We start from the raw sequence: 285,787 nt of genomic DNA on the forward strand, positions 1-285,787 counted from the left end.
TGCTGTCTTGCGAAACCTAAGACTCCAAGAACTTTAATATTTCATAGGTTTTCAGCTTTTATTAAATATCTTCCTACAAAATTTAAAGTGTTTAATTTCTTATTAAAATTCATGTTCATCTGAACTTGTTCTTTCAGTCTCTTAAGGAAACTGACAACATTCCACTTTTTTAAATAAACAAATTTGCTTAGTTCCTTCTTTAGTGGAAAATATACAAATCATTTGTTATTATAGCATTCTTTTAGAAATGAATTCTACATAAAATTTAATTGTATAAGGATAATTAAAATACTTGGTTAATGCCTATTACACTTTAGATAATACACATTGTAATAAACTAATATTACACAATATATGACATCATATTTTTAATCAATTCCTTTAAAACTGAATTCCATGAAATATATAAATTTTATCTTATAATGAAAGTAAAATATTATTAATTTTAAGTCTCTTTAGTATCAAATTAATGTGATGCCATAACACAAGATAACGAAAATAAATAGCAACAATTCATATTTATCAATTATCATTTAAAATTTCTGTATATAATAAAACATGTAAAAAGCATTTACTGGCAAATCAAACTGAACCTGTCTGTATGAGTTAGCAAAACTATGGTAGTTTTCTTACCTATAATTATTTAGAACTTAAAATATAAAAAATTACTTTAAAATAAATACCTGTTAAAATATAGATTGGCTTACATTTTTATAATATTTTAACATCATATTTATAATTGAATAAACTGTAAAACTTTTAAAATTTAATGACTTTATATAGTTAATAAATCAATTGTCTTTAAATCAGCCAAGCAATGAAATGCAGAAATTTTCATATGTCTTTTCCTCCATACACAAATATAATCTAAAGGGAAAAGTGATATTTAGGTAAATTTTATTTTTATGATGTGACAGAAACAGTTATCATTGGTAAAGTAATTCTTTTCACTGCAATAAAGTCAGTTATTGGCTCTTAGTTGAAAATATAATCCATTCAATACAGCATGTATCTTGATTCCAAAATTCATTTATTTGACTGTAAATTTATCGCTATTATTAAATTGCTAGAATACCTCATAGATATGTACTATCTTTCTCAAACAAAAGTCTAAAAATACTCTGATTATCTGCACTCCCATAAAATGTCACCAATTCACTGGTGACTTTGTGAATTAATAAAAAAAAAAAAGTTTGTGTGGCTATCTTTACATCTTTATTATAAACATTAAATAAAAAGCATTTTTAAGAAAAAACAAATTTGATGTGGCCAGTATTTACATTTTTATAATTAGTGAATGCTGTGCATCAAAATAATGCTTAAATAAAGTATAAAAATCCATGTGCACTCGAACACATATGTGAGCTGGCTTTTGTTGCATGTTTATTCGAAAATATGTAACAAACATGCCACTTTTGCAATTGTTGAAACTGGAGGTGGAGATATTTAGAAAATACCGAATTCTTTTCATGAATTTTTAAACAGGAATTATTCTTTTCGAATATACCGTAACCTTAAAGTAACTAATTTTTTTAACATTTTCTGTGATTTTTGAGAAAGGTACTTAAAGCAAAGTAGATTGCCCTAATATTTCGAATCTTATTTATTTTGATACAACATTCCATAATAAACATCATTTTATATTTATTTAACTTTGCCATGATGCCTGCATTGTATGTTTAAGGAATTTTAGCTTCATCAGAACAGAAGCATAAAAAAGCAATATATAGTTGACTATTATGCTATTTATATTATTAGTCTAGAGATTATTTTATAGCAGTCTGTATTATAATTTGTTTCCATATCCAATATCTGCAAACTTTCCACTTTTATAATATTAGTGTCAGCCAGTGATAATTTGGCCCAATTTCCCTATATTACAGAAAACACCACTTAATAATAAAAAGAAATTATGATGCGGTACATCAAATGAAGATCAGAAAATTATCTATCAAATTTCATGTTTATAGAGAAATTTATTTTATGAAGTTTATGAATATTGTATTCCAGATTTTTAAAAATGTTTTAGTATAAAAATGTTATCTATTTTAGATGAAATTAATTATGTAACCATGTAATTATAAATTATAAATCTGCAAAAACATTTATCACAGAATATATGAATCATCTTAAACCATAACCCCTTCCCCAAAAAATTTATTAAATAAGCATGATTTAAAACCATTCTGAAAATTCATTTCCTTTCTATAAGAATTACTTGAATAATATAAATTAATTATAGCATAATCATTTGAATTTTTCAAGTTAATTCATATCTTTATATATGCCATGATAATTTTTTCTTTTGGAGATGTTCAAAGTTAACACTTAAAATATTAACTTTCTAGCATCTTTAGATTTTACTTCCTTTTCAAAATTTTGCATTTTTAAATATGCATGTCTCTAGTTGAAGTTTAATTAATTTAAGTTTTTAATCTCTTTATTTTCAGTATTAATGTTTTTTTAATAGTAAAATAATGTTTTATCACTTGGCTAATACTCATTAGAATAATATGCCATGAATATATATGCTATGAAAGATATTGTGCATTTAAAATGTTAACGTTTTAGCATTTTTAGATTTTACATCCTTTTTAAAATTTTACATTTTTTTACTATGCACATCTGTAGTTGAAGTTTAATTAATTTAAGTTTTTAATCCCTTTATTTTCAGTATTAATGTATTTTTTAGTATTAAAATAGTGTTTTTATCACTTGGCTAATATCTCATTAGAATGATATTAAAGTATTAATTCTTATGGAAATTTTCAAATTACATCAAACAAATAGCTTTTTGACTCTATTAATTAAAATTTAAGTATTCCAGTTTTTTGTGTCTTCAGAAAATTTTGATAAGTATATGAAACACTTTTAAAGATTAAACTATTTTAAATATAATAAACTAGATGTGTGTGTTTATTTAATGCTTATCACATATTAAAGACACTATAACTTTTGCTCAATTCTTTAATAACAACAAATAACTTCAGATTTTACAATCAAGAAGATCAGGTTTTACATGCATATCATTTTACTAGTTTGCCTTGTGTATTCAATGTATCAGACATATACTTATAGCACAGTCTGTATTTCTATTATATTTAATGAATGTACATATTACATGAATTATGTACAGAATAAACAGATCATAGGAACAAATGCTATCCAGTACTTTCATATTTATATTTGCTATTCAGTTGAAATACATAGTTTAACACAAATAAGAGAAAAATACAAAAAAGCACAACTCCCAAATACATAAAAATAATATTAAATGCAATCTGTTTTATAATACTGTATGTAAAAATAAAGTTTCAAAATACATTTCAGAAAGTGAAATACATGTAAAAAATATCACAAAAATATAGTTTGTAAATTAATACTTTTACAAGATAATTATATAACTTGCTTAATAAAAGAACAGCAAATAATGTATATCTGCTTGTAATACTGAATAAATGTAAATCTATAAAGAAATTCTCTTTGAAAATTAATAATAAATAATCTGCTGTATTTCAGTTCCTTTTAAAATTATATACTTTCAGAGAGTAAATCAAATAGGTGCATAATTACAGGAGGAATAATATGGTAAAAAATAGGGCCTTTTTAGTGAATCCACATTTAATCTTTACATCGTATTATGATAAAGATTTCTTTGGTTTTTAGATTGTAGTAGTAGTAAATACAATTTCTTTTAATAACAAAATACATTACAAATTTTGAAGCTTATACAACATTTTTTAGACATGCTTCTTTATCAATAAAAGTTTTCTGGATTTTTTTAAAAAGCTCTTGCATGATATTCACAACTTTAATTATTAAATATTGAAAGCCTTAGAAAAATAAGGCAGTTGTTAATAACTTTCTGCAGCAAGTTCTGAGATTAAAATACTATTTTAAAAATTTTTATGGATAGGTGAATAAACTTTTGTAATAAGTCCTCTGCCAATTTAGGATAAATAAGCTATTTTTATCAGATTTTTTAAATTAAAAATATGATACCTATAATTGAAGTTTATTGAATGTCTAAACTATAAAGAAAATAATTAAGCTAATAAAATATAAGCATGTTACATGAACTGGGAATTTCTCAGGCAACTTCTGTGTTAAATGTAATAAATTTTTAGATTGTTATATGGAGGGTATGTAATTTTTTTCTCCTCAAATGTTAAAAAAAGTAAGCATTCAAATACAGTTATATACAAATATATTTTACAAACATAGCTGCATTAGCAATTTGATAGCTCTTCACTAAATAAATTGTATATTTTTTTACAACAGCATGCCTCTTGACTGGTTCTGTTAAATTTACTGTGTAAAATCTAGACTGCTAGAAATATCACAAGCAGCAGACATGAATTTTTTAAACTATTTAACTGTGCCAAAAAATGGTACAGAAAATACACATCTGCCATGTGATTTCTTTTGCCCTTCTTAATGGAATGGTAGTCTCGACGTGACTTTTTTAAAGTTTAAAAGGTGAACAGAATCTGTAAAAGAAAATATATAAGCTTTTTTTTTTTCTTTACTATTGATATAAAATGTTCAATGATATAATTATTAGCAAAAAATTAAATTCAAAATTGCAATTAACAAAATTCAAATATATATTTTGTAACATTAATTCATAAAATTGCCATAAACTAAAAAAAGACTGTATATTTCATGGAGTTAAATTTTTTCAAATAGACAGGAAAGTTTAAAAAATATGCTGAATTCCCGGATCCTCTTAAATATGAAATTCAGGTTTCTTACATGTGAAAACTTGTCTAAAGTCTAATTCAGTCTTATTCTGTAGATTAGTTTTAAAGATCTTTATAGAACATTACACTCAGTTTCATTTTGTCATATTTTTATGGAATCATATATCTATATATCTTTAAATTAAATATATTAATATATTAAATTAAATATATAATTCAAATAAATCCATCTAAACCTGAAGTGTAAGATCTAATGGAAAATCATCTCTGCCAACTCTGTAAGAGCAAAATGCTTAGAAGACTTTTGAAAATAAAATTCAGGGGAAAAAATTTTGAATATTCTGAAACAATTATGTGAGGGAAAAACTCATGAAAAAATATGAAAGTCGATGAATTAATTTAAAAATAATTACATTAGCTTTTTGTTACAAGTGTTAATTACATGTGTTTTGGAAGGTGTGCTTTTGAGCATTTATTATCTTGCTTATGTTTCAGAAGTAAAATATTCCTAAGTCACCAGGTCACTTTCAAATATGAGAGGGAAATTAAAATGTTTTATTTTAATATTATTTCTTAAATATAATTTTGATATATCATTATTTTAATACATTAATGTTATGTTCGTAAAACAAAATTTTCAAAATATTTGCATATCTGCAAATAAAAATTTTGCATTCAGATTGATCTTAAAATCACCAAATTTACTGCCACATAACAATGTATTTATTTCATCAAAAAGAAAAAGTTGTTTTTTGTCACTAAAAGCTTCTGAATTCATTCACAAAAAAAAAAAAAAAAAAAAAAAAAAAAAAAAGTTAATATTTCAATGGGTATGGCCTTGGACCCAGAAATTCAAGTTCACCAACATGTTAGAAATAGGAACAAATCCAGAAGATAACCCATCAGATACATATATGTCAATGAATCACCAAAAAATTTTTAACTCTCATTCATAATGACAATTGTAAGAATAAGACAAAAATATCAGATAATTAAAACTAAGAACTTTTAAAAGACCATAGGGAACTCTGCTTTTATGAATCAGTGGGCTTAATTTGACTTTTCTGTTACTGCAGCCTGTTGCTTTAAAATAGAAACTTCAAGGTTATTTTCTGTTGTCCAGTTTGTCTAATAACCATGGGAATGACAGCTGTTGCAGACGATTCATCATTGATTCAGAAATCAATTAAAAATTTCAGTATACACCTTGTCCACAAAAGATCCTTACCTGACCTTTTATTTTTGAAACTGTTGGTTGTAGACATGCATTTCTAGTTAAAATGTTTTAAAGGGTGCAAATATTCCTGCCTTGGTATTTTAAAACTTAAAAACATCAGTTTTATAAAAAATTACAAATTTTTTTTTCCATTTATTTATTTATTTATTTACTTAGAAAAATGTTATACTCATCATGAAACATAAAATATAAAAAGTTTGATTTCGATATGACATAAATTGAGCAAGATAATGTATTTTAAAGCCTGCAATTTTTAAGGATTCTGCAGCAATAGAAAATTCTAATTTATTATCGTCTTTGAGGAGTTAGTTAAAAGATAAATAAGAATTAATTAAGGTTGTTTTTATTTCCATTGAAAGTTATTAAATGATATTCTTTTAATTTGTAATTTGTAGAAGTATTTGGTGTAGGTATGGAATGAAATGTATATTGGGCCATTTATATTTTATGTTACTTTAAATCGGGTAATGTACAGAAAAATTAAATTTAAAATATTAAATGAACTATTGTTTGACTAATTATTGTCTCACTGAAAGATTTGCCAGCTGTGCACTTTCAGCATAATGGTACTCCAGCACATAAATCTGCAGACCACACACATTTTTCAGTAATTTTGGAACTACTGGAAATGGGGGTCCAGCAGAAATAGAATGGTCCTCTGATATAGAGCCATTAGATCCCCCCCCGAAGCTGAAGGCAGCCACTTCACATGAAAACCGTTCAAACTATTGCTTTGCCTTAGAATTTCTCATTTTATGATTTTCTTTTGAATTATATGAATATCTGTCGTAATATTTGCATAAACTATGTTATTCAATTTCATAAATTATTTATTTTTGTAATTTTATTTATTTATTTATATTATTATCATTATTATTATATATTATTATTATTATTATTATTAAATAGTGTGCTACCAAATTTATAGTATTGTAAATTCATTTTGGGGGAGGGGCAAGAGAGGCAATTTTTTTAATGGCTGATCTTAGAGGGTTCCCCCCGCCATCAAACATCTGAGTACAATGTTTTTATTATTAAAGAAGTATCATTTAATTTTTCATTTTCCTTCTTATTTAAAAGAAAATATAAACTAATTCTTTCAATTTAGTGAAATGTTTTGTGGTGAACTTTTGCTATTTGCAGTCTTTGCTAAAAGTTAAGATCTGTTAAAAAATCTTGTATTAATCAAAACTTTTTATCACAGTCTTTATACCAAGGCTTGTAGACTTTTTCCTAAACTTATAATCTTAATTACAACAAATTTAAATATTGCTGTCTGCAATTATATACAACCTCTTGAGTTTTCAAGAAAAGTTATTTGAAACTTTAAATTCAAATATCTCTCACTCTGTACATGTGTCACACTTTTTTTTATCACCAAGTATAGCATTTTCTTAAATATACATAAAGAGATTGTGAAAGGATATAAAAAGTTAGATTTTGCAATTTTTATTATTTTTTATTTTTAAATTTAAAAGTGCTAATAGATGAATATTTGCATCATTTAAAATATTTTCTAACTTTTTTAAGAATACATCTACAAGCAATGGTTGTGAAAATAAAGATTAGTTAAGGACTTTTTGGTAGACATGGTGTATGCAAATCAATTTTATAACTTATTTATAAATTTGATGCATACTGGACATGGCATTAGGTACAGAAATAATTTTTCAATTAAGTCAAAACTTAATAACATGATAATAAAGTTGACTGAGGATTTGCATAGCATCTATTATTTCTCATTTTAAAAAAATCAAATAATTTTTTGAATAACTCATGAACAATAAGATGAACTAGAATTATAATAATTTATTTTATAAGACAATAATAGAAATGAGTTGATATATTTGTCCTATTCATGTTGTTTAATCAGAGATAAAATTGTATTCATTATATGACTAGCATGTATGTATATTTTGTATATTATTGATACTTTTAGAGAACAGCAAAATGTCATGTGCTTTATTTTGTATGGTTAGTCTATGAGATATAATATGTTTTAAGTTCAGTGGAGGAAAATAATAACTGCACCAACTGAAAAGTTAATTTAGAGTTATAGAAATACGTAGAATACTGATGATGTATAATGTGGAAATGGGGTTTGCAAAATTTATCTTGGTCTGAATTTGGGATTCTCAGCCTTTTTTTTGCCCCATGCACCCCTTTCACCACTGCAAGATCATCATTACCCCCTTTCCAAAATTTGAAAAATGCATACACATTTATTTAAATTTAGCTTACTTTCTAAAGTGTTTTATAAATTGACCAAGAAAAATATAGAAAATGTTGATAAATACCAAAACTTGTATAAAAGTAGCCTTTTATGTGCATAAAACTAAATCCTTAACAGGTAAATAAAGGCTGACCACTTTCTCCCCTGAAGCTATGAAATCCCCCCCCCCGATTGAGAACCCCTAGGCTTAATTTTTGAAGCAGTAAATTTCAAAAAAGCAGTTCTATGCACTATACTTTAGAATATATTGCAGTTAGGAATAATGCATTTAAATGCAAGAAGTATCCATATTAAATAAATGTAAAAAAAAATTAGAATATATAAATTCAAAACTTTTTCTTCTGAAAAATTTCAGCTGTTATCAATTTTGGCTTATAAAATAACTGGTTATAATTTTTCTTGTTCTTCCTCCTATCTTTGGTGTATGATTTTCCAATACAGAAACCCGACTCCCAGAAAAACCCAATCGAACTGCAAAAGCAGATGTGAAGATTAATTTCAGTTGTTTGAATGAACTCTTTTATTGAAAAATAAACTGTTAGCATAAAAGGTTTTTTCCAGTATTTTAAATATTTGACTGTTGTATATTAAAAAAAAAACTGGATTAATGAAAATTAAAGAAAACTTAAGGCGAAGATGCTTATGTTCTACATAGTTTCTCTCCACTTGAGTGTACACAGAATATTCATACAACTACGTGAAACTATCAGAAATCTTTGGATGTTATTCAACATGCGTGTGACTGTGGTTTGAATGTTGTTTATGTTGTGATAGTGTTGAACCTTCATGTAAAGTTTGATTTTTGAGAATTTAAAAAAAGGTCATTTAGTGCCGGTGAATATGGAAGGTGGTTAAGAATTGGCATGTGTTTTTTTGCTAGAAACTGCACCACAGCTCCAACTGTGTGAACTGGTGCATTATGATGCACAAAAAGAAATTCCTCTCCTTCCATCGTTCTGGACGCATCCTCCGGTACAATTAATCAGTGACACCTGGGAATTGCATTGTCATGTTTATCCCAGTTATGATTATATGCTTGAAAGAAAGTTTGTCTCGGAACTTTTCAGACAGACAGTGTATAATATTTCTTGAAATGCAGTAGATGTGATCTTATTTGCAACAGTTGAAGATTATAGCTTATGAAGCACAGAAAAATTGTTAATTAAAATTATAATAAAAAGCTATAAAGGGGGAAAATATGCCATTTTTATGAAAATGAAAAACAATTTAATAATTACAAGAAGAAAATAAGTACAGTCGATTCCGGTTAATCAAACCACATCGGGAAGCCATCGTTTTGGTCCTAATAATCGGCTGGTCCGATTACATGAACATGTCCTATGTTGTAAAACGGAACGTGCTACATGTAGCAAACAGTAAATGTATATGTAAATCATGTACTAAAACGTACTTATGACCTTTATTGTGCAGTACAAATGTATGGTAAACATACGAGGGTTGGAACTTTAATAGTGGCAACACAGCTGAAAAAACGCTACGCAACAAAACCAAAGAATATCGCGTATACCACACTTAAACTACATACCTACCTTACCTCTCAGCAAAAAGACTCGTCCTGCCTACGTCATGCGCATGCGGAGTGACACGTAGAACGAATCCTTGTATTAGCTCGCGGTCTAAAGTAAGTCTTGTCAGGATGTTTTCAAAACAAGAACAATGATGTTGGATAAAAATTGAATGTGCCAGAGGTCATACAGCACGACAGTGTCATCAAGGGCTTCAAGAGGCTTGCGGGGAATCTGCATTGCCTTACAGAACCATAGCGAGATGAGTGAAAGCATTCAATGAAGGACGCCAAAATGTGGCAGACATGCTGCGGCCAGGTCGTCCGAGTGTCAGTGATGCAGACGTGCAAACTAATGGAAAGTGATCGCCGCCAAACGATTCATCAGCTGGCGGACAAACAGGATTAGCACATACAACTGTGCTGCACATTCTGAAAGAACGCCTGTCCATGAGAAAATTGCTTCACGATGGGTTCCACATCAGTTGACGGAAATGCAGAAATGGCTACGATAGGATGCTGCCCAAACCCACCTGGAGCGCTATGAGCGCGAAAGAGATGCTTTTTTACGCCGTATCATTACGCTGGATGAGACTTGGGTCCGATTGTACCAGCCAGAACTGAAACGCCAATCAAATGAATGGCGTCACCACGACGTTCGAAATTTCGTCAGAATCCCAGCAATGTGAAAGTTATGGTGACTTAATTCCTAAGATGAAGGAACCATTTCGTGGCACTCGCTTAAAAACTGTTCCTGAGATTCTTGCGGCAGTAGACCGGTCCATTCAAACTATCAACAAAACAGGCTCTGCTACAGGTATTCTGCGACTTCCTCATCGTTGGAAACGGGTTGTACACAATGCTGGTTACTATATTGAAGGACTGTAAAATATGGTGACGTGAATCACAAGTTCCAGTCAACATTTGAAAAACTTATCTAATGTGATCTGACATGTTCTCTTGACGGATTGCACATGAACGAAATCGGCACAAACTGCTAACGCAGCAATGGGACTGCCTTCATTTCCCTCCTGCATGAAAATACCGATACAAAGTTTCAATGGATTCCTCGCATCCTGTGTTGTCACTTGCACCAACTTATTAGCGGCATCATCATCATCACTTTCTTTGTCTTCTGACGCTGTTTTGCTGCAACTCAAGCAACGATTGCAGCTTCGTAACCTTTATTTTCATCATAGCATTAAAGCTTGTTGTCAATGGATAAAAATTCTTCGCAATTTTGTACCTGTTGAAGTTCCACATCATTTTCAATTTTAATGAGCATGTCCACATCCATCTCCAAAACCAAGTGAGAAAAACAGTTCTGAATTGTCTCACTGCTCACTTTTCCCAGCTGTCGGCCACAAATGTAACTGCTTGTAAGATATTGACCTGGGACACTGACTTCACTGGCTTTTGACAATGAGGTCAGTAAACTATCTTCAATTGCTTCAAGGATGTTCAATAATTAACCAACCTCGCACGATAAAGGGTCTTTACATTTTATATGATGCCCATGTCCATTGGCTGGGCCAAAGCTGTGGTCCTGGGAGGTAGAAATTCCAGTTGGACGTTCATCAAGCAATCTAAATGAGGATGTGCTGCACAATTGTGAAGAAGAAGCAGCACTTTTCTCGACTGGTGTTGTAGCTCTCTATCCCAATTCTTCAGCCATTCTTTAAAAAGTTCAGAGGTCATCCACGCATTTCTGTTCACACAATACACAACTGGTAAGCTCTCCATCCTAAGTCCATTAAAGCAGCGAGGCTTAGTGCTTTTTCCTAAAACTATCAGCTTCCTGACATGTTTGAGCAGCACAAAACAGTTACTTGGATCCATGCTTTTTCGAAGCCAGAGAGTGCAGCATGTTTGTAACTTAACTAGCCGTCTGGTGTAGCACGATAATACAGCCCTGTCTCATCAGCATTGTAGATGTCATCCGCTGAAAAATTTTTGAGAAGCTCGGGCAGTTTTGCTGATTTCCATTCTTCAGCATTTGCACTATCAGCACTTTCTTTCTCGCCATGTGCTTTCTTGAATTGTATGTCATGTCTAGATTTCCATCGACCAACCGTCCGTAGCTTTAAAGTCATCATGGCCTAGCTTTTTAGAGAGTTCTTCTGCTTTGCATTTTAACATTGGGCCTCTTATTCGCACAGATTGTCCAGTAACAATGGCAAACCATTCATTAAGGGCCTATCGACATCTGGATCCTTGCCTTCACACTTCCATTTTTTGCAAGTTTCTCCTTGTCCTTCACATTGTGCCCATTCTTCTCGCAGCTCATTCTCTTGTTTTATCAAGTGCGAAATTGTAGACTTTGACAATCCGGTTATTTCCACCAACCGATGCTGACTGGTGTTTCATGGTTGTTGCTTGATTTTATCTAGGAAACCAATTTTTTCAGCTATCATCAAGTCCCGTCGTGGCATTTTTGCAGGGGAGACAAGACACGTGCACAGTTCACTGACTAAAGTGGTCTGAAGAAACCTTGGTGTTTTGGGTTCAAGATGATGAGGTCAAGAGAGAGATAAAATGCTTGCCATTCAAAGCTTTTGCACTAAAATCATCCCAAAAAAGTGATGAAGTGATAGCTTTCTTGTGTAAACTTTAATCATGATTGACAGGCGGGAATTTCTTTCTGGTGGAGCTGGACACTCTGTTGTTCATTTCCTCGAAACTTGGAGGCGCAGGTCAAAGAAAATGGTGCACGTATTCACCTCCCAGTGATATTGCTTTTGTCATGCATTTTAAGGAATTCCTTGACCTTTGATAAAGCATTTTCCTGGGGAGCCGCAACTACAGATCCTCTCATATGTCGCAGACCTGTACATCCGCTGTACGCGGCCGACTTGTGGCTTCTGTTTCTTATTCGCTCTCATGTTTTTTGGTCCGATTAAAAGGAATTTGGGTCCAAATAAGCGAATCATATTAGGCTTATGTACATAGGATTTGGTCCGAAAAAGCGACTCGTCCGATTATCAGGTGGTCCAATTAACCGGATTTGACTGTATTTTATTCAATTATTTTCTTTATTTAAACTGTTAAAAGTTTTGTTGAAGAAATATTATACTTTAATTTGAATACTTGTACTGAATATGAATTCAGAAATTCATATTGCAAGTGAAGAATGAAATTGATTGTTATTGAGAATTATAAGCTTATGATAATTATAGTTACACTTCTCAGCATGCACTTGATACAAAATTATTCCTTGATTATTTTATTGTAAATATTCACAAATTCAATTTGTCTTTGAAGATGATGTTTGTTATGTGTATATCATTTTTGAAATATATATTAAAAAAAAAACTGCTGTAGAATGTTTCATTTAGAGAATATAATTAAATAGTAAGACAATTAATACATCAGACAGATACTGAATGTTTTAACAGATATAGGAGTGTTGCTTTTCTGTCTGCATGAGATGCATCTATTGGGCACATGAGTACATAAATTATTGAAAACAATGAAGCTGAAAGAAATTCGCCATATTCCTTATTATTTATTTTTAGCTTATTGTGACATAATAAACAGCATCCTTATATTTTTTCTTTAATTATAACAGTTTCATATTTTTTATGACATAATGATAAATTTTACTTCATATCTCTTCAGACACGTATTTTGACTTTTTCAGAAATTGGATTAATAGAGAGTTTTTTTTATGATTATAATAAAATTTAAATGAATGGATTGTAAGTATTTGTTGTAGTTTTTTAAATATGTTATGCTGATATATTTAAAAACTATCCTCATTATCATCTGAATGTCTCAAATATAGCTTGGGATTTTCTTTTTAATGTATGAAAACTAATTGTGTGACCTGTTTATGTTTTATTTCCATTTATTATAATACACAAATTATGCCATGGGTATCTGCTTAAGAAAAAGGATGCCTTTGTAAAGTGCTTTCTATAGGAAACTTGTTCATGTTCACAATATGAATCATGAAAACACCCATGCAGCCAGCCCATTAATAGGGATTCAAACTCATGTCAAACTACCAGTGTTCAGCTGGTTCATTTATTCAGTCATTAGTCTGTTTTATAAACACAGTTATGTAGAGAAATTACATCATGAAAACTAAAAGTTTAAAATGGCTATTAAAAATAATACTAACTTCTTCCGTAAAGATTTGTTTATAGCGATTCTTTTTTCTTTAAAGAATTATTATCTAGAGATAAGGAACAAAGAATTTGTGTAGTTTGTTAGTTGTTGTCTAGAAAAGGAAAATAGAATGGTTTTGTTAGTAGATTCTGTATCATTGTTATTATATAAGCAATAGATATATGAAATTATTTGAGACTAAAACTCGGGGATCAATTTTGGTGCAACTATTTCATTATTATTGCATTTGCTGCAACTATTCATTTATTATGAATTCACACAGTAAAATGTGAGTTTGCAGATTTATTTCTTCAAAATATCAATGCCCTTATTTAATGTGATTGAATTTTTGTGAGAATGTAACACTTGTATATTTCCTTCATTTCCATATTATTCTTATACACTGCATATTTTAATGATATATGAAACAATGATAATGTGCAGCAAATAGTTAGTTTGTTAAGGAATAAAATACTTGAAAAAGATTCAGTGCAGAATATAGTCTTATTAAAATTTTGATACCAGTGCCTTGTGCATTTAAAAAATACACTGATTGTACAAATGTATGTAATTTTTTCCTTATCAATCTGAAATATTTTCTTTGATATTTTTTAACTTAGCTGTTTTAAATTTGCTTATACTGTATTTTAAAGAATGGAGAGAAATGTTTGTTTCAAATAATTACACATGGTCCAAAATAAAACTTAAAATATATATAAAAAAAGGTTCCCAAAAAGAAAAAAGAAACATGCAAAAGAAGAAATAAATGTTAAGTCAAACAAAAACCAGAAAGAAGGAAAAGAGAAGATGAGAGAAGAGAACATACTTAATTATTCACTCACAGCCTCCTGTGTTTCATCGCTTTAGCGACTGCCATCCTTTCGGCATCTGTGAACCCCAGAATACTCTGGATGGCCTTTAGATGCTCTTTATCCTTCTTGGTAAGGAAATAAAAGACAGCATCTTTGAGGAAACGCAGAGTATACTCTGCTTGTCGGTCTCCCATTCCTCTAGCAGCCTCCCTATACAACTGTTTTGTCTGATCCAGCTCCAGTTCAAGCTGTTGAAGCTGCCTTAAGAGATCAGGAACAGAAACACGTTTAGGCATGCGCTGTGAAAAATCCAAAGCTTCATCAGCTTGTTCAAACCTAGCAGCTTCTTGGCCCTTCCTATGAGGAAACATATACTGTCACTGGATAAAATCATGCATAACTAAAAATGTGCAAAATTATAATTTAAAAAAACTTAATTATTTCATGCAATGAATGAGAACTAAGAAAATAAAATGTTTTTAACTCAAATGATATATTCCAGTTCTTAAACTTAACAAGCTAGTGTAAAACCAAATAATTTTTTGTGTTACATTTAAACAGAAACGAAAACTGAAAATTATATACAAAAAGGCATGCATAAAACATTAATAAGCCTTTTCTGGCAGGGTGTTAGAAAAAACTTCTCCATGGTTTCCTATTGAATTTGAAAATCAGTTGCCAAATACTACTTTACACTGCTTCTAGATAAAATAATAAGAAAAATAAAAATCTGAATACAGTATCTGAAACAACTCAGTTTGAAAATAATTATCAAGCAATATTTTAATGTTGTAAGAATTCAAAAATTTAGATCAAAGTTCTTCTTGATGACTGATATCATTAATAATAGCATTTTTAATTTCTGTTGTCTCTAAAACCATTTTATAGTCGAAGATTTGCACTTTCTAAAATGTATATAATGTAGAATGTACTTTTAGTTAGGTCAACAATCAATTTCTTTCTCCTTTTCCTTATAATTTGTGTAAATTCTCATAATTGAATAATCCAATTGAAGGTGAAATAACATTCAGCTGATGAAAAAAAAATAATGCTAATTTTTAATCAAAACCTTTTGCAATCTGCTATATGATTTTACTCACTATTTCCGAAGAACATAAAAAGGATATTTTCTTATCAAAACGACTGCAACAATGCATCCCCACAATTAGCAAATTTAATCACCAAATTTAAAATGTGCATCTTGATTTTTAGATTTAGTTGCCAAACCTATATGGTGGCTATTTTAGTAAGGAAATAACCATTTACTTTAATGTTTCATAGAATACTTTATTTAACAGAAAAGAATTATGCATTTTGCAATGTTAGTAACTGATTAAGACACAATCATACGCAACATAGAATCACAGTTTATTTAAAAATCACATCAGAAACAATCATTTTTCGACAAATAAGAAATGAAAAACCACTTATTAGCAAGAAAATTCAAATGAATAAGAAGTATTGCAAACAATAAATTACCAGAAGTATGCTATTAATCATTAAAAATAAATCTGGTCACAAATGAAGGCTGAAATGTTTTAAGAATCTATCAAATTTTCCAGTATATTTAAAAATTATTCGTTTTATAATTTTTTCAAAAGTAAATTCAACAACTTTTTTAAACTTTTTAACATAAAAATGCTGTTTCAATATAAATGAATGATTTTACATCTATATTTTGAAATAATCTAATATCACACAAAAAAATTTGCCATTATAATTTTAAAAACTTATATTCAGAATAAAAGAAATGTCTGCTTTCTGAAATTTATAACTCATTCTTTTCATTTTTCTGTCTTTTGAAATATATACTTTTCCTTGTCTAAGTATATCTAAACAAAAGCAACATTCTAATGTCGATTAAGTATTTAATAAAAATAATGAGCTCATTCAAAATATTATACAATAATATTCCCATAGTTAAAAGATGTTGAGATAAATATGTAAGTACACAAAATGAAATGAATCTCATTGTATAAAAAAATATAAAAATAAATGACTAGAATTAAATCCTTGATAAAGAAAAGTAGGAACAACCTTTAACAAGCTCATGACATAAGATGATACTGAAAATCTATCACATTCACAATAACCATGTAAGCAATCACAATATATCACATCTGTTGAAAACTCTAATAGTTTCCAAATGTGGCCTTTGATATACATCTTATGGGAATATTTATCAAAATTAATACTTGCAGTTATTTTTACATTATATACGAACATGCATAAAAATTATATTTAATCTATTCATATTTATAATAATATATTTATTTAAATACATTTCTTAGAATATGTATGTGGAAGAGAAGCATGAGGAAATCTGAAATTTAAAATAAAAAATTTACCTATAGACCGACAATAATTTCATAGCGTTTAGTAGAAAAAATTTACAGAATATTTATTTTACTTGAAATAGAGATATATGTCCCAGTCTCGCTTGAAATACAAAGTTTTCCCTAAAATCAACATCAGTCTAAAGTTGAATTATGAGTAGTTTCTTAGACTGTTGAATTAGACTACATGTCATCAAGCATAAAAATGTTGTTGTAATGTATAGAAAAGTTTTATTATTTCATTTATTTTATGTAATAATTTGGTGTTATGCGTAGCAATGCTTCTCAATAATTTTTAGTCAGAAAAGGAATTTAAAAAAATATGTCATTTGAAAATTCAAAACTTTAATATTTAACTGTTTAATTTAAATTGTGTTAACACTGATAATATCAAGTTTGTATAAACATACGTATGGAAGAACTACATCAGGTTTGTCAGTAACTATAGAAAAGTCCTGTAGTAGTAAAATTTGTAACAGATTTTGAGTAATAAATTTATAATTTAAGAGATAATGGTAAAATGCTACTTCCTTACCCTTTCAAGATAAATCATATTACATCAAATAAAATTGAGATTTTTTTAATATATGGAGATTGATACTTTTGATCGTCCCGTGCTAATTAATATTAACTAAATTTATAAAATAATTCTTCAATAAATTAACGCACTGAAACAAATTAGTGACTCTCCTCTGTTAAAATAAATGTGCAGCAGTTTATTCTGCACAAGCAAAAAATTTTTCTAAGGAATAAGTACTCCTGATAAAAATTACGATTCATTTTCAAAAATAAATAAAATTTATACCAAATTTTAAATTAGAAAAACAAATTAATTTTTAATTGGAAAAAAGAAAATAATTTGTATTTCTTATATTCTGCTTTAACATTTTATTCTCTCGTTGCTGATAAATTTGTCATTAAACTTTAAAACTAACTATGGAAATATATAAAAGACTTCTATATATTTTCGTGTTTAATAATTTTTTTATAAATTCAATTTTAATATGGGACTTTTAACTATCTAAAATTAATATACTGAAGCATATTTAAACAGATTTAATTTCATTGAATTCCGGAATTATAATAATTAATACCATTTCTAAAAAAAATCATTAAATCATTTCATTTAAATCCATCATCCAAAGATTTCTGTTATACATTGGCAGGGATGAAAAAGACAAATTATTAATTTAGGTTTAAGTTAATAATGCTATAAATACTTATTCGTAAATGATTAAAAAATTCTGTCACTTCGAAGAAAAGTCTGTCATAACAATTTTTTTAATATTAAATCATAATTAGCTCCGTGTTTTAGTTCTATAACCAATCGATTTTTCTAAATCTTGAATTTCAGATTTGTCGAAGTAGTTAAAAAAATTGGAATGCTGACAACTATCTATGACACTTGCTAAATATTCGTCTAAATATAGTATTACCCTAATTCAAGCCACCTGGCCGAAACTGTTAATAAAGGGCTTTTGATGTGATGAATTGTTCTTGGAATATTCTACATCCTTTTAGAATCACGCGAGTATCAATGATAGGTAATGTGTATTACTCTGAGTAAAAGAAGACAATATGAATTCTAAGACTACAGAAATTGATCCCGTTTCCGTTTAAACAGATAAAAAAAACATTAAAAAAGATAATTTATTTGGGAATTGTTGAACACGCAAAACTCCTAAATCTTCTTGATCAGATACTCACGCTTGATAATATTTAAGAAATTCATGGAACCAGAGCGTTCTAAATTCAAGAATCTGATTATAAAACTATGAAGGTTACAGAATTAAATGAAAGTTCAAATCTTATCTATTCTGGAATGAATATCCCTGAAGATATTAACTCGGACAAGCATGAAATAGTATAAATCAGAATAAGGATAAAATGTATTCTCGCCGACAAGAAGCATCTAAATGAGAAGCGAGGCAAGATCATGTTATGATGTTAACCTAAATTATACGAATTTTTGTGAATGCTGCTATTAATACTTAAATCATGCATAATAGTAAAGAATTTCCATTCTATTCACATTCAAATTTTCATTAAATACAAATAGTCAGGTTCTTCATTTTTGTCCGAAGTTCAAATAGAAAATTCAATACGACGTTTTTAATCCTTTAGCTGTAGGAAAATTGCTTTAATTTCCGTTGCCTATCAAAGGATGACTTACTAGGACATACGTTTGGAATACTAATGTATTCAAATGTTTAAATAAACGTTAAGGTGTAAGAAGAAATTGATTTCTTTGATTGTATTTCCGGTAACAAAATCTAATAAATGTGTTTGAGCATCTGTAGAAGCTTTCAGTGCCAGAAATTTTAGCGAAAAAAGTTAAATTTACTATACGCATAAAAATTTTAATTTTTACACTATTTGGCTTATTTTGTACTAATGGAATATTTTTATTTTCTTAAGGTTATTGATATAAGTCACTAATAAACCGCTTAAACAATAGCAATTCGCGTGATTACAAATGAATTAATTAACCCTGACATTATTATTCAGATATATTTTTTATAATTTCCTTAAATTATTTTCGCGCAGTAAAACTAACTCAAATGTTGATGATTAAACTATAATGCTATACTTTATAAACAAAAGCATGCAGCTCTGGCAGCAAGTCCATTCTAAAAAAAAGTTACTTGCAAGTAGTGTAATTTACAAGTTTTATCTTAAATGAGATCGTATCTATGTACTCCGCTAATACATTCTGGGAAAAAGCTAATAAAATATATTTTAAATCTAAATCAAGAATTAAATAAAAATATGTTTTAAATTAACTCCATGTCTAATAATTCTTTACAATGGTATATAAACTTGAAAAACCCTTTGTTTTTCCTAAATTTTGCGCTGCCTTTGTCATGAAAAAGTTTACTTTATTAAATAATTTTAATTAAAGCTACTCTAATTTAATTTTGAATTCGAAATTCTACCCAGTTAGCTAGATATTTTAAGTTATTATAAGCATATGAAGGAGAAAGATAATACTGAATAACAGAAATATCTGGCACATTTATATACGGTTTCAAGTGCCGATACGCCAGGCCTAATACTGAAACACAGAGGCAAGCTTTGAAAACATTTTTCCACCTGTACATCTTGAGGTACATCTGGTTATGATAATCTTCCTGGTTTTCAATATCTTTTTGTACTTCACTCAGTTGGCTTTCGATGTTCAGGATCTTATCTTGGGCTCTGTCAAACAATGGTCTCAATTCCAAATACCTATAAAAAATACAAAAACATCTGTAAGCAAAATATAAAATTTTGTATCTTAAAATTGGGTAAATGTATTTAAAAAAAATGAAACGTCATTTTTCTAGACTATGTTACATATATTAATATTATAGAGACTTTTATACATTATTTTAATATTAGCTATCATTTATAATTTTTAAAATATCCAAGTCTGTTGAAAAAGTGATTAATTGAAATTTTATTGTAATTTAGATTATCCACAACGCACTTTATTGGCGAACAAAAGTGGTTTCAATTGCTATCTCCATAGTAATTCATTATACTTGCTTCTTAGTTTTAAATATTAATTATAAAAGAATAAAAATATTTTAGGTAAGTAAATAATAACAGTTGCCCAAAAGGGCTCTTTTAAAATTTAGTATGATGTATCATATCAATAGAAATGGTGGACTATCGAAACATTTTACAGAATACTAGATGAATATACATTTAAACTAACACAGGAACATTCAATATCTTCTGTATATGTGAAAGTTAAAAAAATAACGTATTTCTGTAAAATAATTAATATATAACGTAATTCTATAAAAATATTTAATGTTTTTAATTAGATATATCAAATTTTAAAGTTAAAAAAAATACTCTTAAGAATTATATTGTTTTCAATCCATTGCTTAGTTTGTTAATCAATAAAAGATATTAAATTTTAAAGGTCTTACACTTTGCCAAATGGTAACAGACTCGAATGAAAAGTGAAACAACGTATTAAATTGAATCAACGCCAGATTGTGTTTCGAGACTAGAATACAGCGTCAAGATAGAAAGAAACTCTCACTTAGCCAATGGTTTCGGCTAAAGCAACATGTAGTAGTATTGAATACAGTAATTACTGCTAGTAAAGTTGTTAGTGTTTTTTATTATACAGTCCGCTTATTTAGTTTCGAATTATAGAAACAGTAGTTTTATATTATTATAGTACAGATCCTTTGCGTGGAAATCGCAAAGAAAACATCTTAAAAGTGCAAGCATGAGCGTCAATGAGGAATGATAGCATTTAAGCACACCAATCGGTAATTTTGGTGGGTTCAACCGAATTTATTAGTTAATCTATTATCATCAGATCAAATACAGTAGCTATATTTACTACAGTACAGAACAAAATAATTTGCCATGGCTGTAATGAATCATGGTTTAAAGAAGGGTTTAACAATAAAATCCCCTCTTCTTTGTCAAAAATGATAATAACTTCTTAATTTTCCCCCACCTTGAACTCAAAAACGCTTTTTGTTGTTTCTCTTATAGTTTTGGAAATATAGTACGGCGTATTCTCTACTGTATTACTAGACTATCATATCTAATAACATTCTAAATCCATTAAAATGGATTTATTTCCAAAACCTTTTTTCATCATCCCTTCATGAATTTTATATCTCTAAGGAAACGCTCTTCCTTACATCACTAATTGCACCTAGTGTAGTAAAAAATAGATACGGGACATATAAATGTAATTTTAGAAACACGCCACAAATTTAATTTCTCATATGCTATAGGTAGATTTGGTACTTACGTATTAACGCAACCACCTTAGTAGAAGCCGAAAAATTTTCAGAATGTGTCGAACACTGGCAATCATGCGCACAACAGTTCTTCAGTCAAAGAAATCGTCAGATTGCGCCAAGGTGGTTGCGTTAATACGTAAGTACCGAAGATTTTCAACATCATCTTTGTACATGAGGAAACTGTGAAATGTTGAGGAAGAAATTTGTGATTATCCAGGTTCACAACAACAAAAAAGAACGAAAAGGAAAAAAAGTCTTTTGAAACTGTCCATGCTTCTGGCGACAGAGCATTTAAAGTGCCTGAAAAGTTTATGCGAAAAATATCCAGATATGACCTGCGACGCATAATCGAAAAGTTAATTAGACTATGGGCGCATATGGTGTTGAATTTTAAAAATGAGAATTAGTTGGATGATTTTTAGTGAATATAAGTGCTTAGCTAAATAAACTGAATATACTACTATTTAAGCGAGGGGATTAATTAATGATGTTCTAAAAAGCGATAGCATTCTTAATTAATTAGAAACTGCGTTAAGAAATCTCACGTTGTGAAATACAATTTATTCTGGAACTCTTTCTAAATAAATCATATAAACAGCTAAAAATATGCGGCATTCGTTGTCATCTTATCAAAAACTCCGATAATAGATTTTAATATTTCAGAAAATCTGCCATTACATTCTCAATTAATATCGAATATATCTGTGAAATTGCAAGAGGAATGTATAGAATCATAGTCATATACGAGTAGAAAAGATAATTAATTTAAGCGGACTTTAATTCGTACAAAATTTTTTAAAAAATTGAACTTTTCAAACAAATCCTGTTCATGAACGTGTAATTTCGAAAGCGCATGTATTTGGAAGCAGAACTTTTTCTTGTATGAAGCTTAAAAGAATTAAGGAAAAAAAAAAAAAAAAATCATATAAAACCATCTTAGATATACTTCTTTTGGAATAAATATATTTATAATTTGAATGTATATACAATAGGAATCACAATGTCTAAACTAGATATCGATGTGCTATGCCATCGAATAACAGGTTCGTATTAAAAATGTTATGTTTATAATCCTAATGCATATCCTTTGCATTAAGAAATAAATAAAATTTTATGAGACGCAAATTAATATAATAGGTTATAAACAGCACCATATCTAATACAAATATTAAATTGTGCATACAGCCCTCCGGCATATTTTATCCTGCTGTGCAGCTCAATTAACACAATTTGTTGCCCACAAGAACAAACAATGGTTAATTTCCGTGAAGCTTTTCATCCACTCAAATTATGCATAAGAGAAACAACATCTTATTCAAACCCACTAATGAAACATTTCGGATATCGTTTTATCCCGATTCATATTTTTCTCTAATTTCAAGCAATTCTTCAAATAATGCTACCAATTACCTGCTGTTCCATAAGCACGTGACATAACAGAGCGTTACGAACATTTTTAGATTCAAACCATTCATGACGTTCAAACCCCCAGAAAGTAACCAATGATATTTATTATGCTTTGTAGAAGCTAGGAACACCTAGAAGCTAGGTCGATGATATTTTTGGCGTCATTTAGGTGAACGGACTGTGGATTTTGTATAAAATTTTAGTACTGTAAGCCAGAATTACTATCAAAAACTTCGGTCGAATCCACGTAAATTTGTCATTTGTTTGGATTGTGAAAAACGAGGAGAGGTCCAGCGACATTGCTCGTAATAACAACTTTATTAAATGATCATCATGTAATTACGTATTATAAATAAATATGAATTTAGCATAAAAATACATATATTAGCCAGTGCAACTTTGAAGTTTACGAAAAGTAACGAAAATAGTTCGTATTTTCATATACAGAAATATGTTTCACATCAAAAATATGATATAATGGTGGTCTGTTTGAAATCATAAGCAAGCCAATAATCTACATAATTAATATACATTTTATATTATTTTATCTGTTGTTTTTTAGTTGTTCACCTTAATCTGATTAAGGTGGATTAGGTTTATTTGATAAAGAAAAGCATGCACAATACACTGGTGTGCAAAAATTAAGGACGAGAAGGTTTCTGCAACATAACTTTGTACAAAAGCTTTCCAAATCAACACATTTAATACAGTAAGATCCCCAATACGTAAGGACATGAGTAATGTAAGCAACACTTACTAAAAGAGAAATCAGAGGGATAAAAAGAAGCTTTGTTGAAAAAGTAGCATGGAGCGCAATGCAACTGAAGGCCGAAACATCCCTGTGATAGGTGTCCAGCAAGAAACATCCGGCCTTTAATAGGGGATATGATCTCCCCTGACTGCTAGGCAGGTTTCACAGCGTCTGCCCATGCTGAAAATGAGAGTGTCAATGAGTTGTTGAGGCATTGCTGCCCATTCGTCTTGCAGCGCCAATCGAAGCTCCGGAATCGTTACTGATGGTAAGGTACGAGCTGCCAAGCGTCTGCCTAGAAAATTCCATACATGCTCGATGGGATTGAGATCCGGAGATCGTGCCGGCCAATCCATACGTTCAATATCCTCACTCTCTAAGAACTGTTCGGCAGCTACTGTGCGATGACATGGTGCATTGTCGTCCATGAAAAGGAACTGCGGACCCATAGCGCCTCTAAAAAGACGCACATATGGAAGAAGAATCTCGTTACAATAATTGACTGAACTTGCGTTGAAGATGTGAAGGTCTCTACGACTACCAAGCATGATGCCTCCCCAAACGAGAACACTGCCACCTCCATACCTGTCCCTTTCAATGATGTTCGAGGGATGATTGCGGCTTCCCCGCTCTCTCCAGATGAGTATGCGATGAGAATCGCTACTCAGACTGAATCTGCTCTCATCTCTAAAGAGTACTCGTCCCCATTCATTGTCTCACCAATTCCGGTGTTCCCGGCACCACAGAGAACACCTTCTCCGATGAGCAGGCGTTAGAGGTACATACCGTATAGGGCGTCGTGCAAACAGACCACCACCGTGCAGTCTTCTAGCCACGGTAAAACGCGATATCGGTCGTCCAGTCGCCTGTGTCGTGTGTCTAGAGATTTCTCCCGCTGTCTGCCGCCTGTTTCTTCTGGCCTGTTAAGGCAATATACCGGTCATCTGCGGGTGTGGTTGCTCGTGGACGACCACTACTAAACCCCCGGATGTTCCTGTAGTTTGAAATTGTCTCCAAAGTCGTGAAACGATGCTGTGAGCAATTCCGAACTCTGCAGCCACACTTGTCACACTGCGGCCTTCCTCCAACTTCCCAATGATTCGACCTCGGGTAAAAGCATCAAGATGTCGTCTAACAGACTGATTATTCGCCATTTCTCGCTGAGGCAGCAACTCGGTGTGATTTTAACTGCTATACGGCGTGCAATCTCTTTGCCAGAAATACTGATCTTACACCGACAACATGCTTTATACTATTCAGACACTCCCCCATTACGTCTACCAGCATATCTGTGCATGTGCTACCGTACATCACCTTACTTAATCTCCTGGTTGGTCTTTCTGTCCGCTCTGCCTCTTCGTTCAGCTGATATGCTAATTTTTCGACTTCGTCCTTAATTTTTGCACACCAGTGTATATTTGCTTAAGGAAGGAATGCGTTTGCGGAGGGCCATACTACATTATAAATTAAGAATACTACAAAAACAACCATGTAACTAGCCTTTTCACTGGGTTTCGAGCCTGGCTCGAATTACCAGATTTACCCATTTGGCCACCGATGGGCATCATTATAATCAAAATTGAAAATAACGAGGCAAGTGTTTTCATTGAGTGAGCAATTCTTAATTAATCGCCCAGCTGGTGTAGTGGTTAGCGACCCTGACTACGTAGCGATGGGCCCGGGCTCAAATCTCTGAGAAGGCATGGTTGAAACTGTCCGTCTTTTCATAGGAGGCAACGGTAGCCACCTATTAGGTGCTTCCGTAGTGAAATGGCCACCACTTCCAGCCCTTGTAGTGACGAAAGGCTAATGGCTATTAAAAAGCATCCGTCCATTAAAAAAAAAGCAGTTCTTAATTAAGATGGAAAGGAAAATCGGGATGATGGGGGAAAAAGAAAAAAAAAAAAAAAAAAGATGTAAAGGGAAAAAATAATTCAAATATGCAGATGACAGATGTTTATTTGCTACGATATATATGCACTCTAGGCGTAGCGTACTTTCGGTAATCTTCAATACTAGCTCCTTTTACTTTTAACAGGAACAAATACTATGATTGCAGAGAAATCTAGGATAATTTTGAGACTTTGTAGCCCAAGCGGTAATCAAGCTGTGTTTTCATTCCGTGCTACATTATTAATTCATTCTTTCTTTAGATAATCCTCATCTTGGTTTGACTGAAAATTTCCAGTTTCCTCAAAATGCACATTCAGTTGCCTAAAATGTATTATCATCTCAGAAACTTCATAAACCTTTCTCAACAGCCTAACATGCGTATCAGCATTATTATTTAGCTAACAGACAGGCTCAGCAAGGTAATGCATGATCAGGTAAAAGGAGCACAATAACATTTCATCTTACGTAGATTAGTGAAAAGTCATTTAATATATCTTTTACATAGCCGGAACACAAATTAATGCGAAAATGCCAAATTTCTCTCTAGCAGACGACTTTTATTTTCATTCAGTATTTGTTAGAAAATCCGAACCATGCAAATTAAGGAAACTATGGAAATTTCTCTCAGATTTCTCTAGTCGTACTTTCTACAATCCATTCTCAGAAAAATTATGTATACTATATTTAGTTCATATAATTCCAATCCAACTCTATAAAACCTCTGTCTCCATATATTGAATTATGATGAACTAGTAATTTACAAGAGATGGAGTTTCATAGCAAATGCAAACTTATTTTGCAATATTTGGAAGAGATTGGTACAATTAATGAGTAACAAAAATTCAGACAAATTAATTTCTGCTACTGGTCTCTTTATTATTGAAATAACAGACGATAAATGCTAAATCTTGCTACTTATCTAACTTCATAATTTTTCAGTGTTAGACAAGAATGCGAATTTAAATTGAAAATCCATTTGAATCTCTTGACTATAATTCAGTGCTCCAGTATTATTAAACTAATCATCCATGCTGCATTTTATGCAAGTCATCAGAATAATTTTGTGCAGATTCATTAAAATTTTTCTGCAGTAGAAAATATAAATTGTGCTCCAGCCGGAATTCATATCAAAAACCCTTCCCATTAACTAATCGGAAATGCTAACTACTTAACCACAGGAGAATATGTGGGAAATGCGATAATGTTTTACCAATTAGCAAACAGAAAAGCAGGAATTTCTGAGACGAAGGGTAATAAAGTTTCTTTACTGGGTTAAAAATCAACTTCTACAAGGTGTAGCTATTAATTTTCAGGATTGCTCTAATAACACTAAAACAGATGATGTGAAAAACTTAACCTTTTAATATGTTTCAAAGTAATCCCCATCGGTCGTAACACACTTTTGTGCTCGGGCGTATACGTTGTGGAAACAACTTTTAAAGTCCTCTTTCGGAAGGCTCTTTCAATGTCGACGTCACGTTCTTCTTGATGTCTTCAACATCCACAAAGCGTGTTCCTTTGATCACAGTTTTGAGTTAGGGAAATAAAAAGAAGTCTGCGGGGACCAAGTCAGGAGAGTACGATCGAACATTCCCAAACTCAAAACTGATCAAAGGATGTCTTTGTGGATGTTGAAGACATCAAGAAGAATGTGACGTCGACATTGAAGAGCCTTCCGAAGGAGGACTTTAAAAGTTGTTTCCACAACTTATATAGCCGAGAGCAGAAGTGTATTACGGCAGATGGGGATTACTTCGAAACATATGAAAAGATTACTTTTTCACATCATCTGTTCTGATGTTATTAGAGTAGTCCTGGAAATTAATAACCACATTTTGTATTAATCTCCATAAACTGACTTACGAATGAACGAATGATCATTCTTAAAAATTCCTGATTAACGAACTTTTAATATAAAATGTTTATTTTACGTCTTTATCTTATAGCACAAACTTTTCGATCATTCAGCGCGAAGTAGCATTTTTTAGCAAACGGCGTTTGAGAAAAGAATCTAGGATTTGTTAGAATAGAAACTGATCTTTGTTATGCCAATTTATCTTATTTGCCATCCTCATTTTTTCTTATAAATATAATTCCACAGGATAAGGAGTCAATAGCTTGAGATGGTTATTCCCACTTCAGGCTTTCCCAGATAAGGCTTTTTTGAAAACTGCTTATTTGAGCCTATCACGATGGGACTGGCAAAGGGAATAACATTTGAGCCTTTCCATTCAGGTTTAATATTAAGCCCGAAAATGTGATCGGATTCACGTGACTTTGAAATGATCTCACAATGATGATTGACCCATTTGATGTTCAGATAAGGTTTAGATATAATATGCTCACTGCTAATGATATCTAGTATAGCAAACATGATTTTTTTTTTTTATATGATCAATTTAGTGGTCTTGTCACTCAGTGTCAGATACAAGGTCACATCAATTTCTAAAGAAGTATTTTGAGAATTAAATCAAAACGAAAGAATAAGAACCTTTGAGGACATTAATTTTAAAATATAATGCTCGAGATTCATGAAAATCATTTGATTTGATCACACTTTTTAATAAAATAGATTCATTATTTTACAGATTTTTTTTAATGCACGTTTCATTGTGGAGGATAATGTTAAGTAACTTGTATATAAATGAATTTTTTACGCTTATCTGCCAAATTCATCATATGGTATTCAAATAGAGGATATACTATCATTTTCCGACTAAAAATAACTGTTGTCCATTCACTTTAACAGTCCTCGTTTTTCAGTTTTTCTTGTTTCACGCGCAATTTATTTCGGGCTTTAAAAATATCTGAATTTGTTTTTGAATTTCTGCTTCTAAAGAAAGCAGTGAGAGTATTTTTAAGCATTCATTGGTCAAGAAGCAGAACAGATTTACTGCGGAAGCAGTGAAATCAGTATGGCCTATACAAAACAAAATTTTAAGCTGTTTGAAGAGCTTTTTCTTTCTTCCATTTTCCCCCGTCTTTTCTTTCCTTAAATATTTGTTACAAAAAGAAAGAATTTTTCCATGTTGTGAAAGAAAGGCAGAAGTGGCACGATTTTTGATGTTTCCAGGGTAAACATCCAAAGAAAGAAAATAAAAGTTTGAAATAGCATGATTTGCCAGTTCTAGAAAGCCTGAAGTGGAAAAAGTTGAACTTGGGGCATCACGATTTCGGATAATTCGAGCTACTCAAAACGACGCGACGGCCAGTCAGTCGGAAATACCATAACAAGCACTTTAGCAATGTTTTTCCAGGAGTATCGTAATTGTTCCGACAGATGATGAAAGTGACAAGATAATAATTGTTTATAATTTCAACAGAACTGTCCTACAAGCATTTTCTGCAAAGTTTTTGAAAACAGGAATAGATCATCTTGCTGAAAGAGGCCTTAAGTTTACCCTGCTCCAAACAACTGCCTGGTGGTGTCTAAAGTGAAAAGTGTTTAATACGTAACATATGCAGCAATGAAAGCTCTGATCAAACACGTATATGTGACCGGATGCAGTAAGCCTGTAATTACACGAACCAGGCTGAACAATGAATGGAAACTGTATTCGTGACCAGATGAAAGTTAGCCTGGATAGTCTAATTACTGGCACCATCTAAGGCCCGAAACAAAGCATTGAGATGAAAGCTTCAGTTTCAACAGAAATTTAGTGAAAGAATAGGATATTTTTGTCTACAGATTCGATAATTATAAATCAGAAACTGAATGTCTGAAAATATCAAGAAATTTTATAGGAAGTCAGTACAGCTTATGGCTTGAAATGTGTAATCAATACAGCTCTGTCATAGATCTAAATACTATAAATCTACGGGCCCATCTAAGGCACATTTTCGGTGCCCTAGGCAATCAACACAATTAGCGCATCGTGTAAATTTCATGTATTAATAATTCAAACCCAAATAGCTTTCATTTTAGTTTCGATTGTGAAAGCAACTTCCCTGGTGCTCTCCAACATTCGGTATCCTAAGCGGCTGACTATGCTTACAGCCGTCCTTGTCTTTTTAAATTATTGGTACTAATAGGAACCCTTGCAAGTTTACAAAATTTCATTCCGCGATCATCAAGAGCGCTATCAGTTCTCGCGAATCCATTTAATAACTAAGCACTTAACGGAAATTTGAGTACGAGTACTTAATCAGTACGACAGCTCCTCCGAACGTTTCACTAAGAAAAACTTTCGTAACAAAAGATTATACAGAGTAGAGTATTTGATCGCTTTCAGATGAATGGAACATTTTTAGGCGGTTGAACTCAAATAAATACTCTTAGACAACAACAACAACAACAACAAAAAAACAAAAAAAAAAAAAAAAGAGAGAGAGAGAGAGAGAGAGAGAGAAAGAAAAAAAGAAAAAAAACCTAGAAGATATAAAGCAAATTGGACATAAATTGATATGCAAAATTTTACATTTTGGCTGCCAATGAATGAACGGTTGTCGCTACAGCGCATCTGATCTGCGCCAACTGGCAGGATATTTAAGAGGAGAAATAACGATTCCAGGTCATAAATTCTTCACGAATTTCATTTCGTGTACTCTGATAGACAGTAACTATGCCTCGCATACAGGAGCGCGACCGATATGCGCAGATGTCAGAATTTGAGAGAGGTCTTGCAGAAGGTCAAAGAAGCCGGTTGGTCTTATCGGGGAATAGCTCGACATTTGAGCAGGAGCGATGCCACTATTAGACGATGTTGGCAGGAATGGGTGAACCATGCCGACACACAGCGTCAAAAAGAAAGTGAGCCTAGAGAAGAACGTGAAGACCGAGCAATCGTCAGAGTGGCACTCACTACCCCAGATACATCATTATCATAGATTGTACGTGCAACTAGTGCTTCAGTGACCGCAAGGCCCATTCATAGACGGCTCACAGAAAGGGGCTGAGGTCACGGCGCCCCTTGCGCCGACTACCATTGACCTCTGTACAACGTCAAGCCCGACATTCGCACTGGAATGTTACTGACTGGAGTAGAATAGTCTTCAGTGACGAGTCCCGCTTTAAGCTGAGCGCCGATGAGCAGCGAAGGAAGGTCTGGAGACGCCCTGGACAGCGGTGTGATACCAACCTGACTGGCTTCCGGCAGACAAGCCGACAAGCATGAGTGATGGTCTGGGGTGCCATTTCATTTCATGATAGGACCCCTTTGGTTGTTATCCGTCGCAGCCTTACAGCACAGCGCTACGTCGACGAAGTTCTAAGGCCCATTGTGTTGCCCATCATGTCACGCCACCCTATGCTTACATTTCAGCAAGATAATGCCCGCCCACACACTGCACGTGTTTCTACTGCTTGCCTTAGTGCTTGCCAAACATTACCTTGGCCAGCAAGGTCGCCGGATCTCTCTCCTATTGAGCACGTTTGGAGCATTATGGGCAGGGCCCTCCAACCAGCTCGGGTTGTTGACGATCTAACGCGCCAGTTGGGCAGAATTTGGCACGATATCCCTCAGGAGGACAGCCGCAACCTCCATCAATCGATGCCAAGCCGAATAACTGCTTGCATAAGGGCCAGAGGTGGACAAACGCGTTACTGACTTTTTCACTTTGTGAAGCTCTATCACTTCAATAAATCATCCAATTTTCCTCAAACTGTAATCATTTGTTTTTCTGTACATGTACATCATTCCTACCGATTTTCGTCGTAAGGATATTCGGATAACTCCTTCTTGGTGCGTCGATTTTTTTTCTAAGAGTGTATGATAAATTATATATTCTCTAAACGAAAGTGAAACAGAAATTATATCCAGAAATCTGTCTTTGAAGATTATTTCGGAAAATTACAGAAGAATTTTAATTTCTTTCGTGGATTCTCCTTGATCGAATATAATTTGTACGGCATTCATATAATTTTTTTTATCTTTTAATTCATATAATTTTTCAGCACCGCACACGTATCCATTCGATGGCGAAGACTTCACGTTTAGTCGGAGGTTGTCAGATGGCTTGATATTATCACTATCCAACCTCCGTCGCCTGCTCTGTAAATTGCGCAGTGTTTGATAAGCATTTGTCAGATAATCCTCAAATTTATTCTTGTTCAAGCATAATAGCTGAACGAAATATGTCTACTCAACTTTCCCCTCAAGGCATTTTGTCTGAGAAATTGTGATGAAAATTGAATCCTTCTGTGTATCTGATATGAGAAATGAGCAGTAGAATTCTAGTCCCCTAATTGGTTAACGAAATGACCGTTTCAGACGCAAACTTTACCTTCTATGTGGCAAAAATTTTAAGATTTTATCTATCGGAAAGTAATTCCAGATAAGCAAAGTATTAATATTAACGCCAAGTTCTGCAATTAAACTCAGTCGGAACAACTGCTTTTTGCCTTAATTCCGAAGTACCACATCCCAGTCAACTGCAAACGGTAATCTTCTAATAGAACAATATTCCTTTAATGAAAGTCTGAAGAAGCCGTGAATAAACAACAATGGCTTTTGAATCATGTCATACATTCTAGACATGTATATGTTACCAGCATGTATATGTTTCTGTGTATCTGAAACATGTATATGTTTCTGTGTCTATCTATAGACCGATAGAATACTTGTGCACTAATTACTGCTACAAAATAATGTGAAAAAACAAGAAAATTGCGAGATGAATTACCTTTCATGCTTGACAGCTCTAGAAAGCAAAGAACAAATTGAACGGGGGAAAAACCGTTAAAAATTGGAATTGAAATAAAGCAAAATGGAAGTCTCAAGTAAAATTGTAGCTCTTCATCAGACAGCAGACCACAATTTGCTGAATTTATTCCTATAAAATCTCTTTAAATTTTGAATAAATATTTTAGAATGTTTTAAGGCTGAGCATTAAAGATAACAATAAAAACTAAAAACCATTCAAAAAACAAAATCTGCTACAAAGCGGATCAAAGCATAACAATACAACCAAGGATGGGGAGGGGGGAAACAGTGAAAATGGCCAAAAATTGTCAACTAGATATTTTTTTTTATTTTATTTATTTATTTATTTTTAATTTTTTAATTTTATTTATTTATTTACTTAGTTATTTCCGGCTATCAAAAATACTTTTTTTTATTAATAATTTGTTTCTAAGATGTCCATATAAAATTTCCAAGCGTTATGTAGTTTTACTAAAATACGTATATCATGTGATAAAAATGCCACTGTTTAAAGACCTGCCTTATATAATTCATTTCTTAAAGCAAGACTACAGCTTACTGCTAGATTCGATAGACGTTTGCAAATTTTCTGATAATCATCAGTACGGTATTTTACGGAATAATTATCATCCAAAACAAAGCATCTGTTTGCTCTAACAAAATATTAGGTGTTGTACCTCTCATCATACAGCGAGGATAAGTCTGGCAACAGCTGCAGGAAGAAAAACTTGGCAGTGCTGGAATGGCAACAGCGGATGATATTCTACAGATTTTAATATTTTGATTTTGAGTCGATGTTTCCTTTGCGATACTATTGCGTTAAAACATTTGAGTTTTGGGTGAATGAAATGAATCCGCTGTCCCGCTGCGGATATTAGTAAAAATTCGCTCAAGAAAATTAGCTGCGTTGGAAAGGATGAAACTTTGTGTTTGAGTTTGCGGTATTTTCCCCCCTAAGGTTGCACAAGGTAAGTTCAGAATATTATGCCAGGCTTATTCACGCTGCTGCAGATAAGTTTAAATTTTGTTTATTGTGTTTATAGTGTATAACTCGCAAATATATGAATAGAATTCTATTAAATAAACATTTAAAATTCTGGAATGGTGTTTTAAAATTTTAGATGTAGAGTATTCACATTGCTATGTCGGAGCCAGTGGCAGTCAGGTGTAAAGTAAAAGTGTTTTTGCTCCACGACATAACATTAGGGAACAATTAAACAATTATCGTGTAGTTCTTAACAATGAAATATCTCATAACTCAACTACAGCGGCTTAACTAGGGGAGGCGGTCCGCCACGGGCGACACATTATTTTGGGGGCGGCACTTTTTGCGTGGATCATAGAGGTAAATTATTCAAATAAATCACCGCGAGTTTTCAACAGTTGACTACAAAGTTATATTTTTTTCTATTCCGTCGAAGCGTTTTAATGAATATTAAGAAAATCAGTTAAATTATGATCATGGTGGCGTTAATAATGAATTCCTTGTTAAGAGAGAATTACTTCAAGAGCTTTATTTCCTTTGCTGCTAGGGGAAAAGCAACAGAAACGTGGAAAAGACGTTTTTTTGAATTTTTGCAGTTTAAAATATAATCTTCAGAATAAAGTTGCAGCGCTGCTGGTTGTGAGAACAGATTTCCAAATAAAAGTCTTTTATAAAGTATTTAAGAACTAAATGTTTATTTTACATTAAAGAAGTACTTAAGAACTATCAATATTTACTTTCTATACTATATATATATAATCTTTCTATACTGTCTACATTACAGCAAACATTGAAGATGTAAAAATAAAGTAGACATTGAAGATGTCATTGATAGTTTTGAGAACAAAAAGCAAGCAAAATAATAATTTAGTTTTAAAATACTGGAAATTGAAATGTTTCTTGGAAAATAAACATACAATTTAAATTTATTTCTCTATAAGTCATTTTGAAATATTTTAGTTATTTATTTGTATATTAAGAAGGTTGGAAAATCGAGGGACCGCCCTGGGCGGCAAAAGCTCTCGCTAAGCCACTGCCTAACTATGGAATACCAGATATTATGACATCTCATTACTTGATGCTCACAACTTTCTCTTTTGCTCAGTACTCAGTCTTATATACTGTAAATATAATGCTTCTAATAATTAGTTATACGTCTACGTACTGCAATTTATATATTAATATAAGTCATTCAAATCTTATTAATGTGTGTTACGCAATAAAAATAATTTCTGTTTATCTTATATGGGATTGTTCAGAAGCTCTTGACACTTTAGTAGAGTAAAGTTGTAAACAAGTGCATAGAGAATCAAAATTCACAAAGATTGGTAACAGTAATTAAAAAAATATAAATCCCTCTCCCCACTAAATCTTTCTCTTTCATCGTACCTAGTTTCATAGAAATGTACTTCCCTGTCATATCACTCATGCTAACACTTTTGATGTCCTCAGATTCCTTATTTATATTAAAATATCATGTGCCAACAAAATAGGGCATCACCTCTTTGGCGTAACGCTGTCGAGACGCTCTTTGGCTTAACGCTGTCGAGACGATCTACCCCTGAGAGATGGATTTAGTAGGAAAATCTTACCTCATTACCATTCTGTTATCTAGAAACACCATTTAATTTCTTCTTAGTGGTACGCCAAAGATAAAATGTAGATATCTCGGAGTTTAAATATTGCATGCATGAAAGCGTGAACTCAAGCAACTGGGAATGTTTCGGGATCAGTTTGAAGCGTTACATGGATTGAATTTGAATTAGATGTTAGCGATCAAAGGCCTATACATCGAAGTTGGTAAGGATACAATAAAGCAAATTTAAATCACTATAACAATATCTAAAGTATTAAATCAATATCTTTCCGCCGAAAGCTAAATTTTTTAATCCGTCAGGAACTTCTGAACTATCCCATATTTTCAAAAGAAATAGTAAAAAAATTACCTTGAATTAGCTTCCGTTAACTTTTGAAGTAGATCATCTACCCTTTCATTAAATCTCTCTTTCAAATCCTGGTAATGTTCTCTGTGCTGTGCTTTCAATTGTTCTAGCTCTTGTTTGTAAGTAGTCAGGAACCTTTCAAATTCCTGCGATAATCTAGGTGAAGCTGCAACGGCAAGCTTTTCAAGTTGCGAGCCATTATCCTTACAGTTTTCCGCAACAGAACTCTCACTGAAATTACGTTGAGAGTGGTTTACAGTTGTTATGTGATTTATTTCAGTCTTGTTTACAGGAGCAGAAAAGTCAAAAAGGGACAGATCTGTGCACACAGCTTTATCAGCTGTTGTAACTTTACTGTGATGGCGATCGAGATCATCGAATTCGGAACTATTTCTTGGACTCATTGATAAAACATTCGATACTCCACTGTCATCATTGTTCATAGTTACAGTATTTTGCATATCGCTTCTATCAGTATCATTACTTTCAAAACTAATTTCAGAGGCTGAATTTTTTGTATTCATACTGTCTAAGTGGTCACTTTCTTGAGAGGAATTCATCAGATTGTGTTTTCCATCTCGTAACTAAAAAAAGAGAAGGAAGCAAATAATTAGAATACGGAAAGGAAATCAAAATATCACATAATTTCTGAATTTCAGTACATTACTAATGATCTGTACTAGGTAGCATAATTCAGTGTTAAACCTAATTTATTTGGCATTCTTAAAAATAAATGGTACTAAAGACATTTTCTATTGAACATGATCAGAAAGTTAGAGTGCAGTTTTCATTGCAGATTAAGAAAATGATTAAATAAATAGTATTTTTTACAAACAAATCTTAAATGAAAAGAAATGAGGCTATCTGATGCAAGTGATATAGCTATATCAAAATTTTATTATTAAAACTTTAAAAAAACATTGTATAAAAATGCTATACGGAATTTTCTTCATAAAAATGAATTATTTACAAAATTCGTTGAAACAAAATCATCATCTATTTTCAATAATAAATTTAGGTTACTTAATCCTCGACAAAAGCCGTTAAGAAATTAGATCGGATAGCTAGACATAACATCTTTGCTTCCCCCCCCCCTTTCTTCTTTCTGTGGAGCTAAGAAAAAGAGAAGAATGCATATGAAAAAGGCCGAGAATTTTTTGGACTCGTATAAAATTGAAAAGTAGTAGAGTGATAATCCGAAAACTGCTAAAAACCTAGCGACCAACATAGCATATGTAATTCAGAAAATTCCACATGCAGTATTGTGATGGGTGTCTTTAGCATGAGCTGAGGCATATTTTTAGCATGCAAAAGCACACATGACACTTCCAGCCTTAGCGTAATATCATGACTTTAAAAGAGACTTCTAGTAATCATCGTGATGGTAAGTAAGCTTTCCTGTTACTTAATATAACTGGAGTACAAGTTCAGATTAACCATTAGAAACTGAACCTCACTGGAGCCAATTGATTTTCAGAAAAGAGATTTTGCCCGATTATTCATGGTTACATTAGAATACATCTAGCCTAATAGTTAAACGTCTCATCTTGCTTTTGAAATATCCTTCATATCAATAAATACGGGTTAAAGAAAAAAAAAATAAATAAAAGTCCGAAGAAAATTAAGCAATATGATTGTGCATCTTTGCAGCATTGAAGTAATTTAGCACAAAACATGATCTTTTGACATTTTTTATTGTGATTTTGTATCTTCAGCACCCAGAGTTCATAGCACGTTCCTGCCAAAGTTCATATGAGTGGATCCGTTTCACAGGCACCAAGATCCTTATCTGCACGTTTATGTTTTTAAATTATTTTCTATTGTTTTATTGTTTAAATATAGATATAACAGATTAGATTTAGCAATAAATAAAATTAACACGGGTATTCTCGATATCGGCATATTAAATAATATTTTTGCTCCCGGTGCTAAGTACGAGATGCTGGGAAATCGATGTTGAGTAAATTCTCAAACAATTAATTTTTAACGCCATAAGGCGGCATTTTTCTTCTGTATAACGAGAATGCTGTTTAATTTACGATGTGAATTTGAATAGGAAAGTACTATCGATCTATTGTGAGTCCTTTGAAGTAAATGGTAAATATTTGTAATTATGTAGTTTTGTCTTCTCACAATATTGGTATACTCGATAAAGAATACTCACCCCTTTCGTGCACTTACGCGAAAGTGTTGAAGTGAATGCCCTTGGGCCTCTGTCACAGATTATGATTTAAATAAATTACAGATTGTGCAAAATAAGTGCCTCAAGACCATCACCAATGCACACTATTTTGTCAAGAACAAGGTTTTGCACACTGACTTAAAAATCCCCACGATTAGAAACTACCTGCGAAAGGCAAATGCAAAATTTTTTAGTGATGCCGGACTGTGATTTTTTTAATTTTTTCAACACTTTGCACTACGAAGTACTGACGGATGCTCGGTATTTAAAAACTTTTTCAAATTTTTCCATCTTCAGCAATCATGATTTTTCCACTTAGTGTGTGTGACAGCCCAGAGACTGGACTCGCGAGGGTGGCCTCTCACCTGCGGACTATCCACAACTTATCTCTGCATTCCTGTATTACCATGCTTTGGAATCACACTTACTAGATGACTTACCACCCATAGATTAAGGAAAAATCATGTATTTGTACCTGAATATTGTATATATTTTTGTTCAGGTTTTTGTTATGTTTTTGCAGCATTTCTACTGTTATCTCCTTGGCATCAGATGACTTGAACATACCACGTGACTATGTTTCACGCTCTCCTTCACTTTTCATCCTATCTGCGAGACTTACCACGACATTTCTCTTTCTGCATCGCTCTTTGCAGTATTAAAGGATGATAGCCGGCAAATATGCAGGTTAGGACCGGCAAATTTGCAGCTGGATCAGACATCTAAACATTGCATGCATTTGCTACGGCAGTATTCGATGATTTAGGTAAGGCGAGGAGTAACGAGTTATCTCATAGATGCAGTGCAGGATTTACGTATAAGCTACACACGATATAACTTAGGGCCCCCCAAAAAACCTCTAGTTATCCCAAAATCATATTAGTCACTGGCATATAATATCTGGATTTATAAAGGGCCCCCATATCTCAATCAGCTAACGTGTTAAGCGGATAGCTGTCATGCACCTTGCCTTAATCAATTAATTTAAGCATCTTGGCATACATTTCCAGGCTGGCGCGTTTCATATGCATTGTGAAAATATTCCGGACTTATTTTTTCATTTTAATTTAATTTAGCGAATCCCGTGTTAGCAAGCGCTTGCTTATCTACAGGATACTTTTACTGCTCACTGTAAAGCATGCAGATACACTGGTGAAATAAATTAAGAGAATTTGCATATTTGATCTATGATCTCCTGAACTACTGGACAGATTTTAATAAAATTTGGTGTGAACTTAGGTTAATATAATAGAAACAAAATAAACATTCAATAGTTATAATAGACACACATGTTCGTGTTATACACTCATGGGAGTCTGAAGGTTTGAAACAGCGGTTGTTGAAGGCACAAAAGAAGTGGGTTAATAGGGAGTATGGTCCCCTCATACAGACATCGCAGCGTGACGTCATACTGGAAATAAGGCAGTTTAGCAGAGCCTATGGCAATTGGTCCACTCATTCAGCAACGCTATTTTCAATTCCTGGATGGTTCTCGGAGGGGATTCCTCTCCAGAGCGTACCAGACATGCTCTATAGGTTTTGAGACCTGGCTGGCCAATTCATCTGGCGAATATCCTCACTCTAGAGCAATGCTCCGCAACCGGTGTGCCATGAGTAGGATATAGGTGTGCCGCAATCAAATACATGTATCTGACATTTTGCAATTTTTTATCATGTATTTAATACACAATGACAATTTTTTTCCTTAATATTGTCTATTTTAAATGTTTTTATATATTTTACTGTTGTGTGGTTGTGTGTGTGATTGTAAGTGTGTCAGCATTTGAATTTTTTCGGCACTTCCTTGATAACTCGGAACTCTTTGGTGTGCCACGAAATTCCAGAAAGATTTTTTGTGCGTCGCAGGTGAGAAAAGGTTGCGCAGCACTGCTCTAGAGAAATTCGTCGACCAGAAGAGCCCTATGTGGCCTCGTGTTATCGTCCTATAAGATGAACTCGGTACCACTGCAGCCAGGAGAAGGCGAACATCCCTAGACCTCACACTAGTCACAGAGCCTCTGTCAAAGACGTGGAGAGGTGTGAGGCCATCCAACATGATGCCTGCCCAGACCATTACATCGCCACCGCCATAACTATTGACATTGGAGGATGGCTCTTTCCATATGAAAGTACGGCGAGAATCGGTGCTTAGGCTAAAACGAGATTCGTCGGTGAACAGAACGGTTGCCCATTGCTCCGTACTCTAATTACTATGCTGCCTGCACCATGCTAATCGGACTCTCTTGTCCGTAGACGTGAACGGGATGAAAACAACCGGTCTTCTGGCAAACAACCCTCTCTAATTCAGTCTTTTGGAAACAGTCACCCTTGTTACATGGGTTCCTGTGGTTGTCTACAGGTCCCGAGAGAGCTGAGGAGCTATAGCCCCTCTGTTAAGCCTCGCTAAAATGGACAAAAAGGCAATCTTCTCCGGCCGTTGTGGCTCTTGAACGACCTTGCCCAGCCTCTCTCTCCATGTATGAAGTATCCTGTTTCCATAGGTTACACACGACGCTAGGCGTTAAAATAAACTCTCTGCATATCTGGACTTGTGATAAGCCTGCCTCTAGCCTCCCCACAACTCGCCAACTCATTCCATCATCTAAATGTTTGCGGTTACTCATTTTTACTGTTCCGATGTGAAATTAACCTAATGCTGCAAGGTAACATCAAGAAATTCGCCGAGGTGTGCTAACGAATGCAATTCGTCTTACCCTGCACGCGCTTATAGTCTGTTTTTCTGCTGGCTCCACCTACACACACGTGTACGCTTACATATTTGCCGTACAAGATTCGCATTTTTATTTGATAAATATGCAAATTCTCTTAATTTATTTCATCAGTGTATTTAAAATTCTGAAATTAGTCTTCAGTTTGATCTCAGAGAAAGCTAATCCCAATTCAAGAAAATTTTGCTTTGTTCCTTCACTAGATACTCATAAAATTCAATTCTTTCTCCATAGAAGCACCGTAAACATTTAACAAGGTTAGCTAGTTCTGCATGTTTTTCTTTATTCATTATTTTCCTTAAGCATCTCTTTCTTTGAACCACTCTCAGCAAATAAATTGAGAAATTTTTCTGTTTGTCTGTATGCCATAAAATATAGGTAAGCAGACACTATATAAATCACACAAGCTCCACAAAGAAAAACTGAAATTTGAACAGTTTCGAATATGAGATTTTCCCGAAATTTTACTTTATTTGAAACAAATATCGTATGGTGTTTGTGTTTCATACTAGACAAAGCTTTACGTTCACTGACGTCATAACTGAAGATAAGATGACGATGTTATAAAATGCACAGAAGATAAGCAAGCCTTACGCACTAGCGCAAGAACCTTGACTTAGTTTTGCAATTTTTTACAGAAGAAAGATAATAATGACTGCAAAATCATTATTTATTACATGCTTACTTATTATTACATACATAATTTTAGTTTTGAACTGGATATTTATTCCGATAATCAATCAATAAACTTACTTACATGTGGGTTTTTGTTTCTTTCGTTCTGCTGGAAATTTCGTGGCGATCACTTTAGAACATATTCAAAGCATTTGTTCCATTTAGCGATATTGCGCCATAATATGTATTCCAGCAAAACTTTTACTCAGCTTTTTCTGTTACAGACAAATCTCTCAAGCGAATATTTTAAAATTAATATAAAAAAGTGTCTAGATTTTTCAATAAAAACCACTGGAACTTAAAAAACAGAAAAAATCAAAATCGCACACGAAAATGGTGAGAAGAATTGTTATGTAGATGGTTGGCACAGTTTGGGGCATTCTGGAGATTTGGTAACTTCTACTAAGGTGGTTGTGCTAATACTAAGTTTCGAAATGCCTTACCAGCAACTACAAACACTCAAAAACAGTTAATCCAGCAGCTATCCCACCTAACAATTATGATAGATTCTTGCAACGACCTTAAGAATCTAAAATTACTCTGGCAGAAATTAGGGCTAGATTATTGATACCTGGATTATTATTTCTAAAGAGTAGGCAAATATAAAAAGGTAATTTTTAAAACTAATTTTACTGAATTTACGAACAACCTTTACAATCAAAGTTATCTAATTTTGGTTCCACAAAGAATAGTCAGCATAATTTTAGATGCGGTTTACAATAAAATGTGTTTAAAATGAAGGCTGTGCAATTTTTAAGTTGCATTATTTAAGTGTGTAATATTTAGAACACGTCAATTATAAAATATAATCTTGTTTTCTATCAAATATTGAATAAATTCTTATTTTCTGAGAAAACTTAAATCTCCTGTGATTATAACGTGCTTTATACTTCATTTATAGTTTATAAAAATGTATATACTTAATGTTTCAGGTCATTAGAATAGTTTTAAGAGTATAATTAAATAAAAGTAAGTTTCAAACCCGGAGTTTCATCTCGCTAACTACAAATTCATGTAACATTCGCAAAACATGCTCTGAAATAGGTCTATATAAGATAACAATCATTAATAAAAAAAACTGCTATATTATATAACAGGACAGACGATTCAACAAAAGAATTAAGAGAGAAAAAGACAAGTGTTTCGCACTTAGTTTCATCTGAATGCTAATAAAGATCCTATTCAGTGTTTGGATAAGAAATAACATTGAATACCCTTCAACATCACTGATTTCTGGAACTAAATGGAAATTATCTACAGTTATTTCACAAACAGGAGAAGAACGGCTGTGAAAGAAGGATATATCAAATAGAATGTTAATTATTGATATTCTCCTTCGAGTAATATTGCATCAATTCAAGCATACATAACTTTTAATCGGTCTTTACAGACGAAGTTTTGAATATAACAATTGAATCAGAAACTCGATTTTCATATAAATAAATAAATCACTATTTAAATACCGGCAAATCTTTGCAAACTTCCTTTTTGTTGGAACAAAATCTAATATTTTGAATGAGAATCATCTACATCATAAATAAATAAATCACTATTTAAATACCGGCAAATCTTTGCAAACTTCCTTTTTGTTGGAACAAAATCTAATATTTTGAATGAGAATCATCTGCTTAAATTGAATCGCAAAGTATTTCACAGTTCTCTTCCCAAGCAATCTCATTAGACTTCTTCTGATACAAATGAAGGAGGTGAAAAGTATTTGATCCTTTTTAAAAATTCTAGTGACCTCTGAAATAATAATTTCAAATAAGAAAGAGGGGAAAATACACGGATATTTACTTCAGCGATAGTATCTTGAAGTCTCTGCATTTCGGCTTTTAGAGTCTCAATCTCCATTTCTTTCTCTTCACATCGTTTCGTCTGTTTCATGAGCGCTGACTTTAATTGACGTATTTCTTTGTCTTTCCTCTGCGTCGGTGTCAAATATTCTTCCTGTTTTGCTAGGTGTCGATCACAATGCAGGATATACTTCTTCCCATAATGCGACCGGCTGATGGGCCGCGACAAAGACGCCTCTGTGCCTTGGCTCTGACTAGCAAATGAAGTGTAGCTTACAAAGCTCCCAAAGCTCTTCACGGAACTATCGTCGTCAATGGAAAAGGGCATAGATGCCACGGACCCCATATCTCCATAGCGGCCTTCTAACTGCCATGGATAATCCCTAGGAGAGGACAGAGTCATGGACTTGGGACGATTCTCGCATTTTATGGAGTCTAAGAGGTCCCCTTTCAGTCTAGCAGAAGTGGAACGGTTCAACCGAGGGATTCGACACCTTCTCGCACTGCGCGGTAGTGTCGATGAATTGGGAGTTCCATTTGTTGTTTCTGGCTCTGCCATCACCAATTCTGAAATAAGAAAAATCGATGTTATTCGGGAAACATGTAAAAATAAAACAAATTGCACATCCTTAAAAAAATTAAAGAAACAACACATCATGGATTTTCAAATCCTTCGTGACTCTCACGACAAACCTGATCTTTTAGGGAAACATATAGTTACTATATTATTTTGTAATGCACAAGAACGATCTAGTCCTATGATTACATATAATAGTACACAACGTGCAATAGTAAAAGTATAAAGCAATGCATAGAAAACACAACATAGCGCATATGATTCTGAGCGTGTTTCCCTACTAAGGCAACATGAAACCTTTACATAATTAAAGCTGCATCCTAAATCCGAATGTGACTATGTTAGTTATAGTTCTTATCTTAGATGAGGAGGGAAATTAAATACTGCTTTTAGCTAGTACGTTTGACAATTACTCAACGTGCTTAAGCCATATTTTAAAATTAAGTATGTCAATTTGTTTGCTGTTGTGCCAGTGGAATAATGATATGGCAACTACTAGATTAATTTGCGAACTATTAATTCAGAAAGAATATCATGCACGACACTAATTTTTAACATTCAAAACTTTCAAAAATGATCCAAATTTTGTACAAAAGCACCCATAACATGGCTATTAAATGCGTATCTTTCAACTGGTTCTCTAAGGATGTGCTTTTATTTTTTAACAAATAATCGACATGTGATAAAAATCATCATAAAAACACTGGCTCGTGGAATCCTTGATTTTTTTTAACTTTTCACTTTTTAAAATTTTTTATTTTTTATTTTTATTTTTAAACACATTATCTTTACTGGAGGAGAGACCCAGGAAAAACATTTTTGCATAGGACTCCAAGAGTTCTAGTTACGCCACTGATCTAAACGTATTGTGCATATTTTTACAAGCAACGCCATTAGTGCAAGATGATTTTTAGATCTATAAGTGTGCCTATATTTCCATTAAACAAGACAATTACAACCAACCCATCCGTATATTAGATGTTTTAATCATGTAGAGTATCATATAACAAGGCGACACATTCGAAATAAAAAATTAAATAAGCAAACACAAAACTGTTTTAATTCATCAAAAAATTGTATAAAAATGTCAAATAGCTACAAAATCATACAACAAGGAAACGCACTCGAAAAAAAAAAAACATACAACATACAACTATTTAAAATTCTTAAAAATTATATATGTTACAGGCAAAGTATGAAATCCAGCATTCTACAGAATACCTAGGCATTTTATAGAATGCCGAATAGTGGGAGGCAATGTGTGATTAAACATTTCGCACATTGCCTACGCATTACACAGAATGCCAAATGATAAACAGGCAAAGTATGAAATACACTTCTGATTCGTTTCGAATATCGAAACTACTTACCAGAAAGTTGTTGTAAAACCAATGATTTTTTCTGAATTTAATTCGCGTTGTCAGATAGATCTTATTGATTTCCACTATCAGCCAGATAGAAAATAGAAATTTGTTATGGTACACCAAGATCGTCTCACTAACTTTTTGAAGTATTTTGAATAAAAGTTTTTTGATGGCAGTCTTTCATTATTTTTTCAAAATAACATTTGTATTTTTGAGAAACGAACGTCATTTAAATAATAGCCTTATCATGACCTTTTTCTCATATTTTGCCTAAAGGGCATTTGTCATGCTACAGAGTACTAGGTGTTGTAAACAATACCCAGGTAAAGTGGATAATAACTCTCATAGTTCATATTTTGCCTAAACACACCAGGCATTCTATAAAATGCCAACGTTCCATACAATGCCGGTAAAACATAAAAAGTATCAAATTTTCAAATTGCTTCTGAATGCAAAATGCATGAATCAATATTTTTATGTAGTAATATAAAGTAACATTAATCTTTTACTAAGATAACTATTTATTAAAATGCTTTGAAAAAAAAAACTTAAGGAGAAAAATAACATACACTTGTGTCTTTAAATGCGCAATTAAAGTATTAAACGGATCCGGAAGTAAAATGTTAAGAACAGAACTGCCACATGTTAAGAAATAAAAACGTAATTGCATTACCGCGACGAATTCTTCTAAATCCAGTTAGTAAATCAAAGTATTAACCTCGTCAAACATCCTCTCAATTTTTTTATCTTATTAGGTTTAATCCTATAAGCGAAGAGTAGCTTTTAAGAAGGAATTCAGATACACTTATATTAAAAGAGAAGATGAAGATTAGAAACTCGTTAGTTCGTAAATCTGTTACAATAAAAAAATTCCAGTACGAATCTCTTCTTTAATCTATTCGTAGTAAGAGAAGATACAGTCTTTCTACTCATCATCTCGATAATTTTATTTTCCCTTAATGGCCCCTCAGCCGTAAGGCCAGAAGTGGTGGTCACTTTACTATGGAGGCACCAATAGGTGGGCCTCCTATAATGAAGAGACGGACATTCACAACCGTACGTTTTCTGGGATTCGACCCCGGGCCTTTCGGTATCGTAGTCGGCTCCCTTAACTACTATACTGTCTGGGCGGCTCATCTCGATAACTGAGATTCACAGTAGGTAATATCTTAGACATCAAAAACGTTAGTAATACAACATTTTCAGATGAACAGAACGCATAAAAACAAACTATTTGATGCCAAATGCGAAACATACGAAAAATTCTGGGGAAAAAAAAAAAAAAAAAAAAAAAAACGCTATTCTAAAACGCATATGCCTTTTTATAGACGTTGGCATAAGGAAAAAATATATCATAGAATCGAAGTTAAATGACAGTTTATTTACTTAAAGCTGAAGTGCATTATTTCGCGCAGTAACGGATTAATAATCGGGTAGTTAGAAAACGATTACGCTGCCCATTTTACAATCAAGATTTTTATGTTTACAGAAACCATTTAAATATTATTCCTAATCTTTCTTATTTATATGAGAAATTTCTTATAATAATATATAATGCATTTAATGCGTCCGGTTACTTTAATTCCACAGGTTCAGCTAATAATTAAAATAAGGACAAAGAACTGAATTTATGGCTACTAAATTGCTTCATTTGTTTTCAGACAGATTAAATTTTTTTAAAAAATTTCTTACGTCTTTCTGAATGGCAACAGACTGACGAATGGAAGATAAAATTACTCTTTTCTTGGGCTATGGCAAAACTAATTTTAAAAATCTCCTTTGAATCGCTGAATTTGTTGATTAAATTTTGAAAAAAAAAAAAAAAAAAAAAAAATCTAATCTTTTGTTTTGCCAAATGGCAATGCCTTTTTTTTAAAAAAAATTACTGAGTCTTCGAATTAAATTTGAAAAAACTATTTCACGCATTCGAGAGTTATAACACATTGCTTTTCAGTCGTGGAGTTTATTCATCAAAAATTCATTAAATTCACGAAAAATATGAAATAAATAAAAAGCAAATTCGATGGGGCTGCGAATTCAGGATTTTGGACTTCGAAGTGCACACGTTCAAATGCAGGACTGTTTGTGTTCCAAACTCAGTGACTCTACATGCTACCTTTTTTCATTGTGCAAGAAAGATACGCCCATATTCTTTATTAATATTTTATAGAAAGGATTGATTATAAACTACTCAGATTTTCAATTCGTGAGATTGTTTTGGAACTGGGAAAGAACTTCTCCTGAAAATTTCCTTCAATCAATGTGAAATACTTTTAAAACTTTGAAAAGAGGTAAAAAATATAGAGGGCTTACATTTTAACAATTAAATCTAAATGGTACAACAATTTTTATCCAAAAATTAGCAAACGTCCTGATAGTGCACATTAGGAAAAAAGAAAAGGAAGCAGTGACCTAAATCCTACTCTTCCATACAATTAAAATTTTCCATCCTAGAACAATTTCTTTTTCCTTCTTTGATATGGAAGTAATACAGATGACAGGAAATGACGAAAGCTATTTACCGTCATTCTTTACTATTTAACTCATGCTAATTGACAATCAAATCAAAAAACTTTTGGAATAATTATTTCCTGTACTAACTACCTGACCGCTGCTGGCCGAAGATGAATCATCGTGAGTTCACGTCGTTGCCCCATTTTTAGAAAATTCATCACGCATCATCGCTTGTAAAGGCTTAAAAGTTCCTAAAAGGCTTACAAGGACCAGCAGGCGTCAGTCCCGCGGGCTTTCTCTTGAGCAAGAGGAAACAGCGTAATATTTCTACTAGCCAGAAAAATCCGCCAGCCCTGCAATCTCTTTTGTCAAATTCTTAACCTTAATCGTAGCTAATAATATGCATCGAACAACGTAAGACCTTAGTGAAATATAAGCTGCATATTTATTTTTTGACAATCTTCAGTCATGCAAATCTCTCCATATTACGTTCACTCTCTCCTCTGAAGAGGGGGAAGTTGACTGAATAACTCAGTTAAAAAACATTTCACTCAAAAATGATTCAAATAATAAAAGAGCATTTGACTACTTCGATGAATCGTCCTGTGCCAAAGAAAGGACGCGTAATTTATATTTCTATCCTATCAATCAATTATACTGCATAACTGCCAAACGGTATTCGAATTTTAGAAAAAAAAAAAAAAAAAATCCAGAAACGTTTAGTACGTTAAATACGACAGCTCAAAACTGTTTATTAGTTCAAGTTGATTGTATTTAAATGCTGTTGAACACTGAATGAGAACAGTTTGACATGGTCACAAAGAATAATTCCATAGAAATTTCTTATATACAAAAGTATACATTACTTTTTTTTCTTATTTATTACCTAATTTTACGAGAAAAAGTTTTTGCAGCGTATCAAAATATTACTCACATGCAATATATTTAATTAATCTGAGTTAATCTGTTGAAACACATTTAGTTACACAATGACAAAATTTGGCAAAAATCTTAAGTTTTCAAAATTAAAGATTAGGGCTCAGTTTTGCATTAATTTAAGAACTGCAACTAATATTTTAATTTCATTGTCCTTTGCAGTTAAGCACCAAAAATTCTATTAAAAAAAAAAAAAAGATTCGATTCGGTTGTTTTTTTGGAGAAAGGAAAAAAGACAAGACATTCTGGGTCAAACACAATATTCAAACATGCATAATATAAACACACGGGAAACAATAAAATATTCTACAGCTAAATGAGAATTCTGAGAAATCGTGTAATCATTGATGAAGATAGAGATACAAGTAAGACGATTTAAGATTAGCATATATGATCAGGATACAGTTTATCGATACACCGTATTAGCGTAATGATTCTAATACGGCATCAAAAAATAGCACATAATTGTATCAAAGAATCACTTTTTAATCATGTAATAAATATCTATGAACTTCGATTTTCGAGATTATATGATCTTCGGCGAATATTAAAGTTAAAACCACAAAAAAACAAAACGTACAAATCTCACTGCTAAGCAGCTCGCAAACGATTATCCTTTACAATTTGCACCGAAATCATTTTAAGGTTGGGTAGCTGAACTTCGCCTCACTCTGTAAAAATTTTTTTCTTTGTTCCAGAAAAGACCCCAACAGAGCTACACTCCCTCCCCCTGGAACATCCGGGTCAGATTCGACACCCATGTGTACCTCAGTGCGATAAATCTCACTTTCAGCGATGGTAGGGCGTTGGTGATTCAACAAAATACGGCTTAAAACGGAGGGGGGGGGATCAATACAAGTGAACCAGTATTAGAGATTATATGTTACACCTGCCGGAAGAAGTAGCAGTATTCCGCTCTGGCAATCCAGCTACAAATATTGGACGATAGATACTAAGTAAAGAAAGACAGTAAGAGTTGTTTCAGGTAACAAACGAAAGTTCCTATTTGGCAAAACGTAATCATTAAAAAGACGGAAGTGTTTCTTCAACCATTTCAAAATAAAGAATAACAAACACAAATTGTTGATAATCTAGGGAAAAAAACTTCGATGTTTTTTTTTTTAATGTTTATTAAACAATGTGATAATCAGCATTACTCTGAATTACTGCTAATAAATGAATGAGTACTAAATGCAAACACCTGATTTTCCTTTTATACGGATTTGTTTTTATATGTTGTAATTAAAGTCGTTTAATAGTTTTACATGCTACTGCTTCAACACGGTATAAGATTGGCAGTGGAGATTCCTTTTGCGCTTTTACATGATTTATTTCAGCTGACACAACAAACAAATAATATCGCTTTAAAAATATTTCTGCTGTTTTTTAATCCATTCGCATACTACCTATTGAAAAATCAACAATTTCAACGCCACGTAATATCTTGCCATTTCTTGGAACTGAAAGATTGAAAATGGAACAGTTAAGTAGCAATTAAAATCAAAAAGATGAATTAAGAGACTAAAATTGAAAACTAGTAAAAATAATTATTTTATAACAAAACATGCTATGATTCAAAATTCAAAGAAATGATTAAATTATAGCAAAACTTGCGGTGCCCGTTGAATCATAAATCAACTGTCATATTTCAAATTTCTAGATCTTATAGTCATTAATTTCAAAACCTAAGTCTAACCCTATTGGCAAAATTATCCATCACCAGTTTAATGAAAGTGTGCAATAAGCCTAGCATATCCGCTTGAGAAAGAAATGTAAACTTATTTTTTTAGCTTTTCTATGATACAATATTCCCTTTGACTTCAGTGCACGCAGCACAGCGATTGGTTAAGCATCCGATTACAACAGAAACAAATGTTTTCTTACAACCTTCAAACTATTCTTGAATGTTATCCATCAAATCACAGTCGTTGTTGTAGCATGACCCAATTAAAATGCTATTTCAGTTTTTGAAATAAAAGGAAGTCACTTGGGGAGTAGATCTGATAAATGGTTAGGGAACAAGCTGGAAGTCTGCATTGCTGAAGAGCAGTCTCAGAAATCTTGAGTCTAGTGCATTGAAGCAATATCGTGCTGACGCGGGGAATCTTTTTTTTACAGATTCAACACCTTTGACCATATCTGCCTCTCATCTGTTTTCCATATCAGCCCTTCTTCGATTTTACGATACATTTCTTCAGTGATCATATCCACAACGCGACCAGGTCTGAGAATATCCTCAAGTGACCCTCTAAAACATTGGTTTAAAAACATTGGCAGCCAATGTTTTGACGATGGATATATGAAGGTACTGCTTCACCACAGACGTCAATCATACGTTAATGAATATTTATCAATCATGCAATTACTTCACAACGTTTCATCATACCACAAGTATTATACCATATTTAGGATTAGAACTTACTAGACATTATTCATATTCCTGTTATGTATGTGGATTATCAGATACTCATCAGAAAGTTTTAAATTCCTAGCTATTGTGGCCTTCGAGTTTTTTTCGGCAGGCCATCATAGTTGATAACTAGAAGAACTTTTAGAAATTGTGTTAAATGCACTCAAGAATATAATTTGCGCACCAAAATAAATGTGTAATTAAAAAAAAAACTGTAAACAAAATTGGGAAACTACGGTAAAAAATTATTTTTCATTAATTAAACGATTATATCTAAAACGAAATATAGAATATGACCTTGATGCTCTTTCGCCAAGAACTACCTGGCCATTGAGGGGGCAAAAGCGCTGAAGCAAGCGAAAATTCAGGCAACGCAAAAGAATGACGACAGATAAAAAAAGCTACACTGCAAGCAGTAATTAAAAACTAAACGACAGAATTGTCTCAAAAGCTCTGTACAGCTGTTACGAAGTCAAATGAATATATTCTTCACAGACATGCAAAGGGTTTTAGCATGATTTCGGGGTCGTTTCATTAATGTTTAAAATGTAAAGAATATTTTTTAAATGTTCAATCTGATAGCCTTTTTAATGCATCGTGATTTCCATTGGTTCCATTACATTTCCATGATAGATGGGCTTTTCGTAAAATTTCCAGTGCTGTTGGTTTCCAATTCCTCTTCAACTACTTTCCAGGGTCCGTTAGTAGTGGTGGATTTGCACTTATAAGAGGCTCTTTGCAAAAAACCAAAGACAGAAGAACCCATAGGTGAAACGTCAGGGGATATTACAGAAATACACGAAAAGGTACATACGCATTACCTGTATCAGTCTTCATTTCTTCGAGGAATGCAGTGATACTTTTTGAGGTATGACATGTTGCTTCGTCTTGGAAGTGAATGGGACAAAGGCATGGAATTTCTTCTGTAAACATCGGACGCAAAAACTTTCTCTCGATAGAACATTGAGTTTATTTTAATATTTTCCCAGTCCTTTTATATTTAACTTCCCAATGTAACAGAATCCTCCGACAATCATAAGCCCGTTACTGAAACTCTCTTTGCATTGATAAAACCCGGTTTGCACATTTTTTCGCTTTTCGTTCTCCATAGTAAACAGATATTTTTTTTCTTGTTGTTGCAGTCATTTAGGCAAATTTATGCTTCAATAATGGTCATAAAAATTTTGATTTATCTCCTGTGAAATAGTTTACATACAAGATTCTACAAATTGTTCTGTGTTGAGCCACATACCTCGGCAAAAGCGGGATGCCTTTGTAAATTGTGAGTTTTGGTTTATTGTTTTATTTATTACTGCTACAGATATATTTAAAGACGTACCAATGGATTTCTGAGTCAGCCGAATTTTTTTTTTCTTGTTAAAAAAGGTATAACTTTAGAAACACTCACTAAAAGCAGTGCGTACTTTTTTCGAGTGATCGTTCAGAGCCTTCTTTCTATGTAAAAGTAATGATTGATGGTTTTTCCCTTTCCTATTAATAATGTTGCCTATTTTGCACTTCGAAATTTAAGAATTACAGAACAGAAATATTTCCTTTCGGAAATTACAAAAACATATCCTTCAGTCCACAGCTTGTTTACATGTGATATATTTTGAAACAAGAATACATTTAAAAGACAATACTTATCATTTCAAATAATAAGCTGTTGCCAGAAAGTTTTACTCCAAAACTTTTTAAAAATAATTCCTTATCAAAACCGATTTAAAATGTGTAAACACCTTTATTTCTTTTTTATTTCTTTCAACGCAGATGTAATCAGAGAGCTTCAACTTACATAGTTTATGAGTAATATATGGATATAGCTTTTGGGACCATAAACTCAGAGGTAATTCCAGATGAAAGGGAGAAAAATGTATGGCTGAGAGAAATATATACCTCGAAAACAGACAGCTTGAAAGACCTCATCCATTGAAAACAGGGGACCGCCATGGCCCATTATGTTTTCGTTTCGAATTTTAATAAAATAGATAAATAAAAGGATAATAATAGTCTGAGTCAAGGAAAATGCCTCAACTAGACTGCATAGTTGTTTCAGAAAGGCAGCCTTAAACATGTAATATTATGACAAATTGCATAACTCAAAGAAGAGTGCCCTCCTTTGATGCTTAAGAATCACACAAAACAACTATATTTCCAGTTAACATTTTATGAACTCCTCGTACACAATAGTTGTTTCCATTTCAAAATTTTACAGAAAGGCGAGGCTGACGGGGGATATGGGAGTGAAGGAAATCGATTTCAGTGCTAGAACCGAGAGAAGAAGAATAACTATAATAATGAAACGTCTGCCCTTGAAAATGCCAGTTTGCGCACATAGGTGAAAGCTTAACATTTTGACATTAAAAGAAAGAGATGACGTTATACAGGATCGATGAAATATGGATGCAGTGAATACGTATTTAAGCGTTTTTAAAAAAATTAGTCACAAGCTTTATTCCTTTGGATACTGATCCTGAACATATATACATATAATTACAAGGTTTCTCAAAACTAGATGGAGACAATTTTGTAATATAGTATCAACAGTGGAATTCTCTAATTTTAAAAATCTACTTTTTACACAATCCTTGTAGAGCAAAATCTTCAGTTAATAAAATTAATCAGTACGCTTTAATAAATTAAATATGACAAAGAAAGTACCGTACTTTCATGTGTTAAATTCGCTGAGGTATTCGAGAATCATTTTATTGCTTAAACAATTTTTCACGGTTTACAACTTAGCGAGTTCAACCAGATTTTGGGGAAAAGATTGCAAAATAAAGTTACTCAGTTTGGCTATTCAATAAAACAGGGCTAGTTATTAATTTAGGAACTGGCTTGAAGCAAAATGTTAATTACTGATATCTCCGTAATTTTACAAGTGAAATATGAAATTCCTCGTATTTATTTCATTTAAATATATTTAATATTTTATTAATCGAATTTTTCATTCCATGGGGTCCATATAAAATGCTAGATTTTTGTATTTACGGAATCTTTCTATGTCTAGTGTTGGAATATTCATGGAATTTCCTATTTCATTTTGACAAACTTTGTATTTTAAAACTCATGTGTAGGATCACCAATATAAAATAAAATTTGTGGCTACCTTTTCAAAAAATTCTATATAATAAATTAACTAAAAAGAGTCTTTTTAGTCACAAGATCAGCTGAGAATTCTTTTATATTTCTCTGTTATACTCTTGAACGTCAGAGAATTATTTGCCCAGCTGTCGTTCCTTTAACTAAGAATAAAAACTGACCTATAAATTTTCGCAACAAATCAATAAATTTTCGTAGCGTATTAGCTTGAGAACTGTATCTAATCCATCCATATCATTTTCCAGAGTTAAATGAGTGACCTTTGTTTTCAAGTTAGAAATATCTTTCCATTTTAAAGAGTCTCGTCATGTTATGGTGCACTTAACTACCAGGTCATTCATCATCCATGTGAACTAGGAAGAGCTGCTATTCAGCCAAAACATACTATTATTTATTTATTATCCAAGAAGCCTGATAAATTGCTAGTTTCAAATAGATTGCCAATTAAAAGTCTTTAATTTCGGTGATGTTAAAAAAATCTGAAAGCTTTCAGACTTTATATTACGCCCAGACGAGCGTGTTTTTCATTTACAGACACATGCACGTTTCCAGAACATTTGGGCTAACGCCACATTGTGCTAAAAATATTAACTGCGTATCTTTAGAATTTCCGATAGACAATCTCGCACGCTGGAGATAAACATGTTTTATTCTGTACAGTGTTGCTATACTGCTCGCTTCGAAATTGTTGGGTTTTTTAATCAAAACTTCGTTAAAGTTTTACAAAGTATGGAATAGATAATAAAAAAAAATTTCCAAATTCGAGCTTCCAGGTGCCCTTGTTCAGGTGGAGGACTATTCAGAATTTAATGATTTTAGGTACCACTTTTTGCGAGAAACATACATAAATTCATGTAGATTCTTCATTATTTAATTTCTTTAAATATAATACACGACGATAATATTTGGTGGCAACAATTTGAAAAGTGATTTGACGCGAAATGCCGTTTTGATATTAATAGCCGTCTGGGCTAAAAGCTCATTTCGGCTAAAAATACAAAATAATTCTTCAGTATTACATGCCGATCATAATTTTCTTTTAATCAACAGTTGTTGCTAGAACAAGAAATTTTACATTAAAATTCAATTATTCCGCAACTGTATCAACATAAGTTTTATGCAATTATGTACTTCGCGGCAGAATAATCGTTTATGCATTGCGTGAGAATGTGTTTCTATTAATATTTTAGATTCATTTTTATTTTCAGCAACTATATAACTGAAATTTGAATTTTAGGAAGTTTTCCGTTTTATATTGAAGAACATACATTACATGTTCAGTTCGAATTTATCATAAAAATTAATTTGACATCTTAAGACAACCATTCTTTTTAATCCTATATATAAATCTTTATAACTGTTTTTATCTCTTGATAAGCGAAATTTCGGCTAACGCTACTTCGCGATTGCGAAAAATGGAGGTCACAGAATCTAGTTTCGTTAACCGAAAAAGAAATAAGAAGAGAAGTTTCGCTTTCACGAAGAAGGCTAAATAATGTAAACACAGTCCAACGCTTGTTTTATGAAATAATGGCACAACACAATTGATTTTCAAAAGATAAATAGATTTCATCTCAGCATATCATTTTGCCTATATACCATATACACTCAGTATCGTTTAACGTTTCAGAATTATTTCATTACATTAGGAAGATTTTTTTTTGGAGGAGTGTGTGAATATTTTTTTTAAATACTTAAATCAATAAAATTGCACGTAGCTCTTTACATAATGCCCTTAAAGTTAATGAAATGTTTCACAAGAATGCTGTACTTTGGCAATTTTTTACTGTATCTGTCCCTTCATAGAACTATGCAATTTAGACTCTTTAGGTAGTCAAACATATTTCACATGGCTGAATCAAAATTTACCAGTATTTGGGCTGTATATTTATTCTTATATTACTGTCATTATAAAAGCGAGAAACCGTATGGAAATGCAGGATAAAACAGAATTATTATGGCTTACTTTTATAATCAAAATCTTGTCATATATTACCGCTAGCACGATTTTATTTCTAAAATGACAAAGGCCGATGCCGTCCGGAAAGAAAGATAAAATGAAATAAATAAAATAAAATACACACATACACAAAATTAAATCTGAAAGCTTTCAGATTTTATATTACGCCCGAAGAGAAGATTTTTTTTTCCTTTTTACACACACATACACGTTTCGAAAGCAATTGGGCTAAAAATATTTAAAAACAGCATCTTTGGAATCTCCGATAGACAGCCTTGCGCGCTGGAGATAAAAACGTTTTAGTCCGTGCACAGTTGCCACTACTCAGAAATTGTTGAGATTTTTATAAAAAATTCGTTTAAAAAAAGTTTTATAAAAATTCGAAATAGACAATAAAAAAATCGAAATTCAAAATTCAGGCTTCCAGGTGGCCATATTCGGGTGGAGGACTACGTTATTCAAAGTTTGATAGCTCTAGGTATCATTGTTTTTTCACAGTGCCAGAAACATCCATACATTTATGCAGACCCTACATTATTTAATTTCTTTAAATATAATACAGGGCGATAATATTTAGTGGCAACAATCTGAAAAGTGACTCAACGCTTTGATGCTATGATCGTGTCAACGCTATGATCCGACGCAATGATCAACGCTATGATCCGACGCAAAATGCCGTTTCGGGACTGACAGCCCTTCCAGGCTAACGACCATTTGGGCTAATAAATAATGATTATTAAAATTAAATAAAGTGATAACTAAAAATTCATGAATTAGATTACAGATAATTAAGTAATAAATTAAAATATTGAAGCTAATCTTATTTAGAGCTTCTACTGGAACAGCGATTTTACTCAAAATTCTGAAAAGTATGGGATCGGATCCATTGCAGTCCGCTTAAATTTAAGTCCTGTTTCAACTAGCTTCGGTTATAAATAACTTAATACACTTTTTCTTTAAAAAAAATAATAAATTTAGTTTATATCATGAAGAAAAACAAACCAGTTGTTTGCTTACCGGATGTTTAATCATAAAATTGATAAATTAAAAGTGAAACTTCTTCATATAGAAATAAACACTCAACTCCGTTATCACCAAAACGCTAAATAAAATCTTGCTCACTAAGATTGCTACTGCGAGATGCAATGAAAAACTAATCTTATTGTTCTATTGTTAGGAGGTATGTTTTCTGATTACTTTAGTTTTTCTAATGATAAGACATAATGAAAACTAGATAAAAGCAGTAATGTAAACAGATGATGGTCTTAGATTTTATATTAGCTTCTGTCATTTAAATTCTTCCTTTGAAGGGGTTTTATGCCCTTTCTTCAACAGAGTTATTTCTATGAGACAGTAGATATTTATTTATACTAACATAGAAAATTTCGAATTTGGTTTTCGAACAGGTTCACAGTTTTCGTACAGAACACTACGAAACAGAATTCGGTATGCTATCAACGGGAAATTTAGTATACTAAAATCATTTATTCAAGGTGACATCGAAGTATGCATGATGAAGAAGACTGATTGCGAATATTTTAACAGATGCGTAATGTTCAACTTCTACAACTATATACAGAATATAGACGCCCTGTTCATGCGGACAAGTAACGGATTTCAGAATGCAATCGACTTTTATCAAAAACTAACAAAATCCATCAACAAAAACGTCCTCAATAATTTAAATTTTTAATATAAAATGCCATTTTAACCAAATGCCATTTTATAAGCAAATTTTGCAGTAGAATCTCACAACAATCCAAAATCATTAAGTTTAATAGCTAAGAAATAAGTAGATTCTAGAATCTGATTTAAAAGGATAATTCAAATACATTTTAAAAATAGTTTAAATTAATCTCATGTGATTAGAAACAGAACAATTTTAAAGACTAAGTACATAAAAATCTGATGTGGACACCATATGGCTTCCTTATACGGCCTATTACATTATACACGTTTCATTTAAACGTATTTCCTCGAATTTCATTAGATATATATTTCTCATTCAATTAATTCAGTTCTCACTTCGTGGCAAGGCAAAAATACATACAACCTCAAAATATCTTTATTAACTATTGAAAAATATAGAAAAACATAAAACACCAAATACAGTTAACCCTTTGCGGCACAGTGTATCCGGTCTAAACACACCTAAAACTTTCCTTCTGTACGCACAGAAAAATTGAATTGAAAAGGATTTATAGGTTACTCTGAACCTTCTTTATTTATAGTATATGGCAGCTCAACACAAACCAGTTCATATATTTCAGCCATGTTTAGTTTTTTAAGACCCTCATTTTTCAAAGAAATCCTCCAGATTTTTTTTAGGGTATAAAAGGAATTGTTTGAAAAGAAATTTCTATGTTATTTTTTGGCTGTATGCTAATCTCCTTATTCTATATTAGTTTTACATTTTACCTTGAAATCTTGTTTAAAATCAAATGGCGAACCCTAGGTGTGCCCAGACCGGGCTCACCGATAATCTAGGACAACTGAGAGTCTGTATTCTTTGTTTCTCCGCATCTCATCAGTCAATTCATTGACAGCAATGTTCGTTTCAGCACTCTTTTCGAAGCTCTATTCAATCAGTGTGCGCGCTTTGGGCACATCCATAGAATTAAAAGACAAGTGCTATCTTCACAAAGTTTTACTTGTGTAATCCTCTAGGCCTAGTTAGACTGCCTACTTTTTTTAAATCAAAACTCCGACTTTAAAAGGTAGCGTGCCGGAAAGGGTTAAAACAGCTTAAAAGAAACAAATTTTACAATTAAAATTGGAGTTTCCACACAAAACGAGCAATTCGGACAGCGGCAAAGAAGGCAGATTTTTCGGTGCACAAAGAGACTGAAGATGCAGAAACTGACTTAATTCACTATTCTGCTAAGTCTAAAATGTAAACAAACAAATGGCTACTCCGTTAGATTTAGTCTCACTTTTTAAATTGTTGATAATTCTACAACTATTGCATGCAAATTAAATAGAGACATAAAAACCTCCGGAACATAAGAACAACATAATTCAATTACTTAAAATGCACAATTTATCAACATATAGGAATAAAAAACTGACCTCACCGAGCCGAATAACAGCGTGGATATATATATATATATATATAAGAAAAATTGTAGAAAGCTCGCCATATATATATATACACACACACTTTTGGTGCGGCTGACTGCAATTAAAAAAGGCGGCATACAACTACATGTTACAGCAGTTCCATATACAAAATTTCAACGTTTTCTGAGGCTACTCATTTTTGAGTTGGGCGAAATACATACGTACGTATGTACGTACAGACGTCAAGAAAAAAAAACTATTCTGAATCCATTTTAAATGCATTTCTTAATCCGTTCTGGGAAAAAGAGATCTTTATTCTGACCGTACATGTCACGCAAAAAACATCATTCAGATGGATATTCGAGAGCAGTTTAAATGAATATTTTCTTTGAAATATATGATACCCGAAATTTGTCGAAATTAAAATACTTCCTTTATTTTCGTACAAGGAAGTAAAAAAGATGGAACGTTCCCTGCATAAATAAAACTACAATATTTGGAAATGCACATCTGATAAACACAGATAACACTTGAAAATATTTTACTATTTAAAATCACTATCGATAATATATAAAATATATAAAAAAAGTAACATAAAAAGTGCGAATTTTAAAAGGAAAAGAAATTCATTTCCTTAAAAACGATTCCTCTTTCGTTTTGTCAATACTCGCAGTGGAAATCATTTCAACAATACCATCTATAGAAAATCGCATAAAAATTTCCTTAGTTGACAAATTTCCTTAGTTAAGATACCAGTTCGAAACAAATGGTTTCATTTTGAGATAATTTAGCATTGCATAGAAACACTGTACATTGAACAAAGACGAATGAGGAAAACTACTGCACAGACAGAGGCCACAAAAATCAGTAATTGATAAAAGTGGAAGGTTCCGCCGTTTATAGTCACAAAACAATTTGTTTCCTGCTTGAAAAAATTTGTTTTTTCGCAATAATATTCGATTGCAATTAGATCTCTAGATAAATATCTGGTTCATAAATATCAGATTTCGATAAAGAATTTTAAAAAAGTAGATGTTGAGAAATAAAAATTTCTGACGACAGCTTATTATGTGAAATACGAAACGTCTTCTGCTACTTTTAAATTAATACTTCTTTCAAAACAGCATGTAAACAAGCTGTGGAATTGAAGGATATGTTTTTATGGTTTACGAAGAGAAAATATTCCTATTCTATAATTGCGAAAGCTTACTAGCGGCCGAGCGGTAAAATCGCCGAGCACTGGTAGTTTCGACCTGGGTTTGATTCCAAGAGCACGGGCTAGCTACATGGCCGTTTTCGTGGTTTTTTTCGTGTATAACGTATATACGAGAGAGTTTCCCTTAAAACGTCCTCCATGAAGGCATACCTTCCTTTAGGCAGATAGCCCTAGTGTGCTGCGGCATAATCAGTTAAACCAAATCCATAGTTGAAAAACGTTGTTAACGTTTCCAAGGGCAAAATAAGCTACATTATTGATCGGAAAAAAAAAAAAAAAAAAAAAAAAAAAAACGTCAATACAAGGAAAGATGATTTCACAGGAATACCTCAAAAAAGATGAATACTGTTTCTTAACGTCTCCTAAAAAGGAAATGGTTGGTAACAAGAGAAAAATCTGCCGACGTAGAAATCAATTGCAAAGTCTTTACATACATCTGTAGCAACAATAACTAAAATATTAAACTAAGATTTAAGCTAAAAAGCAATGTTTTCCAGCTTTTGCAGAGGCATGCACCTCAACGCAGAACAGTTCGTAGAATCCTGTACGAAAACTACTTAACTGAAGATTTTGACATGTAATACATTTGACATAATACATGATAGAATACATTTGATATAATGCATATGTATGTATAACGAATGATAAATACATTTGACATTATATCATTCGTTATACATAAAAAAATATTTTTGTTTACTAACTAAATATTTCATACAAATGTTTAATATAATGTCACAAACAGTTGGTCTTTTCAGGAAGAAAAATCACGGAATGTTTATTTAAGGAAAGCACTTGGTGATCATATTATGATTATATTACAGGTTGTATTTCAAAATGATTCTGCCTAACAAATTTCAAATATTACAATTTTGAAAATTCTGTAGGGCGATTTTTAAACCTGCTCTGCCTCCTAAATTAAAGCCACTTCTTAACATTCAGATTTTTAAGGCTCTCAAAACGGAAATGCATCATAATCTTTGATAAATTTACTTTGGCTTACATAAATTACTACAATAAAAACTCCATTTTTTTATCAAAAACGAAGGGGAAAAATGTACAAACCTGGTTCCTTCAAAGCTCAGAAAATTTCAGTAACGGTTTATGACTGTCACAGGATTCTATTACAGTGGGAAATTAAGTGTAAGAAGAGTGGGAGTAATGTTAAAATCAACTCTACGTACTTATCAAGGGAAAGTTTTAAGTCCGATATTTACACAAGAAATTCCATTTCTGTGTCCCAATGGTTTCCAAAGATTGAAACTTCATCAAGACAAAGCAACAAATCATACTTCGAAAATTAACATTGCATTCCTTGAAAAATTGAAGACTGATACACGTACTTCATATATATCTTCTTAACGTATTCCTGCAAAGTTCCTTGCCGTTTTACTTAGGTCTCTTGAAAAGAGCTCTTTCTAAGCGCAGACCTACCATGACTGATGGACACTGGAAAGTAGAAGAGGAATAGAAGTGCACATTTGAAATCATGTACAAAAAGTGCTTACAAATCTCTCAAAAAATTAGATACAGTTGGTTCTTACATGCTTTCTTTCTGAAAGAACATTGCAAGTGATTGAATTAGATTTGATTATTTAGTTTATGCAGATCCCTCGCTATTTGCCTAAGCTCTATCTATCTCTGATTGCCTAAGCTCTATCTATCTATTTGATTGCGATAACTTTAAGAAATGGTATCTAAAAATGGACTAGGAGTAGAGGACTGTACCCTTCTACCTCTCGTCTAACCTCGAAAGATGATTTCCAGTTAAACTAATTTTAAGTGCTCACATGCTGAAAAGACATACAATCAGAAATGTTCATATCTTATCTTACCCGAGATTTGAACCCAGAACCTTAAAGTATGGTAATCCATCAGTCTGCGCTAGCCACCCTACTATCTGGGGCGGCAGAATTATGAGGGATAAATAATTGGAGTGTATGCAGTCTACTTTCAATCAGGCTGGAATTAAATCTAAAGAATTTTTAAATATTTTAAAAGATTCACTTAAAAAATTTTAACATCACAGTTTTATTTAAATTTTAATGGTCCGAAACTGTGTGAAATTAATGAGAAACTTAAGCAAAAGGATGTACGCATTTAGAATATATTTTAAACATCAAAATACTATAACAAATGAAAATGCATAAAAGAACTAAAACAATGAAAGACGTAAGAAGTACACATTGAAACTACCGCAATTTAACGGATTTAAAAAAAGAACTATTTAGAACAAGCTCCTACGAATCAGTCTTAATCTGCTCACTGAAACATTCACTTCCTCCAGGAGGACAAATAAGAAAGTTTCTGAAATCGTAAACTCCATTACAATAGTCTGATTACAATATAATAGCAGTGAAACATACGGCAAATTACATAACGGACATCCGCATGACTTGAGCAAGACAGAAAAGAAAGCTGTTACGATTACATTTCTTTTATTAACTTAAGAGTTAACCAACCAAAATTTAAAAATTAACTTACATTATTGCCTCACACTGATTTGCTTTAGAGATAGATATCCTTTATTCGAACCAGCACACCTTATATTTAGGATATGCGTAGGTTGGAAAGTAACACAGCACGAAGAACAAAACCAGGACTGAAATCCGCATGTACTGTCTGTCTACGAGAAGTTTGTCGCACCTCACGACATAGCGAAAACTTCGTCGCTCAGCAGGTGGAAGAAAATGGTCGTTCGAAAGACTATACACACTACAATAGGTGCCTGATACGTGGGAACTCGGAATCAGAGGCCGTGAAATTCAGCCTGAGAAGGCATGGTTTCCAGCCAGAAGGAAAAAAATAATAAAAAAAGGAAAATTCAAAAACGAAAAGCACTTGCAAGCAGTACAGAGGGAAGGAAAAACTGTTCAAGCTTCATTTGTCAAATGGTCGTATTCCGGTTCAAGTAGCACACCTATAAGTGAAGCGCTTAGAATATAATCCGCCTAAGTCAGGACGCGATCTGAAAACCGTTATCACAATCTCGGTACAACAAGTAGCATGAAGAGAATGACAATGTGGAAGGAAAATAATGCGAACGAAAATATATCATTTACCATTTTTTACTACGTGTTAACAATGGAGGAAAAATCAAGCGGTCAAAATGGATGAAAATGGCAGACGTTTGAAAGGCATATCTTTTTTGACAGGCGAAAGTGGAATAGCCAGTAAATCTGCTTCATTTTTCGCGAAATTTTTCAAGAACCTATTTATTGTAAACTTTAATCTAATAGGAAAATATTTCTAGTGCATTTTCTTCGAAATAAGTAATGTAATTAATTACTTTGATGTTTTAAAAAATTAGATAATGTTTTGTGTGGGAAACTCTTGTCATTTATTTTCTAAAAAACATTTACTGTATTTTTTTAATTACTAATGTCTACTAAATATTAAAGCTTTTAAATGGTGCCCATTGTACATCCGGGAGTTATATAATCCCACATAAGGGACTGAATGGACTAGATTTATCGGATTTTGGCAACACCTACTATATACAACTATTGTCTAAAAGGAGGGACTGATTAGATTTCAGGATAAAAAGGAAGGACTGATTAAATTTCGGTACAAAAGTAGCACCAGCATCTGATCCTTATCAGAGTACCAGAGGTAGACACTGCACGGCTTTAAATGGGTTATCGAAACGCCAAAGAAAGATGTATCAATTATCAGCCATAGTCAGCTAGCCGACTGCATTCAATTCACTTGATGACTAACTTCTCATTTAGTTAATCATGGGCTGCGATTTGAAATTCAAATAAAACATCATATATTTGAGCCTAGAAAACAACTGAATGAAACACAACGTGTTACTCCCGGCTATTACTCAGCCGGACCACGTATCTGAGAAAGGATGGACTCAACTAGATAACAAGATAGGTAGTGCTAATATATCGAGAGATTGTAAGATTAGTAAAAATTTGAATATTTTTCTTTCCATTAAAATGAAAGAAAAATATTACAATATGTGCTACATTAAAATTCTAAAGATCCATAATGACTTAAGTATGTAAGGTAAGCCTTCGTTATCCGCACTCAAGTAAAACTGAAGTAAAGTATGAAATTTAAGCAAGTAAAAACTGAACCAAGTAAAATTGAAATACGTACTCTCATCCCTCATATACTAAAATTTTTCGGAGTTTATTGTTTTATTTTCCTATTTTTATTTCTTACAAATGTGTCTTACAGTATTTAGGGTTCTATTTCCGGCCTGTCTTCTCTTACTTCTGAGTTCTTCCCAGACATATGGCCAGACCAGCACACCTTCTGGTATTGGTGATGAAAGTTGTAAGATGGATTACGGAATTATTTGATTCCGTGGATTCTAATAATAAATAATGAAATCTTCCACAATAAATGCTTGTTGGGGCAAATTATGGCCTTTAATTGGAACTAATGGTAGAACTTCAGATATAACTGTTATGGTAGCTCATACAGTAGTCACAGCATAAAATCTTAGATAGGATTTGAATAGTGAAAGAAATAGATATAGAAGAAAATGCTCTTACGCCACGATCATTAGAAGTTGATACTGAAAGCACGTTATCGCGATTCAGAACAAAGAAAGATATTTTAGAGTAAAAAAAAATTGAAAGGAAGGTGTAAAGTAAGATTTCTTAATAAGATGTTTTCTATGGCAGCACAGTTAACGGATTGCAGTTTCGAATTGAACGCTCTCAAGGAAAGAAAGAAAACTTAAGTTTAAAAGAGGTACTTGGAATTTAGTGAGCCCTACGAAGACTTATGGTTTCAAAAATTTCGCTAAAACTGAAAATAAAAAGAGGCAATAAACTCTACAGTTTTTTAAAGTAGTTATTGGCTTATATATTGACTACCTTTTAATTGAATTATTTTACAGTTTTAAATGGAATTAGGATACTTTAATAAACTTTCTCTATCTATCTGTATTATTATCATCTCGGTGAATATCTAATACTGCAAACTCATCAATTTGCACAGTCTTATTATCCACGCAACGCTACAAGAAGCTAACCCCCTCGGATAATGAGGGATTATTGTATTTTCACGAAACTAACTAGTTATTTTATAAAAAGAATGTATTACAATGAGAAAATACATTGATTACATTATTATTCATATCACAGTACCAGTTGCTAGACGGATAATGCTCGACGGCAGCCATAGTAGCGAACTATATTTATAAAACAACGCTTTTGTTTGGATTCTTAAGCTGCATTCACCAAATATATTTCTCAAACAACTGATACAAAAGTCTTTTCATTTAATTTTCTCTTGTTAAACAGCCTGTTGAAAGTGACTTTTTTAATGACCAGAAAAACGTATCCACTGTTGAGCATATAAATGATTTCTTGGAATAGAGGTCGGTTGGTTAACTTATTCTGTGCGCAGTACTTTGATTCCTGTTTGGATTCCCTCGCATCGAAGACCTCGAGATAATGTTTCTCTTACTTTGAAAACTGTTATTTATTTATTTATTTCTCTAGCATGTGAAGCGAAACTGAATGGGAGGCACTTGAGCAGCGGAGCATTCAAGCGTGCCCCCACAAATGTGTTGTTCTTAGTGGAAATGCTCCATACCAGTCGGGTTTTTTGAGTGATCACCTGGATTTTCTGTTTTTCGAGGTGCTACAATGATAAATTTTTATTTCAACTAGGAATAAAGGTGCCCATTGGCTTATCCGATTGCATTAGAAGACGTTTAAGTATTACGCCACTTCTATTCTGAACACAAAGTAATAAAAATGTACAACATAATGCAATGGAAAATTATACCCAATAATATTCGGAATAAAAAAATCATTCTAGGTAAAACTGCATAAATTTCGTAAAATATGACATACTCTAAATATTTTTATTATAGAATATTTATCGCTAAATTCGTAAAAGATGTGAAAACTAGCAATTTCCTTGCTACCACATGTCACGGAATACCTGGCTCAAAGAGGCCCACCAGCGGCCGAGCTTTAGAGTCGCTGAACACTGGTAGTTCGGTTCGAGGTTCGAATCCCGCGAACGGGCTGCCTGCATGGGCGTTTTCGTGGTTTACCCCACGTGTAACGTATATACGAGACAGTTTGCCTTAGAAAGTCCTCCATGAAGGCATCCCTTCCCTTAGGCAGCTAGCCCTCGAGGCTTTGCAGTAATCACATAAACCTGGCCTAGAAAAGAAAGGAAGTAGAAGAAGAAACCTCTTACTGAGACATCCTAAAACTTCTTGAGCGCTTTTGGAATAAACCTAACAACGCATTTTCGAGTCCATTATCTAGCAAACTATGAAATTATGTGTGTATTCACGACTTCCTCTGAAATTCCAATTTCAGTTTCTCTGACAAAACGGAATAACTTCTCTGATCAAACCATAAAAACTAGTTATCACATTAAATATGAATTAAATAAGTTTATACATTTACTACAATGCCTTAATTAAGAACATAATAAATTTAATTTATTCTATTTATTGCAGTAAAAAATGAAAGAAATATGTTTAGTATAAAAATGCACGTAACTCGTTCAAGAAAGCAAGTTATCTTTTTAAAACCGAATATGGAAAACTATTCATTCTGCAAAAGAAATTTACAACACTACCTCATTTATAATAAATAAAAGGAACAGCAACAACAACAACAACCAAAAAAAAAAAAAAAAAAACTCAGAACTATTATTTTAGACTACTGCCACAATCCTTTCGCAAACATAATAACCGGCCACGAATAACTGTAATACAACAGAATGCCATTCATTTGCACCTGAATACTTATGAAGAATTAGTGACTACTTATTAACTTACCAACAACAGCCGCAATAACTTATTAACAGTCCTTTGTAAAATCTTCAATTTCAGTGCAACTGCGTAACAAAAGTATGATTGAGATTATAGTAAAAATTGTTGATATTTCTTTTTTCCTCCATCTTTGCTTTAAAAGCTATTTCTCATTTTTGATAGTTCTCAGAATGGCAATGTCACAAGCCTTACACTGTAGCGAAGAGCTGCGATGCTGATTTTGGCAATTGTTTGACAATAATTCTTTAATCCATGAGACAGAAAACATGCAGACAGAAAACTTCCTAGATAAGTAGCTGAGATAAGCTGTTATATGAAAACGTAAATCCTGTTCACAATATTTAAAAAAGGTTTATGAGCGTAATTCCTCAGATAAGAAAGTCTAATTCCAGTGCAGCACTTTTAGAAGGAAAGAGGTTTTCTCAAAAAGGAATAAAAAAATGAAACTCAGGCCATTAGTGATGACCATAAGCTCATATACAAATTTCCTTAAATCATTTGAGGTTAAGCAATGAATATGTTCATTTACAAAGAGAAATAAATTTAATCATTTGGGGTGATTATTTTTATTTTTAATAAAGATAGAAAATGTCTCGAAGGTATTTCTTTCGAGCAGTATTATAGAATATAATAAAAGAAAAAAACTATTTACCTATTCAAATTTAGGAAAAAAAAGAACTACGTATGGGGAAAAAAGCATTTTAGTAAATAGCCGATAGGGAAAATTTTGAGGTCAGAAATAAATACTCTGAAGTCGCACAGTCATGTCGCGTTCACGATCACACGCAATGATATTGAGATATTTTGAAATCGTTGCAAATTTTTGAGGTGACAAACAAATTTCCACCTCGCAAAAGCTAGGTCATCTACATATGCTCTGGATTAGAAAGATTGCGTTTCTAGCAACATTTTGAAGATCATGTTGTTTCTCATGGTACAATTTACATCCCAAAAGAAGCAATGAACCGTGTTGTTCTTGCTCCACATTCAAAAAAGATAAAAGAGGGAAAGATTGAGACATGGGAAAGCTGAATGAAATGAAGCTGAGGAATAATAATACTGAGAAATTGATGGAAACAACAAAGGGTATTATCTCTCATGCGGCGGCTCATAATAAGAAAGAACGTACCCAAAACCTCGAAGCCAGACCCATTTAGGCCAAAGATAATTCACATCAAGGTGAATTATGTTATTTTGAGAGCCGATGCAAAACTGAATTGGCTGCCCCATCTTCGCTGAAAATCACTGAAGATCAAATTTGCCAGCATATCAGTCAGGTCATTGCAGTTATAGGTAACTCAGCACAAATTATTCGTAACCATATTTCCGGTACAAATCGCAATTACAACTCATTTCAGCGGACAGAATCATCTTCATTAGTATACATCATAGCTATCTGCGTCTTTGGCTTACACTTTGCCAGAGGTAGCTAGCCCTCACTTCATTTCGACAGTACTTATCCCATAGGGTTAATTTGATACACAATTTGTTTTAACCCTCCAGGCGGCAAGGCCGTATATATGCGTTCGAAAATAATGGCTCTCATAGCGGCAAGGCAGCATATATGCGTCCAAATATTTTGGTCCTCATGGCGGCAAGGCAGCATATATACGTAAACTTAAATTTTGGCACGAAACGGCAAAGCAGCATATATACGGCCTGTCTCAGAGTGCCCTCCCCTCTCTGCTCTTAATGTAAACTGACAGGTGATAATTTTTCTCTGCGGGAGGTAATTGAGGAGAGGATATTAGGATATTATCTATTCTCTAGGGGCAAATGGGTTTTATCGTTAGGTTTTGAATAACAGCTCGGAATAAATAGCTCGTTCAAAACTTCCAGCTGTTCTGTGCTTATACCAGCTATAATAAACTTAAATGTTTATATTCGTAAAGAGAATTTTCATTTTCCTGCCTAATTATTCTCCAAATTTTAGATGCAGTTTGGCAAAATGTAATTGGAATTAAAATTAAAATTGCAAGAAACTGCAACAATATTTTGAAATATGTGATTTCAATTATATTGCAATTGTAATTAGCTTCGCAATTACAATTAGAAAGTAAGTACTTTTTAAATGCAACAATAATGTATGTAATTGCATTTTAATTCTTAAGTCTTACAATTACAATGCAATGATAATTACAAACATTATAATTATATAATCTAATTACAATTACAAATTTTATTGCATCTAATCACAACTACGGTAATATTAGCTAATTACAACGTAATTTTAACTGCAATTGCAGTAGGTAATTATAACTACGTAATTAGGAAAGTAATTGTCTCTGATAATTAGAATTACTTAACATAGTGAAATTATGATCATAATTGTAATTCTAAGTGTAGTATGCAATTACTAAGTAGTTATAGTTAAAAAGTAGCTGTTTTTTTAATTACAATTACAATTTACGTAATTTCATTTAAATTACAATTACTTTATATTTGTGAAATCCAATTTCATATTCAATGCAACTGCAATCATATAATCTAATTACAATTACACTGTCATTGTAACTCCAGTAAGTAATTATAATAATGTAATTAGGATAGCAATTGTTTCTGATAAAAGAAGTTACGGAGCCCAGGAAAATCATGATCTTAATTGCAAATGTAATTGCAGAATGCAATTGAAAACACATAGTAATTGGAATAATATTATGCAATTATCTTGTAATTACAATGTAACAATTTTTAATTACATATACAATTTACTCAAATGCATTTTAATTATAATTGCATTTTAATTGTGAAATCTAATTGAATAAACAGTATAACTGTAATTATATAATCTAATAAAAATTACAATGGAATTGTAATGACCTCTTAATTAAAATTGCGCAGCAGATGATTGTAACTATTTAATCAGAAAAACAACTGCCCCTTATAATTTCAGTGACATAGGCTAAGGAAATCGTAATAATATTTGAAAATTACAGTCAATAATATTATATTCGAAATGTTTCTGCATTTTAGATAATGAGTTTTTAAATAATACAACGGGATAATCACCTATAAGAAAAATATTAATATTTTCTGTCATGTCTTCTGAATCATCTTACATATATTGTAGTTTGTGGTACCAGCATAAATAGGAGTTTATTTAAAGGAAATATTTTATATAAACCGAAATGCACATAACGTTAGTAAGCAAATATGTATGCTTATGATCTTCGATATACATGTGAACTTAAATTACAAGATTAAGGGAAAGCAAGCAAAGAGTTTATGCCAGTGCAAAGGGATGTTTTCGCAAAGGATTTGTTACGGGACGCCTGTCTTGTTTACATTACACAAGAAATAAATCATAAAAATTACATTTATCCTTTTCTTTTCAGAAAGGAGATCATCAAGGACTAAACTAAGTCTCATAATTTTATCCAGCTTATTGCTTTAGCTGGTAAAAAAGGATTCTGATCAGCAATCAGTATGCTTAATTGCTGTGTGTATTAGACATTTTACTAAATCCATTTATTATGAATTACCGCCCAGACAGTGAAGCGGTTCGTGACTCTGGTTGCCGTACCGAAGAGCCTGGGTTCGAATCCCGGATAGGGCATGAATGTAATTTGTTCGTCCTCTTCATAGGTGGCAACGGTGGCCCACGTATTAGTTCCCTCCTTAATAACATGACCGGCCTTAGTAGTGATCAATGTCTATAAACGGCTACTACCTGCCATTGGAAAAAAAAATTACGAACTGGTCTTTTATTCAACATAACACACATTTTCCATAAATAGTTAAAATGCATTATTCAGTTACAAGTGAAAGTACTTGCATGAACTATTTTCCATCATTGTTTCACGTAACAACAAATAAAAGTACAACTTTTTCTTATGCATTTGTGATTGTCATATTATTTGGATTACGGTAAAGACTGCAAAGATGCTTCTGTAGAGGACTTTCTAAGGGAAACTGGCTCATGTTCACATCATCCGTTAATAAAAGCAGGAAAAGATCTTTATTTAATTGAATGCAACGACACGTTTAAGAAGAATGATGTACTCATAGAGAACTTTCTAAAATAAAATGATTTGTATTCATGTTACACATAAGGAAATCCACGGAGCTATCTAAACATTTAGATTGTTTGCCAAAATGGGCATCCGATTTGAACTAGTAGTATTCAAAAGACGATTCATTACTCTGCTGAGCGAAAAATCTGATTGCTTTTGAAGTTATATTGTAATTCGAACAATCATTGTATTACAATTATTATTATTATTATTATTTTATTTTTTCCCCAATGGCAGATTGGGAACAGTTACAGTGCAACACAGTCCATTAGTCTATACAAGGCCAGAAGTTGCAGTCACTTTATTATGGAGGCATCTAATATGTGGACCACTATCGCCTCCTATGAAAGGACGAACAGTTAAAGCCATGCCTTCTACGGGATTCGAACCCAGGCCCTTCGGTATCGCAGTCAGGCTTCCCTAACCACTATACCATCTGGGCGGCACAATTACAATTATAACTGCATTAGTTGTAGTTTTAACTACAAAGTAACTACAATGAATTACCAGCTTTTCTCAGTCAATAACAGATAGCTTAAACTTTAAAGATAAATGGAAGGTCTTATAATTTGTCGAATGGCAATATTCTAAGAATGTGTAGTCTCCAGGATGGTCAAAGTTTAATTACAGTCTTACATTTCGCATACTCGCAGCACTTGCCCAAAGGCTGTTCCAAGATTATTTCTGTTCACCTCATCCATTAATTTTGGAGACAGAATCATGTCTAGAGACATTTTTTTTCTGAGGACAGTATTTTATATAATAGAAAAAAATAATAATAATGCGTCTCCCTCAAGGTGCAGGAAACAACGAGTACTGATAAATTTAATTGAAATTACAATTATAATTCTAGTTAATACAAATACAATGTTACTTTAATGGTTAGAATTAGTTCTAATGGCAAAAATATCAAATGAGTGTTATAGATTAGTATACTTATCACAATATTCAACTTTTAATACCGTTTTATTTTATTTAGCTTATCACAATATTGAGCTTTTTAATACCGTCGGTACTGAAAAAATGTTTTACTACTGTCATGAAATGTATATTCGATAATAGTAGTTTCTCATTGATGTTTTTCTTATATATTTTTCTGCATAATTCATAAATGTTTGCAATGGAAATAATTCTGAGGCTTTTGTAATACTTCTAAAGTTTCATGAAATAAAGTTCCATTAAGGTATACTTGAAGGAGACTCTCAGTGCAAGCACTCGAAAAGAAGTTATGCTACATTTACATATTATGAAATGGTTGAATGTACAGTATTTACTTGTAACAGCGGTGCTCAATATATCGCGTTTTCTGAAAGAATGCATATGTTGCCTAAAATCGAATTTAAATCACTATAATCAGAATAATTGGCTAAAGTATTAAATTGTAATTTTTACAGCATCAATCGAATTAGTGGATTTTATTGAAGATAAAAATGTGTTGACATTGACAAGCTATATTAGTTTTTGTACTATAATGAATGCTAGCTAGTAGCTATATGAATATAATGAATGTACTATAATGAATGCTACCTAGTAGCTACTCTAGCTAATAGCTAGAGTAAAACTCAGGATATGGTAACATTAAATAAATAAAATTAAAAAAAAAAAAAAAAGAAGAAGAAGCAGAAAACAAAAGCGAAAAGGAACTGAATACATTCGGAAAGAGAAGGCTTACTATGGTGAAACATTAGAAACGTGTAGACAAAGTGTTAGTACTTATATGTGAGAAAATACTAAGGACAAATTGAAATACATCATAGCTACGTTTGGTGCTTTCTGTATTATTTGTATCAATATTAATATAAGTACCGAAAAATACTTAAAAAATAGGTATTTTCGAAAATTTAAAGGAAAAAAATTGCAGTCTGAAAATTTATAGCAGCAAAACTTTTGAAGTAATTTGATGCCTTCTGAAGGTCGCCATGAATATAACAATTTATAACTGTCAGCTTTTACAACTTGGAATCAGATAAACTCTATTGTTTGGTAAACCGGACTGTCTAGTAATGTTTTCGGTACTGTCTAGTTTCCGGGAATGGCGATGTATGCAAGCTTTCTCCTCTTTCTGCCCTAAGAATAAACAGCTCATAGGGGAATTCTGAAAAATATATAGCCCTTTCATATACGCACTCATACTCTGATATTCACAATAGCGTTTCTTTATTTAGATAGCTTTGAGCATGCAAATTCAGTAAAAATCAGAAAAGAAGTACCATACTTATAACAAAGCAGGTTATCTCAGTAAATGAAGGGAACTAAGTACCGGCGATGGCAAGATTTTCCCATGGTTTGAAAGACTAAGTAATTTATTCTTTCAGAAAATTTTCTCGGAAAGCAAATCATCACTTACGGATAGAAGAATGTTCTAAGAACTACGGGATAAATTTATAATGGGAATAAAAGAATGAAAGAAATCGAAAACTCTTTTCTAGTAATCATTTTACTCCTCGAAAGTTGGTTTCAGTATAACCTTTTTAAGGAAATGACACATGAAATGGATTTCAGAAATTGAATCTCGAAATCATCAATAACTATCCAATATTCTGCATTTGTAAATATTTATTTAATTCGCATTTCAACCAAATGTTGAAAACAGAGCGGAAAAAAATCTCTTTACAAAAGGCAAAAAAAAAAAAAAAAGATTCCCATTCTTTTTACAGTGATATTCCATTAAATTATATCAGAAAATCATATCACTGTTGAATGCAATAAATACTAATTTCAGACATGTTGCCTGTTTATGTTGTTAACTCTCTTTTGCAACTGAACACTGGTAGTTTTGCCTAAGTTTGAATTCCGGCGAAGGCGTTCGTTGCTTGGTATTTTGGTGAATTTTAGGTTGAATATACCAAACCAGTTTCCCTGAAAAAGTCATCTACAAACGCATCCTTTTCCTCAAGCAGGTGCCCATCGTATGCTGCCTGACGAATATGCAAGAATTTTTCTTCTTTTATACAGCTTTCATAATCACATATTACCCACCAGCGGCCGAGCGGTAAAGACGCTGAACACTGGTAGTTCGGTCCGTGGTTCGAATCCCGCGAACGGGCTGGCTGCATGGTCGTTTTCGTGGTTTCCCCCATGTGTAACGTGTATACGAGCCAGTTTCCTTTAGAAAGTCCTCCACGAAGGCATCCCTCCATTTAGGCAGATAACCTCGTGTGCTTTGCCTTGAATAGTACCATACCGATAATACCATAATCACATATTATATTATTGAACATTTTTAATTTGCAAAACTATAAGCTATGGAAAACTCAATGACATATTTATTTAGATTAATAAAAAGATAAAAATTAAATGCGTCATCGGCATCATTTTGTTAGTAATATCATTATATAATATTTCGTACTTTTTTTTTTTTTTTTTTTTTTTTTTTTTTTTTTTAGTGTACTGGGGAATTAAAGAAAATTTCTCAAAAGTATCATCATGTTTTCGTAAACTGATATATAGTGTTAAATTATTATATTATATTTCAGTTTATTATAGCAGAAATCGTAAATAGCTGCATTATGTATAGCTCTTGCTTTCACTGAGCTTTCGGAAGTTAATCTGCGTCCATCCGCATAATCGAGAAGCAGATCGATTTGTTTCTCAGTGCAATCGCTGTGGTATCTTAATTCTACTGACCGATGTTCTATAAATTTAAAATATTTTGCCCTGCCTAAATTATGTAGCTCTCTACATTCTAAAACTTTTGCCGTTGTCAAGTGCCAAATTCTTAGAATTTCGCCATCCCTAAATTTTCTTGTTCGATGCCTCTTTAAATTCTAAGAATTTTTCAGCCATTAATCTGCCTCCTGGCCAGACGTGCTTTTCGATGCCACATATGTCACTGAAAAAGGTTGAAAAATCGGAATTTTAAAAACAAACTTCCTACTTTTCATCAAATAAATTTTATCGATTAGCAGTGCTAAGGAAGCATTAAAACATTTATGTAATAAATACACAAATACTTCAGAAACATTTTTTTCTCTCTACTGAAGAAAGGCCTGTCTCTGACTACCTGCGAATTTGATTAAGTTTTATCCAAAATCTACGTCAAAGCGTTTCTTTTTGGCCTAATATTAAATTTTACATTGGCATGTTCATGTCCCTGCTTGATGTTGACAAGATTTATTCAAAACTTACTGTTCTTATTTTTTATTTTAAAACAAACAATTTAAATGGAAATCCTCAGCTTGCTTTTATTTATTTAAATAATGACATTTGATAATGTGAATTGAGATCTCTAAGTAATTTGCGTATTTGAACCCAAAAAAATGTTAAACACCAATTTTGAAGCTTTTGTTTTGGTCTGCTTTATTTTTCCTTCAAACCACGCGAGAGCTATCCGCCTAAATGGAGGAATGCCTCCGTGGAGGACATTCTAAGAAAAACTTACTCGCGCCCACATTATGCACAGAGAAAACCACAAAAATTCCACTTTGAAACGTAAAAGTGTCTAATTTTTTAGAGCGAGATTTTCCTAACAATGAATTTTAGCAATTTAATACAAGTGCTATATTTAATTAAGAATTAAAACAATGTTCTTTTGTGATTTACGTAAGGTAACTCTTTCTGTCAATAATCATATGAAAATGCAACGAATTTCAGTACCATGTAATTTAGTTCGGAAACTGAGAGGTATCTGCGACATCTTGTCTATATGTAGAAAATATTTAATAAGGTTATTATGGGTGAAATTTGTTTCAAAATATTCAATATTTCATAATTTCTATGAACCAATAAATGCGATAAAGGTAAACTCCCCTTTTATAAATATGAAACAAGATAAACGAAATAAATTTGTGGTAAAATGAATTACAAACATTATGTCGAAATGACTGACACTGAGCATGTGTTTGTTATTTTAATAGTAATTTAATTATCAATTACATGTAGCTTTCAATAGGAATTAGGTATTTTAAGCCTCTTATAAATTTTTTCTTAGCGTTAAAGCTCGATAACATGAATAAAAAGCAGAAAATTAGTTAAACTACACTGTCTCACTAGTCGTAAGATTATATTACTGAAATATGCATATAAAAACAAATTAACATTCTATAAACGTACATTAAAATACCGAAACGCAATAAAAATCAATAACATTTATACTTAATAAGCTAAAAAGCCGGGGAAAAGGTCAGGCATGTGAATCACTAGAAGAGGCTCCAAATTGGCTATACGAATTTGAAAATTAATTTAATTATTAGGGGAGATAGGCTTCGTCAAACTTAAATCAATAAAACAAACCAAAAAAAATTGCAAGAAAACCTGGACATTAATGCAATATGCATTTCAGTGTTATTTCTTATTAATCAAAAACGAATTTTTTAACGTTTTCATTTGAAAATTATAAATAATTGGCCACATTATTTCTTTGAATTTATAAAACTACGATTAAAAATACTTTAAGAATTATGGTATAATTATGCTATAAGAGTTATGACATTTTGATTTAATGCAATTACTTTTGCTTAATACAAGTGAAGCTATTGTTATATTTATATGGACGCGCATTGACCTTTCTGCCTCAGATGAAAAAATATCTTGGCACGTCTCTGATAAGCAATTAAGATTAGAAATATGCACAAAATTAGTAACAAGGCAATACAAAACTTCCTTTTCTCTTTTGGATTTCCAGAAAAAAATATCTTTTTTCGTCTAACCAAAGCATGGACACAAAACGTGTTCCTTCCTCCGTAAGGGGCAAAAGCAGCCCATTTGCTTAATCGTCTCTAGACCGTAATCAAAGGACAGTAGGAAACCATCACTTAAGTGAAACGACTTGTTGATCGCCTTACAAGGAGGGGGGAAGAAAATCTAACAAAGGCCGTTTTCAGGACAATTTTGGTTCACTCTAAATGAAAAAAAAATTGTAAACATCGTTAATTTTTACTGCAGTTTTCCTGACGTAAATAGATTTGAATGCGAGCCGCCCAGTGGGTTAATGATAATATTGGCCGAATACCCTAATGAATTAGTCTAATCTCCAGACCTAAACACTGTAGAACGTGTCTGGGATGCTTTTGAGATGGCAATTGAAATTTTCCTTCCTCTTCCCAGAAAATTCAAGGGTATGAAGACAACGTCGCTGCAGAAATGTGGCAGAGGGATTCATAAACTGCCATATTTCTAGTATGAAGTATGAGAATTATATGGTTGTTAGATGGGACCTTAATCGCCATTAGCTTTATCGTTCAATCTTGCTACATCTGTTTTAAACTTCAGTCTTGTGCATGATCATGCCTGTATAACATGACTGTTGTACATTATATGTTTTGAGTTATATTCAAACTATATCCATAGCAAGTCTAGATATAATCCACCAAATGGGAGAATTCTTTTAATTTTGAAAACCTGCATATATATACAGGTATACGTAAGAAGAAATGGAATGTTCCTTTCAAGGATGTTTTTGCAACGTGAAAAATTTACGGCAAACTTTGTTCTTACTTTAACAATCTGAATTGGTAGCTAGGCAATTTATAACGGCAAAGCTTTTAAAAGAAATAGAGCCATATCAATGTTACAGCTGACAGAAACCCCAAGAATTTTATTCAAATAGTCTATTCAGTCATTATCAGTCGAACACCTGGAGAAGTACAAGTATTGTCAGCAACTGGTGATTCTAGTATTTTTTAAAAACTCAAAAATATCATTTTCATTAACATCTGACATATACAAAAACAATAATTAATTAACGAATGCAGTTTAAGGATGACATTCTAAACTTAGAAATAAGTCTTAAAATTCACACCAGTTCTTGCACTACTTACGAGATATTGAATTATGGTGTTATCAGGTTACAGCTAAAACACCCAAGAACACCTTAACACCTACAGCACCCTATCAGTTCCACTGTGATATGTAAGATAGTCAGGTTTATTAACGTTTTATTAGAATAGTTTATTAGAATAATTTTTCTTGAATTTTGGCTTCTTAATATATTAACAGAAATGATTTACTATTAGTATGCCATTTATACCATGAAGAAATTTTGAAAATATAATTTCCAGATTTAAATTTTAAAAAAATTATAAAATACTAAACTACTTCGCAATGTTTAACTTTTTAAACAAATTTCAGCCAATATTTTCAGTTTTCTGTTCCAATTACGATATTTTTAGAAAAAAAAATATATAAACAAATAGCATCAGCAAGTTTCGTAGAAATTATTATTTTTATTATTAGAATTCTCGCCGTCTCTTAATTTAAATACAAAATTTCCATAAATTTCTACTTCTCTGCAGTATTTTTTAAATGGTTTTACTGTAACAAGCAGAAGAAGGGTTGAAATATGAAACGATGAATGGCGATAAAAAATAAGAGAAGTTTAACTTTCCAGAAAATTATACATCGAATAAAATTACGAAATGTGGAATTTACATGACGAATCTGATTTCAAGTGATGTATTACAAACAACGGAATCAAATAATAAAAAATAAAGGATACATTTTTTATTCTTTTCCTACAAAGAATATAAACCTTTGAAATTAGGATTCTTTTCACTGAGCATAAATATGCATATGAAATTTGCTATTTCTTAATCAAACGAAAATTAAATCTGGCAAGTAGCATCCTTTTATTTGATATATGTTTTTAATGTAATAAGGAGATTTTTATTTCAGAAGTTTTATGCAGAATAAAAGGACAAACATGAAATACTACGTTTTCGTTCAGCATGAAAACTATAATTTATACAGTTGATTTCCTTTATTAATCCTAGATTTCTTATTACAGTTTCGCTAGATCTTGTGTTGCAATTCTAGATTTTCTATTGCATGTTAATATTGTTTGTTTTGGCCACTATAGAGCAGATTTGGTTCTGAAATGGGTTTTAGTTTATAATTATTTATCTTAAATAAAATTATAAGAAATTTTTAAGAAAATTTAATCTAGAAATAAAATTAGAAAATTAGTTGATCATACAAAATTGCAGTTTGCTTTCTGATTAAGTTGCAGTTTTAAGTGATCTTCCGTGTCTTGTATCTTCCATCATTTAAATAGTGTTTGTTTTGCTTCTTGGTCAGGATAAACAAAAAGGCTAAAAAGATTTTTCTTACAAATCTTTACTCTATTCGTTAATTATGCCAGTATTTAGGGCTCAAATCATGGAAATTTAATTTTTTGTTATTTCCTTTCCATTGTTTCAATTATACATAGATAAACAAACTCTCATAAGTGTCCAAAATATTTACTTGCATAGAAATAATTATTCATTTCATGAAGGAATTCATTAATGAAATTTACTTTTTCCTAAAATGAGGATAAAAAACTAATCTAATTATTACCATCCAATCCAATTTGATCAAGCTATTTCTTTAAATGCAAAATATTCCCCCGTCATTATCCAAAAGTGTGATCCAAGTGCATTGTATAAAGTATATTCCCTCACGAATTTCTCTATTTCAGAGTTTAATTTCAGTGCTTATAGAGTCAAAACAATAGCTTCTATCATTGAATATCATTGTAGAGAACCTTTGAAGTGGAAGTTGTTGACCGTTTAGATGCATGGCAGACAGTTACGGAAAAGCAAGTAAGATGCAATGAAAGTGAATGATTCGCAGCTGGAAAAACTTTAAAAACATGAAATTGCTGCTATCTCGAAACAAGAAGAGAACCATTCTACCAGTAACTGTCTGATGCAACAAATACTTAAGTCCAGATAGTAGATTTTAGAGCTTGTAATCCCAGCACACTTTTATATTGTGACAAACTGCACATAGAAAGCTTAAAAAGAAAGGCCTATTATGGCTGAAAGCCAATGGTATATGTTTCAGTGACCTATTTCACGACAACAGAGACCCTCTGAACTGGCGCAGAAGCCATCAAACATGGAATCTGCAAGCCTATGCAGAATGACATGTAGACATAGTGACAAGTATACATTCAAAACATGTGATTCTAAATTCGCTTATGTCGATCAGAGGCCAAAAATATATTGAAGCTGCGCAGATCTGATGGTTTGACTTCTTACACACGCGTTTAACATCGGTTCCTCGTCTTATCCAGATACATCGGGAGGAAGATTTAGTCTTGTCATGTATGTTAGGACGATCTCTTTAGAGGTCTTTCAAGTCTTTTTAGAGGCGTACGTGGACGTGACTCTGAACGATACTGAGCGTTCATCTAAGAACAAACCTAGCTCGTGCTTGAAAACCAATAAGCAAATAAGCTGGGAAGCTAAATCTACTGAATTAAATTCTATACGAAACTTACAATGCACTCCTGCAACAGCTATTGCACGGCGAATCATCCTTCTACGTATCTCAAGGCATCAAGGACTAAACTGATAAAGAATTTAATTTAAATTTCAAAACTAACTAACCACGTCATAGTAAACATGAAAATGCATTGTGACATACAGGATGATTACAAACGGCTATAACTATTTAATTGAAAAGAATTTATCGATGAGAAGTACATAGAATGTAGAAAAAAGTTCAAAATTTTGTTTACATACTTTATAATGTCTACTTGGTAACACGGACAGCACTTAAGCGGTAGTCCGTTTTACACCGTACATTCTGAAGCATATCTGGAGTAACTAACGCAAGCGCATTAGATTTTGAGTTCCGAAACTGTTTTCGGCAAAGGAAATATTGATGGTTATAATGGGGTTAGGTGAAAATGTTTATGCTTCCTTTGCCGAAAACAATTCCAGACTTCAAAATGTGTATTTCTAATGCGCTTGCATCTGTTCATATTCGGTGTTTCAATCCGTATTTTAATTTTGATGCTGTGCCATTATTCCAAATAAACTCATTCAATTTTATTTAAACAGTTCTGAGAAATCCATGTCAGTGCACATAAAGATAATTTTGGACATAGTATATGCAATAAAAAGTAACAATGAAAAAAATTAATTTTAGGTATTTGACTATAATTAGTGAAATTAATAGTAAATGATGCTAAATAAATACAGGCCACGTTTTTCATTTGAATCTATTACCATTCTATATCTAAGAATCCATGTAACTTAATAACGACTGAGCTTGTTTAAAATTTATTTGATAGTTTAAAAAACCTTTTGAAACTTCTGCAAGCATTTTAGAATCTGACTAAACAGCAAAAGGAAGTCAAAGCTTACGTAATAAGAAACAAATTCTATAGAAATAAAAGAGTATTTCCTTAAAAATTTCAATTATGAAGAACTTTTACCAAGCATAATAGGAAATTTTCATTGTTTTTGCTCAAGCACAAAAAAAAAAAAAAAAAAAAAAAAAAAAAAAAAAAAAACCAGACGATTTAAATACAGCATAGCAGCTTATAAAGAATAAAAGTAAAATTTCTGGTGAAGGATGTCTTTTTATTAATTTAAATTAAATAATAATAATAACAGCTGTTATTACCATTTTATTCTGAAATAACTGCTGAAATTTAAGAAACCGTTGTTTATACATTTGCAGGTATTTATATTTATTTTAACTAATAATTTAAAGTTTTATTTGAAACTTTCTTATAAGCCTTCATTTCCCTAATTGTCAGTGCCAGAATAGTTAAATGTTGTAGCGTGCGTAAACGAATACAAATTTTCTATTTTGAAGGAAGTAGTTAAAAGCCGAGTTTCGGTAGGAGAAAAAAGAGAGAGTTGGGCTTTAGCTGCCGTCTCTGCCGTAGGTACGTATGCTTATTGCTGGTTCAAGTGGCTTAATTGCATTGCTTTGCTGCCACTAGTTTAGAAGGGGGTTGAAGTTACGGGATCTCTCTGAGCCCTGTAGGCTAGTTTTATCACTTGTTAATATTTCAACTTTTAGTTTCAATTTTCTGACTTTCACTTACCGCCCAAGTAGAGGCGAAGTTTGTTAGCGGGGAGTTGACGCATTGTAAATTTTTAAATAGTTAATAAAGGGTACGTGCAGGGTACAAAACCGTGCATGTTGAAAAGACATGCTTGGAAAAATCTGTTCTCTGAAGCTATAGCTTAGTTTTCACGTTTTTTCGGGTGAAAGAGAACAATAGTATTTCCTTTAAAAAAGCTACAGCACTTTGCGAATTATGTAGCAATGTCATTTGCTTTAAAATTATGTAGTCACACCAGTATCACGTGGATACGTTTAACATACAATTTCACAAAAAATATGGACACCAGGTAAAACATTAATTATGAATTTAATTAAAACTATTAATATCTAACATGTGCAGTTTTTGTTTTGTAGCTTCCGGGGATAAATTCATTATTATTTTAAGAAATATTTAGAGTCAACCTAAATTTGTTCTCAAAGTTCGTCACTAAGAATCAATTTTGGCTGTTACCGAATCAGCCTCTGATTTCGCCAGATCGACTGATTATTCACGAAGTACTACTATGTCTCTATTAGCATAATACATATGAAAGAATGATCTAATATCTCTATTCTCGAATATAATCGTAAATTTTGCATGTAAAGGTAGCAAATATTTTGTATTTAAGTATTTTTATTGCTACTGAGCTAATCTGATAAGAATTTAGAGATTTATTCTGGATACACTTCATAAAAATCTAAACCTATTTCAATTGAAAATATTTTACACAATAAGAATTAAAAATATCGTTCATGACTGAAAAATATTCAGGTAAAAATAAAACATTTTTACTGCGTTATCTATGAGTTAAATATTATGTATTTTACAACACTTATTTTCTAAAATAGTAGGATTCTATATAAAGTGGCAAGGAAGACAAGTTTTAAACAATTCAGTGTCAAATGCAAACAGAACATTATAATTATATTTATTCCTTCCTATTTTTTTTTTCATTTGGAATCTATTTTAATAGTATAGTTATAGTTTTCAATAAAAGGGCGGCGACAGTTTTACATCTCCCGGTCTACTGGGCCGATTGACGAAATTCAAATTGTGTCTCTCTTGTCTCGAAAGCGCGATTTATGATATCTATTAGATTTATATATAGCATTGTTCTAATATAGGTATTTTGACACAAAAATCGGACGTTTTCTGAAATGACATGCCAATTTTTTCCATATTTCGATTCTACGATTCAATTTATGCCTAAATATTAAATTTTGTAAAATTTGGTGTAAAATTTAAGGGAAAAATTTATCTTGGCGCATTTTTCCAGTATGAGCCAAGAATAATTTACTTGGCGAACTTCTTAATTTATATCAACCTATTTTCCTTTCTTTTTTTTTTTTTTTTTTTTTTTTTTCATTCCACAGGAGTTGAAAAAAAGTTATCGTTCATACTTTTAAATAATTTTAACAAAAGCGTAAACCACACTTGGCGTTATTATCGCTTATTACAAATATGCAAAATTTCAAAATGCACCAATATATAAATTCACGTACATCCTAGGAAATTTTGAAAAAAAAATTCTAATTTTTGCAGGTATAATTAGAAATACAATTACTTTAAGATGATGGTAAAATTTTATAGGTTATAATTCAAAATATTTTTCGAAAAATTTATAAAAATTATTTAAAAAATCATAAAAAATGAGCAAATTTTGTTTGGAAAGAACCTAAATTTCGAAATGCGAAATGAAGAATTAAATAAATTTAATAAAAAAGATCTATAAATAAAAATATACAAGATTCAGTTAACATTGAGGAGCTAAAATTTTGAGAGTTCATTTTTTAAAAGCTACTCGTGCGATTTTTTACCAAACTCGGCAATTTGGCATAATTTGAGTCATAAAATCAAAATATGGAAAAAAATTGGCATGCAGTTTTAGAAAAAGTCTGATTTTGTGTCAAGATACCTATATTAGAACAAAGTTATACATAAATCTAATACATATTCTAAGTAACGCTTTCAAGACATGAAAAATGAAATTGAATATCGTCAATCGGCCCAGTAGAACGGCAGACATAGAACTTTTTTTTTTTTTTTTTTTCACTGACGTTGTATATTTTACCAAGGAATTTTCATTTTATCAGAGCAGAAAAAATTGCAAGTGAAACGTGTTTGAAATTTATATCATTAAGCCTACAAACATGGCAATAATAAGGAGAAAGTAAGTGAAAGCCTTCTGTTAGTAGTAATTTAAATCATTACGGTCCAATACTGTCAGTAGTGTCTGAAAAATCATACAACACGTTATATTGAGACACAATAACACGCCGAATAAATACTAATTCAGAGTCAAACAACAAAAATCAGCGTTATATTTACGAAATTTTCACAGGACTAGTTTCGATGGTTTTACCAAACCACCATCCTCAGCTGCAAAAGGTGAGCAGCTGAGGATGGTGGTTCGGTAAAACCATCGAAACTAGTCCTGTGAAAATTTCGTAAATATAACGCTGATTTTTGTTGTTTGACTTCTGAATTAAACACGTTATATGTTGCAATAACAGCAAATTTTTCGAACTGAAATAAATAAACTGAGTTTTTTAAAAAGCAAGAAAATTAAAGCTTATTTTGAGCGTAACGATTTGTTTAAAAATACATACACTAATTTGAAAAATAACTTTCGTGAAGTAATTAATTATTGTTTTCATGACCTACACGGCCCGTTCTAAAATTTTTGCAGAATAAATCTCAATCAGTGTAATGGAGGATTTTTCCTTTTCCTGCTAAATGGTAACAGGACAATACTTATTAGTGCAATAAAACTAAGCAATTTAAATAATAGATCAGGGATGGCTTAACTTCATGTCAGTAATACTGGCATGTTGGAATTCAGGAAAGTTGGAGAGCAGCAATTAGAATTTTCAAATGCCACATGTCTATGTTTATATCGCCCACCAGCTGCCGAGCGGTTAAAGTCGCTGAATGCTGGTAGTTCGATCAGGATTCGGATTCTGGCGAACAGGCTGGCTGCATGGGCGTTTTCTTGGTTTTCCCGAAGTAACATGTATACGAGCCAGTTTCCTTTAGAAAGTCCTCCACGAAGGTATCCATCCCTCTTACGCAGATAGCTCTAGAGTGTTTGCTATTATCAAAAACAAACCAAACCATATTTACATCTTATTAATAGTAGTGAACTAGGTTTAAGCAAGAAACGTCTGAAAATTTGTAAAATTAAATAAAATAAATAAATTACTTTCTTTTGGACAGTGAGTTGTTTTAGTTTACCATACTTCATATATAAATATTATCTGTACTTATACACTGACTATATAATAAATTATAAGTATTTGGACACCTATGAAAATGACGATATCTGCGGTCCTAAGGTACGTCACGGACTCCGGTATATATCGTGTAGGAAACAGCATCGGCTTTAGTCGCATGCAAGATGCCTCGCAGTTCGGAGCTCTCTGATTTCGAGAAAGGTATAATTATCGGGTATCACAAATGTGGCCGATTCTTAAGGGACATATCTAGCGATCTGAAGTACCCAAAATCGACAGTGGTCTATGTGATTAAGAAGTGGAAGGTGAGTAGTAATTGTTGGAATGTGCCCCGAGTCGGCAGACCAACGAAACTGGGAGATAGAGACCGACGAGTGCTGTCCAGAGAAATTCGGAAGAACCGCACCCAACCGATGGCCCTCATCCGCGAGGAGTTTCAACAGGCATCCTGGAATATTGTTTCAATGAATACCATCCATAAGGAAGCACATCTGCTTGGTTTTCATGGTCGTGCTGCTGCCCATAAGCCTTTGATCACAAAGTCCAACCGCGCTGCTCGGTTAATGTGGTGCAAAGGACATCGAAATTGGACCGTAAATCAGTGGAAACGGGTTCTTTGGAGTGACGAATCAAGGATGACCCTTTACCGTTCGGATGGCAGGGTCTGGGTCTGGCGTCTACCTGGAGAACGTCTCCTGTCAGAATGCATTGTGCCAACAGTCAAGTTCGGCGGAGGTGGAATTGTGGTCTGGGGGGTGTTTCTCCTGGTATGGGCTGGGACCCTTGGTCCCCACTCATGGTAAGCTCAACTCCGATGTCTACTGCACTATTTTGGATGACAATGTGCTTCCTACGTTGTGCAGTTTTACGGGTTGGACCCCTTTTACTTTCAGGACGACAATGCCAGTTGTCATGTTTCGACGTTAACCAAGGCTTGGTATGGTGCCAATGGAGTTCATCGAATGGACTGGCCTGCCCAGAGTCCAGACCTGAACCCTATCGAGAACTTCTGGGACGAGTTGCATCGCCGAACTCAGGGGTGCACTACCCGTGTAAAATCGGTGAAGGAACTTCTATGTCTTCTCCAAGCCGAGTGGAAGAAAATACCACTAGCTGTCATACAAAGACTTGTGGAAAGTATGTCCCGGAGGGTCCATGCTGTAATTACCTCTCGTGGAGGCTCTACCAACTATTGATTTTGAATAAAGTTAGCTTTTCTTTTCTAGCACAGGTGTCCAAATACTTATTGGTAGTCTGTGTAGTAGATATTTCTTTATTCAACAATGTGTGGTAACTTCCGTTTAAATGGGAAAACGGATGCGGATCAGTTTACGACAATTTAGATTTAACGTTGATTTAGAAATTAGGTCAAAATGAAAGAGATGTAGAGAAAAAATTAAAAATAAGCAAAGCATGAAAATAAAATTAGAAAAGAAAAAAAAAATCTGAAGATTCGAAAAATGAAAACATATATAACTAAATTTTATAAAAATATTTATGTTTTCATATATACCATGAATTTTTATCTAAGTCAATGAGATTAAAAATATTATTCTTAAGGACTGCATCTTTTTCTTTTAAATACCTTAGTTTATTATTCAAATAGCGGAAGTATCCGATGCCAGTTAAGTTAAATTGAGAGTACTGTATCTTAACAACACAGAGAATGACATCACTGTAATCCTTCTATAATAACGATGCCAAAAATACGAATCACAGTCATACATTTTTCCGTTTGATGCGATATGGACACACATAAAAAATTTCGATACAAAAATAAAATAATTCTCTCTCATTATACCAGCAACAATGGCATGCAGGTTTTAATGATTTTCGTCTTTCTAATCAAATGGTCGTAAAAACTCAAGTTCCATCCAATATTTCACCTATATTCAATTTTAGTCGATTATATGTGGCAAACAATTGATGATAACTGATCACAAATCAACAACGTGAACAAACAAACACACAAACAGTTTTTATTTTTAGTCCAAATGTCCCTTTAGACTATATAAAATCTTCCCTTTGAATTTTGCGCCGAATCACTCTGAATGTACCTTTCATTTTTGAAACTGCTGCCACCAAATATTATCTCCCTGTATTATATTTGAAGAAATTAAATAATGAAGAATCTGCACAAAGGTATGTATGTTTCTCGCATTGTGGATAAAACAACGGTACCTAGAGCCATCCAATTTTGAAAGACTTAATCCTCCTGCAAATATGGGCATCTGGAAGCCCAAATTTGAAATTTGTTTTATTATCGATTCCATATTTTGTTAAACTTTAACGAATTTTTTATTAACAAACTCAAGGATTTCAAAGCGAGCAATGGCAACGTTGTACAGAAAGAATTTTTTTATCTCCAGCGCGTGAGACCGTGTATCGGAAATTCTAAAGATATTCCCAATTTAAAGTTATTTTGAGATATTGCTCTTGAACTGAATTTTATGGTTTAAGTGATAAGTGAACATGATATTTAATAAATAAAGGTGACACAAAATGTTAAAAAAAGCCTCTTTGGGCGTAATTTAAAACTTGAAACCATTCAGTTTTACTTTTTTATTTTTGATATATTAGATTTTGTAAAACTTCTGTTGCCATTCGGAAAAATGAGTGCGAAAATTAGTGTTTTCATAGTTTTTAATTATCATTTCGGCTGATTAAAGTCGTACGAAGATGGGAATAGTCAAATTGATTTCCCAAAAAATGTTTGGAATCCGGAATAATGTATTTAACGTTTGGCAATGCTACTTTTATTTCATCGTAAATCTTAGAAATTTTTTATTAACAAACTCTAGGGTTTGAAAGCGAGCAGTGGCAACAACATTCTAAATAACGCAGATTTTCATCTCCACCTTGCGAGACTGTTGCCACTCGGAAAAATAAGGGCGAAAATGATCGTTTTACCGAGTTTTTAATTAAGATCACTTTAAGATTTTATCTACTTTTTTTGGGGAAAAAAGTAGACGTTGACCTATTCCAGGACCCAGACAAGAACTGTAGAACGTTTCGTGACGATAGATAGTAGTGACTGAGTTACTAGAGGACAAACCAAACACACAGACTTTCCTCTTAATATATGCAGATAACACAGATAAAATTTGAAAGCTAAATATAATACATTTTTCTGAATGGCAACAAACTCAAATGCAAAATGAAATGATGACGAACAGTTAATGACACTTAAAATGAATCAACGCAAAATCGAGAATAGCTCTTTTGAGTTAAAAATAAAAACAGGCAGAAAAAAATAAAAGGCTTTTTATTTGAATTCTAGGAAGGCAATCTTGTTATAACTAAAGCAATGGACAGGAACAAGGTGAATCACAGATAGATAATAAAAACTTATGGCTTTTAAAACGTCCTTGCGCTTACTAATGCATCAATAACAGTGTGTAGCAAAACTTAAAATAATTGGAAACGAAATGACTTTGATAGGAGAAGCTTCAGTAAATATTACTTCTTTGTTACCTAATTCTCAAAAAATAAATAAATAAAAATAAGATAAAAATTGGGGGGGGGGCAAGATGACTAGCTCTCCATGTCATGCTAATTTAGATGACCCATACTCCCCACTACTCTGTCTGTGCTTTTTTTCACAATCCTAGTTACCTTAGGATAATTTAAAAGTTCATAATTATGCATGTTACGGATATGGTTACTGCATATATAACAAGTTTTATTTCTCTCTCTCAAACGTCAAACTCGCGTGAATATAATACATTCACAAGTGTATTAAACAGAGAACTTTATGTATTTCCCAAAACAACCTCTCCAACCAGTCCTCAAGAATAGCGGTTTTCTCTTCCAAAGACCGTGACCTTTTCCCATTGTGATGTCTGCAGATACTTCTTGTCCCCCCTTCTTCCTTTATAGAAACTCACGAAGCCGCACGAAGTTCTTTTGTGCAAGCAAAAATGGAGTTACCTCACCTCCAAGGGAGGGTTCTATATTGTTCCGAGATGGAGAAACATTAAGCAATCTTTCGAGATCTCTTCATGCACTTTTTGCGTAAAATCCGAGAGTTCTTATAGAATAACTTTTATTGCTAATTACATGACTTCCAGCTAATAAACGAAAAGGAAATTTAGATAAAAAATGCATCTATTTAACTGATGTAAAATTGTTAAAATTTTGAAGAATTTTACTTTTTCTGCAATATCGTGGACCTGCAGCTTTAAACGCTTTCATTATAATTTATGACAAACCTTTTTTTATAAAATGCATAAAAATCGAAACAAAAGTTACATAATATCTTCAGTGCTTGCAGATGCTTTATGTATTGCTGAAGAAATGGATTTATTTTGTTTATGGTAAAGGACACTAGGACTACATCAAGAAAGAAAAGCCTCAGCAACAGCGCGTGATTTGAAACAGCTGAACACTGGAGCTCGATCTAAGACGGGCTGGCTGCATGATTGGGTTTCGTGGTTTTAAAAATGCATAACGTGAAAACGAACTAGTTTTTCTTAGAAGGTTTTCCACAAAGACATCCTCCCTTAGGCAGATAGCTGTCATGTGACTTCCATATTCATACAACCTAATGTAACCCTGAAGGTGTGTGTGTGTGTGACTATGGCAAAGCCTCGAGGGCTATCTTCCTAAGAGGAGGGGTGCCTTCGTGGAGGACTTTCTAAGGGAAACTGGCTCGTATACACGTTACACATGGGTAAAACCACGAAAACGCCCATGCAGCCAGCCCGTTCGCGGGATTCGAACCTCGGACCGAACTACCAGTGTTCAGCGACTTTACCGCTCGGCCGCTGGTGGGCCTGTAACCCTGAAGGAAATACATTCCTTAAAATCTTTATAAGAGAAACTGGTTCGAATTCCCACACGAAAAAAACACCCATGTTGCCAGCCCCTTCGCTGGGATTTGAACGCGGATGGAACTAACAGTGTTAATCAGTCTCATTAGCTTGACCATTGCTTATCTTCACTAAAGCTCGGGTTCAGGAAATTTCTGATATTAATTTCTGCCGGACAGTTACCTTTATCAAAAGAGTTACAATAGCACTTATATTCGAATACTGTCTAAGAGAAAGCTCTCAAAAGACTCAAAGAGGAATTCAATATCACCACCTTAACCACATAAGTTCCAGTGACGCTTGCATTTAAATATTTTTAGACGAATAAATTTGTATGTTATATTAAGTTTAAAAAACTACTAATAATGAAGAATAAAAGCTTATTATTTTAAGAGCAGGCTTTTGGGAAAAGTTTCGCAAACAACAGATTCTAATTAAGTTTTTTTAAAGGACAAGTAATTTTAGAATTATCTATTTATAAATAAGCACATAAAGGATCTCTGCCTAAAGGCGAAGAAGTTATTCAGAAGACCTTAAAATCGGAAATTATGATATATTTCTATATTTTTTCCAGACGAAAACCTGAAAAGAGTATGCAGGCAACACTTCAGTTACTTGTAAACAGAAACGGAATTATCAGTATTTCGTGATCTTACTGCTTTGTCCTAGGCGAAGATATCACTTTGTATTGCCTGCAGCTTTCATATTGCCAGACTGAAACCTACAGAAGTTACGCACTGAAATAATGTATAAACAAACTTGCAGTATGATGGCTGAAAAAAAAATCAGGTATTTTAGATCTCATCAGGAAAATTAGATGCAGCACTATTTATATATGGTGTATTGCTTTACAGACTTCCATTTATTAAGAAGTACTTGCTGTACATTCTGTTTGTGCACGTTATGGAATCATTTGCAGATAGTCCAGGTATGCTTTGCAGTATTCAAGTAACCAACCATGATATAAGATGTTATATAGATGTTAATTACAATGTTAACATATACAGTGGTAATTCTGATGTGAATAATTTTTTTATAGTGCAGATAGTATCTGTATCGTCACTTAGATGTGTATAGTATTAAATTTTGGCAGCCAGCCCCCGCACTTTCAGCTAAAATTTCTTAACTAGGGAAAAATATTAGAATGCAGCATACTTAGCTAAATACATAATCTTTGCACAGAAAAGAGAAAATTTATGAGCGGAATCTCTGCACATGTTGGCTTTCTCATAAAATTTGATATCCTTCATGTTCTAAATTAAACATTATAGTATGTTTTAAGTAGAAAATTTTTGTTCAATTTTTTTATAAAAATGACTATGTTTATGAGGATTTTTCATAAAAAAGCGATTTTTAAAGCAACAACTACAAAATTATTATTGGTCAACGAAATCTTTCAGAAAATTTATACAGAGTCAAACAAAGTGTTGAAACCATGAAATGCGAAGACAAATGTAATTGAAATCTAAGACGTTTAAACACTCTCCTATAGGCAAACTCACAACAGAGGTCCAAAGATGTTTTTATAGAAACATATATCTTAAACCAAAGTCATTTCGCGAGTTCACCTGCGCAAGATTTATTCTCAGATGAAAACTTATTCTCATGAAGCTTACATTTTTCTAATAAATTATAAAATGTTAGTTTCCGATAAATTTACGATAAAATATATGCATTTTCTGCATCACATTCTAATGCAATCTTTCTCAGCGTTTTTGTCCAGGCAGAAAACGTGAAATAACTTTAAACGTATCTTGAAAATCCTTTGCATAAGTATTATTATTACAGCTAATAATATCCTAGAATGATTAAGAAGCGACAGGTAAAAATAATTCAGTTAATTACTAATGCTCTTTTGGAACTGATTATAATTTTTATTATTTTAATGATTTTTTTTTGCTTGAGATAAATTTATTAGGTTCCTACTATTCTCAGATTAAGCGTATCATTTACAACAGGATGCGCTGAAGAAAGAGTTTTCTTTTATTCGATGGGGAATCGAGGAATTTTTTTATTCACTTCATAGTGGAATGGAAAATTGAACTATCTTATATATATATATGTGAATTATTATTATATTTAATAAATATAGAAATGTTTCTAATGTTTTTCCATGCGCTCACATGAGATTTGTATTTAATATTTTCACGCTGTTTCGGGTAGTCTGAATTCAACAGAGTGGTAGTCCGTTTTTTTTTCCTTTGAGTCTTTTGTTGCATAGTAAACCGGCATTTTTATGACCTTTTAATTTACGTACGTTTTTATGAACCATTAGATTGGTCCTAAAAGATTTGTGCCGTTTTTATTTACTAACTTCTTTTTTATTAAACTAACTCTTTTTTCGCTTCGTATGAATGCGTAAATTCGAGAACCTATTGCGTCAAAAATCTATCAGTCTCAGGGAGCGGTTTTCAACCTTTTGACTAACGCATACCATCTAAACAAAAGTTGAAAACCTTTTAGTTCCACCACTACAAAGTACTACTGCCACCACCAACCACTCTTGAACAAAGCTCAGATCGCATAAATTTACGAATGTTAGAGAAAAAACTCAGGATGTTGCGGTTTTAATTTTTGAATTTAATAGTTAAAAATACTTTGCTTCTTTGCGTACCACCGGTTGAGAAGCACTGATCTAAGGTGAGTTAACCCGCTCTGAAACCATGAAATTTCTGTCTGTAGAATCCAGTTAATGAATCCCTGGTATATTCAGCATCCAAAAAAACCACATAACTGGCGTATGATCGAAATATTGCCAATGCTTTGCACATGTTCATTTTCTTGGCTTGCGGTCACATATATGCCATGGAAAAAATTCTCGTGCTGTGGCCTGTAAATGTTTGTATGCAATCACAGACAACCACCATATGTAACCATACATTCACCATAAAATTAGGAGACGATGGCTAACAGGCAACACCCTGTCAGTAATTACGAGATAGCTATATTAAAAACGAATAACTGATAAACAGCGTATTTTCCATAAAGTAAATTGATCAAGTCTAACGTAATGCACTTTAACCAAATAAAGGTTTGTTTTCAAGATAACCAGTTTATTCTTGTCATTTTCGACAGTCTGAATACTGATGAAAATAGAAAAACACATAATCATGTTAAAAAAATGTTAAGCTACTAAACATATTGACTACAGTTAAACCTATCGGAACAACTGACTTTTAAATATGCTGAAACCATTAAAACCTCAAAGACATCGGACGTTTTCGCATTAGCTCAAGAAGGGTCCAGTATTTACTTCATTTGCAGCAACCAGACTTCAGATTTTGTGTGATCCAGTTCTAAATTCGCTGAATTACACAGTTGCAAAAGTGATGGCTGTTGTGGCTCCTCACCATAAATGCTGAAGGTATGAATCTTTTTTAACATATATGATGTTATTCCTTATTTTTATAAGACAGTCTATGGGGGGGGGGGGGCAAAGTAGTAACACTCTCAGAAACTTTTCCGCGGTACACCCTCAAGAAGTTCAGGAGGCTTCTCATGCTGGTTAGAACTGGTTTCATCTCTCCTTCCAGGTCCAGGTGTCGGAACTTTTTCATTAGCATCTTTATCCCACATCCACCGAAACTTACGACGCTTCGGAACATTTAAATAGTTAAATTTTTTCAACGTTTTAGGCATTTTTGGATTAAAACGTTTTTATAAATAAGGCTGACTTTTTCGATGGTCCTATATAAAATGTTAGCGTGTCTGCTTTGGAAGATTGCAATGACTGCAGTTTTTTTTATTATTAAATCTGGAATTAAATGTTATAAATTCTATGAAATCTTTCAAATGCCAGCGGTACTAGTCACTAAATCTTTTATATAAATATGAAAATTCTTGTAAATAAGAAAAGTGGTGCAAAAGTTCAATATAAAATGTTTATATGGAAAAAATATATAAGATGCAATTAATTCCAATAACCCACCTATTCGTAAAATTGAGAGCGATGAGAGCTAGTTTTAAGGTCTTCTTTTAAATGAGAGGTGGACTGAGAAGTGCAGTAATACCAGACATTTATAAAATCTGTAAAATTTCATTTGTTGTTGTTGTTGTCTTGTCCATGAATTTTACAGAAGAATGGTTGGCAGAACCTCAAGGAGGTGTAAGTCTTCATGATGAGATAATCAGAAATATGCAGTTATAAACCTCATACACTTCAATATGTTGCATGATCAATTAATTAATAAGCATAATAATTATTGATTCATAGTAGCTGGATTTTTGATTGTTTACAAATTTCTCAACTATAGATAAAGAATGATTTTTATTATGAAAAGAAACTAATTCATTTTTATTATTTATTTAATGATGTCTGAATATTGAAGATTTTAGATATATTGGTAAATTTTAACCAAATAAGTTTCTTTTGTATGAAAAATTAAAAAAAAAATTACAGACATTTAACAGTTATGTTATTCAAAATAAGCAATAAATGCAAGTCAAAATCAATTCTTATGAACTTAATTTTGACTGCCATTTCTATATTAAGATTACCTTCCTCTTTTCCTTCATTAAACAAAAGGCATGCATATGCTGCTAGGTCAATAAGAAAACAAAAGCTTTAGAATGAATGATAATCTAAAGATTGAAGCAGAAAGAATTTACCAAAAAATGCACAGGAAAACATAAATATCAGAAACATTTAAAGAATATAACAAAAACGCACAGGAAAACAGTAACACTAAAATATATGCAGCTATACATCTGCTTTAAAAATAACAAAACAAAGTCGGATATATTTCATTTTAAGAAATAAAGACAAATGATGAAACAGAATGACAAATTATAAGTGTTTTAGTTTTCTTAAATGTGCTACAGAAAAGTATATTTTTTTCTTTCCTAACAAGTTCTATAAAAAATAAAATCTGATAATGATTACTAGTATAAAACAGAATTACATGACACACCTTATTAATTTTTATACACTCTCAAAATATTCAAATAAATCGATAATTTTTTTAATTAGCAAAGCAGTGTATAAACATGAAATATACACACTTATCAATCTTAAAAATATTTATAATAGTAATTTTATGAAAAGTTACATGCATTACTTGTATACAACATTCATAATCATTAAAAATGAAATCAGTAAACCCATAAATATATGTTTAAAAATCTTTTAGAAAAATTGAAATAGAAATAAACTTTTGATTTTCATAAAACTTGAACCATGACAAATAACCCTTTTTTTAATTTCTAAATTTTTGTATTGAAAGAGAAGAGTAGAAAAAGATTTCCAAACAAAAATAATTTTTTAATTTCATTCATTTTGTTTAAGAATGATAATCAATTAAAATTAGTGATTCTAAATTATGTTTGAGACATTATAATATTCTAATTATAATGAATTATATTTATAATGGCACTTATTTAAAAACATATGTCAGGATAATAAATTTTAAGTACACTGATACTTAAAGTTGTTTAATTTAAATAAAATACAATAAACTTCAAAACTATAAACAGAAATTGAAAATAAATAAAATAGTATCGTCTGAAAGAAATTTTCACACAAACAGTTGATTAAATATAACAAACTCGTAAGCCGGTAAACTGCCATGACAGTGGTGATAATAAAAAATACGTTAAAGAATGCAATATACTACGGAAGTTAAAACTTTAAGAAATCAAAAGTAACTCACTGTTTTTGCAGTGATTTCACATTCGAAAAATTCTGAAATTCGCAGTAACCTACAATTGACAAGATCCGCGTCCGCACTGCAGTGGAAAACCGATCAACCTTCGCCGCCACTCGCGTTTGTTTTTGCTGTTGCTGCAAACTACAGCTAAGCCGACGTTGCCCTCTCATTCAAATGAAATACTATGATACTCATGATGTGGCTCGACTGATACAAACAAAAGGAAGCTAAAAACTTTCCAAATGAAATGCATAACTTCTCTTATAACATGTTCAAGCAATAAAAATGAGTAGATTAAATTAAAAAGAAACTAATTTGCGAAATTCAGTTACAAAGCATCATAGAGAAAAAATCGAAAGCACTTCTCCGCTCTGTAGATTTCAACGCGCATTATTTTGCAAGCGCCATCTATGAGCGTTTTTGCTAAACATGATTTTAAAAGAGAAGGTTTCGGTTTTCCTTAACCCTAAATAAGGAAAAAGTAATTATATATAACTGTGCCTCTCATAAATTCCCGTTAATTATTCAAAATATGTTTTGAATGATTACAAATGATATTCTCGCCTAAAGTTAAAACAGGTATTCAAGTTCTTTCAAAATCGACAATCTTATTGATGCGAAAATGTTCTCGGAGCAGTTTTTTTTTCTTTAAATGTAATGTAAACATATATTTAGATACTAGTTAAAAGTACTATTAGGTTATTATTCTGATATTAATATTTTGAAAGGAAAACGTTAATGATAATTGACTAACATGAATGAATTAGCATGAAAACTCCTAGTCCTAGTAATAAGTCATATTAATGAAAGTTTAAAGTATTTTTAATTATCAGAAATAACTGTGAACCGAAATGCTAAAACTCAACAAAACATTTCGTAAGATGTATATATACTTAATGTTTCTAATAATCAACAAAGGTTTCGAACGTTAGTTTTACATAATAAATAAGCATTTATCTAATAAAAATCAACATCAATTTTAAATTGTAATTTAATGACAATAGTAGCATATATTTGCATTTAATTATTACAAAAATGTTTTTTCATATTTAGAAAGTTTAAATTATAAATAAATCTAATGGAAATGATGTAATTGTTTGCCCATTTTTTTTAATTCGATCATAAAACAATAACACCTAGTCTTTTCAACCAACAAAGACAAATGTGATTTTAAAAACGAAATCGAAATATTTAAAAAATGTCAAAATTCGACGTTCTTGATACTTATTTCAATACAGAAAGAGGTTTGGATTTCGAATGGAATCATTTGAGAATTATGAATCTAAATTATAATAATTAGTTTTTTTAATTATGAGAAAAAGAGATTACGAGTCCACTGTAAGAACATAAAACATATAAGATTAATGCCGAAAAAGATTGAGAATTTTGTCATCCATTAAAATACATACTGACACACTTCTTCCTGTTATACTTTTCACTGATAATCAAAACAGTGGTTTTTTGTGTTAATAGTACATGAAAGAGATGCACACCAATTTCAGATTCAGAATTAGGTAAATATTTTGCCAATAGCAGAATATTTTTACCTTTTGAAAGAAACAAACCCTGGAGATATCTTTCTTGAAATCTGCAATTTTTTTATAAAATCAATATCAATCTAAGATTGAATTTGATCTAATTTTAAAATTCCGATAGTAGTTTTTTTATCAAATATTTTTTGGTAATGCTTTTTCTATAAGAAGCTTATAAAATTGACATAATACAATTTAAATTTTAGGGTAAAAGCGAATAATTTGTATTAACAACACAAAACAGGGATTGTCAACAAAATATGTCATGTTATGAAAGCAGCGCATCAGACTGTTTTCTCGGCTGCTATAATCGAGAAAATAACTATAACCTATCTAATCACTACAACCTATTTAGGTTAAATAAGAGAATTATCAATATAGAATTCACTATTTGTAAATCAAATTTGATTAATGTTTATCATAACACACGGGAAAAAAAGCGCGTTTAAATTTGAAATTCGACAAAATTATATTTTAGATTGAATCAGTTTTACAGAAGAATTGTTTGCAACTCAAGACAGATTGAGGTATGTTCTTGAGAAAGGGTGAACTTGTGTCTAAATAGAGATGACCTCTGAATATTAACAGTTCGGTGGCGGTTCGAATCTTGGCGAACGGGCTATGTTACACGGGCATCTTCTTGCGTTTTACTATGCACTAATCCGTTTTCCTTAGAAAGTTCTCTACGAAGACATACTTCCACTTAGCCACAAAGCCCTAGTGTGTTTTGCCGTATTCGATTAACACGCAATCAAACTTTGAGGAATATGTACCAAACAGATTTATCGTTACACCAGATCCATTTTAAACCTATAATATAATGATTTTATCCCAGTCGATTCGATTTAAAGGAATAAATTATAATTACGGATATATTGTCTCATGCATATATGCCGTGCAATAAACAAACTTTTAAGGTGTTCTTGTAATCATCGTCTTGAATAGTATATAAACTCTAATGATAAACTTATTAAAATTTACGGCAAAATATATTCCCAATAATATTGCTAAAAGCCCTAATAATAATAATAAAAAATAAATCTCTAATAATGCTGAAGTTGCGCAGCCGCAGGTTCAGCATTATTTAGCATATTGAATGCAAATACGAAATTATCAATGAAAAAAAAAAAAACGATTCATGCGTTACAGGTCTCCAAGAAAAATAAGAAACTACGCACACGCAGTTTGGCAGATTTTTAGTCCAAAGGAGCAATTTGCCCTGAAGTATTATTATTTCCGGTTTGGCATTTTGCGTTGGTTCACTATAAATGTCCGATTCACATTTCAAATTGTTGCCACTAAATATTATCGCCTTGTATTATATTTAAAGAAATTAAATAATGAAGAATCTGTATAAATGTACGTATGTTTCTCGCACTGTGATAAAACAACGGTACATAGAGCCATCAAATTTTGAACAACGTAATTCTCACCGAATATGGGCATCTGGAAGCCCAAATTTAGAATTTGTTTTATTATCTGTTTCATATTTTGTCAAACTTTAACGAATTTTTGATTAACAAACTCAGCGATTTAAAAGCGTACAATGGCAACACTCTACAGAGAAAAACAAAAACCTTTTTATCTCCAGGGCGCGGAACTGTGTATCGGAAATTCTAAAGATATGCTCCTTTTAAAATTATTTTGAGATATTGCTGTTGAACTGAATTTTATGGTTTAAGTGCGAAGAACATGATATTTAATAAATAAAGATACCACACAAAACGTTAAAAAACGCCCCTTTGGACGTAATTTAATCTGAAACTTTTCAGATTTATTATTATTATTATTATTTTAATTTGCAGAAGTAAAGATTATATGCCGTATAAGGCGTGAAAAAACTGTTGTTATTTATAAGTCTGATTCTTCTTCAAAGAATGAAAAGAAAGATATCTTAACATTAAAAACGTGTATTTCATAAAATCTTATATACAATTGAAAATTTTTGTCTTAGTAATTTAAAAATTATGACCCAAAAATAAAGATGAAACTCCTAATGAATCGGAATGAATGTACGCATAATTTGAGCTCTTAACAAGCCGAACGGATTAATTCTCTTTTCTACATTGCAACATTTTTGCGAGGAGAAATAGCATACAACTTTCGGTATCAATTCAATATAAAATATCAATTTAAATATAGCCTAATTTGAATCTAAATTGAATGTATAATAAAAATGTTGCCTTAATCTGAAAAACGTAGCAGTGTGATGAATGATTCCCGAAATTGAACTGGTATGTTTTAATTTTATATTTCAAATTACATAAATAAAGAACATTTTCATCTAAATTTAGAGCACACTTGTTGAAGAATTACAATAAATTATACATATCGAAACTATAACTTATTATATATCGGATATTATACTTTTTAAACACACTTCAGTTTAGGATATGTTACTGAGAACTTTTTAGTTTTATTCATTATTGATAGTTACGTTTTTGTTAGCAATAAAAACTGCAAATATGATGAAATGCTTAAAAGAACTGAAATATAAGGAACTCACCTTCCGGAATTGGAGAAGGAGGACAAGAAATAATCCGATCTTCATCCATACGGATTCAACTTTTGAAATTATACATCTAACAGAATCTTCACATAACTAAGAATAAAAAGATACGATTCTGAATCATATCCAAACAAAAATGAAGCATGAAAAGGTTGATAGACTTCAAATCAAAGACGTAAAATTATTTCTGCAGCTTTTGTGATTAATCGTACCAATCCCAGGGCAACCGGATAAAAAAGTCAGAAAACGAAATTCTACTCAACTTGGATAATTCTTAGAACAAGTTTCGTGTCTCGTACGAAATATTCGGACGCTACTGATTAGATTTCGAATATGATTTCCTGTTTTCCGATTCGTTGGGTACCATGCCTTTTCGTGCTGCATTCTGCCATTCGCTCCTCTCATTGGATATCACAGAAACTGCTCAAGTAGGAAAATTGCGTGAGAGAAATATTCCTCTGGTCACGCATTTCAAATTTTTTATGCGATTATCAAAGTTCCATAATCCAGAACAGATGACTGGAAATTATATTGACATTATTGAAAAAGTTGCTTTTCTATATCATCATCATCTCGTCAACAACTAAAATTGGTTTCAATTTAATCCATGAACAATCGATTCCATCATTGGCATATCAAGTTATATATCATTCATTCTTGTTACCCATGTGAAAAAGCACGGCATATTTAGGACAAATATAGATGCGGATACGTCTCTAATTGGGCATAAATCAGCATCATATGTTTTAAGCTTCTGTTTTAGTTCTTTATTTACCGGTTTTTGAACCGTAACATCCGTTGAAAAGCCGACTGGAATTTAAAGATAAATGCTCTTCTTTTTATAGGATTTTAAGAAACGTTAATGTTCCAAAGATACCAAATCTACAACTAATTTGAAGACTATCACATATTCGAAGTTCATTAGCTTTGGAAAAAAAAAGTATTTCATCCGATTTCGTTGTTGAAAAAAAATCATTTTTAAGAAAACAACTGCGCTTCCAATCATGAAACTTATTAAAATTTCATTACTAAAATTATATTCTGGTAGTATAATTGACTGACGTATTACATGTAATGATACACATTATTAGTCATATACACCGTATCTACAGAAGTCCTTATCCGGTCTTTATTTTGCAACCATTCATCGTAGACATATACTTCAATTACAAAAATATTTTAAATGACACACATATTCATGCTATAAGGTATTTCTCCCGCTTTCTTAGCATGCCTTCATGGTGTAGTGGTCAGCACACTCGACGCGTATTCGAGAGGTCCTTGGTACGAGGTCCATGGCATTGCTCATTTTTCATCTCCCCTGCTTTCAAAAACTACCTAATGTCTCTACAGTGGCGCCCTAACTAAAAAAGGTGGTGGATGATGATTTTTCACCATCGGGATTAGGCGATTTGTTCCCCTAATCCCCAGTCGCCTTTTAAAAGGGGGAGTATATAAGGTATTTCTTCCACCTTTTTAGCATACCTTCGTGGTGTAGTGGTCAGCCCACTCGGCGCGTGTTCGAGAGGTCCATGGATCGAGTCCCGGCGAGAGCATTGCTCATTTAAGTCTCCTGCTTCGAAATAATCTAATGTCTCTACAATGCTCTGGCATTTTTTTAATATAAACGAAAGAATATTATAAAAATTACTAAATATAACTTTATATTTCTAAGGTACCTACAGTTATATTTAGAAAATTTTTTACTCGTCATAAAAAATAAAGCACAAATGTTTGACTCTCGTATGATAAAAATTGACCGAAATATTAAACTTCAAAATTAGCTATTTTTAACTTCGCTTTCAATTTTATTGACGATTCGATTAGTAAATAAATTAGAATAATTTGAGGTTTCTTTTTTTCTCCTTAAATGTTATTCAATGGTATTGCTTTCTGATTTACCAGGGCTTTTAATTTATAAGTTTATTACAACTGGCATGTCCAAAGAATTTTCTGACACGTAATTTATAAGTTTTCAATGCCTAGAAACGCATTATTAGCATTCTCATGTAGTTTTATTATTTCAGAATCGTAATCTGAAGTATGGAATCGAATAAAAATTTCATAAAAGTACAAATAGTTTCCTTTTTAATTTAATGCAAATAATATTTTGAGTTAGCTACCGATAGTGAAGTGTGTTTTCTAGAATACAAATACAACAATGTTTTCTACCAGTGTTTTCTAGAATATGAATTCTATAATATTTTGTGGAAAAAAGAAAAAAAAAAAAAAAACATTGATCAATTACAATTTCTCAACAATCTGCATAGAAACGCTAGCCGCTTAATCTCTTAATATCAAAAGCCTTTTTTTAAAAGATATTTTATGTATAATTACATTTCGCTCTTCAATTTGTGTATTGTCCCTAATTATGATTTTCGACTTTAATTCCAAATATCTCAGTGAATTTTTGTGATAGGGGTGTCAACGTTTTGTAACATTGATCAATACTTTTCTCAACAATCTGCATAGAAACGCTAGCCGCTTAATCTCTTAATATCAAAAGCCTTTTTTTAAAAGATATTTTATGTATAATTACATTTCGCTCTTCAATTTGTGTATTGTCCCTAATTATGATTTTCGACTTTAATTCCAAATATCTCAGTGAATTTTTGTGATAGGGGTGTCAACGTTTTGTAACATTGATCAATACTTTTCTCAACAATCTGCATAGAAACGCTAGCCGCTTAATCTCTTAATATCAAAAGCCTTTTTTTAAAAGATATTTTATGTATAATTAATTACATTTCGCTCTTCAATTTGTGTATTGTCCCTAATTATGATTTTCGACTTTAATTCCAAATATCTCAGTGAATTTTTGTGATAGGGGTGTCAACGTTTTGTATCTTATTTTCTGTAACAAGTATAGAATTTTTCTAAATAAATAAAGATCGGCTTAGCTAAAGTTGCATTTGAATTAAAATTTGATTTTGAACTGTAAAAGAAAAGAAAATTAATATCCTAATGAAATTTCGGGCACGGTACTTACATTGCAAAAGCTACTGATAAAGCGGTTATGGTATGGTTAGATTCAGAAGTTCTGAACTTCTGGATGACAGATGGCTTAATGCCTACTACAAAAAGAAAATGTTTTATTTAGAGGAAGAGAATTGGATTTAGGTTTAAAAATTTATTTCAGTTTAACCGCTAAGAATGAGGAATGAACATACATGTCTAAAGCTAGCCATTCTCGTTTCGAAAATCTTTTGATCCCAATAAAGAGTCAGTTTCAGCTCTTGGCGGGCTTAGGTTTGAGTGCCCTTTGAATGATAAGCTATAGAATTTAATCATTAGACTACAACAGTGGTTTTCAGATTGCGTTCCGAAGAACCACGATGTCCCGCAAGTCAATTACCAGGAGTCTACGAGTCAAAATTGTAAAGTTCGAAAAGAAAATTGTAAAGCACTTACACTAGATGACTAGTGTTTATTAACTAAAAAAATACGAAGATACATTTAGTTATAGATTAGTTACTTAGAAAATTTAACTCGTGATCATCGCAGAAGACGTGTGAGAATGACGTGTAATGCTCTGCAAAGCTAAATAGTTTGCTAATGGAAAAATGAACTGAATTTAGACGACAGTGTTAAAAATTGTACAATGGAGCACCTTTTCAATTGAATAAAACTATAAAAGAATATTTTCCTAAGTAGATAAAAAATTTGATGTAGTATTACGATAAGAGAACACCTTATCGACATATCAACAGATTCGACGTTAAAATCCGAATTTAAGCAAGAGAAGCTCCTAAAGTTTTGGTTGCAGATTCGTAAAGAATACTTAGGAATTTCTTACACAGCTAAACATTTTCGTGCCATTTCGGAATAACATATTTAAGTGAAAAATCTTTCTCAACGTATGTGGCATCAAAAATTAATTGTAGAATATGAAATGCGACGGCAGATAACAGCAATAGAGCTATAGTTTGTGTAAACAATGCAAGCAGAGTTCCGTTGCTTAATGTAATGCAAGGGTAGGTGACACCTGGAGCACGTGTTAATGCTATCTATGAGTAAAATACACTAATTTTATGTTAAAAATATTTTAATAAAAATGCAATGTTTTTCTTTAATTATTTTTACAAAAAGTACCTGTAACATATTGATCTAATTTAAATATTATTTTATGACCTCTTTTTCTAATGGTGGGGTGGGGTTCTACGAAAACGTTTTATATTTCTAAGGGTTCTATGAGTCGGCGAAGTTTGCTGACAACTGCTTGACATGAATGGTCGATATAAGGTAAAAAAGAAAATATTTCATCTTTCCGCACTTTAATAAAATGGAAAGGAATTCGTATTTGACCCTGAGAAAACAATGGTGATTGTTTGCGCTGACAACTCGTAGAGACTCTTCCTATGCATTTTGTTTATGATCATCCAAATATCTCCATCGAAAATTGCAGTCCTTTAATAAATTGGGCCGGAAAAGCCGTTAGAATGAAAGGCGTGTACGGATAAACTAAATAAAAAACTTGTATGAATAATAAAAGCTGTTATTTTTGTGTATCGCTTAATCCTTCACACCTTTTGCATTGAGCCGAAGGTTGTGAGATCTAGTTCTATTATTTACGGAAGATAATGCGTCGTGGTAAAAACAATAAAATGGGAAATATTTTTAGTTATTATATGCCCTCTTAAGACTCCTGCTATAAATCAAAGAGTAGCTTTTGTCTATTTTTAACTGCAGTTGTTAAATGTAAATATGTTAATATAAATTGCCACTAATGCAAAAACACCGAAAACAAATGTATTCTTAAAACAGTATTTTACTTAAACATTCAACTGAAATTTAATTAAAACGGCTAAATTAAAAATATTAAGTTTCGACTTTCTATTATTTAATACAATGTCTGAAATAAAAAGGAAATTTAAAAATCCAATGAAATTATATAAATTGTTTCGTTTTTCTGAAAATTAATGAACCTCAAAACAAGTAGTTCGTTGTACGAAATAAAGGAAGTATTGTAATTGCAAAAAATTTCGGGTTTCATATTTCAAGAAAATATCATTCTGATCGCTCTCGAATCCATTTGAACGATTTATTTGTGTGAAATCTGTACGTACGGACAGAATAAAGTACTCTTTTTTTCCAAAGCGGTTTCTAAAATGGATTTAAAATGGATTCAGAAGAAATTTTTTAGTGACGTCTGTATGTATATATCTTGCATAACGTAAAAACGAATAGCCTCAGAACGTTAAAATTTTGTATTTGGGACTACTGTAACATGTACTTGAGCACCTTCCTTTTTGGTGCAATCGGCCGCATCAGACACATATAACACATGGTGTGCATATATATATATACTATATATGCACACCAACTCTGTTACCCGGGTCGGTGAGCTCAGTATTTATTCATATATTTTAGTAAATTGTGCCTTTTTTGCATTAAAAGTGATTAAATTACGTTGTTCTTGTATTCCGGTTATGAATTTTATGCTAGTTAATCTGCATGCAATAGTTGCAGAATTATCAACAATTTAAAAGTGACGCTAAGCCTAACGAGGCCACCATTTCTTTATATTTGAAACTCTTATTAGAATAGTGAATTAGTTGGTGCACCAAATTCAGTGCCTTTTTGCCGAGTGGGATCAAAAGTTAATTCAGTAAGCAACAATTTTGTAACGTAAAGTAACAGTAATATATTGTAAAGTAACCATTTTGTGCACCGAAAGTGTTGTCTTCCTGCCCACAGGCCAAGTTGCTTGTTTTGCCGTAAAAAGTCTAATTGTAATTATGAAAATTGCTTTTTAAACTGTTTTAAATTGGTTTTGGTGTTTTACAGATTCTTCTGCATTTTACAATGTTTAATGAAGATGTTTTGAGTTTTTGCGTATTTTTGCCTTGCTGCGAATGGAGAACAGAACTGGTTGAATGAGATGAACTGAACTGATTGAATGACCTGAACTGAACTTGAGAACTGAACTGATTTAATGAAATTGAAGAAAGTAAGTTTAAATTAATTGCAGAAAAAAATGTGTAAAACGTAATAGATCGTGCAAGGAAGTCATATCGTGTCCACATGTATTTTTTATGTTAGTTCAATGTTTATTGAAGATGCGCATATTTTATTATCGTAATTAGCAACATAATATCATAATAAACAAGAGACATAATTTGAAACATTTTAAGAAAAGCGTGAGATTAAGAATTTAACTTACAATTTCAAATCTCTATTTAAATGGCTAATATCTGAAAGAAGAATTTATTAATAAAAGTTTTCTTAAATTTAAGAAATATAGAAAATTATAAAATGTTGAATATTATGTAAATATTTCAAAATAAAGGGAATATTTATTGTCTTCGATTTATTAAACCAAATAAATGGGTAAAATTAATATACACTTTAAAAAAACCATGTTTAAATGTTCCTTTTTTTATTTATTTCATTTTTGAATATACAGGACTACAATTTGTACGTTTCTATAAAATTATAAAACTATTTGCATTTATTCTGATTATAGGTGAAATTTCGTAGAAATTGAATTAGACAGTTTGCAACTGATATAGTATTATGAGGTATTAGAGGCACATTTTATTTATTAACCTTATAGTATAAAATAGCATTTATTTGTAAAATTTTATAAAAAAGTATTGATGAAACAACTTTTTAAATAACTCTTTTTCTAATGCTGAAGTAACGCACTTTTACATTATGTAAATTAAGTAAAATAATATATCGGTAGTCGGCAATAAAGTGTACGCAAAAAGGGGCGTTTGTTTAACGCTTTGTGTGTTACCTTTATTTATTGTTTTTGTTTAATGCTTTATATGTTACCTTTTAAATATAATATTCTTCGCACTTAAACCATAAAATTCAATGCAACAGCAATATCACAAAATATTTGAAAAGAGCATACCTTTTCGAATTTCCGATACACCGTCTCGCGCGTTGGAGATAATTTTTTTTTATCGTACAGTGTTGCCATTGCTAGCTTTGAAATGGTTGAGTTTGTTTATCAAAAATTCGTTTAACAAAATATGAAATAGATAAGAAACCAAAATTCTAAATTTGGGCTTCCAGATGCTCATATTCGACATGTCTCTAGGTACCGTTGTTTTTTCACAATGCGAGAAACACACATACATTCATGCAGATTCTTCATTATTTAATTTCTTCAATGCAGTGCTCTAATATCTCGTGGCAACAATTTCAAAATTGAAACACCGTCTTATAGTGAACGACGCAAAATGCCAAAGCGAAATTAATAACCCTTCTGGGCAAATTGTCCCTTTGGGCTGATAAACTTTTTGATGTCATAAGCTTTTTGAGACGTATCAACATATTTTAACTCAGAGAATAGACCCACCAGTGGTCGAGCGGGTAAAGTCGCCGAACACTGGTAGTTCAGTGGGAGGTTCGAATCCCGCAAACGGGCTGGCTGCAAGGGCGTTTTCGTGGTTTTCCCCTTGTGTAACGTGCATACGGGCCAGTTTTCCTTAAAAAGTCCTCCACGAAGGCATCCCTTCCCTTAGGCAGATAGCCCTCGAGGCTGTGCCATAATCACACATACACACATTAACTTAGAGAATAACTAATAATAGATTTTTATAACATTCAGAATTTTGAATTCGTTAGTGCATTTAATTATTTTTTCATGAGCCACATATATAAACAGAAAAATAAAATGCTGCTGTTATATAAAACATTAGATCTACGTATCACCAGAGAGATAAAATCTAAATATATAAACTCAATATACGGAAGAAAAGCATACTAAACATCAAATATAAAATGAGGATGTATTTAAAGTATATATTTTGTATATAAACGTCTACTATTTCTATGTATGATTTTTAAAGCTGAGCTTATATATTAGATGATGTCGAAAATGAGAATGCGTGATGTATAAGGACAATCAAATTTAACTGCATTTGCTGCTAATATTTTACAGCAGGGATCTTCGTTAAATACTTAAAATAAATAACTGCTTAAAATAAACACAACAAGTTAAACTGAAGTGCTTGACATGGAAAACTCGAGGAGGTTTTTCAGATGTATAATTTAATTTTTATTTTCATTAACGGATGAAGCCCTTATATGCATCAAAATTTAAAAACTATGCAGATTTCCTGGGAGGAGGGGATGTTATAGTTTACTTAATTAGGCTCCCAAAATGTATACGATTTGAACAGGAAGAGAAAGTGAGAATTGTTTTTTGAATATAAGAGGTAAGGGTAAATTCATATCCTAGAGAAACAAACAGTTATATAATGCTACCTAAATGTTTGTTATGTTCGTTCGTCACCTATTTAAATAGAAATCGAGAAAATTTCTATTTAAAACATGTCATCATTGCTCTTTTCTTCATTTTAGTTCCTTTGTTAGTTCTTGAAAGAACACTTATCAATATTTTTAGTATGCGTAACGGCCAAGTTAAAAAAATCAAATAAAAATTCTTTCTATTGTTATTATTATTTAAATAATTCTTCTTTTTTTTTTGTTAGAAATTTTTTAACAAGCTAATAAATAAAAATAGTGATTAAAAAAACTGTAAGGTTTCAGATTTTAAATTACGTCCAAACGTTTTTTGCATTTTGTCTGTTACCTTTATGTATTAAATATCACGTTCTCCTCACTTAAACCATAAAATCAGTTTAACAGCAATATCGCAAAATAGTTTTAAATTGAGCATACCTTAAGAATTTCCGATACGGAGTCTTGCGCGCTGGAGATAAAAGTGTTTTTTTCTATACAACGCAGCCATTGCTCGCTTTGAAATCCTTGATTTTGTTAATCAAAAATTCGTTAAAGTTTTACAAAATATGAAATCGATAATAAAACAAATTCCAAATTTCAAATTTGAGCTTCCACATGGCCATATTCGCAGTATTACGTCATTCAAAATTAGATGGCTCTATGTACCGTTGTTTTATCACAATGAGAGAAATATACATACATTTATGCAGATTTTGCATTATTTAATTTCTTGAAAAATAATGCACGGCTCTAACATTTGGTGGCAACAGTTTGAAAAATGAAACGGACATTTATAGTGAACCAACACAACATTCACAAAAGGAAAACAATAGTCCTTCAGGGCCAAATCCCCTTTGGGCTAATAAAAATTATCTCTATTGTTATTTTTATTATTATTTAAATAATTCGTTTTTTTAGAAAAACGTTTTGGTATTTTCCTTAAAAAATGTTCTTTGAATTTAATCAATTAGTAATTTTTCTGGTTTGAAATTGCTTCATATATTTTTGTTTTAAAAACTTCAGGAGGCCAGTTGTGTAATGAATTCACTTTAATACACTAAGAAACTTCCCTTAGTGTATCAAAGTGAATTAATTACACCACTGGCCTCCTGAAAGCTGTGAAGAGAAACTATTTTTGTTCTGCAATATATTTCCAACAATCTTTCATTTATTTTATCTGAAAACTTCAACAGCTTCCTAAACAAAACAACTCGCCGTGGAATCTTAGTTATTAGCTCTATTTGCGGAAAGCGGAAAATACTCGCACGTTTCCTTACATAAGACTTCTGCAAGAGAAGAGGCCTAGCTTGTAGGAAACAATAGAAACTCAAATCTCCCTTTGACCTAGAAGTACCTTTTGCACTTCCCCGGTAGGCCACTGCAAACTGGTATCGAGAATATCACTTTGCATTCACGATTTTATACGCCTTCTAAAGGCGAAAAAAATATAAGTTGAATCAAATTACGCTGGATTCAAAATAACGACAAGGAGAACAATTACGATACAGAGAATAACGTGACTGACACCTGAGATACGGTTAGGGTTATCAACCCTTACGGTTGTATTAAAAAAGAAAATAATGCCCAGCTTTGTAATACTACAGGTCACTTTGTTTCGCACGATTACTCTTTCTTAAGATGTCATATTTTTTACACTACTTTCACATTTTGTTTACTCGAATAAGTTCGGATTTTTATTACTTTTCTTAAACTTCTTGCAAGCGAAAAAAAAAAAAAAAACCATGTCTTTGTAAGAGAAGTTACAGATCACCTTTTCGTACGATAAAGAGTTTATTGTTACGCATTTTACAGTAAGTTGGAAGAAATAAGATTTCTATTTATATATCCCAGCTTAAAAGAAGTGTTCCACTTTGAGGGGCGTTAGCAACTTTTTACGACTTCAAGCACACGGCATTGTTTGTTTTATTAGACAACTTAATTCAAAATGAAGAAAATAGTTCTTTATAGACTTGTGTGCAGATTTATATTTAGTCTAGATATTTTTTTAATTTATTTATTTAAAAAAATTCTACTTTTGCACCACAAAGTCTCACATAAGGCTTACAAAATGCAGTTAATTTAGGTATATAAAGATAGAAAAGCCTTTCTTTTTTAAAACTCTTTCTTTTTTCCTTTGTTAGCGTCCTGCATTATATGTGTATATATATCTAAAGTTATTTCTCTTTTTAGATAAGATTATAGTGTAACACCTCTAAGAGTTTACCGTTCAAGTTCCCAAACGTAAATAAAAAAAAATAATTAAATCAAAAATAAAACTACAATCAAAACTAATAAAATCTGAGTCTTCAAATTTTACATACGCTCAAAGGAGCGTTTTTTAACATTTTGTATGTTACCTTTATTTATTAAATATCATGTTCTTTGCACTTAAACCATAAAATTCAATTAAACAGCAACATCGCAAAATAATTTTAAAATGAGCCTATCTTTAGAATTTCCGATACATAGTCTCGCGCGCTGGAGATAAAAATGTCCCCTCCCATACAGTGTTGCTATTATTCCTCGCTTTGAAACCATTGAATATGTTAATTATTAATATTAAAATTTTTTAATGTCTGACAAAATATGAAATAGATAATAAAACAAATTCTACTTAGAAATTCCAAATTAGGGCTTCCAGATGCCCATATTCGGTGCAGGATTACGTTATTCAAAATTCGATGGCTCTATGATCCGTTGTTTTTTCACAATGCAAGAAACATATTTACATTTATGCAGATTCTTCATTATTTAATTTCTTTGTATGTAATACAGAGCTGTAACATTTGGTGGCAACAGTTTGAAAAGTGAATCAACGCAGAAAGTGAATCGACGCAAAATGCCAAAACGAAATTAATAACCCTTCTAACTAAGGCTAACGGCTAACGCTCTTTGGGCTAAAACTTAAAAGATAAAAATAAACTGCGATTTGATTTCGGTGTATATTTCAATTTAAATCCTAAAAAGCTAAACAGTTACGACAGGCCTAGTAGTTTAAGAGTTAATCTCTAAAACATTAAAAAGAGTGAGAATACAAATGAATGTTCAAAATGGCAAATCTAAATAGTAGCCAAAAGAATTGCAATGGAATTATTTCTAAGTTATATATGGCCTTAGTAAAATAAACTAGAAAGTAACAAGTAAGTTTTTTTATTATCATAATATTCTTGATCCTCCGTGATTAAAAATGAAATCTTACAGAAGCCATTTTCTCTGCTATCACTTATTTGGTTCTTAATATTTTATCTAATACAGATTTCACATAAACGCCGCACGATTTTACTTTTAGTCTCCTAATGGTGATAAGAGGGAAAATATAAATTTATTTTGTTAATATTAAAATGTTATGCTAATGCGAGAGAAAAATGTAAGAATAAATTGCCCTTTGAAACATACTTCTACATGGCAAAAAGCACTTAAAGTATTTTCTCTTCCAGCATGTCTTCGTGGTGTAACGGCAACACTCTCGACGCGTATTCGAGAGGTTCAGGTTTGAGTCCTGGCGAGGGCATTGCTCATATTTCATGTATCATGTTTAAAAAAAACCTAATAGTATCTCTACCAGGGCGCGGGAACTAAAAGGTAGCGGATGATAATTCGAACATCAGATTGAGTCTCTTAATCCCCAGTCACACTTAAAAGAAAAGGGGGCAGTACATAAAGTATTTTCTCCCTCCTTTCCGCATGCCTTCGCTATGTAATTGGAAGCATTATCGACTCGCATTCGAGAGGTCTACGGTTCGAGCCCCGGTAAAGGCTTTGCTATTTTTTACGTTTCCTGCTTTAGTAAAAAAAAAAAAAAAAAAAAAAAAAAAAAAAAAAAAAAAAAAACCACTAATGACTCTATAGCACAATAAAATAATCACTTTTTCTGACTTTAGTACTCATGTAAATCACTGTGACCATTTGATGTATATAAGAACGTCCAGTGAAGAGTAATTTAGAGTTACTCTTTTCACTTTTTTACTATGAAAGCTGAGTTCACATTTCATACTTCCCCTTGTCAAATTTTAGTGCATAAGAAGATTCAATTACCCTTATTTCCACTTTTATACGTATAAGGTACGTTTTGTGTTAGTATTATTAAAGCCATGGTTAAAAATCCTGATCCTATAAGCTGCAAATAATTAGTTGCTATTATGTTTTCTAATTAAACTTTACAGTTCATATTTTACTGGATTCCGAAATTTTTTTTAAAGACATGAATACTATAAACATCGTTTTAGTTAGTTATCTGATAAGAATAAATTACAGTTTCAGTTTCTCTTCGTCTACAGTATCGAGAAGTTTCACTAAATTGAAATTCAGGAAAGCATTTCTAAAATACATCTTTAAAATCCTCCAACATTTATATGCATAAAAACCTGTTTAGATCTCCATATCGAACTGTTGCACAGCTGAAAAAGAATTCCGCATCTCCTTTTACATTGGCTTTTCTTTTCAAAAGGAGAAGTTTCTGTTTATCAGAGAAATCAATCAATTGAATGAATTTCGAATGTATTTAAGTTTAACTTTTCAAAACTATCATAGAATGCAACTTGTAAAGGAAAATCGAAGTCCAAAATATTTTCTCTACTTACAGACTCTTAAATCATTAAATTATAAAATTCTTAATCAAGATAAAAGCAAAAGCTGTCCTCAGTCCTCACAATATGGTGCTTATCAAAGCCATACTGCTGGTCCCAAGTTTGAAAGAAATGTGAAGGCTTGGAGAAGACATAGCGTTTGTTAAGCACACAGGTGTCTTTAAGTCACAGGAATACATAAAAATTTGTTCAGCAGAAAATACTCTGAGAAGTTAATGGTAAGGAAAGAGAGATATAAGAACAACGATACATACATGTGGTTTTTCCCCGAGTGTCAACATTAGAGCAGCAAGTTTACAAGGTATTTTATGTCAATTAATCAATTATCATGATTTAAATCTTCACTACAACTTCTCCTTTCCATAGTTCTCACCAAAAGACAAACTAGTTGTTTGTGTATTTAAGCTGAGGGTTCGAATGTTTAGATTAGAGCTTCTGGAAGCCGCTCTTGACTCAATTCGACTCCACCAAATGAGCTGCTGTACCGTCTGGAAGACCTTCAGCTATTGCAGCTGATTTAGTGGGAAATTATACTAAAAATTTTTCTATGAGTATAAAATTTTGATATGACATGATATAGATATAACATGATATAGATGTTACAGAGTTAAAGAGAATTTTCTGTGAAGTATAAAATTTTGTTACAGGATGTAATATAAATAGGACAGGAACTTAAAATAATGTTCCAGAAATGTTATAAAAGTATTAAATAGAATTTTTCTACGAGTGCAAAATTTTGTTACAGTATATAATACAAATGTTACAGAAAATATTAGCGGCATATCGAGAAAAAATGTGGAATTTTAATTGATTTCGTTTGCGTGATTCATTCAGTTCAACTTACAAAACAATTCGAATTATCGAAGTTATATTGCATGTCGAAAATAGTCTGATCTAAATTCATGAATTAATATATTTATGTAACTTTATGATATACATATTAAACCATGTGGTAATGCGATTGGGCTTGCAGATCTTAAATGGTGTGTCCTTGAGATTCGATTGGACCAAATCATAACTGACAATGATATTTCGCAACTCTTTCAGGTTTTCCTTGAGGGTAAAACAATACGTGTTGTTTATGCATTATTTTTATTCCTGTATATTTATTCGGGATAGAAAATACTCAAATGATTGACGTTAATTAGTTATTATTTTTGAACCCCTAAAATTGACCTTGTAAATTAAAAAGGTTAAATACTCTTTTGCGTTTGACACAGAGTATTACAGTAAAAAACATGCCTTGACCTTCGCTAGCAAACGTGGTCATAAAAGATATTTCGCATTTCAAATAATTTTCTAATGTATAAAAATTTTAAAAAATTCAGTGTAAAAATTTTTATCACATTTTTCTAACGCTTTATAGTTGCAGAAAAAAAAAATCAAAAGCACGGAAAGATGTTACCGCTATACGTTATTTTATTTATGTATTTATGTAAATATATAAAATTATTTTCTAAAATATAATCAATATTCATCTTCATAAAAGTTTCCACGGTGCAAGGCACGTTTCGGACTAAGTCCAGAAATATGGCTCTTCCTACAATTAGTGTTTTTTTTTTTTTTTTTTATATATAACATGCTAAACGTAGACATTTGGGTTGATACTTAATTCCTAAACATACCTCCTCTTAATTTAGTAATGGTTCTCTTTTGGCATTCTTTTCACATACTGTAGAGACATTAGGTATTTTTTTAGAAGCAGAACTATGCCTTCGCCAGGAATCGAACCACGGACCTCTGGAATACGCGCCCAGCGTGCAGACCACCACACTCCGAAGGCATGCTAAGAAGGCGGGAGAAATACCTTATATACTCCTCCTTTTAAAGGGCGACTGGGGGATTTTAGGGGACCCAGTAGCTAAATCCTGAGTGTGGAGAATCATTATCCACCACACTTTTAATTCGGGCGCCACTGTAGAGACATTAGGTATTTTTTTGGAAGCAGGAGAAGGGGAAAATGAGCAATGCCTTCTCCGAGATCGAACCAAGAACCTCTGGAATACGCGCCCAGCGCGCAGACCGCCACACTACGAAGGCATGCTAAGAAAGTCGGGAGAAATACCTTATAATACTTGTGCCTTCTCTTCTATGGAACTTTCCTTGAGTTACCTTGCATGATCATTGGCATCTCTTAGGGAAAGAAGATTTGTTGATTCTTTATTGAGACGCCCAACTCCTTTGACTAATTCATCGGTAGTCTCATTATCTTCAATTCCGACATTGACAGGAATTTAATCGTAATGTACAGGAACAACTAATCAATACACAGGATAAAAAAAAACGAGTAAATTAACACCAATAGTTGTCAGTTTACGTTTATTTTCTTTTCTTTTCTTTTTTTTTTTAATTGAAATTTGTAAATGAAATATAATCAGACAGTGGTTGAATTTTACAGCAATCAAAGTTCAAGCTGGCGGGCATTTTTTTAAGTATGTTAATATTTTATTGCTGTGTAACAGAGATGCATGTATATGCACTCGCTTTAATGTACTTACTAAGTCAAAAACAGCAAAGCATAATACAAAATGCAGAAAGTTTATGATAAATTTAAGTACCCTATTCTAGTTTAAATTGATCGTTTATATGCAGGCATAAACCTTCAACAATCGCAACTTATCTCACTTTCACGTGCATAATTTTCAGCGTAGGACACTGCAACGTATATGAAGCTCGGGGGGTGACTTTTCCCCACTTAAATGCCATTCAATGGTATTCTTTTGGGATATACTAGCGTCTTTATCTACTTTTTTTAATTTGGTACAAAGAATTTTCATCCAAGTAGTTTATAAATTTTAGAAGTCTAAAATGCATGTTATTAATATTTCATGAAATTTTGTTATTTTAAAATCGCTACGTACGCTTTAAAGTTCGTTACATAGCCATACTCAAGTTTGCCACTGTTTTCTAGAACACAAATTCTAGAAGATCCTGTGAATAAAATCTCCATTTTGAATATATATATATATATATATATTGATCAACATTTTTCATAGTAATCTGTATAATGTGCTCGTGGTATTTCTCCTGTCTTCTTAGCATGCCTTCGTAGTGTGGTGATCTGCACGATGGGCGCGTATTCCAGAGGTCCGTGGTTCGATTCCCGACGAAGGCGTTGCTCATTTTTCACATCTCCTGCTTCCAATTAACCTAATGTCTCTACAGTAGTACCCGAACTAAAAGGGTGGTGGATGATGATTCCCCACGCCCAGGACTTAGCGATTGTTCGCAGTCGCCCTTTAAAAGGGGCAGTATGTAAGGTATTTCTTCCGTCTTAGCATGCCTTCGTAATGTGGTGGTCTACACGCTATGCGCGTATTCCAGAGTTCCGTGGTTCGATTCCCGGCGAAGGCGTTGCTCAGTTTTCACATCTCCTACTTCCAATTAACCTAATGTCTCTCCAACTTAATTTCTCAACTTTAGAATTTCCCCCTTTTCTAAACTATATATTGTTTTTAATTACGAGGTTTGGTTTGGTTTGGTTTATTAGATTATGGCAAAGTGCTCGAGGGCTACCTGCCTTAAGGGAGGGATGCCTTCGTGGAGGACTTTCTAAGGGAAACTGGCTCGTAAACACGTTACACATGGGGAAAACCACGAAAACGCCCATGCAGCCAGCCCGTTTGCGGGATTCGAACCTCGGACCGAACTACCAGTGTTCAGCGACGTTACCGCTCGGCCGCTGGTGGGCCTTTTAATTACGAGGAAATGCAAATCTTTCGCTCTTCAATTTGTGTATGGCCTGAATTTGCAATCAAATATCTCAATCAATTTTTGTGGTATGAGAATCTAACTTCTTGTGTTTTATTTTTTGTAACAAGTGTAAAAGTTTTCTAAATATCTGTATAGGGACTGAAGGATTGTGCAAAAAGTTAGATTTCGTTATTTTTATAAAATTGATATCCTTAAATTTAATAATGCTAAAACAATATTTGGTCATTTAAAATATTTCTGTGAATTTCAGGTGTATGTCTGGTGTCTGTCTGATTTCAGGTGTATGTCTACCATTGGGAAAATAAAGGCCAGGTAATGACTTCTGGGGACACACACCGTGTATATATGAATCTCAGGAAATAATAATTAAATCAAAAATTAAATCGAAAAAGGGCTACTAGTCTAACAGAAAGTACACACTTCAAAACAGAAACAGTTCATTCAAAAAATTAAATTTTTCGTCTGCTCCTTAAAAAAGGCCAAAAAACTTTCATCAATTTCATATTAATAATTTTTTAATGTTAATAATTTCAATTTTGTAATGCAGAGAGAGATATATATAAATAGGTAGTTAGTGGATTGATAAGCAGATATATTAAACTATATAAAAGTTTCAGCATGTTTAAAACTTTATGGCTTATTTTAATGTTTATTATGGTGCGCTTAATCAACATTCTGAGAAATAAATTTAATTTTTACTTTTTAATTTTTTTCCTTAAAGGAACTGTACACTTTATTCAGTTTTAATCTTGATATGTAATATAGTGAAAGCATTTTTCAAACTATGTTTGCTTACATTTGTCTCAAAAATTAAAATCTGATATGTATATCACATGGCTTCCCTGTACGGAATTTTAAATTATACACCTTTTTTCCTGCAATGCATTTAAACTTATTTCCTCGAATTTCATTAGGGATATATTTCTCATTAAATTAATTCAGTTCTCACTTTGCGACAAGGTAAAAATACTTAAAATCTCAAATTTTCTATATTAAAAATGGAAAGATATAGAAAAACCTATAAAAATATATTTAGCCCAAATATTTTCGAAACGTGTAGGTGTGTTTAAGTTACAGCAGCACGCCGAACAGCAATTACTTTACAATATCGAACAACAAAAATCAGCGTTATATTTGCAAATTTTCCAGGACTAGTTTCGATGGTTTAACTAACTTTCCAGGACTAACTTCGATGGTTCCGAACCATCGAAACTTGTCCTGGAAAATGTGCAAATATAACGCTGATTTTTGGTGTTTGACTTCTAAAATAAGTGTGTGTATGCAAATAAAAAAAAAACCGCCTCTTTGGGTGTTACACAAAATCTGAAAGCTGTCAGACTTTTTTTTTCCGCAGCTAGTCCCGCAAGTAAAACTCGGAAAAAATATAATTACGTTAACCAATACGAAGTCTGGAATGGCTACACGAAGAAAACAAAGGCTTATTATTTTACAAGTGCAATTTTTATACGGTCCCGGTCCCTTACTATTTAAAAATTCCCTGAACAATTTTTAAATAAAGGGGTTACTTTTGGTTTGTCTCCGATTGCGGAATGACCTGTCTGAGTGCTCACAACCGGATACTGTCAACGCAAGCTGGGGAAACCTGAAAGCTTTCTTATAAACTCTGAAATTGCTAAACAATAATATGAAAAATTTCCTTTCGCAGCCTGTCTGAAATTGGGTCACGGCGGTATTATTACGGCTTAATTTCGCGAGAGTGATTCGCTTTTTAACTCTACAAAGCACTTAAAAACAAGACGAAGCAGAACTAGAACCCGGTGAGTCAGAAACCTGACCAAGAGAGACTGGATTTTATTTACGAGACCTATAGTTAGCTGTTCACTCCGCCTTTGCCCAAAGCATTGTTTCGGGATGATTTCAGAAATTTCTTAAAGGGCAATGACTCATTGAGCATAACATATATTCGGATAAGTTGATCCTTAAGACAACATTCAGCTGATGATTTGTCGGAGGAAGAGAAAAGTATTATTGCATCATTCTCTTCTCCTTGGTTTCCATAATTTCAGTGTTATTGGAGCGATAAATCTGATAAAAACATCCTTTCAGAGCGATTTCCAGGACTGATAATTTACAGCAGCTTCTGTTCACAAAAGCCCTAAAATCTAAATTAATTCCGTGGCTTTGTTAGGGATGTTATTACTAATACGAGTATCTTCCGAAGCCGTAATGAGTATAGTCGAAGCCGCTCAGTGTGATCGCGGTGAGTGTTACCATTCAAGCACTGTTATTGAACTATTGAAGTTCCGTCTGTTTGTATACGAAAACATGGAAAATACAGCGTTTATTGTGCTCAACATTTCGGTTAATGTTACCAAAATATTGTAGAATGAATTTTGCAAACTGAAGTAAATTCTTCAAATAAGTTCAAAATAAATTTTAAATATTTGATGTGGACACCACATGACTTCCTTGTACAGCCCATTAATTTATACACATTTTTTGCTGTACTACCTTTAAAGCATTTCCTTAAATTCCATGAGAAATATATTTTTCATTCAATCAATTCAGTTCTCACTTCGCGATAAAGCAAAAATGGAAAAAAAAAAAAAAAAAAAAAAAAAAAAAAAAAAAAAAAACCCTCTTCATTTAAAATATAGAAAAATCTAAAAGTTCAAAAGCATTCTAAAACAGTTAAAAAAACAATTTTTACAATTAAAATTAGACTTTCTAAGCAAAAACAAGCAATTCGGCCCTCGGGCTCGAAGACGAAATTTTCTGCGCACAAAATTGAAAATTAACTTTTAATCACACTGGGCAAAAGACACTGAAGTTGGTGCACCGACTGGCTTAAATCACTATTCGACTAAGAGTTTCAAATGGAAACAAATGGCGGCCTCGTTAAGCTTAGCGCCATTTTAAAATTGTTGATAATTCTACAACTATAGAATGCAAATTAACTAAAAGCATAAAACCTTAACGAAAAGGCATAACCTAAACCTTAACAAGATAATTCAATCACATTTAAAACAAAAAATGCACAATTTACGAACATATAAGTACAAAAATACTGATCTCACCTTGTTGGGTAACAGAGTGAATATATATATATATATACCTTTGGTACAGAATAAAGTCCTTTATTCTGTACGTACGTACAGATGTCACGCGAAAACATCGTTCAGAGAGATTCGAGAGTGGTCAAAATGGATATTTTCCTTGAAATATGATACCGGAAATTTTTCTTGATTACAATACTTCCTTTACTTTGCACAAGTAAGTAAAAATTGACAAGTAATTGAAAAATATTACCAAGTGGGGAAGTCAACCAACTGCTTGGTTTTTATTTTAGTCAACCATTTAAAATTAAGAAATAATTTGTTTAGTTTGGCGCAGATTTTAAATGACGCTGTTGATTTCGAGAGCGATCAAACACAAGTCTCTCTTCTTCAGAAAGAAGAATGGGATGAAAGATAACTGCCAATAATTTTCGATAACAAATCCAAGCACATCATATTATAAAATTTCTAAAGAACGTAAAGGTGAAATCGGTGAATTCCCCGTACTGATATAAGATACACACTCCAAATAATAAGGTTAGTATACCATCAGGTGCAACTGCTTTTTAACTGTATGATTTTTATATTTTTTTACTTAAAAATGTTTTTAACTCTTCGAAATGTTAACGGTAAACATTTCGAGGTGTTAGGCTGTAATTTACAATTCTCAGATTTCAATTCCTTTTAAATACACTCATGTCCATAAATTAAGGATAATTCGGAGTCAAGCGGAAATCGAACTCTAAAATAAATATATCACCTGTAAAATCACTACACACATCTTCAAGAATCATATGCAAATTTCAGGAAGTAACCAGATGACACCGATGGTACGTCACAATGACGAGAGTGTAAGAGAGTGATATATAAGGAATACAGGCAAAGAAGTAAAATTGTTCGCAGGCGCTTTATAAGCATTTCAGTGCAATAACCGAATAGTTATGACACAAAGGACGCATTGGGATGATTTTTTACGTGGTAGAATTATCGACCGTCTGGAATGTGGGCGTACCCGACTGGAAGTATCAGACGAACTTGGAATTGCCCAGGGGACATAATAATAAGAGCACAAGGAAAAGCCGGAGCAGTGTCGATGCGTGCTTAGATCCGTATTGAAGAAGAATTTTGATTGCGTAGTATGCTAATAATGTTAACTTGGCAATATCTAAAGAACTTGGCAGTCGAAGCAGTTTTAATTCCATTTTTATTTGCAATTGATATTTGTGGCCACAATCACTTGGCACTCTAGTCGTGCCTTTCCACAGAAGATTTACATTTCTAATATTGTTGAGATAGAAAAGCAAGCCAGCAAAATTACATCTTAGCACAGTAGAGAGCAAAGCTGAAGTGCATAGTAATGCAAGATGGAAGCACGCGAAGAGAAAAGTTTTGCTTTGCAATTTGGTGATTGGTCAAGAGGCATCTGCCTTAAGGATTACGTAAGATCGCATGATTAATTTGAATGACGCAGTTTAGACTTAAACGCTATTTTTAGGACAGATAGATGAAGTTCCCAAATGAAATAGAAAATAAAAGAGGTTATAGGGAATTAAATTTAGAAGTTTGCTTTCATATCTTTTGTATACAAGGTGTGTTCGAAAAGTTCGGTAAATTTTACCATAAAAAAAAATTAAAAAAAAAAAAAAAAAAAAAAAAGGAAACAAGAGAAACAAGCAAAATAGCTTTACTGGCCTTCAAAGTATTCGCCATTAGCAACAATACACTTTTGACATCGGGTGTGCAATTATTGGAAACTGTCTGCAAACGCTTCTTTCGGTATGGCTCGAAGCACCGTTGTGACACGTTGTTGGATCTTAGTAATGTCGGAAAAGTGTTGGCCTTTCAGAACTCCTTTGAGGCGGTGAAACAGGAAGAAGTCCGAGGGAGCCAGATCTGGAGAATGTGAAGGGTGATCCAAAACTGGAACCTGGTGCCTGTTGCAATGTTTGTGCTTATGCAAATGTTTGTGCACAATGGTGCTCACATTGTCTAGGCTTATCTGCAATTCGCCAGCTATCATTCTTAAAGATAGTCATCGATCTGCCGCAAGCATCTGTCGAAATCGTTCCACATTGTCTGGAGTTGTGCTTGTTTTAGGGCGCTCCGACCGCGGCTCATCTTCGACATCCTCCTTTTCGTCTGTAAAGCGTTTAAACCACTCGTAAACACACTTTTTACTCACTGCTTCCTGACCGTAAACTTTCACTAACATGTCATGTGTCTCCGTCGCCGTTTTGCCTAACTTGAAGCAAAACTTTATGCGTTGCTCCGTGTCACACTGACTATCTTTCTCACACTGACTGTGTTAAACTGCTCATAGCGTGCGCTTCTTCTTATCTGTCGTAAAATGGCCGTTAGATGTCTCTAGATGACATTTCTCTCACTGCGTCTGCGTGAGTGCAAGATCTTAACCGGCGCGTTTTTTGATTATGAGACCAATCACCGAACTTTTCGAACACACCTTGTATATATATATATAGAAAGAGAGACTTTTGGTGCGACCGATCGCAACCAAAAAGGGAGGTGCACAACTGCATATTATAGCAGTTCTATACACAAAATTTCAACGTTCTAAGACTACTTGTTGTTGAGGTATGCAAGATCCATTTTAAGTCAGTTTTATAACTCGTTTGCAGAAAAAAAAGTGTCCTTTATTCTGCTCTTACGTACAGATGTCAAGCAAAAAACATTGTTAAATTGCATCCGATAGCGGTCAAAATGGATATTTTCTTTGAAATATGATGCCTGAAACTTTTCGGGATTAAAATACTTCCTTTTTACTTCGTATAAGGAAGTAAAAAATGTATTAATAAAGTCATATATCTTTCAGCTGGCTGAGTTTTTCATTTTTGCAACACTGCAACAATCACCGTGCTATGCGTGGAAATAAAATTTAAAGAAAAAATAATAATTTTAAATATATTTTCCAGTACTCTAAAAACACAGTCTTATTAATGTCTTATCGAATAAAATGGGGAGCTATAAAAAAAGATCGTAAATCACAACAGTTAAGAACTTGGCGGCTGTTTATTTTTAAAGCAACATAGATAAAATATATGGAGATCAGCGAAGGTGTTTCGCGTGCTGAAGGGCTTGAATTTGGATTCCCAAATTTAAAAAAAATTATATGAAGTCTTGGGATTCCCAGGAGTCTACGGTGATTCCAGAGGTCCCAGGAGTCTCAGGAGTGCACACATTCAAAGCTTTGTTGGAGCTGCAAACCAAGCTGTTAACATAGTAAAGTCTAATCCAAATAACATATACAGTTCCTATCCATCTAGGATTATATGCTTGTTGACATTTAAAATCTTCATGTAAACAAGAATAACTCTTACAGCTATATGTTGCTATAACCAAAGCCACTCCTGTGTGTTTGCCACCAGAAACAGATTCCTAAAGCGTTAGCTTTTCCTTATTATATAGAAAATTCCAAAAGCCAGTCAGAAAGTTAAGCACGCTTTTAAACAGCAGCAACAACAACAATCAAATAAACAAAAATCTGAAGGGTTTCCGATTTTAAAATACGTTTAAAGGGTCGTTTTTTTTAACTTTACCTTTATTTATTAAATATAATGATCTTAGCACTTAAACCATAAAATTCAGTTCAATAGCAACGTCGCAAAATAATTTTTAAATCAACATATCTTTAGAATTTCCGATACACAGTCTAATAAAATTGTTTTTTCTGTACGACGTTGCCATTGTTCACTTTGAAATATTTGAGTTTGCTAATCAAAAATTCGTTAAAGTTTTATACAAAATATAAAATCGATAATAAAACAAATTCCAAATTTCAAATTTGGGCTTTCAGATGCCCATATTCACACCAGGATTACGTCATTCAAAATTGAATGGCTCTAGGTAGCGTTGTTTTATCACAATGCGAGAAACATACATACATTTATATGCAGATTCTTCATTATTTAATTTCTTCAAATATGTAATACAGGGCGATAGTATTTGGTGGCAACGATTGAAAAGTAATACAGCCTTTTAAAATTTTATACGCAAAATCTCAAAACGAAAACAATAGTCCTTCAGGAACAAAGCCCCTTTAAACTAAAAAGAAAGAAAAAAAGAAAAGAAAAGAACTAATCACTTGTCATGCGACTCCATCATTAAGGCTTTTATTCCGATATAAACATTTAATTATTCATTGATAAGTTGAAACATTTTGCAGCCTAGTTAAGCGTTTAGTTCAATATAGTACATCGAACATAGCATTTATGGATGGAAGCAAGAAACACTAACAACATACCTGTGCACTTAACACCTACCCCCATAGCACAGAACATCCTCCGGATGTCCTATTTAAGTCGCCTATTAAGCCTATAATATTTTGAATTATAAATAAATTAGAGGAAAATTATTCCCATTTTTTCTTACGCCTCTAGCAACAAATTATTTCTTAATTATTCAAATATCATTAGTTTAAGTAAAAAGAGTTCACCTACCTTCTAATCTAAAAATTTGTGATTTTTTTTCGTGAATTAATTGAATCGTTTCCCAGTTAATGTTATCTTTATACAATTAAACATAATCAACACATCTAAGGCATTTTTATATAAAAAAGGTTAATGATGGAAGCAATATAAACTATGTTTATAAGCGTTTACTTACAAGAAAATTATTCGTGTAATGTTGTTGCTCTTCAGATAAACATTTGAGGCCTTTTCGATCGAAAAACGTTATAGAATTTCCACTTTTTTCGGTTCATTGTCTCTCGCGTGCTAAGCGCTTCAGAATTCCAGAAATTGAATGAGGAAAACTGAACAAAGTTTAAAACCTTTTATGCATGCAAGATCGAACAAAACGTAGAAAGGAATTTGCATGATGCGGCGTTGAAAATATTATTGTTTGATACGAGCATTGAAAGTGATTTGAACCTGCATTTGGAATGCGAAAACAATATATATAATTTTATTTTTACTGTATTCTTTTACATATCAGGCATCATTCGCTACGATAAATATCAGACATTATTCGGTGCATTAGGAATAACTAGGCTTTATCGCAGAAACATACCAAGGAAAAATTTCAAACTATCAGTTTTAAACCCACACAAGCATATCTGTATTAATGTCACGCTTTAAACTTTCCACAACAACATGAAGAGATTTCACAAGAATCCTTTCTTTTATTTTTGTATCCACGTGCCAATCATTCAGTTTGCACTCCAAGCCAGTTTATAATGAATGCATCAATGCTTTATATGTCCTTCTCAGAAGGTTAAGAAAATTGGATTTCTGTATTTTGCTTTTAAATGCATTACAATTTCAGTTTTCTATTCCATTTCCAGTTCTTCAAAATGAAATTTAGTTAATTAATTAATATTGCATTTTAAAAATTACAAAGCTGAGAAACATTTTAAAAAGAAAAGTCTGAAAATTCTTTCTTTCTTTTAGATTTTGTATTCTTTCAAGAATCTTTCAGATTTTATATTAGGCAAAAGGGGTGTTTTTTTTACGTTTTATGTGTTACCTTTATTTATTAACATATTCTTTGCACTTATACATAAAATTCAACTCAATAGCAATATCAAGAATTAATTTTAAAAGAGCATATCTTTAGAATTTCCGATACACAGTCTCTCTCAGATGAAAAAAAAAATTGTACAGTGTTGCCATTGCTCGCTTTAAAATCGATGACTTTATAAGGTATTTCTCCCGCCTTCTTAGAATGCCTTCGTACTGTAGTCTTCTGCACGTTGGACGCGTATTCCAGAGGTCCGTGGTTCGATTCCCGGCGAGGGCATTGCTCATTTTTCATCTCTCCTGCTTTCAAAAAATACCTAATGACCAAAAAATATCTAAAAATATCTAATAATACTAATAGATAATAAAAAAATGCTAATTTCGGTTTCCAGATGCCCATATTGAGTGGAGGACTATGTTATTTAAAATTTCATGTCTCTAGGTACCGTTCTTTTTTCGCAGTGCGAGAAACATACATACATTCATTCAGATTCTTCATTATTTAATTTCTTTAAAAAAAAGATCAGTGCTGTAATACTTGATGGCAACAATTTGAAAAGTGAAACTGCATTTATAGTGGTAATTAACGCAAAATGCCAAAACGAAATTAATATCCTTTCTGGGCAAACTGCCCTTTTGGGCTAGTAAAATTTAAAAAAATAAAAAATATATATATATTGAAATTCTATATCTTTCGCAGTCATATATTTCCTTAACTTATTCAAAAACGGTGTTTGTTCAAGGCTATTTCAGGAAATTGTTACTTAAAAATGGGTATTTTTAAGTTTCTTTGTAAAACTGTTTCTTGGTGGATTATAAAAACTGTATCTATTCAAGGTTGCTGTACAAATTGTTTCAATCCGCGCTACTCGAAAATGACGTATATTCAAAACTCTTGTATAAAATTGTTTCCTCCAACTCAAAAAACGGTTATTTTCAAGCTTCTTGAAAAAAAATACTTGTCCCCGAGTTATTAAAAATGGATTTAATAAAGCCTCTTGTATAAAATTGTTTGTCACTGCAATATTCGAAAAATGGTGTGTTTGAAACCTTTCTTTAAAACTGTTTTACCTCTTCCCCCGAGCTATTCAAAAACGATGTGTGTTAAGGATCGCTGAACATTTTTTTAAAGTATTTTGCTTGTGACATTTTAAAATACAGAAGGCCTATTGTACTTATGTAGCACCAAATAAAGTGAAAATTGCACGTAAAAATAATACATCAGTTTTTGCGATGCTTACAGAAACTGGTTACTGTAATGTTTAAAAAATGATAAAATGAATTATACATTATATGCACATTCCTGAAGGGAACATTTATCACAGATGTAACAAAACAGATTGACCCTGAAAATCAACATTTCCCTTTTAGCCACTACCGAAATGTGGACCACATCAACTAGAACAGAGATTTCCAAACTTTTTCTTATATCGAGTCTTTCAAAGTGTTTTCTTCACTGACCCCCTTACACTTTTCTCTGAAATACACAGCATACAACATAACCATAATACAAATAGCAGTGTATAAGTAACTTATTTAAATAAAATTTTGAAAAAAAATGATGTTTTATTATATTTATGTTTTGTTATTCTTTGTATTACTATCATTTTTAGTTTTACAAATATAAACAAGTTTTTAGAAGCAAAACCCAGATTGCAGTTGCACAAGTTCGATTTTGATGACTTTGATGGATGCGCAGGATATATAGATGAAATTCTTTTATTATTTGGTATAAAACTGCTTAACTTAATTCTTAAATCACTTCATTCAATAATATTGAATCTGTTGCTTGTTTACCGCAGGAAGTTACTGGCTTGATCAAAGCCTGCTTTTACTAAGTAAAAAGAGAAAAAGTTAATAATGCTAGTTCGCTAACTACTTTGGAATATTTCTTTCGGAAGACTGTGGTTTTAAAAATATATTGAATAATTTTAGTGTAACTCCCCTTATATTTATTTTATATGATTTCTTCGATATTGCATGACATAGTTTTATATCAATAAACAATTAGTTATCAATCTTATTTAATAATTTTTTATAATCAATACAATCCTGATTAAGCTGATCAGTTGCTCCAGCATCTTCGGCTATTGACCTCTTGATCATCATTGAACCCCTTGAAAATTTCATTGATTCTGTTGGGAACCCCTAACCTAGTTAAAAGCCGTTTGAAGGCTTTTAATAATAACTGAAAAGATGTTTAAGTGATCTTTTTTACGTACTGAAGGCTGGAATTCTAGGTACATCTTTCCTACATTGGTTTAATATTTTCATCTCTCTGGAAGTTTTCTGAGGACATTTGACTTTAATTTTTATTTTCCTTATAAAATTTTTATAAGGATTCCTGTAGGGTTATTTATGCTGCAGGAAAAGAACTGGCATTCAAATACGTTGTGAGCAAAACTCTCAAAATGTTCTTATCGCTAAATATTATTTCTTTACACACCTACCTGCAGTAGGTTCCGTCGTAGAATGTGGAGTCAATTACGAGAAATTAAAATAGAATTCTGGATTTTTTTAACATTCAATACAATTCTATTTACAGTTATATTTACAAATTAGGCACACCAACAATGACATAAAAACTCTAGTTATGTGCTTGTCTAGAATAAGCCTGGGATGACTTTCCTAAACTTGAAAACGTTTGAAACTCTAAATCGCAAACTTAAACACAGGAGACCTTATTTTCTAAATGCAGCAAATTGAAAAACTCCCTAATTTACGGAGCAGATTTCATTTCGTTTGACACCAACCATAACTCCATTTTATAACGCAATGATAAAAATAAAAATTAACTTTAGAACGAGATACTCTCAAGCGTATGGAAGCTTTTTAATGCTTGCGCAAAATTCTGTAACCGTGGTTACCTCTGCCGTTGTTGCTAAGTTCACTCTCGCATATACGTGAGAGACACAATAGGTAGGTTACACCATTATAGTTGGTGAAAACAAATAGAACCTTACGGACTTAAATTCGAATAATATGAAGGAATCCGATGCCAATATGGATGAATGTCGAAAACGTCGTCGAAATATTATGATTATGATGCAATGATTATCTTATGATGCAATGATTTGTAAGTGCTTTATTTTTTACCACGATATTTTCTAGGATGACGTTTTAAAATTTTCGACGACGATGTTTTAGAACTGCAATGTTTTCTCATTGCTTTTTCTCCCAAGATGTTTTGTACGACGACGTTTTCGACTTGCACTGTTTTCTTCTCGGCGTTTTCGTTCACGATATTTTTGTCGCGATGTTTTCGCCTGACTACGCGTTCTTGATCGTCAAGTCACTGATCCATGAGTCTGTTCAGGAACTCCAAATAGGAACTCCAAATTTCCTGATTTACAGTTTCTCTTGGTTCCAAAAGCTCATAACAATATATTCCATTGTAATTCATGGCAGTATCAAGAAAAGTGTGGGTTCTATTTTTTCTGTTTGCACGAAGATGGATAATTTTTCAATGTATTCAAGCTATATTATTATTTTTTCTTTTTCTGGCAGTTGGTGTAAACTGCTCCACTCTTCGCTGATAACTGCTGTGAATTTCGTAGAGCATATTTGTTATTTATAAACAGGTAAATCGACTCTGCAGTAAGCCTTCTTAACATTTGATCAGAAATCATATAGTGTTTGCATACATTTTGTATTTTTCCTAAACCTTTCCAGGATTTCCTTAACAATATCCCGAAGAAGTGGGCTTAATTAATTAAGTATGAACCGATAAATATCATAAATCAAGATGTCGCATATAAAGAAATGTAAAAGAAAAAAAATCTTAAAGTTTCAGATTTTACGACTGAAGAGGCTTTTCTAACGTTTTGTGTGTTACATTTATTTATTAAATATCATTTTCTTCTCACTTAAAACTTAAACTTCTACTCAACAGCAATATCACAAAATGATTTAAAGACAGTATATCTTTAGAATTTAAGATACACAGTCTGGCGTGCTATAGATAATTTTTATGGGGAGCCATTGCCAGTGTTGCCATTAGTTGCTTTGAAATCGTTCAGTTTATTAATCAAAAAGTTTCACAGAATATGAAATAGATAATAAATCAAATTCCAAATTTGGGTTTCCAGATGCCCAAATTTAAGTGCGTTATTCAAGATTTGATGTCTCTGGGTGCCGTTTTTTTCCACAATGCGAGAAACATATACATACATGCATGCAGATTCTTCATTATTTAATTTCTTTAAATATAACACAAGGCTGTAATATTTGGTGGCAACAATTTGAAATGTAAAACGCCGTTTTATAGTGTACGACGCAAAATGCCAAAACGAAATTAATAGCCCTTTTGGGAAAATTGCTCTTTGGGCTTAAAAAAAAAAAAGGGATAACAATCATAGGTTCTATTTCCCATTATATCGATGCGTACCACGTGGTGTAACTTATTCATCTTGTTATGTATAAACGCGTACTGTTAATCCAAGCGGTAAATGATGATTAAATTACAAAATGGGAAAGAACAAGCTTTTTAAAAAAGTTTTACTTCTTAATAATTTATAAATTTCATCAGTACAACCAATTAATTTAATAAACGAGATTTGCCATTTAATGCACCTTTGATACAAAATATTAGTTGTCGTTTAACTATCAATTTGCTGCATTTCCTAAATTTTTCTTACGCATATGAAAACAAAATTATATATTCAATAGTTTTCAATGTTCTGCATAGTTTTTAGAAAGCCGTAGGCAAAATTGTGGAATAAATCTAACTTTTCCCTCCACTTTAATTTATTTATGAAAATTAATTATTACTAACTACCCATTTTAAGCATTTCCAAAATACTCCATCCTACAACCTCAAGCCAATTCAAGTGCATACTAGCCTTAAAACACCCTAAGGAAAAACTCCATCCACTATTGAGCAGCCAAGTCGTGCCGATGATGGGGAAAGTAAGGTTCTTGCTTCAGGTAAAACGCGTGAGGGACGGCAAAATTAAAATAAAATAAATTAAATAATAATGTGCAAATAAAAAAAAGTATTGAATGAGCTCAAGCTTCAGATTTGCCTTAGGTACTTAAAGCTGTCAACGTGTTTCTGAATATAGATTTGCATATTTTGCAATTAATTATTCCTCTTTTCCGATTTTGTACGTTCACAACTAAATTGTATTTATAATTAATATTTTTAAAGCTCATTATCATTAAAATAAATGAAATGACTTCTGAATTTTCTTTTTGGAAAAATAAAGGTTAAAAGATTATTTTCTCATTACTTAACTTCTAAATATTTGTCATTCTTTGCATGTTTACCAGCATATATATAACCCTCTCTTATCAATAGATCGAAACAGCAAGTTTATTCAGGATAATTTTTTTTAAGCAGATTATGTCGATTTAAGTCTAGATGATTGGAATACAATTCAGATGAACTGATAACGAATCCTCTGTAAAGATTTTACTGTAGTTATATTAATGTTATCTGAAATAGTTTTTAAAATTTTGCGTTTTCACCGAAAGTTATTTTTTCGTTTTACTCATTATTTTAAATGTCTTAAAAGTATTTTTAGGGAGATTTTGCTTAGATCGAACTTAAATCTATTTCTAATTCCAAGAAATATTTACAGTCATCGACAACTGAAAGCCTGTATGCTATGCATGTGGTTTCTTTTCATTTTCATTACACATTTTTCTCTTAAAAGTATTAAAAAATCTAATATTTCAATGTTTCTCAGCTCTATTTTTATTTTGTTCTAGAACACCCTTATAAATGCACACCAAAGTTCTAGCTGACCCCAATTCTAGCTGCAATAACTTTTCGTTAGTGTCATTAAAACTGGGGATCCGATGTCCCTCACTTAACAAAGATACACAGTATGTGTCTTTGCATTACAAGGATTTCAAACCAGACCAGTAAACAAGCGGATAATATTGTTAACATAACAGACTAAGAGCTCCGAAATAAAGCCTTTTCTCTTTTATGGGAATCTTTGATAGAAATTGCGTGGAATTAAAATATTCTACACATGTACTCTAGAGGTGAACTATCAGGGCACTGAATCAGTTATCTATAGATTCTGTATTTTACTTAGGGCATGGCCTGTTGTGATATTTCATTTATGTTTTACTAACAGCCGGAGTTGTTTCTTTCCTTTATGTCTGGTTTCGTCACCTATTCGCTCAGTCCAGAGGGTTACGCATAATTTATGGCAATCGTAGGTTAAAATGAGAAGAAGAATCGAAATCAGCAGGATTCGTAATAAAAACTTGGCTGGTTGACTTGGTTGTCGCTGCTACTATTTGATAAGAGAAAAAGAGGCGCTAATCAGAACAGACATGGGCGCTGACATTGGCACGATTAGAAAAAGTTGTAAAGTAGTTGGGCATTGTCTGCCTGGCCCAACTAATGATTCAGCTTCGCCCATATTTGCTTGGAAAGGAACCCAGTTAAATATAGTGTAAAGATTGTAACCAGAAAGTTGCTGTACAAAAAGACTAATTTTGTAGAGTCATTAGGTTTCAGAATGTTGGAGACGTGAAAATCGTACAGCGCCCTCGCTGGGATTCGAACTCCGGACCTCTCGAATACGCTTCAAGCCTCCTTCCAATTACACCCCGAAGTCATGAGGAAAAGTAAGAAGAAAATTCCTTAAAATTTTTATTTACTTATTTTGTGTTGCATTAATGTAAGTTAATCTCACCAACAGTGAGAAAATAAAATTTTGAATTTAACTTTTACATGTTGTGTTGTATCTTGTATTAACTATAACTCGCAGACACACAGCGGTAATTTCTAAGGATGATTAGGTTAGGTTATTTGAATTTGACAATGCACTCGAAGGCTCTCTACCTAAAGGAAGGGTTTTCAACTAAGGGGTAATTTATAGTTTCAGGAAAGAGGTAGGGAACGGGGCATTGTTTTATTTAAATGTTAAGTACTTAGATTTAGTTTTTAAATATAAAAAAAAAAATAATTCAAGTTTTGGTATTTATCAAAATTTTCAATAATTGCGTAATTTTTATGTTTAATTTATAAAACACGTTAAAAATAATCTAAATCTATATAAATGTATTTATATAGAGACAGACTGTGAGAAAGGAGAGGACGATGATTTAGCACGGGTGAAAGGAGTGTATGGTGCAAGAAAGGTTGAGAACCATTGGCCTAGAGGTGGTTCCCCAACCTTTTTGTCCCTGAGAACATTCTAGAATATCTGTTGGACGGCGGGCACCATTTACTTTTTCAAGATGTATTTATAGTTGAATAGAGTTAATAATACATGAACATTAAAAAAAAAAAAAAAAAAAGAAAGAGAGAGAGAGAGAGAGCTCGGTCGCATTTCGCTTTGCGCTAGTATCTATGGTGGACGCAATTTCTATCTCATTAAAAGTAAGAATGTTTTCACATAGAATTTTATTGAAAACTAAAACATTTTTATTGAGATCGCACAGCGGTAGGCACACGTTAAACGATCGACGGGCGTCATGGCACCCGCGGCGACAGGGTTGGAAAACCCTGTTCTAAAGGAAGGGGTGTCTTCGTAGAAGGTTTTCTAAGAAAAACTGGCTCGCATTCACGCTACACAGGAGCAAAATTATGAAACCCAACCATCCAGCCAGCCCATTCGTCTGGGATTGAACTCTCAGTATTTAGAGGTCTTAACCACTTGGTCACTCGTGCGGCCATACTTCTAAGGATGAATACAGAAGACGTAGTTAATTAGATAGCTAAACGTTCTTAACTGTTATACTGTTACTATATGTTTCTTATTTCCAGACTTATCTCATATTACACGTAAGTTATTATACTATAAGGTCTGCATTTCTCGACCAAAGGCAACGAACATGGTGATGTCAACGGCCTTAACTCACACAGGGCCTCTTCCCATCATAAAGTACGGATGCGTTGCGTATGTGATTCTCCAATCAGCAAACGAACTGACTTTAATTCACAACTGTGATGCGGTGACGTCACTGTCTCAAGCGTCGGAAAGAGAAAAGTTTGACCTTCTAAGAACATGACTTTGTATGTCTACTGACTTTAATTGCATGTAGGAAAACTTTTCTAAAAATTCATGTTTAATGTTGTTGACAGTTACTTACAGTTTTCGCTGAACTAGCGCAATGTTTTCCTGCTTCAGTCATTGGAACAAAATATGTTTCACTGACAGAAGCTAACTATACAGGAAAGGTATCGTACAACACTGACAATTTTAGTGAAAAATGCTCCAATCTGTGCGGTTGAGGACACTAACGCCAAGAATCGAAATTGGTGGTTAACAGGGAGTGGGACAAGAATCGAAATTAGTGGTTTCAAGGAAAACTTTGTAATATTTTCATCAATCTCGATCATGAAAAGATCCGAAGATCAGCACTGTTTCATCCTTGCAAGGCCAAAATAGAGTTGATCTTCAGTTGATAGTTCACTATTTTTTAAAATCATTAAAAGAATCATAAACGAATATTTAACCATGACTTCATACTTCCTTGAATAACATAATGCAATTACCAACTGCTGTTTTTCTTTCGAAGTTAACAAACTTTCACATATACTCACCATTCTTTGATGTCAGTTTACATAATTTTCATAAATTTGGACTTCTTTCACAGAGAATCAATTCGGTGAAAGAGTGGTCAAATATACTTACATACACTTGACGATGAGGTAAAAAAAACCTTTTGAAAAATTAGCCATGTTAAAAAAAGGATACTTAATAAATATCTAAGCTTTTGAATCTAGCACTAATTATGTACAGTTCAGTCTGGAGTTTCGAATGTGAGAAACATTCATTCTACATTCCTCTGTATAAAAAATAGCCTAAAACTTTATTATCATAAATAATTGAATGGGTACTCATATAAACATATTTAAAATGAAAATATAACGAGCCAACTGAAAATTAAGTGTAGAAGAAAGGAACTACCATTCATGCTGGTACAGAAGTTTTGTCAGATGCAGAACAAAGGGGAGAGATTTTATTTTGACAAGTGGCCGCTCTATTTGGCAGATGAGATAAGAAGTAACATTCTACATCCGATGACTAATGCACACCATGTAATTATGTTAGTTGATGAAATCTCAAAAATGTTTCTTTAAACAGATGCCCTTCATGCCATTATTGTTCTTGCTTGAGAAGTTGATACAGCTTCCTTTTATGATATAAAGAATTGGAACATGATGTAAAAAAATCTCCTTTTGTAATTCAGCTTTCCTTTATTAATAAAACGTATTTAACTAAAAAATACACGTATTGCTCAAATTTAAAGTTTCATTTTTCTTAATGTCGTATATATTATTTATATCACTATTTTTGAATTTGGACATTTGTTTCGCTTATATAACCTATTATTCAAAATATTTTTCACTTTTTGTCTTAAATCTTTCGGAAGATGAGAAAATGATAGCAAATCAGAAATATTTGAAGCAATGAACAGCTATCAAAAGTACGATAATCAATTTATCTAGCAGAAAATAAGTAAGCACTTAGTTTTATCTAAATTTTAGAAATTTTTGGCAATTAACATGTTTTTTTTATTTTTAAACCACTGAACTATTTTATTAGAAACGATATGATTAAATATGAATTCTTATGAACAAGCAGAAAGAGAAAAATGTAATTGACTTATGATAAATATTATACACTTTTTCCTAGGGAAAAAAAAACAGTTCGAAGGAATTTGAAATGCTTTTTGGTAAATATTTCAAAACTGTACATTACTGTGTTGAAGAGTTTCGATAATGAAATAGCACAGTGTTTTTTTAATAGCATGAACATTTATTTAAATTTTATTAGTTTGAATAAATCATTCTATTTAAAGAAATATTCTGAATGAGGCCACCAGCAACTCAGTGGTAATGCAGCTAAAAACTGACAGGTCGTCCTGGACTCAAATCCCTGCAAATAGATTGGCTGCATGAGAAGTTTTTATAAGTTTTCACATGAGAAGCGTGAATACGAGTCTGTTCCCATGAAAAGTCCTTCCCAAAGGCATTCTCCTCCTTAGACAAATAACCTTTTCATGCTATGCCGTAATCTAAACAATCCAATCCAACCAAAGTTTTCAATGGATGAAATTGGCCTGTTTAATTTTTTATCGACTTCTGTGCCTTTTTTGAATAATAACCAACAAATAATTCATTCACATTATTTATTATTCATCACATTTATATTCATAATACAAGTTATTTATCATTTACACATTTATCAAGTTTAAGAAGGAATTGTCGTATCGAATTACTTGTTTACGGCAAAGCGGACTAGAGTTATCTACCTAGGAAAGACTGTCATACTATCGTTGAGAATTTTCGATAGGAAATTGAGCCATATTTAACTTACCACACAAGGAAAACCTCATACAGGCAAGCCTACTCAACCGCAAGACCAAAAGATTCGGCTGAAGCCATACGCGTTTCATGCCTACTTAAATTTAAATTAAGTAGATATGAATGCTAATAATTCAACTTTATTATAACACTTGCTCATACATTTACGGAGGTTAAATTTTATTTCTTTTATTGTTCTTTTAATCCGTATGTTTTGAAAATTCCAACCGAGATAGAAGTTTTCATACTTTCCGGTATTGCCCTTAACGATTTGTCAGGATACTTGCTGATTTACTCTGTTTATCACAGAAAGACTATTTCATTTAGTAATTATTGTGTCCAGGGATAAGAATTCATAAAAGATATTACACAAAGGCTAAACTTAATAGCAGTTCTACCACAATGACTGCAGTCGCTAATAGGCTTACCTGATTATTGGAGAAGTTAAACTACAGGAATCCCAACTGAGGGGGGGGGGAAGCCGGAATGGCAAAGTGCTGCCTAAGAGAATTTTTTTCACTTAGGCAGCTGAAGAAGATGGTTCTATATTTAAGCCATCTAAACAAGTCCTGCAAAATTTACAAATATTATGCTGATTCTAGTTGTTTAACTTTTCCAATAATCATTATTCGGCGTGTTATTTTAATCTAGGTTTTCCTGATATATATTTATCTGATAGGACCAAAGTGCTGCAGCTGGTGACTTTTATCGTTATACGTTATTTAAAACTTAACTCCAAAGAAGGATTTACAGGGTTCACTACTGCCAAAAATTTTGCGTTCCTTCCTTCCTTTGCGTAAGGATGAGAAGCCCCAGAAGTTCTAGTGATGTTTTCTCCTCGCTTCATAAATGCACGACTGCTTAAATCACTAGCAGGAATAAAAATCATCTGAGGAAACAGTTTTATAAAGGATTGATACAATGGTATGACCCCACACCTTATTCTGTTAAAAGTCTTTTCTGAATTTCTTGAACATTTTGAATTTTTGAAGTTTTGCAGGTCTCTGCCTGACATTCTCTTTAAGTGCAAGTGTGGTATGGAGTTTAATGTTTTTGAATGATTAAAGCATAATGAAAATTTTATTAACTGACAATTTCCTTCTTAGGTATCATATAAAAAATAGGATTATTTATTTACTTATTTTTAAATGAATATTTCCAATCGCAATATAAAAGAAGTTTTTTTTTTGTAAAAATTCTTAATCATCTCATAAGAAAGTCTGAAATCGTAAATATGCATGTAAGATTAACATTCAAGGTGGTCAACTCCGCAACCGCATTTTTCAAGCTTTCTTCTTGTTATTCTTGAATACTGAGCAATTAAAAACAACTAAAACACTAAGAGATTTTTAAAACATGAAACTTTTAATCGAACAAAAGCAGCACGAAGATTCGAAGCATCTTTACTTCTCATTACTGTTCAATAAGAAAGAAAAATAGTTAAGGTCTGAAAACAAGCTTTCCTTCTGTAAACGTACTTCTTTTTCAGAATACCTTTGTACGTATGGTCATTTTTCTAATCTTGATCTTTTGACATGGCCTTCAGTGCTAGTTGATACTTTATTGGAAATGAAACAATCAAATCCTGAATTTTTACATTTCAACCTTCAAATCAGGACTTCCTTTGTTACCGAAGCTTAATGATTTATTCGGCTGTTATTTTTTCTTGTCTTTTATCATTTGATTGAAAATATCAGATAGGAAAGATTTTGGGTTTTGGAAAGCAAAATGTATTTATTCAATTAAAATTTATACCGTACAGTAGAAGGCGATATATTGAACTAAACAGAACAACTCTTTCTCTTACATATAAAATTCGCATAAGTAGGTTTTACTTTCCTGCTGACCAAATGCGGATTTCCTGCGTCCTTGGATTAGTCCTTTCACTTTTCGGACTGAATTTCAAGAAAGATTTTTTAATAAGATATAAAGCATAAATACTTTAGTTTCCTTAAAATCATACAAAATAAATAAATAAATAAAAATAGTAATTTAAAAAAAAAAAGAAAATCTGGAAGGTTTCAGATTTTAAATTACGTTCAAAGGGGCGTTTTTTTAACATTTTGAGCGTTACCTTTATTTATTAAATATCCTGTTCTTCGCACTTAAACCATAAAATTCAGTTCAACAGCAATATCGTAAAATAGTTTTAAATTTAGCATATCTTTAGAATTTCCGATACGCAGTCTCTCGCACTGGAGATAAAAAAAAAATTTTTCTGTACGACGTTGCTATTGCTTGCTTTGAAATCCTTTGAGATTGTTAATAAAAAATTCGTAAAGTTCAACAAAATATGAAATCGATAATAAAACAAATTTCAAATTTGGGCTTTCCAGATGCCCATATTCGCAGTAGGATTACGTCATTCAAAATTCGATCGCTCTAGGTACCGTTGTTTTATCACAATGAGATAAACATACATACATTAATGCAGATTCTTCATTATTTAATTACTTCAAATGTAATACAGGGTGATAATATTTGGTGGCTACAGTTTTAAAAGTGAAACAAACATTCAGAGTGATTCGACGCAAAATTGTAAAACGAAAACAATATTCGCTCCGAGACAAAGCTCCTTTGGACTAAAAAAAATGTTGGGGGGAGGGGGTCTTTAGCGTTCTTTCCTTAGGCAAATAATCCTCTAATAAAAAAAGCTCTTGGTGAAAACGTACTAATTAAAAAAAAGCAATAATAATAAACTCTTAGTGAATAAATTACATCTCAACAGTGGCCGTGGAGTTAAGACCGCTAAATATTGGATATTTGCTGTGGGTTCGTTTCAAGGTGAAGGGACTGGTTGCATGGTCGGTTTTTCCCACGTATAACTTAAATGCCAACCAATTTCCATTAGAAAATCCTCCACAAAATCTCTTTAGGCAGGGATAGAGACAGGAAAAAGTGCACGCAGTACTAAAGCTTCGTCGGTGATTTTATAAGTATGCTCCGTCGCAATGCTATAACTGCTGGACGCACAGTTGGCGCGCTTTAGAAGACAGCTCCAGCAAGGTATTTCTCAGATATTCCTTAAACCAATGTTAAACATTTTCACATTGAATATGCAGTTGGTTACACATTGATTATATAATTATAAGGTATAGAATATTTGCAATGGTCTTAAAATATGAATATACTATTTAGACAAAATTACATTAAAATCTCAGTATAAACCTCAATGTTATGCTTCAACATACACCTAGTTACGGCTAGCCGTTTATCGCTAATTGCTATCATTAACAGTGCTATAATGATGCTTAAAGCATATTGACCAGCATCCTACCATATAATTTTTTTTTTTTTTTTGTAATGCTTGTAAGTACGTATCTGTTTACAATGCATTTTCCTAACTTTTATTAATCCTCTTCTTTTCTTGGTTATGCATATTTTGAAAGATAATAAGATTGACTAATGTCCTAGCATGCTTTTGTCCTTAAGCAGATAGCGTTTATGGAATTCGTTAGATTCAAATAACCTAACTAAATAAATTATAGCCTGGTTTGGTTTATTTGATTATCGCAAAGTGGACGAGGCTATCTGCCTAGGAGAAGAGGTAACTTCGTGGAGGATATTTTAAAGAAAATTCGCTTGTGTACATGTTGAATATGGGGTAAACCGCCATACGCCCATACAACCAATATGCTCGATGGGATTCGAGCTCAGGACCGAACTACCAGTATTTTGTGGCAATACCGCTCGGCCGCAGGTTGACACAAATTACAGGCTGTTAGTTAATACTCTGCCTGAAAATATAAACTAGAATCGCCTTAAGTCTTGCAATAATTTACATATATGGCTGATACTAAGCTAAAATATTCGTTGCACGTTCTGCGCTTTCACGTAGAACTTCAGCCATCTAAACAGAAGCCAACTAACGTTTTTAACTTTAAATAGTGAAATTTGTTCGGCTTTATTTGCATTTCTTTAAAGTTATTTGCATTTCATAACATTTATAGTGAACCGCCGCAAAATGCCAAAACCAAATTAATAGCCCTTCTGGGCTAATTTTCCCTTTGGGCTAATAAATGAAGGAAACTTCAGAACATCCTACTAAACCGAAGAAAGTATTTAAATATGTAGTTACAAAATACTGAATGAGATAAATTTAAAAAAAAAGAATTTAAAATCGAAGCAAGTTATCAGGAGATGTATGATAACTGCATTTTTTTTTCCAGATATGCATATCACTACTTTTCTGTTTCAGATTGTATTCAATCTGATGTAAGATGCAAGTCTATAAATTTTTAAGCAGTTTGAAAATGATAACCCACTGCATTGTGGCTCGGTGGTCTAGGGGCATGATTCTCGCTTCGGGTGCGAGAGGTCCCGGGTTCGAATCCCGGCCGAGCCCTTCGCCGTTTTTTTTTCTTGTAATGTTAATTTCTCTTTGCGAATTGGTCAAAAAAACAAGTTCAACGCAACGACATGCTACACCGTTTAATCTGTCACCGGAATTGAAAGGTAGGAAGAGTCCGCTATCATGCAGTATTTTAATACATTATACACTAGCCAATCGTCGTCATTAAACTGGATTTTATTATTAAAATTATGGCAAAGAACGCAAGAGCTAACAATCCAAGTCATTATTTTGCAACCCTTTTTGTGCTATGCCCAACCTAATTCTCTCTAAAATTCTTATGGTCCCTCTAGCATATGCATAATTTTTAGTATTCAAATATTGAAATGTTCACGAAAGAAACTTGAATGATAGGTTTCAGGTAGAAATCTCTAAGCATTTAAATGTCCATGTCTACAGAGAAAATTCTTTATATATTTAAAATGCACCGTAATTAAAAAGGTTTTTACGTAACTTACATCATTCTTTATTTTGGGGAATAAAAAGACTTTAAAAAAATTTGAAAATTTGAATGTTCTTTGTCCCCTTAAACTCAAGACAAGTTTATTTTCAAATTGCCTTCCTTAACAAGCGAATTGTTCTACCCCCCGGTGGGGCATGAGCCCCGCATTAGAAACACTGATCTAAGTGAAGGGATTCCTTCTAAAGAACACTTTAAGAAAAGCTGGTTCATATTTATGTGACACTTAATGAAAACATGAAAACTCCCAAGCAGCCAGCCTTTTCACTGGGCTCTAAACATGAATGGATCTACCAGCGTTCAGTGGCTTTATCACTCTGTCACAGGTGGGCTCTGTTATGATTAATGGTACTATAAAGAAAATGATGATATGAGTATCCTGCTGTTTATCGCAAAGTACAGGGAATTCTTATGTAAAATACATTATAAACATCATTCCTAAATCGCAAAAAATTTCGTGTATCATATTTCAACGAAAATATCCATTTCAACCGCTCTCGAAACCATGTGAATGATGTTTGTGCATGACATCTGTACGTACGGACAGAATAAAGGACTGGGTTTGCCAAAAAGGATTATAAAATGCATTCAAAAGAGATTTTTTCTTGACGTCTGTGCATATGTATGAATGTATGTAGCTCGCATATTTCGAGAATGAGAAGCCGTAGAACTTTGAAAATTGTGCATATGGGACTACTATAACATGTAGTTGTGCACCTGCCGTTTTCGTTGCAATCAGCAGCACCAATCATATATAAATATATGTATATGTAGAATTTAAATTTGTTTAAATTTAAATATGTATATGTAGATATATATATCCCCACACTATTACCCGACTTGATAAGCGTAGGTTTTGCATTCTTGTATGTTGGCAAATTGTGCATTTTTTGTTTGAAAGTGATTGAATTATGTGAATTTTATGTTTTGGTAAGGGATTTTATGCCTTTAATTAATCGGCACGCAATAGCTGTAGAATTATCAACAATTTAAAAGTTTAATTGACGAGTTAAACCTAACGAACCGCAATTTGTTTACATTTGAAACTCAGTAGAATAGTAAATTAAGTCAGTTTCTGCACCTTCAACATCGTTTTGCCTAGTGGGACCAAAAGTAAACTTTCAGTTTTGTGCATCGAAAAATCTGCCTTCGTGCCCACTGGCCGAATTGGTTGTTTTTAAATAGAAACTCTAATTTTAATAGTAAAGAATTTGTTTTAAAAAATTGTATTTGGTGTTTTATTTTTTATTTTTATTTAATATATATATATAACCATTGTATTTTACAATTTTAAATGAAGATGTTTTGAGATTTTATGTATTTTTGTTTTGCCACGAAATAAGAACTGAATTAGTCGAATGAGAAATGCATCTCTAACAAATTCGAGGAAATAAGTTTAAATGAAGTGCAGCAAAGTATGTGTATAATTTAATAGGCCCTCCAAAGGAAGTGAATTTTGATCTTATCTCTACAGTTAGAGTTTAATGAATTTTGCATAAACTAATTCCTATATTTACATTTAAAGTTTTGAATAAATCTTTGAACAACAAATTGGATCAAGACAACTCTGATGAAAGCCATGATACAGTAAATGTCCCAAAGGACTAACTGAAAATGGCAGAGAGACGTGAAGCAACTGTCGAGCTTTCCAAAAAATTGAAGAATTAATGCCCAGTGGCGTAACTAGGGTGGGGCAAAGGTGAACATCTATCCCGGGCATAGCATCCAGGGGACGCCAAATTGATGTTACGAAATTTTAGAATGAAATGTTTTCCATTCTTGGCACTCAGAAGGGAGCGCAATATCGTCAGTTTTCACCTGGCGCCGAAAACCCTATCTACGGCTCTGTTAATGCCATCGTGCAGCAGAAATGTTGTGGAAGGAAGTGCCATATTATCGGATCGTGCAATCATAAATGATTGGACTCTAAAGAATAGCGCAGCCAAAGAAGATAAAAATATATGAAATTTCCCAATAAGAGTTCCATTGAAAATGATAGATTGTCAACGTATTTCTGCAGCATGCAAGCTATAAATATAGATCTATAAACATAGATTCATCTGAACTAAGCCTAAATGCAATATCACTTAATAACTGGAACACTAAATCGTCTGTAAATGTAGTGCATTCCGCAGAAACAAAAATATTTTAAAGTTGTATTTGTTGTAAGATACGATTTATTGCTATTAGTACGCTTGCCAAAGTGTTGCAGATTTAAAATCATTGTCATTTTATTAAAACTACAAGAAAATTTGAGTAAAAATGTTGCTGTTTCTTTTTTAACTAACGAAAAAATACGCTTGGGTTACATCATATGGCAACAAACTGACCAAAAAGAGATTGTCTGTAGCAAGTCTAACACAATGTCAGATATGTTTTACTAATAAATTCGGACAATTATTACCTCAGAATATAAAATTAGGTTTGATGAAAAAATTTACGAAAAACATGGACAAGAAATAAAGAAAAATTTGCATACTTCAGAACTCAACGTCCAAAGCTTAATGACGCGGAAATGGAAGAAGGGATATTCGACGCCCCCCTCCCCAGATTCAGAGATCCTTATGAGATAAAATCATTCATTAGAAGTTAAACGATGATGAATTAGGGGACTGGAAGGACTTTGGTTAAATGGTGCTTAGATTTCTTGGAAATAATGAAGCTCAAGAATTGGACAGTTTCGCAAGTGACAGTGTGGAAAATTATACATGCTCACCTGGATTTTTACTCTGAGAAGAAGCTGCAAAGTACGCTTAAAGGAAATGATTCCATTAAGATATTCAGGAAATGAGTTAAAGACATCAAGGTAAAATATAGGAGAAATCTTAAAATATAAGGGGAATCCTAAAATATAGGGGACTTGTCGATTTCTGATTGAAGAAAATAATAAGTTCGATTTGAAAGGTATCGAAAATGGCTATTTAATAATAAAAATGGCTTTTCGAAACAGTATTGAATTGAGTGGTAAAGAATGAAATCTGCAACAGAAAGGAATAAATTCAAGGATTAAAACATTTTCACTTTTAGGATAACTTCGGCATTAATTACATGCTTTATTTTACTCGAATGCATTTATAAGCTACTAAATCCGCAACAGTCCATTTATTATTTATCATATAAAATGAAGATCAAATACCTGATAAAACAGAGACTTTTAAGCATAACATTGGTCTTAAAAACCAAGTTTCTTAACAGCAACTTTAATTTATTGGAATCTGTTTTAAATAAAAGCATTTCTTGACCAGATTTCAGGAATATATTAGTATATTGATGATGTAACTAGGATTAGAAAGTTTGTCTCTTTAGCCCAAATCCACCTCACTACTTTCACACAAAAATGTCACACGTAATGAACTTTATTGTCATTTTCTCAAACGTGCTAATAAAATAATACATTTTCGTCTGTAAAGTAAAAAATATAAATTTATTGACTAAAATTATTTGAATTATTAAGCGAAGATACAAATGTCATAAAGCTTTCTTCTTCTGTTTTTATGAATTATGCAAGAGATGTACAAGAGATTTAGCAGTTAACCGAAGAAAACATTTCAAAGTAACTATAATATACCGTTAAATCAAAACGACTGTTATTATCGTTTTCCTTTTCCAGTTACGTAAAAACTGTTATTTTAATAAACTTAGATGTGACATAAAATTAAATTATTTTTTTAACATCAAACATCTTATAGATTTCATTTGAAGGGTAATCGAAAATGATTATTCGAATCAATGCAACGCTGGTTCGATTTGAAAGGTATCGAAAATGGCTATTTAATAATAAAAATGGCTTTTCGAAACAGTATTGAATTGAGTGGTAAATAATGAAATCTGTATCTGCTAATGAAAAATAATTTACATATATAAATATTTAAAGCTGCTCATGACTGTTTTGTCATCAATATTAACATGTCAAATTTCAGAACTGTATTTAAGATAAATTATTCTTTTATCATATAATAATGGGGTCTTAGATAACAAGGAATAAAGTGCACTTGTACTAATGGGCGTCGAAGAAACTATTAAGAACCATACTATTTTCTATATCATTCAGATGCCTATCTTTTAAATAATTTTTATAAGCTTTTGAAAGAAAAGAAAACGAAAGACTATGAAAGCTTGAAGATAATTATAAATAGAATGAAAGACATTGTCAGTACACGAGGAAGAACAAAATAGGAAGCTCTTAATCTCTTTTAATCTCAACCATCCGAATACCGAATATTCTAAAAAAAGGAATTCTAAACCAGGAAAAAAGAAACAAAATCCGGTAACTCAGTTCAAAACAAACAGAACATCAAAATTTTAGTTTTGGTCAAAACACGCAATATTAGCAGATGTCCTCATGATTTACACGGCGCATGCGCATTGAGACGTCAACGACCTCTAGTGGGCTAGCGCGGTATCCCTTCGATTTGAGACTGTCACAAAATGTTATAATAGTTTACTTTTACTGTACGTCTCATTGCGGAAGAGAAGAGTTTTTTTTTTTTTTTTTTTTTGCTTATGTCCTTCGGAATGAACAACGCTTTTACGGATTTCACGCTCTGAAAAATGTCTTACCGCGGTTCAAAAGTTTCAAACGTTGTGGATTATATATTATTTATTATTTTTTGTTCCTTTCCGCTTTTAAAAGATTTATGCAATCAACAGCTGTGGTACTAAATAATTTTTCTTTTATCACGAAAAATTCGAAAATGGAACAGACTTTCTTTGATACAAAATTTTTAATTCTCTTATATATGAATGTCTTCGCTAACAAGATGGAAGGGTTAAAACAGTAACATTTGGGATCAAAATTTGGTTAAACGTCATTTGTATTCATTTTCGATCTTTAGATATTCTTAAAAATTTTGATTTAGAGATAAATGTTAATACTGCTTTCGATTTAATAGTTATAGAATATATTTAAATTTTATTAAATATAATGTTAACTCTCTCTTGGCACGCTCTAAAACAAACCACCTCTGAAAATGGCTAGCATTTCTAAGAACATAAATAGGCACTGGTATTATAGTACTTCACCTCTATACAATTACCACATATCCACAGATGATGAAAATTATATGGAACAGGGATGGTCGTCTTTGAGAGGTTCTGTTTTGGCCTAACTAGTACCTTATGAACTATAGGACAAAAAATATCTTTCATTAAAAACCACGAAACGAATTATTATGAAGCACATAATTTGTAATTCGACTTGAGATCAAATCTCTGCGAACGTATTAATTACATTGGTGTTTTCTTCGAAGGAATTAGTGTTTTCGTAATAAAAGGAACTTACCTTAGAAAATTCGCCACGAAGACATTAAACAAGCAATTCTAATAAGTAAGCTTTCTCTTATAATAGAAGGAGTTTGCTCAACACAGTCGCATACGTCATCTGAATCAGAATTAATTTCGCTGTTTAAAGAGGAGGACAAAAATCTGGTTATCAATTATTTTCTTTCTTTTATAAATTCGTTATTTAAAGGAATTCAAAATTATTTTAACTAGGATTTTTTTCAAATTTATAAAGAAATGTAATATTTTTATATAATTTTAAGTAGAAAGAAATTTTATCCGCGTCATATTTATCTGTATAAAAATTAAAAATTAATTTTTGTAAATTTTATAAGCTGTTTTTCGGAAAAATTTCTCTGTTTTAAATTTCAGTTCTCGTAATTTGTCAAAAGATGATAAGTCAAAAACCTTATTTTTTCTCAAAGAATTTTCAAGGAAAAAAACCTTACACAAATATATTTCAGAATTATATCATAATTTATGTATGTATTATTTTCATACTACATTATTAAAATAATATTTATATAATAATTAATCAAAAGTATTATGTATATAAAATAATGCATGTTAAGTTTTTCTTCTTTATGCCAGTATATTTCAGAGAAAAATAATAAAATTTAGATTAATATAATTTCAGAGAAAATAATAATATTTTAACTTCGCTAATTTTTCATGCTCGATCAGATAACCTGGCTCAGTAAAAGTAGGCGGCCAGTGCAACTCTGATTAAAAATCTAGTTATAACCACGTGCAGTGCTGATAAGGACCATGTGTTTCTGTGACTCCTTCTCCTTTATTTTCTTCTTTCTAGGTATTTCTTTCTCCTGATGAGGAGGGACCTTTAGCTGCCCTCGAAATCGATTGAGTGTTTCATTATACCTACACTAAATACAAGGTTGTTTTTACGATTTTGATTGTCACATTAGCATGTTTCTCTTCTATTCTAGTCTGGCCCACCAGCGGCTGAGCGGTAAAGTCGCTGAACACTGGTAGTTCGGTCCAAGGTTCGAATCCCGCGAACGGGCTGGCTGCAGGGGTGTTTTTGTGGTTTTCCCCATGTGTAACGTGTATACGAGCCAGTTTCCCTTAGAAAGTCCTCCACGAAGGCATCCCTCCCCTTAGGCAGATAGCCCTAGTGTGCTTTGCCATAATTAAATACACACAAATACACTTCTATTCTAGTCTAATAAAATTGTGTTAATTTTGGAACTCAAGTGTTTTTTTTTTTTTTTTTTTTTTGAGAATTGTGTGCATATTTTAATCCGCATGAAAGAACGCTGCGTCGTGTCGTTCACAGTATTTGTGTTTTGTTTTGATAGTATCTAGTTTGGCAACAACAATCAAGCTTAGACCTTTCCATATGAACTTGTAGTGAATGTCAGGAAAGAATGCTGATGACTCGAAAGAAAATCTTCGATATTTGCTTTAGATAATTATTTTCTATATTCCTTGACAATTTTCATTAGGTATGTTGCAAGTTATGTACAAACAAGGGCCATATATATTCAAAGTCGTCATGATAAGCCCATGACGTGAAGACTTTTTTACTTTTCTAGCAATAGTTCCTTTACTTTCTTTTTCTACCTTTTTTCTGTAAATTTAAATTACAATATTAAAAAATTTAAAATTCAACTTTGTCGATTTTTCTACTCATATGTACAGAACAATTATTAAAAACTTTTTGACTGCTTTTTTAGGCACCTTTTTGAGTCTACTATTACTTAAAGTTGACACTGAATGATGTTCTTTATTCCCATTTTTGTTTTAAAAGAGTCAGAATTTACTTTAATTTTATTCAAGTAATAAATTAATCTTTTTCTTTATTAAAATTTAAACAATTTCATTGAAGTATTTAATTTTTTTCTTTTGGTTTCAAAATTCCATCTTTTGTTTCAAATTTTAGCCTTTTGAACAATTGCTTTCTCGGCAAGGTTTTTTAGTTTCGCCAATGAAACCAAAATGACAAACCTGTACGTCACTACAGTCGCGATATTCCTAGCTTGGATTGAGGTCCAATGAAAGCGCTGAACGTTTTAATTACTTATTGTGAGTTTTAATAATTTCACTAAAGTTTAAAATTCTTTGGATTATATACTTTATGTTTTAAGTAAAATTTTGATTTATATTTTTCACTTTCGGTTTCAATTCTTTAAATAAAAGAGATTTCTCTTTATTTAAGGTACAAGATTCTAATTAGAATTTTTGATTTTTTTCCTTGCTTTGGGAAAGGGCCAGAATTTTCGGGTGAGCTATTATAATTAAAATACATTGAAATGGTTCATTGGCTAAATCTGGATACAGAAAAGCAGGGATTTTTGTAGAAGAGAGATTTCAATTGATTTCAATGTTCCCTCCCCCCGACGAAGTGACAATGAAGTTGAATGGATTCTTCTTCTGTTACGTTCTTTTTTCATTAAATTTCATTAATTTTTTGAATTGAGGTATTTCTTGTTTAAAAGTTTTGGTTTAAACATTTTTTAAATTCTTTGTTGCATTTATAGAATTGTTTGAAATTTATTAATTAAGAATTTTAGTGTTTGGTTTTTGTGAAAAATTAGTTCTAAATTCCTTACTTTATGTCTTTGATGATAATTTATCTGACTATATATGTGTTTGCGTCATTGAAATGAAGCATATGTCTAGTGCATCTTCTGTGTTCCTTTCGAATCAGAATTTTGAAGCTTAGAATATGAAATTTAGATGATGTTTTTCGAGAATTAGCAAACTGAATTTGCGACAGAACAAAAACTTTTTTAAAAAATACAGTCTTAAAAAAATTAGAAGGGTTTAGTTTATATAATATGGCATTTTTTCAGGAACATAAGACTATGTTATGTGGTGGTTACTCGTATTATTAAATAATTATACATACCTTTATCCCTATCTCCATCTTGTATGCATAGACAAACTTCTTTAATTTCCTTACCAAATACATTCATGACTTCGAAATCATTTGAAGACAAAGAGGAATGTTTTTTGTTCTGCTCAAGCGTTATTCCTGAGGCATTTCATTTAAATTGAGAGGTCAACACGTGAAAATACGATGATAGGATTTACAAGTGGCAACAGCTGAAGCATTAAGTAAACATGCATCTTTAGAAAAAGCAGACACTTCTGTTCGTTTACGTCGCTTCCTTTGTTTGCTTTACGACAATCAGTTCCGGCGTAATTTGAACCAATCACCGTTACGGAACAATGGAAGCCGAAAGTATTGCGTAACGGTACTGGAACCAGAACAACTCGCAGGTAAAAATAATAATAATGATCACGAAAATATAAAAGGATAAATGAGTTTTGTAATCACAGAAAAGATCGAGGCCATAGAACGTGCATTTTCATCAGAAGTTTAGTTATTCCTTTGTCCAAGTGCGACAAGGTCGAGCTATTTGATCAGAAACTAATGATTAGTGAACGTACGTAATATGCTGAATGCATTGCTATTTACGACTGCAAAGGAACAAAAATTCGCATTAAGCCCGACATTCGTCTTTTTTCTCAGCAGATGTAAACTTCGTCTTACTTACTTTAAGTATAGAACTTCCGTTTCTGTAATGTTCGTATGATCTTAGTCAGACTAACTCTTGCATATACCCTTTTCTAACCTACCGCTTGCTATAGCAAATACGGTCTACTCATAGATCAAGGCTCTGATTGAAACAGAGAAAATTCTGTTTTACTTTGATTTTATTTTACGTTGGGGATATACTACTGCGAATCAGATGCAGTAACGGAAATGTATTTTGAGCTTAATTTTTTGTGAAATGGTAATATTAAAATCGTTTCACATTTCTTAGCTGTCCGATAATGCTTCTGTGCTATTAGGTATCATAGCAATTTTTAATTAGACTTTTCGAATATTTAATTTAGAATTTCACTTAAATGCTTAAGCCAATATTTTTTATTCGATTCACCATGAAAATGTTCTAAAGGCTTTTGAGAGACAGAGTGACTTAAAAGTACTGATTCAAAATATTCTTCGTGTTGTCAATTTTAACTGCTCCGAAGGGTATGTATGGTATTTGATTAACACGTCGATGTGTTCAAGTTCAGATCTCGAATAAGCATGGATGACTGCAGAATTTTTGAAGAATGAGGCTTCTTAAACATCATCGATTCGAAAGACCTCTGCAGTAAGGTGGTGATAGTGTGAAGTATTTCATTATGGCAAAGCACACGAGGGCTATCTGTTAAAGGCGAGGGATGACTTCAAGAAGGACTTTCTAAGAGAAACTGGCTGGTATACACGTTACACATGAGAAAAACCACGAAAACGCCCATGCAACTAGTCCGTTCGTAGGATTCGAATCTCGGACCGAACTACCAGTGTTTAGCGACTTTACCGCTCGGTGGTTGGCCCTCTGCGGTAAGGGAGATCCTGTAATAAGGAAAGAAAGGTACGAGTCTCTCGGATTCCGTTTTCTGGGCTGTTTGAAATCGAAATAAGGGATGGAGGTGGGCAAAGTCATACTGTCTGCGTTAGTGCTTAAAGCCTATGCTTATTAACATATACATTCTTAATTAAATAATAATTATTTATGAGGTATTCCATAACTTAAGCACCTGGTTTTTAACAAAAAATTAGTCTAATTTAAGCCTGATAGCATGACTTCACAATTACATACAATTTAATAATACTGTTTATGAATAGGTTAAGGGTATCCCTATGGGCTCTATTTCATCTTCTGCAATATCTGCATCTTCTGCAATACTTCTGCATGTACCTCTTTACTAAAGAATTTGAATTCCAAAAAGCACTAAATAAAGAACAACGATTTTATTTTTCGAATACATTCAGATATATTGATACTATCTCAGCAATTCATAATTTTGAAGAACCCCCCCCCCCCAAATAATATTTATCCTACCTGCAGAAAACTTGTAGATTTATATATTTTAGACTTAAAAAAAACTATGACAAAAGAAGAGAATTTAATTTCAGTACTATCAAATTAATTACCTGACATTCCAGCATGTCAAAAAAAGTAATTCTTAACGCTATTCATACCTAACTCATTAGAATAAAAAATGTTTGCAGAAATTAATTTTTTTTTCAAGAAGGAATCCTGCTATTAGTAAATCTTCTCCTAGAAAATAGAACTCCCAAATACAAAATTTGCCAAATATTAGGTTAGGTTATTTAATTCCGGCAAAGCCTCGATGGCTATCTGCTTAAGGGGAGGGATGCCTTCGCGGAGGACTTTCTAAGGAAAACTGAGGTTCGTATAGTATACACGTTACACATGGGGAAAACCACGAGAACACCCATGCAGCCCGCCCGTTCGCGGGATTCGAACCTCAGATCGAACTACCACTGTTCAGCGACTTTACCGCTCCGCCGCTGGTGTGCCTGCCAAATATTAGGATAAACAGATATTAACTACAATTTTTAATTTACATGTTTACAGCGATATGATCCTCTTACACTCAAGCGAGAGGCAGGTAAAGCAGGATGGCTTTTACAAGTAATTTAATGTTAATTTGTAATTAATCCCTCTGTAAAATATGTATGTACTTCCTCAGATTTTAGTTTATAATAAAAAAATATCTAGCATCTTTCCTTTTATTCACAAAAGAACCAGTTTCTTTTCAAAGACGTATTACAGCTCGTTCACGTGAATACTTTATTCTTTATACTAGCTTTTTTTTCACTATTTCCTTAGTTGTTTGCCAGAATTAGTTTAAAATCCAGCCACGTGCTCGCCAAATGCAGAACTCTGGAAGAACCCCTTCCGTTTTGCTTACCATACCCAATTCCACTCTCCTTTTCCGACGACTGAAGATGCCACTAGTTTTGGAAACCCTACTTTCACGAATTCAAATCAAAGAATTTTGGCAACGTGTCCTTTCAAGTGCATATCTGTTAAGGAAATTAACGCCATTTTCCCCAAACTGTAATAATAAGTTTTAATTCCGCATTTTCATAATTTTGATGCTCTTTCAATTTGAGCATGCTTAGTTCAAAATTGCCAGCTTGTAAAAAGATTCTATTTTTACTTTCTTTGCACATAACAGTTTTTAAGAGCTAAAGGATTAGACCATCACGTTGATAAGTCAGCTCTTTTTTAATTGTACGTTTAACTACTAGGAAATTTTCATAATTTATATGAATAACGTTTGTCAAGTTTTTGCATACAGTTTGAGTAGTTTTTCTTTCAGTTTAATATAACTTGGTATTTTGTATATTTTAAATTTAAGTTTGTTTGTGTTTAAATTTATTATATTTTCTCTGCTTATAATTGAAAGAGTAGGGAACGGCATGTGGGTGTAGATCAGGGGTTCCTAGCCTGTTAAACGATCGGCGGAAGCCATGGTGCCTGCAAGCATAGTCTTGGGAACCTCTGGTGTAGATTTTCGATAACGAAATAATTTTTCAAACAAGAAATTAATTTACAGCGGTTTGAGTTTTACAGTATCGAGAGAAACGAAACATGTTGCTTGGGATTCATTAATCGTCCCGGTTTAATGTATTAAACACTTACCCCTTGAAAAGTTCTGTTTGAAATATTAAACAAGATTCATTAATTTTTTAGATTCATTCTTTAATTTAAATTTTTACACCACTGTTTAAATATTTTTGCTTTACAACTGATAAAATTTTAGTTTCCAACTTACACTTTAAGTCTTTTTCACTGACGCTATAACTAGGACCTATACCATTTTCCTGAGATAGGATAATAAATTAAATAATCATTTCTTTTCGAACTCAAAGTTTTATATATATATATATACATTTGATCAATCTAAATGATGAAAACTATTCACTTCAGAGGATTTTCGTTTCATTAAGTGCCATTTATTACTTTTCATCCCTTCTAAGCAAAGATTTTATAACAGTTTCTATCTGCTTATAACAGTTATAACATCGCAGCAAAAAATAAAATTTTATCATTCAAAGCAAAAGTTCACATTTGACAAAACTATTGATTATTGCACGTCAGCCTACTCATTAAAATATATCTACTGTTTTATTCATATTGAATTACTTTGTGTTTAAAAATTTTAATCTCACCCTCAACATTTTTACATTGAGAGTCGATCGTATCAATATTTATTGCATTTTGAATGCCAATGTAACCTTGAAAGGAAGGAAAGGAACATTTGCGTAGAATACAGTCTATGGGCTACTGCGTCTAGATATTTTTTAATTCCTTATCTAGATAACTTGTTGACAACACAAAGATACGTTTAAATCTGTGCAACATATGTTGAATGTTTTTATTTTATCGACCTATATGTCCGGAAAATGCTACGCACTTCTGGAAATAATCCGGATAATCAAAACTACCACATCCATCGCACGGTTTAAACGCATCCAAAAACGCTCCTTTGGACGTAATATAAAATCTAAAACCTTTCAGATTTTTTATTTATTTATTTATTTAATGTTGCTGATCTTTTTGGTTGCAGACAGCACACGTTAGTTTTTTTTTTTTATAGAAACACACAGGGCGATCATAAAAAACTTCCCCGACTTATGAACCCCTAGAGGTATGGCAAATCCGCTCACCTCATCGAAAATGAAATTTCAACTATTGTTATTCGAATGTATGCGCTCAAGATTGGGATGATTTGAAACAATAAAGCTCTCACTGTTAGGGTTACAGTGAAATAATTTCGAAATTTTCGAAAGGCAACCCACTTCTTTACTGCAAAAATTGAGCAATGAGCAATTTTCCATGAGCAGCTCATTGAAAAACCATAAATGGCGTTGGAACGGTACACGTATGACAAAAATTGCCGGCGTAAAACATTTGCATAGAAAAGCATTGTAAAGGACCAAAGGCAACAAACACAAGAGAGCAGTGGGAAATTCTTTTTATTGGAATTACAAGTTTTCTATGTGTTCAACGTTTCAAAGAAGAGTCATCTCCCATAACTTTGATGTTTCGTAGACACCGCCATTCGCGACTTCACTCCGATGGATTTCTTTTACTGGGGTTATCTGAAATCTACGGTGTAACCATCAAATCCATGAGATTTGTGAGAACTGAATGATGCAATAAAACGTGAAGTTGTGCAGATTCCTCTCGCAATATTGTGTTTGTCATCGTTGTCAATAATCTCCAGTATGCAATGCACTATCGTCTGCGAAGGTGGGCACGTTGAAAACTTATAATTCCAATAAAAGTACTTCTTCCTCTCTTGTGTTGTCATTGCTCGTTTAGAATGCTTTTATGTGCAAATATTTTACGCAAGCAATATTCGTCATACGCGTATCGTTTCAAAGCGATTTATGATTTTTCCAATGATCTGATCAATTTGCGCAGGGAAAAAGTGGGTGTCGCTGTTCAGAAATTTCGATTTTTTTCACTGTGACAGTAACCGAGAGAGCTCTGTTATTTTAATTCATTGCAATTTCAAGCTCATACCTTCAAATAATAATATCTTAAATTTAATTTAATTTTGTTGAGCTGATAGGTCGCTATGGTTTCATATACCCAGGAATTATTTTTATGACCACCATATATATGCGTCCACTAGTAGTTGTAGTTTAATTGATCTGAAAGTTAACTTTTGGTCGCACTCAGCTAAAAGACATTGAAGGTGCAGAAACTGAATTAACTATTCTACTAAGTTTCAAGTGCAAAAATGGCTGTTCCTTAGGCTTAGCTCTCCATTTAAACTTTTACATTGTTGCTAATTCTACAACTATTGCATGCAGATTAACTTAAAGGCGTACAAACCTTAACTGGAACATAAAAACCACATAATTTAATCACTCTAAAAGAAAAAAAAATCTGATGTGTACACCACATGACTTCCTTGTATTGGAATATTAAATCGGAATATTAAATTATACGTTATAACGTTGCGCGCCTACAACTTGCACGCAACCAAGGGTGACTGTGAAAGCTTGTATAAACCACAGAGTCTTGTAAAGGGTTTAAGTCCCTTTTTATTCAACGTAATGAATTACAATTGCGTTCTCTTAACGCTTACAAACGGTGCCAACTCGGCAGTCAAAATAAAAATAAGAACCTGAAAAGAAAGTAAAGACAATATTCTAACTACGAGGCTCTCTAAAATAACTAACTCACCGCGTTTTACAAAAGCCGCAGCTAATTCAGCAGACTTGAAGCTCACTGGAACAATTGCAACTACTTCCCGCCAAGCACATAGGCCGCAACGCGGGGTTCTTCAATTCTCGATTTCTACCTCCGCGCTCGCTAAGTAAGAATAACTCTAACTGAACTTGTTTCCTTCTATTTAAATCATACTACTTCCGCTGATAATTTGAATGCTTGCGCGTTCTACTCAAATTTACATATTCTGGCATTGGCAGTTCCAGGGGAAAGTAAGGCTTGACAGGAAAGATAGTTTAAACTTAAAATAAATGTTAGTTAAAATAAATATAAACCCTACATTTGCCGCTGCCAGAATTTGGAAAACTTGGAAGCAGGTCCTACAAACGACCTGTTGTAAGTTTATCTAATTCTGAACTAACTGGCGAAAGCCTCGTTTACACAAAAAAAATCTTATGTAACAATTAAAATTCTGTTAGTCGTTACAAAGCTTTCTTCTTACAGCAACTTTTCCTGGACTTCATCAATCAATCTTGGTCTTTCCTTCCAGCATCTGGAAGGAATAAGTATCAGTATCTTTCTACATACATTATAATTTACACTTTCTTGACACAATAAATTTTTGTCTTTAACGTTTCGTTTTTCTTAGTTATTGCTTACTTCACATTCATTCAATTTTTCAAGCATTAATTTAACTTTACCCTGGCTCTCCACCATGTGTGGTGTCAAACGGGAATATTCGTGTTTTAGTCTTAACAACACTTCCCCTAACCACCATGATTTGTTAGAATTCAACAACCAAATAGACACACCTTACTCGACATTCTACAACTCAATGAGCTACTTTAATATTCTTAAAAATTCAAATGTAGGTGGAGAACCCTACAAAACACATTCATTCTAACTTCCCCTTCATTCATCTTTAAACATGCAGGCTTTCGCTCTAAAGCATGACTTTATCTACAATTTACTACTTAAATTTTGACTTCATTGCTTTTAAGCATTCACTTTTAGCATCTACAATTTTATGCTTCTAGACTAAATTCTACTTTTACATAACATGCAAGTATTTACATACATTTACAAAAGTTTAATACATATGCTTTTTACAGTTTACCATAAAATGAATAAGAGAAAATAAATTTTTACTTTACTCATTCTTCGCCAAGCTGGCGGCACTGAAACTAAAATTCTTATTAGTACAAGAATACGAAGTTATTTTTATCTCCGGCCAAATTTTGGCTTTAACATAACAGAATTAGTCTTTCGACCAACAGAAAATGCTTGTTTTTAGCTTTTACACTTAAAGAAAATAATACTTTTGCCTTAGCTAAATAAAGTAAAACAAAACTAAGTCTCAACCGAGACATATTGACTTTCGTCAAAACATAGAACTTCGTACTTATGCATAACATTTCGGAACAAAAGAGAAAAAAAAATTATAGAAGGTTTTAACTTATCTTTGAGTTTTCGATGCTTGAAACTCCGTCATCCGTTTTTGACAAAATTGATCCCAAGTTAGAGGTGTCATGGATGTCAATCTTCTCCTTGTTGATCTCCGAGTGTCGTCCCCGTTGTTTTTTCTTTTGCGTCCTCTACATGCTGGCCTCTTGACGGAGTAATCGTCTGGTTGTTGGCCTTTGCGTTTCTGCCTGGGACGGCTGGTCTTGACGTCCTCCGGTCTGGAGTCCTTCTTGAATTTCTTCTGTTCGTCGTATTTTTGTGCCTCCTGTTGGCGTTTCAGTTTCCGGAACGGCGGCCTTGCTGGCACCTGACTCTGTGGCCGTGTGCGCGTTCTCCTTGATGTGTAATTTCTCCTGCCATCTTTTGTAGGTGGTGTTTTCGTCTTTACTACGGTTTCTTTACCCGGTTCATCTGTATTTTTGTTTTTCTTAAACGCCGGAATTTGAAAATCCTTTTTTCTTTTTGATACCGACGTCCGGGTTGTAGAAGTGCTAGGTCTCTCTTCAGTTCTCCGTTTCTTGGGTGGTGGAATAGTTGTTGCAGTCTCTGGCCCTTCTATTTCGTTTAGACTGGAGTCCTGCAAGAAACTTTTAAGGATTTCAAAATCATTTGGATTATAGTATTTTTTCACCTGGTCGGGACTTGCTTTACAGATTTCCCCTCTCTCGTTTTTAAGATATAAGACTACTCCTTTGATTTCCTGAATTACATAGGGGCCTTCAAACTTTGGAGCTAGCTTTGCCATAAAATTGTCTGGGGCACTTGATAAAGAAAATTTCCGTTTCAATACTTTATCCCCAACTTTAAAATCTGCTTCACGGCGTTTTCTATCATAATAAATTTTCTGCCTATTTCTTGCCGTATCCGAGGTTTTAAGCGCCTGATCAATTAGCTTTTGCACGTCCTTTTGTCTAAATTCCTGCTCTCTTTGTTGCACAAAGAATAATTTATCTAAAGGCGTAATTAACTTTCTGCCTAAAAATAATTCTGCTGGAGTTTTTCCCGTAGTATCATGATGTGCCGTTCTTAAAGCATAAGCTAATTCATTTATGTAGCCATCCCAGCGCTTGTGATGTGTGCTAACGTAACTGCGAATTATTTTTACAATGTTTTTATTAACTCTTTCTGCTATGTTAGCCTGTGGTCTATACGGAACCATTTTGATATGGCGTATATCAAGTCCATTGCATATGTTTTCAAATATTTGATTAATGAATTGTTTTCCGTTATCGCTAATGACTTTTATCGGTGCACCGTATTTTAAAATGTATCTGTGTAAGAATGCATCTGCGACTGTTTTGGCTGACGCGCGTTTAAGTGGAACAATTTCTATCCATTTTGAAAAATGATCTACTATTACTAAAAGAAAACGATTTTTATTTAACTCGCTCTGGGGGAAGGGACCAAGGAGATCTATGCCTAAAATTTCATTCGGAAATGTAGCGCGAATGCTATTTAAGTACCCGGCCGGGCTGTAATTAATATCATTTATTAACTGACATTGATTGCAGGACCTGACATACGCCGTTACTATTTTGTATAATTGCGGGAAATATACCGCCTCGCGTACCCTTTTTAAAGTCTTTCTGACCCCGAGGTGGCCCGCTGTTTTTTTTTCGTGCAACTCCTTCAAAATGCTTAATCGAAGCGAGGCTGGGATGACTGGCTTATACTCAAGATTTTCGTTTGTTGTTTTCGTATCTATTATTTCATAGTTTTTTGCTCTATTTCTTATCGCATCGATATCTGTGTGCTCAAAGCTTTCGGGGGCTTTCAAATAAGCATAGATATTTCCAAATTCAGGATCAGCTTTCAGTTCAGTAATAACCGTATCTCTAGAATCTAAAATTTTTGAAGTCAACACAGCGCATTTAAGTTCATTACCTTCATCGTCCAGTTTTATACGAGAAAGTGCGTCAGCTACATTGTTTTCCTTACCCGGTTTATATTTTATTGTGATATTATATTCTTGGAGTTTTAAAGCCCATCTTATTAACCTGGGCGTTAGGTTTTTTCCCGAGTAAAGTCTACCAACAGCCGCATGATCCGAAAAGACTGTTACTGGCGATTTGCCGAAATAAACTCGAAATTTGTGTACAGCCATTAATACGGCTAATGTTTCTCTTTCTGTAGCTGTATAATTCCTTTGTGTTTGATTCAATGTTTTACTAAAAAATGCCAGCGGATGGTTATTTTGCATAAGAACCGCACCCACCGCATAGTCTGATGCATCTGCCGCAATTTCCAGGTTTTCGTCCCCCCTCAGGGAATTTTAAAACAGGGGCATTAATAAGCGCTTCTTTTAATCTTTCAAAAGCCGTGTTAGCTTCCGCTGTCCACGTAAATTTACTCTTTTTTCTTTTGATTACTAAGAGTGGTTCAACAATATTAGCGAAATCTTTTATGAAAGATCGATAATAAGAACATAATCCAAGGAAAGACGAAAGTTTCTTGGCGGTGTTGGGCGGTGGGAAATTCTTAATAGCTTTTATTTTTGAATCTTGCGTTTCTATACCCTTTTGCGAAATTTTATAACCGAGATATTTAAGTTCTTTAGTTGCGAACTTGCATTTTGAGGCGTTAATTGTAAGACCGGCCTCTTTTAATAATTTAAAAACTTGTTCGAGGTCATTAACGTGTTGTTCCAACGTACTACTCGTTATAATTATATCATCTAGATAAATTAAAGTTGATTTTCCTAGGACAGGCTTTAGAACAATGTCCATAGCTCTCTGGAATGTTGATGGGGCCCCACACAACCCAAAAGGCATGCGTAAAAATGCATAAGTGCCCGATTTTGTTATAAACGTGGTTTTATGTATATCTTCGGGTCTCATAGCTATTTGATAGTAGCCAGACGTTAAGTCCAAAGTAGACATATATCTCGTCGATTTGATCTGTCTAATGATCTCGTCTATAACCGGCAAAGGGTAAACTGGGAATTTAGTTATGCTATTTAGTTTTCTATAATCGATAGCAAACCTCCAAGCCCTTTTATCCGAAGGAGGAAACTCGTTCTTTTTCCTACATAGTACGACTGGACTCGCGTATTCACTATTTATGGGCGTTATTATTTTATTCTTTAACATCTCCTGAATATGTTCTTCGATGATTACGTCTTTTTGTTTGTCATAGCGGTAAGGTTTAGTCCTACAAGATTTTTCGGCATTTAATTGAATCTTGTGAGTCACGATCTGACAGTTTCCCGGTTTTTCTGAAAACAAATGAGAAAAATTACTCACCACTTGCTGTATTGCTTTACTTTCCTGGTCATTCAAATGGCTAAGGTCCAATTCAGTTGTCTCCACCGATTCCACCGCCCTCTGGTCCATCTTCAGCACCACGGAACTATCTTGAAAATTTAATTTGGCCCTCGCGGCCCTTAAAAAGTCCATACCTAAAATAAGAGAGTGTTGGAGGTGTTTCACCACAAAAATTAATACTTTGAGATTTTCCTCTTTTACCTGTATGTTTAATGATACTTTCCCGATGCAGTGACATGTTTTTCCTTGCGCCGCTATAATTTCCGTATTTCTGGTTTTAAAGAGTCGTATCCTATAAAAATTCTTTTTGAAGAACTTTTCACTCATGAAATTTCCTTCTGCTCCTGTATCGATGAGGGCTTCTACTGGTACATCGCCAACCAAGACTTGTATAATTGGTAGCTGTGAGTTTTTTACGATGACTGTATTTAGATGTCTATTTGAGGGTTTTTCTAAAACTTCCGGGGTCTGGACCCTCCCTTTCACAGGCCCCTCTAGTCGTTTAAAGCTTTCCTTTCAATCTGTGTCTTCTGGGTACGCGGATGCTTATTTTCAAATTTTCTTTTTGGGCCTTGACCTTCGAGTTTCGATGCGTTAGCTTGATAGTTCTTTCCCCCATATGAACGATTTCCATTTCTGGTTTCCTCCTTCCTTCTGGTACTTTGAGAATATGTTTCCCCTCTCGCTCTTTCCGCGATTCTGCGATTTTGAAACTTCACCGCCAATTCGAAGAGTTCCTGCAATGTTCTTGTCTTGGGTTTCTAATTTCAAAGTAGTCTTGGACAGCGGGTAACAATCTTGGTAATATTATTTCAATAATCTCCGCATCGGGTTTCTTGCCATACAGCATATCCGTTAGCTTGATTTTTCGTAAAATAAAGTCCGTCAATTGTGCTGTATCCCGTTGATAGAAACTATATAGCTCGGCTTCCAGCCGTGCGCGATCTTTCACTATGGGGAAGGCCTTTACTAACGATTTTTTGAAATTTTCAAATGTATATGTCGGGCTTCCAAATTCCCCTAATAGAAATTTGCCTATGTTCTTCCACCATAGCGCGGCCTGTCCTCTTAGTGCTGATGTGGCGATAGCAACTTTTTGTCTTTCAGGCACAGGATAGAGCTGAAAGTGGTTTTCTATACCTTCTAAAAATACGGACACCGAATTTTTTCCGTCGAAATAGATGTTTGGCTTGATTGATGCTCTCAAAGTCTGGACCAGGTATCCATATCCTTCTAACTGAGTTGTCATTTCTTGGTGTTGTCCAGCGGCTTCCATCCAGTTTTCGGCCATTTCAGTTCGATAAGTGTTCGGGCGCCAATATAACGTTGCGCGCCTACAACTTGCACGCAACCAAGGGTGACTGTGAAAGCTTGTATAAACCACAGAGTCTTGTAAAGGGTTTAAGTCCCTTTTTATTCAACGTAATGAATTACAATTGCGTTCTCTTAACGCTTACAAACGGTGCCAACTCGGCAGTCAAAATAAAAATAAGAACCTGAAAAGAAAGTAAAGACAATATTCTAACTACGAGGCTCTCTAAAATAACTAACTCACCGCGTTTTACAAAAGCCGCAGCTAATTCAGCAGACTTGAAGCTCACTGGAACAATTGCAACTACTTCCCGCCAAGCACATAGGCCGCAACGCGGGGTTCTTCAATTCTCGATTTCTACCTCCGCGCTCGCTAAGTAAGAATAACTCTAACTGAACTTGTTTCCTTCTATTTAAATCATACTACTTCCGCTGATAATTTGAATGCTTGCGCGTTCTACTCAAATTTACATATTCTGGCATTGGCAGTTCCAGGGGAAAGTAAGGCTTGACAGGAAAGATAGTTTAAACTTAAAATAAATGTTAGTTAAAATAAATATAAACCCTACAACGTATATTTTCTTGCATTTCATTTAAACTTATTGGATTGAATTAAATCTACTTCGCCGACAGCGCATAAACCACAATAGAATAAATGCATTCTTTAAAATTCACTCTAGTATTTGTTTACCATAGCGAAACTCTGGCGCTAGATTCACTTAACAGTATTAATAATTATATAACAGTTAACTTATATAATAATTTTATAACGGAAACTAAGTTAACTGTTATATAATCCAATAATTATATAACAGTTAACTTATATATTTCGTTCATATTTTAACTCATAATGCACAAAATTTATATCATTTAAAGAATAGAATTATCTAATCGTTCCCACATGTTCTATTCAAATGCTATAATAAAGCTAGAATGATGTATAAAAGAAATTAAGAAAACAAAACAAAAAAGAAACAGTTTTTCACAGACGATTGAGTATTTCTCATTTAATAAATTCAGTTCTCACTTCGCGAGAAGGCAAAAATACATAAAAACTCAAAATATCTATATTAAAAATTACGAAGTAAATCTTAAACGCTTATTTCCTCGAAAAAATTCCAGAAAGGATTAAGCATGATTTAAATAATAAATGAAGGCGTTATCTTTGTTGTTGCGAAGCTAAGTTTCTCTAGATTGGCATCAAATCCACTAGTCTCCTGTTTCAAATGTAAACATCAATGGCCGCCATTAAAAAAGGTTTAGCGGCAATCAAACAACTTTAAAATTGCTGATAATTCTAAAAATATTGCACTCAGATTTACTAAAGGCATAAAATCCTTAACCGGAAGATAATAACAACATAATTCAATCATTTTTAAAGAAAAAAAGGTACAATTTACCAACATATAAGAGTAAAGAAACTGAGATCACTGAGTCGGGTAACAGAGTGGTTATATATATAAATATATTTATATACGTTTGGTGTGACCGATTGCAACCAAAATACGAGGTGCACATCTACATGTTATAGCAGTCCTACATACAAAATTTCAACGTTCTGAGGCTACTCGTTTTTGAGTTATGCGAGATACGTACGTACATACGTTCGTACAGACGCCACGAAAAATTCTCTTCAGAATTCATTTTAAAGCAGTTTTATAATTTTTTTAAAGGAAAAGAGTATTTTATTCTGTCCTTACGTACAGATATCACACAAAAACATCGTTAAATTGCATTCGATAGCGGTCAAAATGGATATTTTCGTTGAAATATGCTGCCTGAAACTTTTCGCGATTACAATACTTCCTTTTTACTTCGTACATGGAAGTAAAAATACACAATTTACTAGCATATAGGAATAAAAAAAACTGAGCTCACTGAGCCGGGTAACAATGTGTTTAATATATACACATATTTATATAAGAGTGGTGCAGCCGATTGCAAGGAAAAAGGGAGGTGTACAACTGCATGCTAAAGCAGTCCCAAATAAAAATTTCAACGTTCTACGGCTACTTGTTCTTGGTTTATGCGAGATAAATTTATACGTACGTATGTCTAGACGTCAAGAAAAAAAATCTCTTCTAGATCCATTTTACAATCCTTTTTGGCAAAAAGTGAATTAGAAGTTTTAGTCCTTAGCAATGGCAACAATAGTTCTATTACATAAAAGACAGTGCCGAATGGAAGAGGAGAAAACCCAAACGATTCTGTGTATTCATAATATAGGGTAATCGAAATACCTGTTTTATTGCAAATATCCATAATTTCAACTGAATACATTAAACACAATTTTATCTATAACAATTAAACGTATTTTAAAAAATTAAAATAAATATTTAAATTACTAAAAAGTGCGTTTATTGCTTTTAAATCCATAAATTTGATAAGCATTTACGGAAACATTAAATCTGAAATCTAAATTACATAGCTTATGTTCAGGCGAATGGCAACATTCTGAGAACTGTCTGCAGTTGGTTGCTTGAGAACCCACAAAGATCGTATGCTTCGGTCAATGGCAATACTTCTCTAGTAGCATGAATGATAAATGCATGGTAGTGTAACGTAACGTAATGCAACTATAACAAAAATTCTGAAAAAATTCCGAATTTTTTATCGTCAAAATGTATTATAAAATAAATAATTGGAATCCTCGAACCGAAAAATTAATTTCTCTTGCAGATTTCAACTTGCCTAATACGCTTTCAAAACTTCTACTAAAAATAAATTTCACCAGAATGATGCAATCTTCAAGTCAAGGAAGTCATTTTACAAGAAAATGCCTCGCCGAATGATTTATTATATACCTGATTAGTTTAGAATCTGGGTATTTCCAAAACAATTTAGATTTTCAAAATATTTGATGGAATTTGACTAACGTAAATGCAATCAAAACCTGAATTTCAACGTCAAAACCTAATCCGGACCTGCAGATCACTATACAAATACATCTGTTTTCCGCATGCTTACCTAAATAAGTTTAATAAAAGTTTAAATAAATTGAAAGCATGTTATGCTTAAATAACATTTCTAAAACACAGCAGAGAAATCGATAATATAATATGTTTTAATTTTGCTATTGGGAACATTTGTAGTATAAGTTTCCGGTTTCTGTGTCACGCTACGTTAAGGCATGAATCAGTCAAGCGAACCAGTAAATTAATTGTTGACGCAGTTGCTAAACATCAGTTTCGATCATAATTTTGGTTTCTGTTGAGAGCTTGTAGGTTTTTTCTGCATATAAATAGAAGCTTGTGTCAATGCCCTGCAGACCCTACTGGGATGGAAGCGAGTTACTGGTTTAGTTTGTAAGAAATGACCAAGTTTTAAGAAGGCAAAAATAACCTTTTAATTTAATTTTTAAATAGACAAAAAGGCACTGCTAGTGTGACAGACAAAATCCCGCTACTTAATTATTTAAATTAACCTAACATAAGATAAAATTGAATTCAAATATGTAGTTAACGTTATCTGAGACTACACACATCACAGAATACTTAAGCTGGCGCAAGATAATTAGCGGCGCGTATTTTAAACGTCGGTTAGCAAGATGCTAAAGCCGGAAATAAGCTTAGGCAGAGCTGGCGATAGTAACAGCAAGCCGAAGCTGCCAGAAGCTTTAAATTTAAAGCAATCAACTCAGGACTTCAATACACAATAACTAATTTGCATTCTTTTGAGGACTACAAAATTATAATAATTGGTTAATTGACAGAAAACCTTTCACAATATCCCGAAATATAGCTGTCGGGATTTCAGTTTGTTCTGGTTGTCCTATCGCAAAAGAAAATTTGTGAGATGGACTAGGAAACCTGTAATAATTCGTTCCTGACTTTAAGTAGAAAAAAAAAAGTGTTATAAAGTGTCTACTCAAATTTTGCTCTTGATGGAAACTGTATTCTACAGTGTATTTGCCCTTGTTCGTGAAGAATATGGATCTTCTTGTGCAGGAGCGGATGAGGATGGCGGATGATGGATGGTTTATTGTAAATCACCTGCTAATGTTCCAGGAATGTTGTCAATTTATATGGAATGTTGTCAATTTATATGGAATGTTGTCAATTTATATGGAGCATTTGGGCTAACGCCCCTTTACACTAAAATATTTAAAAAGCAGCATACCTTTAGAATTTTCGATAGAGAGTCTCGCACTCTGGAGATAAAAAATGCTTTATTCCGGCCGGTGTTTACGATTTGAAATTGTTAATTTTTTTAGTCAAAAATTCGTTGAAGTTGTACAAAATATGATATATAAAAACAGATTATAAAACAATCCATGTGCCAATTTTCGGGTGGAGGACAAGTTTATTCAAAATTTGATGTCTCTAGGTACTGTTGTTTTTTCACAGTGCGAAAAACATACATACATTCATGGAAATTCTTCATTATTTGATTTCTTTAAATATAATACGGGGCGATAATATTTGGTGGCAACAATTTGAAAAGGGATCCAAGGTTTTTAGTGATTCAATGCAAAATGCCGTTCGACTCCTTCTGTACTAACGACCCTTTGGGCTAAAAAGCGCATTACTGCTTGAACAAAATTAAAAAAGGAATTATATAGAGAGGCTTACAATCTACTCATTCCAAAACTTCTTCATAATTATTAGATTTTATTCCGGATACAGATGGTAATTTTTCAAAAAAAGTAGTTTTTAACTTTTTGCTAGTAACAAAATCTATTTATAACGAACAGTATTTCACCATTAACTAACAACAATAGTAGCTGTTTGAAGTATTAAAAAAAATTCTTCTGCTTAGTTAATTCTTCTTTTTATTGAATTCATTGAAGAGGTAACTTAGTGAACTCTTCAGTTATTTAATAAATATTTAGATAAAGGGGGGGGGAGAGAATAATTTTTTGGCAATAATTTTGCAACTGAATGTAAAGCGCTCTAAAATGTGGATTCGCTCTATATGCAATCGCTCTTAGTTTATAGCATTAGAAAAACACTAATAAATATACACAAATAAATTTGTTGTCAAAAAATTATAATTTGGTTACAAAAACAGAATTTATTCTTTAAGTAATATGCGTTGATCAGAAACTCGCTTTTAGCAAAAATAGAATTTTAAGAGAAATATCGTTAATTGAATGAGAAAATTAAAATGCAACACCATTTTATTATCTTCCTGTTATAGTATTTAAATACGAAAGGAGAAAGCGTGTTGCCATCCATAGAAACATTTTCGCATAACTAATATTCGTACGGAAATGTTACTTTCTAGTTATTTAACTAATACATTAGAAAGCTAATAAGCTATCATGAAAATGTATATATAAACCGTATTTGTTTATTTACTTTTTAATTTTTAAATGTCTAACTTTTTCTTGCAAAAAAGTGTTGATGAAAATTTAAATTTTAAAATCATAATCAATACTATGTAGAAAAATGTTATTTGCAAAGATTTTATAATCCGTTAAAAACCTCGAAACACTCTAAAAGAGCAAATAGATTTAAGATGGAATTGAGGATTTCTCTTTTTAGAATGCAACTGAATATCTAATCCCTATTATATAGAATTCTTGAAACAGTTTTTCCTTTCCTATAAAAAATTATTGTATAAAATACATAATTATTTTCTGGAAATGCTCATCAGTAGCATAAAAATAAAACAAATTTTGTCCTTGGTTTAAGAAAATTTGGATAGAAGAACAGAAAAAAATAGAAAAGAACATAAAAAAAATTGCTCTGAATTCCTTTTTTTGTCAGAGCAAGCAAATTTGTTTAAGCTGAAACTTTCTTTTATGTACTTCATCCTATTTCATTTTATCCTGTAACAAGTTTTGCATAAAAATGCAAATAAAAATCCGTATTTATTTATTTATTTATTTTTTGTCATTCTGTAGGAAAGAACGTTTCCAGACAGAAGCGAATGAAAAATGCAATTTGGACTCTCAAAAATCCTTAGATTATCATAATAAAGATCTCAACATACCTCTGAAATTATTGGCAGAAGTATTTCCACCCGATTGATGCCGCGATATATTCTTTTCTGGTTTAATCGCATAGAACCGAGTGATTTAAACATAGGAATTAAAAAAGAGCAAAAACTCTTTCTCCCCCCCCTTTTCGCTACAATTTTTTGAGTTTGTTAAGTAGCGCCATCTGTAGAAGAAATCAGAAACTAATGCTATTGAAGGTAAGTATTTTACTTCTAATGCATTTAAGTTTATTTTGGGCATAATGAAGCTTCTAGCATAATAACGCTATTCGAGTAGCATTGAGTTTTTCCAAATTATTTTAATCAAGTGATAAGTAAATAAAATCGGTTTTGTGGTTAAATTTTTATATATTTTTTTCATATTTCCATGTGAAGAGTTGTCGCTTTGCAATGAATATAATTTCCGGAACAAAACAGGAAATTTCTCCTGATACAAATTACTTATTATTCTATAGAAAGACATCCTTACAAACAGAAGTATTTTAAGAATATACACCCACGTTGAAGAATTTAGAATCAGAAAGATGAAAAAAATAATTTTTCATAAAACTCGAAATAAAAGATTCCGTTCAGAAAGGTAAGGGAAATGCCAAAAGATAAGGGAAATAGTTAAGAAAATAGAAATAGAATAGAAAAGTTAAGGGAATAGTTGACTTAACATCATTGTCTCTTAAAAATAAAATTAAAAAAATATTAAAATGGGGGGGTCGAAAATCAAAAGTATTTAAAAAATCAAAATTAAGCTAATATTTAAACAATAAAAAATATTGAAAATTATAAAAACAGAGAAATTTACGCGATTTTGTACCAGTTGTGTAGTGTACAGTAGAGTTATAAACATCTTTAACGCTACGCGGCCAGCCTTCGTCTGGCTTTTAAATGTACTGGCAAAATTCCTGAAGGAAATACTTCAAAACTGCAGAACAACTTCAAAAAATAAACATTAAATATAATAATAAAAATCCCACAAATTAAAAAAAATGTATTACATATGTTACCGGCAAAGTTTGAAATCCGGCATTCTATAGAATGCCTAAAGCTAGCCGGCAACGTATGAAATGATTCATATTTCACACATTTCCTAGGCATTCTAGAACGCTAATTGACAAGCTGGCAAAGTATGAAATACATTTCCGGTTCGTTTCGAAGAATCGAAACTACTTACCAGTAGTTAACAAATGATGTAAAAAAGCCAAAATGAGTAATAAAAAGGAACCATGGGACTACTGGCCGCTGAATCGCTAGTATGTGATTTTTGTGGAAAACAAAAGTATATTAATTTATTCTGTTAACAAAAGCTTCAGTACTATACAATATTACGTTACCGGATGCTGGGTTATTTCCTGTATTTCATGAAAACTCATCTGAGTACTGGACACAGACGACGTGACAGAATGGTGAAAGAACTTTCAACCAAATACTAAAACGTTACACGTAATGGTATTGAATTGTAAATCACCTTTGTGAGCCCTGGTCCCCCCCCCCCAAAAAAAAGAAATGGTATTAAAAAGGGCATTGTTGTGAAACTTAATGACTGTTTTTGAATTTGATTACGTTGTCAGATAGATCTTACTCATTTCCAGTCTCAGCCAAATAGAAAATACAAATTTATTATGTTGCATCAAGATCATCTCACTAATTTTTTACATATTTCGAATAACAGTTTTTTAAAGGCACTTTTTCATTAATTTTTCAAAATAACATTTGTACTTTTGAGGAATGAACGTCTTTTAAATAATAGCCTTGTAATAACCTTTTTTTTTCATACTTTGCCTAAAGAGCATTTGTCATTCTATAGAATGCCTAGGTATTATATACAACGCCAACGCCTAGGAAAAGTATGCAATAATTCTCATATTTCATACTTTGCCTAAAAACGGCCGGCATTCTATAGAATGCCGGCGCTTCATACTTTGCCGGTAACACATTTAACAAAATTACTATGAAATAAGCAATACTCCTTAATACAAATATTAATTATCCTAATAAATAAATTAACCAACTTCCCGTTGCTTTCTTTCAACAAAGGTCCAGTATCCAAGAGAAGCATTAAATTTAAAAACTGCACAGAATTATGCCCTCATTTTTCCAAGTGGCAACAGTGCTGATTTTCAACAATCAGCAGTCCAGTATACAAGTGAATGAAAAACTGTTGCCAAAACCACATTTCTAAAAGAATGAAACTATTCAAAATGATACGATAAAATCGAAAAGATAAAATTAAAAAAAAATCTGATTCGAATATTGAAAAAATCTCTTCGAGGTGCACTTGCTCTTGTCTAGATGCACCTATATACTAAATTTCGTAGCCTTGGGTCTCTTACCTTACGCGCAACATGAACCAAAGACTCACAGATACTTATAACACTCTTTTGCAAAAAAATCGAAGCACCAAGAAGAACTTTTACGATTGTGACGAATTTTGGTATGCAAAAACATCTTGATCGAACATGCAAATGAGCAAAGTTTCAAAGCAAATGAACAGGAATTGCGATCAAAGGGCGCATTTCTAGTGCGCAATTCGCAAAGTACAAAACCAGTAACAGAGGCACAAAATTTATCTTTTTTTGTTGCTGCCATGGTAATTCCGTAACGAAGCAACTAAAGATGCCATTACGACAATATCGAAAACCTTACAGACAACTAAATGACTTCGAACTTGGTCGCATTGTAGGGTTGCGTGCAGCTGGGTGGTCATACCGAGCAATAGGCCGCCACCTGCAGCGTACAGACACTGCTGTGCAAAGATCTTAGCAGAATATTTGCTACAAGGAAATTGCCGACGAAATGAAGGCTCTGGAATGCCAACGACCGCAAATGCGAGGCAAGATAAGATGATTGTTCGCCATGCCCGAACCGCCCCAACGATATCATTGTCGACTAGTCAACGCACTACCAGCCACGTCTATACCTCCCGTGGTACCTTTCACCATAACACGGCCCTTGTCCGAGGCGGGGTTACGCTCTTAAAGGCCTTTTAAGACGTTTGCCTTTGACCCCACAACATCGGCGAAGTCGTCTGGAGTGGTGTTGCAGCCGATCATCATGGCTGCCAGCAGACTGGCATCGTATAGTGTTCAGTGATGAATCCCGCTTCACTCTTGAAGCAGATGACCACCATGTTCGTGTCTGGAGAGAACGGGGCCAGCGGTCTCAATCAGCCTTTGTTTTATAAAGGCATACAGCCATAATCCCTGATTTGATGGTGTGCGGGCGTTATTTCTTATGACAGCAGGTCATCTTTAGTCATCCTCCGTACATATTTAACAGCTCAACGATATGTTGATACCATCCTGCGGCTGGTTGCATTACCTTTCATGGCATGGCATCCTGCGGTCATTCCAACAAGTAATGCCAGGCCACATCCGCTCGCGTATCTGAGGACTGTCTCCGTGCGGTTGATATTCTTCCTTGGCCAGCAAGGTCACCAGACCTTTCACCAATGGAGCATGTCTGGGGCATGGTAAGCTACCAGATTCGGGCACCACAAAATATCGCAGATCTGGAGCGACAGTTGATGAAATGCTTGGCAGAATGTGTCGCAGGATGACATTAGAACCTCTACCACTCCTTGCCTCGAGGAATTCAAATATGCATTGCCGCCAGGGGCGGTTCGACCAACTACTAATTTGAACACTCAATGGGTGATTGTGAGCCGTGAACAGGTACTATAACCTTGATTTTTTAATCATTTTATTATCTGTGTATGAGTTTACATAAATTCAATTTCATCAAAAACAATTACTTCCTTCATAGTGCTTCGATTTTTTTGTAAGAGAGTGTATATGTAGAGATAACAAAACTACGAATATTGGTAAAAATTGTCATATGTACATATTGTATTTGTGAGTTGCACATATTCTACATTTAACGTATTTAATTATATAAATAAATATGATTCAAATATTAAATATTTTATTTATTAAGAAGTGCGTTTATTGATTTGAATCGCTCAATCTGTTAACAAATAACAAATTGAACTGAAAGACAAAATAAAGATCTTGCACTTTACCGAATGGCAAAAATCTCGAAAGTGCGATGGCTCATAGAAGACAAATTAAAGATGTTATGTTATACTCAGGAACTTTCTTGGCATAGCTATGTTTATGGGTTTTATTCTGCCATGACAGGATTATATATATTAAGCGTTTTCCGTATGATAAAAAATATGAAAAATTACTTAAAAACATAAATAAAGAAACTAATGACATTAACATTATTTTATGCATTGAAATAAAATAATATATTAAATTACTTTAATATATTAACAACCGTATGCTTTTATTATATTAACAACCATTCTCAGACTTTCTAACCTCCATAACGTTCTTTTACAAAACATACATCACTGTCAGTATATCATGTAAAATGATTTTAATGAAAGTGATGCCTTCCAAGGTACGCAGTGCTGAAAACCGAAACTATTTTATTAAATAAAGAATTATCAAATACTTTGCCAGTACTACCCAGATGATGAATTTAGATTTTTCCAGCCACATTATAATCGAAAAGCAATTTTCCTTGTAGCAGCTTTACCTTTATTTCATAGCTCTTCCAGTACCTCAATGACGCATAAAATGTAGTTTGAATATCCCATAAGGCTAGAATGTTTGCTATATTCTTCAACAAACAGATACATAAATATTGTTGCGTGCTTAGGCGTACAATTCTTCACAGTATCACAGAGTGCAAACAGTAGTTACACTTCAAACTAATAAGAACGTCAAACGCAACGCAATGCAAAGCGCATCTAAAGAGCGAAGCTAACTCGACGATATCTCAGTACTCCGAACTCATGCTAAATTAATAACACACAACTACCATTGACGACAGATGCTCTCTCCGGCGTTATTATAATTTTCACGTCCCCGCCGAGATATTTCTAGTACTTTCTGCTTTTCAGAATTACTGAAAGGCATATGATAGCCTAATATGGTGCTATATACAGCATCAATTATAGTAATTCAGTTGCAATATCTATTACAGTTATACAGAGACCGGACCCAAATGGTCGCCAGGCTCAGTAACTTTGGCGATTTATCGCCAAATTTGGCGACATAAATTAATTGCCAAAACCATTGCTAACTTGCCAATATTTCGCCAAATTAGTGAGAGAGTCAATTTTTGTTTAGTTTCTGAAAGCAAAATTCTTCACATTTTCTTTTGAGTGAGCTCAAAATGGCTCTCATTCCGACATTTATCATTTTCTGAAAATCTCCCTTATTTTGTTTTCTTAAATTGAAAGCACTGGCCTGTAACCAATCCGTTGAGAGTTAAAGTATTATTACGAATTTTGTAGAATGCAACATGAAAAGTCTGAAGAAATGCGAAGCTTTGCTGAAGAAATAAGATTACAAGGGCAAGTCTATTTAACATTGAGGTAAATGGCTATCTCGTTGAACTGGCGAGATATCGTTAAGCTGGTAATGAACTTGGCGACTAATTTTTGTCATCAAATTTGGCGAGTAATCGCCAGATGTCTCAAAAATTGTCGACCATTTGGCGACATTTTTGTCCTGCATTTGTGTAACTACAATTGCTACTGTAATTGAATAAATGTAATTGATTCCTATGAGGAAATGAACTGAAAGCTACTTAAGTGGACTGCCGGTCCTAGCTATGGTAAGTCTTAGGGCATTTTTCTGCAGATTGTCTGCACTTAGGCAGATACTGTCTCTTGAATCCGCCAGCATTCTTGATTTTCCATTAAAAGAGATACATAGTCATAAAAAATATTTTACATGTTTTTTTTTTTTTTCAGTCTATACCTTCTTAGTGGTTAAACCTATTTCTACTTTATTATTTTAACTACTAAAAACTACTTTAACAACTACACTGGATACTTACTACAGTAACAACTACAATATTTTACTCATGTCAATGCTATTATAATATTTTATGCTACAGTAGTACACTTTACACGGGGCACATACAATATGACACTATCATATATAAATCCATATATAACGTAAACCTTAGTTAAACAAACACCAGTTTCTGACTATAATACAATGGTATTAGGTCAAGTTAATATCGTACCGTTCTCAGTACAAAGCCACACCTACAAAACTTTACACTATAATACTTTAGACTACAATACTTCTACAATACATTACACTGGGTTACAATAATTTTTAGACTTTGTGACATTATCATTGAAAACACTTTGTGACATTATCATTGATAATTTTTCAGGATAAAGTAAAATATACATCTTGGTTAAATACAAATACAAAAACTTGTTTCAGTATATTGGGTACTATACTTTGAACTGTAACCACATCCAGCCCTTATAAGAAACTTTAACCGTATATGCCTACTAGCAATTTCGAGAAATGGAAGGTACGGAAATTCCTCGGCGGCTGAGGAGAAACTATGTAAACCCGGAAAGAGCATAAATTCTCGGTTTTAGTTATGATGGCGACTTCGAAGTACTGAAAGATCTCCGTGCGAGCTTCGCTCTTTAGATATGCATTGCAGTGTGTTTTAGCTGGAAGAGGTAACTATTGATTGTGCTACTGATTGTCATACTGACAAGAGGTGAGATGTACGAGCATTTTTGTGGAAAGTTTCAGAATTGTAAAAAGCTGCTTTTGATAAAATAAATCTTATCAAGCTATTGTCGGTTCTGTACGATTTCAATCGATTACGATCCCGTACGTATCTAACAATATCATAACAGAAAAGGTCAGACTCTTCAGAGGGTTTGACTATGAAATGCACCAGTTTTACACAAGGTTCATGAGTTTCTTTCCAGGAAAGAAGCTTAGTACTAAAAAAATTAACTAACCATTGGACAAATATGTCTCTTTGAATTTGATATACTATATAGTTAAAAAACGAATCGAAATTTTAATATTTTTTCCGCAGAACTATCAAAATAGACAATGGTTCATTTTACACTGAGTAACTGATTTAATCTTGCAATTGTTTAGAAACACATGATGTACTGCATGTAACAGTTACAAAATTTTTCTGGCTTACTCGTGCAAAACTGTTACAAAAATCTTTCTTCCACGAATTTATTTATTTAATTCAAATCATGAAAATAGAAAAATACAAAACTCTAAAAAAAAGTATGAAAGGTTTCAGATTTTAAATTACGTCCAAAGAGTTTTTTTTTAACGTTATACGTTAACCTTTATTTATTAAATATCATGTTCTTCGCACTTACATCATAAAATTCAGTTCAATATAAATGTAGCAAAATAATTTTAAAATGAGTATATCTTTAGAATTTCCGAAACATAGTTCCGCGGTCTGGAGATAATTTTTTTTTTTTCGGTTGCCCCGTAGAGTGTTAGCATTGATCGCTTTTAAATCGTTAACTTTGTTAATAAAAAATTCATGAAAGTTTTGCAAAATAGGAAATCGATAATAATAATAATAAAACAAATTCTGAATTTCAAATTTGGGCTTTCAGATGCTCATATTCTCAGTAGGATTTCGTCATTCAAAGTTGGATGGCTCTAGGTGCTGTTGTTTTATCACAATGCGAGAAACATACATACATTCATACAGATTCTTCATTAAATTTCTTCAAATATAATGCAGGGCGATAATATTTGGTGGAAACGATTTGAAAAGTGATACGTCGTTTATAGGGTTCCGACGCAAAATCCCAAAACGAAAACAATAAGGGACCAAGCCCTTTGGACTAATAAACTCATAATATCTCATATAAGAGAAATAGAACTTTTTGATATTTTCATGGACGACTAATGGGTAAAAACAATTATGATATAAATTTATTTTTAACTGTTAGGTATGTTTGATCCACGCTGCTTAAATACGAGCAAATACAGCTCATGATACGTTTCCATTTAATTTTACGTAATATGTAACCTTTCTTTCAGACAAATTTCATAAATATAAAGTAAAGAGAAAAAAAGTTTATCGATTTTGTTGCTATTTTAGCACAGCTTGTTTCAATTCATTTAAGTGAAGCTTTGCAGTTGATTATTTTAAAACGGCATGCGCATATTTAGAAAAGGTCAGACTGCTATCATTAATTGTAAATAAAGTGCACATAACATAGATTAGTCAAGCTGTAGATTGAGTTTTCCAGATACGTTCTACTTATTTTTGCTTACATGACTATAAAACATAATTATTTCTGCTTTGTTTGTTTTGCTTCCATATTGTTCCGTAATTCCCAGGTCAATACCTTTCACACAAGAATGTATTAACAATTACTCCCAATTGCACGGTAGACAGTTCCTGAAAAAAAGTGTGAAAAAATATATAGCGCATATAAAAAATAAAAGATTGATTTTGGGATGTGAAAGTCTAATAAAAGGAATATGTTCAAACAAATTATATCAAAATATTTAATTAAATACTTTTTTCTTTTATTAATTCAAATATATGTTTTTATTGAATATAAATTTAAGCTTATATGAACATACATTAAGTAAATACCTTAAATAATCCTCTAAAAGCATAAAAAGTTATAGAAAAAATTAGGACAAGTGCATTTTACATATATGTATATAATCATTGGTTAATTGATTTCGAATGAAGCATATTTTATACTGTTTTCCATAGATGCATTCTTGTGTTAATTAAAAGTTTCTTAAGTTAGAATTCACAAAACGTATTATGTGACCATATTACTGAGATGCCTAAAATAAAAATTTTGAACATTTTGATAGTCGAAATCAAAACTGAAAATTGTTTAAAAATTTAGCTCCAAATCTCATCTTTACTATAAATATTAAATTATAGAGACTTTTTAAAATAAATGCTTATTTTGAGGAATTAAATTCAAATGAAAATCTTAAAAAAAGCTGGTTATAGTATGCTGTTTATTTTTAAGAATTAAATTGCAATAAAGATATTAAAAAAAAGGTCTAAAGTTTGCCTAAATAAAAATTATCGTGCGAGAGAAGTAGACGCTTTTTTAGACACCGTTTTAAACCAAAACTGGGCAAAGAAAGTCTGCGTGAAACCACAAAACGAGGTGACTGACTGGCAGTTATACTTCAACATCCATATACAGCAAAATCAAATTAAGGATATAAAAATTGTTCACATGAAATTTTTTAAAAAATTTAACCAAAATATTGCGATAGATGCGAAAGATGTTTTTGGGAAAAATGATTTATTATTCCAAAGGGACTTTGTCTCTGAGGGACTATTGTTTTCGTTTTACGATTTTGCGTCGAATCATTCTGAATGTCCGTTTCACTTTTCAAACTGTTGCCAACAAATATTATCGCCTTGTATTATATTTGAAGAAACTAAATAATGAAGATCCTTCATAAATGTATGTATGTTTTTCTCATTGTGGTAAAACAACGGTACCTAGAGCCATCAAATTTTGAATGACGAAATCCTACTCAGAATATGGGCATGTGGAAGCCCAAATTTGGAATTTGTTTTATTATCGATTTCATATTTTGTAAAACTTTAACGAATTCTTGATTAACAAATTCAATGTCTTCAAAGTGAGCAATGGCAACGTTGTACAAAAAAAAAAAAAAAAATTATCTGCAGCGCGCGAGATTGTGTATCGGAAATTCTAAAGATATGCTCAGTTTAAAACTATTTTGCGATATTGCTCTTGAACTGAATTTTACGGTTTTAAGTGCGGAGAACATGGTAATTAATAAATAAAGGTAACACAATATGTTAAAAAAACGCTCTTTTGGACGTAATTTAAAATCTGAAACTTTTTAGATTTTCTTTTTTATTTTTGAATTTAAATTAGCAACTATCTCTTAAATAATAAAACATTTTATACTAATAATTTCTCTAGAGAAATTTGAAAATAAAATTTTCACATTTAATTCCAGTAGATTCATCACGTCATAGTATTTCTAATTAATTTTATGAATAATAGAGAAATGTGGCTTTTATTCATTTGATCGAATGTATATTTTTTGCAGAGTAGAAGCATTTTTGGATGCCACATCTACGTACTACTGCACAAATATTATAGATAGTTTATAGAGTAATAATCCGAAAAGTGCATCATAATTTTGTTTTCATTTAAACAATCTTCAAAAACATTGACACATTATTATATCATATCCCATGGTACAGCCAAATATCAAAAAACAAAATTTTAAAACGCTGTCTCAAATCAGGTTTTTCAGCTGATAATAATCGCAAGTTTGGCTTTCATTAATGACTTTTCCTTAATACCGTCTAACAAATCCTACATTTCTGAAAAATATAAAATGGTTTATTTCATGAATAAATTATATATATATATATAAAAATATATGTTACGGTGAAACACCGAAATCTGGAGAATGTCGACATTCACCGGTGAATGTCAACATTCACATAGTCGCTTGGTTATGTCCGAAAAATTTTCCAAATACTCTTATTTCTGACTTACACCGGTAAATGTCGACATTCACCATGTGCCAGTGGTGAATGTTGAACATATAAGAATATTATATTTTCTTCTCCGTAATTCAGTCTCGAAAAAACGCACTTGAGACTTAAAAAAGAACTTCAGAATATAAGAACTGAAAACACACAGTACATTCAAAATGAGAAAGTACATTCAAAATGAGAAAGGAAAATAATAGAAGTTAAAAACTTAATAAATTATGTGATTCCAATCTTATTTATTGCAACAACATAAACTATTATTACACTTTGAATTGCACAAGAGGTCCTTGCTTTTACAACTGCATTTATTTGTGGAACACTTCCTTTTGCAATGACAGCATGTACATATACTCCTCTCTTTTCGACCTACACCAGAGCATATCTGTGATTGTCGACATACACCGGTGAGGGTCCGAATGTACAAGAATGTAGTGCAATATTCGATCTTTCACCAACGCATTTGGTGAATGTTGAAAAAAAACGTTCTTTGAAAAAAAAAAAAAAAAAAAAACTCCGGTGAAAGTCGACATTCTCCAATTTCGGTCTTTCACGGTAACATATATATATATATATATATATATATATATATATAAAACCTGAAAGGTTTCAGATTTTAAATTACGTCCAAAGGCACGTTTATTTAACGTTTTGTGTGTTACTTTTTTTATTAAATATCATGTCCTTTGCACTTAAACCATAAAATTCAGTTCAATAGCAATATCGCAAAATAATTTTAAAATGAGCATATCTTTAGAATTTTCGATACACAATTCCGCGACCGCTAGAGATAAAAAGATTTTTTTCTCCCCACCATAGAGTGTTGCCATTGCTCATTTTCAAATCGTCGAGTTTGTTACTTAAAAATTCGTTAAAGTTTTACAAAATATCCAAATTTCAAATTTGGTCTTCCCACATTCGTAGGAGGATTACGTCATTCAAAATTCGCTGGCTCTATGTACCGTTGTTTTATCACAATTCGAGAAATATACATAAATTTATGCAGATTTTTCATTATTTAATTTCTTCAAATGTAATGCAAGACCCTAACATTTGGTGGCAACCGCTTGAAAAGTGAAACGGACATTTATAGTGATTCAACGCAAAATCGCAAAACTAAACTTCAGGGAGAAAGCCCTTTTGGACTAAAAACGAAAGTCAACTCAGTATTCTAGCGTATATTTGTTTTTGCTTATGAAAATTTCAAATATTTATCTCTCATTATAAATGAATGAATATGCTTGTCAGTTTTTTATAGCGCTGAGAAAGTAAAAATTTGGCACACAAGTTCTTCAGAAGGATCAGTATGTACGTGAAATTTTTATTTTGGTTTATTTTTTTAAAACTAGCGTTGAAATTATTTTTTATGGCTTTCTTTTGCAAATAGCCGCTTTTAATGACCGTACGAATCATAGCAAAATTCCTATCTTCGTTTTATCATTATCAAAATATCAAAAATTGATCAAACACTGTACGGATTAAAACATTGTTACCACTAGTATGAGAGCCTGTATATCGGAAATTCTAAAGCAGTATTGTTTTTAAATATTTTGTGATTTTGCTATGCAGCTGAATTTTATGTGTCGTAAGCACGAAGAATATAATATTTAATTATTAAATTTAACACACAAAACGTTAATAATAAAAAGACAAAATTAAAGTTTTGCAAGCCATCTTACTAAGACAACTATACATTGATATGATAAATTCAGAAAAGACCAAAAAAAATAGAAAAACATATGCCAGCACTCAACATTTCACCGGAATTCTAAACACATTCTGTTTTTAAAATTTTTATAATTTTTGCTGTTGAATTGTATATGGCGTAATCATGAAGAAAATTATGCTTAATAATGAAGCTAAAAAGACAAAAAGAAATGGGTTAACAGAAGTGAAAGCTACAGGAGGCTGGAGGGAACTCAGAGGGAGAATAGAAAAACCTTACCAAACACAATTAATGTAAAAGAAGTTACAATAAAATTTACAGGAAGTTTCCCATCTTTTAGGAAACTAAATAAACATTTTTTTTCGAAACCTACTGCTCTGTTTTGCTGTTTTTGTCAATATTTTTGATATGAAATATTGAAAATTATGAAATATACCTTACTATACCTTCAGAGGCAAAAGTCTTTTGTAACTATTCGAAGAAAGAATTAATGCATTATTAACCATTCTATTAATAACCTAGCTAATGTTGTTTATATAATATTAATCCCTTTCAAAAGATTCATGAACGCAATCATAATTATACCTATAAAGGAAAAACTTTTGTATTTTCGATGAAATATTTACTAGAGGAATAAAAAGAGCTTTCCCTGTTAATTTTCAGAAGCTTACTAAGCGATTAATCGTTCAGCTAAATCTTTTGCTATCTGTTTAATAACTTTAGATAACAAAAGATTTAGCTGAAGAATTAGTTAGATAGCAAAAGATTAGCTAAAGTTTACTATAAGTTTTTTAAACTTCAAAATGTATTGATCCAAGTTTAACAATCAATAAATTACTATAACCACAGTTATATGCAATCAAAATTAAAATAAATAAGTATTTAATAATATTAACTATCCAACAATAATAACGCTAAATAAGCAGTTAATGTTAAGTGCTAATAATAGTAATAATTATAGATCATGATAAAAATTAAAATATAATTACAATATGTAAATTATATTTAATTCAATATGCAAACGAAAGAGGTAACAATAACCATAAAATATACATTTTATTCGGGAGAAGAATAAGATAATTCACATTTAGTTTGTAGTATGACATTTCTTTAAAATTTATTTACAATTTTTCTTAAATAGTCTGACTATTTTCTTAGTTTTCACTTGAGGTGACTCTCTCATTTATATTATATATGTTCAGCTTTGTCCATTTTCTCCGCAGAAAGTTGAATATGGGAAACGTTTTCCATACTTTTCATTTTATTTAAAATTATGAGATTGAAACCTGCTTAATCAGGTTTTTATTGAAATTATGCGGGACAAATAGAGAAGATCATAAGTACCAACTAAAATGAAAAGAATTAAAATTTTTAGTTTAATTTCTTAATGTTAAAATTAAATTTAATTTTAATTAAATTTAATTTTAATGCTTATTTTTATTCGTTTAATACTAATTTCGTCATATATTTTATATATACATTTATTCATAATCTGTCGTGAACTTTGAGTTATTTGTTTGTAAATTATTGTTCTTTTTCTCCCTTCTATTTGATTCGTTTATTTGATTTCGAAAACCGAAAATTTTAACTTTTTTCCATACGTAATTTTTCTTTATTCCATACGTTTTACTAGTATTTGAACTTCCTCGTTTTAAGTGTCATAATAACTCTTTTAACTGGAAACGGGTTATCCTTTTTAGTGTCTATATGTAATAATTATGTTTTACTACTGAAACTAAGAGCTATTAATGTATTCTTCAAGTATTCATGCAAACGTGTTACATGTAGTTGTCTGTAATAATAACATTCATCTGAAATATATCAGTAATATATCCTTTTTTTAATTATTGTATTTTATTTTTGATTTTTATTTCATGAAGATATTCTTTCGGATTATGAATCTATACACACTGACGTTAGAAAGCTCAGAATTTCCCTTTTTAGAATCACTCTACGTCACGCTGTCAGAGCATTTATCAGCTATACTGCTTGGTTAATTGCCACTTCTGGGAGATTTGCCGTTCCGATAAGAATAAAGTCTTTACCAATACAAGCAATTCTTATCTTTTGAATGATTCTTTATTTTATTCTTTTAATTCAACATGTGTTTGAAATAATATGATATAACTACCTGATAATTTTTATAAACATCTCTATCATTACATTAATTAGCAAAAGATATTTCGTACTCCATAGGGCATTTCAGAGCAGAATAATTATTAGCCCAAAGGGCGTTAGCACAGAAAGGCTACTACTAATTTCGTTTTGGAATTTTGCATCGATTCATTTTCTGCGTTGATCCACTTTTCAAACTGTTGCCACCAACTATTGCAGCCCTGTATTATATTTAAAGAAATTAAATAATGAAGAATCTATATACACTCATGTCCATAAATTAAGGATAATGCAAAATCAGGCAAAGGAAGAGTTAGAAGCAAAACTATTTTAACTTATTTGTAAAGCTTATTTATTAAACAAAAGGTAAAGAGCAAAAAAAGATGCTATATGTTTGACATTATTAAAAAAAAAAAAAATAGCGATTTTTTCTTCCTGGAGCAAATTACAAAAAACCAATATTACATGGTTGGTATGATTGTTAATACATTGTATGTCTCCCAGACGACGCAATACAGTCCGTACAACGCCTAGGCATGCTGAGCATCAAATTATCAATCTGATCTTGGGGGATATTACACCACTCAAAAAGCAATGCTCTCCGAAGCTAAGCTCCGGTAGACATGTAGGAGGAGGTTGACGGGCTGCAACTCGTCGGCCAAGCATGTCCCACACGTGCACTACTGGATTCAAGTCCGGTGAGAATGCTAGCCAGTCCATACGGGTGATATCCTCCGATTGAAGGCATTGGCTTACAATGTTTGCACGGTGAGGACGGGCGTTGTCATCCATAAACACAAATTGGGCGCCCGTGGCGCCCCGAAACAAACTTACATGTTGTTCCAGAATGACGCCCCGATAGATTTGGATTGTCATGGTTCCAATTTGAACATGCAGGTCAGTTCTGGAACCCAGAATAATTCCACCCCAAACGAGCACTCCTGCACCACCGTAACGGTGTCGTTCAATGATGTTTTCTTGGTGGTAACGGGTACCTGGAGCTCTCCATATGAAAGTCCGGCGAGAATCAGACTGCAAGCTAAACCTGGACTCGTCGGAAGCCCACTGTTGCGGTGTCCACAATCCATGCTCTCTTCTCCAGGCTAACCGCAGGCGACAGTGAGTTGCAGTAAGTCGAACGCATCTGACAGGTCTACGAGCATATAGACCAATCTGCCCTAAGCGTCTGTACACGGTCTGCCTTGAAATTGTCGTACCAGTGGCTGAAGAGAGCTGACGAGACAGGTCTGAGGCTGTGTTTCTTTTGGCAGTAACTGCCAAATACCGGTCCTCATTCGGCGTTGTAACTCTGGGGCGACCTGTGCTGTAACGTCTACTCACATTACCATCATCTTGGAATCGTTGCAAAGTCTGGAGATTACACTCTGGGCAATTCCAAGTTCGTCTGATACTTCCAGTTGGGTACGCCCACATTCCAGACGGCCGATAATTCTACCACGTAAAAAATAAACCAAATGCGTCCTTTGTGTCATAACTATTCGGTTATTGCACTGAAATCGTTATAAAGAGCCTGCGAACAATTTTACTTCTTTGCCTGTATTCCTTATATATCACTTAGTGATCACTTTCCCATTTTTGTTACCCTCTCACGAGAAGGAGTAAATCCCATGTTTAGAACCCCTCGCTTCATATATGACAGGGCTGACTGGAAACTTTTCTCATTTATTGCAGAGTTGACGGAAGAGATGGTTACAGATGTGCCTATCGATGAAGCAGTGAAATCGGCTACTGATATTATTATACAGGCAGCTAATGTTTCTATACCTATGACATCAGGAAAAGTAAGGAAATATCCAAAGCCATGGTGGAACCGTGAGTGCCAGGAAACTCTGAAACAGCAAAGAAAAGCTTGGTCTAATCTCCGTAGGCACCCAACGCTGTCAAACTTAATAGCATTCAAAAAAGCCAAAGCTAATGCAAGGAAAGTAAGACGCAAGAGCCAAAGAGATTCATGGATATCCTATGTGTCTGGGATAACATCATCAACACCATCTAAACGAGTCTGGGAAAGAGTTAGAAAAGCATGTGGAATATATAATGACCACTCACTTTCCATTCTGGAAAAAGATGGCCGAGTGATAAGTTCCACAGAAGAAATTGCAAACACTATCGGTGAAACTTTTGCTGCGGTTTCTTCCAGCGATAATTATTCACCAGCATTTCTTTCTGTTAAGCTACATTCTGAAAAAATTCCCATTGCTTTTAACTCTTCCAACTCCGAGCCTTATAATAGCGTGTTTACAATGCACGAACTGAAAAGAGTTTTATCCCAGACACGTAGGTCTAGTCCCGGTCTGGATGCTATTACTTATGAAATGCTGAAACATCTCTCCTATAAGTCATTGACTGCCCTTCTCGTGCTTTATAACCGCGTGTGGAAGGAGCATAGTTTCCCCAATGCTTGGAAGAGAGCTGTTGTTATTCCTATACTTAAACCGGGAAAAGACCCAAAGGACCCCTCCAACTACCGGCCCATTGCACTTACCAGTTGCATGTGTAAGGTGTTTGAAAAAATGGTAAATAGCCGCCTAGTCTATTTCTTGGAAAAGAACCATATCATTTCGCCTTATCAGAGTGGTTTTCGAAAAGGAAGAACGACCATGGATAACATGCTCCTTTTGGAAACATCCATTCGTAAAGCCTTTGTGAGAAGAAACCATCTTGTCTCTGTCTTTTTTGACATTGAGAAAGCTTATAATAAGGCATGGAAATATGGTATACTGCGTGATCTTCATGACTGTGGCTTGCGTGGCAACCTGCCTATTTTCATTAAATACTTTTTAAGGGCAAGGAATTTTCAAGTCAAGATTGGTTCTGTCTTATCAAACGTCTTTGTACAAGAAGAGGGTGTGCCTCAAGGCTGTGTGCTCAGCGTTACCTTGTTCACATTAAAAATCAACTCTGTCTTAAAGGAACTTCCTCCCACTGTTTCAGGATCGTTATATGTTGATGATCTGCAGATCAGCTGTCATGGAGCAGATATGAGGCATGTAGAACGACAACTTCAAATTACTTTAAACCGGATTCAGGAATGGTCAGACAAACAAGGTTTCTTGTTTTCGAAGCATAAGACTGTTTGTGTGCACTTCTGCAGGAAGCGAGGTCTCCATCCTGAACCTGAGTTGCAGCTTAATGGATCTGTGATTCCAGTAGAACATGAGGTGAAGGTTTTGGGAGTGATTTTCGATCGAAAGCTTACCTTTCTCGCTCATGTGTTACATCTGAGGAAGAAGTGTACCAGAATACTGAATCTTCTAAAGGTCTTGGCGAACACTTCTTGGGGCGCAGAGTGTTGTGCTTTACTTCGCGTTTACAGAGCACTTATCCGCTCTAGACTAGATTACGGCTCAGTTGTTTATGGATCTGCACGGCCATCAGTTTTGCTGAAGCTAGACCCTGTTCATCATCAGGCACTGCGGATCTGTTCTGGGGCGTACAGGACATCTCCAGTCCAGAGCCTGTATGTAAATTGTTATGAACCAGCCCTCCATTTGCGGCGTGAGCAGCTGTCTCTTCTACAATATTTTAATATATTGCCTCAGCCTGACCATCCTAATAAGCTCTGTTTGCTAAGTGACATCTGTGACCTTCTGTTTCAAGCACGACCATCTTCCTTTTCCTTAAGAGCTCGTTCGTTGATTGAGGAATATTCCATATCTGGTATGTCCACCCAAGTAGTACATCATCTTGAAATCCCACCGTGGGAGGATACGGGAATCAAGGTCCTCGATGTTTTCCAGCGCTATAATAAGCAGAACACTTGCGAGATCATATATCAACAACTCTTCTTAAACCACAGATATGAATATAGCAGTCATGTGGCAGTATATACAGATGGATCGAAAACAGCTTGGATGTTGGAGCAGGATTTGTTACGGATGACTACATGAAGGGCAGACGCTTGCACTACGCTTGCTCAGTTTTGACATCTGAACTTACTGCCATATATTATGCGCTTATTTACATATCAAAGCTACGCCAGAAAAAGTTCATAATTTATACAGACTCACACAGCACATTGAAAGCCTTAGAAACCTTTTCGAATACTCAAAATCCAGTCATAGTGGATATTCTGAAATTACATATAAACTTAACGAGTCGTGGATATGATATCCTGTACTGCTGGGTTCCCGGCCATGTGGGAATAAAAGGGAATGAGCTGGCAGATATCACAGCGAAATGTGCTGTTGATCTGTCCAGTCACCTCATCCCTTTTGGAGACATCTGTTGTGTAGTCAAAGAGAAGATCCGAAAAAAATGGCAGCAACTTTGGGATGTTCAGCTTCAAAACAAGTTAAGACATGTAAAGCCTAGAATTGAGCATTTGGAATTATCTAGAAATCGTAAGGAGGAAGTTCTTTTGACTCGCCTCAGAATTGGTCACACTAGAGTGACACATAACTACCTTTTAAAAGCTGAGAAGGAACCTGTTTGTTCATATTGTAATGTTTGTCTATCTGTTCGCCATAATATACCCTCTTTACTGAGCCGGATATGTTTGAGAGAACGGACGTGTGTCGTTTCGCTCCTGTTTTTTCGAGATTTTCTATTGGAAATTCTGCCGCCGAAAGTGCGCCGTTGGTTTTAAAGTGTGTATGAATATCTGCTACATGCGTGGATACTTTGTTTATGTGTGTGTGACCATTTTTTACGGAGATATAAGTGTTATAGTGCAATAACAAAGGATTATAGGCTGCTGCAATTTCAGCGGACTTCTGTTCACTTACCTCGCCGCCTTCCCTACGGAAGGTTACCGCCGGCCTAACACGTGGCACCGAGGTAGGCTTAACTTTTTGCAGATTAGACAATTGTTTTCAAAAATCCATAACTCTTCAAATTTTAGTGATTTTCATACCGGGTTTTGTTCAAAATGTGTTAAATTTTAAGTTCTATCTTTTTGTATTACTTAATATAATCTTGTATTGATATTTAACGAGTTAGTATATAATAGCTATGTTTTTATGCACTTATGCTAAATTTCACCCTGTATTTAAATAGGCTTAACTGTATTTTCATATGTATTTGCTCCAAAGGGTTTGTCCTTTTGGCAGTTGTTTTTCGCGAAATTTTTAACATTGTCGAGAAGTTGAACTTTTTGTCGAGATCCAGTTCTCGTCATTAGACTATTGTTGAATCTCACTCGACAAGTGTTCGGTTTTCGTTTTTTGACATTTGTATTGATTAAAATAGTGTTTTAAGTATATTTCTTGATCTCTCAACTGTCTTATAATATTCCTTAAGCATTGTTTCACTTTATTTTATGGTTTTTTTTATGTAATTTAATTAATTTTACTGGACTTAGTTGTTTCATATTGTGAAGATTGAAATCTATAATCTCTGCCTATATTTAGTGTCTTGCTATTATAACTGCTGATAATATACCTTGATATGTATTTGAGTCAGTTAAAATTTTAGTCATTCTGCTGTCTAAACATTACTTTGTGTATATTGATTAGTTATATAGGAATTTTGCTTGTATTATTCTCTGTTATCACGTGTCACATAGACATTTTAATCTGATCGTTCTTAGTGACTTTTGAACATTGCACTTTTAGTCTATGTTTTACTACTGCTCTTTAATACTTTATAATGTCCCGTAAATCTGTTTTAACAACTGCCAGAGAAACATCACAGGGGGCTACTAGCGCACCCGATTTGTTAGACTCTGACTTACCTTATGCGGATAAAATTACACTACTATGTGCTGATATACGCAAAGTAGCTACCACCAGCAGAGGTGGCAGAATCCTCTTATCTTCGGATCTTCGAGAGCATCTGTTACAATCTCTGACAACTTTGCAAACTTTGGCCTTACAGGGGCCTGAGGGCTTACCTATTCCAGAATTGGTGGACGCTGAAGTCAATACATCTACCATAGTTTGCTGTGAAGCGGTTCGACAACATTCTTTCCAGTCACCTGTTCTCCCATCTACAGCTGATCAGGCTTTGGCTCCTGCTCCATCTTTTGCGGATATTGTTCGACGACCTAAAAAGCCTAGCCTTATTATTCGTCCTAAAGCTGACACTACTAGTGATACGCTTAAAGAACAGCTTAATAGTTCCGCTCTCACAACTTAAAGTTGGAATAGATCGTATTACTAAAATAAATAACGGAGGTTTGGAGGTCTTCTGTCAAACACCTGATGATGTTGCGATACTCGAACAAGAACTCACGCGCTCTGATGTACCAGCAGATGTCAGAAGACCAATCAGAAGAAAACCAAGAATTGCTATCCATGACTTGCCGGAATCAATCACACCGCAAACAGTACTTTCAGAACTCAGCGGAGCCACAGGATTGCCAGAAACAGCATTCACGATGCGATTCCGTCTCAGGGAGCGACGGAAGGGATACATTAAATGGATTGTTGAATGTGACTCCCCAGGTTTTGCTGCGGTCATGCGTCGGCGAAAAATTTTCGTCGGCTGGCAAGCTCACAGAGCCACTGAATTTATTGGAATTAAAAGATGTTACTCCTGTCAGCAATATGGCCATGTGCAAACAGAATGCAAGAGTAAGCGAAAATACTGCTCCTATTGTGCAGGAGATCACGGGCTCAAAGATTGCACAGCTCAAACACCTGAATGCATCAACTGTGGCGAAGCCAATAATCGTTACGGTACCAGATATGACTTCGCCCATCCCGCCTACCACCCCGATTGTCCAGAGTATCAACGTCGCGTCCAGCTCATCAGGGCAAACACAGACTACTAACTTCAATCCTTATAGTCTAGCATCAGGTAACTTAGTATCTGATTCTTCATTGGATCATATACAAAAAGATCTTAATACCACTCTTCTGCAACGAACTTTACCGACGGAATGTCTACAAATAAACCTTCAACATGCTCGAGCTGCGACGGCACAGACTGTAGAATATGCTACTTCTGAACATATTGACTTCATCTTAATCCAGGAGCCGTATTGTCTAAATGGTAAGGCGGTTGGCTTTCCACTGCACTGGACACTATATCAAAAGGAAGATCCTTTACTTCCACCCCGTGCAATTATTGTCAATTGTAATTCTTCCTGGTCTCCTTTACTTGTCACTGCGCAGCGAGATATTGTTGCTGTTCTTCTGGAAGTTCATCATCTGACAGTCCTTCTGGTTTCCATTTATTCCTCACCGTCCTCAGAAATCGAACCTGTGCTCTCTGCGATGCAAGATTTACTGACCTCAATTCAAATTCCAAATTTGCTCTTTTCTGGTGATTTTAATGCTCATAATGTTTCGTGGGGATATGCTACTACGGACGTAAAGGGTAGACTTCTGGAAGATTTTATATCCAGTTTTAATCTCGTGAAACATAGTTCACATGATGCTCCTCCGACTTTTGATCGTCAACATTCACATGGTTGGCCAGATTTGACTTTGTCTACTTTGCCTATGGCCTCTCTTCTTCAAGACTGGCGAGTAATTGAGGGTCTAAGTCTATCAGACCATAACTATATACGTTTTTCACTCGCGGGAACTACAGCCACCTCAATCATACTCAATCATATAATTTACCTGGCCGAAAGGTCAGACAGTTTACTGCAGCCATTCAAGCCAATTTGGCCTCTTATCATTCTCGTCTTCAATCTCTGCATTCTCGTGAAGATCTACAAAATTTTACTAGTGATCTTATGGCTACCATTCGAATAATATGTGATAGTGTTTTGCCTATTCGTACCACTAAGAAGTTATGTACATTAAATTGGTGGAATGCTCAGCTTCGTACTCAACAACAAAAATGTAGAGCTCTTCGACGTCGGCTAAAGCAAGAGCGTCGAAATAATATCAGCTCCAATACTCTGCTTCTTTACCGACAGGAAAGAGCATGTTACAAACAAATGATTATACGTGCCAAATTAACTAGCTGGCGCAAATTTTGTTCTGAGACAACATCTGTTTATGGTATTCATCATAAGATTGCGACCGACAAGCTGTTTAAGCCAGCAACTTTCCATCTTTTACCTACAGTTAGTCCTAATAGTCACCTGACTGAATCAACTCTATCAGAAGTTCTTGATACGGTGTTTTCTACAGATGATAATTCAACTGATTCCTCCTTTCATCAGACTATTCGAAATCAAACTTCTAGTCTTCAAACACCAGACGATGTTATTTTTACTACTCAAGAAATTCGGCAAGTCTTACGCCAACTCCCTAATAAGCGCGCACCGGGTCCAGATGGTGTTGACTATCGTATTGTCAAATTGATTATTAGCACCAATCTCAGTCTCTTCCAAAGCTTGTTTAATAAGCTATTCAATAGTGGAACTTTTCCTCAATGTTTTAAAATTGGCCAGGTGATCTTATTTTTAAAGAAACACCGTGATCCAGCCCGTGTCGATTCTTATCGCCCTATTTGTTTGTTGTCAGCTTTTGGCAAAACTTTTGAAAAACTTCTTATGGGACGATTGAGATTTCATTTGCTCTCAACAAATTATCTGTGTCCTTTTCAATACGGTTTTCGCACCAAAAGATCAACACTGCACGCTTTAAAGGAAGTTCAAGATACCATCCTGCGCAATAAGTTCTCCGGCCACCACACAGCGTTTATCTCAGTGGATTTAAAGAGCGCCTTCGATACGTTGTGGTGGCCGGCAGTTCTATATGCATTAAGAGATGCCAATTGCCCCCGCAATTTATATAATACTCTTGCACATTATCTGTCCGATCGACATTTGATCATTTCCTATAATGGAGGCCTGGTACATAGATATCAGACTCGAGGGTGCCCGCAGGGTTCATGTGCGAGCCCCTTTCTCTGGAATGTGACATACAATCTTATCCTTAAGCAGCCATGGCCTGAACATACAACTGTGGTTACTTATGCCGATGATACCGCATTCATAGTGCGAGGTAGGACTCGTGATCAACTTCAAGCAAACTCACAGGAGACCTGTTCTTTGTTTCAGACTAGATGTGAAGATTTTAAATTGCAAATCTCTGAAGAGAAATCGCAAATTCTGATCATTCCTAAGAAGGGTGGTTCTATGACTCGTCAGCCGAGAATAACCATAAATAGCAAGCGTCTTCGTATTAAACGTGAACTTAAATACCTTGGAATTATTTTCGACGACAAACTCAATTGGATTCCCCATGTGTTAGATCTCAAGAAGCGTACTGCTGTGATTGCTCAACGCCTTAAACTTATGAAGGGAATCCACTGGGGCTTAAATCCACATCTTCTTAAAGTTTTATATGCAACAGTAACTGAAAAGATTGTTTCATATGGTGCTGCAATTTGGGCAGCACCAATGCAAGGACGCAAAGTCCGACATTTAAATAGTATACAGAGACCATTTCTCTTAAATATCACTCGTGCCTTCCGCACATCACCAACTAACGCCCTCGCAGTTGCAGCTGGAGTCTTGCCTTTACCTATTGCGGTTGAAAAGGACGCAGCTTATCAGTTGATTAGACAACTTGGCTGTTCAGTTCAGTTTGGAGATCACTCTTTCTCCTCCCATGATTATGAAGCAGCAATAAACAGAGAAGATCAACACCCCTCCCTCTATGGTACGGGAGTTAAAGTTAATCTCAAACCGAGTCATCAAGTTTCTCATGCTGATCTGGTCTTTTATACTGATGGCTCTAAATTGGAAGATCAGGTTGGCTGTGCATATATAGCCATGCTGCAAGATCAGACAACTCTTCACCAGTGGAAATGCCATCTGTCTTCTTTTAACAGCGTCTTCCAGAGTGAGGCTATTGCTATTCGACAAGCAATACAAACAATCATTAATCATCGATATTCACATTCCTATGTTCTTACCGATAGTCTCTCCACATTGTATGCCATTTTAAATCCTCTGCATTCATCCCCCATTATTGTGGACATTCAAACTAGCTTGTCTCGACATAAAAATCTACACATTTGTTTAGAATGGACAAAAGCTCATGTGGGGAACTACGGTAATGAAACTGTCGATAGGCTTGCTAAAGAAGCAGCACAGAATCACGAGATAACACAGACCTTGACGGTTTCACGCCCAGTATCTAATCTAAAGCGTCACTTACTTCTCACAGCCATCTCCTTGTGGCAAAATGCATGGAGTTCGGAGGAAACTGGTCGCCGAGCATTTGCCCATGTCCCTAAAGTAGATTTAGACCGATTAATCATGCCACCACAGCTGATCTTCTACATTACGGGCCACGGGCCTTTTCCCTTATATTTCGAGAGACATGGACTCTCTTCCTCAGCACTCTGTAGTTGTGGACAACTGGGCAATCCAGAACACTATCTAATCGATTGTCCACTTACTACTGAATTCCATATTCCTTTTCCACCAACGGATAGGACTGCCTTTAGTCGTTTTTTGATTAAGCAACGGCATCAAGTCAAAAAGATAGTCCGTTTAATTGACAAACTGATGAATCTGGGACTTGATCTTTGTGCCTTATAATATCGACATATGATTCAACTTCTTCAACTGCTTGTATATATTATAACCCATCTACTTTTATGCTCTGAAGTGTTTGTAACCATTGTAATCTATTGTAATCCATCTGTTATAAGTCGCTGTGTATAGCAGCAGTCAAATATTTGTATATTCTCTCTCAGCATCTTTTTTTAAGTGCAACCAGGTAATATTGTCTATAACAGCTGTCCTTGTACCTATGGTACATTTAATACCAGGTGCTGTTTAGTATCTGTATATCTTGCATTTGCCTATTTACCGATGAATAATAATGTTATCTTTTGAATATGCACATTTATTATCAAGTGCTGTTAAATATCTGTATATATTGAATTTGCATATTTATCTGTTGCATATGTATTGTCCTAATAGTCTCTTTGTTGTCCATAGCAGCTATCAATGTACTTATGGTACATTTTTTACCAGGTGCTGTTAAATATCTGAATATATTAAATCTGCATATTTACCTACGAATAATAATGTTATTGTCTTTATTTTTATCTTTTGCCCATGTATTATCAAACATATAACTGTCTGTATTCCCTCATAATGCACTATGATAATATCTACATTGAACGTATTTTGCGTTTTTCACTGTATAATAGTATATAATATCTTGGCATATCTAGTTGGGCGTATTAATGGTACATTGTTTGCCAGTTGCTGTTAAACATCGGTATACCATATACTTGCATATTTGGCTATACATTATACTGTTACTGTCTTCTTTTCATCAATTGCCCATGTAATATCATACATTTAATTCTCTGTGTAATAATAACACTGAATGTATTGGGGTCGCTAGAGATTTTCATTGTATAATATATCCAACCATTATCCATTGTTTTAAATATATCCATTGTATTTATACCAACATTGAATGTATTTTGTGTTTTTCACGGTATAATATATGTTCATAATTTGTGGCATACTTAAGTCTATATTTCATCCTTTGCAAATGTATAGTAACACATTTAACTGTCTGCATCAATTTATTTGCTGCATAAGGATCACAAGTGTCATGATAATTTTAAATGTATATTTGTGTTACCAACACTGAATGTATTTTATATTTCTATTGTATAGTATTGTATAGTATCTACTGTATCGTATCGTATTATGGTATTGTTTTGTATTGTATAGTATCTTATATCAGTTGGCTTTATACAGGTTAAATATGTTAATTTTTATTCATTATAATCGTTTAATTAGCTTTTGTATTGTATTGTATTGTAGTATTGTATAGTATTGTATGGTATCTTATATAAGTTATCTTTTATGCAGGTAACTGCATCAATTTATTTGCTGCATTAGGATCACTGGTATCATGACAATTTTAAATATATTTTTGTGTCACCAACACTGAATGTATTTTGTATTTTCATCACTAGTGTCATGACAATTTTAAATGTATTTTTGTATCACCAACACTGAATGTATTTTGTATTTTCATTGTATAGTATTGTATAGCATCTACTGTATCGTATTATATTGTGGTATTGTATCTACTGTATCGTATTGTATTGTGGAATTGTATAGTATTGTATAGTATCTTATATCAGTTGGCTTTTAGTACAGGTTAAATATGTTAATTTTTTTTTTTTTTTGTATTGTATTGTATTGTAATATTGTATAGTATTGTCTAGTATCTTATATTCGTTAACTTTTATGCAGGCTAAATATGTTATTTTTATTCCTCATAATCGTATAATTAGCCTTATTGCATGTTTTTCCCACAATACCACGTGATCAAGTGTATTGTACCGCTATTGCATTCTGTTACATTGTATTCTTTTATTTTTATTTCTTTTGGTATATCCTCTGTGTATTGCTGTAATCATTTACATTCATTATTTCACTATGTTCTCTATTTTTATGTTATATTGTCATTAAGTCTAATTCTAGTGTCTATATTTATTCATTGTATATTATTGGGCTGCCCAACATCAGACTGTACTTTAGCTTATGTATATTCTATATTTGTGTGTATTACACCTTTGTAAAATTTTTGCTTATTGTCCAAACTCGCCCTTTTTGGCCCTGCATGCTTTTGTTATTTTATTTAATAAATGTGGCGCCTGGGCGGTTGTTGGGACTGTCTTTCGTGGGCATTTGGTCTGTTGGACTGCCCCCGGGTTGAATTTGGCTCTGGGTTTGGGCGCCCGGCGCGTGGCGTCTTGTAATTCCTCTTTAGGCTCTAGATATAGGTGGACGTGGTGCTATACCGATTAACCTTTTGGTAAAGGGACAGTGCCCACGTCCTCCGTTGCTTATCGCTTATCTGTTCGCCATATTTTAATTGAGTGTCCCTGTTTTAACAGTCTTCGTCAGAAATATTTTAATAGCTGTGACTTACCTCTCGACCGTTTAATTGGAAGAGAGGTCAATTGTAATTTATTTTATTATTTAAAAGAGACTGGCTTTTATTACCAAATGTAATTTGTTTTGAAAACTGTGTCTTGAATTTTAATGTGTGCTTTTAACTTTTGTTTATATGACTTCATCCTCTGGATCTAGTACATTTGTCTACTTGTTTTTATTTATTGAATTTTAATGTCATCAATTGTAATCATCCCATCTTGTGTTTCGCGCGTTATAATCATCTTTGGTTTTGCGCCATAATCACTCACTCACTCACCCTTATATATCACTCTCTTACACTCTCGTCATTGTGACGTACTATCGGTGTCATCTGGTTACTTCCTGAAATTTGCATATGATTCTTGAAGATGTGTGTAGTGATTTTACAGGTGATACTATATTAATTTTAGAGTTCGATTTCCGCGTGACTCCGAATTATCCTTAATTTACGGACATGAGTGTAAATGTGTGTATGTATGTACATTACTCTCTTTGTGATAAAACAACGGAACCTAGAGTCATCAAATTTTGACTAACGTAATCCTCTAGCGAATATGGGCATCTGAAAGCCCTAATTTGGAATTTGTTTTATTATGTATTTCCTATTTTGCTAGAATTTTTGATTAAGAAACTCGACGATTTCAAAGCGAGCAGTGGCAACACTGTACAGGAAAAAAAAATTATCTCCAGTGCGTGAGACTGTGTATTGGGAATTCTAAAGATATGCTCACTTTAAAAATATTTTACGATATTGCTGTTGAACTGAATTTTATGGTTTAAGTGCGAAGAACATGATATTTAATAAAAAGATAACACACAAAACGTTAAAAAAGTCCCTTTGGGTGTCATGTAAAATCCGAAAGCTTTCAGACTTTTTTTATAATTTTTTAATTATTATTTGTCTCTTATATTTTTTTATATATCTTTACCTGTAATTATCTGTCTAGTTAACAGAAAGAGAATTTCGTGGGTGTGTGTTATTAAAGTAGAATCTTGAGAATAAAATTAAAAGTCAAAGGGAAGTTAAAGGAAGTTAAAGGTAAGGTTAAGAATTAAATTACGTTTTTTTTATGACAAAAATTTCTTAAATTTATGATGCACATCTTAGGAATTTATGACGCACAATTTTCATATGCATCCTTTCTAATACAATACATACATTTATTTGTCTCTCCACCCATTTCCATTCCTATTCTATTTATAATTCATTCTTTTAAACTCTTCGAAATTTGTAACCATAAAATGGTAGAACCGATGACAAGATAAAAGAAGATAACAATCCATAACACGCGTAGTCTTTGGTTAGTACCAAATTCGGAGCTATTCTGGTGTTTTAAAAGGAACAAATCTAGAACATGTCGCTTTAATTTATTATAAATTTAACTGAAGCGTGACAACGATTATGGATGCCATTGTAAAATTTAGAAGACATACCCAAACAGAAACAGCTGTGATTTTTTTAAGCTTCTTTCTTCATATAGAGGTGAAAAGTCTATAGCTGACATAGCAAAAGTCAAACCACCAGTAACCTAGTGATGCCCTACTTACTCTGTAGTCAGATTTATAAACATAATTATGCAAATTTAGGTCAAAAGCTGCAACTTCGGACAGTTTTATAGGAGTTTCTTCTGAGAAAACTTCAGTTTCTTTAAACAAGGAAATGAGAAAAGACTTGATGTTGTCTTTTGAGAAACAGTTGTTTCTTGTTTGATCATTTATATAATGGCAAATTTTATTTTACCGTAAATGGTGTTGTATGTGTTTTTTAGGCGGTTCTTCTTTGCTTTTATTCCTGTTTCGTAAATTTTGTATTTATTCTTGGCAATACTCATATATAATTGATACGTTGCGGATATAAAAGAATATCGAACACAATAACTTTTACGCTGTTGATGTGTAAGAAGTATGCAGTGAAAATGAATTTTATACGATTAAGTATTCTTTGTTTCAGTATTCTCACCAAGTAGTGATCGATACAGAAAATTACAAGGACGGTAGGATTTAATCTTCTGGATTTATTTTGAAGCAGATAGATTAAGGATCCTTATAGATCCTGATAGCTTAAGAATCCTTCATATATGAGTGTCGTGTTATTAAATTCCTACTATTAGCTCTCTCCCTATATCTTGTTCAAATTTTCAATCGTTAATAAAATACTTTTTATTCATTAAGTTGAAAAACATTTTTAGTCCATTTTTGTCCCTGAAGGACTATTGTTTTCGTTTTGCGATTTTGCGTTGGTTCAGTTCACTATAAAATGTCCGTTTCACTTTTCAAACTGTTGCCACCAAATGTTAGAGTCCTGCAACATATTTGAAGAAATTAAATAATGAAAAATCTGCATAAATATATGTATATTTCTCGCATTGTGACAAAACAACGGTACATAGAGCCATCGAATTTTGAATCACATAATCCTATTGCGAATATGGGCATGTAGAAGCCCAAATTTGAAATTTGGAATTTGTTTTATTATCGATTTCATATTTTGTAAAACTTTAACGAACTTTTGATTAACAAAATCAAGGATTTCAAAGCGAGCAATGGCTACGTTGTATAGAAAAAAACACTTTTATCTCCAGCGCGCAAGACTCCGTATCGGAAATTCTTAAGGTATGCTCAATTTAAAACTATTTTGCGATATTGCTGTTAAACTGATTTTATGGTTTAAGTGAGGAGAACGTGATATTTAATATATAAAGGTAACAGACAAAATGCTTAAAAAACGCCTCTTTGGACGTAATTTAAAATCTGAAACCTTTTAGATTTTCTTTTCTTTTTTTAAACTTCTAGTGGATGACACTTGATGTTAATACAGTTTTTTTCACATATTAAAGCCAATTCCTAGTTATTTATTCATGTTTATCGGAACTAAAGAACAAGTAATGACCTTTTATTAGGAATTCTCACGTGCTGTAAAAATTAATTTTATAACAACTTATAAATAATAGTACATGACTGTGATAAATGGGAATGTAGCATTTAACAAAAATAAGTGGCAACAGTAAGACAGAGTTCTAAGATTTTTACAGTGCATGGAATTAAAGAATTGTAGTTTTATAGAGTTGGATGAAGCGGATGTAATGTCTCATTATGTAGCGAAAATTCACACCGTATTTTTATGTTAACCTGATAATAACGTAGGTTTAAAATATAACCCTTTAAAAATGTCCCTTGCTTCACAAACGAATAATGCGAAAAAAAAGCAAAAAGAAACTACAACACATCGCAAGCGACGATTAGAGAAAGAAAAACATAAGCTCCAGGAAAAGCTTCCTAAGAAAACTCTTCGCAGCAGGTCAAGCATATGTCGCCTTGAATGGTGTGAAATCTTTAGATGGAGTATTAATTGAGGAACTGGACTGTACGAAACTCACTGGAAAGGTTCTTTGCAATAATGAAGCATTACAAGAGATGGATAGAATGAGAAATTATTGACCATCAGCTTCATAAATTAGAAACGAAAAAATTTTAATAATGTTAATAAAAAGTAACTAAAATAAAAATTTTCTTTGTTGACCTAAGTAGGAAATGACTTATTTTTTTTTTATATTACTTGTTTTCATATTTTTTTTTCAGAGAAAAGTGCCCATAAATATTTGAGTTTCAGATAAGAACCATTCACAAGAAATCATTAGGATATTAGCCATCACTAACTGAAAAAAATTTTCCAGAGGGCTGTAGAGCTTCTCTCATTGTGCATAAATTATGCTAAGTTTTGGTACCTTTTTTGAACCTCTCATTTTCCCCTCGCATTTCCTCGCCAGGATGCAAATTTAAAGTTAAGTGAAGTGAGCATTTAAACGGGCGAATGTTGTAGTTTATTCAGAGCGTGATTTCGATAACCAGCGCACGTTACTAGTTTGTCCTTGCTGTTACGCGGAGTTTCTGATACGAGGTTTTAGCCATTTAATATGTATATCGCCGGGTAAGTTGTTGAGTCAGCATCGTTAGCTTTAAATTAAATTGTTAGTCCAGCGCTACTCTTTACCATTGAAATTGTGCAACTATTCATAAGTTCCACCGCAAGTCGTGGGTGTTATTGTAAACACGGAGTGCGTGCATTTTGAGCTTGAAAAATTTTGACCTTATGAAGAAGGGTTATCTTCTTCTGTGCTGGTATTCATTTACGCCCATACGAAAAGTGTAAAATGTTGAACCATGCTGCGTTTAAATTCCATTTGCGCATTTCTTTTTCTCCATTAAAATGTTTCATTGGAATTCTGTTAATTTGAAAAGATCCAATTAACTAAAAAATTACTTTAGAAAACGACAAAACTGTTCTCACTAAAATACTTTATGCAATAGCAAAAAATGAATGGCCCCTATAAAAGCGATATAATGCATACTATTTTTCATAAGTAAAAAAATACTTCTTAAAATAAAGGTCTGAAATTAGCGTGTTCAAAGTCCATCTGTAGAAAAAATGAAGCGAATAAGTATGCATGACCCGCTTTTCCTCATCAAAATGAAAAGTATGCAACAGTATGACCTTTTCCCTCTCTCAATAGGAAATCTCCTCAAGCTTCTAAATACTTCCTACGCCAGTGTTTGGTTTCGAAATATCTTTCGTGCAATAATTATGCGTCAAAAAAGTCAGGTTTACATAAGACACGTAATAACCATTTATTCAGACTCATTCATTCCCCATATGTCTGGAAGACAAAATGATGTAAAAATGTGCGTAAAGACCCATTCCCGTTTTTAACCTGCGATGACCGCCTTCCGTTGTGTCAAGGCTGAAGTCTAAGTTGACGGCTTCCTCAGAAACTTGTTTGTTGTTTGCTTGAAGAATAAAAAAAAATGAAGAACAACTGCACCCTGAAGCTCTGTTATGTCACATATGATGTAAGGTATTATGTGGAGATGAATTTTTTGCTTTTGATGTTGATGAGAAAGCACAGATAGAAAAGAGAGAGAGCGAAAGGTATCAAAAGCAAAGATTTCCTCCTCGAGTCGAATTTTAAAGAGGATCAATGATGATCAAGGTATGAATAAACGAATTTGCGCGGACAGTTGATCGACGTAATGAAGATCCCATCGATGACAATAATTATTTTTAATGAACTAGTGCTTTATTAATAGCCATTAGCCTTGCGTCACTATAAATGGTCGGAAGGCGATGGCCATTTCATTATGGAAATGGTTCTGCACCCAGTATAAGCATCCAATAAGTGACCACCGTTGCCTCCTATGAAGGACGGATAGTTACAACCATGCCTTTTCCGAGATTCAAACCCGGGCCCATCGCTACAGCAGTCAGATTCACTAACCACCACACGGGCTGGGCAGTACAACAATAAAATTATTATTATTATAAAATTGATAATTAATTGTTGATTGATGTAAAGGTATGCCATAAAGTAAGGAAGAAATGATATAAAATAAATATAAAGGAAATTATATACAATTATTTAATATATTTTAAATGTTAATAATACATGCATTTTTAATGTAAAAAACTGCAATATAAAATGTAAGCCGCAGAAGGAGAAAATACGAAGAAAGCAATACTTAATCAGACAAAGTTTTAAAGAAAGTTTCCAAGACGCTTCCAAGACGTTGAAAATTGAATGGCTTGCAGAACCGTTGAACTGCGTTATAGTTGACCTTGATATTATGATGCAAGAAGAGCTAATTTCATTGAAGGAGGATGGTAAAATGTAATCCAGATGTCCAGATGTAAATCATTGTTTTTCCGAAGATAATTGCAGCAAATTACACAATGTATTCCAACAAATTAAGAGTTTTTTCCCGCAAAATTTTGTATGTATTTGTAAATAATTAGCAATTTGCTTCCTTGCAGATATTTAACATAAATACGATTTCAAGTTTATTTGAAATCTTGAGACAGGTTTCATTAATTTTTCTGAGCATGGAGACAGACAACTACTGATATTTTGTTTCCTTTTCTGTTTAAAAGATTTAGGTTTCAGTTTTCGTCGCATAGAAATAGGTTCCTTATGACATAACGAGTGATTTATTTTTAAAAATTGTTTACATTTCTGATTTAGCATTGATTGAAAATAATTCAGTGATGTAAAGAATGAATAACAGTACTTTAAAAAAGTTTTTCACTTTTCTTTCTTAAAAACTGGGTTTTAAGGACAAGGTTTTGATAATACATTGCGCCATGATGGTGAAGAAGAAACCGTTATGAAGACGTTATTGTTCATCCATCGTAAATTACTACGTGTACATAAGTACTCATAAAAACATAAACCTACATATTCTAATAAATTTACTCCTTTTAGGACTCTGAGTATAAAAAACATCTTTTGAAAACATCAGATTCTGCGTGATTCTTGCCAGAAGGCAATTTAATTATTTCTTAGATTCTGCGTAAATTTGAAGCGAACGAACAGAAATGAACATATTTTAAGACATTTTTTCGCATAAAAATGTTTGCGCTCGTCTTTAGTTTTTCCATGCCAAGTTACCAAAACATTTATCATCATCCATGCAGAATGGCAAATTTATAACTTTAAGAAATACTACCATTCCATTCATCATAAAGAATTAATCTTTTCATTTGAAACTGTAAATTGCTTAACTCAGTAATTTAAATCAATATGCATACATCTTAATAAAGAGAATTATTATTGCATTTTAGAAATATCTGTAATTCATGCAATCCATAATATGTCTAATCCAGACTATTTATCAAGTATAATTTATGATACATTAAAAAAAGATACATAAAGATTTATGATATATAAAGAAGAATAATTTCTGATACACTTAGCTGAATTTTGCTAAACATTTGTTTTATCAATGCAATTAATGAAAATTATTTCTAATGCCATATATTACGCACCTCGGTACAGATTAATCGTCTGAAAGTTTAATTGCAACAGTTTTTTATTTGGCATTATTTACAGCATTTTCACAATTAAATTATCATCAAGTAACTCTCCTACGCCAAAATATTTAGGCATTTAAAAATTAAGCTCTTGGAAATATGTATATGTTGGAATAATCTTTCAGATTTTGTTTACTTTAAATAATTTAATTGTTTTGTTTTCACACTGTTATTCGAAATACGTTTTTATTAGCACTCTAGAATACAGATTATTTTAATTACAAAAAATGTTAACATATTTTTAGAACTATTTCGGTAAAGAATTAAACAAAGCTAATATTTTGGAATAAAATGTTCTGACAAAAGCTTACTATTTGAAATGAGAAATATCGTCTGCTACTTCTAAATTTATTCTTCTCTCGAAATGACGCGAATAAATAAGCTGTAGATCGACGGATATGTCTTCTTTTCCAAAGATAAATAATTAAAATATGTTATGAAGTATATAATATTAAAATTTTTAAAAGCAAAATAAGCAAAATTATTAATCAGAAAGTGAAAATTCATCAGTCATTACATCTGCATGGGAAGAAGATGCCAAACGAATACCCGAAAAATGTACGTACTGTTTCAAATGTTTTTAAAGTTAAATCGTTGGTAACAAGAGAAATTCCGCCGACTCAGAAATCAAAGGCTTGAAATACATCTGCAGTAACATTAAATAAAATAATAAACAAAGATTTATAAATTTAAAAAGCGTAATATTCACCAGCTTTTGTCTAGGCATGTGGCTCTAATCGAAATGATTTGTAAAACCTTGTATGAAAATTTTTAGCAGGAGATAAATGGCAATGCGTTATTACCTTTCATGGAGCATGGATTAAACTAAATGATTGCAACAAAAGAAGGTCTATACTTTTTTGGAAAAGAAGACGAAAAAATGTACAAACCTGGTTCCGTCAATGCAGAGAAAGCTTCAATATAGGGTTTATAATTGTCGCAAGATTCTGTTACAAAATGAAACAACAAATAATATGAAGAATGAAACAAACATTAATATAAACTCATTGTCTGTCAAGTGAAAGTTTTGCGTCAGGTATTTACTGTAGAAATTCCGTTCTTTATCCTCAATGACTTTGAAAGAGTGAAATTTTACCAAGACAAAGCAACAAGTCATACTTCAAAAATGCATTCCTTGGGGAAAAAACGGCATATTTATTATTTCAACGTATTTCTGCAAAATTTCCTGACTTTTCACCTACGCACAATTCTGATTTTGGTTTCTTGAAAAGAGCTCTTTCTAAGCTCAGACCTATCACGATTAATGGAAAATAATGGAAGAGGAGGGAAAATCCATACTCTTCGAAATTTTACAAGAAGTGCTTCTATCATAGAAATCACGATATTTATTTTTAATCTGAAAAATCGGCTGTACGACAGAAGATTAAAAAATACTCTTTACATTTTAAACATTAATTAAACAGCCATGAAATCCTTCTAAAAATGTGTAAACAGCCTCTAAAATGTGTACGGACCGATGTTACTTCAAAAAGGTGAAAATTCGTATAAAACGGAAAGTAGAAAATGTGTTTGTATAAAAACTTGCGAAAACCTTTGCAGTTTTCTTAAGTATAGTGTAATTTTGAAGTTACTTTTAAATACTTGTAAAAAAAAAAATAAATAAATAAAATAAAATAAATAAATAAATAAATAAATGTCCAATATTACTTTTTCTTATTATTAAGCAGCCTAAACCCAAAACATTTTATGTATAAAAATGCATTACGTTAACATTTTAAGAATAAACATGCTGCCACTCTTCGAAACAAAAGATTTTAAATTTTCCTTTCGAATTTAATTAGTCTGTAATTTCTTAAAAAACAAAGCGATTTAAAAGCAATAAACGCCACTCTTAACAATTTAAACTTCATTTTATATCTAATAAAATACAGCTTTCATTACTCCCAAAGGTGCTTTTTTTAATGTTTTGTGGATTACCTTTATTTATTAAATATCATGTTCTTCGCACTTAAACCATAAAAATCAGTTCAACAGCAATATCGCATAATAATTTTAAAATGAGTATATCTTTAGAATTTCCGATGCACATGTCTTGCGCTCTGGAGATAAAAATGTTTTTTTTTTTTTTTTCCGTAGAGTGTTGCCATTGCTCGTTTTGAAATAGTTGAGCTTGTTAATAAAAAATTCGTTAAAGTTTTACAAAATATGAAACAGATATTAAAAAAATATTCCAAATTCCAGCTTCCAGATGCCCATATTGGGGTGGAAACGTACGTTATTCAAAATTTGATGTCTCTAAGGTACCTTCGTTTTATCACAATGCAAGAAACATACATACTTTTATGCAGATTCTTCATTATTTAATTTCTTTAAATATAAAACAGGGCTGTAATATTTGGTGGCAACAGTTTGAAACGTGAACCGACATTTAAAGTTTCCAACGCAAAAAATGCCAAAACAAAATTAATAGCCCTTTTGGGCTAAAATAGTTTTTTACTTCCTTGTACGAAGTAAAAAGGAAGTATTGTAATCGCGAAAAGTTTCAGGTAGCATATTTCAACGAAAATATCCATTTTGACCGTTACCGAATGCAATTTAACGATGCTTTTGCGTGATATCTGTACGTAAGGACAGAATAAAATACTCTTTTCCTCCAAAAAAATTATAAAGCTGCTTTAAAATGATTTCTGAAGAGAATTTTTCGTGGCGTCTATACGAACGTATGTTCGTATGTATCTCGCATAACGCAAAAACGAGTAGTCTTAGAACGTTGAAATTTTGTATATAGGACTGCTATAATATGTAGATGTGCACCTCGTATTTTGGTTACAATCGGCCGCACCAAACGTATATAAATATATTTATATATATATCCACTCTGTTACCCGGCTCAGTGATCTCAGTTTCTTTACTCTTATATGTTAGTAAATTGTACATTTTTTGCTTTAAAAATTTTTGAATTATGTTGTTCTTATCTTCCGGTTAAGATTTTTATGCCTTTGGTAAATCTGTATGCAAAATTTTTAAAATTATCAACAATTTTAAAGTTGTTTAAGTGCCGCTAAGGCTTTTTTTTATGGCGGCCATTGCTTGTTTACATTTGAAACAGCAGACTAGTGGATGTGTAAACACCATAACTTACGTACCTGGTAGAGAATCGTCTGATGTTTTCTGTAAAATGTCATTGCCATACACAAGGCGTTTAAACGGAATTCTTGCTTGAATTTACGCAGTTGTTGTCTTGTACTTGCTATTATGGATTCAAAATGAAGGCAATATAAATTTGACTAAAAACGTAGGCAGTGATTCTGAATTTCTTAAACAAATTAGTATTAATTCAGAAGTCAAACAACAAAATTCAGCGTTATATTTAGAAAACTTTCGCAGGACTAGTTTCGATGGTTTTACCGAACCACCATCTTCAGCTGCAAAACCGGAAATCTGCGGTTTTGCAGCTGAAGATGGTGGTTCGGTAAAACCATCGAAACTAGTCCTGCGAAAGTTTTGTAAATATAACGCTGAATTTTGTTGTTTGACTTCTGAATTAGTATTTGTTCGGCGTGTTATTGTGTCTTAAATTAGTATTAGTAACAAAAATGTTTTCTGCTTAAAATGCAAAGGCAAACCAAAAACCATTCACATGGTCAAGAAAACATTCGATTCTACTAGAGAAACTTTACAATGTTAAATAAAAATCGTGTTAGTAAATCTTTTTACTGACACGGAGTAATTTACCAGGAGTTTGACAAAAGAAAACTGTAGATTCGGGTTCTATTAAGAAGCTATTGACCAAACTCCCGAAAAGAATCAATTCCGCTAGGACAGAAAAATTCCGATCAGCAATATAATTTTATATCGCAATTATCGTCAAGCTTTTGATTAAAAAAAATATCTAACTTCTATAAATTGCCTTCTTATTCATTTAAGTGAAATCTTTCATAAAAGATATTCCGGCAAGCGTATATCCGATATGAGTGCTGTTTAAAAAGATTAAAGTGTGTAATTCAGAAATAATCAAAAGCATTCCGCATTTGCTTCAGGGCCAGCACCCTTATGTCAAAATATTACGTAGTAAAATCCTGTTTGAAAAACCAAAACAAAAATATTAGTACTTCTATTATTAAACTCTCTAAACTGCCGAATTCATTCTAAAACGTGCCTTTGAAACCATCATTAATAACACTTTTTGAAGACGTAATTTGCTGAATCGATTAAAAAAGCTTTAATGTAAAGTTAACTGAAAAGTTAATTATGAAATTTATTAAGTATATCAAAACAAAGCAGCGGAGAAGTAATGAATCTGCATATTCTCCCAGGCTTGGCCGTGGTGCGCATTTAGTAAATTCCTTTCTTCAGAGGACATGCAATAACAATTTAACAGAAGGCCTTTGTTCTCATGGGATGCAGAGATGCAAAGAGATAGCTTCTGTTTCTAAAGTTCTCAAATCAGAGATTCTCCTTACAGATGAGTATTGCCATCCAATAGAAAAATAATTGTCCCAAAAGCCACCCTAAACATACTTGCACGAGGTTTTCAGACCTCGTCTACACAGCTGTGATCGATTACAGGTGCTCAAACAAAGCCTACAACTCGGTAGAGTCATTTTTGATGATTCCACACCAAACCATGAAACCTCATCCATGGAAGGATAGCTCATGAGCAAGGGAAACTGAGTGTTCATCACTCCCTCCAGATCAAGACATGGCTGGAATCAAAGTTCAGGCTGAATCTGAACGCATTAGGAAACAGTACGTGCTCCCAATCTTATTGGTTCCATTGCACACGATGAAACCAACTTAAATGGGCCCCTTTGCAAGATGAAATGATTGGGACACAAACAACTGACTTCCTCGCATGAAGTCTTACTTCCTGAAGCCTTCGTACAGCAGCACAACGGCTAATTCAAGTTTTTATTGGCAACCTGAAGGTCCAAACCCAACCCTCTTACAGTCACTTCGCTGTTTCTTCGACCCAAAATGACACAGAACGATCTTCGACTGCAGTTATTTCACTTGACCCTTTTCTTCAGATTGTCTGCTAACTGACTGACTGCTTACAAATCCTTGATATGACATTCTGAGGGATATTCAGATCTTCAGGATCTCCATTTGCCCACCCGCTTGAATGCACCAATTTAACCGCCAGCTTTGCCTTTAATAATGATCACTCTCAGAAATCATATTAAATTTTAATTAAATTGTACAGCCCAATTTAATATAGGTAGAATATAGTGCAAGACGTTGTAGTCGCCTAATTTGCATATTTCATTGATAACCTATGCCTAGAAGTCCAGTTTTACGTTCGGTTGCAGATAATTAAATAAATACACCTTAGAACACTGGTTAAAATTTTTAAACAATATATGAAATATATTTTAAAATGCAAGTAAAATACACTCTATAACAAAAAAAAAAAAAAAAAAAAAAAAAATCGACGCACCAATAACGAGACAAAAACTGGTGGATAGTGGATAGAAAGATTATGTACAGCATAGAAAATGATTAAAATTTCAGAACAATTAAATGATTTATTTCAGAGTTACATAGTTACAAAGTAACGAGCTGAATAAGGTGTTGATCCACATCTAGCCTGGATGCAAGCTGCCACACGGCGTGGCATAGACTGATAAAACTCTCAGATGATCTCCTTGCGGTATTTCTTACCAAATGTGCCCCAATCGTCGGGCTAGGTCATCAACATTACCTGGTATATGCAGTCGTCTTCACATCATATCTCGGACATGCTCGATGGGACAGAGATCTGGCGATATGGATAACCAAGGAAGTGTTTGACAAGCTGTTTCATAGTAACACGTGTCGCATGTGGTCTGGCTGCTGAAAAAAAAAGGCCAGGATATTGCAAAAGGAACGGTAGCAAAACAGGTCTCAGAATGTCGTCGACATACCGCTGTGCTATACGTGTGCCTCCAATGACGACTAAAGGGGTCCGGCTATCAAGAGAAATGATATCTCAGACCATAACTCTTGGTTTAGGGCCATTGTGGCGTGCAATAGTGAAAGCAGGATCGGCACGCTGCTCTGGGCGTCTCCACACACGTCTTCGATGATCGTCACGACACAGTTGGAAGCGGGATTCGTCGCTAAAAACTATACGTCTCCAGTTAGCATTATTCGAACCTGATCGAGCCAAGCACCACTGTAATATGGCTCGACAATGTGCAGGTGTGAGTGGCAGGTAGCGTAATGGTCGGTACGAGGGTAGATTTCGCTTTATCAGCCGTCTGTGAATGGTCATGGTGGACACTCGTGTGCGGGTCACACGTCTGATGGTTGATAGCGTTGAATCACGGGCTGTGACAGCTGATTTGACAGTCATTCTGTCCTCCTGATCTGTTGTGGCCTTAGGTCGACAGCTACCATCACGACGTTGAAATCTGCTAATGTCCATCCATTCTTGTCAGCATCTTCTAATCGCCACATCGCTTCGGCTCATATGATGAGCAATTCTCCGATTTGCCCAACTGCATCTTTCAATCCAATGATACGACGTCTTTGAAGCTTTGACAGTTGCTCGTAATGAGCTCGAATCCTGCGGCGAGGCATTTTTTCAGTCGTTGAAATGTATCCTAAATCGCAGTGAAACAGAAAATTTTAACAATTCAAGAACGGCACTTTATATACATCTGCTGGATGCGCAGTTCCGATGCGCTGAGATCATTCATTTGATACCAAATTTTAATCATTTGCATACTTGGTCAAAACATTTATGCATACGAAATTTCAAAGTAATCGGATGATTCCTTCTTGGTGCGTCGAATTTTTTTGTTATAGAGTGTATACTATTTTCACATTTTCCTTTAGTTTTAATGAACAATGTATAAACTGATTAAGAATAATGTTCCATGCATATGCTACACTTACATGCATATTCTATATTTTCATATTTTGTAGTTTATCTTCTAATGTATTTTCAGCCATTATATGCATTTGTAGAATTATTTAAAGCAGAGATTCTTTCAAAGTTTTGTCTTCTATGTTAAACCGCATTTACAAAATTTGTAAGACTTTTTGCCCTCCTGATGACGTAACTGGAAAGCGCATCCACCTGGCAATCGGGAATTCGAATCCCGGCGACGACATTGCACAGTTTTCATGTTTCCTGATTTGACAAACTTACGACTCTACAGATTGTTTTTTTAAGCATTAACTCGACGACTGATAATTCAACATATTTAATTTTCGAAATGCGGAGCTTGAATGTCAAATTTTTACAGTTAATGTTATTAAAATAAAATGTTTTTGCGTATAGCAACTGTTCAGAAAAGTTTTGGCCACTTAGTGCAATGTACCAAAGCAAAATGATAACTTTCTTTTATTACTTGTATATCTGCAAATATATAAGATTTTTTAAGCACTGCGGAGTAGGAGTATCTTTAGCGTAGTATTAAGAACTTGAGTTCAGAGATTACCTCGAGAGCGATCGACCGAGTCTAGAGCTGTACTTTTGTGATTTGCCGTGAAGTTGTCTTTACCGTTATAGCCTGATAGCCTGAAGGCTGTGTTACTGAATGCTTCAGCGTGTTTATCGTAGTTTTTCGACGACTGTAAACGCGTTTTTGGAGCTGTCCTGAAGAATACTGGCTAATAAACTGTGTTTTGACTCTTCATCAAATGTTGCCATCGGTCCGCGAACCCGTAGAATGCAACAGTATGGTTTTTAATGTTACCAATTTTCATCACTGAAACACTTTTATCAGCTATGCTATTTTATCACAGAATTGAGAGGAAACGTCTTGTAGTTGTTTTGACTTTGATTCTATTTTTTATTTTGATTTATAAAACTCCTCTGTTTTCAGGCGGTCCGTCAAGAATGCACTGCATTGATAAATTAAAGAAAGAATTAATAATAAAAGAAAAGATGTATCGAGTTTATGAATAATTTCTATTCTATTGATTAGTCATTTTCATTCTAGCTGACATAATATTAAAGTATTCGTGAGGAAACATTCCATACACTCAAATAAAAAACATTCTTTATCAAAGTATAGTAAGAGGGCGTTGTCCTGTTCTTTGAACAGCGTTAACCATTCTAATAGGTATAAGAGGGCAAAGTGGCTATTTTGATGAATGCGAGTGGTACCCATGGTAACGTAATTTTCATTTCTTTAATGCAGAGAAGTTCGTTTACCTGTCTTGCTCTTTCGTTCTTTCCTTTTGTTACTGAAACTTCCATGCCTTTTCATTTCTGAGTAGCAGTGAAAAAAAGCAACAATTAATCTCCTAATATGATGCCTTACTAAACGAAGTGATTTTTGCTATTTAGTTTATCCCTCCGGGCATTTTTGCAATAGACTCTAAGCATACTTAATGAGCATTCACAACTAATATATCAAGGAATTCTGAAGCTTTTGACTGTCTTATTATTTTCTTTTCATGCAATGTTAAATTATAGCAATATAAGATTCTTTCTTTTCAGAGCCAAGAGTTGGATTACATTGGAACACAGATTATGAAATTATAATAAAAAGAGTATAAAATCTTCAGAATTTTTCTAGCTTTGTTAAACACTTTGAAGGAACTTTGGGTGTTTATTGTTTTCAGATTGCAGATTTTGGCGTTTTGACAGAATGGAGACAGCTACTTTAGGGTGATATTTGTTGCAGGTCTCATACGCAAGTAATCCGGTAAAGCAAATGATGAAATAAATCGTTTCTTTATTATAAAGTGCGCAAGTGTCAACGCGGTGCTAGTTTAAGATTAAATAAATAATACGAAAATGTTAAGAAACGAATACCATCAGTTCCACAGTGTTCTTGGTAAAGTACTTGACAGTGCAGAGAAATAAAAAAAAATATTGAACATGGTGAAAAATTCAGGAAGCTTTTCTGAAAAATATGATATTGTTGAGAAATGCCCAGCTGCGGTACGATAGCTTCCCCGAAGAGCGGGTTTAGGGTTGCCAGAAAGTGGCAAGGAAATGCAGAGTTGCCAGATTTGGCGACAAAACTGGCGATATGTTATAGACGGAGCGAGAACATTCTAGAACGAATGCTTACCGGTTTTAGCGAGAATGTTCTCGAAGGCAGGTCAGAAAAGCTATATATATTTGGCCTGTACGCGGAGAAGTATCTTGAGTAGTGTAGTATTAGTGACTTGAGTACAGAAATTAGCTCAAGAGCGATCGGTCGAGTCGGAAGCTGTACTTTAGTGCTTTGCCGTGAACTGGCTTTACCGTTATATATATAGCAAGAAAAATTTTATTTCCTACTTACTAAATGGCACGATTTCAAACAGCTTCACCTCGGGCTCTCCGAGAGCCTAGCTACGACTCTTATTCTAAGGGCCCACTAGCGGCCGACCGGTAAAATCATTTAACATTAGTAGTTCGGACCTGGCTTCGATTCCAGGTGAACGGGCTGGCTGCATGGGCGTTTTCGTAGTTTTCCCCATGTGTAACGTGTGTGGGACTTCAATTGATCTGGAGCTGGTAATTAGTCTAATAATCCCAGATGTGAAGCGATTTATTGCCATGTAAGTGAGTAACTATAAGTTCTTATACTAATAATAATAAGTGAGTAACTATAAGTTCTTATACTAATAATAATGTCTAAGTCATTTACATTCTGGGAGGAAACGACATGAAGAAGTTATAGTAAAACCTGAAATTGTTGAGTAACTGGTTAATTTAAATAATAACTTTATACATGTATACGAGCCAGTTCTCCTTAGAAAGTCCTTTTTTATTATATACAGATAGCCCTAATGTACTTTGCTATAGTTAACTAAACCGAACCTGTGATTCTAAAGAAGACTTTTATTCTTACGAACATAGCAATTAATAACTTCATTGTGCAATGATTGCGAAGGGGCATAATTGGAAAGGTCAAGTTAGTTGCTTAATATTTTTAGACTATTCTGAAGGCTTACCTTGCACTATAGTACGCTCTCGATTATCCGGATGCGGATTAGCCGACTTACGGATTATCCACACGTGGTGGTGCCCACGCTCGAACACTCAACGCTGTGCGTAAGAGTGTGTAAAAAGCAAAAGTACAAGAATGTTCCGAAATCCGCTGAACTGTGTCTTTAGGCTTATTTTCAACGATTATCTCATAAAATTTATTCTGCATGTGCATAGTAAGAGTCACTTTTTCCGTTAATCACTGGGATGCTTTTGCTTCGTACGTATTTTCGTGCTTGTTTTTCTTATTCTTTTAAAAATTGTTTTAAAATTTTAGAAGTAAAAAAATAATTAAAGAGCACCCTACAAACGCAAAAACTTTATTTCAACTTTTAAACCAGAACTTTCTTTAATCGAAAGATTTGGATGTGGAAAATTGTCAGTAAAGGTCGCCGAAGAATATGGAATTGGCGAACAAACTATTCGTGTTCTTTCGGTAATCACCCATGTCTAAACTTTGCTGTTCGTTAATCAAATGGGATTTGAATACAATGATAAAATAGCATTTCGAAAAACACGCAGTGAAACAAACAAAAAAAAATATATATTTAAATATTCTCAAAACCAAAACAAAAGTACTGATTTTTTTAAGAGGTAAACACATAAAATATACATGAAAATTCATAATTTGGATTCCCCGTGTTTTTCAATTATTCACAACCTGCTTTCCCGGCATTAAACCGGATAATCGAGAGTACACTCTGTATATAATAAAAAAATATTAAACTCGAGGCATATTGCATCAATACTGGAAAGCATATAGCATCGCATTTCATACCTTCTGCGGGGTCAATTACGCATAATAAATGATTAATCTTAGTTGGCCCCTTAACGCTAATTGACTGCGAACCTATCAAGAGCCTAAAGTACGGCCGAGCGTAATAATAATAGCTTACGAGAGAGAAACCTAAAAAGGCGGACGCATGCAGGCAGAATATCTGGTATCGCTCTCACTAAGACAGTAGAACTTCGCGGTTAAATACCGTTCTTCCTCATTAGCATTCAGACGTGTATGATTCTAAAACTACATTCTAGCCGGAAGTGGTAAGTTAAAATTAAAAAGCGGTAGTAAAGGAAGTTCAACTCAAAATTTAACTGTTAATAAAATTAATATAATCCTTACAAAGTAAGTACCGCTAGATGATGGCTTGTAGTAATACATTTTAAATATCAGTTATATTTTAACTTCACGAGTTCATAAGCTAAATATTTTTAAAGTGGTGGTTTTTTTTTTTTTTTTTTTTTTAAATTAAAGAATGAGAACTGGTCTCACAAATCTGTTTGTTGTTTGCTTACATTCAGTTTTTAAAGTATCGGAGTATATACCAGTTTTATTTAAAAGACACGCTATAGAGACTTTAAATCTAGTTGCAAAAAAAGTGTTCGTGAAGCTTCATTTGCTTATATTTTGTTGAAATATTGCTGAAATTGAGTTACGGCTGTTTATACAGATGCTGTTTTTTTCACTGGGAATTTTTTATTACCTTATTCTTCCGACTACAGTTTTCAACTGCTTATTACACGGATTCATTGGTCTTACGATTACCTTCTTTATCTTATTTCCACAAGAAAAGAAAACTCAGATGCGTGATGGTGGAAAGATCTTTGGTATTGGTAAGAAAGCACATAATATTGATCTTATTGATTTATACACTGATAATAATGCATTCGATGCCAATTTAATTGATTCGCATATTGATAGAAATACTAGTTTTATCGATTATTTTACCACACTTAAAGCTTTTTATAATAATGCCATTGATTTTTCTGATTTTGGTAATGAAAATCAATGTTCTAACCTGGATCATGAAAACCAAAGTGGTGACGATTTTCTTACACCTATTAGCACTAGTAATCAAGTAGATATGGATAGTAATGAAAATATCTTGAACCAGGGGGAACTCGGTGAACCAGGGTGAACTCGGTGTGAACTCGAACATTTGTAACAAGAAACTTAGTGCTGACTTTTTAAAATTAGATGCTGATACAAATGCATTTAATATCATTCCCAGTGATTTTCAAAATGATACTGATACTGATCTCACCGATTCATATGCTGAGATTAAAGTTTTTGATAAATATAAAATTAATTTACGTTATACTAATAACGAACATAACTAATCCTGAACTTGATATAGATATTGGTAATACAAATAATCAAGGAGAAATGAGTTCCAATAAGGATCAAACAGCTGTTAATGCTTTTGAATTAATATATGAGAACACAATGATTAACATTCCAGAAAATCAGATAACTATAATGGAACATGAAGAGGTAAAGAGATTAAACTGTCCCTTAGAAGAAGAGGTAATCTTTGATTTTGTTGAAAGAAGAAGTTATTTTGAAGTAATTCTTGAGAGAAAGAAGCTAATAATAATTTTCGAGAACAACAGGAAGCTGAAATTTTTGCCACAGAGGAAGTAAATAATCAGATAAAGTACGAAATTGACACTCTGTATAAAACATCATCAGAGATCAAAAGAAAACAGATGAAACCAGTTCCAGATATTCCAAAGAGCCTTATTGATGCTGTCTCAGAAAACATGTCTTTAGGCGACAAATATACGCAACTTATTTCACCAGAATACAAGAGACATTTCAGAGCTTCGAAACTGAAAAAGAGATTACTAAAATGCTTTCACATTAAAAAAAAGTAAAAGTCCGCTCAACTACAACTGTTTGAAGCTTCAAATCATAATTTCAGATAAATTTACATACATTTCAGTTTTATAAAATTGTTTTGCTTTTAATTATTATAAATTCGTTTCAATAATCTCATATTAAACTTAACGGACCATACAACAATTTTCATTTAATATTTATTTTAACCTGTTCTTATTTAATAATGGTTAATATAGTAAATTCGAGAGGATAAACCAAACTTTTATGAATGTACTGTAAAAATGTCGATCCTGATTCCTGCTTATTACGCAAAAAATATATACACAAAACTACTTTCGTGGTTCAGTAGAAGCAAGTTTCGAAATAAGTTACCTATATTTACCGAGTTATAATTTTTAAATAAAAATGTGAATCTTTTCTTTTATTTAAAAAAATAAATATTGCTATTATCTTAAAGAAAGCCATTATACCATACTCTGCTAGCGGAAAAATACATTTAGCACACAAATTTGAAAAGTTATTTTAATATTTATTGTATATTATTTAGTATATATTGAGGAATGTTTGTCAAAAGCCATTCATTAAATCATCATCAGAGAAAAGTTCGTGCAGAGAAATTTATCAAAAAATGTACACTTCATCTCAGATAATTCTCGTAAGACATTTCATTTAAACTAAATGCCTATCTTGAATATTTTTAAACGGAAATTAATTTAAGTATGATTTGAACTTTGTTGTGACCCAAGTAAATCCTGAATATTAAACATTGAAGAATCTAATGACTATTTTCAATCAAACGGATAGTGAATTATCAAGGAATCTTTTATCCTTCATTCCTTTCCTAATATTATGAAGCAATTGCCTGCTTCATAATATTTTATGAACTTATTTCCAAACTGCCTTGTTATTTCTAAACTGCCTTGTCAAAAATACCTCCGAAAACAGTACCCCCCAAAACAGTTCTAACTCAAGACTAACTTAAGTAGAAGAAGTGGTCCCATTATTTCCTTTTATAATTTTAAAAATGCTGAAAGAAAAATGCTAAAAGATCAGTCTGAGGGGTAGAAAACATTTATCTGTCTCAAGTGAAACTAAGAGAATTTAGTTACTAAAACGTTCATGTTATGCTTGTATAATCAATCTTTTTCATTTTATTATGGACACTGCCTATGTACTATTTCTTTCATTGCTGAATCTTTGACCTCAGATTTTAGATGTAATAAGACAGAGGCATGAGGAGGATATAAAAGAGTCAAACAGAATTCATTCTTCAGCGTACCATAATATATTAGATAGAACTATGAAATTTTCGTGATTTTTATTCTCTTTTTTTTGACAGTAAGGTCTTGCCATCATGAAATGTGTTTCTACTGCATTTTGTTTGTAATAAAATTTAGACCTGCATGCTTCATGAGTGTCATCGCTCTTAGAGCCGTAATCGTACTGCCTCGTGCTACAGATCCATAAACAGAGAGACAAAATTACGCAAAACACGAGATAGTCGATCAGAGTTTTGTCTAGCAGCATATCATAACAACAAGAAAGAACAGCAGATGCTTCATGACTTACATGTTTAACAGCATGATCATGTAATTTGATGACATTGTAGCCATCATCAGTTATGATTTGACAACATTACAACAGTTCAGTCCTGGTTCGGTGTCCGGAATCCTACCAATTTCTACTCCTCACTTTTACAATTTTGACTTGAGAGTTTTGATACAGATAGAGAAAGATCCGAGATTGAAAAAAGTATAAAATGATCCAATTGCTTTCGTTCTTAAGCGTATAATATAGCATAAGAAGAAAATAGAAACTTTAAGGCCTTCATTTCTTCTATCACATGAATGTTATCATGACCTCATGAAACGTATTTCGACTCCTCTTCACTTACGACAGTTCGATTCTCGTTATTAAACGTGCATGTCTGGCCTCACTGCTATATTTTCAACATTCAACTTCAGACTTCAGTTGCATTAACAGAAATATATAAGGTATGAAGAACAGCAAATAGTGCAACAGTATTCACACATCATCGTATCATCTGCTTGGAAATAGAATGCTGGGACTTTCAGATTTTTATTTCTTTCTAATGACAGTATCGTGATACCATCAACAATATGTTTGGACTGACTAATATTTAGTCGGTCCTAAGTTTTCCATGCGTCTATCTAATTCCGTCGCTCGAAGTTTTTATCCTACTGGATTTAGTCCACAGAACGTTGGCATCAAGTTTCGACACATAACCATAAGGTATGAAAAGCATAGAACGATCAACTTTCTTTTCATGATCTTATCAGCTCTCCCAAGACTTTGATACATAACAGCTTTCTGTTTTTTGTGACACCAATGATGGGTTATCATCAGAATGGTGCCTTGACAACGTTGCTAACCATGGATGATTCAGAAGCCTTATTTGTTTCATCGCCATACGTTTCCAACTTGGATTTTGGCTTAAGGATTTCAACAGATAACTAGAAAGCAGATAACTAGAAAGAAGATAACTAGATAACTAGAAAGAAGATAACTAGATAACTAGAAAGCAGATAACTAGATTCAACAGATAACTAGAAATCACATGGGACATAAAATAATCAATTTTTCAAACATTTGAATGAAAGAAGCAAATATTTTGAGATTATGCCTTGTTTATTACAAAAAAAAAAATAATATAAACTATATGTGAAGCCACAGCAGTTACATTACTTTTACGAAAAAAGTATGTTTTACTCGAAAAATAACGATGAAACTCAATATTTTGCTTTTATTTTTTCTTTTACTGTTATTTTTGCGATGTTTTTCATGCAATCTTTTTATCACATTTTTAATTCTTTTATTCTCATTTATTTGCTTTTATATGCTTTTGTTATTTTATTATATTTTATTTTTATTTTTTCTTATTCTTATTATATTCTTATTTTTATTTTGTTCTTATTTAAAATTTTTTTCCTCTTCATTATTGTTAGACTTCAATTACTATTATTATTATTATTAATGTTTGAATTTAATTTCGTTATTTTTTATTATTTTTAATATTTTATTATTATTTTTATTTTTAAAAATTTATATATATGGTATAACGTTTAGAATTTTAGTTTATTATATTTTATTTTTATTTTTCTTATTATTATTGTTACACTTTAATTATCGTCATTATTATTTTTATTACTTAATGTTTCAATTTTATTTTGTTATATTTAATATTTTTTATTATGTTTATTCCTAAAAATTAATACATATAGATTTAGACTTCCCCTTCAAAATTAAAATTAATTTTACAATTATTACTTTTGGCTTTTCAATAACATTTTATTCATTCAGCGTTTCTTCTCATTTGTATCAAGGACGTTTTAATAGTTTATTATTTGTTATTTATTATATTATTTATTACTTTATTTTTGAAAAACTGCATGAATCATAAAATATTTGGGCTTAAGGGGGTATATAAGGTATTTCTCCCGCCTTCTTAACATGCCTTCGTGGTGTAATGGCCAGCACATTCGGCGCGTATTCGAGAGGTCCGAGTCCCGGTGAGGGCATGGCTCACTGGGACTCGGAACATTAAATAATGATCTGAAAAGCAATTAAGCTTAGTGATTAAAGTTTTTAGCCTATGCTAAAGGATGTAATTATTCATGTTAATTTTCTGCAAATGAGCGCAAATTGGACTTTTGCTCATAGGTTAAGCATGATATGCGAATTAGGTGGCAAAGTGGCTGTTAACTGGCACACCCCAAAAGTAGGAACACAAGTGGAAATTATCCTGAATCTGAATATCTCTTAAAGTATAATATGAAGAACTTCGAACCACTTTTTAAACAGTTAGTTAGCACACAATCGATGAAAAGAGGCCAAAAGCAACAGCTATATATACAGATCTATTTCTGTCATTATTAGTTTGAAAAACCGTCAAGTAACTGTAAGAGAGTTAATTTCGGACCTGCAGGCTCCATACAAACTTGAATCAGCCGTTGTACTGTTGCACAAAGGATTTACGAGTTTGGACTATATGCGAAGAGACCAACAGTTTATGTCCCGCTCACTTCATCTCCCAAAAGAGCCCATCTAAGATGGTGTCGTCCTCATGCTCAATGGAGCCAAGAAGAATGAGAAATACTTACGTGTATTCATTACACATAAGTCCGGAAATAGCCTGAACCGTGCTTCTAGACGTGTTTTGATCTGAAGGGAGAGAAGAACATGCAACTTGCTTTTGTTTGTTTATGACAGATCTCGGTTCCAAAGAGGTTGTATTTAGTTTGGAGGTGGAATCTTCGAAAACAACCGCACGGAGTTGTATATCTTTTATGAAGGTTTTGTAACCGGTCACAGCTATGCAGACGAAGTTTTAGATCTCTATGTATGATTCTTTAGTGAAGTGCATCTGTGCGTAGGTATGTACGTATCTCGCATAACTCATAAACGAGTAGCCTCAGAACGTTGAAATTTTGTATATAAGATTGTTATAACATGCAGATGTGCACCTCGTATTTTGGTTAAGATCGGTCGCACCAAAAGTATATAAATATATGTATAAATATATATATATATCCACTCTGTTACTTGGCTCAGTAATCTAAGTTTCTTTATTCTTATATGTTTGTTTCTTTTCCCTTTAAGACATGATTGAATTATGTAGTTCTTATCTTCCGGTTAAGGTTTTTATGCCTTTAGTAAATCTACATGCAATATTTTTAGAATTATCAACAATTTAAAAGTTGTTTAAGTGCAGCTAAGCCTAATTATTTTTGTCATTCGGCCATGTTTGTTTACATTTGAAACAGCAGAATAGTAGATTTGTTGCCAACCTAGAGAAAGTAAGCTTCGCAATAACAAAGATAACGCCTTCTTTTATTATTGCGAATTAAATCATGCTTAATCCATTCTGGAATTTATTCGAGGAAATAAGTGTTTAAGATTTCTTTATGATTTTCAATACAGATATTTTGAGTTTTTATGTATTTTTGCCTTGTCGCGAAGTGAAAAACTGAATTAATTGAATGAAAAATACTGAATCGTCTGTGAAAAACTGTTTCTTTTCTTTCTTTCTTTTTTTTTTTCTTTTCTGGTTGTTGTTGTTTAATTATTTTTTTATACATCGTTTTAGATTTATTATATTATTTGAATAGAGCATGTGGCAACGATTAAATAATTCTTGATATAAATTTTGTGCATTCTGAGTTAAAAAATGAAACGGTTTTGAAACTTCAGATTATCAATCTATTAGCTTACTCTCAGCTTTAGAAAAATTATTTGAACATCTCATCATAAATAGAATCAATACCTTCATAGAAGATCATAACATCATTAGAGATCACCAGTTTGGCTGTAGGCATGGTTCTTTACTACACAGCAATGAACCCGTATAGTTGAGCATATCGGGGAAAGCTTTAACAAAAAGGAGACTGTCGTGGGAATATTCATCGACAATAGAAAAAGCCTTTGACAGAGTTTGGCATCCAGGTCTACTCATAAAATTAATGGGATATAAATTTCCACCAAAAATCATTCTTCTCATAGCTAGTTATCTTCACTCGCGCACCTTCCAAGTTAAAATTAAAAATTCCTTATCTGAAATTAAAAACATCACTGCAGGTGTAGCACAAGGTGGTATTTTAGCACCTGTGCTCTTCAACATATACATACATCAACGATATCCCTAATTATCCTAGAGAAGCCCTCATGGCATGCTATGCCGATGATACGCGATTTTAAACAAATCTTTGAATTCTAAAAAATCCGTCTTCAAACTTCAAGCAGTCCTTGATAAGACGTATCCATGGTTTGAAGCCTGGAAGATAAAAATCAACGTTGAAACATCTATTGTGGTTTATTTTCAAAAACACCCCACCAGAAAGCTTCGTGAAAATATCAAACTTAATAATATTGAAATAGCACGTGATACCTCAGTCAAATACCTAGATGTTCACTTAGATAGAAAATTAACCTTTCAAAATCACGTCAATTATATCTGCAAGAAAGCAAAACAAGCTATTGGAAGCGTTTATGCATTAATAAGCAGACACTCAACTCTTAGCATCGACTCTAAAAGAATTTTATATTTACAAGCCATAAGACCTATACTACTCTATGCTTCTCCAGCATGGGCGGCTATCGCTCGTACGAACAGATTGAAAATTCAAAGAATACAAAATACAGCATTGAGAATCATAGCCAATGCTCCCTGTTTTGTAAGAAACTCCACTCTGCATAATGACTTTAGGAATAAACCTACAGACTCAGAAATTCTAAAATTCTCGCATAAATTCTTCCTCAAATGTGATCAACACAACAAGGAAATCATTAAGAAATTAGGCAATTATGACTACGTCACAGAGCAAATTCATAAAAGACCTGGCACTATCCATCATAATTCTAAATGGTAGGGCTTGTTTATTATTATCTAATATTTTTTCATTTACTTCATTTAAATAAGTTTCATATTTTATTCATATTTAACCAAGTTTTTATTTTGTACTTTGCAAAGAAGATTTTTGTACCGGATATAGCAGGTTTATCTCATGGCATCAGATGGCGCCACATGAACGTCACTCCAAAGATACGCTATTACTGACGATCATTGACGTACTTCTTTCTTTTATGAGATCCGCACCCTATGCTTTAAGACTTTCCGCTTGTTCGGATTTTTTTTTCTCATCTTTATGCCATTAGGAACTAAGAAATATAGACTGATAAAGGCCTCAACATGCCTTTTACATGAATGATGATCTGTGATCTTAAAAAATGAATGAAATGTAACCCTGTTAAGTGAACCTAGGGCCAGAGTGTCGTTATGGTAAACAAATATAGTGAATTCTAAAGAGTGCATTTATTCTATCGTGGTTTATGTGCTATCGACCAAGTAAATTTAATTCAATCCAATAAGTTTAAATGAAATGCAAGAACAAATGCGTATAATTTAATATTCCGTATAAGGAAAGTAATGTGGTGTACACATTAGATTTTTTAAAATTTTATAATCAAGATATTAGGTCGGCATTTCTGTCACAACTACACTGTATTAAAGAAAACTACACTGTATTAAAGAGATGTATTCTAACACTGTATTAAAGAGATGAAACTGCACTGTATTAAAAAGAGATTTGCTGTAAAACAGGGAAGTTAATTTTCCCATCAATTTTAAATATCCATAAATTTGGCTTTTAATTCGATATTTTGAGATTAATCAACGGGCAAACATTGTAATTTAAGTTTAATTATGTTATAAGGTATTTCTCCCGCATTCCTAGCGTGCCTTCGTGGTGTAATGGTTCTGCACGCTGGGCCGGTATTCCAGAGGTCCGTAGTTCGATTCCCGGCGAAGGCGTTTGCTAATTTTTCATCTGGCCTGCTTCCAAAAAATACCTAATGTCTCTACAATGTTCTATGCAAATTGTTTTTAATCATTTTTAAATTAGTGGCAATTAAGTTTTATTTCTTTCAATATCTTTTAATTTTGACCAACAGCGTGAGGTCGATGACTGCTGACTAACACTTACATTGCACAGAATAAGGCAGGAAGCATCTGCCTTTTTTTTTTCACATTTCTTGTTACGTAACAAAACATCATAGAAAACGTGAATGAAAACACTTACGCTTAGACACAAATGAGTCTGATGAACTTTTTTTTTACCTCTTTTAGTTTTGTCAAAATACTTTTGCGTTTAATTTTATTTTTCTCCCAATAGAAATAAAGTTTATCCATCGTTTTGAAAAGCTGTCAAATACAATTGTGCCGGTCATTTGTCTGTCTGAAGTTGACAAGGATGGCGAGCCATGCATTCACAGTTTGAAAATACTTTATTCTTCTAAACGTTAAATGAAATATCTCTGTGTTGGAGGCAAATAGACGTAACTTCGACAACTTTTAAAAACTAAAACGTTAGTATTACTTGTATCTTTCCATATAAATAACTAACATAACAATAAATGTTCGTAAATCACCCGCAGGGGATGATTTCCGTTTACTTATTCAACCATTTGATGACATAATTGTTTATTGCTCTTTGTTTTTCGTCTACTGTAATGAAGCAGACTTAAGTCTTATTATTATTATTTTGCACTGGAAATTTATAAACGAAACAAAAATACTTTCCTTTCTCTATATTACGTAATTTAATTTTGAAAACGTGTATTCGGTTTTAAATCAGATCAGAAATCGGTAGCTAAAAATTCGGAAATTATTTCATAGATATAGAAGATTTTCAAGTAATATATTTTCTACGCATATTTAAAAGAAATAATATTTTAAATATAATAAAAAAACGGAAATTTTGGTTAAAAGTTAATCCTCCTAGATACATCTATATACCGATCTATTTTGTTTTATGAGATATTTCTCCCACCATCCTGGCGTGCCTTCGTGGTGTAGTGGTCAGCACACTGAGCCGGTATTTCAAAGGTCCGTGGTTCGATTCCCGGCGAAGGCGTTTGCTAATTTTTCACCTCTCCGGCTTCTAAAAATCCTAATGTCTCTACAGTTTGCAATCTTCAGTTGCATGCCATCTATAAAATTTGAACAACGAAGGAAACAGAATCACTTTTGGAGAAAACTTCTACCAATTGATTAATTGTTTAGTGTTTATCTGGTCATCTAAGTTCTCGCTTAGATGTTATCTATGCATAATACGCTCAGGTTAAGAATTTTCAATTTGAAAGGCAAAAGGTTTGGTCTGGTTTACTTCATTACTGCAAATCAAGAGAGGGCTATCTCCTAATGGAGGGGTGCTTTCATAGGGGATTTCCATACAACCAGTCCATTCGCCTGGAATTCATGTCGGATTATAAGTGCTTAGAGACTTTACTGCTCGGCTACTGGTGGCTCTTTGAAAAGCGGAAAAAAATTGGTTTATGCTGCCGAATGATAAACTCATAAACCACCCGGAATAAGCCACTCTGAAATACCGGACTCCGAAGGGCTCAGGCGCAATTTAAATTCTGCTTTCCATGCAGTACGATTGCTTTGATGCAGTAGTATCCAGCGTCATGCTCTGTCGCGTTGTCTAAGTAATAATAATATATAATTGATTAAAATGTTAACTTTATGGCATCTGGACAAAATTTCAAGCTTTAAAATAAATACATAACTAGTCTGAAAAACAAACAAAAAAAAAAAAAAAAAAATGTCCTAGGAGGAAACTGAAATTAACGATCAAGATTAAAATAACGAATAATGCAGCGGAAATTGTAGACAACAAATAAGTCTTCATAATTAAAGGAGAGTGAAAAAGGGAATTTAAAAATTTATTCTATCGGGTCAGTCCATAAGTTCGTGCGCATTAAGAGTATGCGTGGAATTCACTATGACGCGTTTACTAAAACAGTACAATTTTGAACCTGTTGAAACTTGTCATTGTTCGACTAACATATTATTCAGTTCATCACCAACTTTTGTAAATATTGAACATCTTTTAGTACCCATAGAAGATGAATATAGAGAATCAGTACAAACGTGCTGTGCTACATTTTTTATTTTCGCGTGGTGAATCTGTCAGATTTGCAGCGATAAAAATTAATAGTGTACACGGTGAAGGCTCTGTTAGTGTAAAGGACTGATCAGAAATGGTTTTAAAAAATTTAAGTTGGAAAAAGCAGCATGGATGATTAACCCCGTTCAGGACGTTTTGAACCGTTAGAACCAAATCAAACGATTAATTCAGAAGTTTATAGTGAACAACTTTGCCGTCTAAACTCAGAATTGATCAAAAAACGCCCACGATTGGTGAATGTCAAGAAAGTGTTGTTTCATCATGATAACGCTATATCGCATACGGCTCGAACAACGCTAAAACAAAATGAGTGAATTTAATTGGGAGCTTTTGCTACATCCTGCTTACTCCCTAGATATTGCCCCAAGTGATTTTCACTTATTTCTTGCCTTACAAAAATTTTTAATGGGAAAAAAATTAAATTCTAAACTGGATGTACACAATGAACTTTCAAGCTTTTTTGCATCAAAACTAGAGACTTTCTACAGCAATGGCATAAAAAGCAGCCTGTAAGATGGCGAGACAATAATAATAGATAATAGATAATGGAAGAAAATATATAATTGATTAAAATGTTAAATTGTGTTTCTTTATTTTATTTAAAAATTTACCAAAGAGTGCGCACGAATTTATGGAATGACTCACTATATATAAATATGTATGTATTTTTTTCAATTTTGTGTTCAACATTTCTGGAATATCATGCGCATAAAATGCAGATGCATATTGTCCTAAAGTAATAAAAAATTCAGTAATTATCACAAACATTTTGTATTTTTGTTATAGTTACTGATTTAGGTATTGAATTAAATAATTCTTAATTATGAATGTGTATCAAATCGGAATTATTAATTTTAATTATGAATGTGTATCAAAATTTTAGCGGAATTATCAATTACTGCTTTAATCGAAATTATTAATAATTAATTAATAATCTGTATTAATCGCTGCAAACATAATATAATATATAATGAATTTTGTAGCAATGAAATTAGGTAATTATTTTATAAGGTGTTTCCTTCCTCTTTTCCGCATTCCTTCGTGGTGTAATTGGAAGCATAATGACGCGTATTCGAGAGGCCCAGGGTTCGAGTCCTGGCGAGGCTGCACATTTTTCACATGATCCAGCATGAAAAAATTCTAACGAATCTTCAACTTAATTGTTAATATGTATTGAATGAAAGAATATAATTAGATAGCATAATTATTGAAATATGTATTTAATTAGATATAGCTGATCTTCCAAGTGCAGCAGTGGAACTTTTGCAATCACATCCTATATTTAGTCTTCAGCAGCCTTTTATCTGCTTAATAAAAAGTACTCAAGTACAACTTCTTCCGTATACACATATAATTTTTTGCTTATGGCATTTTTTACTTTTTTTTTTTATAGCAGGCCCTAGCCATTTTAGACTTTCGCCACTGCTAAGCGGTGGTCATTTTATTATGGAGGGCAATTAACAGATGGCTGCTGTTACTCCAATGAAGAGGCAGACAATTTACATCCATGCCTTCTCCGGTATTCGAGCTCGGGCTTTTAGGTGTAGTAGTCAGAGTTACTAACCACTTTCCCGTCTGGGCGGCGCATTTTTCACTTAGGCTTTAAAAGCCAAATATTTGCTTTTACTGTATATCCATTAAAGTTACCGAGACAATCATAACAATCAGTTAAGTTATGTAAGAATTCGTTCATCTTTTTTAAGCCAGTTTGTAAATTTAAAATAAAACATGCGCCGAATGACAGCATTATTTCAATATGTAATTAATGATTTTGCAGATTAACTAATTGCTTGATAGGTATCCGTTTGCTTGTCAGAAAATAAGAAACATAAACTACCACAGAAATTGTTTTTCATTTGGTGTATAATTAAGTAGCAAGTCCCTTTCTTTGTCTTTCCGATAAGCATAGCGAAAGGGCAAATGGCACCAAGGATTTTATTTATATTATAAGAAATATGCAATAGATGACAATCGAAACAAAGCGGGGATTCAAAATATCACCATCATTAATCGTGTTCTGGATGAATAATAATTTGAAAAAGAGGTTAAGTGGCAATCTGAAGTTCCGCACGCATTGTTTGTGACAACATGATGTATGACATTTACTAATTTTTTCTTTTCATTTAATGTTCCAATTCGTTAACCTCTGAAGTTTATTTTAAAAGTTTAATTAGTATTATTCGTACACACACACACTTGATAAATGACTTCGAATGAATTCCTCTTTTTGAAGAATTTTCTCATTTCAGACATATAAATTACTAAAACTCAAATTTAATTGCAATTATAAAGCCGAATAAAATAAATTTGATCTTACGCAACTGTAAACGTCTCTATACTTTGAAGATACATATTATACAACCTTTTGTATACCTTGATTTAATAATTAGAAACATGCCACAATGATCGTAATCTGAACGTCTGCTACCTTATAAGCGCGGCAGAATTTTAGGGGTGGGAACATTTTTGTAATTTAGAGAAGCATAAAGCAAAATTTAGCACTGGCAGAATTTTTAGAATTTAGAGAAGGCACTGGGAAGCAGTATTTAGGGACGATATAATGTTTAGAATTTACGGAGACACTGGGCAAAGGAACTCAGAATTCGCACAGATTGTACTATTGGCAAAATGTCTAGCCTTGGGCCTGCTTAAACATAATGAATGTCTAGTGATTTCGGAATGTGAGCTTGGAGAATGAATCAGCTCCTATCTTTGTATTTAATAACACTCTAAGATTTTTTTAATCGAGCAATACCTTCAAGTATTTAACCATAAGGAGAAGACTGAAGAGTAGAATACGGAACTCTATGACTGTTATCCTTTATATCTTTGGCACCAAAAATCATATTTATGATGTATCGATAGTGATGAGGTTACCATCATCATCTAATCGAAGTTACAGTTGAATGTTATTAATGGTGAACAAACATTAAAAAACATAAGAAAGACCTTCTAAAGATGATTGTTTAGGGTATCATAAGTAAGCGGAGGTTAAAAGGAATCAATTTAATCTACGCAGAGATATTTCTATGGGTGTAATTTTTGACTCATTGGTCCAACTGGGCCATCTACCGTGCAAAATACTGCGGAGGGAAAAAATTAATGATAAAATTTAGTAATGATAAAATATCAGCTTACAAAATATCCCAAGGTGGCGAGAAAACTTCCCAGTTGCTAAACATCATCGTACGTGATGATTAATGAAACGTGGAAATGATGCAGATAAAGAAGGAATGTTAGACGAATAAAAATGTACAAAATAGTAAAATACTAATTAATAATATTCTATGAGTAAAGAGCTAAAATATTGTAAACAATAACGAGATTAGATGATATCCAAGGCTATACCATGCAAGAATGATTCAAACAATATTTCCAAGGGGAGAGAACAACGAGAAATCTTCGTTTTTCTAATCGTGAAGTTTTTATCAGAAATAATGAAATTTATCCGAAAAAAGAAATCTTATCAGATATAAGATAGGGGAAGCATAACTGTGTTACTGAAATAAAAGTATGGTTAAGTATATAAGTATAAAATATATTGTATATCTAAATAAAGTCGACAATATAAAGTGATTTGTAAGAGAGACATGATTTCGGGAATCATTATTGAACCGATTAAAAATGTAAACCTATTTTTTGGTAAATTCAAAGAGGAATTTCTAATATATGTATTTAAATAATGCAATATTAGTAAGAGTTAAATTGTTATTAAGTACATAGTTTTGAGCTCAATGTGTGAAATTATACGGAGATCCACAATAAAACTAGCCTTTAATTTTTTACTATCAAATTTATTCCATTGTTTTTTCATATTTATTACACTTGACCAGATGACACCACTAAAAAATTTAAAGTAGGAAAATTGTGACCTTTTGTATGACCGTTCGAGGTATGTAAACAGGAAATAAAGCATATGAGAAATGGTTTCTTTAAGTTAACATGACACATTTCGAATTAAACTGATGAATTCTTGATTATAGCCGCCCAACCGATATATTAGCGTCGCTGACTGCCATGTCGAAGCGACCGGGTGCGAATCCCGGAGAAGACATGGATGTTTGTAAATGTATAAAGTTCGGTGCGGCATAGCGGCCCTCTAAATATGCGGCGAGACGAAAATCATCTCGGGTGGTTTGGTGGAAAGGGAGTGGGGTGAGAAACTCTCGGACCCGTCCCCCGGGGTGCTCTCCATCAAAATTGGCAGGGAGGAACTGAGCTAAACCGCACTGTCACCTGTATAAGGTTTTCAAAGCTGCTGCCAACGACAGGAGTAATCTTTCGCTCCTTGCTACGAGGAATTTCGTGGGCTTGGGTTGATTACAGCTCAGACAAGTAAGCCTACGTAACAACAACGTTCTTGATTATTTACAACTCTCATTTATACATAGGTTTAATTACTGATTTGGCCCATAAAAACTAGCGTAAAATCCCAAACTTTAACGGAAACTGTCATTTGTACACTTTAATTACCGATTAGGCCCATAAAAACTGGCTAAAATCCCTAATTCTAAAGGAAACACTCATTTGTATGTAGGTTAAATTACTGATTAGGCTCGTAAAAACTAGCTTAAAATCCCAAACTCTAACGGAAACTCATTTGTACACAGATTTAATTACTGATTAGGTCTGTAAAAACTAGCTTAATATCCCAAATTCTAAAGGAAAGCCTTATTTATACATAGATTTAATTACTAGAAATTTTAAAATGTAAGCGTACAAGACATCGAATCAAAAATAAAGTGGTAAGTAAATTTCGCTATTTCGTAAAAACTAGCCTAAAACCCCAAATTCTAAAGGAAGTTCTCATTTATACACAGATTTAATTACTTATTAGACTCGAAAAACTAGCCTAATATCTCAAATTCTAAAGGAAACTCTCATTTGTGCACAGATTTAATTACAGATTAGACCTATAAAAATTAGCTTAAAATCTCAAATTCTACCAAGAAACACTTTACAACTTCTCGTGATCTTTTTTTCTCCTACTAAAGCAGAATAAGTAAGTGTTATGAAAAGCCCTGAAGCGCGCTCTGCCTGCAACCCCAGACTCTTTTAATCGGGCTTTGTATTACACATATTTAAAGTTGCATTCATAATTTATTTTCTTTCTTAATCATTTCAGCAAGAATAGTTTTACAAATATTCCCATCAAAAAATAAAAATATGTCAAACATTTTCAACAAAATTAAAGTTAATTAACATTAATTAATTTTAGCCCTTTAGATCTGTCAGTGTTTCAGGCAATGTATAAAAGAAAATTATTTAAATATATTAATTTTCAAATTTTACTTTATGAAGTAAAAAATAAGTGTTATTTTTTATTACATATTGCAAATTGCCGCTTTGGTGTACGTTTGGTTTCTTTCAAATTCTTTACCTGCAAACTGCAGAAAATGCAAACATTTAAATTACAACATTTAAATTACAATATCATTTACTAATTAATAAGTGACAGTCTGGAAATTGGCTGTAAGAATGGATTTATTTAGGAATATACTTTATATATATGTGTAAATTATACCTGAGTGTTACTAAATAACTTACCAATATCATACTTGGAGCTTAAATCCTGCTGGATAATTATGATTCTATTCTAAATATATAGCAATGGAATAGAAAGCACAAAAATATAGCACCATTTTTTAGAAATTGTACTTGACTACTAAGCTGTTTCAAAAATGCAAACTGTTGGAAAATTAAATTAGTTTTCCGAATTCGTTCACATAAATCTTGTTAATAATTATTTCAGTCTCCGCTGAAAACATGACTAAAATCTGACATAACAAACTGCAAAGAAATGTGAATACTAAAAAGTAAATATATAAATCAATGCTAAATCTTTAATCCATTTCAATTTAATTTAATTTCAGTTCTTCAGTTTAATTATATTTTCGTAAAAATTCTTGCTAGAATAAAATTTAGTATTTTATTTCAATAATAATTCAGTATTTTAATTGATCCGAAAGTTCGGAAAGAATTTTTCCGCATACGAGGATAGACGAACTTCAGAGGGAAAAAATAAAGCTTACCTCGGAATACGCGATGCTGTTGGCAAGACGATTTGGAAGTTGTGATTGAATTTTCAAACTTCTGCACTGTTTCGCTGCTGTAAAAACGCAGACGATTCTTCTGCCATGTGGTGGAAGCTTTGTGCGAAAGAAGCCGTTTTGTTTTATGCTATACCTGGCAACTGACACAGTCGAAAGACGAAAGGAGACAATGCCTTCTAAACCAAGTATGGAGAATCAGTTTTTTGCTCCTCCGCTATCTGGGAGGCGTTCAGGTGGTGAAAATTTCACGGTCATTTTGTAGTAGCTTTAAATTGTGAATGAAAAATGAGAAGCCTTGATTTATGGAGGATTAGGAGAGAAGAACGGAAGCTTCAGATGAGAAATATGTAGATTTTTAAATTACATCGATTCTGCTCTTCTAGAAACTTTCCCATTGCTTTTATTTAAGGCAAAGGATACATTGGTATAATGCAATTCGGAAAGAATAAAGCCAGGTAGCACAGCTAGTATAAAGTACAATATAAAGAGAATACGAATAGTATAACACCCCATGAAAGCCGGTTATAATTCAAAATGCTCGTAAATTTGAAATTATATTGTCCATCGGAAATAATGTAAAACAATTAATCCATTTTTGGAGCATACGTGTGTGCTTATTGAAGATTTTACAACAGTACTTTGTATCCAAGTTCATAATATAAAACCAATAGAAATCATTAAATAAGACAAAAAAGATAAATGCAGTACTAAATAGACCAAAATAAACAAAAACTGTATAGTATTTAACTTATCTGTCAAGGAAAATTTATTAGGCATTTTCTCCATCCTTCTAGCATGCTATCATAATGTAATGGTAAGCATACTCGAAGCATATTCTAGAGGTCTAGGTTCGAGTCCGCGCAAGGGCAGTGCTCAGTTTTCATGCCTCCTGCTTCAAAATAACCTAACGACACTCTACGGTGTCTCCCGAACTAAACCTATAAGGTATTTCTCCCACTTTCCTAGCGGCCTTCGTGGTGTAACGGTAGCACGCTGGGCCGGTATTCCAGAGGTCCTTGGTTCGATTCCCGGCGAAGGCGGTTGTTAACTTTTCATCTCTCTGGCTTCCGAAAAATCCCAATGTCTCTACAAGTGGCGCCCGAACTAAAAGGGTTGTGGATGATGATTCTCCGCACCCAGGATTTGGCGACTATGTCCCTTAAAACCCTAGTCGCCCTTTATAAAGGAGAGTATATAAGGTATTTCTCCCACTTTCCTAGCGGCCTTCGTGGTGTAACGGTAGGACGCTGGGTCGGTATTCCAGAGGTCCATGGTTCGATTCCCGGCGAAGGCGGTAGTTAACCTTTCATCTCTCTGGCTTCCAAAAAATCGCAATGACTCTACAAACCGAGTGGAAAATAATTGGTCAACACCAGGATTTGGTGATTGGATCTCCTTATCCCCAGTCTACCTTTGAAAGGGGGTAATATATAAGATATTTTCTCCCTCCTCGAGCCTGCCTTAGTGGTGGAACGGTAGCACACTCGGCTCGTATTTGAGTGTTCTAGGTTCGATTCCCGGCGAGGGCATTGCTCATTTTTCATATCTTCTGCATCAAAATAACATAATGACTGTACAAATTGACGATATAGGAAACATATTATTGTTTGGATCGGGATTCCTTCATCATAAAAAAAGGAGATAGCTGTCTTCCTAGACTTGTTTTTTGTCTTTTAGCAGCACTCTAATCTGCCTGAGACTCGCAGGGTCTCATTAAATACTTGTCCATTGGAATTTTCAACTTAGTACATTTTAAAATGATTCTAAAACGAGACCTGGCATTGGCATTGAAAATGCTTATGCAGTGGCCTTCTGCGGCTTTATCAAGATGAAATCATTCCATGCAACTTTACTTTTATCCCATTTTTACAAAATGTTGCTTGTCAAGGAGTTAGGATAATCTTAATTTTTTTCTTCTTCTGAAGACATTTCCTCTCCAATTGTGTTTCAATGCTGCGTTGCTCAGTTGCGTTTCACCTTTATAGTCTTAATTTCTCAACATCTTTATTTGCCGAGAAACACAGTAACATCGGTAACAGAAATGTTTTCAGTATGAAAGCTCTCAAAGTCACTTCCTAGAAACTATCCACAGTTTTCGCAGGCTGAATTCCTCTTGAGTCATTTTTTGCCAGACTTTATCAATGAGAATTAAGCAATGGAGAATATAACAATGATTTTTCCAGAGCATTAGTATCGTGTCAGCTGCTACCTGAAAACATATTCGAAAAATAACTTGTCGCCGGCTTTTGTGTTTGCTGAGACATCTTTCGTCACCCAGGATGTTTTTTGTTTAGACTTTTTTTCTGCAATGAGAGGTATTCATTACTCTGAGGTTCCACCGTAATTATTTACGATACAATATAGAGGTACCATTAAAAGTGTCTGTGGACAGGAAAAATATCAATGTTTACCCAACGCTTATGAAGACTTTGCAAAATTAATTACAATACCACACGTTTTACTAATATATATATATATAAGGACATGAGAAATATCAAAGTTTTACCCCTTATGAAGCGCTTACTATGCGGTATTATTTAGACTGTAATTGAAATGTTGTTGTAAACTTCATAATAAAACCATTTGAGGCTGTCTGAATACCCTGCTGTAAAACTAGAAGGTTTAAACGTAGAAGAGGCATATTCATAGCGTCCTTAATATATCCGTGAAAAGAAAATCACCTATGTAAAATCATGTTGTAGGCATATATTCGTTCTACATTACGGAGTCCTCATCGTGTAATATTAAGTCTTTCAAACCCTACTGGACAGACAGGCGAATTTTCGATTTGTCTGAAATATCACAACAAATTTTAAACAATTTTAAATAACCTTTCATTTAACTTTTGAAATGAACAGAAAACACAACTTATGCGTACAGATAAACTACGCTACTTGCTGGTATTTACGATATGCTTAATTTGAAACTTCAAATTAAGCATATCGTAGTTGGAGACTACACGAGCTGGTCTACTTAAGCTGGCTCAAAACTTAAATGATGTGTATGAACGTCATCGAGCAAAACGGCTAAAGCGGAAATATTAACGGCAGAACCGGGCGGTAGAAAATTAAGCTTTGAGGGCCACTGCCATAAGGAGTATATATAAAACACTCAAAAACTGACTTAAACATTGCATCCTGGTGAGGGTTACGGAAAAGAGAAGTTATAGTAAAAACTTAAATTATAATATCTGGTTAATTAACATAACATATCTTACAACATGCTCTTGTGAAATAGCAATCAGCGCATCAATCCTGTAATCTGAATGACTTGAATTCGATTACTAGCGAAAGAAAGTTTGCTTAGATAATGACTTTGCTGCTGCTACCTTTAGGTCGTAGTACTCTTTCTATGTGAAATTCCATAACTGGGTCGAACTCTGCAAACAATTCCATTATTTTTAATGGAATTGTTTGCAAAGTTCGACAGTTGTATTTTCCGTTGTATTTTTGTTGTAAGTTTCCGTTGTATTTTTGGTACAGCTCATCAGATGAGCCTCGAAAGGCTAAATTCTGGCTGCCAAGAAATTTTGTGATCTCAATCAGTCTTCCTAATACATTTGACCAAAGTTTTTGTTTCATTTTTATACATCTCTTGTGTTTGGGAATCATTTGTTTTATTTTTCAAATTTTTCTCAAGTTTTTTCCTTTTTAAGAAATATTTCATATATGTTCGACTAGTCTCATGCCTATGCAAGGCTTTATACAATCATTATAGCTTTTTACAAGGCTACTACTGTCAATCTATCTTGCAACAGAAGCAAAAAACAGAATTTTTACTTATGTAATATAATAGTCATGTACGGGGAAATAATTCTCCGTTTTCCATTTTTCTGTTTTAATATGTATCACTAATCTTTAACTTCCGGCTAGTTCAATTCCATGCTTGCATCATCATTCCCTTCTTTTGGAGTTTCATCAGTCCTTTCAATAACTTCATCCAATGTAGGTGTTGTTCTTTGGCTGGATGATGTCTGTTTTTTGTAATTAATTCTGATGTTGATTCAATGTGAACATCATTTACATCCGAAGTAGTCTTCATCTTCTTTATGAAATGAGACATTGCGTCTGCCTGCTTCTGAAGGGCAGCATCTTTCTCAGCTTTGCGTTTATGATTCTGAACACGGAATGGTTTCTTCTTTGTTTTCATATTATCAAAATTTCACACTGAAATTTAAATTTAAAAATTCTAAATATTAAATATCTAATCTTTCTTTTAAAATAAACCATGACATCTGCTAAATATAGAATAAAGATAAAAAGTAAAAAAATAAATAAATAAATAAAAAATAAAAAGAAGATAATGAAAAACTAAAAAAAAGTAAGCTTTATCATAAATTTTTCTAGCAGTTGGTGAAGAATTAGCATCTTTCTAACAAACGATAAAGAAAAGTTTGACCTTGTGGATGGGTCAAACTTAAATGCTTGCCAAAAGCTCCGTGTACAAATGACCCCGAAACCTCTCTCTCCCCAACCAGCAGCTAAGTCTTACCTCAATCCATTTGTACACCAGCACATTCAACAGCTTTATGTGAAGTTGTCGTTCCCCTGTACTTATCTTTCTTTTTGATGTCGCACTGCACTATTGCATGATCTTTTATAATTGAATTATTGTAAAATTCTAATTTTTGTTATTACTGTTCTCAATCTTGTAAATGCTTCCAATAATTTATTGTTTTGTTATTTGTTTTAATACTATATCACCTGTCAACAAAAGCCAAATTTGTAAAAAGCATCACAGACAAAATCGCAGATGTTTGGACATGTAATTCACAGGCAATATCTAAAAATGGACTGCCCACAATCAAGTTTAACTTCTCCAAAATTCTCATAAAGATGGAATCAATAGATGTTGTCGCAGAAGAGCGGCAACATTTTTCGGTTGCAACATCGATTTTCCCGTTGGAGGCATACAACCTTATATCTTAGCAACAGATAGAACCATCCTCCTGTGGTACTTTGAAGCTCAATTTTCTATTTAAATACTATTCGTTACATTTTGAAGAAACAACCATTAAAAATACCCGTAAAATTAAATTTAACATCTGAAATGCCTTCTAGTTGAGCGGATTCAGATTTTCTCCAAAGAACGAGAGGGAGGGGGAACAATGCGTACGAGGCACGTAATTGGAAAAATGTAGAGGATGAAAGTGCAAAATGTTTTGCTAATATACAAAATCGATAAAATATATACGTTTACAACTGGCAGGAATTCTACTGTGTGTTGTAAACCCAAACTTAAATGACTAATGTAGACAATTCTGTTTTTAGCTCGAGGGAATTAATCAAATTTTAAAATTTCAACTATTAACGAGAAGAACAAGGTCTTGTCCTCAGAGGGCCCGATGCAGCATTCCCCAGCAGGGTATGAGGCGAAGTCTCAGAAGCCAACTTAATATTAAAAATCTAACAAAGATTCTTAGCGTTTTACGAAAATACCTGAATATAAAACTTCTTTACCTCGGGCCCCTCTGCCTACGTGCCTAATGGGTAAGCTCCTCAAGCGGCCTTTTATATCCTTTCTGCCTTTCTGTACAAACTGGAAAGAAAGCCGTATTTCACTGTACACATTTTAAATAAAAATATAATAAAATTGATTAAATAAGGATAAATATAAATTGTATTAAGCAAAATAAAATAAGTATGTACTTCATCAAATCGATTTTTTTCAATAGTAGTAAGTTGTTGTACATCGAAAATTTTCTTCGCCAACCACTCAATAAATACGAAGAAGGAATGTGTAGATGATATATAACACGTGGCTTTGTAACCACGTGGAAAAGGATCATTATATGGTACTAGGTGCTCAGAAGAGTTATTTTGAGTAGTGCACAATGTCTGCGTGCGTAGTCGGTATACGCTGTTACCAAGATTATACTTGCTCACATCTTGAATTCCCACGGCTTTTGGAACTCGAACTTCTTTGTGTGACACTGTACCTATCGACTGATTGGATGGGTGGCAAGGTATTTGTGTGGGCTGGAGAGGAAAGGTAAGGGGAGCAAACGCCCATGGTCCCTGTCCTGTGTAGAGTTCAAGGTACATTTATTTTTCTTCTCTGGTAAGTGCACATTCTTTTGCATTAAAACCCAAAAAAAGACCTATGTTCGTCGGCTGATCGGCGCCCCTCTCTAAGGCGGCGTCCGCCTGCGAAGAAGGCCTTGCAGACCCGCTTCTGCCGGCCCCGGCTTTGAGATTTAAATCTATGAGAACCTCGTATTTTGCTGAATACAAGAATCATACATTTAAAGTCATTACGCGTTCTCTCTTGAACTGTCGAAAACTAATGGTTCAGATATATCTTTCAAAGCTGTTGCCTGAATGAACAAATACATATCTTTCAAAGCTGTTGAGATGTTCCTGAATATTTTTCTGTATTTTATCTTGAACTTTGGTGTCATTTTCAGTTAAGAAGTGTTTTTAAGAGGTAAGCAATCGATATCTTCCATTTTACACCCTTCACAAGTACATAAACTTCCTCTTAAAAGAGGACGCTTTGGATTTCGCATAAGAAAGCTGTAGAATTTTTTTCTTAAAATAATAGATTTACTAAAATTGACCGCCGAATTCACCAGCCTGCATGCTCAATTTTCATCATTTAAAGCAGCCGCAAAAAGAGTTTCGTGACTGTGTTCAGCTGATGGTTTGTAGTAATGGTAAACACCAGTTTCCAAGCGGTACAATAAGTTGTAGTCGCGGTCCACTCCACATAAGAGTTTCGCTCTGACCCGAAAGTCGAAACGATGACAATAGCCATTAGATGCTGTTCCGTCGTCATCGTCGCTGTCTCATTGTTGCATTAAAAAAGCATTAGTGATTGTTTTCATGTTCGATTTCGATCATAGCATATGCAATATCCGTATACATTCGTCTGAGTGTGTGATTATGTGTGTGTGTGTGATTATTGCAAAGCCTCGAGGGCTATCTGCCTAAGGGGAGGGGTGCCTTCGTGGAGGACTTTCTAAGGGAAACTGGCTCGTATACACGTTACACATGGGGAAAACCACGAAAACGCCCATGCAGCCAGCCCGTTCGCGGGATTCGAACCTCAGGCCGAACTACCAGTGTTCAGCGACTTTACCGCTCGGCCGCTGGTGGGCACATTCGTCTGAAGCAATCTGTTTTACAGTTTTATATGTCTTTTCTTTGCTGCTTATTTTAGACTGCATACTTCGTCCGTGTCTGTCTTTCAACGCCGAAGGTTATCAAACATTAACAGCTTTTTTGACATGTCAAACGACACTGGCCATAATTATGAATGAAGGTGACGACACACGAAATTTATACTCACAGAAAAGAAGCATGTATCTAGATCATGCTCTGTTATTTATGCTTACGATTAACGAAGCGCACCAAGATTTCATCCATCGTCCCATACCTGCACAAATTCTTTTCTGGATCTTGATGAGACCCTGACAAAAAAGACTTCCAATTTCTCATATGATTGGTCTTCTACCTCTGTGAACTTTATGGATACCCATAGGACTAAGGATTTTTCTCATCATGAAATGCGTTCTTAAAATTAATTCTATGCTATCGAATTAAGTACCTATAATCTGTATTACATATCTAATAATCACTTGTCTTGGGTAATAATATCCTTTGTGATTTTAACGGACATAAAGCTGAAGCATGATCATTTTGATAATTTCTACCAGAGCGAATTCCCGCTATACATTTGGCACGTGTGATATTAACTGGAACGCTACCTTTGGAATATAGACTAGCATGATTCCGATTTTGGCTATTATAAAAATGCAAACAATTAAGCAAAAAATATCAAAGTTGCGATCAGGTACTGTATAAAGTTAAATGATATTGAGTAAAAATTGCATCTGTAGAATCATTAGATTTTTTTTTATGCTGGTGATGTGAAAAATGTACAATGCCCTAGCCGGGACTCGAAGTCTGGATCTCCCGAATATGTGTCGAGTATGCTTCCAATTTCACTACAATGGCCTGCGGAAAGGGAGAATAAACCTTATAAATTCGCTTACATTTTATCATTTTTCTAAGAAAGTACTGGTAGCTCTCATGCACGGTTCTGCATACAGGAGTTATCGTTCACCAATAAGTGACTTTGGATACAAATAACGCTGAATATTATTGCAGATATATCTTTTCACCACCGTCTTCCAATGCGTCTTCATTAAAAGCTCGGTGAATTCTCGCAGTATGAAATTTCTGAAGCAGATGAAAACTTCGGTTCCGTTTTAAAGCAAATAATTCAAAATGGGGAACCACAAGCTTTTTTGATCCAAGTCTATGAGCTTATGATCTGGAAGAGTTGTTGAAACGCAAATAAATAGAAATTTAATTACTGTTCAAAGTCATTCATTTCGAAATTATTAAACGCTAAGCTCACATATGATGCAATCCTTAACTGGAATACGAATGTCATGAGTAGCTCTTTCATTTGAGGCAATACGAAAGAACCAGTTCTCTTCAGCGGGATATAACCAGAAATCGCAAAGCAGTTGCTCTTTGAGTTTTTATAAATCACAGTATTGTTTTGGGTGAAATTAGTTTCACATCAACTAAATAAAAATTAAAGAATTTTAACATGAAATATGCAGATAAATATCTCCGTTCAGACCTTTTACATTTTTCTATACTTAGCTTCAGAATAGAATGATAAAGAAATCCTCTATAATTGTAGTTCTGTGTTTCTTCAGCAATCAAATAAATATTAATTAAAGGATACAAACTAACGTGGGAAAGCTTGTTTAAAAGCATTATAAAGCAAATTTTCACTTATAAAGCTTTCGACGACTCTTTCGTTTTATTTATTCACATATATTCAAAACAAGAATAAAAATTTGCCATTTACATCAATAGCAAGCTTGACCCGAGTGAATAATTTGCGCGGAAATTCTCCAGTCTCCATGGGTAGTTCTGATCTGTTTTGAATTTGAAGCTCCGTTTTTTAGTAATTCTGATTAGAAGTGATGAAAGCAGAAAAGAGTCAACGAATATTTTTCATGTTAAATTCTTTAATATTTTGTATAAATTTAAATGTGCATCGTTTATTGTAAGATTTAGTTCACGGAAACTCTCATAACCACCACCTCGCGTAAATGACTACCTTAAACACAGATTAATATTTTAAAAAATATGGAAAAATATCTGTATTGGACATCACATATGTTATTACAGAAGAGAGGTGATTAACCAAATTCGCCTGGAGCTGTACAGACATTTTTTTTCTTCTTAGTGAGTTGTATGAAGTTCAAAGAAATTTGAAAGTTTACTGGATTTCATATAGAACACTGGAACTTAGAATGCGCTCATCGAATTTTTTTTTTCAGCTGCTCGTGTGAGATTTAAAATCCAATGTAAAATATATTTTAAGTAATTCTTCCTGTAGCTTCGAAGTCACTATTTGATTTGCTGAAATAAACTGAGCGCAAAAAGCTATATACTCGTTATTAGGTTGTATGCAAACGGTTATTATGTGCTGAAGTAGAAAACTGAAGCGACCTCCTTTCATCTGACATAGTGTATTATACCTACATTAAATGTTAACCCTGTCTTTGTGAAAACAGGGACTTTTTAACTGTTCTTAATTTCACGATAAAATAACCCTACAATGGAAGCGAAGATTTTTATCCACTAATCATGGAGTCCGCTAAAGAAAAATGTCATATCTGCGAACGAATTAATTTTATCCATAGAAGATTTTTAAAACTACTGTAGTAAAAATTCAAAACATATCAAATAATTGTAGAAAATTAATTAAGATAAACATAATTTTACTAAATAATTAAATGTGGGCTATAAATTTCAAAAGGAATGCGTAAAATAAAAAGTAGATGATTCAAATGAGAATAATTTTTTCCTGCCTTTAATAAAAGAAATACAAGACAAATACCTAGCTATATCAAAATACTAAAAACTTATATGCCAAAATATTTCTTTCGTTTTTCTTACATGTTATTTGCACGTTGCCCTACAATTTTTTCCAGACTTATTTTAACTTGTTGTAACAGTCAGTTCATCAATGTCTCGATTGTCGAGATTTTAAAGTGTTTTCGTGTATTTAAACGCATCTTTGCTTTTAGCGCATTATTTGCCTCGTAAGTTTCTGAGATTTCTTCCAACATCTCTACACCTTCTGCTTTTTCCTTTTATGTCATCTTTTATTCTTTAAACATGGTTATACTGTACAAAATCTAATTAACTACGATACTCTCTTTAACACCATAAAAAGATACGATATCTTCTTTAACATCGTTAAGATCACCATTAAATATTTAAACTAAAGACTTTTTCGCTAATTTTATTTTTTTATCATTACAGCTTATCTCTGTTATCAATAATTTTAGTAAATCTCATCTTCTTGAACGTTTATACTCACAGTCTAGCTGTTTTGGCCACTTTTCATTCCAGCAAAGAACCACCTTAGTTAAGGACTTCGCTGATTTATTAGGAAAGTATCGTTAATATAGAAAGCGACAGCAGGTTTTTGTCCATGATCTAGGATACTTTAATTATTCTTTGATAAATAATTAAGTAAAGAAGCATTCAGCGTAAAGGTACTTTTCATTAAGGTAGCATTCAACGTAAAAGGTACTTTTCATTATGCCTTTACGGCATACGATACTCTTATAGCTTATGGCATGCAATTCTTTTCTTTTTAACTATGTCTTATGGCATAAGGGCTGTTTAATAATTTTATTTAGTTTTGTTTAGTCAGTCATGTCGCCATAATTTCTTATGCTACTCAGTCTGGCTTTTCAGCTTCTTACTGCGTACTAAATTTACTTTGATTAAATTTAGTTCGATTCTTAAAACACTTGTAGGGACATTAGGTTATTTGGAAGCAGGAGACGTAAAAAGTGAACAATACCCTGGCCGAGACTCGCACCACGGACCTCTCCAATACGCGTCGAGTGTGCTGACCACTACACCACGAAAGCATGCTAAGAAGGCGGGAGAAATACCTTATACACCTTTAAGAATATGAAATGGTTTGACTGCTTTTGCTGCAACAAGCTGTCAATTCGTCGCGCTGTAGTATGAAGTAGTTCTAAAAGCACTACTTCATACTACAGCGCGACATCGTTGCCAGTCTTCCTTTGAAAGCTTGTTTCTAATGCATGTTTTTTGTTTATAACATGTTATTTTCTCCGCGGTACTTCAAGAAAGAGACAATTTGAATGACATTATAAATGTCTTATGATTGAAAGCTTTGCATAACTTTTAGTTTCACTCCATTTCGTCGCCAAATGAGCAAAGATACATTTAGCTTCATCAAAAATTTATTTAAATAATACATCGTACCCACCACCATTTTTTTATCTGTGTTAAAGTAACTTTTCCAATAACTCATAGATTTTCCATACTTTTCTTTGTAATGTTCCAACCTTGAATTAAAAGCTGTTGAATGTGTCGAACCTTGAGATCTGGTAAGCGAATAATCTCTTTAGCTTAGGAGACAGAAACTCAAGAAGGGTTGATTACCCTTTATTGCTCAAAATAAAGTTCACAGTCGGTCCTCTCTCAGGACGTACAGAAAAGCCTCTACTTGGGCTTGAGTTTAAGAATACTAGGAAATAAAACTTAACTAATGTGTACCTAAAACGATATAGCCGAAGCTATCAAAATTCTACAGGAGTTGGCCCCTTAACGCTAACTAAACGGCGAAGCTATCAAGGGCGTGAAATACGACCGACCGGTAGAAATAGCCAAAACGCCAAAACACGAACACGCGCTAGTCAGAATCTCTGACTCTCTAACGAAGTCAGTAGAACTTCGACTTTAAATACTTGCTCTTCCTTCATTTGCATTTAACCGCGATTCTGAAAACACATTCTGGCAGAAAATTTGTAAGCTGAAATTAGAAGTGACAGGAAAGTGGCTTTAACTAAAAATTAAATGTTAAAAACTTAGGGTAAACTTTACATCTTTACAAAGAAGAAATATTGAAATATTGTGTCTCACCGAAACGAGGCAAAAATAAATTATTATCATTCATTTTCATTACTTTCATGATGTCTTTTGCTATCTAATACTTTTCCTACTCCAAGTAATTTTCCGGTCTGTGTGTTTGCAATAAAATAGTATTATGAAAGCTTTCGTAAGGAGGCTTTATCTACTTCTACAACATCCATTATGAAATTCCTTTTAATGTTAATCTTTTGAGTTTAAACTTAGCTGGAAATAACCAAAGATACTCGGAATCAAACTGCTTAGGCACATAATTATTCACTTCAGTTTTAATGAATTCAACAACAAAAAAGAGAAGAGGAATACATTATAAGGTATTTCTCCCGCCTTCTTAGCATGCCTTCGTAGTGTAGCGGTCAGCACGCTCGGCGCGTATTCGAGAGGCCCGTAGTTCGAGTTCCGGCGAAGGCATTGCTCATTTTTCATCTCTCTTGCTTCGAAATAACCTAATGTCTCTACAACATATCCCATAGCCCGTTATCTTTCTTTAAACAGACTATCAGATTTAAATCTCAAAAATAAGAATTATTTAATTTTAAAACTAGTAGGAAATGCAAAATATTGTCATCGCTGAAATAAAATCTTTTTACAGCGGACACTAGTTCTTCAGAACCGGAAGGAAAGCTTAAAATCCTTTTCGAATTATTTTTCAGAATTTACGCTTGCATTACTATTTTTGTTTTGCAGACCGTCAGCGGTTTCCAAACTTTCAAACTAAAGCACTTTTCAGAGTCAACTCCTTGAGCGGAACCTCTTTATGTCTTATAATATAAGTTACTGATGTTTATGTATAGTATTATAGGTATAGGAAAAGGTATAAATAGTAAGGAAATGTTTAAACAGTTTTGCAATCATGAAAAGAAATTACATTTAAAAACTTTAAACTTACCCTAATATCTCAATTTATTCTCGGTGTGATATTGTTAAAAGTTTAACCATACGCAAAGATTGTTCTAAAGCTCGTAACTCAAATCACGATGCTTAACAACAGCTGTTTTGCATTATTGCTAAGATGAATATTAATGTCATTAAAGTCGATTTCTGGAGGCTCATCATTAAAGTCATTTAAATTACACATTTGCTCATTACTCCTTATCTGACGGCCCACCAGCGGCCGAGCGGGAAAGTTGCTGAACATTGGTAGTTCGGTCATAGGTTCGAATCCCGCGAACGGGCTGGCTGCATGGGTGTTCTCGTGGTTTTCCCCATGTGTAACGTGTATACGAGCCAGTTTCCCTTAGAAAGTCCTCCACGAAGGCATCCCTCCTCTTAGGCAGATAGCCTTAGTGTGTTTTGCCATGATTAAATACACCACACCACACTTTATCTGACGTTTTTATTACTCTTTATGTACGGTAACTGCAATTTAATTTTACTATTATGCAGTTATAGCGATTCTGTAATCTTTAATCAAGACATACCTCCAAAAAAATACAAAAACATTTAATGACATATGTGGTTATCTTTTCGTGCAAAGTTTAATTACTTTAAAGGTTAAATTACAAGCGAATTTCTTGTACCATATTTACGCCGATTCTGTGTATTGCTTTGGTATTTGTACAGGCAGAAATTCCAGCTTTACAGAAATATATAGTTCAAAATGCCAGCAGCTCTAATTTTGCTTTCTCAGACAATATTTATTTTGACTTCATTTTGTATGCACCCAAAACTTCAGTAGACATTGCTTACGGAATTCGATTTTTAGTTTACTGTGAGATGTCAAATCTATGAAAGCCTCATATTACGCTGCATTTAAGCTTTTAGGTGTATTATTATATACTACCAGAATCCAAATCAGGTTTAAAAGCATTTAATCTGAGGTTTTCAGTTAAGACAGAGCGTGTTTCTGCCTCTCGGGGCTACATTGCTAAGCTTAGCCAGCTGTGGTAAGCCATTCGGCTTTGCAATATAGCTGCCGTTATTTTAAACTGTTTCGCTGAGGAGTAGCTTTGAACTAACTTCGTTAAATCAATTTATTTGGCTACTAATTTGAAATTTGCTGTTACTTTAAGTTACATCGCTACAAACGGTTAGCGGATCTTATAAAGAAGGAATCGGGCATCTGACGTTCAAAATTTTGATTTAATAAAATGTTTGTTTTAAAAACTTCACTAGATTCTAAGCAAAATTAAACAAATTAAATTCATCTTCCAGGCAGAACTATTGGCAATTCGAGAGGTAATTAAATTTGCAAAATAGTCCTCTAAAACTAGTATATTAATATCTGACAGTGTTTCGAGTCTTCAAGCTATAGTTAGTCAAAGACGCTCTCCAGTAGTGAGAGCTATTCAATATCAGTTAACGCATTTTCCAATAGGTACAAAACCAAAATTATATTGGACATGTGCCAATAAGGGCACTGTCAGAAATGAGATCGCTGATCAAATAGCACGAGAGGCTGCATACAGTATTTTAACATCAAATTATTCCCTTGCCTAATCCAATTTCTTACTTAAAATGCCGTTCAGGCAAAGATCTTATGTCACAATGGAAATTTTTATGGTCACAAGAAGTCACTAGAAGAAGAACATTTACCTTCTTACCCATTCCCTCCCGTAAATTAGTTTCTACAAAATAGTGCAATGACTTACCTTCTAACAGCTCATGCACCTTTTATGGCGTATGTATTTCATTTTGGTCTACATAATACAGACAACTGCATTTGTGGCTTACCAGGTGCATTAAAACACCACTCTTTGTATCAGTGTTAAATAACTAAAGATCTACATTTTCGGCCGTATGCTACAAACAATGCTCGTGAATGGTTTCATTAAATTCTCAGGTTAATATTTCTTAGTCAGAAGCTTCAAACTCTAATGAACTATCTTACTACAAATAGCGACAATCTCAAAGCAGTATAATTATAATTTTTATTTATCATTATTAACTTAGCAGTCACAAAAGTGGTTTGTAAGCTTAATGATAATAGTTTTATTTATTTTAATTTTTGTTTTATTATTTATTATTTTACCAGTTTATTAGTTATTTATTATTCAGTATATTATTTTAGTAAATTCATTTTTATTTTCATAACATTATTTGATTCTTGTAAAATAATTTCTCTAAATTGTTTAATTTTGTTAGAATTTGCAAAATACTTTCGCAAAATTGTAAAATCTTCTCGGAGTCTCAGAACTTATGTCAAATGTATACACAAACAACTCTGCTCATCAACTTTGCATTACCCCTCTTTGTAACATTTTCTAAGTGCTGTCATTTTCTAAGTGTAACATTTTCTAAGTAAGTCTGTCAAAAACTTTGCAATGTCAGAATCCTTTGTAATATCTGCGTTATACATGTAACAAAATTTGGTACTTTTCCGTTTCGCCGGCGCAAATCTCGCCAAGCAGACTTTATTGGCGACAACATACAGTATACACATAAAAAATGTTAGTTATAAGAATTTTTTATTTTGAAGACATAAACATTTTAATATCGTTTAAAATTTTTTAAAAAGCCAATAAATAAAGACCATAAATTTGTAAAAAGACATTAATTTAAGAATTTACTATGCTTTCATGGTTCAACATCTTGATTCGCCGGTTCATATCCCGTGACCCTAAGTGATCTCATCTCGCGTAAACTACGCTACAAAAATCTAAATTCTCTTAATAATTATCTACATTAATTTCAAGTTAAATCTTAATTTGGAATGCAAGAATTATTTCAATCCGTACTAATAGCTATCTCAGAAATTATGTAAAACCGTAGTGCTTTACTTCGCTAATGCATTCTCATTAGAATTGAATTTTATCCTTGACTTTGCCTTTTCTATATTTTCGCCTTCGGGTGAGCGATGTGATTGCATCCTAATTGACTTAATTACCGCGAATAGCCTTAGGGCATAAAATTGAACTATCTGATAAAATTTCTATGTAATTGTATGCCATTATTAAAAGAAACAATCAATCTGATAAGAAATGGCTGCGATTTGTTTTGAAAATGATGCGTGAAACGTTACCAGCGAAGATATTCCGTTTGGCGTCAGTTGTACCATTATTGGCGACTTTATCGCCTGCACCGGCAAAACGGAAAAATTTTATAATTCACAGAAAAAACTCTGTAAAATGTAACATTCTTTGTAAAAGTGTAAAATAATTCTCTTTAACATTTATATCACCACTATATCGAAATGTCATATCCAAAACATTTTTTTTAATAAAAGACGCTAAATGAGCAGAAAAAGCTGAAAATCTTTCAAACAGAACATGCACCCATTCTGCAGTTTCCTGTCGTTAACTTGTTGTCTTTTCCTGTCGTTAAACCAAGCGATAATTCGCTCTACGTCTGTTAGAAGTTTGATATCAGTTATGCTACCAAATAGTACCAAACTCTATGTTGACGCCAGAACAAACACTCAACAGAGAGTAACTTTAATTCTGCCACTCCCGCGAAGATCACAGTTTCCCCCGGCACCAATGAATCCCATGGAAGGATCTAGGTTTATCGTGGATACAATGCGAGCATCGTGGAAACCCGTAGTCCTTTTTGATGGCAAAATTTCCGTAATGAACGTTTTAGAAAACCTGGCGTAGCATTTCTTGTTTTACCCGGTTGCGGAGGCACAAAAGTTCACCATAGCAACCACCTCATTGAGAGGTTAGGCTTTGAGCTTGTACAAAAGCGCTGGTAAATTTGTGTTAGGAGAACCAGGAAGAAGAACTTGCAAGTTGAAAATGTTTAAAGCCGTTCCTGTAAAAGCATTTCACGTGGTCAAAAATAGTGCGAAATTAGAGGCGGAATAGTGTAGTAAATTCCAAACTAAGGTCGAGGAACTGAAATTTAGAAATTAAGAAACTACAAAGAAGAACAAATATTAAGAATTAAGAAAAATACAATTCTGTACGGAAAAAAACCGGATTCGGAAGTCATACGAATTTTATTATCTAGTTTACTGCCACTATTCTGGATTTTGTTACATTGAAAAATCCCAGCCCGTTAGAACAACTGTTTGAGCTGGCAGTAAAGTTTTAATATAGGAGGTGTCAGAATACGCGTACCTCCGAATATGGCCAGAGTTCGAAAGGATATTTTCACAGACGTATAACGCAAAGAAGACCAATGTTTGACGGAAGTAAACGTTTTGCGAATAGAAAAGAAATTTTCAACCCCGAATGACGATCGACATGCAAGATAAGTTCAAAAAGAGAGAATAGAAGGAAGATAGCAAGAATTTAAAATAATAAAGAGCATTGAAATACAGAGCGTACAGTTAACCCAGATGGAGAAAAAGCGTCTCGGATTCATTTAAATACGATGACTAAACAATGAACCAGTGGATGTGTAAAGATCGTGACTTGTAAAGATCGTGACTTGTAAAGATCATGACTTGTAAAGATCTTGACTTGTAAAGATCATGATTTGTAAAGATCGTGACTTTAAAGAGAACGTGAAATATAAATAATAGGATAAGAACTTGCATTTTACGGTGTGGCAACAAGAAGGGATTCGGAAGATTTTTATATTTTTTTGTTTAGAGAGTTTAATTTTTTTAGTATTTTAATAGTTGTAAGAGTTTAACTGTAGTAGTTAAGAGTTTAAAATTTTGATAGTTAAGAGATGCAGCATTTATTTTTTTGGTTCTGTTTTAAAATTCAAATAAAAGTATTTTGTTCATTCTGTAAATTTATCTTTGTTCTTCCTACAAGGTTCAATATCCATTATATTGAAATGAGGAAAGGATTTTTACTAGCACATATAATTACGAACCAAAATAACTCAGGTGAGAGCTCAATTTACCTTGTAAAAGTAAAATAATTAATTAAGATTATGAACAGTTAATTATTGTTTCCGTCATGGAATCTTAGTTTATTTACTTGTCAAAGTAATGAATACGCCAGTGTTCAAATGTAATTTCGTTTGACTCGCCAGAGTAGGTGAACAACACATTAAGTATTGATTCCACTGATTGATTTTCGTGCCGAATAAAATTAAATTCATTGTGAATTATATTTGAATAGAAAAAGAAAAAAAATTGCTTTTTATAAAACTAAGAGTCTATTGACTGAATAAAATTAGAAATCAGTACTTGGCGTCAGCCAGCTGCTACAGTGTTACACATAGAAACGATTTTTTTTTTTTTTGTTTTGTTTCCCCAACGAAAGAGAAAACCGCAATCAGGGAGTTCATACTTTAACTAATGTTAAGGATAAATTGAAGGACGCATTAACAAGAAATTATTTTTTTTTATTACATTTGCAAAGAATAAGGTTTATTTAAAATCGAGACATGGCTTTTATGGGACGTGGGAAAAAAAAAGGATTTGCTAGTTTTAGCTGCTGAATTAGAAATTCAAGTAGATCCAAGTATGAAAATTGTGGCGATAAAAAAATGAAATAATACAAAGTGATACATATGATGAAGCATTTGCTAAAGAAGTGTTTTTAACGATTGTTGAAGAGAGGAAAAGAAAAGAAGAGGAACATCGAAGGAAGGAGAAAGAAGAGATTGAGGAAACAGCGAAGGAAAGAAGAGATTGAGGAACAACAAAGGAAAGAAGAATTAGAAGCACAGCAGAAAAGAGAGCAAATGGAGTTTGAATTGAGGAAACTCGAAATTGAATCTCGTGTTCGACTAACACAAACTCCACCAACAAATAAAAATGGACATCATAATTTTGATTTAATTAAGCTTATTCCCAAATTCAATTTAAAACACGATGATATTGTGATTTATTTATCCTTATTTGAAAGACAAGCTAAAAGGACAAAGATTGATCCTAAAGATTGGGTTTCATGTTTATTGACTTTAATGCCATATGAAATCATCCAATTAATTGGTAGGGAATCTGAAGAAAATTTTGATGATTATGAGTACATTAAGGCCATTTTATTGAAGAGATTTAAGTTAAATCCTGAAAGCTTTAGAAAAAAATCTGTGATGCACCAAAAGAGCGCTGAAAAATCATGGAGAGATTTTCGCTACGAAATTACAAGTTATTTTGAAGAATGGATCAATGGTCTTGAAATCACAAATTTTGCCGCGTTAAAAGACTTGATTATTACTGATCAAATTAAGAAAAGAGTACCCTATGAAGTAAGAGACTATCTTCTTGACGAATGGGCGAAGTTCGTTTCTCCAACCAAATTAGCTGATAAACTTGACGAATATGACAGTGTTCGTAATATCTCAAAACGGACTGGTGGTAATCCATCAACAGACAGAACTAATGAAAAATGGCAACCTCGTTCTCCACTTCCAGAAAGAGCTTTCAGAAATAAATCGCTGTCCACTGAAAACAAGCCAAGAGTGTAGCCATCCCGTAAGAGTTGTAAGGATCTTAAGTTTTACTAACGTTTATTTTATTTTAAATCTTTACTATCACTTCTTATTTTCTACTTCCGGCCAGAATTATAAGCGTTAGTGTATTTATGCAAAGTTTGTCTGGCGAACGCCAAGTACTTAAGTTGTGGCTTTTTGCCAAGCGAAAGAGAGGAAGCAGTTAGTCGAAGCAGGCCGCTTACCTTAGAAGTTTTACTCAGTTGCTGGTTGCCTTCCAGGCCAGAGGTTTAATCCTCTTGATAATTTTAAACGTATTGTAGTGTTCACAGTTCTCTGTACTACATACGGCTTCCTGTTAATATAAGGCCAATCTTCCACGTTTATTATTTTAAAGTTAAATTAGAGTTTAGTTTTATTTTATATTCTTACGTTCAGACCACGAGTAGTGGGTCTTTGTATTCCGAAGTACGGAAATTATTGTAAATAGAGAAAAAATAAAGGGTTTTGTATACCCTTCTTGTGTATCCTGTCTACTTCCCACAGTATTGAATATAGCTTTAGTAAGCTCTCTGTTCCGAGTCAGGTCCTTGCATGTTCCCGAAGAAAGTAAGACGGAACGTTGAACCTGATAGTGGCGCCCAACGAAGAAGAATAACCATGGCCGAGTTTCAAGAAGAACCTGTGCTGCCTGCAGAAGCGGCTCAGAATTCAGAAATGCCAGCTGCCGCCCTGAAAGGATTTGGTTACATCGTCCAGACCATGCGCGCTTCGATGAAACCAGAAGCAACATTTAATGGAAACTCACCGGTAACCAGTTTTTTGGAAAAATTGGATGACCACTTCATGCTCTACCCCGTGCACGAATTTCAAAAAGTTACCTTAGCTACCAGCGCTTTGAGCGGCCAAGCGCTTAATTGGTTCAAATGTATAGGCAGAAGTCTCTTGGGTCAAGCAGGAAGTCCCACCTATACTTACGAAAATTTCAAGACTGCCCTACTAAATGCCTTCCCTGTTGTAAGGGATCGTGCGAAATTAGAAACGGAACTTTTTAGTATATATCAGCAAAGAATCGAAAATCTCTTAAGCTTTATTTTAAGAAAAATTCACGTCTTCAAACTCTTGTATGGAAACCGTCCGGATCCTGAGATAATTCAAGTGATTTTGCCGAGGTTACTGCCCCAAGTGCAAGACTTTATTGAATTAAGAAATCCGACTACACTGGAAAAGTTATTTGAGCTAGCAATCCAGTTTGAAAGTAGAAGAACGGCGGACATTGAAAGAAGACGCCAATATCAACAGCGAAACCAATTTGGTGCGCCAAGACTACAGCAAACTCAAGCACACGGCTACGGAAGCAAAGCGAATCCGTGGGCAAGGAAACCCGAACATTCAAAAACAGCCGGCGAACGTCGACAGTTCAATAGCAATCCAGGAAAAAAGAAAAGGCCAGTGGAAAAAGAAGGAAAGCACGGAAATGAAAAATAATTTAAACTAAAACGGATTTCTGCTGACGGGAGGGTGCGAAAATCCGAAGGCCACGAAAACCCCTCTTCCTTCAAGTTAAATACAGTAATGGTGAAAAATTTGACTCTTCCGAAGATTGAAGTGTTGGTGACAAATATCCCAGCCACCGCACTCCTGGATACAGGCGCGCAGTGTTCCTGTGTGGCAGAAGATTTTTTAGGAAGTATTTTCGGAAATACCGCATATATAATTCGGATAATACGACAGTGTTAGCGGCGCAAGGAGAAAAATGTAAGTGTATAGGTAAATTACCGCTGTATGTACGTATCAAGGACGAACAAGTAAAGGTGATGTTTTTCATAGTAAAGAATCTGCAAGCACATATAATCTTAGGAATAGATTTTCTTTCAGAGGCACAAGCAACGCTGGATTTTAATGAAGCGTCTCTTAAGCTGACAATGAAACCAGTTCGTGGAGAAAAGGCTGAACCGCCCATGTTAAATCTTGACCACCTGTCTAATGACGAGCAACGAAGAATCCGACAAGTGGTAAGTGAATTTGCTTCGTTATTTAGTGATATTCCAGGATTTACTCAGGTTACTAACCATAGTATTGACACCGGAGACCTACGTAAAAAGATCATAACGCCCATCTCAAGTAGTTATGCTAGCCCGGTGGTTTTATGTAAGAAAAATAATGACTATCCTTTGAAACATCCAAAAAGGTGGAGATTCGCAATTGACTACCGTAAATTAAACTCCATAACTAAATATCCGGTATATCCGTTATCTATTATTGAAGAAATTCTAAGGAACATAACATCCACCAAATATATGACGACTTTAGACTTAACGACTGGTTATTTTCAAATAGGGGTGAGGCCTGAGGACGTGCCTAAGACTGCTTTTATAACCATGTCTGGCACTTATGCATTTTTGCGTATGCCGTTTGGCCGTTCAGCGGCCCCGGCAACATTTCAGCGATGTATGGACATTGTGTTAAGACCTGTTCTTGGAAAGTCCATATTTATCTATTTAGACGATATCATTATTACTAGTGATAATCTCGACCAACATGTACAGTATTTAAGACAGGTGTTTTTTTTTTTATTAAATGAGGCCGGTCTAAAAGTTAATGTCGAAAAGTGCAAATTTGCAGCCCCTGAATTAAAATATTTAGGTTACAAAATATCTCAGAAAGTAATAGAGACAGACGAATCAAAAATAATCGCTGTACAAAAGTATCCGACTCCAAACGCGGCGAAGAAGCTCTCTTCTTTTCTAGGACTTTGTTCATATTATAGGTCCTTTATAAAAAATTTTGCAGCTATTGCTGAACCATTGTTAAAATTAAAAAGGAAAAAGGCAAGATTCTCATGGACGGCAGAAGTCAATAGTGCTTTCGAAAAATTAAAACAAGCATTAACGCAAGCCCCTGTGTTGAAATTTCCTGAAAATGATGAGAATTTAGAAATTTCAGCGGATGCTTCGGATTATGCGGTAGGAGCGGTACTTTCGCAAAATCAGCAGCCCGTGGCATTTTTTAGCCGAACTTTAAATCAAACACAAAGAAACTATTCCGCGACCGAGAGAGAGGCACTTGCAGTTCTGTTAGCAGTGCAAAAGTTCCGAGTCTATTTTGGAAAGGCGCCAATAACAGTGTACTCTGATCATGCGGCGGTAACTAGATTGTACTCAGGCAAAAACTTATCCCCAAGGTTAATAATATGGGCACTCAAGCTACAAGAATATAATCTGGTAATCAAGCATACCCCCGGAAAGGAAAATATCGTAGCAGATGCCCTATCCAGAATTAAAATAGATGAAGAAGGTAATACCGTAAAGGTGGCAATGCTCACAGCATGTACAATAAATTCCCGAGAAACTGTAATAACCGAACTGGGTAAGGATCCTGAGTTTGGAAGCATTTATGAGTATTTAAAGGATCCTGAAAATTTTAGCCACCAAGATATTGTGGCGATAAGAAATAGGGCGGCCCATTACGAACTAATAGATGGTCTATTATTCTATACAAAAACTACGAATTCCAACAACGAATTTCGACCTGTTATCCCAGCTAGTCTTAGATTAAATATCCTGCAGGAGCTCCATGACAGCCCTTTAGCTTCTCATGCTGGTATTCGAAAAACTATCCAACGCGTACGCGAGGCAGTCTACTTTCCTGAACTGCAAAAGTTAACAAGGGCGTATGTCCAGTCCTGCCCAACATGTCAAGCAGTTAATTATATTAATTTCCGCCCGGCCGGGTTTCTAAATAGTATTAAATCCGAATTTCCAAATGAAATAATTGGCATCGATTTATTGGGCCCTTTCCCAAAAAGTCAGTTAAATAAAAGTCGCTATCTCCTTGTTATGGTTGATCATTTTAGTAAGTGGACCGAAATTGTTCCATTAAAACGAGCCTCCGCGAAATTAGTTACTGATTCTATTTTAAATAAATATATTTTAAAATACGGGGCGCCCCTAAAAGTCATATCGGATAATGGTCCTCAATTTGTAAGTAATGTATTTGAAGACATGTGCCAAAAACTGGGTATACGTCATTTAAAAATGGTCCCGTATCGGCCGCAATCAAATATAGCGGAACGGGTCAATAGAAATATAGTGAAAATTATCCGTAGTTATGTTAAAAATTTTCATAAAAGCTGGGATAACTATGTCAATGAATTTGCTTTCGCCCTTAGGACCGCAAAACATGATACAACGGGCAAAACTCCTGCTGAGTTATTTTTAGGCAGAAAGATTATAACGCCGTTAGATAAATTATTTTATGTGCAACAAAGAGCCCCAGAATTTAAAATGGGTGCTATAGAAAAACTAATTAAAGAAGCAAAAAAGAATACTGAAGTAGCACAGAGAAAACAAAAACTATATTATGACTTGAAACGACGGGGAGTAACTTATAAAGTAGGGGATGAAGTATTAAAAATTAAGCATTCACTTTCTTCAGCACCAGAAGATAAAACTTCCAAATTTTTTCCACGATTTGAAGGACCATATGTCATAGAAAAAATAACTCACGCTGTAGTAGTGTTAAAAGATAGAAATGGTGAAACCTGCTCCGCAAACTTTGATCAAATCAAACCCTAATATGATCGTAATAAAATGCAAATATTTACAGATCTTTTGCAGGATCCGGCACGGCAGACACCGCAGGCACAAGATCCAGTAGTGGAACAACGACGAGTACAAGGGCAAGCCATTAAGAGGCAGGAGCAAGTGAAAAGAAAATTGCCCCCGGAAAAATTGAAGGTAGCAAGAAAAAGAAACCGTTCCACCGTCCAGAAAAGAGAGCTCACGAACACCCCCACAATGAAGAAGGGAGAAGGACGACGTATGCAAAGAGAGCCAGGAGAAATGACGGCAACTATAACCCGGCTCTAAAACGGAAGATCTACTCATCCGACAGGACTCTCCGCAGCAAATGTCGCCGAACTGCGGAAGGGCCACCAGCGGCGGAGGAAAAGTTACAAGGAAAATTTGAACGGCCAGCAACGAGGTCCAAGCAGGAACACGAAAGAAGTTTCCCGGTTCCGCCAAGACCAGCTGCCATCAAACGACCAAGACCACAGGCAGAGGCGAAAAAGAAGGTATTCAAGGGTGACCGAACTGGAAAAAAAAAGAAAGCTTCTAGAGGAAGGCACCGAAGGGCGAGCCCGCACACGAAGGAGGATAAATCAAACAACAATCTACGCTACTTTCCAGGACTGGGCTCAGAAAAGAATGACCAAATATCACAAAGATAAGTAAAATTTTATGTTACTTTGCAAACTTAAGTTAATCTTTCATTCTTACTGCAAGTGGCAGATTTCAAGAAGTTTTACCTCATGCGAGGTGTACCTTTATCGCCAAAGGGGCGAGAAATGAGTTGTTACCGATTTTGGTATTATGTTTTTCAATTATGTACTCGCGTGTAAAACTAAAGTTGATGTATAATAGCGATGTGTAAAGACTTAAAGATTGTAAAAGTTATTGTATAAATTTTATTTAAAACTTTCTGGCAAGAAAGAAGTTTTAGTCTGAAAGACTTTTTGAAATGTAGTATTTCAATGTAGAAAAATTGGCACTTGCTTTGAAAAGAATAGAAGTTAACAGTGTACTACTAATGTATGTTGTCAAATGCGTAAAATTAACGGCATGTTAATATGTTCTTATATACAATGTGAACTGTTATTTCAAATGTTAAGAAATACCGTGATATGGTAAAAGTGAAAGTAATGTTAAAACTCTTTTTATTCATGTGACTGTAAAAAGACTAAATCATGGTGAATATGTGTTAAAGGTTGAATGAATGTAGTTAGGCTCTCTGACGCTACACTTCAGAGTTAGCCACTTTCAGAATATTACCTCAGGGTTTAGAGTTGAAGTTAGGGTGTGTTACGAGGTCTTGGTATGTTGAACTTTTAACGCGTTAGTGCTTTGATTGTAGGAGGAAGTGTTGAACACATAGACATAAACACATTCGTGTTTGGTGTTCTTTTACAACACATGTCAGAGAGCACGGGGGGAGATAATTAAAATAGTCATGAATGAAATAAGAATGTTAAGAGAAATATAATTATACATGTTACTTGCCATTTCATTGTGTAACATTTCATTAAAGTACTTTTCCTTCCAGATCTCTGGAAGGAACCAGATTTGAATAAAAGCTCCTGTTTAGATGCAGTACAGATGAAAAAATTGTGTGTCCTGGGAGCTGCTATTGTAAAAACAAATTTCTTTTTTTAAATTTCTAGTTTCTAGCGAAAAATGTTTGTAAAAGATTGGCCTCGCGTTAGAATCTAGAGCTAAAAGTTTTCAACAAGGTCGTTTTAGACCTCAGTTTCAAACTAATTAACTCTGGCGGGAAGTATGTAAGGATCTGAAGTTTTACTAAAGTTTATTTTATTTTAAATCTTTACTATCACTTCTTGTTTTCTACTTCCGGCCAGAATTATAAGCGTTAATGTATTTATGCAAAGTTTGTCTGGCGAACGAAAAGTACTTAAGTTGTGGCTTTTTGCCAAGCGAAAGAGAGGAAGCAGTTAGTCGAAGCAGGCCGCTTACCTTAGAAGTTTTACTCAGTTGCTGGTTGCCTTCCAGGCCAGAGGTTTAATCCTCTTGATAATTTTAAACGTATTGTAGTGTTCACAGTTCTCTGTACTACATACGGCTTCCTGTTAATATAAGGCCAATCTTCCACGTTTATTATTTTAAAGTTAAATTAGAGTTTAGTTTTATTTTTATATTCTTACGTTCAGACCACGAGTAGTGGGTCTTTGTATTCCGAAGTACGGAAATTATTGTAAATAGAGAAAAAATAAAGGGTTTTGTATACCCTTCTTGTGTATCCTGTCTACTTCCCACAGTATTGAACATAGCTTTAGTAAGCTCTCTGTTCCGAGTCAGGTCCTTGCATGTTCCCGAAGAAAGTAAGACGGAACGTTGAACCTGATAGAGTGACGAACTACAAAAGCATAGTTTCAAACTAACTTGCTATAATTGTGGAAAAGAAGGTCATACCAAAAACCGGATACCAAGAAGTGCTTCTGCAACAGCACAAAACAACTTAATACGAGTACAAACACAAGCACCCCTTGCAGAAAAAGAAAAACCAGAAGTGCTAACTGCCAAGATCTCTATTCCTGTCTTAAAATCAGTGGACGTGTCTAGAAACATAGATGAATTAAAACTTGTCAAAGTTAAATGTGGAGATATTATTCTAGATGGAATCGTAAACACGGGAGCGCAAATTTCAGTAGTCCGTGAGAAATTGGTTAACATACCTTGCGAAGGAGAAAGTAAAATAGAGATATCTTCTGCTTTTGGTGAAAACGAAATTACTCCACTAAAGATTTTCCAGATGAAAATTGACGATGATTTTCACGGTAGAGTGTCCATTACGTGTGCTGTTTCAAAAAAGCTAGTTACCGACTTGCTATTGAGTTCTTCAGCTTATGAAACGCTCTGTGGAAATATCGAACTGTGGAACAGTGATCGTCATTGGGATGCATCCCCCTTAGAGTACAAAGAGACAGATGATGAACCCTCACCAGTTGAAGACAATACTACAAATTTGGCTGTTGTTAATCAGATTTCCCAAGAAAACATAGAGTCTCTGAAAACAACGAACAGAGTAAGACTAGACACATCAAGACACATCATTCAAGACACATCATCATTCATCATTCAAGACACATCAAGAACAAGACAAAACTCTGAAAAAATGCTTTGAATGGGCAAATAAAAATCAAAATTCATATTACTTCATTCCGAATATATCTGTGGTGAAAACATTAAGCAAGTTGTGTTACCTTTATAGAAAAGAAGGGAAGTCCTATGAATGGCACATGAAAACCAAACGTACATAAATATATTTATATATATATCCACTCTGTTACCCGGCTCAGTGATCTCAGTTTCTTTACTCTTATATGTTTGTAAATTGTACATTTTTTGCTTTAAAAATTATTGTATTATGTTGTTTTTAACTTCTGGTTAAGTTTTTTATGCCTTTAGTAAATCTGTATGCAATATTTTTAGAATTATCAACAATTTTAAAGTTGTCTAAGTGCCGTAAGCCTTTTTTTATGGCGGCCATTGATGTTAACTTCCGGTTAAGTTTTTTATGCCTTTAGTAAATCTGCAAGCAATATTTGTACAATTATCAACAATGTTTAAGTGCGGTTAAGCCTTACCTTTTAAATAACATGGCAGACATATTTGTTTACATTTGAAACAGCAGAATAGTAGATTTGTTGCCAATCTAGAGAGACTAAGCTTCGCAACAACAAAGATAAAGACTTCATTTATTATTGCGAATTAAATTATACTTAATCTTTTCTGGAGTTTTTTCGAGGAAGTAAGTTTTTAAGATTTACTTCGTAATTTTTAATATAGATATTTTGAGTTTTTATGTATTTTTGCCTTCTCGCGAAGTGAGAACTGAATTAATTGTATGAGAAATACTCAATCGTCTGTGAAAAACTGTTTCTTTTTTTGTTTTGTTTGCTTAATTTCTTTTATACATCATTCTAGCTTTATTATAGTATTTGAATAGAACATGTGGCAACGATTAGATAATTCATTTTTTTAAATGATATAAATTTTGTGCATTATGAGTTATAATATGAACGAAATATATAAGTTAACTGTTATATAATTATTGGATTATATAACAGTTAACTTAGTTTCCGTTATATAATTATTAACGGAAACTATAATATAATTATTATATAAGTTAACTGTTATATAATTATTAATACTGTTAAGTGAATCTAGCGCCAGAGTGTCGCTATGGTAAACAAATACTAGAGTGAATTTTAAAGAATGCATTTATTCTATTGTGGTTTATGCGCTGTCGGCGAAGTAGATTTAATTCAATCCAGTAAGTTTAAATGAAATGCAAGAAAAATGCGTATAATTTAATATTCCGTACAAGGAAGTCATGTGGTGAACACACATCAGATTTTTTTCTAAGATGAACGTCAAAGAACCTAGTGAACTATGTAGCGACGTATCACTGAGTTTAAATAAGTAAGGACACAGATTCGAGAAGAGTCAAAATACCCTTTATTTTACTCAAATAAGAATAACAGTCGGCCTAGTTCAGACTTAAAGGAAGCCTCTGCTCGGTCTTTAACTTAGAATAAGAAATAAGAAACTAAACTTTAATTAACTAAATGAGTCTTCTTCGAGCTAAACACAATTATCTAACTTAGTTGGCCTTTTAATTAAACTAGCTGGAGAATATCAATAGGCACGTAATATACTGCCAAGCGTAACAGCTTTAAGAGTGACTTAGACCGAAGGCAGACATACACTACTAAGAATTCCTGGCACTCTCTCTCAAAGTTAGTTGAACTTTTTTTAAATACTTCTAACTCATTAGCATTCAACTCTGTTCTATAAACCTCATTTTGTTAGGAAATTGAAGTGGAAACAAGAATTAATAAAAAAAAAGGGCTTTGAAATTAAAGTAACTGTTACAAAATTAAAATATACCTTACATGTTAATGCGTTTATGAATAGTCTTACAGGGATAGGAAAAGAGATAGATAGTAAGTAAATGTAATGAAATGACATATTTAAACAGTTGCACAATATCCATGAAATGAAATAACATTTTAAAATTTTTAATTTACCAGAATATCTCATCTTATTCTCATTGTGTTATTGTCAAAGGTTAGCCATACATAACAATTCTTCCAATCAATAACTCAAACCAATTTGTGTTGCTGCAAATATTTTACACTATTACTAAAAGCGATATTAAGGTCATTACAATCGCTTCCTGGAGGTAATCATTGTATTCAATTCAAATACATTTTCGCCCATTACTTGCTATTTAAAATTTTTATTGCAATTTATGTATTATTAATTTATTATGCAATTAGTATTATGCAATTACAGTGGTTATATAGGCTTAAATGAAGGTATAACCATTTAAAAATGTAAAAACATTTAACCGAGAAATCTGTAGTGCATTTTTGTGAAACGTTTTCTTTAATTTTAATAGTTAAAAATAGTAGGCGAATGACTTGGTCTGAATTCACGATGATTCTCTACACAGTTCTGGTAATCCGGCTTTATAGGTAGTATCACTAATTTTGGTTTTTATATTATTTTTCACTCTAAAATAATGTATCGTTAAAAATGTTACACTGTTCTGCAGAAAGAAAAAGAATTTCCTCCTTGTCAGTGAAGAAGTTATAAAATAAACACGGTATAATCCAAAGATATGAAAGTATTCAAAAATAAGCCATTACTTAACTGGACTTCGAATATTTTCACACAAATCAGCAAAGTTCGGATTCATTTGCTGAACAGCATTCGGACTGTTTAGCAACTGAATCCGAAAAGTACAACTTAACCTGATACTATACTACGTACTAATATGTGGTGTTAGAAGCATCTTTCGACTTATCGATGGGCTAAATTATGAAGTATGCATAGTTCAAATTATACCATTATTATCATTATGATTTTTAAAGTAAATGCGTTCTTAACATGATTGTGAAGGGTGTTCGTTAGTCACAATCGTTTATGGTCAATATCAAGAACACGATATCGGGTGGTGCACTAACTTGGAATCAAGGAGTATAAAGTCTAGGTTCAGTTTATTGAGAATGTTAGGCTGTAATACAGAGCGTGTTTGTGCCTCTCAAGGCCATGTTACTAAGTTTCTGCTGCTCAATTAAGATTTCATTCTTAGGCTTGCCTTTCAGTTTCCGACATTTAAATTGTTAAGCTGGTGAGAAGTTTGAGCCAACATCATGTTAAATCAATTGGCCTTTGGCTGCTTTAAATACATATCTGGTTTGTCACACGAGTCGTTCATTTATGTTCCAGTTCTGATTTAATAAAAAAGCTTTGTTTTAAAACCTTGTTAAGACTTTGTAGTATTTTCAGACGAAGCGATAGCTCGTCCAAAGTTTGGACTTAATTTATTCTAGAAAAGAATACTAACTGTATACAGTTTTATAATAAGTTTCTTCCTATTACTACAAGAGTCTCATTAGCTTTTCGGCACCACATACTAATAACTATGGTGTGCACAAATACGCCTCACTCGTAAAGTCAGAATCTGTAGAAACGAACCCTGTATATTTTAGCATTGGTACCACGTATGTGCCAAAGCAATTTTTGGACTTTGAATCCGCTATTTAGGTCTTGTTGATCTACATGGTGATGTTACATGATTAGGGAAAAGGCCTTCTTCCTAGTTCCATTCCATTATTCTAGCTGATGGATCAGCAAGCTATTTCGAACTCTAAAAAACTGTGCACTAATCTACAATGTTTCGAGATGACTGAAGAAACGAAACTTACCAACTAAGAGTTTTGAAAAAATCATTTCCATATCGTGATCAGCTTAAAGAACATTGACAAAGCGTGAGTTGAGGTCATCAAAACAACTTCGATTTTGCTTAGAGAAAAATGTGGTCTGATTATGATTATTATTATGATTTCAATACGAATGATGCTATCCAATATTTATTATTTTCAATGAATATTTCCAAAAGCTTGCTTATGAACTAAAATTATTAAGCGCGTATTTTGGATACTGATTCTCCGACGGAACAAGACTAATTTTCTACTCTTCTTCACAGACCGCATTGAATGCAAATCATTTCGGAGAGTCTCAGTAAAAGTCTTCCTGACATTGGCTAGTTGATTCGGAATATCAAGCACGAAGTCATGAGAAAGAAACTAATTTGTAGACAATAGACTTTATTTCATTATGTTAAAAAACCGTGTATTACAGCCATTAGCGTTTCATTTTGAAATATCTAGGAAGTCATGTGCCCAACACACTAGCGAACATTATGTAATTGCCACTTTATGCATTGCAAAAACAAAAAGGTCGTGTATAAATTTCGAGCAGGTTGGTAGGACGGAACGAAAAACATTCAGTCGAAAAGACAAAGGATCGTAATATTAAAAAAATAGAAAAAAAAAGGCATTGAATAATGGAAACAGCGAACCAGAAAATAGCCCACTGTATTTTTCACGATCGAATGCGTTATGGAGAGCGCCCTCTTCCCACCATAACTTTAAGACTCGAGCCTAAAACCAGTGAAGTGGAGAGTTTCGTTCAAATATTAGGGAATTTAATGCACCTCTTATTTGTTCTTTTCACTAAACTTCCTTTATTGCTTATGTACTATGGAGCGAAAACACAAGTTTGCTTTCTAGAAACATTCTTGAAAACTTTTACGCTTTACTACACATATTCACTTCTTGACTTGAGAAGATACTATTAGTAGAATAGCAAATCGAAGGAAAACAAAGGTAACTCTTCCAGAAGTGTAAATGCATAAAGGAAAATCATTTGTTTGGATTGTGACGTAATACTGCTAATTGAACAATGACAGTGTAATATAAAGTAGACACCCACAAGCACCGTTATTAGTAGCCAAATCTCAGTATAGGCGCCACACCGGAGTAAATAAATTATAAAATAATTATTATAAATATGTTTATAAGAAAAAATACCTTAATAGTAATATCAAGTAAACTTCTAAATATTTCAGATTAAAACGTGTCTTTATTTAGTTCCTAAAATGCATATTTAACGTTTTCAGCATATTACAGATACAATTATGTGTCTTTCATAAAACGAAGTCGTTGAAGATGTTCAGTGCGCACAGTAATTCCTTTGGAATTTCATTTTCCACAGATAGAAATGGAAATTAAATGTTTATTCACTTAAACATTACCTCTTATGGGTTTCTGTCAGCTACAGTTTGTAAAAACTATCTTTTATAACCATTGGTACCAGAACTGACAAAAGATTCGTACTACGACATATATGTGAGAAAATGTGTCTTGTAAAGAATACATGTGCATGTAGGAAGCAATTCGTTTAGTAATTTTTTGCCTTTCCGAAAATGCGATTCGGTAAATTATATATATAATTCGGTGGCCATTTCATCGGCATTAATATTAGATTAAAGACTATTTGATGTACACTGCGGGGGAAAAGCAGTTCTATATCTCTTCTACTGGGCTGATTGACGAAATTCAACTTGCGATTTTCATGTCTAGAAAGCGCGACTTAGTATATGTATTACATTTACACATAGCATTATTCTAATATACATATTTTGACACAAAATCCGACTTTTTCTGAAATAACATACCATTTTTTTTCCATATTTCAATTCTACGACTCAAATTACGCCAAACTGTCAAGTTTTGTAGAAATCTCACGAGTAGTTTTTAAAAAATTAGCTCTCAAAATTTTAGCTTCTCAATGTTAATCGAATTTGATACATATTTATTAATCTCTCTTTTTTTATTAAACTTATTTGATTCTTTCTTTCACATTTCAAAATTCAGGTTCATTCCAAATAAAATTCACCCATTTTTTATTTATCTCTAAAATTTGTATTTTAAAATAATTTTAAAAAATTTGAATTATGATCTATAAAATTTTTACCATCATCCTAAAGTAGACGTATTTCTAAGCATACATGCAAAACATTACAGTTTTTTATTCAAAATTTCCGAAGATATACGTGAATTTATATATTGGCGCGTCTTCAAATTTGGCATATTTGTTGAAAGCGATAAAACATCAAATGTGGTTTAGACACTTTACTAAAACTATTTGAAATTAAGACTTTTTTTAAGAAAAGTGACTTTTTTTTCCGCTCATTCACAGTGCAAAAAGGTAGGAACGAGGTGCCCTTTTTTCCGCTCCGGCAGAATGGAAGGGAAAGGAAAATTGGTTGCTATATATTAAAAAGTGGGCCAGTTCTTGGCGCAAACTGAAAAAATTGCGACAATATAAATTTTTGAATTTCTCCATGAATGTCGCACCAAATTTTACAAAATTTAATATCTAGGCATAATTTGAGTCGTAGACTCGAAATATGGAAAAATATGGTATGTTATTTCAGAAAAAGTTCGATTTTGGGTTAAAATACCTATGTTAGAACAATGCTATATATAAATCTAATGTATATGCTAAGTCGCGCTTTCGAGGCATGAAAAACTCAATTTGAGTTTTGTCAATCGGTCCAGTAGAACGGGAGATATAGAACTGTCCCCCCTTTTTTTCGCAGTGTACCTTTACTCGTCGTTCACGCTGAAGAAATTTGCAAAATTTTTGCAATGTTTTGCAATGTGAAAACCTGTCAATGTTTTAAGACTGTAAGGTATATTTTAAGTTAATTAATCCTTCTTTGTAATTTGGATCCGTGCTGCAACTTCTTTTCATTAGCTGTCGTCAGGATGCAAATGAGGTACTACTATTCAAGGCAAGGGTTTTTGAATATTTTATATGGAGAGCTTTGGTAGCGATACTCCAGCTTTACCTTTTAAGTTAGAGTTCTGGCATTAGCTATTTTTTCTAGTAGAAGTTAAATCGTGTCATTAAAGTATTGAGCTAATGCTTAGTTCGGAAGATTTTTGAAGTCTGAAGTCCATTTTAATTGGTGAATTCGATTTTCTGTTATGTGATACCAGCAAGTAGCGGAGTTTATTTGTACGCAAAAGTTATGCCTTTGCTAAGTTCAAGTTTTAGCATAAGCTTTATTTAAAATCTTTCATATGACTTCGTAGCATTTTTCTCAGATGAATCGATAACTAACTCGTTTGTTAACATATTAAGATCTCAAGAACTTTTAAGTTAGTATTACACAAGTTAAAACCCTATAAGATCAAAAACGATGATCAATGTACGCTTACCTCGAGTTCCCCTAATCGTTGCTTCCTGAAGAAAATGCTTAACCTATAAATGAACTGAAGTCTTCCCTCCCTTTTTCTTAAATTGCATTTCTGGATCTATTCGAATTTCTTCAGACCGTTAGTAATCGAATATTCGTTTCTTTTGTCAAATTTTAACGGTTTTGATTAGAAGTTCAATGTTTAATGCTTCTACCATCTCAGGGCCTCAATCAAGACGCTTTTAAGTGCTCTGCTAATATGGATGTAAAGATGTCTGCGGATAATTTAGCAGCATCATCAACAACAACAAAAACAATTTAAGTAGTGGTATCTACAAGAAATTTACAATGTTCTACTACTAAAATTTACTATCCTCTACTGAACGCTTGCGTATTAGCCTTCATGATGTTAATATTACTATAATTTGTGACTTTAAAGATGATCAAGTTTGTTCTAATTTAAAAAAATCGAATGATTGCAGTGTCGGTCTTCGTTCAGTAACGTATTTGGCTTTCAGAAACTCTGTGAAACATTTTACAAGTTTGAAATGGTTCCAATTTTTAAAACATATCTTACTGTCACATAAAAGAGGATGATCGAATGATATATTTTGCCATAATAAATCTATATTTGATTCTGTCTTAACTCACATTAATTCTTATGTAGAGAAAACAAATAAGTAAACATCGTATTATGAATAACAACATAACATATACTTGCACATAAATACGTATGTATAAAATAATAGACGGTGTATTACATTACATTACAGTAACGCAAAGCTATGTTCCCAGTTGTATACAAAATACGAAGAGGGATAAAATACTGAGAGTATTTTTGGAGTATATTTTAATACAGTATGTTACTTGCTATGAATATTACTAAGTACTTATGCGCTACGTACATTTAATATAATTAATAGTAATATAAGAGTACAGCATACAGTAAGTTTATCTCGGAATACAGTAACTGCATCTCAGTACACAGCACTATGTATTGAGATACACTTTAAGCTGTGGTATAATGCTTAGACTAGAATTAAAAATAGTAACTACTACTTAAATAAATACTTAGCGTAATTAGTTTATAAGGTCCCCCCCCACGTACCAAGTGCCTTCGTAGTGTAACTGGATAGCACGTTCCACTAGCATCGTAAGATCCGGAGTTCGAGTCTCGTCCATGGCATTGCAGGTTCTTCACGTCTGCTCCGAAGTAAAATACCAGATGGAAACTCTACAGATAACATCCAAACTAAAAGCTAGTGGACGAGAATTCGACACCAAAAGGGCGAATGTGTTCAGCGCTCCCCAGTCGCCCTTTAAATGGGGATGAATGTAAAGGTTTTTCTCTCTACTTACCGACATCCTTCATGGTGTACCTAGAAAGCAGGTCAGCTTAACATCGGAAGGTCCAGAGTTCGAGTACCGCGAAGGAAATGTAGGTTTTTCCTCGTCTCCTGCGCCAGAATATAATGCCCAATGGAAATTCTACAAATTGTGCAATACATATAAAAGTACGTTAAATAAACGCATAATTAACATTATAGCAGTTAATGCGAATCTTGCTTAACGTGTCATTATTTGGAACTAACATAAATACATAATTACTGCATATAATTAACACAAACACATGTAGATATGCATCTAGAATACTGTAGAAAAGTGCATACTTTTTTCCTGTTCTCTCTTACTATTAGAGACCTCCGTCAAAAATTTCCTACCTTTCCAGAAACGTAAGGCGAAGATTCGATAAAGACGTGAACAACAATAAGAAAGCCACATAATCTTTAGCAATATTTAATGTAAAATAAATGTTTGTGTAATTAAAAAAAAAAAAAAAAAAAAAAAAAAAAAAAAAGGGAGAGAGAAAAGAAAAAAATTTAAAAGCAAGATTACGAAATGGGAACTAAGGCAATAATTTCTTGATAATGGAGAGCTGAACAATATTATTAAGGATGATTTTATTCCCTTACGACCATAACATTTTGCAGTACTATTTTCATAAATTAAATTCCCTAAAAACAACCTGCTTTTGATCGATTCAGCTTGCGGATAGCCTTCAAAGCTATTTGTACCTACTTCAGAAAACATTCAAGGCCATTTTAGAAGCTTGTTGAAATGAAGCTGAAAGCAGCTGCAGAACATTTCAGTGAATGACAGTCAAATGAATTTAACTTAAAAGTGGTTGGTATAAGCAGCTGTTGTGGATGTCTTGAATAGAATGTTGGAAACAATCTGCCATTATTAGAAGTAACCTACTGAATGTTGAAAATATTTACCATTTCTTTTTTCCATGGGTAGATAAAATCTGCAGATATTATGGAGTCTGTATTAAGAAAATTAATATTCACCTATATTACTTTCTAAATAAAACTAATTGCTATTTATTTCAAAGATTTTTTAATAGGCCTCACATACATTGATTGGTATTCAACTAAATTAATTGGTATTCAACAAAAATATGTGACAAGTTATCCCTTAAATCTTTCAAACTAAGTAGGTAATCAAATTTTAGTTTTATGCGGCCAACTCTTTTTTTCGTTTCTTATTACTGCTTATTTGAATACACATTTATTGTTCGCATTTGTCATTATTATTATTATCACCGAACAAGTGTTATTTATTGCATAACTACTGCAATCGTTATTGCATACTTAATTCTTATTACACACTCTATCCTTATTATATATTTACTACTATTGTGCAATTATTATTTTCATTTGTTATTGTATATAATTGTACACAATTATTGTTAATGTATTGTATACTAACTAAATTGATGAAATTCAATGTTAATACCTTATTATGCTAATGTATATCTATTATTATTACTGTAAATGTTTTATTATTATTTTATATTTATAAACATTATTATTAATATCTCATTGCATATCTATATTATTAATATTATTATTATTATTATTATTATGTTTAAATTGTAGAGTCATTAGGATTTTTGAAGCAGGAAGCAGGAAAAATGTGCAATGCCCTCGCCGGGACTCGAACCTCGGACCTCTCGAATACGCGCCGAGTGTGCTGACCATTACACCACAAAGGCATGCTAAGAAGGCGGGAGAAATATCTTATATACGCCCCCTTTTAAAGGGCAACTGGGGATTAGGGGATCCAGTCGCTAAATCCTGTTAATGAAGAATCATCATCCACCATCCTTCTAGTTCGGGCCCCACTGTAGAGACATTGGGTTATTTCGAAGCAGGAGACATGAAAAATGTGTAGTGTCTTCCATGAGACTCGAACCTCGGGCCTCTCGAATCGAACGCCGAGAGTGCTGACCATTACACCACGAAGGCGGGAGAAATACCTTATAAAGTATTATTATTTATGTATTATGGATATTTATTATTATTATTATACAACTGGAAGGATATCTTTTCGAAGTGTTTATTGTTTTCGAGTCGCGAAATTCGTGTTCCCAATTAAAGGAAGCATTTGTTGCGAGCTTCAAACACAAGAGATGTAAGCACAAGTAAATGCAAAACTATGTTTTAATAATTAAGTCTTTCCTTTATTAAATAAGTACACAGTCTTCACTTGGCATTAATCTACGATTATATGATACCACAGCAATTTCTCCCTATTATTTAGCTTCGTCATTTTGAACAACTCTCTTTAAAAGTAATCGAAGTAAAAGTAAAATATCTTTAACTTCTAGGGAAATAGTTATTAAATTTGAAAGAATTTTGTAACAGCTTTGCTTAAAATTGCTTCAAGTGTTAAATTGAAATTCGTACACCAAGATCAAATTTCCTCTTCTTTTTACTTTGCAGTTTTCATATTTTAAATTTTTGTCTAAATTTTTCTTTTCACATTTGAAAGCTTGAATGGTAAATTGTTCAGGTATAAGGCTATAATATGAGATGTGAAATTTTTTCAAATTGTAGTTTTTATAACATGCTTCTTTCTTTTTTTTCCCATAAGAAAAGAATAATATGTATTTTTGAAAACATCATACAGATTTGGAAACATCATGCATTTATGCAGATTTTTCATTATTTAATTTCTTCAAATATAATGCAGAAAAGTCCCTTTGGACTAATAATAAGGTCAAATGGTAGGGAAAAGAATTCTGTAATGTTGTTAAATCACAAATTTACGCAACGTGTTGAGCAGTTATTTAAATAATTTTTTTTAATTGATTATTAAACACGTAGCTTCGCATTTATTTTCTTCAGCTTAATCGATTTATTGACAATACTGAACAGAAAATTTCACATTTTATTTACGAAACTCCTGGTGATTTCTTATAAAATAAGATGGCTGAGAAAAGTGAGGTAAAATTTCGAAAATTAAAATGCGTTTAGGAGAAAATAGCGAAAAACCGCAGATTAGTATTTAGTGTGATATCCATGATTTAATAAAACCTTGTCGTTTTGTTCTTCACAATATTTCATTTGCTTCAGATAATACTGTGCAGCGAAAATTTTATTATACATTTAAACTGTATTTATTTAAAAAATGTTAAAACAGATATAATTAATGATCATCTCTAAAGGTTCATCTATCTCTCTTTTATTCCTGCGATATTGACTACGTAAGGATATTCGAATCGTAAAAAAAGAAACATCGAAATATCTAGCATTCTTAATTATGAAACTAGAATATAAAATTGCTATAAATAAAACGCAAACTTATCGTTAGTCACCTTGAAACACCCTCCGTGTCGCAGTATTCCATAATTCTAAATGCGTATTCGAACGGCATAAATAAAGTAGAGTTCCTTGAAATAGTAATGCTTTTTGTATGTATAACATTGGTACTCAAGCATATCATAACACACGTGTCTTGCCGTGTAAGTTATCTATATTCTATGGCATCTGAGTTACGGCGAGCGCTCAAGTTTATATCCTATCCTAGGGGAAAAAGACAAGACTAAAATACAGTCGAAATACACGCAAAGTTGGAATGCCGACCTTCCCCATAAAATTTCCCTTTATTTTAAAACGTACGTTTATTTTATTTTAAACGTAAATATGATCCTTGAAACTCGTTTGAATATGTGTCCAGCATGAAAATCTTCTGTTTTTCCATCTCATGTTTTAAGATTATAAGAAATAATTATCATATCATGGTCTTTATTCAATGCGAGTGAAATACAAATAACATTACTTTTTATCCCTTCGAAAAAGGAAAAAAAAAAAAAAAAAAAAAAAACAATATACTAAAAAACCTGAAAGCTTTAGTATTTTAAATTAAGCCCAAGGGGGCGTTTTTTTAACGTTTTGTGTGTTACCTTTATTTATTAACTATCATGTTCTTTACATTTAAATCATAAAATTCAATTCAACAGCAATATCACAAGATAATTTAAAATGAGCATATCTTTAGAACGTCCGATACGCAGTCTCGCCGCTGGAGATAATTTTTTTTACTTTTTTTTTCCGGTACAGTGTTGCCATTGCTCGCTTTGAAATCGTTGAGTTTGTTAATAAAAAATTCGTTAAAGTTTTACAAAATATGAAATAGGTAACAAAACAAATTACAGATTACAAATTTGGGCTTCAAGGTGCCCATATCCGAGTGGAGGACTTACGTTAATCAAAATTTGATGTCTTTAAGTACAGTTATTTTTTGACAGTGCGAGAAACATACATACATTCACCGATATTTTTCATTATTTAATTTCTTTAAGTATAATGCAGAGCTGTAATATTTGGTGGCAACAATTTGAAAAGTAAAACGCCATTTATAGTGAACCAACGCAAAATGCAGGAACGAAATTAATAGCTCTTCTGGCAAAATTGCCCCTTTGAGCTAACAAAGTTTCTAACTCACTCACTTCAAATGCACTTTAAAATACTGGATTTGAAAGATTATACTAATTAGAGTGAATGGAAAGATATCAAATATTTACTAGAAATATTTGTGAGTAAAAACTCAAGCTATCTTTATTTTCTATACATTCTAGCTCTGTCTCCATGTTTGGTTTTTTGAACACAGATACGGCTGAATCGTATAGTCTGCATTATGATTTCATGAAGTAAAGACATTTCGTAAAACTTTGATTGATTATTGATTTCCATTCTTTTCCATCACTTCTTCCGCTACTTTAAAGAGTCTGTCAATAGTGGTGCGCTTGGGCTTAAAAAGAGTTCTTTCAAAAGACCAAAGAGGTGAATACCATAGGTGAAACGTGAGAGGGCTGCTCAAATACACTGCACAAAAGGTATATATACAATACCCTTGTATGTATATCATTTCAGGGAATGCGGTGGTGTTTTTCGGAGTATGACTTGTTTCTTTGCCTTGATGAAGTTTCATTCTTTGGAAGTCATCGGGATCTGTAAATATCGAAAGCAAAATTTTCTCTTGATAGTACACTGAGTTGATTTTAATAATTTTTTCTACCCTTCTTATTTTTATTTCCAATTATAATATATAAGGTAATTTTTCCTTCCTTTCAACATGCTTTCGTGGTGTAACCGTAGAACACTCAGCGCGTATTCGAGAGGTACAGGCTCGAGTCCTGGCGACGGCATTGCTTATTTTTCACGTCTCCAGCACCAAAACAACCTAATGATTCTACAGTGCCGCTGGAACTGAAAGGTGGTGGATGACGATTCTTCGCAACCATGATTTGGCGCCTGGGTCCCCTAATTCCCAGTCCCTCTTTAAAAGGGGACGTATATAAAGCATATTTTCCCTTCTTTCTGCATGCCTTCTTGGTGTAACGGTAGCATACTTGGGGCATATTCGAGAGGTCTAGGTTCAAGTCCCGGCGAGGGTATTGCACATTTTTCAAATCTCCTGTTTCCAAAAATAATCCTAATGGCTTTGCAGACAGAATCCTGCGACAGTCATAAACTCCTTACTGAAACTTTCTTGGCATCGACGGAAGCTGGTTTGTACACGTTTTTCTCTTCGTTTTTGATAATAAATAGACCTTTTTTATGTAGCAGTCATATAGGTAAACCCATGCTTCATCAACGGTCACTACATATTTCCGTTTATCTCTTTCTTAATACTTTTCATGCAAGTTTCTACAGATTATTCTGTGTTGAGCCACATGCGTTTTAGCATTTTTCAATTGTAAATCTTGGTTTATTATTTAATTTATTGTTGCTACAGATGACATTGCAAATAACTTCTGCATAGGAGGATTATCTGTCATTACCTTCTATTTAATTTCAGAAACATCAACAACAGTACTTACATTTCTCTGGTATTCATTTGGAGTCTTCTTTTCATGTAGAAATGTAATGAGTGACGCTTTTCGTTTTCCGATTAATAATGTTGCTTATTTTTCACTTTTATACCATTCATTTGACAATGTTTTTGAATTATGAAGTAGAAATATTTCTCTTCGGAAAGCGCGAAAACGTATCCTTCTACCCACAACTTGTTTACATGCGACATTTCGAAAGAAGAATAAATTTAAAAGTACTAGTCAACATTTCTTATATGAAATAATAAGCTGTTGCCAGAAATGTTTATTCCAAAACATTTGCTTTTCTTACTTCTTTATCGGCCTCTTTACAACTGAAATATACAGCGAAATGTCGGATCACGAATGCCTCATTTCACAAACAGTTCAGTTCACAAAGAAATTATGTGAACAAAAGATGTTTTGGACGACTAAAGCTGTCTCGAGACAGCCAAATCGCAACATATAATTTTCAAAGGTGCTGTGAGGTTAGCTATGCTAAATAATTACTTCAGACACCTCTGGAAATATCATTTTAATATTTTCCATTGCTAATAAAGCTGGCAGGAAGTGACTTGCAGTGGCATATATTCGACATAAGGAAAATGTGGTCAAATTGGATTCATAAGTATCTGCTTCATTTAACATATTTTTGTACCGGAAGTATATACCTATGACCATCGCTTACGAAAATAAAGACCGGGTAAGGACTTTTGTAAACGCAATATCGATGAGATATAGATTTGTAACTCGGCTGGAATTATCACTTCTAACGGCGCTTGAGGCAAGGAGAAATTTTCCGAAATCATTTCTCTTCTAACATTTAAAATCATTTCTCATTGTACCTTTGGGGTGTTTTCAGCCGAAACATATTTCACTAGAACCGATGTCTCGGCTAGCTACGCGGAACATTTTACAATCGAGCTGAAAATGTTTCGTTTACAGTTGTGTCCTTATAGACTTTTCTCCCAAAAAATGCTTTTCGGAAAAGTCAACCAATCATACATTCCGAAAATGAAAATTCGTTTAAATGATTCTTTCGACGTGCTGTTGAGAATAGGTAGTAGATGTGATAGCAATTTAACATGCTCTTACTATTTTACACTTAACTCTCGTGTGCAAAGAAGTGGTAGATATTGAATATGCTAACAACTACAGATGCTGTTATACAACTCTTTGGTATGTGAGTAATAATTAATACAGAAGTAGTCGATATGAAAAAGAAAATGAAAAAAACCATTTGTTTCTTTGATAACAGGAAGCACTAAATTTTTCGATTCATCTGAATGACTTTACTAGCAGAGCATAAAAATAATTCATTAACTAACACTAAGTGGAGTTTTTTTTCATATTAATACATAATTATTTTTTGCTGAGGGAATCTTTTCATTATCTGCTTATCTTCCTGGAGTAATTTACATTATTTTCATAATCAATCTTAGGTAAAATAAAAATGATTTCTGACATCAAGAATTTCAATTTTGTTGCATATTGAACATCAACGAAGGGCGCATTTTCAGATTTCTGCTTTCTCCTGACTGCTATAATCTCTAAATTTTTACTTTTATATATTCAAAGTCAAGCCATTCGTCTGTATTTTTTTCTAGTAACATTGCACACTGAGACTTAAACAAGTGATCTGCAAATGAAAATAAATTCTAGTTATTTTTATTTAGCAGTTTAAGCTTTCTTTAAAACTCTATTAATATACACAATCCTAAACGAGTAAAATTCGTAGATGTGATCATGCTTTGAAATTAATAGAATTGAAAAACAGAAAGAATCCAGAAACAACCTTAGCAAATACTGCCATTGTACGAAAAAGCTTAAAAAGTTTAATGTATCTTCTGAGTGCTATGCATACAGGAATCTCAGACTGTTGCCATTTGGCAAATGATAACATCTTTCAAAGTTAATATAATCTATTACTGATTAAAAACTGACAGATTTAAAAGCAATGAGCATATTTATAAATAATTTAATCATAATTTTTGTTAACAATGTTGTAGAATCATTAGGTTATTTTGAAGCAGGAGACATGAAAAATGAGCAATGCCCTCACCGGGCCTCGAACCTGGACCTCTCGCATATGCGCCGAGTGTGCTACAGTTACAAAATGGAGGTATGCAGAAAGGAGGGAGGAAATACCTCGTAATGTAACTAACTGATATAAATTAAAATGCATTAAATTCTTAATAAAGTCATGCTATAATTACTTAAAACATTTGCAGCTTTATGTAATTAATAAAGATTTTAATACTGTCACATATTATGTATCTGGTGCAGAATTATTTGTTCCTTTTTAATATTTTTTCATAATTTAAATTTTTTGATTAGAAGTTTAAAAAAAAATTTAACTATGAACTCTTCTATAAAGGATTTCTCCCTAATGCAATTTTCTTATTTCCACCTTTTTGAGTTTTCTCAACCCCCCCCCCCTCTGCTTTCAGTCTTTGTGCCATCTTCAGAAAAGAAACGTATGTTAAATCAGAAAAAAAAAAAAAAAAAAAAAGACAACATATGCAAGTTTAAGTGCCGATTTAATACCAAAAATAAAAAGAGGAGGAAAAAGAGAAAAGAGAGGCAAACGTCTGCATATTTTATACTAGAAAGCCCGGCGGTCATACGAAATGACCGCTGTTCTAGATATTATAAATTGTAATTAAAATGATTTGTGCAAAGGTGTCTGCTAATTTAAACTGAATTCCCCAGGGCAGGCGGCGAGGATGTCCCTTTGCTTACTGCCCCACGGGGTTTCCCCCTTCTACTTGCTTAATCGCTTAAAGTAGAGTGCAATGAAGGAAACCACTGGCGGTACATTTTTTAAGAGCACACCGCTAGCTCAATCAATAAAGGTGATTTAAGTAATGAAATTTTAATTCACATGTCAAAGATCACAACATTTCTTGTGTAGATCTTTCCATCATTTTTAAGCTCGCCTTGCAGAGGACCATCCATTATTTTTAATTTTAAGTCCGTTCTTTCACGAACTCTTGAACAGCAACATAAAGTTGACCGTGTCCAAATGCAGGCTCAGGTAAAAAAATGCCAACACGCTTAAGCGTTTGGCCCTGAGACTTATGGATTGTCATAGCAAAAGCAAGTTTTACTGGAAATTGTCTACGTCTCAATTGAAACAGCAAACCTGTGCCGTGGCAACTTCATCCCATTGGCTAGTACAGTTACGCAAGCAATTAATAAACTATCGGCGACAAACAGATACGTAAGCCCCATATATATACATGGGGTGAAGTAGCATCATCCTCTTCGAAACGGCTGGCTCCCGGGCTTAGCGAAGCACACTGTTGGATTCCGCAGGTGCGTGGCACGCCATTTTGACCATTCGCGTCTTCTTGGGACTTTAATTAACCGAGATAGTAATTAAAAATTAATTTTCCCGTACGTTTTCCCTACATTTTCCACTTACCTATTACTACTTACCTATTACAGGGATTTGGCTGAGTGCCAAATTCTTTTTTCTCGAATATCTACGGAACGGCGCCGAGCTGAATTTCGAGACGCGTATCCTCGGATTCCAAAAAATTCTCCGAATCCATCGATACCGTTCTCATTTTCGTATGACTTTAATCGCTTATGGCAGGGGTCTCCAAACTACGGCCCGAGGGCCACATCCGGCCCGCGGACAGATTTTGTCCGGCCCGCGGAGAGCTAGCATACTTGAAAACTCCTTTTAGAGAACATATTTTTTATAGCAAATTAAATTTAGTTTACTGAAGTATTCTAATTTTATGTTGAATAATTATTAATATGACATCTACATTGATATGGTCATGGGCTAACTACTCATAACATTGTTGTAGGCTTATTGTTATTTTTTTTGTGATAAGTTGGATAAAGAAACACAGAATTGTAATGAGTAAAGACATGTATAATATGCAGAAAATTTAACTTCAGTACATAATAACTAACAAATTATTGAAATGAATCCAACTAACATTTTATACATTTTAAATAAAAACATAACTTATAACAAGCATAATGACATATGAAATACTAATGAGATTTATGTAATTGAGATTTTCCACTGACAATAGTTTGTAGCTGTGGACTAATTTTACTTGTACCAATTATTAAAATAGATTTAAGATGCTCATCAGTTAATTTAGATCTGTAAACATTTTTTGTGTACTTCATTTTGGAGAAGGTCTTCTCACACAAATAAGTAGTACCAAAAACAGAAAACAGCCCACGAGCAAATTTATGCAAATTATCAAATTGTGTCAGTGGAAGACTCTTATAAAATTCCAACAAAGATGAGTTTTGATATTTGTTCTTAATTATATCAATGCACTGTAGATCAATCATTTCCATTTGAAGTTCCGGGGCTAGGGTTTCAATGTCAGTATCAAAAGGATTCTGAAAAATCTTAATTTGATTCGCAATGGCATCAAAGTCCGAGAAACGAGTATCAAAATTTACTTTCAAAGCACTCAAAGTTTCGATTGCAAAATCGATAGGAAACTCAGTCTCAGTGGTGTGGCTGAATATTTCACATGTTTTAAAATGTGAAAAACATTTACTTCGTAGTTGTGATTGAAACAGTATCAGTTTCTTCCGGAATGATTTGATATTAGTGTATAAATCAGGAAGATGCTGGTTTTCTCCTTGCAATCTCAAATTCAGTTCGTTCACATGTTTTGTCAAATCAACATAGAATGCTAACTTCCACAGCCATGCGTTGTTTTGTAATTCAGTAAGAGGGCGATGCTTTTCATTCAAAAAAATTTCGATCACTGCTCGAAGTTCAAAAAAGCGCTGAAGGACTTTCCCACAACTAAGCCAACGTACGGCAGTATGATAAGGTAAGTCATTTTCTCCAATCTCTTCAATAAATTGTCGGAATTGTCGGTGATTCAACCCAAAAGATCTAATAAAATTAACAGTTGATATGACTGGTTTCAGAACTTCAGACATATCCAAACATTTTCCGCACAAGGACTGTTGATGAATGATACAATGTAAGACTAATGGTTTTGAACCACCGTCATTTTCTACAGCCTTTGACACAAGAGCGACCACTCCTTTATCTTTCCCACTCATGTTTTTGCCTCCATCAGTTGTAATACATTTCAAGTTTTTCCATCGAAGGTTCTTTTGATTAATGGCCATTTCAACTCCTTTAAAAATATCTGTACCAGTAGTTGTGCCATGAATACTATACATATCAAGAAGTTCTTCATGCACTTCATAGCTTTTATCTACTCCTCGAATATAAATCAACACCTGAGCAGTATCTGACACATCCGTTGACTCATCCAAGGCCAAAGAAAACCACTCAACATGTCCATTTTTGTCGAACAGTTGAGAGGATATATTTTCAGCAATGTTTTCTACCCTTCGAGCCACAGTGTTTGCTGACATACTGACAGTTTTTAATAAATTTAATTTTTCAGGGCATATTTCTTCGGCTACTGCAATTATGCATTCTTTGATCATTTCTCCATCGGTGAATGGTTTTCCACGTTTTGCAATTTCAAGAGCCACACGAAAGCTGGCACAAGTTGCAGCCTCTTGTTCAGTTTTGAGTTTTGTAAATGAAGATTGCTGCGATTTCAATCCGCGTTTCATAGCTTCGAATTTTTCTGTCCGCAAACTCCCTGTATATTTTGAGTAATTTCGAAAATGTTTTGTTTCATAATGACGTTTAATGTTATATTCTTTGAGAACGGCTATGCTATCATTGCAAATCAAACATAGCGCCTTGTTACTGGACTCAATTACGAAATACTGAATGTTCCACTGATCTTTGAATTTTCTGCATTCACTATCAATTTTTCGCTTCTTTTCCATACTACTAAATCACACACAAAAGCAACAATTCAAATCAAAATACTGTTACAAAGATGTCTTAAACTTAAACACGCACAAACACGTTTTAAGGAGGTATGCACTATTTTATTCCACAACAGTGTCATAGGAACTGACTTCTGTACGTGCTATTAGCGCCATCTGTTAGTGATGGAAGGTACTACCTATTTCCGCTTGTGTCCACCAGATGTCGTGTCACGTTACTCCTCATGGCTCGTACTCTACGACTAATCTAGAAATTACAGATAATGACAGGAAAATCAATAATATGCAGTGCTGCCGTTTTGCGGACTTTAGTCCGATTTGCAGCCTTTTTTAAACGTTGCGTACTTTTTCGGACTTTTTTATTCATCAGTGGACTATTTCACTTTTTACCACCGGCAACAATGATAATATAGTTTTGGCCCTCGGAACTTACTGGAGTAATCAGTATGGCCCTAAGGCTGGAAAGTTTGGAGACCCCTGGCTTATGGAATCGATTGGTCAAGAAGAGGTGAATTCACGTACATCAAGAATCTTAATGGTCAAGTCACACCACCAAACGACTTTGTGCACATAGCTATTGCGAATTCTACAGCCACATAGCGAATTCATTTATAAAAGTTAAGAAAATCAATCTTCACATGTGCAGTAGTCCATCATTAATATAACTGGAGAATTTCTCGAAGGCGCCCATTGCTACAGTTACGTTTGATTGCACGCCATATGATCTCCATCTGTAAGATAATCTGTAATCATTGGGGAGGGGATCTATATCCATTTGAATAGGCTTTATCATAGACACGTCAACAAGAACAATAATCTAATTCAGAAGTCAAACAACAAAAATCAGCGTTAATTTACAAAATTTTCACAGGACTAGTTTCGATGGTTTTACCGAACCATCATCTTCAGCTGCAAAACCGCAAATGAACAAGATAGGAAATAATGTTTAGATAAGATAAGAAAGCCTGGACAAGAATAAGCAAGTGACGCCATCTGTTGGCGAAACCAGAACTAAAACATAATTTCTCTAAAAGCCGAAGGCAAATTTGGATTGGAATTAGGATCGTTAACTAGAACAGAAAGATTTTTATGAATGTGAAATGCCTCTAGAAAATCCAGTTCTCCAATGGAAGATGTTTTTTGAATAATTTTGGCAGCAGAAAAATTGAAAGTGTGATTTTCGGACCAACAATGTTGAGCAACAGAAGACTTCTGTGTTTCCTTTTTTCTAACATATGCCTCATGTTCTTTGACGCGAAATTTTAAGGCTCTCTTAGTTTGGCCAATGTAAATTAAACCGCACTGGCAAGGAATCCTATAAATACCCCAGGAATTCATATCCGGAATGGGGTCCTTGAGTATAGAAGTTGGAATTTTATTGATGGGAGAGTAAACAACCCGAAAGTTAAATTTCTGCAAAATATGTGCAACTTTATAGCTAATTGATGGAAAGAAGGGAATGACAACAGAATTTTTATAATCTCCTAAAATAAGAGTGTGGCTTTTAGTGTGTTGAGATGAGAATTTTTTAACTGCTTGATTAATAATGTTGGGTGAAAAGCCCCTGTCAATAGCTATTGCTTTTAAATAATTTAGTTCTTCATCAAGGGCTAGTTTGGAGGAGCAAACTTGAAGAGCACGGAAAACATAGGAATAAAATGAAGCTAACTTTTGTTTAGTCGGATGACATGATTTAAAGTGTGGTGGAAGGCAAACCGATGAAGGTTTACGGTAAACTGTAGTACTGAAGTTGGATGTGTTACGTGTGACCAGAATGTCGAGAAACGGAAGAGAATTGCAAGTCTCAAGTTCAAAGGTGAACTGAATAGCAGGATCAATAGAATTCATTGTTGAAAGAACTCTATTTAAATCATCTTTATTACCTTCAAACAGGGTAAAAGTATCGTCTACGTAGCGGAACCATGCCGGGAAGTTTAAAGTTTCAAATAATTTTGATTCATAATAATGCATGTAGATATCAGCCAGGATGGGACTGAGGCTCCTATCGAAAAAGCTTTCAAGTTCAGTAAAGTTTCAGATTCACAGAAAGAAATGATTAGGCATCTTATCGGTCATAATGTGAAATTCAATAATAAACCTTTGAAACCAAATCTAACTGCGAGAGAAAGAGCTACAATGCGCGAGATTCATTCTAACCCGGATATTGTCATTTCAAAGGCCGACAAAGGTGGCCAGATAGTCGTCATGGATAAGAACACTTACATCGATGGTGTCACTAAACTCTTAAACGAAGGACCATATAATCCGATCCCTTAAGATCCTTCACCTTCGGACTTATCCAAAATAAAAACTGCTATCAAATCTTCGCAAATCATTTCAAGCAACTTAAAACATTCGCTTATCCCATCTGTTGCGAATTGTGCCAGATTATATGCTCTTCCCAAAATTCATAAAAGTGGTATTCCTTTCCGCCCTATTGTATCAAATTTAGGTACTGCCTCGTATCCATTAGCTAAATATTTAGTTTCTAGATTTTCCACTCTATTAGACAATAACATTTACACCATAAAAAATTCAATAGAGTTTGTAAAAAAGGTTAAAAACATTTCTCCTCGTAATTTACTCATGGTTTCTTTTGATGTAAAATCATTATTCACCAATGTCCCAGTGGAGGGTGCATTAAGATGTCTAGAAACCAGACTTCGCGAATTTCATTTCTCTTGCATCGAAATTGATGAGCTAATTTCTCTCACTCAACTCTGTTTGAATCAAACACATTTTGTTTTCCAAAATAAATATTACAAGCAAACTGAGGGATTAGCCATGGGAAGCCCCCTCAGACCCATCCTGGCTGATATCTACATGCATTATTATGAATCAAAATTATTTGAAACTTTAAACTTCCCGGCATGGTTCCGCTACGTAGACGATACTTTTACCCTGTTTGAAGGTAATAAAGATGATTTAAATAGAGTTCTTTCAACAATGAATTCTATTGATCCTGCTATTCAGTTCACTTTTGAACTTGAGACTTGCAATTCTCTTCCGTTTCTCGACATTCTGGTCACACGTAACACATCCAACTTCAGTACTACAGTTTACCATAAACCTTCATCGGTTTGCCTTCCACCACACTTTAAATCATGTCATCCGACTAAACAAAAGTTAGCTTCATTTTATTCCTATGTTTTCCGTGCTCTTCAAGTTTGCTCCTCCAAACTAGCCCTTGATGAAGAACTAAATTATTTAAAAGCAATAGCTATTGACAGGGGCTTTTCACCCAACATTATTAATCAAGCAGTTAAAAAATTCTCATCTCAACACACTAAAAGCCACACTCTTATTTTAGGAGATTATAAAAATTCTGTTGTCATTCCCTTCTTTCCATCAATTAGCTATAAAGTTGCACATATTTTGCAGAAATTTAACTTTCGGGTTGTTTACTCTCCCATCAATAAAATTCCAACTTCTATACTCAAGGACCCCATTCCGGATATGAATTCCTGGGGTATTTATAGGATTCCTTGCCAGTGCGGTTTAATTTACATTGGCCAAACTAAGAGAGCCTTAAAATTTCGCGTCAAAGAACATGAGGCATATGTTAAAAAAAAGGAAACACAGAAGTCTTCTGTTGCTCAACATTGTTGGTCCGAAAATCACACTTTCAATTTTTCTGCTGCCAAAATTATTCAAAAAACATCTTCCATTGGAGAACTGGATTTTCTAGAGGCATTTCACATTCATAAAAATCTTTCTGTTCTAGTTAACGATCCTAATTCCAATCCAAATTTGCCTTCGGCTTTTAGAGAAATTATGTTTTAGTTCTGGTTTCGCCAACAGATGGCGCCACTTGCTTATTCTTGTCCAGGCTTTCTTATCTTATCTAAACATTATTTCCTATCTTGTTCATTTGCGGTTTTGCAGCTGAAGATGATGGTTCGGTAAAACCATCGAAACTAGTCCTGTGAAAATTTTGTAAATTAACGCTGATTTTTGTTATTTGACTTCTGAGTTAGTATTTATTCGGCGTGTTATTGTATCTTAAGAACAATAATCATTAGAGGTTGATAGTGACCATGCAAGGTGGAAAGACGAATGGCATGATACCGTCTTTTCAGATTAGTCTCGCTTCTCTGTGTACTATCAGAATGGTCGCATCCATGTCTAACGATACAGAGGTGATAAATTAATCGAGTTCAGCATTATACATTGCTATAAAGCTCTAGTATGCTGTCCCAGCTCGTTGAGTAGCCATCATTATATCTCCAAGATATCGGGCAACATAACTTTACTTAAAAACATAGTCCGAACCAGTTGCCAATACAACATGTAATTACATATAGCACCTAAAAGTCCAATGTTTCCTAGATAGCCCAATATTCAACTTCTTTCATTAACTCGCGCGTTTATCGTAATATAGTATAATATACGAGTGTGCTGTAACCCTCCTGGTCGATAATAATTGGCCTCATGTTAGCAGCACACGTCTGATATCTACATTGAACACATTTTCTATATGATTCCACAACGTCGAGCACACTGGAAGCCACTAGTGCCTAGCAGATGATCTTCGGCGACGTGTTTCTATATGTGGGCATGAAGCAACAATTGCTGTTACAGCGGTCCATTATGAGGTACTGATTTCTTTGCGTTTACAAGTATAATGAGCTTTAATTGTAATCATTTCATAGCTACACTATATGTTAACTGCATAATAAGTGTGATTTTAATATTTCTTGTCGTTTACAACAATGAATATTTAGGGAGAAGAGCCAAAATATGTTTAGCCTAATGCCAAATTTTAAAGAAGATGACGGAAATATTTCTACAAATTTAATGCATTCAAGAATTTTATTCTTGGAATCTCTTCCTAGTAAAGAAGATGCGATTACATTACTGCAAAGTGTTCTTTCAGAATACTGTAATAATAATGCTCTTTTATCTCCTAAACCAAGCATCGCATTTCATAAGTGTAATCATTTTATGATATGATTTTCCAGGATGAATATTAGTTCTGTTGATAAAAGTTCCCAGAATATTTCCAAAATTCCCAAAATAATATTCCCAAAATTGTTGTTGACTACTCTACTTTTAAGAAACTAACACATTTGTTTCCTGAACGTTCACATTCTTTTAAAAATGCTAGTATTCTGCTAGTTTATACTGTCACTGCACTAGAATTTTTAATTTTTTTAATACAATATTTCTTTTTTGGATATGCCCTTCCACTGTCATAAAAAGCAGTGTTACCAAGCTATAAAATATGTTCTCCTTCCTTTCTGCATGCCTTCATGGTGTAACGGTAACACTCTCGGCGCCTGTTCGAGAGGTGCAGGTTCGATTCCCGGCGCGATCATTACACATTTTTCATGTCTCCTGCTTTAAAAATAACGGCTGTAGCATTGAATCTAATGCAGTGATTCTGAAACTGTGGAAGCTTGTCAGCATATATCAGGTGTATTGAATGTTTGAGAACGTATGCGAGTAATTCTTGAAAACCTACGTAATAGTATACCTAAATTGAATTAAAATTACGCACTTTACTTTTTACTTATTTTCTTTCTAAGTGAATGTGCATACTCTCAATGTACATAATTATTATGTACTTTTCATCTGATAAGTAACAAAACAATTAGTTCCATCTTCGTTTAAAAAATAAAGAATATCTTTTCTGAAGAAGGGAAATGTCATTCTAATGATTAATAAAGTAACATATTTTGCTTCCAATCCATTTTTAGGACCATATCATATTCTGTTTTTACTTGGTGTGTAGTATTTTTGAAGAAAACTGTATAAAAAATTGCATTGAATATGAAAAACATAGAAGGTTGAATTCTGATGTAAAAACCAACATAAAAAAGAAGTTTTCAAACAAATCCTATGTTATCTGAATAAAATCAATTCAGGATTTCATTTAAAATTCTCCATCAGTATACGATTTTTTAAATACAACTGGTTACGTGACTTATCATTGCCGAGAGTTATCATTAGGTAGTCTTGAAGGCGAAAAGGTAGCTGGGCAGACTTCAATATTAAAACTTTACACGCTTAGTGCACTGTCAAAAATGTTGTGCAAATGCTTTTTTCTGCTATTATGCTATTTATTTCTACTACTTCGAAAGACGTTTAGAAGTTTTATAAAAATTTTCCATAAATATATGTTCTTGAACTATCCAAATCCTTTTAAATATTTCTTCACTCATAATAAACCTCATTTGCTTTCCTTCTACAGTTCTAACAAATTAAAAGAAGATTTTTAAAATTTATATTCTGGTCGTTTTCTACTACTTCGAAAGAAGATTTGTGCAAATTTTTTATGAATATATGCTTATGAGCTATCTATTCACTTTTGCAATATTTTCTCACTCACAATAAACCTCACTTGATATCCTTTCACAGTACTAACAAATTGAAAGGAAATTAAAAAAAAGAAAAAAAATGTTTTATTCTGGTCGTTTTCTACCACTTTGAAAGAAGATTTGTGCAAATGTTTCATAAATATATGTTCTTGAACTATCTAAACCCTTTTTAAATATTTCCCCATTCATAATAAACCTCATTCGTTTTCCTTCTGCAGTACTAACAAATTAAAGCAAGATTTAGTAAACGACAAAATCTGATGTGGACACTACATGGCTTCCTTGTACGGCCTATTAAATTATCCACATTTTTGCTGCATTTCAGTTAAACTTATTTCCTTGAATTTAATTGGACATATATTTCTCATCCAATTAATTCACTTCTCACTTTGTGGCAAGGCAAGAATACATAAAAACAATTAAAAACATTTTTATAATTAAAATTAAGGTTTCTACGTAAAAAGAAGCAATTCGGCCAGCGTGCAAGAAGACATATTTTTCAATGCACAAAATTTAAAGTTTACTTTTGGTCCTACTCGGCAAAAAGACGCTGAAGGTGCGGAAATTGACTTAATTCACTATTCTGCCAAATTTCAAATGTAAAAAAATATGGCTGTTCCATTAAGCTTACCGCAATTAAACAACTTTTAAATTATTCATAATTTTACACTTACTATTGAATACAGATTAAATAAAGGTATAAAAACCTTAACGGCAACATAAGAACAACATAATTCAATCATTTTTAAGGAAAAAACATGCGGTGCGGCGGCGGTTATAACCAAAAAACGAGGTGCACAAGGAAATTATATGCTATAGCAGTCCTATATACAACGTTTCAACGTTCTGAAAGTACTCGTTTTTGAATAATGCGAGTTACGTACATACACATGTACAGACATCACGTAAACATCTCTTCTGAATCCATTTTAAATCCATATTACAATTCGTTTTGGTAAAAAGAGTTCTTTCTTCTATCCTTAGGTACAGATGTCACCCAGATACATCGTTAAATTGCATTCGATAGCGGTCAAAATGGATATTTTGGTTGAAATATGATACCAAAAATTTTTCACGATTACAATACTTCATTTACTTCGTAGAAGTAAGTAAAAATATGGAAATTTTGCTAACTTTATTGATAAAGATATAAAAAATAGTTAATTATGCTAGCGTAATTTTCATCTTGTACAATTAAGTGAAAAAGTTCTATTGTCAAAGAGAAACACTACTCAAAATATTTGACCGTAAATGGGTCGTTATCGTAAATGTAAATTTCAGGAAATTCTTTTGCATAAGAATAACTTTAAGAGTTACTTAAATAACAGAATTTTTAAAATGCACTGTTTGAAAAACGTTATATCAAAAAACGAACATATTTTCCCTCTCTTAAACCATGTTAATTGAAAATCACGTACTACATAAAATTCGTGTAAAAACGTATTGGCCATATTTAATTATTAAACGATTTCAATAGTTTAACATAAAATGTTATAATATTATGTTTGAACTAACAAAATTATTTCACTTACGGAAGTCGATTCTGAACAATTTACAATTCCTGAACACGAAGACAAGTACTTCGAACACTGCATATTAGTTCATAGCAATCGAATAACACTTATGAATAAAAACTTCGTTTCCTGAGGACCATATTAAAGGAAGAAAGGTTGCATAGAAATGGGGCCGAAAGAAAAACAACCAAAAAAGAATAACTAGTTAGCAAAAGTAAAAACGGATTAAGCAAGTTAAGAGCAACCAATCTCGAAATAATCGCATTCGAACAAGAATTTAGTAAGAGTAATCAGCCGGTAAATGTAGAATGGATATGTGAAGGAAAAAGCACGTTTATGTAAAATCTGAAATGGTTTTTCAGAGCAAAATTACAATATTATTTAAAATGGTTTACCTAAAGATAAATGCGAATAGTTTCATATCCCTAAAAAAATGAAATATCGCTTCATGTTAACAGTATATTAATAGCAGCGAAGTACCTAAGGGTAGTAAAGTTAGACTGAGAATAATGCACTTAATAACAGAGAGAACGATACCGCTGTAATCCTTCTCTAACGATGCATAAAATACGATTCATAGTCATACATTTTTCAGTCGGATGCGATATGGAATCCACATAAAAAATTTCGATAGAAAAATAAACTAATTATCTCTCATTATATCAGCAATAATCGCATGCAGTTTTGAGTGATTTTCGTCTTTCTAATCCATTTGTCGTAAAAGCTCAAGTTCCATCCAATATTTCACTTCAATTCAATTCTAGTCGATTAATTTACCAAAACATTCATCATAATTAATTAGAAATCAATAAAGCGAACAAAAAAATAAACACACAAACAGATATTCTTTTCTTCCTTACATATATATATATATATATATTGTAAAACTTACAACTTTTTATTAACAAACTCTACCATCTGAAAGCGAGCAGTAGCAACACGTTTCGAAATAAAGCATTTTTATATCCAACGCGCGAGGCTGTTGCCACCCGGAAAAATGGATGCGAAAAATAACCTTTTCGGAGTTTTTAATTAATATCTCGGCTGATTAAAGTCGTGCGTAGTCGAAATGACTTCCTAGAAATTTTTAGAATCGGGAATAATGTATTTAATGTTTGGCAATGCTATTTTTATTTCATCGAAAAACTTAAGAAATTTTTTATTAACAAACTCTAGGAATTGAATGCGAGCAGTGGCAATAACTTTCGAAATAAAGCAAATTTTCATCTCCAGCTTGCGGGACTGTTGCCATTCGGGAAAATGAGGGTGGAAATTATACTTTTCAATTACTATCTCTGATTTTAATTTTTTTTCTTTTTTTTTCTTTTGGAAAAAGTTGAAATCGACCTTTTCCACGATCCAGAAAAGAATCGTACAAAGTTTGACGATATCTATAGTAGTGACTGAGTTATTAGAGAACAAACACACAAACTTTCTTCTTTATATATATAGATTCATTTCTCATCCCTCGGTATCTCAAAATTTCAAGCGACGGCCCAATTCTTAAAAACTTATTTGATTTTTGTAATTTTTATTTTTAGTGGTCTTTTTTACTTGCACTGCATTATTGATTTTTTAGCTTTCTGTTTTATTTATTTCAGGGAAGGTTAAAAAATCTTTAAAAGCAGATTTTCTTGTATTATAAACTTAAAAAATGTCGATAACGCCCATCTGCAAGTTATCATGTATTTTCGCTTTGCCTTAAATGACATACTTCATCACTCCATTGGGGAAATGATAGCAGTACCTTCCTTCACTATAATCAAATGATTGTGTTATCATTGACTCCGAGTACTGGCATTATTTCGTAGAGTTTCACCTTCTTTGATAGCATAAACCAACTTGAGACTATTTTGATTTATCGCTATGTCCAGTAATCAGATTCAGAAATGTACGAAGGGTATAAAAGACCCTTTTATTAAAGCTCAAATTAATTTAATAGAAGACACTTCTTGTGCTTACAGAACCAGGCAGCATTTATAGTATAACTTAAAAGTAATGAATTCAAAGTAAAGCTAAGTAAGTCATAAGTAACCAAAAGGTACACAAAATGACTTGCGCGCCCGTTGGCTCAAACCTGATGGCGAATAACGCAACGCCGAAGACAAACTGCTATAGTAGAAATTCAACTAGTAACGTGACCTTCAGCAGGCAGAACATGCTTTGTTTTGACAATCTAAAACCTTTCTTTATAAACTATCTCTTGATACCTCATCTGAATACGCGCGAACTAAAATTTATATTCTGGCGGGAAAAGGGAAAGCGAAAAAGATAGAAAAGGTATCAAACATAAAATAACTGGTTAGTTAAAAAACGTATGCTTACAACTTGGGTAGAAATACTCAAGTCATTATTCTTCACATTCAAATAAAACTTTTATTTTTGTTATTAAGTCAAATAAAAAGAATGTAAGAGTTTCTTATGTTAATAAGAATATACTGTGCGATTCATGAAATATATACAAGATGTAAGCATCTAGTTTTCTCAAGCATAATGAGTTACATTGTATTGACAGAGCACTAGGAAAAAGGGGCACCCAAACTTGGCTTGCCCAAGGCTGCTTACACGGTTAATCGTCTTAACCCCTAGAGGCAATCCAAGAAGGCATAAACCTCCGTTCAACCCAAAGGAGCAATTTCAGTTTCTCAAAGTCTGGGTTTTGTAACGCTTAGAACAGTCGTGCACTGTAACGAATCCACCGAAAAAACTTAACGGACGTTAGACATGGACTGTCTCCTCAATGTTGACCAAGGGGAGAAAAAATCCCAAGGACTACCTTCGAAATCTAACCATGTAGAGTCTCCACAAAACTCTAATAATAAGGAGTATAATACATAATATAAGGAGGAAGAATATATCTTACTTAGTTTTTTAAAACCAGAATTATATATTCACATTATTCTTTTTGTTGCTATCAATTCATGGAAAAGTTCAATCATTTAATAATTAGAATTACTAATAAAAAATTTATTTAAAGAACTTCCTTTATCAAAAATTATTTAATTTATATTCTGTTATTAAATGGGAAACTTTCATGAGGTAAAAATAAACTAATAATTCTAAATAAAAGGTTTAAATAAAACAAATTTTACTCGTTTTTATAAATAATTTCATTTTATTGTTAAGATATTTAACGCGTTATAATTGCTTACTGCATTACGACAGCAATTAGAGATTTTCAGAAATTTCAGCAAACACATTGTTTTGCCTTTGAAAAAAAATTACAAAAAAATTACATTCCTTACTTATTAAAATCTTTACTTTCTCTTTCTAAATAGTGTGTGGTCTTCCTTCCAGTGTAGTTATTATTTCTTTAAATGTAATAGTTTGTAATCTGTTTTAAAATTGTTCGTTATGCTCATTATGCAGTCGAAAGATAGCCAATGGTTCTAGTTTTCTTAATGAGCAAAAATTTAAAAAATAAATAAATAAATAATAATAATACACAGGAAATCTCATGAGAAGAATCTGAAAAGATGTCGTCACTTCGAATTAAAATATTAAAAGCAGGAAAAAGGAATTCTTAATACTATTTGCACTTCACTGAATATGGCCTAGTTTGACATCATCTAGATTTGCATGAACTTCCCTCTAAGGCATAGTTCTTATTTGATTAGGACACACATGTCTGCAGAACTGAGCTTGAGTAAATTTTGCATCTTCAGAGGAAAGTTTAGTCATAAGATGTGTTCTGAGAGGGAAAAACGTGAAGGTATTTAATTTGGATGGTACTTATTTCATGGTCATGACATTCAGATGGATTTGTGATAATCAATTAATCTGTATGTGATATTGCCGTGTGGTACAAATGCTACAAGTAATTAGATGAATATATTCAAGTTCCTTATTAGTAACAGTCTTCTGCTAACGGTGAATTAATAGCATAAAGCATTACCATTTAAT

General features: G+C 33.1%; 2 protein-coding genes and 1 non-coding gene across 9 annotated transcripts; 1 reads left to right on the forward strand and 2 right to left on the reverse strand.

Moving 5' to 3' along the window:
• Nucleotides 1–2,953: 2,953 nt before the first annotated feature.
• On the reverse strand, nt 2,954–227,404 carry qtc (GRIP domain-containing protein quick-to-court). Of its 7 annotated transcripts, none has more exons than XM_035351413.2 (6): nt 227,248–227,404; nt 42,720–43,285; nt 35,340–35,920; nt 20,050–20,184; nt 14,651–14,977; nt 2,954–4,490 (listed from the first exon to the last, which is right to left on the reverse strand). In XM_035351413.2, exons 2-6 carry the CDS (start codon nt 43,275–43,277, stop codon nt 4,466–4,468), a joined length of 1,626 nt encoding a protein of 541 aa, XP_035207304.1. In that variant the 5' UTR covers nt 43,278–43,285; nt 227,248–227,404; the 3' UTR covers nt 2,954–4,465. The 7 variants fall into 7 exon arrangements, with proteins under 7 accessions (XP_035207304.1, XP_035207305.1, XP_035207299.1 ...); XM_035351414.2 differs by lacking the exon at nt 227,248–227,404 and adding an exon at nt 165,436–165,519; XM_035351408.2 differs by lacking the exon at nt 227,248–227,404 and adding an exon at nt 147,310–147,495.
• On the forward strand, nt 138,620–138,691 carry TRNAP-CGG (transfer RNA proline (anticodon CGG)). The gene has a single exon. It is a non-coding gene; the product is annotated as a tRNA-Pro (tRNA).
• A 39,697-nt stretch (nt 227,405–267,101) lies between the features above and the next one.
• Nucleotides 267,102–273,825, reverse strand: LOC146996145 (general transcription factor II-I repeat domain-containing protein 2-like). Its single transcript, XM_085821371.1, has 2 exons — nt 272,778–273,825; nt 267,102–267,373 (listed from the first exon to the last, which is right to left on the reverse strand). Exons 1-2 carry the CDS (start codon nt 273,823–273,825, stop codon nt 267,102–267,104), a joined length of 1,320 nt encoding a protein of 439 aa, XP_085677497.1.
• Between the last annotated feature and the right edge of the window lie 11,962 nt (nt 273,826–285,787).

The sequence above is a fragment of the Stegodyphus dumicola genome, chromosome 7 (genome assembly GCF_044657685.1).
Source record: "Stegodyphus dumicola isolate Sdum_Otavi_A_Nest chromosome 7, ASM4465768v1".
Taxonomy (NCBI): Eukaryota; Metazoa; Arthropoda; class Arachnida; order Araneae; family Eresidae; genus Stegodyphus; species Stegodyphus dumicola.

Excerpts from the sequence above, each read along its gene's own strand:
- qtc (XM_035351408.2), bottom strand. The coding sequence starts at position 147,376 with ATGAATGTATTTGGTAAGGAAATTAAAGAAGTTTGTCTATGCATACAA. Across the intron at positions 43,286-147,309 it reads AGATGGAGATAGGGATAAAG|AATTGGTGATGGCAGAGCCA; the intron begins GTATGTATAATT and ends TTCTTATTTCAG. Across the intron at positions 4,491-14,650 it reads GCGATGAAACACAGGAGGCT|ATTCTGTTCACCTTTTAAAC; the intron begins GTGAGTGAATAA and ends TTTCTTTTACAG.
- LOC146996145 (XM_085821371.1), bottom strand. The coding sequence starts at position 273,825 with ATGAAACGCGGATTGAAATCGCAGCAATCTTCATTTACAAAACTCAAA. Across the intron at positions 267,374-272,777 it reads GTTTCAATCACAACTACGAA|ATCCCGATGACTTCCAAAGA; the intron begins GTAAATGTTTTT and ends CGATATTTACAG.